The 288358-nt window shown below is 40.8% G+C and overlaps 4 protein-coding genes across 7 annotated transcripts; 1 reads left to right on the top strand and 3 right to left on the bottom strand.

Moving 5' to 3' along the window:
- Window positions 1-53354: 53354 nt before the first annotated feature.
- On the bottom strand, window positions 53355-82642 carry GOLPH3 (golgi phosphoprotein 3). Of its 2 annotated transcripts, XM_083354804.1 has the most exons (4): window positions 80826-82324; window positions 64214-64345; window positions 60184-60298; window positions 53355-55461 (listed from the first exon to the last, which is right to left on the bottom strand). In XM_083354804.1, the coding sequence occupies exons 1-4, from the start codon at window positions 81558-81560 to the stop codon at window positions 55037-55039; spliced, it is 1407 nt and encodes a 468-aa protein (XP_083210930.1). In that variant the 5' UTR covers window positions 81561-82324; the 3' UTR covers window positions 53355-55036. The 2 variants fall into 2 exon arrangements, with proteins under 2 accessions (XP_083210930.1, XP_083210931.1); XM_083354805.1 differs by lacking the exon at window positions 64214-64345 and having other exon boundaries at window positions 80826-82642.
- Window positions 82643-88638: 5996 nt separating this feature from the next.
- On the bottom strand, window positions 88639-127448 carry MTMR12 (myotubularin related protein 12; the record flags this gene model as incomplete). The annotated part of the gene is made up of 16 exons (XM_083354800.1): window positions 88639-91261; window positions 91556-91717; window positions 95204-95371; window positions 99136-99308; window positions 102975-103045; window positions 103298-103376; window positions 103954-104078; window positions 105383-105489; window positions 108617-108692; window positions 109977-110100; window positions 110593-110686; window positions 112389-112519; window positions 114354-114426; window positions 114959-115095; window positions 115683-115737; window positions 127185-127448. The coding sequence occupies 16 exons, from the start codon at window positions 127446-127448 to the stop codon at window positions 90689-90691; spliced, it is 2412 nt and encodes an 803-aa protein (XP_083210926.1). The 3' UTR covers window positions 88639-90688.
- A 4311-nt stretch (window positions 127449-131759) lies between these two features.
- Window positions 131760-189476, bottom strand: ZFR (zinc finger RNA binding protein). 2 transcript variants are annotated; one of them, XM_083354796.1, is made up of 20 exons: window positions 189273-189476; window positions 189022-189106; window positions 175804-176086; window positions 174095-174239; window positions 172368-172586; window positions 171418-171665; window positions 165047-165238; window positions 164644-164926; window positions 163301-163494; window positions 162163-162282; window positions 161277-161422; window positions 160900-161062; window positions 157211-157416; window positions 148437-148587; window positions 145236-145377; window positions 140921-141018; window positions 139991-140086; window positions 136924-137035; window positions 136664-136761; window positions 131760-134154 (listed from the first exon to the last, which is right to left on the bottom strand). In XM_083354796.1, exons 1-20 carry the CDS (start codon window positions 189307-189309, stop codon window positions 133975-133977), a joined length of 3198 nt encoding a protein of 1065 aa, XP_083210922.1. In that variant the 5' UTR covers window positions 189310-189476; the 3' UTR covers window positions 131760-133974. The 2 variants fall into 2 exon arrangements, 1 of the variants encoding a protein (XP_083210922.1); XR_014491466.1 differs by lacking the exons at window positions 131760-134154; window positions 136664-136761; window positions 140921-141018 and having other exon boundaries at window positions 136962-137035.
- Window positions 189477-194273: 4797 nt separating this feature from the next.
- Window positions 194274-204218, top strand: SUB1 (SUB1 regulator of transcription). 2 transcript variants are annotated; one of them, XR_014491668.1, is made up of 7 exons: window positions 196676-196694; window positions 197728-197794; window positions 198350-198370; window positions 199054-199173; window positions 201981-202089; window positions 202671-202783; window positions 203892-204218. XR_014491668.1 is itself a non-coding variant. In XM_083355914.1 (6 exons), exons 2-6 carry the CDS (start codon window positions 197729-197731, stop codon window positions 203969-203971), a joined length of 396 nt encoding a protein of 131 aa, XP_083212040.1. In that variant the 5' UTR covers window positions 194274-194389; window position 197728; the 3' UTR covers window positions 203972-204218. The 2 variants fall into 2 exon arrangements, 1 of the variants encoding a protein (XP_083212040.1); XM_083355914.1 differs by lacking the exons at window positions 196676-196694; window positions 202671-202783 and adding an exon at window positions 194274-194389.
- Window positions 204219-288358: the final 84140 nt, after the last annotated feature.

Below are 288358 nucleotides of genomic sequence, written 5' to 3'. Positions count from 1 at the left end.
CAGTCCTTAAGTGAATCGCTGCAGTTGTTTAGTTATTAACCCAGTTCTTAAGTGAATCTGGCTTCCCCCTTGACGTCGCTTGTCAGAAGGTCACAAAAGGTGATCACGTGATCCCAGGACACTGCAACTGTCATAAATATGAGTCAGTTGCCAAGCGTTTGAATTTTGATGAGGTGATCAAGGGGATGCTGCAAAGGCGGTAACTGTGACAAATGATCGTAAGTCACTTTTTTCAGTGCTGTTGTTAACTTCAGATTGTCTCTAAACCAAGGATCTTCAAACTTGGCCCTTTTATGACTTGTGGACTTCAACTCCCAGAATTCCTTAGCCAGCCTGGCTGAGGAATTCTGGGAGTTGAAGTCCACAAGTCATAAAAGGGCCAAGTTTGAAGAACCCTGCTCTAAATAAACTGTTGTAAGTAAAGGAATATCTGTACCACCATTGCATAATACAGGTAGTCCTTGATTTACAACCAAATTGGGACCAGAATTGTTGCTAAAGAAGGCAATTGTTAAGTTAAATTATAATGTGATTAAAATAGCCTACTCTACTCCTTAACCTGGAATTAAGGAGAAACTTCCTAACAGCCAGGACAATTAACCCGGAGAACAGCTTGCCTTCAGAAATTGTAGGTGCTTCATCACTGGAAGTTTTTAAGAAAAGACTGGACACACCAATGCAGGGATAGGCAACCTTGGCTCTTTTATGACTCGTGGACTTCAACTCCCAAAATTCCTGAGCCAGCTGGCTGGCTCAGGAATTCTGGGAGTTGAAGTCCACGAGTCGTAAAAGAGCCAAGGTTGCCTACCCTAGGGTCTCCTGCTTGAGCAGGGAGTTGGACTAGACCTCCTAGGTCCCTTCCAGCTCTAGTTTGATTGATTGATTGATTGATTAAAGTCAGTATTAAAGTGACATATGATAAATGATCACAGCCATTCCATTGTCAAGTGAGTATTATCACTAATACTAAACTTGATTTTATGTGGATTATATGGATGTGTTTAGCATTTACTGCTAACCAAGTGTTGGAGGTTTTCTCATAAAACATGCTCAAGGCAGCAATCACTGCCCCTTGCACCTCCAATTTGTCCCTAACCGGTCTTCTAGCCATCTTAGCTATGCTTGCCCAATTGTCATTTTCAACTAATCCTCTGTAAATAGATGCAGAATGAAGACCACAAATGTAGGCATGCAGACAATCAAAGTGGGCATTGCTCAATGTAATCTGGAAACAAACTAATTTTTTCTCCAACTGCATAATTACTTTTTTCTTCCATTCAGTCATGTCGGATTCTTGAAGACTGCCTGGATATGTAGTTAATAGGCAGTTTTCTTGGCAAGGTATTTCAGAAGTAGTTTGCCATTGCCTCTTTCTTAGGACTAAGGAGGAATTGCTGGCATAAAGTAACCTAAGTGGCTTTGGGGCCTAAGGAAGGACTAGAACTCACAGTCTCCTAGTTTCTAGTCTGATGCCTTAATCACTAAACCTAACTAGCTCTGCTACAAAATAGATATCTACTAACTGAAACAGCAAAGGAAGATCTACAGGAGTAATTGAGTCATAAATACTGCATATTCCCACACTCATATTTAGATGTCATTAAACAATCGCCATATTTCTATAAGAAAAAAGCATACTTTCGCATTACTAGTTAAGGCCTTTCTCCAAGATGACACAACAAATCATAACTAGCCATGATTTACCAATGTTTTCTTGTTGCGTTCCCATCATAGCAATCTTTACACTGGATTTTTTTTGTTTCAATAATATTCATTTTAACAATAACAAAATCAAGCACAAAAATCTCTCCAATTCCATGATCTGCTGATCATCTATGAAGTTTTATATAGAATAGCACCAGGATTCAACAAGTACCACCTTATTCAGGATTGAATCAGCTGATCTAATAAAAGTATCTCAGGAAAGCGTATCAAAAGATACATCAAAGATTTCAGAGAGTTCCCTTACTCATGGCATTTTGAACAGCAGCCAAAATTGTATGTATTTATTAAATTTATATGTCACCTATCATACCCCCAAAAGGAGTCTGGATAATCAAATGGCCCAATTCCACCAAGCTTTTTATCCTAGTTAACTGCTACAGGCACCCATCTTGGCAGCGGTTTGTGTATTGTTTCATATTATTATTTTAACTCTGCTGTAACTTCCACAGGATCTTCTGATTGGGCAGGGTACAAAAACTACAAATAAGCCCACCGTGCTTCTTTTGTGATCGGAAAGAATATGGGAGGCTCTGACATTTCTTTTTGTTTTTAGGAAATAACTGGTGAGGGGGTTTTTTTTTGAAGGGAGGGGCAGAAAAATGAAGCAAAAAATAAAATAAAATAAAGATATTCCCACAAGTTTTTTTATTTTTTTTTTTTATTTTTATTCCATTTATATCCCGCCCTTCTCCGAAGACTCAGGGCGGCTTACAAGATTAGCAGTAGCCTTCATTCTATGTATATGCCTGCTTATTAGGGCTTTCACACACACCCCAAGCGGCATTATTACAAAGTCAGCTTAATTGCCCCCAACAATCTGGGTCCTCATTTTACCTACCTCGGAAGGATGGAAGGCTGAGTCAACCTTGAGCCTGGTGGGATGCAAACCTGCACTAATTGCAGGCAGCTGGTGTTACTTAAGCAGGCATTAGCCCACTGCTCCACCAAGTTCATGTTGCATCCACTCCTACACAACATCTGCATTTCCTGACAGCTAAAGGCTACAAAAACCGAAAGCCATCAATTAGCCCAGGTTAAGAATATAAGTTGTTCTATGATTAATTTAAAAAGGGACGCGGTGGCTCAGTGGGTTAGGACGCTGAGCTTGTCGATCAGAAGGTCGGCAGTTTGGCGGGTCGAATCCCGAGTGCCGCGTAACAGAGTGAGCGCCTGTTACTCGTCCCAGCTTCTGCCCACCTAGCAGTTCGAAAGCACGTAAAAATGCAAGTAGAAAAATAGGGACCACTACGGTGGGAAGGTAACAGCGTTCTGTGCGCCTTTGGCGTCTAGTCATGCCGGCCACATGACCACGGAGATGTCCTCGGACAAGCGCTGGCTCTTCGGCTATGAAACGGAGATGAGCACCGGCCCCTAGAGTCGGAAACGACTAGCACGCATGTGCGGGGGAACCTTTACCTTTACCTATGATTAATTTATTCTAGATCAAAGTGATTCTACATCAAACCAGTTACAATTTGTGGGTTAAGGAACAGTACTTTAACCAGAAATTGAACCATGGTTTTGGTAAATAAAGCTTTCTAATTTTAACTAAATATGACTTAGTAGTGATTTAGACAACATTCAGCCCCAAACTAGACAAGTTATATGATATGGCCTGGAATGATATGCAAATCAGATTAATGAAGCTTGGTTAGATGGTGTGAATTCAGCTTCCAGATTTTGCAAATCATGGTTTATGGCTCAGCATGTTCCATACACCTTGGTAATGGAGAAGACTCCTAAGAATACCAAGGACAGTGAAGAAAATAAACAAAATGGATTGTGGAACAAATCAACCCAATGTTCTCAATAGAGACACAAGTGACCAGACTCAAATTATCTTACTTCAGACACATTATGTGAAGACTCAGTTCTCTGGAAAAGACTGCAATACTGGGGAAAGTGGAAAACAACAACTAGCAGCAAGGTGAACAGATTCAGTTGCAAATGTGAATGGGTGCAATGTTGGATGAACTGAAGGATCAATTTAAGAACAGATCACCATGGAGAAAGATCTACATGGTCACTGAAAGTCAACATCAGCTTACTGGCACATAGTCAACTGATCAATGTTGCATGAATCCCACCAATTACAGTTGGGTTTATATACCGCAATTAAATAAATTATGGCTGAAGTGCACAATATGAACCCAGCCAAATTATTCATTAATAGTGCAGGGAAAACAAAATTGTCCTGCCTAGCCAGTTGGTGTATCTCCTTTACAATAAAGTGCAGAATTTGACTAATGAAAAGGGACTAATATGACTAATAAACAGGGAATGGTGCCAACCTTCCTTGTCCATATCTTGAATACTTTATAAATAGAAGAAGGCTGATACATAAAAGTCCCAGCATTCTTCATGCAAAGCAAGTGCTCTACCATAGCTCTATTGTCTTTCCTCAATTACAGATTGTCCTTGATTTACAACCATTTCATTTAGTGACTGTTCAAAGTTACAATCACACTGAAAAAATGACTTATGACCACTTTTCACACTTACGACTGTTCTACCATGCCCATGGTCATGTGATCAAAATTTGGGTGCTTGGCATCCTGTCAAGGAAAGCCAATAGGGAAGACAGATTCACTTAATGACTACAAGATTCACTTAACAACTGCAGTGATTCGCATAACAACTGTGGCAAAAAAGATGATTAAAATGGGACTAAATTCATTTAACAACTGCCTTGGTCAGCAAAAGAAATGTTGGGCTCAATTGTGATTGTAAGTTGAGAACTACCTGAACTCATACTACTATTTTTCCTTAAACATTAGTACTTTCTATAAGTAATGTCTTATAAAAAATCTTTTAAATTCTTATAAAAGATTTAGCGCTCCCTTTCTTTTTATATCTAGTGCGATATATGTATCAACATAATTTCCTGTATAGAATTTCTTCAGATCGTTTGAGAAAACTGTCACAAACTTCAGAAGAAGACATAAGACAAAAATGGAAAAGCTTAAATATTAATAAAATGTTGAACAGGAAAATGTGACTCACTGGTCCTATTCCCCCCCTTCCTGTACTTCAATCACCTGATATTTATTTTAATAATTTATATAAATTCACTCCGTGCCAAGTCTTTCCCCTTCCTCCAGAAATCAAGAATCTACATCGCAAAGCAGAAGTCCCTGCTAAGCAGGCCGGGCAAACTTTTTTCATTATTAAACCTTTTAGAACTTTGGCTGGATAAGGATCTTTCAGAAATCAAAAGCATATAAGGAGGAAGGCATTAACCTACTTTAAAGGAAGGCCACTCCAGAGCTATCTATACCGGTTTTTCAGCGCTTATTTTTTAAAAAAAGGAGCCTCAGACAGGGCTGATCTTGCTTTAATTTTTATTGTGAATAAAAAATTGACATAAGATTGATTTCAAATACACTAAAGCAGAGGAAATTTACAGAAGGAAAAAAGGGACTGATGGCCAGGAAGGGGGGGGAAACACCTCAGAAAATTAATTTCAGCTTGAGGTCATCGCTGCCATTATAAAACCACAAGAAGTTCAGGTTGTAAAAAATAGGTGGTGCAATGCTATGCATATTTACTCAGATGTTCCACTAAATTCAAGTAAACTCGCTCCCAAGTCTATGAAATGTATTTCTATTCTCATGGATAGAAATACAGGTATTCCTTGACTTACGACAGGGGTCTTCAAACTTGGCCCTTTTATGACTCATGGACTTCAACTCCAAGAATTCCTCTACTAACGTGCCTGGCTGAGGAATTCTGGGAGTTGAAGTCCATGTGTCATAAAAGGGCCGAGTTTGAAGACCCCTGACTTATGACCACAACTGGGAACAAAATTTCTGTTGCTAAGCAAGGTGATGGTTAAGTGAGCCACAGTCGATGTTTTCACCTGCTTTGCCACAGTTGTTAAGCAAATCACCACAGCTGTTAAGCAAATCATGGTTGTTAAATGAATTTGGCTTCTTTCAGTGTCTTTTCTTGTTGGAAGCCAGCTGGGAAGGTTGCAGGTGGTAATCACATGACCCAGGATGCTGCAACTGTTTTAAATACATGTTGGTTACCAAGAGCCCAAATTTTGATCATGTGACCATGGGGATGCTGCAACAGTCATAAATATGAGAATCGATGATACATCACTTTGGTGACTTGCCAAACAAATGGATATAATTCAAGGACTGTCTATAATGTCAAAACACCATATTATTTTTTTTAAAATAAGAGTATGAGTAGTCCATGCATTCAAATTCACTGACAAGTTGAACAATCCTAAAAAGCCAAGTTCTGGTTACTTTGCTATTCATTAATTGATAACTGATTTTGAGTTTGGCCCGGCTCCATAAACATGACCATCAAAGCATTGTCTTTTGTACAGTGCAACAATTTTTGAACCAAACCTGGATGAAAACAATATAATTGATCTACTACACAGGCTTGACTTTTTGGATAGTACCCCTCTTTAGATGTTAGGAAGACACACTGAAATGGAATCTGAGAAAAACTATGTGTCAACTCATTAGTACAAAGTCAACCTGCATTAACATTTTTTGGCAAAATACCATACTTATATTTGGTAAGGGTGTCAATTTCATAGCAATGCAGATTCATATAGATTTCTATGGATCTCACAAGGTAGCTGAGGCCTTCTCAAAAGTGGCAAACAGCACTATCAGCAGCCTGAATGAAGCAGAGGGAGATGACTGGGGATGCCAGCAGTGATAGCAGTGTTCCCATATCTAAGGGGCTGCCACAAAGAAGGGGGGGGTCAACCTATTTTCCAAAGCACCTGAAGAAACAGGACAAGGAACAATGGATGGAAACTAATCAAGGAGAGAAACAACCTAGAACTAAGGAAAAACTTCCTGACAGTTAGAACAATAATCAGTGGAACAACTTGCCTCCAGAAGTTGTGGATGCTCCAACACTGGAGGTTTTTAAGAAGAGATTGGACACCCATTTGTCTGAAGTGATATAGGTTTCCTGCCTGAGCAAGGGGTTGGACTAGACGACCTCCAAGGTCCCTTACAACTCTGTTATTCTGTTAAGAGTAAAAGATGTAGCTCAATAAACATATCTGGGTACTATGTGGTTGTTTTAAAGAGTCAAATTAATCAATTTCTCGATTTCATACATTTATGCAAGTTTATACAGACTTTAATAAGCATGTTAAGATATCAAAAAGATTAAACTTTTGCTCCCATTTATATTTAATAGTGGAAAAATTTCATCCATAATCTTCGTATCCTGGGCAGATTCCAGTTAGAGAATAAGCAAATCACTGGGAACTATGTAAAAAACAACAACAGCAAGAGTAGTGCATGCTATATGTCATACTGTATCTTCAACGATGTTTATGCAAAATCTCACACTATAAGGGCAAGCTTACACACTTCCTTTGCTTGTACAAATAAGGAAGGGAGGAACAGGCACATGCTGGAAAATAAGAATCCATGAAGGCGTAGTAACAAAAGCATCTCAACCCTGAATTAAAAGAATCCGAAAACAATAAGGAGAAATGAAATGAGAAACGTACAGAACTTTCATCCTTAGACCTTCTTTCCTTAGGAAGGAAGGCAAATGAAACAAAAACTGTCAGGTTCAACCAGGAAGCCCAAGTAGCCTGTGGGCCATTCCTCAAGGATCCTCTCATCTTCCAAACAAAATTGCTTTCCCAACTGCCGCTCTACTTCTGCCCTAACAATCCCTGTGACGTGATTAGTCAGCAAGATTCCAGCTCCACACCGTTCTCTCCAGCATAATGTCAACATGACTTATTCACCAATTTGAAGTTATTAATTATTTTGGACAGGTTCCTAAAGTGCTGAAGTAGGGATTTTGCCTTGCTGTGGACTTGAGCATCCCACCAGGCTTCTTGTTGAGAAAGCTAAAAGTTAGCCCAGACATGTCAAACACAAGGCCCGGGGGCCAGATCCGGCCCACGAAGTGGTTTCATGTGGCCCACGAAGCCATCCTGGAAAGAGTGAGGGAACGGCCCCCACTGCCTTGGCCCTGGCCCAGAGACCCTCCTTCTGCTAGAGACCCTCACATCTATCCCACTCCTGCCCAGGCCCCCATAGGCACCCTTGATGCGAACGATGTAGAGCTGGCCATGCCCACCCAGTAGGCCATACACACTCTAGCCATGCCCACCCAGTAGACCACGCCCACCCTGGCCATACCCACCCGGCCCCCTGAGGGCAACCGCAATGCTGATGCGGCCCTCAGTGAAATTGAGTTTGACACCCCTGAGTTAGCCTATCAACATTTAACATAATTGTTCACAGGTAATATTATACTTTTGAAGTACACTGTAAAACCACCTTTCTCAGTTTGGTCCCGTTGTCCATGCAAACAAGAGAGCGGGAAGCCTGCTGGAGAGGCCGTAGGTCAAAAAAGTCAGGATAGCTGCCACAACCACAGGATTTAAGCTCCACCCCTTTATGGGCAGTGAAATCCCACACATCTGGAGGATTCTTTTGAATCCTGCAGGTCTGGATTGGTCTACTTTCCTCATTTCCTCCACCAAAAACCCCACAGGGTTTGCTAGAATTCGCATTCAAATGAATACAGGTGGCCTACAACTTGCAACAGTTCATTTAATGTCCATTTGAAGTTACAATGGCACTGAAAAAAGTGACCTATGACCATTTTTAACACTTATGAACATTGTAGCATTCCCATGGTCATAGGATTTACATTTGGATGCTTGACAACTAGTTCATATTTAAGACGGTGGCAGCCCCAGGGTCCTGTCATCCCCTTTTGCGACCTTCTGACAGAGCAAAGTCAAGGGGGAAGCCAGGTTCACTTAACAACAGTGTTACTAATTTAACAACTGTTGTGATTCACTTAACAAATGTGGCAGGAAAAGTCATAAAATGGGGCAAAACTCACTTAATGAATTTCTCACTTAGCAATGTAAATTTTGGGCTCAGTTGTGGTCATAAGTCAAGGACTTCCTGTATGCTTATAGGATCATAATGACAGGCATTTAGACTTTCTATTGTTAATGCGCTTACAGAAAGGCAAGAAATCTGTTAAATAAATATCAAGTTATAAAGTTAGGCTATAAGGCAAAAAAAATAGGAGAAGGTAGTACCTTTCAACCACTCATGAAGAAGCCAAATATAACAAAAGAAAAATCAATGGAGGTTCTGACCATGATCAAATACAAGCAGAACTCTCCTTTATGTGAAGTCTCCCAGAAAGAATAAGCCATGATACAATGGATTACTGTGAGATGCAACAGATTCACTGTGGAACCAAAGGGGCCCTGGAAAAATTCACCTTTGATTCAGAGTCATTTATTGTGACTAAGACACTTTGCCTTATTTATCCACATTCCCCACAGGAAGATCACCACCTGGAGCAACAGTCCTAGGAAAAAATTCATCCCACAAATTGGGCTAGAAATATTCAAACTGGATTGCTTTCAAGTTAACAGTTTCCAAAGCGTGTCGGCTTAGTATTTGCATATTGAGACCCAGGCATAAACTTATGAATATGTTTTTCTGCTTCAAACTACAGATGTGAGGATTACTGTTTTTTTTTAAAAATACTTTCCAGAATTTATTTTAATTTTTGATATATGCAAGTAATTTCATCAAAGCAAGCAATAGATTAAAGATTATTCCCAATGCAGAGAAGCTTTAAAAATAACTCAGCATTGTAAACAAGGACACATCCACACAAACACACATTCTCTGGCCTTCAGAGTCCCTCAAGTAGACTCTGATGTAGCACAGTAAACTTTTTAAATCATAGAATCCACAAAGTCAAAGAGTTGTCATCAGTTCATACAGAGAATAAAGCCAATTTGACAAGAGAAACATTTTTTCTCAATTTTGCTACTCTTTCTAGCCACAGAAATAGATTATGTTCCACTATGAAATAAAAGCCAAGTGTCTTAGGCAGATGTAAAGTGCTAACATTTTCTTTAGTTGTGGTAAACAAATGTCTCTGAATAATCCATAACAGAAATGAACTCAGAACCTTGCATTCTTCTCACATGGATGGGAATATTTTATTTTTAAGAAGCAACTTAAATTTTGAGAAATTGCAGGCATCTCTGGAAGCCTAGCTAATTCAGCTTTACTCAGTCGATTGGTCAAACCATATTAAATGATATCTTAAAAGTTGTCAAGTTTGAAAAACACTAGTGTAACAAAATGTGTGAATTCTGTAAATGTGACATACCCAGATTTACAAACTGTGGTTTAGAAAAGGCTCTGAACCAGATCATTGCCTTTCAGAGCCTTAATACAGTACTATGACCTTTTATTTCCATGGATTTAATTTAATGCATTTCAAGTTCAGGAGTCCTTATATTGGTTTTAGATTGTAAGGTGTTTATGGTGGTTTGCTGGCAACTCATTCTTTCCCCCTTTTTCTTAGGCTTATGGCACTGTATATCAAGCCCTATAAAGTGGATGTATTTAATAAAACACTGAACTATATTTCCCCCATGAAAAAGCTGCCAGATGTTTCATGCTGTCTGATTTTATTAGCCGGCTACAGAAAGAAGTATACACGTCATCCCTTAAAAAAAAAAGAGTTCATTTTCTGTCTGGTCACATTTCCCAAGCCTCCTCCACTTCAAGTAGAGTTGATAGTCCTGCTAGTAATTTTAAAATTAACTCCACCATTAAAGTCAGGAGAAATTTCAGATCTGGAAAGTTTAACATTATCTTGGTTTGGAGAGTGGAGTTACGTTTTAAATTGTCAGCAGCATGATCAACAGGAACAGGGGATCCATAAGAGCATCAGTGATCTATTATGAGAATATGAATGAAGAATTTGGGAAAGACCTACAAGTCCTACAAGGAACAGTTAAAAGATCTAGGTACATTTAGTCTGTTGAAGAGAAGTTGAGAAAGGACATGATAGCTGTTTTCAAATATCTGAAGGGCTAACATATTGTAGAAGGAGCAGATTTATTTTCATTTGGTCCAGAAAGGACAGGTATCACAATTGAAACCAGAACTTCCATCGCTAAGCAAGGCAGTTATGAAGTGAGCAATGCCCAATTTTACAATCTTTTTGTCAAAGAATCAGGGGTAGGCAACCTTGGCTCCTTTATGATTTGTGGACTTCAACTCCCTCAGGAATTCTGGGAGTTGATGTCCACGAGTCATAAAAGAGCCAAGGTTGCCTACCCCTGGACTAGATGACCTCCAAGGTCCCTCCCATCATCATCATTATCATCATCATCATCATCATCATCATATTATTATTATTATTATTATTATTATTATTATTATTATTATTATTATTATTATCACTGCAGTTGCTAAGTGAATGATGCAGTTGTTAAGCAAATTCAGTTTCCTCCATTGCTTCTCTTGTTGGAAGTTGGCTGGGAAAGTCACAAATGATGATCACATGACCCTGGGAACACTGCAGCCGTTGTAAATACATGCCCGTTGCTAAGCGCCCAAATTTTGATCACATGACTGTGGGGATGCTGCAATAGTCGTAAGTGCAAGGACCGGTTGTAATGTAATGTAACTCTGAACGGTCACTAAATGAATGTTTGTAAATCAAAGACTACATGTGAGACTAGCACTAATGGGGTGAAACTTCAAGGATATAGATAGAGATTAGACCTTAGGAAGAACCGCTTGACAACAAGAGCTGCCAATAAATGGAATAGCTTACCACATAGAGTGGCTTCTTCCCATTCACTGGAAGTTTTCAAACAATGGCTGGCTGAAGAATTCTGGGAGTTGAAGTCCACAAGTCTTAAAGTTGCCAAATTTGGAGACCTTTGGTATAGAGCCAATCTTGCAGCATGCAGGGGATTGAACACAATGACCCAATCTCAGGTCTCTTCTCAGTCTATGTTTCTTTGGGAGTTGAATTAAAGAATTGGGGAACCTATCATTCTAGTCCAGGGGTCGGCAACCTCGGCTCTTTTATGACTCGTGGACTTCAACTCCCAGAAGCTATGCTGGCTCAGGAATTCTGGGAGTTGAAGTCCACGAGTCATATAAGAGCCGAGGTTGCCGACCCCTGTTCTAGTCAGTTGGCTCTCCTTGGCTTGGGCTTATGGGAGTTAGAGTCTCTCAAGCAGCTTAGGACAGTGAATGCAGTATCATTAAACTCCTTTGGGCAGACTGCTATTTGGAATGCAACACAGATTCACAAAAATTTCCAATCCCAAAAATTTTAAAAAGGAGCTATGCAAGCTTTTGGCCTCAGTGGACCAAATGAGATAATACTGGCAACACTTAACTGAGCACGTTCACACAACCTGCTAGACTACACTCACATTCAGGTAGATTTCCAAACTAAAATGCAAAAATCTGGTACCAGTTTCAGTTCCAACCTCGGTGCCTGAAGCTAAGATTTCTCCAGCCTCCTTGTTTTTTCCAAAGAACACCTTGGAATGCCCACCTGTCTACAATCAAGGCAGCACAAAACAGCTCAGATGCTGCAAATTATTTTGCAATTATATCTGTTACCATAGTCAACCGCATTTTCTTGAAGAACTAATAGCTGTTGCACATAAACTAGCCATTCATTAATCAGACAAAAATACAAAATCACAGTTGGACTCTGGTTTATGCCAAAGGCCTCTGAGCCACGTTCAGTCAAGACAGGAGAAGTAACAACTGAAATGGCCAGAGAGTTATGAAAGTTCCTGTTATCCAGTCTGGTTGCTGTTATCGTAATTCCCAGTCATGACCTCTTAACCCTTCTTCAGAATTCATGATATCTCTTCACGTGGCATGTATTTGCCATTGTGTGGCAGAAATGTCCGATATAAATAACTGCATAACTCCAAATATAAACCTGTGTCAGGCTGCACATGTTGGAAAGAATCCCCCTTAAACACAGGGGAATGAGTCAAGTGTAAAAATGCTCAGTTAGAAAGAAGAAGAAAAAAACCCACCAGTTTTAACTTTCCCAGGTCTTATCCTAGAGCAGGGGTGTCCAAACTTTTTTCAAAGAGGGCCAGATTGGATGAAGTGAACATGCTGGAGGGCCGAACATTTTTCCGAACATTCTTTGAACAATTGCAATTAAATGCAAATGAATTATTTTATGCCAAGTTAATTGCAAATGACATACTTTTCATTTTATAACATTAAGATCAACTGGCAGCTGAGTTTTCACTATGTCGGCAACCCGCGGCTCCGGAGCCACATGCGGCTCCCAACCGCCCGGTGCGCGCGCACCTCTTCGAACGGGCAGTGGTGCGTGCGCACCTCTCCAAATGGAGAGTGGCACCACCCGTTCCGAGAGGTGCGCGCGCACCTTTCCGAAGGGCGGAGGTGCACGCGCACCTCTCCAAGCCGCCGCCGTCCGGAGACCTGCCGACGTTTGGGGAGGTTTGGGGAGGTGCGCGCCGGGGAAAAGGCCGCGAGACGAGGGGGGAGGAAGGATGGGGTGGGGGAGAAGGAGGCTTCCCGGGCTGGGGGGGAAAAGCAGAAGCGAGGGATCAGGACTCCTCCCGCTTGGCTGCTGCCACCGCCGCCGCTCCTACGGCCGCCGCCGCCTGCTCTCTTGGCTGGTTGCTTTCCGCTTCTCTCCCCCCGCCTGCCCTCCTTCCTGCCTTCCTCCCCTCCGCCTCGCCTTCCCCGCTCCCGCGTTTTCCCTCTCCCCGCCTCGGATTCGGGGTGATTCCCCGGGAGAGGGCGATGGGATTCCGGTGAGCTTTAAAGCCTTCTCGGTGGTCTCCGGCACGGCTCAGGAAGCGTTTCTGCGCCACCCGGTCGGAGCCTTTGCCTCCTTCCCTCCCCCAAGCAAGGCATCCTTTTTCAAGTTGCAAAACCAAGCGGGGTGAAGCGGGCTGTCGGGAAAGAGATTCAGGAGGGTCCCCCTGGAGAGGAGCGGGAGAAGGAGGAGGAGGGAAAGGAGGAGGAGGAGGTGATCAACACGCCCAACCCAGTCTGGGCTGGCCAGCCCCGTAACGTCCGAGCTCGCACCGCGGGCGGAGAGGCAGGAAGCTGAGAGGAAGAAGACCGCCAGGAAGCTGCCTCTGCAGCCGCCACTGCCGCCTCCTCCTCCACCGCCGCCGCCTCTGTCTCTGTCGCCGCCGCTGCTAGGAAGGCTGCCGGTGCTGCGGCCGCCTCCGCCGCCGCCACTGCCTCCTCCGCCACAGGGGCCTGACCCGGGGTGTTGCTGCTGGATCGCGCTCGTCCCCGCCGCGAGTCTTCTTCCTCTCGGCTTCCTGCCTCTCCGCCCGCGGTGCGAGTTTGGACGTTCGGGGCTGGCCGGCCCGGACTGGGTTGGGCGAGTCGATCACCTCCTCCTCCTCCTTTCCCTCCTCCTCCTCCTCCTTCTCCCGCTCCCGCTCCTCTCCAGGGGGACCCTCCTGAATGTCTTTCCCGACAGCCCGCTTCACCCAGCTTGGTTTTGCAACTTGAAAAAGGATGCCTTGCTTGGGGGAGGGAAGGAGGCAAAGGCTCCGGCCGGGCGGCGCAGAAACGCTTCCTGAGCCGTGCCGGAGACCGCCGAGAAGGCTTGAAAGCTCACCTGAATCCCATCACCCTCTCCCGGGGAATCACCCCGAATCTGAGGCGGGGAGAGGGAAAACGCGGGAGCGGGGAAGGCGAGGCGGAGGGGAGGAAGGCAGGAAGGAGGGCAGGCGGGGGGGAGAGAAGCGGAAAGCAACCAGCCAAGAGAGCAGGCGGCGGCCGTAGGAGTGGTGGCGGCGGCGGCAGCAGCCAAGCGGGAGGAGTCCTGATCCCTCGCTTCTGCTTTCCCCCCCCCAGCCCGGGAAGCCTCCTTCTCCCCCACCCCATCCCTCCCCCCCAGCCCGGACCCCCTTCTCTCCCGGCCCTTTCCCCAGCGCGCACCTCCCCAAACCTCCCCAAACGTCGGCAGGTTTGGGGAGGTGCGCACGCACCTCTCGGAATGGGTAGCAGAGAGTCAATACGGCAGGAGGAGGAGCAGCAGCAGCAGCAGCAAGCAGCCGCAGTTGTTAGCTTTACCTCCGGGAAAGGAGGAGACGGAGGACGGCGAGAGCGCGAACTTGATGCACTTGTAGTAGGGCAGTGAGTCCCGCCAGGCCCGCCCCGCGCCTGTGCCGCTCATCTTCCAAGTTTGGGCAGTGACGTCAGGATGCGGCCCTCTCACCGCCCTCCTGCGGCAGACAGTCTTCTGCTTGCCACCCTCAATCAGAAGGGAGGGCCGCATTTGCACAGAGCAGGGAGGGCTGTTAGAGGGCCGGATTAAACCGCCCCGCGGGCCGCAAATGGCCCGCGGGCCGGACTTTGGACATGCCTGTCCTAGAGCAAGTAGGAACAAGTTTGAAGATATTTTTTTGTTTCAATATTTATAAACAGAGAAAGAAAAAAAGGGCGCTTGAAGCCCTGCTCTAAATAAAGCAACATTTCAGAATATCAATATAGGTAAAGGTAAAGTTTCCCCCGCACATGCGTGCTAGTCGTTTCCGACTCTAGGGGCCGGTGCTCATCTCCGTTTCAAAGCCGAAGAGCCAGCGCTTGTCAGAGGATGTCTCCATGGTCATGTGGCCGGCGTGACTAGACGCCAAAGGCGCACGGAACGCTGTTACCTTCCCACCGTAGTGGTTCCTATTTTTCTACTTGCATTTTTACATGCTTTCGAACTGCTAGGTTGGCAGAAGCTGGGACGAGTAACAGGCGCTCACTCTGTTACACGGCACTCGGGATTCGACCCGCCAAACTGCCAACCTTCTGATTGACAAGCTCAGCATCCTAACCCACTGAGCCACCACGTCCCCTGAATATCAATATAGCAAGCAAGCAACAATTACAGCCCCAGCTTAACTGATCACATCCTTGTAGCTACTAGGTATTTCAAATGAAATGGAGAAAAAATGCTGCTATTCTTCCTCCTTTCCTATTTCTTAAAGTCTCAGATCTTCAGGTCACTTTCTTGTCGTATGTGTGTATGTTGAGAGCTTATGCACCAGAGACAAATTCCTTGTATGTCCAATCACACTTGGCAATAAAGAATTTCTATTCTGTTCTGTTTCGTTCCATTCTATTCTATTCTGAAATTGTGAGCAAGGAAAGCAAACCACGACCACTTGCAAATTAATATATCTTGACTATAAAGAAGCATGCATTAGTATAATCTGTGTTGTTTAAAAAGATGAATTGTAAATTAGATGTCTCTGGCTTAAGATGGCACTAATACCATAATCCTTGATGTTTTTACCTGAGCATAAATTCCACTGAACACATTAGTTACATTCATGCCAATGGGGTTAGTCACTGATTAAATGAATAAAGAGTTACTTAATGAATCCATTAGCTTTTATATGCACAATAAAGGAAACTACCGGTATACCCGAATATGATTTATGCAAAGCTGCAACCTAGTCCTGAATTCAGTCTGTATTTTATTGAATATTTAAACTGTTCAAATTCACCTCTAGCACTTATAGTGACAGCAGCTAGTCTGGATGGTTTTAAAAAGGACTATGCCGGATCATGCAGAATCAGGCTATTAATTCACACAAATAGGAATGGCTGGAATCATAAGCAGCAAGCCTTAAATACTGGTTGCTAAGAAGTGATATTTGAAGGGGATGGGTGGGTGTCTTGCCTTGCAATAGAGCAGAAGTGTCAAACTCGCAACGTCATGTGACGTGTCGCGACGTGCAGCGACTTTTTCCCCATTGCTGTCAATGGGGTGGGCACGGTTTTGGTGTGATGCATCCAGCCCGTGTGCAGGCAGTTTGACACCCCCGCAATAGAGCAATATTTCTTAATCTTGGCAGGTTTAAGATGTGTGGACTTCAACTCCCAGAATTCCCCTGTCGGCATGCTGGCTGCTGAATTCTGGGAGTTGAAGTCCGCATGTCCTAAAGTTCCCAAGGTTGAGAAACACTACAAAAGAGGCTTGGGAGCTTTCCATATTCATGAAGCCCTGTGTCATTTCCCCATGAACTTCCGCCCGTCTTTTCTACTTCAGCCCTTTTTATACCAAGACGAAGAGAGGATACATATCACTTCAGCAATGGCTGGATGATACTGTGAAGATGAAATATAGAATGACAGACATGGAAAATGACTTCATTCATAATGCTCATTCATAATGTACTCATAATGTACCTATTTTTAGTAGGTCAGATCGAAAAATTGTCTGTATGTTCTGCCCTTCCTATTCCTCTGAATTCACCCAGTCAGACAGAGGAGGTTCATCCTTCATGTCAAGCCATGATTTACTTTATTGTGATTTATTAAATCATAATTGGCAGAGTTTGCACAAGGGGTTAAACTGCAGACAAGCAACCCTGTGAACACAGCATGAACCAGTTATCTCTGCAGTATATACCACAGATACATACTGGATAGTTCTTGACTTATGATCAGTTACTAAGCAAACATTTAAAGTTATGGCAGACCCCCCTCCCCAAACATTCACTTCTGACCCAGTTTTGGTATTATTCACACACACATGCATGCACACACATGCAGTCAAATGACTGATTTTGGGCCCCTGGCAACCAATCTGCCTTTATGGCCATTTGCAACATTCCCCAGTTACATCACGACAACTTACAGCGGTTTTGCAAGAAGCTGGCAGCAAAACCTGATCCAGAGCAAACAGTGGGTTCACTTAATGACTACAGTGAAAAAGATTATAAAATCGGGTCCAGTCACATAGTGCCCTGCTTTATGACCATCACAACTTATTGTCATACTTGCCAGGCTCCATTATAGATGTAACTCAAGGGGTATCTGTATAGAGTTGGAAGGAGCATTTAGGAGCAGAGTGTCTATCTCTCCGTTTAGTACAGAAATCCAAATTAAATCTCTTGCAGAGGGTTGACAGCCTCTGCTTGCACACATTCCATGAAGCTCACCCTCTCTCTAGGTAACTGGTTCCATCATGAAACTAATTTACTGTGTACAAAATTTTTCTAAGCATTCATTCAGAATCTAACTTAAGCTTGTTATTCTCTGTCCTGCAAGTTTTGACCTTCTGATAAGTGGATTGTTATTTGTTAATCTTTAAAATGGGGCAAAACTAATGAGGCCTAAATGACTGTTTCTATGGACTTGGGGGCAATACTGTAAAAGCAAGGTCAAAAGTGCATCACACGTAAAAGATGAGACCAGAAAAACTAAATTATGGACACGATAAGAACATCTGTAACTGGTGATAACAATCTTTAATACTTTGCTATGCTAATCTGGCACTTTTAATGGGAGAGCAGTTCTTTCTATAAAAGAATCAGCTCAAGTTGATAACAATTTGTTTCAGCAAGTTTGCTGCTGGGTGTCTCTCTGGGACTCTTTGTTAAAGAATCAGGTCAGACACAGAGTGTGTGGAACTTTGAAGTATTTTCCAGACATCACATCAATAGATTGATGTCAGATTTATGTTCCTCTGTTATTATTTTGCATGAAGTCTTTAGTTGTAATTTTCTCCCTTGTGCTTCTCCATTCAAGGGAAAAGCATATCTGGACAGTGTTGTAACTCAACCTGTTCTATGACTGGAAGCTTCACTTATGACTTGTGGACTTCAACTCCCAGAATTCCTGAGCCAGCCTGGCTCGGGAATTCTGGGAGTTGGAAGTCCACGAGTCATAAAAGAGCCAAGGTTGCCTACCCCTGGTCTAGGTGAATTCATGGCATCTTCATATATAACTGGTGTTGAACTCTTGTGAATGACCCAGTCTCAGCAATTTTAACAGCAATTTGTGATCTTTTCAAGAAGTAATACAACTTCCTTCTCATTTTGGAGAATGAGAGTTTGAGTTTTTTGCTAGGCAATCCCTGACTCATGGATCATTATTTCAGAAATGTTTTCTTACCTAAACAGAGAAACAGAATGACCACTGGTGTGTGTGTGTGGGGGGGGGGAATAGTGACTTTCAATTTCCTGCCTCTTCCCCATTGACTTTCCTTATAGGAAGTTGGTAGGAAATGATGGAAGTGATGATCACATGACCGTGGCTCACTGCATACTAAAGTGGCCCCAACTTTGCCAAATTTCAAGTTATGGGCCTGAATTTGGATCCATTCTTTAAGTCAGCATATTTGAGGTATGTTGATTCAAAAATTGTTGCCCTGTGATGTGTCATTTTGCCCAACTGAAGGTTACAAACAATCAGACAAAAAAGTATTAGTAGTATACAGGCATGCTTTATTCCATTTAAAGATCCAGCTGCTCCAACTCAATAAATATTTTAAATTACCTTAAATTGTCCATGTATATTATCTTCTTGTGAATCTTACTATAACCCTCCAGGATGAATAGAATAGAATAGAATAGAATAGAATAGAATAGAATAGAATAGAATAGAATAGAATAGAATAGAATAGAATAGAATAGAATAGAATAGAATCTGGAAGAGACATTGGAGGTCTTCTAGTCCATCCCCCTACTCAAGTAGGAGAACCTATACCAACTCAGACAAGTGACTGTCTAGCCTCTTCTTAAAAATCTCCAGTGATGGAGCGTCCATGATTTCTGGAGGCAAGCTGTTCCACTGATTAATTGTCCTCACTGTCAGGAACTTTCACTTTAATTCTAGGTTGCTTCTCTCTTTGTTCAGTTTCCAACCATTGTTTCTTGTCCTGCCCTCTGGTGCTTTGGTGAATAACATGACCCCCTCTTCTTTGTGGCTGCCCCTCAAATACTGGAATATTGCTATCATGTCTTCCTTATTTCTTCTTTTCTTTAGACTAGCCAGACGCAAGTCCTGCAGCCATTTTTTGTATATTTTAGTCTCTAGGCCTTTGATCATCTTAGTTGCTCTTCTCTGAATTTTTTCCAAACTCTCAACATCTTTTTTGTGATATGGTGACCAGAATTGGCTGCAGTATTCAAGGTGTGGTCTTACTAGGGTTTTATAAAGTGGTACTAATACTTCGTGTGATCTTGATTCTATGCCTCTGTTTATACAACCCAGGATTGTATTAGCTTTTTTGGCTGCTGCTGCACAGTGCTGGCTCACAGTCAAGCGATCGTCACTCCAAGGTCTCTCTCTCTCTCTCACGGTTACTGTTTTTAAGCCAGATCTTGCCCAGTATGTACTTGTGCCTTTGAATTTTCCTGTGTAGCTTTTTCATTGTAGAAAGGACAAACATATAGTTGAGAGGTATGCTGTAGGATAATTTTCATTAAAACTCTTGTGTTGACTGAGAATAGCATCAGAAGAACCCTCCTGGATAAGGCCATAAACCTAAGTAGTGAAGAATTCTGGGTCACAGAGGCAATTTCCTTATCAATTACTAAATCAACAATAGCACACGGTTTTGCATTCATGTCCTTCATGTGACACACCTCCCAAATGTATATGGTTGGCCACAGCATAATAACACTTGAAGTCAGACCTTTGACCCTGACCTAGCAGGGCTCTTTTTATATCCTCATTAAATCCAACCAAATATATTACAAAAGGTTATGTGAAATGCCACTTGCAGACCTCATAACCCAACAATTCAATACACAATGGGGCACACAGGCCTGCAGTATAAATTCATGCAGTGGGAACCCCTTATGAAGAACATATACCTGTAGGTAAGTTGAAAAAGAATGCTTGCATTAAAAAATGTCTAAAGTTGGGCAGTTATTACCAGTAATCCCCGAGTTACGAGTGTTCACTTAACGCTTGTTCAAAGTTATGTGATGAGCGCCCCCTAGTCCTTATGAGCAAGTCCTGAAATTACGAATATTGCAGCACCACGACAGTCGTTCACCCTTACGAGCGACCGCAGTGGCACTGCAACATTCACCCTGGTTATTCCCTCCCTCCCCACGCCTGCTCCAGGTCTCCCTAGGCACCAGGCCTTTAATAAAAGGTAAAGGTAAAGGTTCCCCCGCACATGCGTGCTAGTTGTTTCCAACTCTAGGGGCCGGTGCTCATCTCCGTTTCAAAGCCGAAGTGCCAGTGTTTGTCCGAGGACATCTCCGTGGTCATGTGGCTCAGTCGGTTAGGATGCTGAGCTTGTCGATCAGAAGGTCGGCAGTTTGGCGGGTCGAATCCCGAGTGCTGCGTAACAGAGTGAGTGCCTGTTACTTGTCCAAGCTTCTGCCAACCTAGCAGTTCGAAAGCACGTAAAAATACAAGTAGAAAAATAGGGACCACTATGGCGGGAAGGTAACACCGTTCCGTACGCCTTTGGTGTCTAGTCTAGGCCTTTAATACTCACCCTATAAAGATCAAGATCCTTCGTTTTCTTTGCTGTTCCAAGCCTTCGGTTCATTCGCAGATAATGGAGGCCTAAGGTAGCGCAAGATCATGCGAGATCCGTGGGACGAGATCCCACGCTACTGATCTTGCATGATTTCATGGTACCTTTAGGCCTTTGTTCTCTGCAACAGAGACTGGAACAGAAGATGAGGGACGCTTCCATGGTCCTCCAGTGGCCCGATCCAGGTGCCGGACGCCTTCTCCAGGCTGCTGCCACCCAGATCTGAGTCTGGTGGACGCTTCCGCAGCCCTTGGGGTGCCGGATCCAGGTTTCGGAGGCCTTCTCCAGGCTGCTGCCGCCCAGAAATGGGCTGCTGGAGGGCCACGGAAGCATCCCCCGGCCTCAGATCCGGGTGGCAGCGGCCTAGAAAAGACGTCTAACACCAGGATTGGGCCTCCAGAGGGCCGCTGAAGCATTCCCTGGCCTCAGATCCGAGTGGCAGCAGGAACCATGGCGGAGAGGAGACAGGTCTTTTCAAGGTGAGTCCGGTGCAGCAGGAAGAGAGTGGGTCGGGAAGACCATCTCTAGGCCCTCCATGGCCTTCCCCACTCTGAGATACCTCATGTTCACTTAACAAGCCACGTGCATCTTAATGAGTAAGGGAGTGATCTTGTTCAAAGTATGAGATTCACTCCCACGAGTTTTCGAGTTACGAGTTTAATGGGCAGGCTCCATTACACTCGTAACTTGAAGACTACCTGTATTTAGCATATGATGAGAATATGTCAGAACGGAAGTAAACATACACACATAATCCACATAATTGTATACAAAATGTCTACAGGGCTACGGCAATGGCTTCATAGCTAAATCTCCAGTCCAGCTATCCAGGCAATCACCTCTGGCATTGCTTCATGAAGAACATCTAGGGCAGAGGTAGGCAACCTTGGCTCTTTTATGACCTGTGGACTTCAACTCCCAGAATTCTTGAGCCAGCACAGCTGGCTCAGGAATTCTGGGAGCTGAAGTCCATGACTCATAAAAGAGCCAAGGTTGCCTACCCCTGCTCTAGGGAATCAGAGAAGGCACATCATGGGCAATTTTGCACAATATGTTTAATAGTTTACATATCAGCAGCACAATCACAACAAAAGGAATCTTTCCATCCCCACTGATACAGGGCAGTAAGCATGTATTTTAAACTATAGTTTAAGGTTGCTATTCCATCTCTTATGCTGCTTCACCACATATTCCTCCATTAAAATATCAATGCCTTAATACAAATAATAAATCAGTCAATCAAGGGTACATCGAACAAACACTGTTTATGTTTGGTAATACCACTGACCAAGTCCCATGCTCTTCTGAGATGGGACACTTTTGTGCCTCAGCAACACAACTGCAGACCACTCACAAACAGTGCTGAAGCAGCCATATTCCGAGTGCTCAGAGTCACTGCGAAGAACACCCTCAACCCCTGCCATTCCCTTCTTTCTACCAGGACAGCCACAACCAAAGTTGTTGGAAGTCCAGCGGCATACAGATCTGATTCATAAATAGATTTGAAAAATAAAAGCAAAAATGCGTAGTGGAGCAACCTGGATCACTATCATCACCACTGGGAAATTTATAGTTTGCATTTTTATACAGAGCCAGTTGGTCTGGTAGTTAAGATATCTAGAAAGTGGGAGACTGAGTTTAGTCCTTCTTCTTAGCCATGAAAGCTGGTTCGGTGACCTTGGGCCAGTCATTCTTTCTCAGCCCGACTCGCCTTACAGGGTTGTTGTTGTAGAGAAAATGGGAGGAGGATGGCCTATTAAATGTGTTTGCTACTTGAGTTATTTGTCAAGGCAGGATACAAATATATATAATTTGTACGATTGGCTGACTGGCTTAAAGTGTTTGCACAATCTACAACACCATCACTACCTTATGTACTCATTAAACGGCCAGCTTAGGAGATAGGCCAGACAGCAAACATGAACAGATCAGCTAATTCTACTTTATTGTAAGGTTACATTAACAGAATTTTGCAAGATTGAAGTATCTCTCTCTTTCTCCTTCTTCTTCTTTACAGCCCCCAAACTAGGAGGGGTCTCTTCTGAGCTTCTTGCCCTTCCTACATTCCTACTGCACCTGTTTTTTTATCTGTTTCCTTGGTTGCATCTCCTTGCCCTGCTTCCCAAGGTCATTCTCACATACCATTTCATTAAGTGTGTAGTAATAACAGGGCCAGTTTCAATAAGCCAAGCCTCCTGCATCGGCAGCTTGCATCTACTGTGGTCTGTGTTGATTTAGCTGCAGCACAGAAATAAACACAAAGACCCCACCACATTTCACCACCCTTGCACAACTTCCTCAGAGGCCCGACAGCACAAGACAGCACCTCTGTTTCACCGATAATGGAATCACTGGCTCCTGCCCTCCTCTGTTTGCTAAACACGGACCGTGCACATTTCCATCTGTAGTGTCACAGCATGTCAGAAAGCCAATTTGCTCTAGTGGTTGAGGCATCAGGATAAAAACCAGGAGACTGTGAGTTCTAGTCCTGCCTTAGGCACGAAAACTGGTTGGGTGATTTGGGACCAATCCCGTTCTTTCAGCCGAGGAGGTTAAGCTGAATGACAAGCTGGTTTGTCAATTCCCGTGGCAACCAATGGATCAACACGGGGTTGATCCCCCCCCCAAAAAAATCAGCAGACCCTGAACTTGCAGGAAACATTAGAAAGAAAAAAATGTAGTTAGATGGTACCTGGTGAAGTCTGGTGAAGGAGTCCTAAAACTGGCCCATCTCCTAAATAGCTATGAAAGGAAAGAGGTAAACCCCCAATGGGGTTCAAAGAAGGCACATTTTGGATCACGGAGAGTGAGTCTCCGACAAGAAGAGTTGGACTAAAGATTTATTCAGTATTTTTAATGAGCAGATGACTGTCCCAGTCTGGAGTTCCAGTCCTGGCATGCCAGCGAGCTTAAAAGAAGTCCCCGAAAGGCAGTGTGAGTTCCAATAAAGGAGAATATTTGTGGCTCAGGGTCGCAAACGAGGGCTCCTTGATGCTCTCTGAGCTTGGTTGTTTTTCTTGCAAATGTTTCATTACCCAAACTACTTCTTCCTCTTCAAAGGAAAAAAAAACATAATCCAGTTGCTTTTTTTTTAAAAAAGGCACCTTGAGATGACCTTGACTTGGATGACTGAGAATCCCCATAGACCAGGGGTAGGCAACCTCGGCTCTTTTATGACTCATGGACTTCAACTCCCAGAATTCCTGAGCCAGACAAGCTGGCTCAGGAATTCTGGGAGTTGAAGTCCACGAGTCATAAAAGAGCCGAGGTTGCCTACCTCTGCCATAGACAACCAAGCTCACGGGAGTGTGAGTTGCACTGGCTAAACCCACAATCTGCTTAGAGAAGAGCAGGTTCACCCCCATTAAATCTCTGCCCACCATTCTTCCTTACCCAGCCGCACAGCAGAAGCGGAAGCCCCTTCCCTGCTCCAGGAGGCAACCCAGTTTTCCATGGCAGCCGGCAGCCGGGTGGGCATAGAACAGGGGTGTCAAACTCAATTTCATTGAGGGCCGCATCAGCTTTGCGGTTGCCCTCAGGGGGCCGGGTGGGTATGGCCAGGGTGGGCGTGGCCTACTGGGTGGGCGTGGCCAGAGTGCGTATGGCCTACTGGGTGGGCGTGGCCAGCTCTACATCGTTCGCATCAAGGGGGCCTATGGGGGCCTGGGCAGGAGTGGGACAGATCTGAGGGTCTCTGGCAGAAGGAGGGTCTCTGGGCCAGGGCCAAGGCAGTGGGGGCCGTTCCCTCACTGTTTCCAGGATGGCTTCGCGGGCCGTATGAAACCACTTTGCGGGCCGGATCTGGCCCCCGGGCCTTGTGTTTGACATGTCTGGCATAGAAGGAGGGCAAAGAGCCGCTGGCAGCTGCTGCTCTTCTGGAGGGGGGAGGGAGGGAGGGGGGAAAGCCTTTGCTTCGGATCCTGACAAGTTGTAGCAGCTGCTCTTCTCTCTCTGGGCCAGCCGCTTGGCACAACTCACACACCCTCGCCTGGGTGGGAGCCGAAGGGGGTGGGCAGCGAGCTGCCCCTCCTTTCCCAATCCCACCTGCCCCTTAGATGCCGGATTGTCATTCCCATCACTCGCAGCAGCCGCCGCCGGCCAAAGTGCCCCTTCAGAGTCAGCTCCGATGCCAGCCTGCCTTGCCCAGCTGGGAAGGCGCTTCTGGATCAGCACAGCTTCTCCCCAACCCTCCCGCAGCTGGATTGTACCTCATCTCCCATCATCCCCAGCCAGCCAGCCAGCCAGCATGGCTTCTGATATCGAAAGTCTTCACACTTGCGGGGGAACGGCGGGAGACCCTTGCAGCCCACTCGGTCAGAGAAAGGGGACGGTAGCCGCGACCTTCTTCAGCCAGAGACCCCTTTCCCGGGACGGGACGGGGCTTCTCCCTCTCTCGGGAACCGCTGCCCGGGGGCCCACAGGCGGTCGGGTCTTCGGCGCGCAACTCGAAATAGTTTTTAAAGACGAAAAGGAGATCGCAGCGTCCAGCCTGCCCAGCCCTCGGCGGATTTCACCCGCTGGCGAAATGACAGCCGGGCAGATTCCAAGCGAGGGCGCGGAGGGGGCGCGGAGGGGGCCCGGCAAGGTCCTCCCTCCCTCCCTCCCTCCCTCCCCCAGAGGGCTCCAGTAATCCCACTCCGAGCCGGGCGGCAGGAGGCAAATGACTCGGGGCGAGCCAGCCCAGCGCTCCGGCGCCCCGACCCGACGCAGCCCAGCCCGGGGGTCCCAAGGCGCGCCAGACATCGGCTTACCGGCGTCCTTGCCTCCCGTCCCGACTCCCTCGCCGAGCCCCGGCGGCCTTTCTCACCTGCTCCTGCCGGCTGGAGTGTGTGTGGGGGGGGGAAGGCGGCGGCACCCGGAGATTCGCGCCTTCCGAGCCGGGATAAGCCGCCCGCGAAACCCCCGTCAGTTTCGCCGCCCGGCGCGACCCCCCCCCCCCCCTGGAGGGAAGCTCCGTGGCAACCGCCCAGCCCTCCTCTTCCTCCTCCTCCTCCCGAGCGAAAGGTGGGCGAGGGGAAAGGGCAGCCCCGTTTGGGAGCGACGAGTTCCTCTCCCCCCGCCCCCGCCCCCTCGCACTTCGCTTCGCTTTCGCAGCAGCCGATCCGGCGCTTTCCCCGCTCGCCTTCCCCTCGCCGCTCATTCAAGGCGAGAGCCGCCCGCCTGCCCCAATGAGGAGGGGCGGGGCCATGGCCGGGTTCTTGCCGAGGCGGGAGGGGGAGAAGACTCCTCATTGGTGAGGCGGGGAAACCCTTCTTGAGTGACACTCCGGAGAGAGGCTTCTCCCAGCGCCCGGCAGCTCCGGACGCCGGTGCGGTTACGTCTACCGAGGACGGGTAACCGGCTGCGGAGGGCGCTTTAATCCTCGCTTGTTTTACAAGCGAGGATCGCCACAAATGTAAAAGATAGAAACACGCTGATGATCTCCCCCACCCCCGCCCCGCAAACCCTTCTTTTTGTTGTTGTTGTTAGTTGCGAAGTCGTGTCCGACCCATCGCGACCCTATGGACAACGTTCCTCCAGGCCTTCCTGTCCTCCACCATCTTCTGGAGTCCATTTAAGCTCACACCTACTGCTTCAGTGACTCCATCCAGCCACCACATTCTCTGTCGTCCCTTTCTTCTTTGCCCTCAATTTTTCCCAGCATTAGGCTCTTCTCCAGTGAGTCCTTCCTTCTCATTAGGTGGCCAAACTATTGGAGTTTTAGCTTCAGGATCTGGCCTTCTAAAGAGCAGTCGGGGTTGATCTCCTCTAGGACTGACCGGGTTGATCGCCTTGCAGTCCAAGGGACTCGCAGGAGTCTTCTCCAGCACCATAGTTCAAAGGCTTCAATTCTTTGGCGCTCAGCCTTTCTTATGGTCCAGCTTTCACTGCCATACATTGCAACTGGGAAGACCATAGCCTTGACTATACGCACTTTTGTTGACAGGGTGAGGTCTCTGCTTTTTAGTGTGCTGTCTAGATTTGCCATGGCTTTCCTCCCAAGGGATCTGGAAATAATCGCTGTGCTTAGGAAGGTGGGAGGCGTGGGGGTGGGGGTGGCTTCTTAGCATGCAAGGGAGGCGTCGGGAAGTCTCTGTCCTCATTTCGAAGACGACACAGTCATCTGATCGCGGCCGAGCCGTCGGACGCCGCGCTGCCATTGCAGGTGGTTGCAAGCTAAGTGGGCGGCCCGGATCCTGGTTTGTGGTCATTGCAACTGAGGTCGGGATGTAGCGGCTGGAGAGGGACCCGCAGCTAAGCAGGTCATCAGCATGCCCGGCGGAAGAACCGCCCATTCTCTGTGGTGTCCCAACAAAGGGCCTTCCTCTCATCCCCATCCGGTGGGCAAAGCGGCCTTAAGACCTTCTTTGGCTACTGCCCTGGCAGAGGGGACTCCCCAGAGGAAGGGGGAAATCAGTGGTTGCATTGTAAAAATGCTTGGCCAGCACTTCATTGATGCAAGGGGTTTGTGGGGGGGGTCTGCCATCCTAACATCCCTGCGCTGCTTATCCACACGGTCCTGGTTTGACCACCGGGCAAAATAAGCACCTGCTTAGGGCAACGAGGGAAGGGGGGCACCATAGAGGTTTTATCCCTAATGATCGCGCTGCTATCGCTTTCACTGCTATGCTCAACTTTAATATTTTATCTCCCTCCTTCGATTTTCATCTGTATTGGGGGGGAGGGAAGCATTTATTTTAGCATGCTCACGCATGCTTTTAAACTCAAGTTGAAAAGTTTGGCTTGAAAGTGTTGTCAGGTAGCATCTGTGGGAAGTCATCTCCCCAGAGAAGGAAATATTAAAAGGGCAGGAAAATACATTTCCAAAAAAGAAGTTAAAAGGCAGAAAAGCATGCCCAGGTTTTCTTAATAGCCCCAATCCCCAATAGCCCCAAGCAATATACAAATTTAATAAATAAATAAATAAGTCTCCCTCCCCCAAGCAGAAACCAACTCTATAGAAATGCAGATGTAAACCATTCAGGAAGGTTGAAGTTAGAAGACTTCTGAAATCTACATACCCCAGCCCCAGGGAGGTGGGCTTGGACAGACAACCAGCAAGAATCCTAGAGTGGTACACCTAGGCTCAGGACAGAATACATGACAAAGGAAATACAAAGCTTGAAACAGGAAATAACTCCAGACAATAGAGTCCAAGGGATATAAAAACCCACTACCCACATGTGCTCACCCCTTCTTTTTCTGTTGGATCCATCTTTCTGTCTGCTTTTCCTCTGCAATAAACTACAACCTTCTTCCCAAAGCAGTTGCCATGTTTATTCCCCGCTTGGAGGAACCATGATGGAGACTTTTCTTCCTACACATCTTTGTTCCTGTCTCGTGGCGTAAGAGATTTGCTTCCGTTGGGAGGCACCTTTGTTGGGCTCTGTTTGGGGCATCAGTTGGCCTTAATCAGGTCCTGACTACATGGAAACATTGTTCACAAACCCCAAACTTACCAACTGTATTAAGCAGTGCAGAGCCGCTTGACAGTGAGATGTGCAATGTATAAATTTAATAAGTAACTAAATAAAAATGAATTAGGTTAGGCCAGTGTTTCTCAACTTCAGCAGCTTTAAGACAGGTGGACTTCAACTTCAGCCTGCCAGCTGGGAATTCTGGGAGCTGAAGTCCACACATCTTAAACTTGCCAAGGTTAAAAATTTTGGGGTTAGACTTGCCCACGTTTCAGGTAACCAGGGGTGTGCGCTAGGAAGATAACTGTATAAAGGCAAAGCAGAGGTGGCCATGGTGAGGTGGCCAGAATGAGTTGGCTGTAGTGAGTTGTCCCATTCCGAAGTGGTCTGGAGGCTCCAGTTTACCTTTGGATAACTTGTCCCTTGAAAATGGTTTGCAATTATTTGATGGCCACAGTTAAGCAAATCACGGCTGAGCCTTCTCTCTGCAGCATTACATTCAGGACACTTTTCTGTGGGAGGGTTTGAGGGACATCTTCTGTGACATAGTTAGCCGAAATCAAGTAGAAAACCCTGTCCTAGATTGGGCCCCTCTAAATGACAGGAAGTGTTATACATATTCCATTATATACATTTTTTTTTTAAAAAAAACTCCCTGCACATTAAAAAACCCCAGCATGTCTAAAAGCTGTTGGGCCAGCTTTTTCTGCCTGGCGCATCATTTCACTGGAGGCGAGGTGGACGACATTAGAAAGGTCTACATTCTCCACAGCAGCATGAAGTCAATGCAAAGGAGTGTCTTTCCTTGGGTATATGAACTTCAACTTGAGTCTACCTTTTTTGCGTTGTTTGCTTCCAGGTTGGGAACTGTGATCTTGCTCAGCCCTGTCCTTCACAGCTCAGGCCTTCTTTCTCTCCATCAAGAGAAGGACTATAAACTGCTACTATTTTCTAAAGACGGAATGGGACAACTCTCCACACCCAACACGCTGTGGCCAGCTTGCCACAGGACAATTCGCCACGGCCAATTCACATTATTTGTTTAAAATAATGTAAAAATTATTTTAATTTTTGTCATTCACATTCCAGTTTATCCCTCCTTTCGCATCCTTTATTTAATGATTCGGTTTCACCATTTCTTTGATATTATGTAGCTTTTGTCCCATGGCAAGTTGTCCCATGGTGAGTTGGCCCTGGCGAATTGTCCCGTGGTCTGTGGCAAGCTAGCTGATATCCACCCAGAGACTGCAGCTCCCATCCAGAAGATGTTCAGAAAGCAGCTCAAAATATGGCTGTTCTCTCAGGCCCCAGGGTAGAGAGATGATGCACCCTCTATAGCAGGGGTCATTAACCTTGGCAACTTTAAGACTTGTGGACTTCAACTCCCAGAATTCCTCAGCCAGCTTTTTTGCTGGCTGAGGAATTCTGGCAGTTGGTGTCCACAAGTCTTAAAGTTGCCAAGGTTGAGGACCCCTGCTCTATAGGATGTTTGTTGTTGTTGTTGTTGTTGTTATATGGAGTTTGCCTATTGGCTGTTTATGTTCTGTTTCAAATTTATTTTTACTTTTTATTATTTAAATTAATGTAGGCCACCCATAGTCATCTTGAGTCAAGTAGTCTCTAAAATTGTTTAAATAAAAAGTAGGTTAACATGTTATACAAATTACAAGACAAGTGTTACATTCCACATCAATAGCATGGACTGTCCTTCTTATATTTATTTAGCCACACCAATTAGCTTGTGTCAACTTAGTCACAAATTACACTTAAAATAATTCGACAGAGGAGGGGGAAATCTTTTGCTGTTTAGTAGCTGCTTTCCAAGAAAGGACAAAGAAAGCTGAAGTGCTGGGTGTCTCAGTTACCCCCAAGTGCACCAATGGCTTGGACTTAATGCGGATGGGGGGGGGAACCAATTAAGTTTCTCATTTTTATTTTTTATAAAAAATTTAATGTGCACAATTAACAAAACCTTTAAACTTTAAAAAAATAGAAGAGACAAATATAAATATATATAAATATAAATTAGGAGAAAAATCTGTTATCAAATGTCATTAGGTTTACTAATAAATACACTATTATTACTGTAAAATAACACAAAATCTCCACCACAGTAATACCTATTGTTGGATCCTTTGATTGGCAGAAAATATTGCCGTTTCCAAAACAGATAAATCATATATTTTTGACAATCATTCCTTAATACCTGGAACAATATCATATTTCCAATTTCTCATTATGATTCTTTTAGCCACTCTCCTATGCTCAATTCAACCATAATTCCTGATCAACGGTCAGAGATGAAGGTCTGGACTTACACTATTAATGCCTTCTGATAGGATACAATGATGGAAGGACTTGATTTGCTTGTTATGTTTATTTTCTTTGGAAAATGAAAGGGTAGAAACAACCCTAACCTGCAGAGCAGTAGAACTTGTGTGAGTGGGAAAGCAGGTTTTTTTTTTACAGGATCCTGTCACTTTTAATCAATTTATCTTTCTGGAGAAGTGCAGTGGCAGGAGACGGTTTTTCATTTTTAGATCTTCCTCCAGGTCAGAGCAAAGTCTCCTAAGAGTCCTCAGATCAACTTGATGGCTCAATGACCAAATACAACATTCCCCCCCCCCACACACACACTTTGGAGGATGCACAGAAGCCAGGATCCTGACCTTTCCAGAAAACTTGACAAGCTGACTGGGATTACATCTTTATCGTTTATTTAGGATATTTGTTTATTATTGTATATTTGGAGTACTATGCCAGGAAAAGGCACGTAACACAATGCAAAATGTTCAGCTGCAAGAACAGTTCCAGGAAAAGAGCAAGGAAGATCAAGAATTAGCCAGCACCAGGTGAAGATGAACTGCATGGTTTTTGGTTGAAACATGTGGCTGGTCTATTCATTGCCAAATATACTGCTCAAAAAAATAAAGGGAACACTTAAACAACACAATGTACTGTATTTAATAGTAGGATGTCTTATCTTGTGTTCCCTTTATTTTTTTGAGCAGTATAGTTTAACCATACATTTGCAAGGAGGTGAAACTGAAGATTGGTTAACATCTGGGAAAACTTGCATGATAATTAGAGAGCCAACAAAAGGGTAGTACCGGGCAGCTACAAGCCAATAACCTGCTTACCAACAGTTTTTAAATTGCTAATTAGTGGGGTAGCTGATGCAGCATCTGGTTGAAAGTGTATGGAGATTCTCAGTCATCCAGGTATGGTTGTCTCAAAGGTGCTTTTTTCCCCAGGAGGCAACTGGACTTTCTTGTCTTTCTTTTGAAGACGTTTCGCTTCTCATCCAAGAAGCTTCTTCAGCTCTTTTGAAGAAGCTTCTTTCCACTCCAGAGCTGAAGAAGCTTCTTGGATGAGAAGTGAAACGTCTTCAAAAGAAAGACAAGAAAGTCCAGGGGAAAAAATGCACCTTTGGCACATCTGGTTGAAAAATGAGTTCTTTCCATCTGAGCAGAAAAGAAATTGCCCAAACATTAGAGGGACAAAAGATTAGTTTTTAATTGACAAGTCAATTCTGGAAAACGGTAAGAGAAGGAAGACCAACGTGAAGGTAGTTTGGATTGATTATAAGAAGGCCTTTGACCTCCTGCCCCACGACTGGATAATCAAGTGCTTAGAAATAATAGGAGTCACGCTAGAAACATTAGGATCTTTAGGCACCAGGTGAGCCTTCTGTGAGGCTTTGAAGACCCAGATGTTCCCCTAAGCCCGCGGTGGCGAACCTATGGCACATGTGCCACAGGTGGCACACAGAGCCCTTTCTGTGGGCACGTGCACCATCGCCCCAGTTCTAGGCCTTCAGCTGGGTGTTATAAAACCTTTTCGCTTTAGGCCTCCACCGCTGTGTGCCATAAAAAAGGTCAATAAATCAACCAATTTCAATTTCTCGCAGGAAAAAAAAAGATCTCGCAAAGTTGGAATTGATTGAACTTTTTAGTCTCACCCAGTCTTCCATTACCACCGCAACCACACCCACCCAATTGGCCACACCCACCCAATTGGCCACACCCACCCGGCACCCAACAATACGTGAGTTTTAGGTTACAGTTTGGGCACTTGGTCTCTAAAAGGTTTGCCATCATTGCTCTAAGCACTGGGATAATATTGTATAATTGCACATTAGAAGGCTGAGTTGATGCCTGGTTTTATTGTTTTAATCTGTTTGGTTTTATAGTTTTAATCTGTTTTAATCTGTTGATTTAACTGTTGATTGGGAGCTGCCCAGAGCTGGTTAGAAGATGAGCCTCTATATAAATGTTTAAAATAAGTAAATAAAATAAGTTGCTGGTCAACAGTGATAGAATGGGAAAAGTTAATACTAAGAGAGGAATATTTTAAAGGGGTTCACTGTCAGTACTTCTATTTGTCATTGCAGTGATTCCTCTGTCAGCAATACTTAACAAGCCAGGCTATGGCTATAAAACATCAAGAACATTTGCCAAGTTAACCCAGTTCCTTTACATGGACAATCTCAAGCTATATGGAAAAAAACATCATCTGAAATAGAATAGCTGCTCAGCATTGTTGATATGTATGCAGCCAAGATATTGCAGTGGAGTTTTTACCAAACAAATAACCACCCTCACCATCAACAGGGGGAAAATGGTGAAAAGTGAAGGAATCGAGATGCCCAGTGGAAAGAACATCAAGAGTCTGGATGAAGATGATCACTATAAATAACTGAGCATCCTTCAGGTGCACAAGCAGAAGGTTAATAGTGAATATGCCATAAGAGTGAAGATCTTAAAAGCCAAATTCAGCAGCATCAGGAAATTAATACTGAGCAATTCTAGTCATTAGATATATAGCTGGAGTAGTAGACTGGACTCAAGCCTTCTCTGTGGGCGCACCGACCCTCTGGAATGAACTGCCTCCGGAGCTGCGGACAGCCCCTGACCTTCGGTCCTTCCGCCGTGACCTGAAGACCTGGTTATTTCAACAAGCGGGTCTGGACTGATTATGGTTTAAATTAGGCTTTTATTGGGTGAAATTGTCATGTATTTATCATATTTATTGTTTAATTATTTTTTAATTTTTGTACTTTATGTTTCTTAATTTTTTATTGTTGTGAGCCACCCTGAGTCCTTAGGGAGAAGGGCGGCATATAAATTTAATCAATCAATCAATCAATCAAGCTCTGGCTAGGAAAACCAGAAAAATAACGACAATGAATCACGGCCTTCATCCACACAGTAACATTGACAGACTGTGACATTGACAGATTTGGAGTGTTGCAATTATACCAAACAGTTGAAGAAGACAAAAGGATATTGGAGGAATATCTGAAGGACAGCGAAGAAGATGCACTGAATCTAGTACACCATGAAGGCTTACTGAATATCAGAGAGACCAAACTGGCCTATAAAAAAGACCAAATGAAGAACAGAAAAGAAACTTGGCAATGGAAGATATTACATGGCCAGTACATAAAAACATTAGCAGGCAAAGCAGATAGCAACAAGATCTGGCAATGGCTAAGAGCAGGAAAGTTGAAGAAAGACTCAGAGGGGCCAATTCTGGCTGCACAAGATTAAGCCTCAAGAATAAATATATACAAAACCAAAACTGAAAAGATAGCAAAAGACAGCAAATATGTCTCTGCAAAGAAGATAAAGAAACATTTGGCCACCTAATCTTGCAAGAAGATCACACAGACTGATTACAAACAACAGAATGACAAGGCAGCAACAATGATGCACAAATACCACTTGCTCCCGAGCAAGAACTGGTGAGACCACAAAATAGAAAAAGTAATAGAAAGTGAAGAGGCTAAACTTTAGAATCCAAACAGACAAGCACCTGCCACACAACACACCATTGTGGATAAGAAAGACAAAAAAGTCTGGAGAACAGACATTGCAATACCTGAAAACAGCAGAAGAGAAGAGAAAGAACTGAAGAAAAGTACAAAATATAAAGACCTGCAAATAAAAATAGAACGACTGTAGCAAAAGAAAGCAAAGCTACTACCAATAGCAATAGGCACTCTAGATGAAATTCCAAAACATCTGGAGCACCACTTGAATGCCATCAGCATTGAAAAAATCACCATCTGTCAATTGCAGAAAGCAGCTTTATTTGGAACAGCTTATACCCTGTGATGATACCTTTAACATTATTAACATCTGCCTATCCCAGGTCCTTTGGAAGGACTTGATAGGTGTACGAAATGCCAAATCCAGTCTAAACATCTGACTGACAGTGCAACCAACCATAAAACTGACTTCTGCAACTATGGGCAGTTTAGCATGTTCTCCACAGATCTGGGTCTTTCCAAATGTGCCTGAAACGGGATAATTTAAGTCAGGTTATTTGTGCTTTGAAGGAGTACTTTGATTTGTTCAATGATCCATTTGTTTGTTTTCTTGGCTGCCCATGATATTCTTGGAGGAATGGGACAACTCGCCAGAGCCAACTCACCATGGCCAACTTAGGCTTTGACTAAAAAGATATATGGTTCTTCGTTGGCTTCAAAAGAGCTGATCAATTATTAATTTGCTTCCAATTTAGAATTGCATACTAAATCTATCCCCTATGGCTTCATTTCAGGCAGTAAACCTTGGATTAATTTATATTTAACTTTTTGGAATGAAAACATAACACCATAATTGAGATCATGCTATGAAACAAAAATGTAGGAAATTAGGAATTCCTTCATCCAGCACACAGGTACTATTGTTTTTCATTTCTTAGGTGTACAAGAACTTTTGGCCCCCATATTAATTACTGAATGAAAGTTCCCAATCCAGTCTGTACAGGTAGTCCTCAACTTATGACCGCAATTGAGCCCAAAATTTCTGTTGCTACAATTAGCTGTTTTAATTGGCATGAGAGTGCCCTTTGCCTTCTGGCCCTGGACACCTGTGAAGCAGGATGGTCTGGCTCCTTAAAAGCAGCCTCTCCCATCCATTTGCCAGGTCTCCAGGCTGATCCCAGGATCTGAGATCTGGATCAACATGAACAAAAGCTAACCAGTGGTGGCAGGGAACTGAACAGTGAAAAAAGTTGGTTTATTTTATTATTATTATTATTTTGCCTCTTCATGGCACACTTCCTGACCCCTTCAGCTCTCGTTTGATCTGCTCTTGACCTAGGTTTTAGTGTACTTTCAGAAAAGCATTGAAACTTCTGCTTTAAAATAATGTGAAAACAATGAGTCAGAAACATGAGTCAGCAGTTGCAAGGTGAATTAGACATTGGCTGTTCCGTTGGATCAAGCAACCATGTCACCATTGAAAGATGCTAGGACATTTTTCAGCATACGTTCAACCCTCTTCTAAAAGAGCCATAGATCCTTGTTCCGAAGCAGATCTTTCAGAAGAAATGTAAACTCATCTCTAAAGTAGCCTATAAAAGACCAGAGAGGAGCAGGAAAACCATGTGAAATAAGAGTTCTCCTGTTTCAACATATAAGCCTCCTCACACCTGTCAGCTATTTTCAAGGGTGGCCGACAGATACTGGCAACTCAGTTTCATGCTTACTATCCCTCCTAGCGGTGCAATAAGTTGCCAGGGCTGGGAGGGGTAGCAGAAGCAGGGAGAGATGGATATCTACCTGCCAGGAGCCCAGTCCTATGACTTTGATGTGAACACTCAGCCAGTATCTCCAGTTCTCAAGCTGAGAGAAGAATGACCCAAAGTCTAAAATGCAGGGTGGGGGGAAATTAATTCCAAAGCTTGAATTGAAGTCTACAATACAGGTAGAGATGGGAATATGTGGCTTGATTATTTTTTTCTTTAGTAGGATCTGCTGGGTAGTATTATCTGTTCACAGCAATGTGAAGTAATTACTGCTAGTTCTTTAGCTGGTGTTGCCTTTCTTATATATACGGTAATTCAAGAATGTGAACATACCTAATACTTCTGCCTCCTATTTTCCCCACAGTAACAACTTTGTGAGATGGGTTGGGCTGAAAGAGAGTGACTGGCCCAAAGTCACCCAGCCGGCTTTCATGCCTCTGACTTCTTCGTTTTCTGCAGTAAAGCAACTTATCTGGCTTTGTCACATCCATGAAACTTCTGCTGTAGGCAAGTTTCTAAATATGGAGTTCAGTATTTGGGGTGTCAAAAGCTATTGCCATACCTGGGTAAGAAGTGGGGCAATTTCTACCACCCCTTAGCCGTGTGGCAGCATAGTCAAGCAAGAGAATTGTTGGGCTCTTGGCATCTACCTAAAACCAAAAGCAATTCCTTTCCCAAGGTAATTCTTTCATATTCTGTTTGGCAGAATTGTTTAAGACCGATGCAGCTGTAAGAATTCCAGCAACTACACTGAATTTCCTGTCTACATGAACATATACCCAACATATCTTATAGGTCATCCTCAGCTTAAAACCATTCATTTAGCAACCATTGGAAGTAACAATGGCCCTGAAAAAACATGACTTACGACCCGGTCCTTGCGCCTTGCACCCAGCATCCCCAACAGTTGCACGATTAAAATTTGAGGACTTGCAGATATTTATGACAGTCACAGCATCCTGCAGTCCTGTGATTGCCATTTGTGACCTTCCCCAAGCAAAGTCAATGGGGAAAGCTGGATTCACTTAATGACATGATTCACTTAACAACTGCAGTGATTTGCTTAACAACTCTGGCAAAAAAGAAAAGTTGTAAAATCGGGTGCAACTCTACTTAGCAACCACCTTGCTTATCAACCTTTGGTCCTAATTGTGGTTGTCAGTCAAGGACTATCTGTACGGCAAAATCTTTCTTGTTTAATTTCTTTAATGTCTCTCTATAAACCAGCAAACAGACTTTGCAAAACTATCATTGCATCCTTCATCAGCCTGAGAACTGACCATCACAAAAGCCCTTTTTGTTTTACCAAGCAGTCTCTGCTACTCCACTCATCAACTGTCTTGGTACCAGCTTTAACATGTGGCTAAACCCATCAGCTCTTTGTTAAAATTTACTTCCTTTCCCAAGGTTGGCCTATGGGGAAACAGGCAAAGTGAATACTCTAGTTCTAATAGAAGAGAATATCTGTTGCTCAGGGTTGAACTATGCAAGTCCTTGGTGCTCTCTGAGTGTGGTTGTTCGTTTGCAGATGTTTCATTACCCATCTGAGTAAGCAAACAACAAGCTCAGAGAGCAGCAAGGACTCACAAGGGAATAATTGTCTGTTTTACATCATCCTTAAAAGTAGAAAGCCTCTCATTGATCTGCAGATAGCATTAAAATCTATTTTAATTATTCCTCCATTGGGAAAAGAAGAATCAGTCCGGTGGTTTTTATTAAGCAAAAGACACGAAAACATACTGATCCAATCCATAGAAATCAATGGTACACTCTTCTAAATGAAATCCTTTAATTGAAAGTTAAAATACTGTATAAAGTAAAAGATTGTCCTCATTTAATTTTGGGGCTAAGTGTCATGTATCTCAGTTACAGATTCCCAAATTATAGGTCTTTGGTTATTTAATCAGCTGCCAAAAAGCAGTTGCAATATTCTCAGACATGTTTGCTTTTTTCACTTGTAAAATACATAAAAAATGAGCATTGTTGTCAGTGTAACCAATCTAAGTTTCTTCTCTAGGATATGAGAAAACAAATTTTGAGAGTAATCTCCACGGAGAACCCTCAACAAGGAGAACTCTATCTGACATTCAAAGCAACAGTAAAAGGTAAAGGTTCCTCCACACATGCGTGCTAGTCGTTTCTGACTCTAGGGGGCGGTGCTCATCTCCGTTTCAAAGCCGAAGAGCCAGCGCTTGTCCGAGGACGTCTCCGTGGTCATGTGGCCGGCATGACTAGACACCAAAGGTGCACGGAACACTGTTACCTTCCCACTGGAGTGGTTCCTATTTTTCTACTTGAATTTTTACGTGCTTTCGAACTGCTAGGTTGGCAGAAGCTGGGACGAGTAACAGGCGCTCACTCTGTTACGCAGCACTCGGGATTCGATCCGCCAAACTGCTGACCTTCTGATCGACAAGCTCAGCGTCCTAACCCACTGAGCCACCGCGTCCCTTCAAAGCAACAGGAACATATGCAAATGAAAGTGTTACACGTTGTTTGATACCAGTTTAATTTAGCTTATATTGACTGCGGCTTGCTGCTGCAACCACATTTAAGACTGCATACCTTCTTTATAAGAAATACATGCAAAGCACATACTGAGCTTTTAAGTACATTCCTTCTCCAGTTAATGGACAAGATCTCTAATATATAGGCAGGCAGAGATCGTCAGCATGCTGTATGAATAATGCATTCAATTTATGGGCTTCAACCAGGGACTTTAGTAAGCATCCAGGTGCTTACTCACAGATATCAAAGTTTTTGAGAAATCAACATTCTTAGCTGTTTACAGTCAATAAACAGTACCATCCCAGTGCTATACTTAGAGTCACAGAAGGACTAAAGAGCATTAGCACGATCGACTAATGTCAGCGACGATGTTATCCTCGTTCACCTACACTAAATCTCATTCTTTGTGGAATAATTAGTTGGGTCCTTGCATCGCATGAAGCCATAAAGTAAGAAGCAGTCATGCTTTTGATTGATTGCTGTACTTTAATGTTGGGGGACAGGAGAACGATCGGGCAGGGGTGTAGGACTCAGTATTGTTTTGTAGAAGACATTTTACTTCAAAGTGTATTACATTTATTGGGATGCTGTCTATTTCAGAATAGAACACCTTTGAGGCAGGAAGTACCATAAATGATTTATGTTGATTTTGACCAATTGTTAGAATAGTAACTTCATGAGCCATGAAAAGGGGGCTTCAAGGACCCCTCACATTCATCCATCCTAGTTAATTACAACCAAATTATTAGGCTTGCTTATTGCATTAAGTCAATATATGGCTTGGTTTTGATTTAGCAGGATGGATAGATTCTATTATGTTTTTATTAAACACTTTGGAGTGATGTATTAATCAAAGGCAAATATTCTGAATGTTACAATTAGTTATACCTTTGGGATGGTGTATCTTATAACAAGGCCTCTGGGTATTCTTTTTCTCTTGGTTTCATAGATGTTGTCATACATCCGTCTCCTCTAATCATCCAACGCCATCCAAATTTGTTGGGTCTCAGTCCCCCAAACTTTTTTATAATATAAATATTATTAACCAATCCCAACACTTCAACCCCAAGGTTACGGAAGACTGCTTTGCCCAAAGAAATCTGTATGAATTCAGAACTCTCCCTCACTTTTTAAAACAGAAGCATAAATTGTAAATACATATTGGCAAACAATGCTTGGTGTAGAGTGGAGTTTGAAAATGTGAAGATTAAAAAAAAAGGAAAGAAGTTACTTCTGCTTGAGAGAAGGCAAGGTCTAGTATAGAAAGCATTAAAAATTAAACGGCTGACAAATCACATCAATCATTGAAGTCTTGTAGGTGCAAAAAACCAAACCCACCACATTTGACCTCCAAAATATAAACTATTACCTACTTTGAAATCCTAAATTTCTCTATTCCCAATAAAATCTGTTAAGATTTTTGGGCCTATCCTATTACAGTATGACAGCCTGTATAAAATTCCATTACACCCGAATAAAAAGAAATTCCCGTTGGCAAACCTGATGTCACACTGCATTAAAATCAATTAGCCTCTATTTGAATTATCTTTATAATTCTTCATTAGCAGAACTCCCTTTGTATCCTCCAGGTAGATTTTTATCAACATCTTTCTTCGTTAACAGTGCTCCCTTTGTGCGAGTATCTGGTAATCCAGGTATTTTTTGCAATGAACCAGAACTATTTATATGAGGTAATACAGTATTGCAATAACTTTAAAAGATTTGAGAAAAGAAAAAAAATACTTTATTAAAAAGTACAAAGCTTGGTAACAATAGTTTCTAAAGTACAAATTATAGGACTCGCCATTTTGACAACATTCGGGTTGTAATTAACAAGGTGAGGGCAGATTCCTAGGATGTATGATTCCTAAGAAACACTCTTCTGATTAACCTCCATCCCTAATTTTGATGTATAATTATTTGAAGAGAAATAAGCAAGATTTTAAACATCACAGTTCAACCACACTGTGGAACTCCCTACCTTAGGGCAACAGGCTAAATCACACCAAGACATAAAGTCTGCAAACTGGGCATCGTACATTTGGTGCTACAGAATTTAACTTTTTGTGCAAAACATTTTTTTCAATCACACTGCCACAACCATGCACCCAATTCTAAAAATGACCACTTCAGAAACCTAAAGCCAGCCTGCCTGAAAATATTGAAATAAATGGAGCAAACAGCAGTCACACTCATATAGGCATCCTTAAATGCCGGCTTCATTATGGGATACACTTTCTATAGTTTGAAGCCCCTTTGAAAAGAAAATAAGGGTACGGCTGTACTAATCTGCCAGAGGAGGACCTTTCGGAGAAGTAGGATCACAACTGAAAAGGCTGTGCTTGGGGGGTAGGCAACCTTGGCTCTTTTATGACTCATGGACTTCAACTTCAAAGCCCTACATGGCATGGGTCCGGATTACCTACGGGAGCACCTACTGCCAGCGTCAACTTCCCTCTGTCCTGTACGCTCCCACAGAGAGGGCCTCCTCAGGGTACCACCGGTCAGAGAATGTCGACTGGTGACCCCCAGGGGGAGAGCATTCTCGGTGGGTGCACCAATCCTTTGGAACCGCTTACCGGCTGAACTACGGATGGCCCCCGACCTTCGCTCCTTCTGGCGTGATCTAAAAACTTATCTATTCGAACAAGCCGGCCTGGTCTGATGGGTTTGGGGTTTTAACATTGTTTTTAACTAACTTACTACATTGGGCACAATCATTTAACTTTAAATCTTGTATCCTGTATTCTTATTTTTATTGCCCTGTACACCGCCCTGAGTCCTTCGGGAGAAGGGCGGTATATAAATCAAATAAATAAATAAATAAATAAATAAATAAATAAACAAACAAACAAACAAACAAACAAACAAACTCCCAGAATTGGCTCAGGAATTCTGGGACTTGAAGTCCATGAGTCATAAAAGAGCCAAGGTTGCCTACCCCTGATCCTAGGGCTTCCAAATAGGATGGAATTTAGAAGAAGGCTTCTCTTGCTGATCAGACTAGCCAGAAGGGAATAAGAAATGACCAATCCTTACAAACACTCAAGCTTTAAATAATGATTGTACCAATTCCATTTAGATTATAGGCTAAGATGAAGGACGAGGGAGCCTAACTAGCACTGCATGTCCAAGAGGAACACTGATAACTGAGCTCAAGCTGAATGTGAGCCAGATGAAGAATATAGCTTCTAAAAGATGAAGATGTAAAAAAGATGTTGAGACTCTAGAAAGGGTACAGAGAAGAGCAACAAAGATGATTGGGGGACTGGAGGCTAAAACATATAGGGAACGGTTGCTGGAATTGGGTATGTCTAGTTTAACGAAGAGGAGGGTGAGGGGTGACATGATAGCAGTGTTCCAATATCTCAGGGGCTGCCACGAAGAAGAGGGAGTCAAGCTATTCTCCAAAGCACCTGAAAGCAGGACAAGAAGCAACGGATGGAAACTAGTCAAGGAGAGAAGCAACCTAGAACTAAGGAGAAACTTCCTGACAGTTAGAACAACTAACCAGTGGAACAACCTGCCTCCAGAAGTGGTGAATGCTCCAACACTGGAAGTTTTTAAGAAGAGACTGGACAGCCATTTGCCTGAAACAGTATAGGGTTTCCTGCCTGAGCAGGGGGTTGGACTAGATGACCTCCAAAGTCCCTTCCATCATCATCATCATTATCAATCATCATCATCATCATCATCATCATTATTATTATGACATTCTTAGCTGTATTAGCAGAAGCATTGCGTCAAAACAAAAACAGAGAATCTAAAATTTCATTATACTCTCCCTGTTGACAGGCTATAGCTGATGGAAGTACGGTTGTTGGTTCTAAATGTTAAAGATGGCTAAAAGCAAGACCCTCATTCCAGGAAGTGGCCAGGATAGTGGTGGGATGGAGGCATAAGTCTAAATTATGTAACAAACACTGGAAAGAGCTGGATATGTTTCATCTGGAAGATAAAAGATAAAGGGAGATAACAAATAATGACCTTAAAATAGCTGAAAGGCTCTTACTCAGAAAATTAAAACAGGATATTTCTTAGTGGCCCAAGAAGAATCCATTTGGAGAAACTTCCTAAGGATCCAAGTTGCTGAACCATGAAACAAACAGATTAGTTTTTTGCTGGAATTAAGTCAAATATGTTTCCTTGGGTGTGGACTGTACTGTCTTGGAATTCTGGAGTTTCAATAAGAAAAAGCCCAGAAAAATAATTTTGCATCCAGTGTTAAAAACCATCCATTTAATAGGACGCTGGAAGCATCCAAGACTCCAACTACATTTTTTCATCTGTTTTATAGTTCAGGAAGATGATTCCGGATAAAATTTATGATTCAGGTAGTCCTTGACTTACAACCGTTTATAGATCCTTGAAGTTACAACAGCACTGAAAAAATACGACTTATGACAGGTTATCTCACTTATGTCGCAGGCTGACATGATCAAAAGTCGGGCACTTGGCAACTGGCATGTACTTATGACAGTTGCAGCATCCTGAGGTTATGTGATTGCCATTTCTGACCTTCCCAGCCAGCTTCTAACAAGCAAAGTCAATTGGGGAAGCTAGATTTCCTTAACAATTCACTCAGAGTGGTTCACTTACCAACTGCAGTTAATGGCTTAACAAGCGTGGCAAAAAAGGTCCCAAAATTGGGCATTCAATTAACCACCACCTTGCTTAGCAACAGACATTCTGACCCCAATTATGGTTGTAACTCGAGGACTACCTGTTACCAGGAGGTTTATTTTCACACTAGTTTCATAGAGAAAACCTCCAGGGCTTCCTCACTGTTTGTTCTGCTATTTCACTTAACCAGGGGCAAATTATGTCCCACTTACAGTATCCTATAAACATCAAAGAGCAGTAAATCCTAAGTATTTCATTTTACCCTTGTTTATTTGGAAAAGAACCTTCTCAAAGTCTCTTCCTACCAAGTGGTTGCCGATGTTTTAGTTTTGCAAAACCCTTGGTTTCATTTCAGCCATTTTGGCATTTTCTTTTTTCTTCTGAGAAACACGGATTTCCATAAAATGTAACATTTTCTTATTCGATTTTAAATTTAACCGAGAACATATAGCCAGCGTCATCTGCAGAGGAGTCCAAACGGGCAATATGGGAATCACAGTGTCGCAACGGAAACTCTGCTCCTTTATATGCAAATATAACGCTGAGCCACATAGAAAAAAGGATGAAAACGTTTTGACTGCCAGGTTGGCTGTTTTCACTTCCCTCTGCAGATGCTGGTGAAGCCGGCCACCCATTCAATAAAATCAGCAATCAGGAAACACTGGAGATTGTTCGAATGGGCCAGATGTGAGCCTGTCACTAAATCTGGGGAAAATATTCAAACTCCTTGTTTAAAAAATTGTGTTTGTTAAAGTTTGGCCTTTCTCAGTCATGGAAGGTGGAGTGATAAGAAAGGGTCAACTTGAAAGGTAAGCACATTGATTTGTGCTTTAAATTGTAAGCCGCCCTGAGTCTTCGGAGAAGGGCGGGATATAAATGGGATTTTTTTTTAAAAAAAAAACATTATTTGGGTTAGAAAAGACATATTTTCTTCCATTCCCATGGAAGAAACCCCTTTCTTTCAGTTTTTATTTCTGCCTTCCAGAAGCTGCAGACTCTTCTTGGTTCCATTTTGGCCAAGAACCCAACAAGATAGAAAAGATGAAGAATTAGAACAAGCAGACTGTCAGAATCCATTTATATCACATTTCATAATTGTATAGGTAGAACAACGTGCTATTACTGGGGATTCTGCCATCTCTCCGAGGGGGGGGGGAGAGGATGGTTACTAAAGCGATTTTCAAACAACAGGGGATGTTTTAACGGGGGAAGGGAGGGGGACAGACAGATATGGTTTGTGTCTTCATTTACAACTGAAAAAAGGGAAGCAATAACCATAAAACCAAGGAGAGTTCCCTTTCCCATGGAAGAACCTGACACCTAGCAACTGACGACAGCCTGACCAAATGGATGAGGGGAGGGGCTGGAATGGGAATGGTTTATATAGGATTGAAATGTAACTTTTCTCAGATTCCGTCTTGTATTCCCACAATCAATTCCTTCCTAGTAAACATTTTCCTTTTGGACTAAACTTGCATCCAAGAGTTCTTATTTCCTAAGATGTGGATTGAGGTGGGTCCTGACAGTAGACGGAATCTGCTTTAAGAGTCAACCTGGAAGGGAAAACCTTACCGGGGGACTTTGCAACAAATACAAATGTCTGGCGACGAAGCAAGAGAGGAGGGAAGCCCCATGGAGGGGGAGTCTTCCCCCCAAATGGAATCCCAGAGACAATGGGAAACTGAAGCAGCATATTCCCCCGGGGAAGAAGCGGTGGAGCAGTACGACCGAAAACCCCGGTGGTCGATGGGCGTTGGAAGGAAAAGTGAGTGGGAAAAGGCTTCGGGAGAAAAGACCCTGAGGCGTAGTAACCACCAACCGGAATGGAGGCAAGAGATGGAGAGTTCCCTGCACGCCAGCGAGGAGGAGCGAATCCTGGAAAAGGCCATTGATCTGATGAAAGCAACCCTGAGTTCACTGAGGGAGGAGAGAGCTGAAAATCGCAACCGAGGCAGCGCCTGGGGACGCAACTGGAAAGGTAACGGAGGGGATCCAACACCTGAAACCCCGGGGCCATCCAATGGAACAGGAATTGCTGCCTCAGCAGTACCCACCCACCCCCCCAGAACCACAGATGGGGACCAGGATGAGGAGCGATACCGGCCACGGCGCAGACAACGCTCCAGCCAAAGACTCCCGCCCCTGGAAGTCAAATTCAAGGGGGAGCCATCACGACTGGGATTTTTCCTAACCCAAGTCCTCAGCTACATGGAAGAGTATGGACGGGACATCCCCAGTGACAAAACACGCATCCGAATTGTGCAATCTGCCCTGGACGGGATGGCTGCAGACTGGGTGGTGAACTTGCATGACTCCAACGCCCCAGAACTCAACGACTTCAACCGATTCATGTCATCTTTGAGGCGACGGTTCGAGGATCCTTTGGCTGACCGTAAGGCCCGGGAGAGAATCAAAACGGTGAGGCAGGGCAGGCGAGCAGTGGCTGATTATACCCAAGAATTCCGAGCCATTGCCAGCAAGCTGAACTGGCCAGAAGACATCCTCCTTAGCCATTTCAAAGACGGTCTGAACTACGACCTGTATGATGCTTGCCTGCCTCGAGGAGACCCACCCCACCTCGACGACTGGTACATCCTGGCGGAGGAAGTGGAAATAGACCTACTGAAGAGACACCGCAGAGGAAAACCATGGGGCCGCCTGCCACCCGAGCAAACACGCGAGGGGGAAAAACCACCAGCCACAGCCAAAAAATCAACAAGTTGTTTCAACTGCGGGAGAGAGGGCCACCGTGCTGCAGAATGTCGTTCAAAAGCCCCCCCCCGAAAACCAGAGGCATCATCCTCCAAGAAGCCGGGGAAGCCCCAAGGCAACACAAAAGAATCTTCCATGAAGGGGACAGAGGCTGTAGAGTCCACAATTCCTGCCAGGAACTGGGACTGGACTCCGGCCTGCACCGCAGGGACGGTGGACAACTCGGAAGACAGCTCAGAGGGAGAACCATTGGTAAGTGGACCCCTTCCACCCATGCTTAAGACAGTGACTATATTAGCTTCCCCTATGCCTGAAGCAGCCAAAATAAAAGCTCTGATAGACTCTGGGTGCATCCGCTGCCTTATCAGCCCAACGCTGGTGGAGAGATTGAGCATCCCAGTGAGGAGGCTAAAACATCCAATCTCTTTTAGTCAATTAGATGGGACAATAGCAGGGGGAGGACCAGCCACCCTAGCCACTTTACCAATCCACCTATCACTGGGGCCCCATGAGGAGGACATAACGTTTATAGTGGCCCCAGGCATGGAATGCCCAATGATCCTAGGACTGGAATGGCTGAAGAAATGGAACCCCGGAATAAACTGGAGGACAGCAGAACTCAACTTCCCAAAGGGGGGGCAGAAGAACGTAGACTCCAAAAGCACCCCCCCAACCCAGAGGGAGGAGACAGCAGCAGTGGGGAAAGAGAAGGGATTACCAGAGATACCAGAGGAATACAGGGACCTGGCTGAGGTTTTCAGTGAGGAAAGAGCAGATGAGCTTCCCCCCCACCGCCCCACAGACTGCACCATAGAATTCAAACCTGGGGCAAAACTCCCAAAACCCAGGATGTATGCCATGAGCCCAAGGGAAATGGCAGAAATGGAGAGATTCATAAAGAAAAACTTAGAAAGAGGATTTATTGAGCCTGCCAAACCCAAAGTGGCCGCCCCGGTTCTGTTCAGGGAGAAGAAGGATGGATCCTTTCGTTTGGTTGTGGATTATAGAAATTTGAACACAATTAGTGAATGTAATCTGTACCCCCTTCCCCTAATGAAGGATATGTTATCCCACCTATCGAAAGGAAAGATTTTTACCAAACTAGACCTGAGGGAAGCATACTACCGAATTAGGATTAAGGAAGGAGACGAATGGAAGACTGCATTCAACTGCCCAATGGGGTGCTATCAATTCAAAGTATTGCCATTCGGACTGCAAGGGGCCCCCGCAGTCTTTATGCAATTAATTAATGACGTGCTGAGAGAGCACCTATATAAGGGGGTCCTGGTTTACCTCGATGACATCCTTATCTTCACAGAAACTAAAGAGGAACATATCAAACTAGTCAGAGCAGTCCTGAAGAAGTTGCGAGCTGCCCACTTATATGCTAAATTATCGAAGTGTGAATTCCATCAGGAAAAAATCGACTACCTGGGATATCGCATATCTCCAGAGGGCATCGAAATGGACCCTGAGAAGGTCAGAGCAGTACTAGAGTGGGCACCCCCCCGCACACGGAAGCAATTGCAAAGTTTCCTGGGGTTTGCAAACTTCTACCGCCAATTCATCCCCGCATTTGGCCAAATAGCCATGCCCCTCACAAATTTGTTGAAAACGAAGGGGGGGTCACCCGTGAAACCCAGCCAGCCTCTGAAATGGTCAATGGAATGTCAAGCAGCATTTGAGAGGCTAAAGAGACTTTTTTCTGCTGAACCTGTCCTAAAACACCCAGATCCCGACAAACCTTTTGTAATACAGGCAGATGCGAGTGATGTAGCGGTAGGAGCCGTACTATTACAAGAAAATGATGGGGGGACATTGCAACCATGCGCATACACATCCAGAAAACTCACAGAAACAGAACAACGCTGGCCAATATGGGAAAAAGAGGCATTCTCGCTGAGGTGGGCATTACTAACATGGCGCCAATTTTTAGAAGGAAATAAAATACCTTTCCAGGTCTGGACAGACCACAAAAATTTGGAAGCACTAAAAACGCCCAGGAAGCTCACTCCTAAGCAAGCCCGCTGGTCCCAACATTTTCACCGATTCAATTTCACTCTCAAACACTTACCGGGGGGAAAGAACTTCCTTGCAGATGCATTATCCCGCATGCCCCAATATAACAGCACAAGAGTTACTGACTTTAAACCACTTGTACCGGAACAACAACTGGCAGCACCAGTCACCACCAGGGCACAAGAAATAATGAAGCCGAAGGTAGATAGCCAAACTGGAATAGAATTCAGGAAATCTTTGGAAAGTGATGAATGGTTCCAGAAAAATAAACATGTGTGCACAATTAAAGATGGACTACCGTGGGTGGGGGAGAAGCTATATATACCTGCCACACAGAGAATCAATTTCATGCAACTGTGCCATGATACAAAATCAGCAGGACACTTTGGTTTTGTAAAAACCTTACACTTAACTAAAAGGCAATTTTGGTGGCCATCTATGAAAAAGGACATAGAAAGCTATGTGGGTAGCTGTCAAATTTGCGCGATGGCCAAAAGACTGCAAGGGAAACCGCCAGGTCTGTTACAACCGGTGGCAAACCCCTCAGCCCCATGGAAAGAAATAGCCATGGATTTTATCGTAGAACTGCCTGAAAGTAATGGAAACACCGTAGTCTGGACTGTCACAGATCTGTTCTCTAAGCAAGTACACTTCATACCTTGCCAAAAAATCCCGACTGCAAAAGCATTAGCAAAACTTTTTGTACAGCATATTTACAGATTGCACGGGGTACCACAACGCATCATATCTGACAGAGGGGTGCAATTTACATCGGCATTTTGGAAAGAATTTTTATCCCTCTTAGGAACCACCCAAGGACTGTCATCTAGTCACCATCCTCAGACAGACGGAGCTTCTGAAAGACTTAATAATATACTTGAACAATATCTGAGATGCTATATTAATTTTCAGCAGTCCGACTGGACGGACCTACTGCCTTTTGCAGAAGTAGCATATAATAATGCAGTCCACTCAAGCACAGGTTACACTCCTTTTCAAGTAGCTACAGGCCAGAGTTTCAACCCAATACCAGAACTAACCCCAAAAGAACCGGTTATCCCTGACCTGAAGGAATGGATTGCTCAATTACAAAATACATGGCCAATCGTTAGGAAAGCGTTGGAAGATGCCAGAAAAGCATACAAGACACAGGCAGACAAAAAAAGAACCGATCCCACACCATTTAGGGTAGGAGAGATGGTATATTTATCCACAAAATACCTGAAATCACTCCAACCCTGTAAAAAACTAGGACCAAAATATATTGGACCCTTTCCAATTAAAAGAATCATAAACCCAGTAACAGTTGAATTAGAACTACCCAAAAATCTTAGACGAATACACCCAACCTTCCACTGCAGTCTATTAAAGAGAGAACAACAATCTCCACTACGAGAAAAAATCCCACCACCACCACCCCCCATCATGGTGGAAGGAGAACAACATTTTGAAGTGAAAGAAATCTTAGATTCCAGAAAACACCATGGAACGATACAATATTTAGTGGCATGGAAACACCTCCCCTCCTCAGAAAACGAATGGGTTAACAAACTCCATGTTAAAGCACCTAAGTTGCTTAAGAGGTTTCATACAGAATATCCAAACAAACCAGGCTAACAGTTATATGTTTTCTTTCCCCACAGATGGACTCATCTTTTTTCTGAAAGGAGAGCCGAATGTCAGAATCCATTTATATCACATTTCATAATTGTATAGGTAGAACAACGTGCTATTACTGGGGATTCTGCCATCTCTCCGAGGGGGGGGGGAGAGGATGGTTACTAAAGCGATTTTCAAACAACAGGGGATGTTTTAACGGGGGAAGGGAGGGGGACAGACAGATATGGTTTGTGTCTTCATTTACAACTGAAAAAAGGGAAGCAATAACCATAAAACCAAGGAGAGTTCCCTTTCCCATGGAAGAACCTGACACCTAGCAACTGACGACAGCCTGACCAAATGGATGAGGGGAGGGGCTGGAATGGGAATGGTTTATATAGGATTGAAATGTAACTTTTCTCAGATTCCGTCTTGTATTCCCACAATCAATTCCTTCCTAGTAAACATTTTCCTTTTGGACTAAACTTGCATCCAAGAGTTCTTATTTCCTAAGATGTGGATTGAGGTGGGTCCTGACACAGACACTGCATTATCAGTACTCCTCAACTTACATTTAGAGATTACAAGGGCACTGAAAAAAGTGGCTTATGACCGTTTTTTGCTGTTGCAGCATTCCTGTAGTCACATAAACAAAATTCAGATCCTTGGCAACGGGTTCATATTTATGACGGTTGCGGTGTCCTGCAGTCATGTGATCAGCTTTTTGCAACCTTCTGACAAGCAAAGTCAATGGGGAATCCAGATTCACTTAACTTCCCTTCGTCCAGTGCGCTCCCAGAGAGAGGGCCTCCTTAGGGTGCCGTCGGTCAAAGAGTGTCGACTGGCGGCCCCCAGGGGGAGGGTGTTCTCTGTGGGTGCGCCAGACCTTTGGAACCGTTTACCGGTGGAGCTCCGGACGGCTCCCGACCTTCGCTCCTTCCGACGTGACCTAAAAACATATTTATTTGAACAAGCCGGCCTGGTCTGATGGGTTTAGGGGTACATTATTTTAACATTTTGTATTAATCTATTGAATTGGGCTGTTGTATTTAATATTTCTTTTAATTTTTATATATTGTATTTTATTGTATTGCCCTGTACACCGCCCTGAGTCCTTCGGGAGAAAGGCGGTATAAAAGTTAAATTAAATAAATAAATAAAATAAACAAACCACGCTATAACTTAATAAATGCAATGATTCACTTAACAATTGTGGCAAGAAAAGTCGTAGAATGGGACAAAGCTCACTTAACAAATGTTGCGCCTGTCAACATAAATTTTGGGCTCAATTGTGGTCGTAACCTCAGGACTACCTGTAGTTTTACTCAAACAAGCATCTCAAACACCTTGCAGGCCTGCAAATGTTGGGTTGCCCCTATCACAGGATCTCCAAGGATCCAGGTAAGAGTGGAAGTCTTCTGGTGTGCAATCTTTCTCAATTTCTACAAACAAGCCTTTTGCTTTCTCAATTTCTACAAACAAGCCTTTTGTTAATACATTGGAGCTGCTCTCCCCTTCAATAGCTGCTTTTAACTGGGTCTCTGGACTGATCCATTTCCCCCCATCTTCTTCATGTAAGTTAGTCTTGAGAGAGCCCATGATCTATTTCTGCCCCAGGCTTACTCCGTTTCTTTTCTTTCAATACTTGTCCCTTCCTTGCTGCCTCAGTGCTCCCTGAATAGGGGAAACACAACAATTATTCAGGTTTATGGAGAATAGCTCTCTGTTAGAAGGAGTCTCTTCTAATTAAAGGATTGGTTTGTCCAAATTCAGCATAATGTCAATAGTCTTTTTCACTATGATCAACTGCATATATATTAGCTTTTTGCATCCTGATCTATAAAGCTAGAAGAAACCTGGTCAAGGAAGGCTAGTTTAAAGTTTAAGTATTTTAATTCACGTTCATAAATTACAAAACATGTTAAATGTAAATATGCATCTTTCTTTGCTGATGGGTAAGTATCCAGACTTTATTAGTTCAGATTTGTAATACAATGTACATCAGCAGAAAAACAAATGGTTTGTGTGTAAGGAATTCCAAATTCCTCTATGGTTTATCTGAATTATTACCAAAGACAATTTAAGAAGTAGGGTCAGGAAAATGCTTCACTTGAGCAATTGGAAAGTAACATGCTTTGAAAATCCATCAAACTTCAGTTTTACACAATATTTGTTTTTTTCCTTATTACAAAAGCCATCACAAAGAAACTAACAAAAAGCAACACACTTTACTTATGGAAAATAGGACATTACTGCATCTATATTCAGTTTCGTTCTGGGAAATATGATGTATAATATATTCAATGACCTACATTGTGGTGGGTATTCAAGTCTTAATCTATTCACTGATTGAATAGTCTTAGAGACTGGGAAATCCTAAATATTCATCATTAAATATATAGGGTTTAGGGCTTAGCATAAGGGTCCAGTTCTTTATCTCAGCAATTGTCATGAAATCTCCAAGATTAGCTCATTATTAGTGAGACTCACAAGGTCATTCACACAACCCACTCACCTGCAAAATACATGTCTGAGCATGTCTGCATTTCAACTTGCAGCCAGCTCTCAGAAGTCTAGCAACTAGCCACCAATTAACAACATCTCAGCTTATTGCAAACTGACTAAGATTCAGTCAGCTGGCTTATTTCCAATGTTTAAAAATATTTTAATATTATTAAAGTAACACTAACTAGGGACTTTAGTTAAAAAATTGTGAAATGGCTTCAAGTATTCAACAAGGGGACTATATAAATCCTTATAATTAATCCTGTAAATATGAATATAAGTAGAAATCTTGAGAAATCTTTGCACTTACTCTGGACAGACATAACCTTTGCTTTAGCTCTACAATTAGAGCTGCACAAAACCAGCCTTTAGAGCTGTTTTAGATAATAAAAAGATTTTCTATAGGAAGGCAAAGGGTGGTGTATTTCTTGAAAGCTTATTGAAAGCTTTTTATATTCCCACCAGTTTTCAGCTTGTACAGTTTGAGACAGTGGACAAGTTTAGATACTTAGAATTACACATTAACTGTCCTTCACTCACCCAAAATGCTTTTCTAGGCCTCAGGAAAGCAAAAGTATTCTATGAATTTCAACTAACCATTCTTGAATCCTTTCTATTGCTGCAAATGATGGTTTCTTATTCTAGGTGGCTTTATTAAAAACTTTGTTTAATCCAGTCCAACACAAATTTAACCTATGACATTCACTGGAGTTGATGATGGGAATTGTAATCCCCCAGTTTTTTTTACACAATCTGTCCACAGTTGTGAGAACATTTACCATTGCTTTCCATGAGGGCTACTGTCTCCACTGGGCTTAGTTAAGTTACTCTTCTCCTTCTTGGAGCAACTTTCCCAAAAAGTGATGCTGAAGAAGTTCTGAGCCATTTTTGTAACTTCGTTTTCACCAGCTAGATTGGCTGCATAACATTTTGCAAAGCTGAGTAATTATCAAATACACATCCAGTTTACACGAATATGCATATACAAAGAAGTTGAACTCAAAATTGTGATATATGTAATTATGTCTCAAAACTGTAGAGCACGGGTGTCAAACTCGCAGTGTCACATGACATGACATACTGCAACTTTTTCCGCATTGCCGGAGCTGGGGTGGACGCGGCCTTCCCATGATGCAACCGGCCGCCCAGCTGGCAGTTTGACACACCTGTTGTAGAACAAATGAAAACATTTTACAGCACTCGATTCTAATTCCTCTTTTTTTAGATGCTAGGAATTCAATCTTATAGCAGCATAGTCCATAACTGTCAGCTTCTTGTGCTATAATTATTTGTGGAAGAAAGAGACACCATCTTCTGGTTCAATAAAAGAAATCACTACAGGAAAACTTAGATTACTTATTGCTAAGAAACAGAAAATTTCGGATCATAAAATGTTTCTATTTATCATGAAGCTGGATAGTTAGAAGAAATTGATCTAATCGGAGACAAGTTTCATCCTTGGAAGGTGAAAAGATGATGCATCCATTCTTTGTTTGCAAGAAATCCCCAGGCCCTAAAGGATTTCTGCAGTTCCCAACTCTACATAGCACAGATTACTATATAACCAGAATTAAGAACACAAAATACAAAATTATATGCTTGCTCTGTTTCAGGCACTTTCAAGATCATAGGTTTATTTACCATAGGTAAAAAGCTAGTATACAGATTGGGAATTCCCTTTACTTTCAACTACAGTTATATGCATCATTTAGTATTCCCTTTTTCAGTGTTAAAGAAAAATCTCTAGATACCAGCCCCACTATTAATGTGTTCTGTTATTTCAACCAAAAAGGGGGGGGAAAGCCAGTTTTTAATTTGTTCAACGCATAATATTTACATTGTGAAGCAAGGACAAGCAACAGTAAAGAGGTAATAAACTTTAAAAAGCCAGTTTATATATTTTACAATAATGTGCTAATCAGCATAATTGTATATAAAAATTAAAACATAGTAGTGTCCTACTACAGAATTCTTAATTGGTTTAACTGTAGTATTCACCTGCTAACAATTTACATGCAATACTTGCTAAGATTGACAGCTGATTTTTTTTTGAGGTGTTAAGTAGATTAATGACATGAGACATAGTACTGTATTAGGTTGTGAATTAATTAAAACTGAAAACTGCACAAAGAATTTTACTGGTCACAAGCCTCTTCTGAAAATAAGATTTAATTTTTTTTTATAATAACGTAGTTTCATAGTACTACAAATACTATCAAGGCAATGCATAGGCAGATTGTACCTGGATGGCACAAAGCCCAGGCAAGTCAGAAAAGAATCACACATGTTCATTCACTCACTTATAGGAGGCCCAGCTTCCAAAAACAGGGCAGGGGAGAGGGGAAGGCAGCAGTTGAAAAAGCAAGTAATGGAATGCCAGGTGTACCATCCATTGACATTTGGAATTTTACTAAAATCATTTAATGTGCTCGTGTGTTAATATACAATTCTTGCTACATACAGGCCACACTGGAATGCATCCCATCATAAAAGCTCTTTGTGAAACAATTGGGCCCTTCTGTACTAATCTGAGATTTCAGAATGTTTTGCAGAGGGGAAAAAAAAAACAAGCATAAAATTAAATATATTTTTGCACGGGCAGCAATATGCAAAAATTACTGAGCCCATTTGGGATATTCAAGGTTTTAGAATTATTTGAACACATCCGGACTTCAATAAAGAAAGAAAACGTATTTCACCAAGTATTGCTTTTATGCTTTCATTCAGGTGGGTTGGTTCCATATAGGTTTCCCACATAAGTGTTACTGGTTTAACACGGCCTGTAAAACCACTTTCTCCCCAATTTCAATGTAGCTAAACTTTGGGGTGTCAAAATCCTTCTATGATTTTACTCCATAATGCTCTGTTGTCGAGTTTCATTACAGAGCTAAATCCACTGCAAATTAGGTTCTTGCTTCTCTCCTGGGAAGTTTGTTTGTTTGGGTTTTTTTGTACAACAGCATTCCAGGGGAAGAAAAGGAAGTACACAATAGAAATCCAAGTAACTTAAACTGGATATAAAACAGAACGAGAACATGACAGCTCACCAGTTTAAGAACAGGAAGTAGCTTTCTTGCACCAGCAGAATCCTGTAGTAGACATATATGGGTGGCAGTGGGGGTAGGGGGGGTGTATGGAGAGCCAAAACACATTACCTACCATTCTTATGAACAGAAGCCGATTTTCATCACAAAAGGGGAGGTACAGATGACAGAAAATATGAATCATCAAGAGAAGATTAAATGATTTACATGAAATGAGGAGGAAAAAAAAGTGTTTGAGCAGTCTGATTGTGTTTATTTGGTGAAGGCCGCGACGACAGCCCACAGAACTTCGTTTGTGTTGGCCTTCATACATTCGACTTCAGGGTCTAAATCCAGGAGCTGCCGCACCCTCTTTGTAGCAAGGTCATACTGCTCATCCAGGAGGGGGGCAAAAGCGTTCTCCAGGACGTCTGACGCGTGGGCTAAGTAAATGAGAGCCAGCAAGCGCTTGTCCATGCGGTGGGGGTCATTCACCCATCGGTCAAGCACAGCTTCTTGAACTTTCTTGATGAGGCGCTGCTTAATGTTGTTATTGGTGAGGGGGTGCGTGGTCATGTCAAAGAGGAGAAAGTTCTGTTTCTCCGTAGTCAAAACCCCCTTTTCAACTAGGTTTTTGGCTAAACGTTCCCGGACGTTTCTTAACTGGTAATGCAATTTTAATGGATTCCATGTCTCACCTGGGGAAAAAAAAACATACAAAAAGGTTCCTAAACATTTAGCAGATACTTTGGTAACAACATCACCCACAAAATAGAACAATGTTGTGGTTTTTTTATAAGAGGACTTAATGATCCACTTCATAATGATGTATTCAGCACCTGTGGATCACACAAACACCCTCTAGAACACAGGTGTCAAACTCGGTGCATCACATGGCGTGTCGCGATGTATCGTGACTTTCTTTGCTGGAACTGGGATGGGCATGGCCTCCGTATGATGCAACCGGCCCGGGGGGGCCCCCGGCACTTTGACACCCCTGCTCTAGAAGCAGAGTCTCCCTCCCTGAACCTCTTTCCAACTGAACCTCGAAAATATTCTGGTGGATGAGACCACATGCATTTTGGGGTGTGTGTGGTAAAAATATGAAACTTTCTACAAGAAGATAAACTAAATAACTAAACAAGCTTTGTAATAAATGTTGAACACTTAAACCTTATGCTAAAGGAAGTACAGGTAGTCCTTGACTTATGACCACAACTGTGCCCAACATTTTTGTTGCTAAGCAAAACATTTGTTAAGTGAATTTTGTTCCATTTTACAACTTTCTTGTCGCAGTTGTTAAGTGAATCACTGCAAGTTTGTAACACGGTTGTTAATGCTTCCCCACTGACTTTGCTTGTCAGAAGGTTGCAAAAGGGGATCACATGACCCCAGAGAGTGCAACTGTCACAAACATGAGTTAGTTGCCAACCGGCTCAATTTTGATCATGTAACCATGGAGATGCTGCAACAATAGTAAGGATGAAAAAAGGTCGTAAGTCACTTTTTTCAGTGCCACTGTAACTTTTGAATGGCCACTAAATGAACCGTTGTAAGTCAAGGACTTACTGTAAAGGAAATTGACATTTAAAATGCAGTAAAAGAAAGAGAGAAAGCGGTGCCCTTCTGTCTTCAGTATTTTGCAGATAGCTATATTTACTAGATTCTTTTGAAAAGGTTGGTTCCTGAATAACTTGACAGTTAGTTAAACTACACATACTGTAGGCAAAGTCCACTGCCTATCTTATTAATAAAATAAGAATCCTCAAAATATGCTGAAAATACATAGATTTCACTCTTAAAGTCTTATCAAACAAGTATGAAAAGAAAAAAAAACTTGTTTTGTGTGACCATATGGAGACCATTTAGATTTTTTTTCTTGGTATATGGGTGACACCTTGTGACCAAACCCTCAAACTACAAGGAATTCTGAAGATGTTGACAATTATTTTACCATATGTTCATGTATCAGAGCTCTTTGCAGATTCATGAACATTTTGTAACTTGCCTTATGAATGAGTTCACAATGCAATCAAATCAAGCTGAAACTCTGTTGTATCTTAAAATTAGGCTAAAATGAAATTTTAATGCACATTTCTTTTCAAAACTATAAATGAGATATAAAGGTAAAGATTCCCCCGCACATGCGTGCTAGTCGTTTCCGACTCTAGGGGCCGGTGCTCATCTCCGTTTCAAAGCCAAAGAGCCAGCGCTTGTCCGAGGACGTCTCCGTGGTCATGTGGCTGGCATGACTAGATGCCAAAGGCGCACAGAGTGCTGTTACCTTCCCACCATAGTGGTCCTTAATTTTCTACTTGCATTTTTACGTGTTTTCGAACTGCTAGGTTGGCAGAAGCTGGGACGAGTAACAGGCGCTCACTCTGTTATGCGGCACTCAGGATTCGACCCGCCAAACTGCCGACCTTCTGATCGACAAGCTCAGCGTCCTAACCCACTGAGCCACCGCGTCCCTTAAAAAATGAGATATAGTACTTGAAATTAGAAGCAGGGCCTCACATGACTGAACATACTGAATACCAATAATTTAAAACAAATTATTGTCCCAAACTAAAAGATCCAAGAAGGAGGCTAAGCTAGAACTCATTCAAAGGTGATTCACGGAGATGTAAATCTATCACCTCGGAGGAAGCAGTACTTCATTCTATCCAAATAATGTACTTTACATGTTACGACTGGGAGTTTATTACATGCAAAGAAATACAAACACAGTTAAGGACCCCTTGTTCAGTGCCATTCAAAGCTACAACGGCACCGTATGAAAAGACTTATGATGGTTCCTTGAAGTTGTGGCTGTTGCAGTGTCCTATGGTCATATGATCATCATCTGTGACCATCACTGTCAGCTTCTGACAAGCAGTCAATGGGGAAGCTAGCAGGAAGTTGCAAGTTGTGGTCACATGATGTCGCACTTAATGACTGCACACATTTCACTTAATATTGCAACCAGAAATGCCACAATTGCTGATGTAAGTTGTCACAGTCATGTAATGTCACACTTCATGTCTGCGTCACTTAGCAACAGAGTTGCCAGTTCCAGTTATGTTAAGTGAAAACTATCTGTAATTTACAGTTCTATTTTTGGTATACTTGTGGAAATATTATATAACCTGTGAAACGTTGGAAATGCATAAGTACATTCTTAAATAATGTACTTATTGGGGGGGGGGAAGAAATATGACCATGTATAAAATAAGTTTCCCCCCAATCTGTCTCCCTCCATTTATGCTGCAAACCATGCTGACTTGGGAATTCTGGGAATTGTAATTTCAACACAAACAGAGCCAGCAGAGAGTAATATATGTTAAAAATCATCACAAAACTGTATATGATGCCAACAGTCAGAGTGGGGACCTTATAATTTAAGTCAGAGGTCTTCAAACCCGGCCCTTTTATGACTCATGGACTTCATCTCCCAGAATTTCTCAGCCAGGCATGCTGGCTGAAGAATTCTGGGAGTTGAAGTCCATGAGTCATAAAAGGGCCGAGTTTGAAGACCCCTGATTTAAGGCAACTTACTGCTTCTTTTCCAAATTTGTTTTCTTGGCCAACAACCTCCACACAAATAACAGTGATGTGTATCTTTTCTGCTTTCGCTTACTGAACCAGAACTACACATATGTACATATCAATAGTATTTTAATATGCTTTCCCTTAAGCATTTAACATACCTGAGGAATATTAATAAAGTAATAAATATTAGCCAACTTGCAACTTGGGGGACTGAAAAGACTGGCACCTGACTCGACTGGTACTTCAGTCAGAAGCAGTCTTCTCAGGCTTATCTGGCTTTCTGAATCCCTCCTATACTAGCAAGAATAGCTCTGCACTTGTCTCATGTTCAACACTGGTTTTCCTTTCCTGTCAGTGCCTAGCAAGGATAAAAGGAAGGAAATAATGCAGACACATGTCCTTAAGATTGAAGCCTACTATTTACAAGGGATTAACTCCCCTGACTTCACTGGAACTATGAATAAACACTATGCTGCTTGTGAAAGATACTTAAAGCGGAGAAAGTTAATAAGCAGACTGAAAGAAAAACAAAATTGGAAGCCATGTTGTATTGAACTATGAAGCAGAAGTAGATTAAAATGTTCCGTTACAGTGTATGACTAAACTACACATTTGGAACTCATTTAGGAATATTTTTTTTTTATTTTTCAGAAATAACAGAGGTAGTCCTTGAGTTACGAGTGTAATGGAGCCTGCCCATTCCACTCGTAACTTGAAAACTCGTGGGAGTGAATCTTGTACCTCGATCAAGATCACTCCCTTTCTTGTTAAGATGCACGCGGCTCATTAAGTGAACATGAGGGTGGGGAAGGCCATGGAGGGCCTAGTGATGGAATGGGCCCCCCAAGGCCTTCCCGACCCACTAAGATACCTCATGCTTTCCCCTCCCTTCCTGCCGTGCTGGACTCATCTTGAAAAGATCCGTCTCCTCTCTGCCGCGGTTCCCGCTGCTACTCGGATCTGAGGCCGGGGGATGATTCCACAGCCCTCTGGCAGCCCGATCCGGGTGCCGGAAACCTTCTCCGGGCCGCTGCTACATTTAAATTCTGTTATTGTATCTTCTCTGAACCAGGTTAGACAAAGGTACAACATTTTTATTTTATTTTTAACTGAAGACAAAGACAGAAGCAGGGAGCCCTGATTTCCACAATGAGATTATGAGAATTATTAAAGAGTAGGAACTATTTTCACTCCATGGAAATATTGTAGTAATTATGGGATCTTTCTTCAAATTAACTATTAATGGTTTGCCTTCACCTGCTTTGGGGAAAATCAGGATAATAATGAATATTGTCAATGAACTGTATGAACCATTGTTATCAAATTCCATGATGAAATTTTCCAATCTGAACTGGAGTCTTATAATTCCTTTCTGAATTCTATCTCTGTTCACATAAACTAAAAAATAACAGACTGAAACATAATCATCCCGACAGCTAGTTTCTAGGCATGAAAAAATGGTAATATCTCCAAGTACCCAATCAAAATTGTGAAAAACAAGAAAGGAAAGATAATAAGAGCATCTCCAGATTCAAATAATTCGAAAGCAAAAAGTGATCAACCGAGTCAGGTGAGCAAAGCTAATCCAAACTGATACAATATTAGGAACACAGCAGTACATGCATAACAGCCCTGTCCCACCAAAGCAATACATACTTTTTACTGGATTATCGTGTTGTAGGAAATTTTAAATGATTACCCCCCACAAATCTTAGAAGATTAACACTAATGCTTTAACACTGAAAATTGGTTAGCACTGTATGGCCAGATAACAGATATCACATGGGCAGGAATATACCAAGATCACAATGTGAAAACTTGTGCCTTAAACAGTAGCATGTAATTAATGGCAGCCCAAATAAATTTGAAAGCATTCAGAAATTTCTTACCACTAAGTAGTTCTATCCAGTTCTGCACTGTTTCTGGAGGCTGTGTTTCTTTAACGTGCTTCAAAGCTTCATCAAGTAGAACATCTCCTGTAGGAGCATCTGATTTGCAGATCACCTGATTGGAAGTACAACGGATAAAATGGTCACTGCAAACTTTAATTTCTTAACATCAGGTACAGAAAACACGGCTAAATATAACCATATAACTTCTTACAATTAAAGGATTAAAGACAGCAGACTGTGTCAAGAGTCTTTTCACTTTTCACAATCAAAACTCAGTATCTTCTGTGAGCTATGAAAGAATTTAAATGAAGACTTTAAACGAAGAGTAATTATTCCAGATTACTAGTGTGTGCGTACGTGGTATTAACAATCACAGAGAAACAGAAATCCATGTCAGTGCAGAGACGTTGAAAAGAATAGCTAAGGATAATTAAACTCAGTATGATTCTTCCAAATATATCCCTATACTGGTCAAATAAAAAAGGAGTCAGGAAGCAAAGCAATTAAAGCCACTGCTATCAAGTCATCATCACAGATTAAAAAAAGAAGGGACATTAGCAATAAATGCAAAAAAGCAACTGTATGGATCTTAAAGGGAATGTATAAGTAATTGGAAAGAGAATGAAAAGGAAGTATGGATAATGGCTCTCCCTTAATCTTTTAAATGCCAAACCCATTCTCCTTCTGACAGAGACCAGACGTCAACTCTTTGAAGTAGTCCAGAAAAGAAGCCACAACCATGAGTACTAACACTACCTTTGTTAGAAAATTACAGTAACAGAATCTTGCAAGTCTGAAAGCCCTTCTCCCCTCCTTTACCTTTACCTTCCAAAAAATTGGGAGGAGACTCTTCTAAGATGCTTCCCCCCCTTCCTCTTCTGCAGATTGAGATACCTTTTGCATGATGGTCAGTTTTTCCTCCTGTCTTCTAAGGTCATTCTCATAATTCTTATGGTCATACTATTACACCAGATATGGAGAATGTACAGTTCCAACAGGGTGAGTAGGATCCAAGAGATCCCAAGAGAGCTCATAAACATTCTTGCTGGGGCCAATCTTTCTTCCTAAATAAAGAAAATATCTTGCACCTGATTAGTTGCTGATTTCACAATCTATAAAGGTAAAGGTAAAGGTTCCCCCACACACGCGTGCTAGTCGTTTCCAACTCTAGGGGCCGGTGCTCATCTCCGTTTCAAAGCCGAAGAGCCAGCGCTTGTCCGAGGACGTCTCCGTGGTCACGTGGCCGGCATGACTAGACGCCAAAGGCGCACGGAGCGCTGTTACCTTCCCACCGTAGTGGTCCCTATTTTTCTACTTGCATTTTTACGTGCTTTCGAACTGTTAGGTTGGCAGAAGCTGGGACGAGTAACAGGCGCTCATTCTGTTATGCGGCACTCGTAACACACTTAAAAGTCCTTGTAAAAGTCCAGGTAAACTTCTAAATACCAGAAAATGATGGTAGGGAGAGTATTTCCCAGGATGGCAAATACTGGGGAAGGATCTTCTCTCTCAGCACAAGAAAGTGTATCCTCACTACAAACAGGGGGGGGGGCGGCAGCTGGGGGTTAGGAACCAAGGATACAAGCAGAGAAATTAAAAAAGTAAACTGCAGCTTCAGCTGGGGCTATTGAAGGATTATTAAATTGGAGGTATGAATGGAATGAGTGAATATATGAGAAAGTACACACCAAACAAAACATTTTGCTTCAAACACAAAACAAGGCAGTAATACCTGAAGATATTTGAAACTGCATTCCAGCTAAATAAAATTCAATTTGTTCCAGAGCCACCAAGGTAGGTGAGATCACAATCCATGTTGCTATTTAGCAGGCACTAAACTTGCACCAAATTGTGAGGGGATTATTTTAGAATACATTAAACATACATCAGGATTAGAGCAGACACTGAAGTTTGATTAGAAAAAAAACCTTCCTCCTGCTATATTTTTAGAGTAGTGTTTTTTTAAGAAGTTGTAAGCTTCAACACAAAAGTTTAATTTCAATACTCAAGATGAAACACTTGAAATGATCAGACTTTGTTCTGAGGTTGGAACAAAACAGAATTGTATTATGCATCTGAGAGACCTGCTTCAAGGTTGATGTATTTCACACTCCTGTAGTGACCACAGCTCTATGAAAATGCATCACATTTAGTTCAATTAAAAATATTGCTGACTATTGAGGTCTCTGAACAATTTATAATTAAAACCATTGTCCACTGCATAGTCACTTTTCCTCCTGGGCTTACCAGAACAAATTCAAGCCATACTAAATGAACCTAAATATGGATAGAATGAAAATGGAAATATAGATGTGAGATTCAATATAAAGCCAGAAAGAAACATTACAACCAAGTAGAAGTCTACATGAAATAGTAATAAAAACAGATAAATGATTACAGATGTAAAGGATAACCAAGCAAGAGGCAAACCCATTGAGGATCCCAAAACAACAGGTTGTTTCGGGGAAAGGGGAATGACTGTTTAAGATAGAATTTTGAGCTATCAAACCAAGATGTGGTCAACACTACAGGCACTTCAAACAACACTAGGTGTTAAAAAGAAAATAGGAATGGAGACTGTAAAATTTGAACATTTTAAACACTATAATAATTCTTATCAGCTCAGCATCAAACTTGGGTGCCTATTTTAAAGGCAACGTACAGATAATGGAAAGCCCCTGTAATATAGCTGTTCATTGTTTGATTATGTGTGAACCTCTTTATACTTTGTTATATGTAAACTTGATCCCTAAGGCAATGGTTAATTGAAATCATGCTTAAAACAAATTGTCTTGAAGGGTAAGCAACCGGCAGTTCAAAAAATTTCCTCTGAATTTTGGTACCAGACATAAATATTCATTTGTTTTATTTAAAACATTTATATAGCTGCCCATCTTACAACCAACTTTGGCTATTGGAAAAATTAAGAGTAAATTATGAATCATTTCATAGGTACAATTAATACACCTAGAATAGTTCTTTAAAAGTTCCTCAATGTGAAAAAGTAAAAAAATAAAGAAAATTTTAAGATTGCATTCTTGTCCAAACTTTTTCAACCAAGGAATTATTTTTTGAAAAAGGGGGTCCTGGTTTCTACCCCACGTCTACCAATTGCCCATTCCAAGTTTAATATAATATTAAGAGCTACCAGATCAGTAAGTACTTAGCAACTTTTAGGAAATGGTTAAACTTAAATAAAAGATCATATATCAACCACTGGGTTGAAGCCCATAAATACGTAATGACTGTAAAGACCTAATCTTTTAGAGACCAAAGTATTGCTAAAGTACAACTGTCAACAGGCCCAGCTAGCACAACCAATAATTAGGTATCTACAGAGTTATAATTTAAAAGTATTTGAAGGCCACAGGTTTCTACTCTGCTATCCCTGAACCAAGTTATTTGCTTGTATTGACTAAACATCAAATCTTCCTCGGATGCATCAAAATAAAAAAAGAAAAGGTCATCTAAGTTATTACTGTACAGCTGTTGGATTTCAAGGAACATTCCTGCATTTTTGGCAAATCTAAGAATTCTGTGTGTTCTGCAAAGGAGAAAGGAAATCCATTTTAAATTAACAGCTGTACATTAACAGCTGTACATGAGTAATATGCCTTTCCTGTGCAAAGCTTAATTCTGAACAGTGCAGTAGTGTGGATTTTTTTTCAAACTTGCTTTTTGCATAGGCGAGTCAAAAGTTATATTGACAGAACAGTTTGCCCATGCAACCAGATTTGTGGTAGAGAATGAAGCGGGTGTTAATTCACAAAATCTCTCCAGGAAGAAGGGGAGAGAACTGCCAACACAATCAAACTAAAAGCAACACTGTGTGATTCATTCCCTAACTAGGCCTTAACAAATTTCATATGCTAAGTACTTTCATAAGATTGCCCAAATTTTTAAGCTATGCAAATTAAAGTATTGAACTTGCTGATTAGCCATTAGCCATTTATAAATATTACTTTACGTAAAAATGTAAGGGAAAAAGATTTTAGAAAAATATAGAGGTTTACTTTACTGCACTTACCTTTCTAGTTAGCAAACTTTTACGTCTCATTCCAAATGCTTCAAGTTGAAGACGCCCCCTCAGTGCCAATTCAATTAACATGCAACCACGAAGCCCAGATGAAATGCAATCATTCCAAAATGATGTATAACCCTGAAAAGGGGGGGGGGCAAATGTATAACTGAATTTTTTGTAAATGCATTACAAGGATAAGTACACAAATACACAAGTATAAAATTCAGATAAAAAATTCTGTTGTCTTCTGATTCAACAAAATAGTTGCAACAAAAATAAAGTAAAATACCAATGAAGAAGTATTCTCTTCCATTTTTTGGGATTGGGAGACTTGAGAATTTTACAGTAATGTTCTTAAATTGGGTCTGTGATACAAACAAAATCCACTCTTAGTACAATTACATTGAGATTTGCATGCATGTATGTGTATCCATAAATTAACTAAACAGATGTATTAAACAGTAAAAAAGCTAAATTTACGAGCATCTTCTCTTACTACCTTTATTTACAAACTCACACAGTAATATGCAATTAAACAATATCTGAGTTAGATATAATTAGTACCATAATTTGTATTGATTCTAGAAAGAGGTAAAAAATTGAGATCACATTATTAGATCAGGAGACCTCAGGATTTAAACTTTCTTTATGCTTGTCCACACTGAACGAATTTCTAATTTAAGGTATATTACACTTTTCTATATGCAAAGTACTTTTGCTAGGCTATTAATGAACAGTTTTTCTTTAGCTTACTATGTAGTTTTGCCCTGCCTTCCTGGAAGCCAGCATACCTAACAATCTCTCCCATTTTTCTCAACATCCCTATGAAATAGGTTGGGCTAAGAAAGTGAACAAAATCAGCCAGTGAGTTTACATCAAGTATGTACTGTATAGTATTTTCCTTCTGAAAAACTACCAGTAAGGCATCAAATGCTAGCTTTCACTCTCTTGCACATCAACAATTTCCAGATAATTTTATTCCAACTTGTAGTGAATATACAAAATCCTAGGCTCTTCCACAAATGGAGGAAGCCCTTTCTTCTACCTAATGGCAAACCCAGACAAAAGGAATTTAAAAAATAAAATTAGGACACCAATCCTTACTCACCAAATAAAATTATCTTTAGATTTAATTAAGAACATTTAAAGCTATTTTGGTTCTGAGGCATTAAAAAGAAATGGAATGGAAAACATTAAATACAGTGCCATCTTTCTTTGAGTACTATAGAATAACTCTGGAAAACTATGAACTTTATTACTTGCTCATATATTTTCAAAAGAATGCTTCAATAATAAACATATGTATGCATCTTTTATTAACTGAATTATACTGCATATTACATTTAGAAATCACCCATCTCCCTTACAAAATGACTATGGACAGTGTACAAGAGATAAAAACATAAGCATTATATATACATTTTGTATTAGTAGACAATTAAAACAAGAATAGAATAATGAAAATTAAACATTAAAAAGGTGGGGGTGGGCCCTCAAGCCACTAACCAGCCTCACGACTGCCTGCTTCTCTGTAGACAGCAAGTAGACACGAGCAAGGTCTTCAGACACTTCCAAGGCCAAGAAAGTGGGGGCCTGCCTTACCTCTGGGGGTGTGCTGTCCTGCTCCCCCCACGTACATCCACATATGGCAAGAGTTCTACAGGTGTTTATTCCAACCCCCCCAAACAGGTCCTCAGAAAGGACTCCTGTTACACAATAGGGCAAGAGTCCCTGGAACACAAGAGTCCAGGAAAGCAGTCCAAGAGTCAAACAATCCAGAAGGCACAGAAATGGGCACATTGCTCCAGCAAAACTCAAGTCCTCAGGGCAGGGTTAAGTAGGCAACGCCAGTATAGCCCTTCATAAGAGGCAAGGTTGCCTCCTCATGAGTAGTCTAGCTGACTGGCATTGTGCCTATATCCTCTGCTCTACCTGTCCTTGGATCAGGAGGTGGTGTGGACTCCTTCTCATTGCTGATGGGTGGCAGCTGCTCCTTGTCCTCCCCTGGAGCCTCCTGGCCAACTTGCTGCAGCTGTGGCTCGCCTCGCTCAGCCTCTCACTCCTCCGATGGACCCAACTGAGACTGTTCCATCAGGCTAACATTCTCTGAACCCCAATACTCAGCTCCAAACTTTCCTCTGCAGACTCAAACTCACTTTCCTCCTCTGAACGCGCATCTGAAGAGGGCTGGGGGTGGAGCCATGGGGGGGGGGAATAATGTTCCAAAGGGTGGGGGCATGGGCAGACAAGGCTCCTTCCTAGACCCTGCCAGGCAATTTTTTTTAACCGGGGAAAGGAAAGGACTGCAACCTATCTTTCCTGCTCACCAAGTGGGACAGGCCAATGTAATGGGGCAAAGATGGTTCCGCAGGAAATCTGGCCCCATGCCACATAGGGCTTTAAAAGTCATAGTCAACACTTTGAATTGGAGCTAGAAACAAATGTAGCTCATGCAGCAGAGGTGTTACATGCATCGTCCTTGGGGTGCCCAAGATTGCTTGCGTGGCTGCATTCTGTACCAGCTGAAGTTTCTGGATATGTTTCGAAGGTAGCCCCGTGAAGAGCACATCAGAATAGTCCAGACAGAAGATGACCAGGGAATGAGTCATGGAGCAAACAGTCTCCCTTTCCAGGTATAAGGGCATAGGTGGCAAGGAACATGAAGTTGAGCAAAGGCCCAATTACAATTTGAATGAAATTATAAATCACCTAATTTGCTTATAAATCACAACAAAATTGTAACACAATACAAAAGGATATAAACAACTGAACATCTGAAAAATATAAAGCTAGAAGTCAGCAACTGAGCAATTCTATAGGTGACGTGGTGTTAAAATGTTTCATGCTACATTCTAAAATCTAATATTTGAAGTAGGGAAAACTGAGTGGGAGATATATAATTCTGAAAATAAGTAAGAGGCCCAGGAATTCCACTTAATTTGTCTCTCCCTACGCTTGGTGATTTACAGTGCTGTCCTGTACATGTAAAATGGAAATAAGTCCAATCACGTAGTTTTCTCTTAGATAATTAGACAAAGAACTAACCCAGCAAGGGATAAACTGGTTCATAAAACAAATGTATTATTTTATTCATATTATTCAAACAGAAATGAAAGAAACCTAAATCTTTAACATTTATTAAGCATGTTTACACTGCAGAACAGTAGCCATCTGGATTGATGACCAGATTTTTTTTCTCAGAAAAAACAAAGCCATCAGAAGAAAAAAAAAAGGGGGGGGGAAGGACCTGACTCAATAGTACCACAAGTATTTTTATAAGTTCCAAGACTAATTTTAAGCAAACCTAGAATTCTACAACACACAAGAAATACATGACAAATAAATTGCCTAATCAAGTTTTTTCACAATGCTCCTGGAAAGCAAACATATTACAGGCAGTCCTCGGGTTACAGCCACTTGTTCAGCAATCGTTCAAAGTTACAACAACACTAAACAAGTGGTATTTATTACCAACCCTCAAAATTCCATCTGTTGTATTATCCCATGGCCGTGTGCTCAGGATTTCGGTGCCTGGCAACTGGTCCCTGTGCTGCCACCACGTGGCTGTTTTGGGAAATTATAATATGCGAATTGGGTCTGCCCGTACCTTCCCCCTTTGTGATGTATTTCCTGTCCTGCTCATGATGCTGTACTAGGATCCACCCCTTGTGGGTTGGACTTCCTCCTTCTCCTTGTTCCCTTGTGTTCCATCCTCCATTGTAACATCTGAACACAAGCCATGCGGACAGTAATCCTGTTACTGTCTTTTGACCTTAAAGTACCGTCCAGATTTCACCTAACCACACCTTCTCTGCTGTAATATTCTTCTACATGCAAAATAAAGGTATTTCAGATGAACCAGGTACTTTACGAGTTCACTATCTGGAAAGGGCCGTTAAATGTGACTAAATTTGCTTAAACAGACCAGCGCAAGTGTCTTAACAAGGAATTAAATCACGATCACAACGAGCTTGATCCAGAATAGTCCCCATTTTTCACAGGTTTCAGTATCCCTTGATCACCTGGTCCCCATTTGCAACTTTCCCAGCCAGTTTCTCCACAAATGACATCAATAGGGAAGCTAGCAGGGAAGGTTGCAAGTTGCTTTCACCACTTTTTCTCATGAGGAGACTCGCTACAATAAATCAGACTTCAGGGACCTTGTACTCTGTAACAACTCCTGCCGATCCGCATTTGTAAATGCTTGTCTGAACTCCTTAGTGTGTGCCTGCCTTCAGTGCCCCCTCGCCAGCCCATACTGCCTAGCACAGTGATGGCGAACCTTTTAGAGACCGAGTGCCCAAACCGCAACCTAAAACCCACTTATTTATTGCAAAATGCCAGGGCCACATCAGCACTGGGGTGCCCTCAGGGGGGCAGGGAGGAGCTTCTGAGTGCCACCTCTGGCATGCAAAAACTGGGGGTGCAAAAATGGGCCACAGTGCTGCAAGGCACAAAAACAGCTGCTACCGTGCCGCGGGGTGCAGATACAAGGCTGGGCGGGGCTCCTGCTCTGGGCGGCGGCGGTGGCCTGATGGACCTGCTGCTGGCGGCGGTGGCGTACGTGCCAACAGAGAGGGCTCCGAGTGCCACCTCTAGCACGCGTGCCATAGGTTCACCACCACTGGCCTAGCACCCACCCTACCCAGTACACCTGTTCCTCCTAGCACCTGCCCACAGCATCCCTTGAGCTCCATAGTGCGTGCCTACTTGCAAGACCCCACAGCACCCACATTTACCCCCTCACTCCTTGCCTGGGACTCCTACCTCTTCCCATTTAGTAACCTGCACAATTTGAGGGTTACAATGGCGGTCAAAAGTGCAAGGATTGCTCTTGATAAGTACACAGACTTTACAACTATCAAACTTTATGATTTTTCATGGCTTCGCTTAGCTTCTAGTCCCAAATGCTTTAGTAACTGGAGGGTTATGTGTACTTATTAATATGTTGCAAACTTTCATCTGGTCAAATAAGCAGGGGACTGTGGTCCGAGATGAAGAACTTGTTTTTGACAGGGAGAAGTGCGAATCAGGTATTACACATCAGTCACGCAAGAAGAGAAAGGTATCCAAAAAAGAGAAGCCACCTTCTGGTTGGTGATTCAATTATAAGGGATGTAAATTTAGGAAAGGATACAGAGGTTTCAAAACAGGTTAGGTGTCTTCCAGGTGCTACTGCCAGTAGGGACAAGAAGCGTATTTTTAAAATAGTCAAGGATGCCAGCAAGGACTGTGGTGTAGATGCCATTATACATCTTGGCACTAATGATCTGTCCCAAAAAGATGTACTCTCTCTGCAGAATGATTTCCAGAGCTTGGGGCAGGAACTCAGCAGAATAGGCTGTAGGCTCACTTTTTCAGAGATTTTATCAGTGTATAAGGAGCAAAATGGAAAAGACCAGCGTATAGCAGAATTCAATATGTGGCTAAAGGAGTGGTGTAAAGGAGAAGGCTTTGGTTATATTAGTCACAATGTCTGTAGCTGGTCCAATGAAAATATGTACAAAAGAGATGGTTTGCATCCATCCAAGAAAGGAACTGAGTTACTGGGCAATAAATTCACAGATTTTCTGGAGGAATATTTAAACTAAAGAACGGGGACAGTGAGTTAATTGATACAGAACATTCCTGTCCCTGGCAATCTAAAAATTATATGGTTACCAGTGCATGTAACATAGATGTATGTGTGGAAAAGAATATCAACCTTGCTGTCAAGCAAAATCAAGCTTTTAATAGCAAGTGCCACACAAAGTGCACTAACCAAACAGGTGGTAAGAAAATAGAGGAACTTAGGCTCCACACAAGTTATGCAGCAAGTAAACACAGGGTCAGTCATAAAGGACTCAAATGTCTAGACACCAATGCACAGTAAGCAAGGCGAAGTAGAAATTCAGGTAAATGAGGGCAGATATGATATTGTTGCCATTACGGAAACATGGTGGGATGAATGAAACCCACAAATGGAACACACGGCTAGAGGGATTTAAATTATTTAAAAGAAACAGACCAAACAAAAGAGGAGGTGGAGTTGCTCTCTATATAAGAAATAACTATATCTCTACAGAAATAGAGTACAACAATGATGAAAACTGTCTTGAATGCATTCGGGTCAATATAAAAGGGGGGGGGAAGTGACATTGCCATAGATGTATACTATAGGCCGCCCAACCAAACAGAGGAAATAGATGAACTTTTTGCTAGTCAGCTAACTAAGGTATGTAGGAAGCACATCACAATAGTAATGGGGGACTTTAATTACCCTGACATCAACTGGGAGACAAACTCTGCACCAAGTGGAAGATCAAACAGATTCCTGACAAACCTAGCAGACAACTTTGTCTCCCAAAAAGGAGAGAAGGGAACTAAGGGATTAGCCATATTGGATCTAATCCTCACTAACAGAGATGAAATGACAGAAGGTGTTGAAGCCACAGGAACCTTGGGGGGGAAGTGATCATGCAATATTGGAATTCAACATTCTTGAAGCACAAGCAATAGAACACAGTCAAACCTAGAGTCTTGGACTTTAAAAGAGCTAATTTCAATAAACTTAGAGAGAGATTGGGAAGGATTCCATGGATGAGAATCCTAAAGGGGAAAACAACTCAAGAACCTTGGGAAATTTTGAAGTGAGATAATAAAAGCCCAGTCTAGCACAATACCAACAAAGGGAAAAAAATAACAGCTCTCAAAAGAAAACAGCATGGCTGCATAAAGTACTCTCTGATAAATTGAAAGATAAAAAGGACAAGTATAAAAAGTGGAAAGAGGGGCACATAACTAAGGCAGAATATCAGCAAATAGCCTGTGCCTGCAAAGATGAAGTGAGGAAAGCTAAGGCTCCAAATGAACTAAGGCTTGCGACCAAAGTCAAAAATAACAAAAAAGCTTCTTTCAACATGTAAAAAACAAATAAAAAGTTAAGGAAATGATTGGTCCGTTAGTGGGGGAAAGTGGCAAGAAGGTGACAAGCAACAGGGAGAAAGCAGAACTATTTAACTCATTTTTTGCATCTGTCTTTACACAAAGGGAAAAAACAGTCCAACCTACCAAAACCAGTGCCATAAAAAACAGAATAGAAACACAAGTTAAGATAGGCAAGAAAATGGCAAGTGAGCATCTGTCTAGCCTAGACGAGTTCAAATCACCAGGACCAGATGATTACACCCCAAGGTTCTCAAGGAACTGGCAGATGTGATTTCAGAACCACTGAACTATATTTTTCAAAGCTCCTGGAGCACTGGGGAACTACCAGAGGACTGGAAAAGAGCTGATATAATTCCCATCTTCAAAAAAGGGAAAAAAGTAGATCCAGGAAACTACAGACCTATCAGCCTGACCTCAATACCTGGGAAGATTCTGGAAAAGATAATCAAACAACCAATCAGCGAACACCTAGAGGCAAACAAAGTCATTACTAAAAACCAACATGGTTTTGTCAAAAACAGATCATGCTAGACAAATCTTATTGCACTCTTTGACAAGTGACAAAATTAGTGGACCAGAGGGATGCTGTAGATATAATTTACTTGGACTTCAGTAAGGCATTTGATAAAGTAGATCAAAACCTACTACTTGATAAGATAGAAAAATGTGGGTTAGACAGCATCACCACCAGATGGATTCATAGCTGGCTGACCAGCCGTACTCAGCGTGTGGTCCTCAATGGAACTGCATCTACATGGAAGGAAGTGTGTAGTGGGGTGCCCCAGGGCTCTGTTCTGGGCCCAGTGCTCTTCAACATCTTCATCAACGATTTTGACGAGGGGATAGATGGGGAACTCATCAAAATTGCAGATGACATCAAGCTGGTAGGAATAGCCAATACTCCAGAAGATAGGCTTAAAATACAGGAGGATCTTGACAGACTTGAACATTGGGCGCTATCTAACAAAATAAAATTCAATGGTGAAAAAAGTAAGGTTCTACATTTAGGCAAGAAAAACAAAATGCACAGGTATAGTATAGGTGGTACCTTGCTCAATAGTAGTAACTGTGAGAGGGATCTTGGAGTCCTAGTGGACAATCACTTAAATATGAGTGAGCAGTGTGCTGCAGCTGCCAAAAAAAGCCAACACGGTGCTAGGCTGCATTAACAGAGGTATAGAATCAAGATCACGTGAAGTGTTAATACCACTTTACAATGCCTTGGTAAGGCCACACTTGGAATACTGCATCCAGTTTTGGTCACCACGATGTAAAAAAGATGTTGAGACTCTAGAAAGAGTACAGAGAAGAGCAACAAAAATGGTTAGTGGACTGGAGCCTAAAACATATAAGGAACGGTTGCTGGAATTGGGTATGTCTAGTTTAATGAAGAGAAGGGCGAGGGGTGATATGATAGCAGTGCTCCAATATCTCAGGGGCTGCCACAAAGAAGAGGGAGTCAAGCTATTCTCCAAGGCACCTGAAGGCAGGACAAGAAGCAATGGATGGAAACTAGTCAAGGAGAGAAGCAACCTAGAACTAAGGAGAAACTTCCTGACAGTTAGAATAATTAACCAGTGGAACAATCTGCCTCCAGAAGTGCTGAATGCTCTAACACTGGAAGTTTTTAAGAAGAGAGTAGACAGCCATTTGTCTGAAATGGTATAGGGTTTCCTGCCTGAGCAGGGGGTTGGACTAGAAGATGACCTCCAAAGTCCCTTCCAACTTTATTATTATCATTATAAAGTACTACTTCCTTCTATGAATTGACAGACTTTAGAAGCTTCATTTTGATATAACATGTAGATATGAATATTACATCCTGAATTTGGGAACAAGTATTTCAACTTTTCACATATGACATGACAGTAACAGCCAACCATATGAAACTATTATAAATATAACAGTGGCCGTTTCTATTCTGAACTCAAAAAAGGACTTTAATGCACAAAAGAACAGAATTTGTATTAGAAACAAATTGCATGTTACTACTGTAACATTAATGAACTGAACTGTGTATCTGAAGATACCTAAGATATCTAAAGACAAGTTTTAATCTGATTCTAAAAAGAAACTAAGAAAGGTGCTTTTATTTTAAATAGATATAATCATAAGCTATTGGGGAGGGGTGGAGAAACTCCTTTATATAAATCATTCTTTATTTCTAAAATAAAGTTTATTTACTCTTTCATTTTTCTCCACAAATGTTATAATATAAAGCTACAACATGAGCTACTTATACATGTAAAAAAGAAACAAGACAAAATAGTAAAATGCAACAGATGTTATTGCACAATTTTATAGCTATATCCCACCTGAATGATTTTGTCTGGATTTGAGAACTAAGGATGTTGTTAATACCTTTATGGGAGACCACCAGAGAATAGCAAAGCTGCACAGTTAACTAGCTTGTCAAAAGACATAACATACTAGAAGGCAACCATAATTAATTTTTGTATTGTTTCCATGAAAACTACATGGATGGGGGAGCTTGAAGATTTCCCTTTCTACTGAAAACCTGTCTTATAACTTTGCAAAAGAAACTTTTAAATCTTCTCTGATATAAATATACACCGAGCATATAAACTTATATACGATACTGTGTTATGCCCCAAAAATGTTGTACTGGTATATCTTGCATGAAAAATATGAAATTTCAGCAACGTTACAGAAGAATTATAGTACCATAAATTAATATAGTAATAATCAGTGTAAAAGTTTCAAAGTACTCTAATTCAGATGACATCAGCTATGAAATTACTGCAGAACCTGGCTGATCTGCAAGGTCAGGCTTGATTAGGAATTGGATGGAAAACACCAGAGAATTCCAGGCTTTAGACTAACCTGGGAAACTGAAGAAATGGAAAACCATGAATGAAATGTTAAAAGGAAAATGTTATGGATGCATCCATGGAGTGTAGTTACCAGAAGTCATGGACTAAAGAACATCTTTAGACTGTTGTCCTTGAAAATGATTTGCAAGCTATTTACTCAAAATGCAGTAACCCAGCTTTTAACACAAAGGGACAAATTTAATAGACTTGCACCTATTCTTCAGTCACTGTATAGCTGCTAATTGGCATCATACTTTAATTTAAATTGCTAGCGATCACCTATAAAGGATGGCTTGGCACCCTTTTACTTATTCGACAAACTCTCTTATCCAACTTTTAATCTAGTTTGGGCATGCCTCCAACAGTTCATCAAAGGCTTTTAAAGAGTTCAACTATGTATTGTTATGGGTTCATCTAGTCTACATACTTGTTGATTCCCTCAAAAAAGTTTAAAATTAATGAAACAAGGCTTACGTATGCAGAAACAATGTTGATTCTCTTTTAGAAAGACTTTGTCCCTTTGTGTGTTTTGACTATTTTCTCTTTAATAATATATACCTTCTACCATGCTATCTAAAAATACGTTAAGCTAACTAATTTCCCATTACCTTTCTTGATGTTTAAACCAATTTTACATGTTAATTTTTTAAAGAATCCTTGGATAGGCATTTTATAGACATGGAGATTGAATTATTTTTCATTTTATAAAACTTAATTTTCTTTTTCATCCATTTGTCTCAGTTGACTTGACTCCCCTGCTTGGAAACCCAACTGTCCTACACCATCACTGAGCCTTTACCCAATACATTGGCACAGAGAGCTTACATCGTTACAGCTATTCACTGATTTTTGTTTCATATTTTGATTTTCCTCCAAGCAAAGCTTTATACTACTTTTCCACTGTTCATACCTTGGGAATTTATCAGGTTCTATAAACGAGAAAGGTAGCAGAATTTCTGAAACTCTAGGGTTGCACATCTCAACCTTCCTCTCCCAGAAGCCCTCTGGGTTCTGAACCCCACTTATGTGATAAGAAATGGATATACTGAGCCATTGCATCTTCACACTGAATAATGTATGTGATAGTCAGGAAACATATATAATACTGGGTTAGAATAAATAATTAGAACTAAAATTACATCAGCAAGTACAAAAATCACTCTGCTGCTTAGTGTTAACAAACTAAGATAATATCAATATGAAGTGCCAATACAATGCAAACAGGCAGAGAAGGCTGAATTGGTAACAGGCTTTTATCTTCCTAAGCTACAGATTCACAAGGGATCTTCTATTTGGGAGATTCTTCTATGTAGGAGAAAGGCTATCTAGACAAAATATTTAGTGCAAAGAAATAATATTAACAGATGTCTGTATCGATAGCTTTCAAGAGTGATGAGGGAGAAAATTGTTGAGAATATTTCATACTTCAATAACAAATAATATTCTATGAAATATAATAAAAGCATGGTTCACAATTTGTTGTGATCGACAACCGCAATATACATCTATCTTTTCTAACTGCTTTCCAGACATGCTCAAAAACGTCAAGTACGACTTCAGCTGCATCACACTGTAGGATTTTAAACAAATGTCCTGGTTTTTCATCAATTCTTGTTTTGATGCTAGTAATATTTTCTAATTACAATTAATGTCTGATTCAAGTCAGTGTATAAAGCTTTACACCTATTAATTCCCCTATATATTAATACCATCCATTCTTTATATTGTCTCCAGTAGATTTTTTGCTTTAATTTCTGAAATCTTTTTTAAAGTTCTTGTTCTTCCCCTTTGATTGCTGTTTCTAATTACTGTACATTGCATATTTAAATGTAACATCTTCTGTTGTGTTGCTTTCTTACACACATTTTCTTCTGTCTCTGTTATAGCAGTTTTCATCACCTCATCAGACAGCAATTTCCACTCTTTTTCTCCCCTTTGGGATATGGTTGTTTGCTTCATTTTTAATTATGCTTTAAATTGCAGTCTAGAGTTTTTCAAGCATGTGTCATATCTAATCCATTAAATCTATTCTTTACCTTCAATTGATAATCATGTAGAAATTTGCTGAAGTTGTATTTTCTTAGTCTTCTTTAGCTATAATTTTGTAACAGGGATTTCATAATCTGAGCAATAGTCACTTTAGTCTTTTTGCTGACTTAAATAGAGCTCTCTCTCTCTTTGCTTGCAGAGTAAATAGTCAATCTGATTTCAGTATTGTCCATCTGGTGAAATATATGTGTAGTCACAGTAGAGTTTGCTGGAAAAAAGGCATTTGCTATAACACTGTTTTGGTTTTTTTTTTTGTAAATTCTATTGGTTTTATACTGAGGCTAAATGTTCTTGTTAGTCCTGATGCTAGTCTACTTCAGCTGTAGTATTTCCATCTTATATAACATCTTTTTTGAGTGTTGTGCTAGCAAAATGTTTCAAGTCATCTCAGAGCTATTCAGTTTATCTGTGACTGAAGTATTAATGTAATGCTAATTGGCTTGTCTTAGATGCAAATTAAGATTATTCTAATATTTTCTGAGTTATATTCAAGCACTGACTTTAAAATATTTTGTTATTTCACACACTTATTAACGGACTATGATTCTGAATGTGTATAATAGCTGACTTGTCAGAGCCTGAAACTGAAAATTCTTCAGTTGCAGCACGATCTTCAGGTTTGAAAAAAAATAAGTCTATAAACTAAATGATACTTATTTTTCATTACAGTAGTCTTTGACTTATGATCGGCTGTTCAGCAAATGTTCAGAGTTACAATGGATTCCTCAGGGTTACCTAAGATTTGGATTCTAAGTTCCAACGGTCCCTCTCCCAGGTCATATGACTGTATTTCGGGTGCTCAGTAACTGACTCATATTTATGACTGTTTGCAGTGGCCTGCCGTCACATGACTGGCATTTACTTCCAATTTCCAGCAAAAAACACACATTGCAGGCAATGGATCTGCAGACATGTCACTGGGTTAATTGCAGCATTTGCTTAACAACTCCTGCAAAGTCATAATAGCTGAAACAGTCACATGCTGACTTCTCAACAACTGGAACAACATATGACTATAATTTTGGGATCAATTACAGTCATGAATCAAGGACTACCTGTATTACTATTAGTCATTTCAGGATTACTCTAAATCAGGGGTGTCAAACTGGCGGCCCGTGGGCCAGATGCATCACGCACAGGCCATGCCTATACTGGCTCCACAAAGGCAAAAAAACATCACGATAATGTCATGTGACACGACCGAGTTTGCCACCGGTGCTCTAAATTATGGAAGTTAGAATTTCCATAGTGACTTGAAAAATAATGGAATCTATATCCTAAGAGAGCTTAATGAGACTAGCTGTATTTAAAAATATACCTATTGGAAATTTTCATTTACAAATGCTTTTAAAATTCTGAACTCCAGAATATTTAAGTGCTTTTTAAAAGCTATTTACTGTGAGAAAAGTGACAGAGCTTTTACTTTTTAATGTTTAAATATGTAATTCAATATTAAATGCCTGCAAAGCAATTCATTTTGAGACAAAAGTGTACTAACAATTACATACGTATATGATGAGGAACATTAAACACTACCCTGCCTATGCAAAAGTTGACAAAAGATCAAAAATTATTCACTATTCCACAAGAAGTATTTCTAAAATCTTGCATAATGGCTACATCAATACTATATAGCAACTCTTTCTTCAGAAGTTTTAATCAAATAGCACACTCTGATTTCATATTCAGAATCATTGCTAAACTCATCATAGGTAGGGAAGGCTAATGCCAGGAATCTTTACATATATCACACCTGGATGAAAACCCTGCAACCAAGGCTACCTTTGTGAATCTTTGTTATTAATGGTACTGCAGCTAGTCCTGCAAATCAGCAGATCAGAAATAAAATTAAATACTCATATGAGAACTGTAAAAAGAGTACAGCTTTGTCACACATTAATTCATTACAAGTTCTGATAAGTATCAATAGTTTATAGTTACCCTATCTTTTGAGAATATCTGTAAGCAGAAACCATCAAGTATTGAGTCAGTCACCTTTTAAGCAAGACAGTTAACAGCTCTTTGAAGTTAATGCTTTTTGTATTTACTTCAATGTGTACCTTATCTAACAAACATGACTGTCTTTTTCCAGCAGGATTATCATTTGGTAGTTACAGAACATTAACCCACTGTTAAAGATGTAATTCGGAAGAGATAATTAAGTTTTCCAACTTAGGTTTGGAAATCTTTACCATCTTCAAGTCAAGGTGACATGGCAAGACTTACTGTTTGCCTTTATTTAAGTGGAATTGAATTTCCTAACAACAAATGATATCACAGCATAAGACTGCAGCTACACCCTACCTCATCACAAGAAGTTGATTCTTATCCATGAAACTTGTACCATTAAAAATGTATTATAAAGATACCACAAGACTATTATTATTAAATTTGGCTTAATGCAACAGGTTACATATTTGCTTTTCCAAAGATAATTTTAATATTTTGTAAACATATTTAATAAACCTTTCTTTTCTAGGAAAAATGTGTTTATATGAAGTATACGGCATTTTTTACATATCTAAATAGCTGTGTATTTAATAGTTTAATGGATTAGTTTATGTAATTTCCAACTGTTCTTCTTTTTCTTAGGCACACTAATTACATTACTAAAAAAAAGTGCCAACTTCTATCCCACAATCTAAGAGGGACCTATATAAGTAAAAAAGAGGAAATAGGAAAGGAATATAGAAATGATGAATTAATGGTCTCAGTGTTATAACTTGCACTAGCATGTCAGAGCAAAAATTGGTATGTTAATTTTATATAAGGCAACTAAAATAAGAAACCATGTAAAATAATCGTATCTCTCTCTCTTCCCCTTTCCCTCTCTCTCACACACAAACAAACACTCCGCTGAGGAAATTTGAGGCTAAATTACTTTCTAATTAGAGGCCCTGTTGAATTTTCCTGTTACAGTATATTCCAAAGCTTAGAGCTGGGATCCCCTTCCCCAATGTAGTACTAACTACACGTTTATTCCCACAGTAAACTCTCTTTAGATACATTTCTAAATTGCTGGCTTTCTCCATTCCAGCCAATTAGTTGCTTAAAAAAAGCTTGAACAAGGATTTGCATTTTCCTGCTAGCTCATCTTCAAATGATATCAACTCCTCTGTTCTTTTCATACTATTTCCTTAATTTCAATATATTTTTCGATAAACTCACAGGTTTAAAGAAATGAGTAATTATGTGTGTGTGTTTGTGTATACACACACACACATATACATTCATTATAATTGTTGCTGGAATTGGGTATGTCTAGTTTAATGAAGAGAAGGATGAGGGGGGATATGATAGCAGTGTTCTAATATCTCAGGGGCTGCCACAAAGAAGAGGAAGTCAAGCTATTCTCCAAAGCATCCAAAGGCAGGACAAGAAGCAATGGATGGAAACTAATCAAACTAATCCAACACTGGAAGTTTTTAAGAATAGTGTGGACAACCATTTCTGTGTAATGGTATAGGGCAGACATGTCAAACTAGCGAGAGGTATCGGGACTGTTTTGCCATTGCCGTCAATGGGGTGGGTGCGGCTTCCAGATGACCTTTCCGGCCCACGGGCTGGCAGTTTGACACCCCTGGTATATAGGGTTTCCTACTTGAGCAGAGAGTTGGACTAGATGACGTCAAAGACCCCTTCCAATTTTATTATTATTATTATTATTATTATTATTATTATTATTATTATTATTAATAATAATAATAATAATAATATAATAATAATAATAATAATAATAATAATTTCTTTAAACCTGTGAGCCATCTTTTGAATGATTTCACTCTAACAAGCAATAAAGGGGAAGGTCTTTACAAGAAGAACGGCACTCAAGTTGGTTGAGCCCCTACAACTCAGTGGCTAAAATGTGGCACTTTGTGGCACAGCATAAACTCCCACCAATCTCCGGCCCAAAGAAGTCTAAAAGAGGAAACTACTTGGTCAATTCAACGAACTGTGTTGTGCAAACTGAAACAACCCGACTTCTAAATCCTAAGCCTTTAACCCCGAAAAATCAAGAGGAAAGGTAGCACGTTTTTTTGTTTTTGTTTTTTATTAAAAGAGAGATGCTTTTGGAGTTGACTTCCTTAAGAGGCCCAAAGTGGCTGTGTAGAGCAGCGTTTCCCAACCTTAGGAACTTGAAGATGCGTGGACTTCAACTCCCAGAATTCCCCAGCCAGCATAGCTGGCTGGGGAATTCTGGGAGTTGAAGTCCACGCATCTTCAAGTTCCTAAGGTTGGGAAACGCTGGTGTAGAGCATCTGAGGAAAGCAGCTGCAACAACCCCCCCCCCCCAAAAAAAGTCACAATACTGGAAAGGTGCTACCTGATTCCAGATGACTCGCTAAGGTAGACTAAGCCAGTAATCTTTCTATAATGTTTCTCTTTACGCCGGTACCTCGTCCTCCTGCAATATCAATCTCTTGCCTCTTCAATGGCTCTCTCGAGACTCCCCTTTCCCCCAAATAGCCTCCCACCATTTAAGGCTCCAGGAGACTCTTCCCAACTTCGCTGGCTGGGGAAGCTAAGCTTTAGTCCAGGGGGTCTTCAAACTTGGCCCTTTTATGACTTGTGGACTTCAACTCCCAGAATTCCTCAGCCAGCAAAGCTGGCTGAGGAATTCTGGGAGTTGAAGTCCACAAGTCATAAAAGGGCCAAGTTTGAAGACCCCTGCTTTAGTCCAACGGGTCGGGCCGGCGCTAGGCTGGGAATGTCCACCCTCCGGCCTCCTAACCACCCGCACACACCCGCGGCCCCTTGTTCTCTCACAATCCGCCGCCCCCGAAAGGGCCAGACTCGCCGTCCCTCACCTCCCGGTCCTTGAGGCCCAGCAGCAACACCTCCTCCATAAGCGTGAGCCGCGTTTCCTTCGAGTCGCCCTTCTCCTGGTCCCCCTGCTCGTCTCGCCGGTCTTCCTCCTCCGGCCCGCCGCCGCCGCCTCCTCCCCCGCCGCTGCCGCCGCCGGCCCCCCGGTCTTTGTCGGCCGCGCTGCGCGAAGCCTCCGTGCGGCGCTGCACCAGGCCCGAGTTGCGCTGGGTCAGCGAAGTCATGGCGCGACGGCGGCGGCGGCGGCGGCAAGAGAACGGAGCCTTCGACCCCGAGGGGCCCCGCTCGCTGAGCGGCAAGCGGCAGGAGCCCCGGGCGGCCGCGGCCTTCCTTCTCCCACGGGTCCCGCAGGCAGGACTGAGGCCCGCCGTCGCCGGCAGGCCAGAGACGGGATGGGCGGGCCGGTTCCGCCTGTTGCGGCACTCAAAGCGGCGGCGGCGGCGGGGGCGACTTCGGCGGCGTCTCCTCCAATATGGCGGCGCGGACTCCCTCGGCTGACGCCAGCAGCGACGGCGGCGGCGGAGGCGGAGGATGTGGCATAAGAGGCGGAGGGAAAAGGGAAGAGAGGCAGGCCGGCTCCTCAGAGTCCGCCGGCCGGCCCGAGAGAGGCGGTCCGTGAGGGAGGGCCTGCCAGGCCAACGTGGCGGGGTCGCTCCGCCCTTGCTCCGCGGGAGCGGTGCCCGCCGAGGGCTGTGGAAGCGGAGAGTGCCTGCCGGCATCTTGTTGATCCAGTCCCCCCGTTTTCTTCAGGAAGAGACAGCATCCTGCGAAGCTCAGGAAAGCACCCCGGCCCGAGTGAGCAGAAGAAGCCGAGCAAGGGAAAGTGAGTCTGGGTGGGCAAAATACAAAATACTGGCCGGGGATAATTCTTGGGGGTTCCTTTTTAATACTGTAGTCTGGTTCAGGTATCAGCAAAGGATACCTTAACTTAACATTAAGAAAACCAAGATCATGGCATCTGGCCCTCTCAATTCCTGGCAAATAGATGGGGAAGAAATGGAGGTAGTGACAGATTTTATTTTCCTGGGCTCCAAGATCACCGCAGATGGGGACTCTAGCCAAGAAATTAAAAGACGCTTGCTCCTTGGGAGGAAAGCCATGGCAAATCTAGACAGCACACTAAAAAGCAGAGACCTCACCCTGCCAACAAAAGTGCATATAGTCAAGGCTATGGTCTTCCCAGTTGCAATGTATGGCAGTGAAAGCTGGACCATAAGAAAGGCTGAGCGCCAAAGAATTGAAGCCTTTGAACTATGGGGCTGGAGAAGACTCCTGCGAGTTCCTTGGACTGCAAGGCGATCAACCCGGTCAGTCCTAGAGGAGATCAACCCTGACTGCTCTTTAGAAGGCCAGATCCTGAAGCTAAAACTCAAATACTTTGGCCACCTAATGAGAAGGAAGGACTCACTGGAGAAGAGCCTAATGCTGGGAAAGATTGAGGGCAATAGAAGAAGGGGACGACAGAGAAGGAGGTGGCTGGATGGAGTCACTGAAGCAGTAGGCGTGAGCTTAAATGGACTCCAGAAGATGGTAGAGGACAGGAAGGCCTGGAGGAATGTTGTCCATAGGGTCGCGATGGGTCGGACACGACTTCGCAGCTAACAACAACAACAACAAAGGATACCTCCTGACTTACTGCATTTTCACCGACCCGAAACCAACCTTAGAGGAAGAAAAAAAAAATCCGGAGGCAATTCCTGGTTTGGTTTCTTTGGGTTCTGCCGTGGTGCAGATTTTGGTTTCATGGAGTATCTACCGGTACATGAAACAACATTACAAAAGATGATTTGGCTGTGCAATTCGGTGCAGTGGTTAAGGCACCAGGCTGGAAATCAGGAAACTGAATTCTAGTCCGGCCTTAGCCATCAAAGTTTGGCTGTGTGATCTTGGGCCAGGGACTTGCTCTCAGGGCAACCCACCTCATAGGGGTGTTGTTGTGGGGGGGGAAGGAGGAGGGAGGGTTATTAGTATATTTGCTGCCTTGATTACCTATCAAGTAATTAGAGTGAGGAAAGGAAAGGAAATTCTCTCAGACTGGAGCCAAGGGACAAACAAATAGAACAACCATCAATTGTTCGACTTCTTCAATTCCATACTTATCTTCTAGAGAAGAACTTTGCAAGTAGCAATTGGTGTCAATTGATTTTTCCGTTTTCCCTGGTTTTTCCTGAACGCTCTCAGAAAATTAAATTGACTGTAATTTCTTATCTTTGTAAGCCTTTTTCAAATAAAGACTTTGTGCTCCATTTTGAACATTTTTATATATGTAAAATAGAATGGTGTGATGGCTTAGCTGCAGTTAAAAACACTGAGCTTGTCAGCTGGAAAGCTAGCAGTCCAGTTAAGACGCCAACTCTGCACAATGGGATGAGCTCCCGTTCCTGCCCCAGTTCTTGCCCACCTAGCAGTTAATGAAAATGTGAGTAGAAAACATACATAATCATGCTGGCCACATAATCATGGACGCATTTTGGACAACGCTGGCTCCCTTGGCTAAGAAATCGAGATGACACCCCCCCCCCCAGAGAAGGACACGACTGGACAGGAGAAACCATTACCTTTTCCTACATATGTAAAATAATGTCATCTAGCCATTAATAAGTGATTCAGTGTATAAACAAAATTATAACCTTCCTGCATATGTGCATACATGTATATAGATACTCATGGAAGTCAAGTTGATTTGTACACAAGCTCCATCACTGTGGGTTCCAGTGATAGAAATAGGTGGCAGGTTACCTCACAGAGCAGACTGACTTAAGTAAAGATTATGCAGAAGGATACTGCCCAAAAGATTGAAAGAAAAATTTCAGAGCGCTTGTTACAAAATAACACGCAGGCTTCTGAGTTTTACCATAATGTCTTCTGGAAAGAGGATAAACAAAGCAATTCCAGTTAATTATAGTCTAAAGATAGAGCTTGAGTTTATTGCAGACATGCAAATTGGGTTCATCTTGTGCTGCATTAAGGGACGCGATGGCTCAGTGAGTTAGGACGCTGAGCTTGTCGATCAGAAGGTCGGCAGTTTGGCGGGTCAAATCCTGAGTGCCGCGTAACAGAGTGAGCGCCTGTTACTTGTCCCAGCTTCTGCCAACATAGCAGTTTGAAAGCACATAAAAATGCAAGTAGAAAAATAGGGGCCACTACAGTGGGAAGGTAACAGCATTCCGTGCGCCTTTGGCATCTAGTCATGCCGGCCACATGACCACGGAGACGTCCTCGGACAAACGCTGGCTCTTCGGCTTTGAAATGGAGATGAGCACCAGCCCCTAGAGTTGGAAACAACTAGCACGCATGTGCGGGAGTACCTTTACCTGTGCTGCATTTAGTTTCATGTTAGATTTTGTCTATGCTTTGTCCCAGCAACTTTGAGAAATATGGCACTTAGCACACTTTTGAAAAGATGTTCTTAACTATCCTAATCCAAAATTATGATTGACATAGAGGTTTTTTAGTAGTTGGAAAACAGGAAAAAATAAATTTAGGTGCTACAAAAGGTGCTTAAAAATAAAGATCAACATGTACTTATTGATAAACTCAACTGAAAGATCTGAGAATTATCTCTGGCTATGCAGAAGATTTACATTTGGGTATATTTTTACTTAGGTATTTATTATTTATTTAGGTTATTAACTAGATTGATTTATTAGGTTTATCCTGCATTTCATGCAGATGTTCATGCACTTGGGAAATAAAAATTAAGAATAATATACCACTGGTATTGACAAAATCACCATTAATCAATTGCAAAAAGCAACTTACCGGTATATCCTGTGACAATACTTTTAACACCATCAAACAACATCTGCCTATTCCAGGTCATTGAGAAGGATTCTATAGATGGATAAAAATGCCAAATCCAGTCTAAACATCTGGTTAAGTGATGAGCCATAATATTATGATTGCATGTGGAATAAGGCTACTGCAGTTGCATCAAACAAGTGATCACTGATGGTTTCTCTCAGAAACAATGACCCTTCAAACCTTTCAATATGTTTATATAGTGTGTAGCTTCAGAGCTGTTATTCTATGGATTGCATTTGCTAATAATGTTTCTACAAGTTTGTTGCAGCAAAAGTGCAAGAGTCTTCTGGTATTTAATACATTGTGATTTATAATCTAGCTTCAAGATGTCAGAAGTAAAGCATATTCCAAAATAACCCAAGAAATGGTAGGGTTACTTAATGAGATTTATTGCTGTGGAGCAAACATTCTTACAATTTATTAGCTTGCTGAAGGATTTTATCATCAAGATACATTCCTATTGCCTTATTTGACACCACAGTATATAAAAGCTAAAATGCTTAGTGTCAGCAGTTTCAGGAAAAAATAAATATATTGTCGGGTATATTTCTTTCCTCTGTCAGAGGGAAGAAGATATGTTTTAATATTTAGTTAAATGAATAATTCTAAATCAGGAATACGTGCTTGTGCAAGATTTAATCTCTGATTCAGCTAGAAATTATCACTTTCAATTAGCAATTATATTTACCAGTGCAATTTCTGGTAATGAAACATTTCTGAAAGTAGACTGTTTCCTTAGCAGACATTGGTCTAAAGTAAAACGTAGCTTCTGTCTCAACAAGGGATATTTCTAATACATCAGGAAAATATATTCACAATATAACCAATATCCTCCTTCACTGATTTTCTCTGGGAGAAATATCTAAATTAATTGTGATTAAAGCTAGAAAATTTACAAAGAGCCCTGAGACTTTGACTCTCAAAAATAAAACATTTTATTTTTCTCCCCTTATCCTTGTTTCTCACCATAATTGTCAATTTGCTAAGAGAGCAAATGTTTTACATTTTCTCTTGTCCTATATACTTTCTTTCAGATTTCTTGTAAAAGTATCATTTCTTTTGTAAGCATGACAAAATTCTTACACATATGAGGAATACAAGGAATTGTATTCCGTTCCTTTCCTAAACAGTGTTCCACACTGCCATGGTTATTATCTTCGCTGTCTACACTTATACAACCATCTGATCAGGAGAGAGATGAATATAAATGTACAATACATTTCATTTGTAATTTCTGGTCTTTGTGAACTGTTTCTAGGAGACTGCATTGCTAGAAGGCAAATGCTTTCCTCACCAGGAAATTTAAGTCTGCTGCAGCTGGGTGAGGGAGTCCCTCCAGCAACAGATGGTTTTTTGATGCCAGCCATCTTCTCACAAACCAAAATGCTTGCTCTTCATCTGATATACCTTCTACCACCAGTATCTTAGCAGCATGTGCACATGCATGCAGGAGTTCATTGCTTGTCTGCCTACAAAACTAGCTATTTCAGCTTACCAGATGCAACACATTGTTCCTCTTGATCTGCTGCTACCTAAAAAAATGTCTGATTCACGAGAAAAGTCAGTAGGGTAGGACAGGGGATAAGGATTCTGGAAATAATGTGAATCAATCCTTGGTATGAAGAAAAATGACTTATTTTTCAGCAGTTGTACCACTTGGAGCTGACAGGTAGAATGTAATATGGTAATAGGAGCCTTTCCAGTCAATAATTCCGAATGGCCCCTAATTGTTCCCCTCTTCCTTAGTGCCCCTAAGAAAGGTAACAATTTGGAGGAAAGAGACCCGTACCTTTTCTGTCTTGTCTATCCACTTTCTTGCAAAGCATCACCAAGACCATCCCTTGGAAAGGGAAGATCCAGAGATTTAAGTTCAGGTTACATACTCTAGCTGATATATGCACTTCTGTCTGGTGTTGAGGAGTGCTGCATTGCAGCATTTATTAGTGAATAGGCAAAAGCAAAATTGGTAAGTAAATGCCAATGAAGCATTGGGCAGAAATGTCTGCACTACCTGTACTACCTTTAGCCCCATCCTAGTCTAAAGCAATAAATACGAACTGTTTGATTGAATTGAAAGTGGACAATGAGGTGCCACCTCATTATTTACAATGCTGTCACAGTCCAAAAATAATACGGACAAAATATCTTTAGAAGAATTCTGGGTAACTACACACTTCCACCTTAGTCTCTATGTCTTCCAGATATATCATTTGTAACTCCAACAACAAGAATTCAGATTCCAACATATAAATCAATCTGGACAGATTCAAGGATTATCATTTAAACAGCTTTTCATTGCCCAATACATTCACTTTGAAAACTATTTTGAGTGGAACCAATTTCTAGTATTAATTCTTCTCAATATAATTATCAGCAGTTCCTGAATAAATAGAATGCACATACATTTTAGGTATGAACAAATAGAATGCGCATACATTTTAGGCATTTCCTTATCTACATATTGCATACTCACACTCTAAACAGTTCAACATTGAACAAAAGTTATCTTTTAAAGTGAACCAGTGAACTAAAGATAAGTATAGACGGATGTAACTGAAGTAACTAGCTTGTTCCTGTTTAGGTGGCACCTAATAAGGTTAAGCAGGATTGGAGTGAACTCTGCTTTGATGGGAAACGAGACTGGGAGGTTAAAAAACAAAATCCCCAAAGACTATATAAAATGATTTCCCTTTTGTTGTATGGATGTGTGTTTGTCATCCCCAAGAATGGAATTTGACTCAAGGAAGCCTGTGTCTGTTCTCTCCCTTATTGCATCAGCACTGTAACACATTTAAAGATCATACCTCCCACCCTCACATCCAGCAAAGCATGTTTATATTTATCACATACATTTGTCTGAGCCACCTTTCAACCAAACTTTTAATTACCTCATTCTCAGTGCGATTTCTGATAAACCTGCAGTGAGATAGCCAAAATATGATGACTATAAGCTAAGGAGGAGATATGTCTGAAAATTCCAGCAAATTCTAAGCAAACAGATCCTGTACACAAGCAAAGTTAAGATCTTTTCCCTCCTGTTCCTTTGAGTTAGTGGTCATTCCTAGCGACTACCTGGACAACTTCCTGCTGTTTTCTTGGCAAGATTTTATAAGTGGCTTACCATTGCCCACATTCTAGGACTGAGGGAGGGACTGCCTCAAGACCACCCAGCTGACTTCTTCCTAAGGTAGGAGTAACTGTATTTACTCCTTTCTTTCAAGAACAACTCTGCAGAAGTTGTAACACAGTGTCCCGCACATTTCAAGAGATTGCGTTTTAATGTAATATGGTAACAAAAACTGAAAATACACTAGTTGTTTGAAAGTGGGGACTTTTCTGATTGGTACAAAAAAACCCATATTTGTCCTCCAGGGAGTTTTTTTTACTGTACTGGGTCATCCTCATGTGTAAAGGCTGTTTAGTTTTTCCAACATAGAGCTTTGAGCACTCTTCACAGCGCTGGACTACATACACCACATTACTTTTAAGTTTTGGTGTCTAATCTTTAGGATGGACAAGCCTCTATCTTAATGTGCTGGTGGGTTTCAAGAACACAGGTATGTGATGTTTCCCAAATATTTGGAAAATGTGGACAATAATGTTCACATTTTGGACAGGGAAGATAGATGGTTTGAGAGAAGAGTGAAGGAATCCATCTATGCCAAAGTGCAAAATCTTTTCCTCAACAGAGGTGGATGCCTCAGACACAATAGCAATAGTACTTAGACTTGTATATCCCTCCAAAATGCTTCACAGCACTCTGAGAGGTTTACAAATGTCAGCATATTTCCCCCCCCCAAAAAAATCTGGGGCCTCATTTACCTCATAGCAAAAGGTAAAGTAGATTTAGAATTCTCTGTAGAAAGCACCTATATGTATGCTCCCTATAGGCCCATTATTCATATTGCATTCATACAAAAATAACTTGAAACTGACACCATGTGTGAGAACAAAGAAGACAATTATGATTCAAACACTATTTTTAAATTATTAGTAAAAGTACATTTTATTAACACATACAGGTATCCAAACAGATTACAATGAATTAACAGGAAAGTTTTTCCTTAAGTACTGTTAAAGCTAAGCTTGCATTCAGTGTAAAAACAGAGGTAATAAGACAATACCTGAAAAAAATACATTTAAATAATTTTCATTCATACAGTGCTGTGTTCTGATCAAGACCAGAATGGAGCAATTCCATAAACTATTATAAAAATTCTTCCATATATTTTTCTATAAACATTTGACAGCTTAAATATAAATACATTTCCACGATTAATATATTACAATCGTACTGTCAAAAATATTTAAGCTTAATGTTAGTGTTTTTAAAAAAGTATTCAAATTACAATTCAGCCTATAAATTTGAGTATAGGAGCCGCAGCAAATGTCGCAGACATTACAAGGAAAAAGTATGAACTCTTAACTTTTGGAAGGCTCACATACAAGTAAGTTTTATTGTATTTCAAAATTCTGAAAACTCAAGGAGTTCATAATAACAAGATGCATAAGGCAACATGGACTTTAGCACTTTGGCTTTTATCGTCACCAATGTATATACATATTCCAATAAAACATCCGTTATCTTTGCTTCCAACAAAACTAAAAGAACAAGCACACTCTTTGTTACTGTGAACATAATCCAAAGCAAGAAATGCACTTAGGAAGAACTAATTCAGAAATCAGACATTATGTTTTTTTCTCATTCTACAGTTTACTGGATTAGACAACTGTTATCCGAGACTCTTAACCAGAATAGTCAAGAGGTGGAAGTGTTGGTGAAAGTTGTACTGTCTCTTTTAATGTCCAAAATATACTCCTGTTCTATCCTGTGCAGTACCTCTAACTTTGGATTATGTTAGTTTTTCATGACACTTAGTTGTGTCCATTTGACAAGTCCATCGGTTTAGAATAAGCATACTAGGTTTAACAGGCATTTCTGTATGGCTTTTGTAACTGCAATATTATTGTAGCATCATTCTGTAATCTTGAGATTCCAATGTGCAGACTCTTTACATTCATTATTACCATTAATGCCATGCTTTAAGAAAGCACAAATACTGGATGACAAGTCCAGTTTCATTTCTTTAAATGCCTTCCTAACAGAAGGACTAGAGATTCAGTGCAAGCTACTAATATTGATGAGGAAGATCAACATAAGAACCCTACAAAATTTTTGATAAACACAATTCTAGCTTATTGACACTTTATAAATTCCATTGCTTCTTGTACTGGGCAATAAATTACCTGAAGTCACCACTGATCAGAAAATACACAACAAACAGAGACCATCCAGTGAGATGAACTCAAGTCCATTTGTTTTGTGAAAATAACACAGAGTTAGAACTCTGAAGAGGATGGATGATCAGAACAAGCAGAATTTGTGACAGTCTTTACTTTTTATTTCTCAAGCTCAAATTTAAAACAACTGACAAATTCAAACTGCTTTTAAAAAATAAGATTCTCCTTAGAAAGATCGGTTTTATCAAGGATAAAATAGATGACCCTCCCAGACTAGACTGTTTTCCATTGCTGAACATTTGACACCACTGCTTATTAAAACTGAAGTAGGCAGGTTCCAATAGATCTTTCTTGATATTTTCAACACCTTATTTTTCCCCATGACTGCTCAACAATCACGTTTTGGGGGTAGGAAGATAAAACTCTCATTAATTGAGGGGGGCAATAAATAGAACAGATTCTTGCTGGAGAAAAAAATCGTTTTTGTTTAATCTTGTGGCTGCAGTATTATCTTCCATGCTGTCTCAGCAGGTTCTTACATAGTGATAATAAAAAAAGCAATCTTCCTTCCTGTGGCAGAAGAACCTAATCAAGAATAAGGTAACGCACCCCCTCCCCAATGTCTATGGAAAATACATCCATGTTCTCAAGCAAAGTGGAAATCGTTCTGTATTAAAACTTTACTAATTATCTTTAGCCAGAATACAACCCAAAGGAAATTATGTGCCTCCCTGAAACCAATTTTATTCCGGTAACTGAACAGGAATATGGTTCAAATCTATAATTGAAAGGAAGCATTACATTAATCACCACCTAGATCAACATACTCATCATCTCTCCTGGCCAAATCTTCTTCACCTTCCAAGTCTTTCCAAATGCTGGTAGGCAAAACTGGTTTAAGAGAATGTCTCTGAAGCAAGGCAAAGGGAAATAATGATGACAAACGAGCAGGATTTCTCATAAAGGGAGAAGCTTCTGTATCATTCCGAGTCTCAGCCTGACGATGTCTTTCATCCATTTTCTTCTGCAAACCCTGCACATCCTCCATTACATCTAAGACTTTTGTGGCAGTGGCAACTGCGCCTCCACCAGGGAGCTGAGCTTCAGGAATCCATCGTAAATATCTCTGTGCCCACACTTTGATTTCTGGTCCTTCCAGATATGGCAGGAGGAGTCCATGAAGGTCAACAGGCTTACTGTGCCAACTGTCATAGAATTCTCTGGAACTATTCTGAAGTTCATCGGAAGAAGTTATCAACCTGCTGATTCTTTTGCCCAAGAGGTTCTTAATTAATTGGTCTGTTTCCTCCTTAAAAAATCCCCTTCTTGGAGGAGGTTTTGCTTGTGTCAGGGGCAAAGAGAGTTGCCGCTGATGCTGTAAAAGAAATTTAGAAGACAAAATCAGAATTACCTGAACTCAATTCCAGCTTAGTTTCTGGGCAAAGTGGACAAAAGTAATAACTATGAACAGAAACAAAATGCATAAAAGGCCAAATTATTCTTTTTACTTCCTACAAGTAGTCCTCATGAAGATTTATTTATTTTCTCAAAATTCACTATAGTAATTCACATACTCCAACCTAATTGAACAATGGTTACCATATTAAATTAGCAACCCACTTTGTATTAGTCCTCCAGTTATTAAAGTGGAAATATGCAAACATCTTACCTTGAATCGTGAAGCTTTTTTCTGACTTTTGTCTAGTTTTGGCTTTTCTGCATAAAGAGGGTTGTTAAGCAAAGCTTGACCTTCATGTTCAAACTGCGTAGACCAATCCCATACCGAAAGAAAACTAAGTTTGCTGCCTTCTGTATCAAGACTTCCTCCATACTGTTTTTTTTAAAAAAAAAAACAAGTTTGGAATTAATTTAGAAATGCATTTTCTCCAATCTGCAGCGCTTCAATCTGCGATACTTCAATTTTTAATAGAATGGAATGTCTTAATTCAAAGTTGTCAGACCCTTTGACCATCAGAGTTAACCTTAACCATTAAACAGAGTTAACCTTAGCCATCAAACAGCCAGTTTGGCATAGTGCTGGATTACGTAACAGGAAATGGTGAGTTCTAGTCCTGCCTTAGGCATGAAAATGATCTGGGTGATGCTGTCTCCGTTTCCATGACCCTGGGATGCTGCAACTGGATCATAATGGATGAAGAGAGCATATCTCTCTCCTTCTGTCCTGGCCACTTTTTACAGAGGCACAATTGAGAGCATTTTAACAAACTGCATCACTGTCTGGTTTGATGGCAGCAGTGCCTCAGATAGAAAGTCCACACAGAGGATTGGTAAGGACAGCTGAGAAGATCATAGGAAGCTCACTCCCTGGTATTCAGGATGCTGCCTATAAGCGCTATGTGCTTAGAGCTCAAAGCATTGTTAGAGACCCCACACACACACTTTACGGTCTTTTTCTGTTGCTCCCCTCTGGGAGGAGATTTCGAATTATTTCTAGCAGGACTACCTGATTCTGTAATAGCTTTGTTCCCTATGCCATCCGTCTGGTAAACTCTCAAGATTCGTTTTTCTTGCCATGCACATGTATACATAATCTGAACTAGACTGTTTTTTCTCTGTGCCATATAATATATGTGGGTATATGCATAATTCTGTATTTATTTTTGTCATATTTATGTAGTGTATATTGGAGTGGTGACCCTTTGACAACTGTATGCAACAAAATTTCATTTCAATGTATGCCGATGAGTGTACATTCAAAGTGACAATGAAGTTTTCTATTCTATTCTATTCTATTCTATTCTATTCTATTCTATTCTATTCTATTCTATTCTATTCTATTCTATTCTATTGTGAGAGCTGACTGCCAAGCACCCAGGTATTGTTCATGTCACCACAGTGGACACTGCAATGGCCAGAACTTTGAGGACCTTCATTCAGCACCATGCTAACTTCAAATAGTCCCTGAACAAATGGTTACTGAATGGTTATAGCTCAAGAATTACCTGGCATTTGTAGATTTTAAAATTTATCCATTTTCACATCTTCAGTAAACAATCTATCAACTTCAATCTTCACCATAAGCATTCCTTATTATACATTTATTCATAAGTCCATGAAATAATTAATGGAACACAGAACAGCCAATTGTTAACTCTCATCATGTTATACTACCATCAGATACTGTTCTTAATGCTTTCAGCAACCAACCTTCCAATTCTAAATTCCTATAAAACACTTCATATTTCAAGCTTATTCATTTTACCATATGTCTCCAAATTAACAGACTCATAATGAAATTTCTCACATTTATACACTCTGCGGTGACCTGCTGCAAAATAAAAATCTGGTCTGTTTTACCCTCTGCCCTAAATTTTGCTAAGGTCACCTTTTGTTCCCATTGTATCAGAATTCCTTCAATGCCTTCCTAAGAAACTTAGCCCCTGAAGTTGTTCACTCTCACCATCTTTCTATTTACATAGTGAAACAATAAAACAGCATTCTTCCAATTCCATAAATGCAGTCTTCACATACACGTTAACAAAACTGCAAGTGTACTCCATAAATCATACTTTAAACATTTCTCCAGTTACATTATTTACATTTGCAGCAACATTATTTTTTAAAAACATTCTTGCAATCTTTATGACTCCTTTTATCTTATTTCTTGGACAGTAATAGTTATATAGTCACTATTATATTGGGCATAACGGTGCCTTCATTCAAACTTTGGACCCTTCAAGAAAGTATAGCGTATTGTTTATGGGTTTCTTCTTGAGCCCTAGATATGGCCCTAATGCGGCCCTGTGATTAGAGGCTGGGCTTCCCAGAACTGAGGCTCCATTCAGCTCCTGGTAGATATCTGAGTTAGTTTGCATTGCCAGCATGTAATGTCCATATTAGGTAACATCATCAGTTCAGGAAATGGGGGAAATGAGGGTGAGGGAGGTATGTGAGTGGTTGTTAATTTGTATGTGAACAAAGTCTTTGCGAAGGCTAGAGCATGGCAAACAATAATACTTGCTCTACTAAGAATTTAGCCATTTGGGGGATACTACCATTACCTTGAAGGGTCAATTATACATCACAGTGGTAGTTAAAGATCACTTACACATTATACTAGTATGGTATCATCTGAGTTTCTTTACTTCTAGGGTTAGAGAAGATGAAGAATGCTGTCAGATAACAGCCAGAGGATAATGACTTTCAGAATTAGCTGAGTCAAAATATAAGAATTCATTGCCTTAAGATACAGAGATTCTCCTTTGCAAAATATTTTTTCTGCATACTTAGAATGAGGGTGGGCAGTTTCCAAAGCCGATTATATTGTCTCATAAAATTTTTTAGAGGCAGATTTAATACCATTACAAAACTATAATATGCTACTATTAGGCTTAGCTAGAGGGGCCCAAATAAAATTGAATCCATTGACCATATTTTTTATTTTATTCTGATTCAATACAAAGGCTACTTCTACCTTTATTTAAGGACTTCCATGGGTATTCAGGTAATAATAATTCATTAAATGTACAAGCTGCCGGACTGTCAAGTGACTCAGGATGACAATTCGCAACAAAGAAACAAACTACAATAAAGCAAAAAGAAAAGATGGCAAGTGTGATGAAGTGAGGGGTCTCCCTCTCCTTCACCAAAGTCCTGAGCGAAGAGGTTCTTCTGAAAAACAGCAAAGTGGGGGGCCACCCAAATCTTGGGGGGGGGGAAGGATCTCACTGCAAAGGGCACGTACTGCTACAGAATGCTTCTGTATGCACAGGTGCTTCTGGGCTTCTGAAAGATGACATGGATTAATCAAAGGAACCCAGAGCATGTCAACCCTGCAGGATCAAATCAGCCAGACAAATGTTATGAGAAACAGGAAGTTCCTCAAGTAACTAGGCCTTAAAGCAGGTAGCTTTAAACAGGTAAGAGTTTCTGGTAGCAAAACTTTGGTCAATATTTGGAAGTGTGTGCCTGGTAAAATCACCACCAAGAGATAGAACTAATTAATGTTAATATAAACAGAGTATATTGTAAGGATATTTATCATTGCACATAATGGTGTTTTATTTAATTCTGGCCTAAGCCCATACTAAATTTGATTGTAGCATTCATTCTATTATACTTGTTAATATGTCATTCTTCCCATATAAATCTTGGGACATACTCTTTCTACCTTCCTTTCATTTCATTTTCATCTGAAATCACTGAAACATTTTTATTTTTAATTCCATCTATTTGACTATGGACTTCTCGTTTTTCTCTTTTTACCCACTTCCAAAATAATGTATTACCATGAAAATACTGTACTGTTTCTATCTGCTATATTGGGCAATGAAGATTTTCCTCTTAACTGTCTTACCGTAGTGGTGTCTCTCTGATGTTGAGAATTGAAGAAGAAGGTGCTAAATATGGGGATGTAAAGGCTGTCAGACAGAACAGTAAGATACGTTTCGGTAAATTCAAACGCTGGTTGATATTGCTGAACTAGTTGCCAAACACAGTCCAGGAAGAGCAAGAAAACTGGAGCCTAAAAAAAATAAGGAAACTATAACAATACAAGATACAGTAAACTGAGCACCACAGCTGAAGTGTTGCATTCAACAAAACTTGACTTAATAAGGCTTCTAGCACGTCAAAGTCTATCCCTCCATAAGAACTGCTATCATTATTATTATTATTATCATAAAAAGGGGGGAAATATCTTTCTATCAAATGAATTTCACCCCTCCCCTCTTCATTTCATAAAACGGCATTTAAAATCGTTTTAGTTGCATGCCAAGATATGGCAGTACTGATAATAAATCTGACATTTTTTTGATAAATATTTGCTTTTATGCCATTTCAAGTATCATCACAAAACGATCATAAAAGTTATAACTGCTCCATGGTTGCATTTATTAAGTTTTAGTAAGTTGCATTAACTACACTGCATTGATATGAATGCAAGTTGTGTAACTATCTTTATTTTTCTATTATCACTTCTGGCCTCTGCAATCATTAAGGAGCTGCAGTTCTAGTCAGAGGCATCAGTTAGGAGAAGGGTTTTAATGTTTTAGGGCCTGTAGGCATAGTTGAAAACTCAGAATGAAAATGTTACAAACAGCCAATTAGGCCATCCAATCTAATCCAATATTGTGATCGGTATAGGAATGGAAATTAAAATTCTCCAAAGAAGGCTCCCTCAGCTTCATTTTAGCACCTCTTCTCTGGATAACTGGTGGAATTTTGTTTAAAACAGTTCTCACTTTAGTAAGAATCTTCCTTTCTGTAATTCGTATGTATTATTCTATTTATGTGACATCACTTCAGGTGTCTGAAAAAAACTATCATATTCTTCTGGTAGAATGTAGTCTGGAGGGAGGGAGCAGTGCTTGGAATCCCCAGTAAGCAAGAAAAGGGCTACAACAGCCCCTCCCAAGCAGTTCACAGGGTATGTTTTCATTTTGCCACGAAATGAAAAAGATGTTGAGACTCTACAGTAGAAAGAGTGCAAAGAAGAAGCAACAAAGATGATTAAGGGACTGGAGGCTAAAACATATAAAGAACAGTCGCTGGAATTGGGTATGTCTTGTTTAACGAAAAGGACTAAGGGAGACATGACAGCAGTGTTCCAATATTTGAGGGGCTGTCATAAGGAAGAGGGAGTCAATTTGTTCTCCAAAGCACCTGAAGGCAGGTCAAGAAGCAATGGACGGAAACTAATCAAGAAGAGAACAACCTAAGGAGAAATTTCCTGACAGAACAATTAATCAGTGGAACAACTTGCCTCCAGACGTTTTGGGTGCTCCAACACTGAAGATTCACTTAACTGTGACAAAAAAATGTGGCAAAAGTCACTTAACAACCACCCTGCTTAGCAACGGAAATTTGGGGCTCACTTGTGGTTGTTAAGTGGAAGACTACCTCTACTCATGCTTTGTTCTATGGGCCTGACAATTTTTCACAACCCACTCAATAATCGCTCGAGAAGACTACAGCATTTAGAACTCCTTTGCTGTCTTCATTTTTTACTTTCCTGATCATCCGCACTATCTTTTCAAGTCTGTTCAATTAATTTGAATACTTTTAAAAGTGTGATACTGAAAACTGGACACACCAATCAAGGTGGAGTCTGACCACTGATAAATAACGTGGAACTATTATTCCCCATTATTTGGAAATATTTCCAACGATATAGCATAAAAACCACATTTTGCTTTTTTGCATTACATCAATCATATTCAACTTGGAATACTGGATCATATTCCAGTATTTCTTTTCAAAAGGACTATTACCAAGGAACTTGATTCTTTACTTCTATATATGATTTGCTTTCTAAGAGAAGGACTCTGTATTTGTCTCTGTTAAATTTAACTCCGTTTTTTCCAACATATTTTTTTAACCCTTAAATTTTAAATGGTGTTTCCAACTTAGGATATTAGCTGTCCCATCCAATTCTAAATCATTTGCCAATCTGATAAGATTTTCTTAGCTCTTCATCCAAATTATCATAAAAACATTTCAAAGTATAATGCCCTGAACTGAATCTTGTGGGATTCTATTCAATAGCTCTATTTATTTTAATGAGAAACTATATATGAGCATCTTTGCATGTGACTTAACTGTCATGCCAATCAGTTTATGCTAGATTAGCTTGTCAGTCAAAATGTTATGGATATTTTGCCAAAATCAAGATATATTTCATCCACAGCAAGCCCATGTGCTGATAAAAGAAATTCCTGAATCAAAACTGACAGAAGGCAATCTAGCCAAACTTGTTATTGATAAATTCAAGCTGACTTCTGATCATTAATTCCGGACGGAGAGAGCAGTGAACCATTTCAGGGAAGGGCTGGTTAGAAATCTGGTTTGTTTCTACTTCACGTACCCTAATCCTTAACTCATTAACCAGTCATCTGAATTTGTCCAGCCAGATTTTGCATACTGCATTAGTTTCAACCCCAGGAAAGCCATGGACTTGTCCCAGGTTCTCTTGGGCCCCACCACTCAACCAACCACACATTAAATCTGGCCTGAGACATGATGTGGTTCTGGGGGCCTGTTCCATCAGTGGTTTGTAATTTTTTAGACCACTCCCTTGTGACAACAGAGGTACAAGCTTCCATGGAGAAGTAGAGCTGATTAGAAGGCCTAGGAATCTGATGCAAAAGATGTCTAGATGTACCTGGAGATTTTTCTCAATATCTAAAGGCTAAATTTTCTGGGTACTTTGTTAAGAGTGTGGAAAACAGAGAAAGCCAAGCACTGCAGAAGTTTGCTCCTCAGTGGCTGCTCCCTGCCTATTAATCCTACTTAGTTCTATGAATTGCTGTAGGAAATAAAAGATGCCTGAAGCAATACTCGCAGAGAATGAGAAGTAGGTGTGATCAGACATAGGTACAAGCTTGAAACTATGGCAATAATTATGGTAAAGCAGAATTATTTCACACTGCATCTGCAAAATATTTAAATATCCTAGAACCTTTTAGGGAAGGAGGGGCAACAACCAATCAGAGTACATAGTGATTGCCTGACCAAATATTTGCAGATAATCACTCACGTTCTCTAAACTTGAAGATGGAAAAATCTGATGTGGTGTCAAAGGTGATGTAGTGAGATGTACCTGGGAGGTTTCTGAGCCTCTGGATCTTGAGGAAGTTCTCTATGATCTACCTCTAGCATTAGGATCCTACTGCATCTGGCTGATTAAAGCAACCAGAGAAATAAATGGGAGTCGGAGCCACAAAATAGTTAGTGCTTCTTGGAGGAAGATACTAGCAATTCAGAAAGAAGCACCAGTTTTTCCACCGTTGCAAAGCCAGCCTTGAATCCAATGGTAATTAGACAACTATCTCCCTAACTTCTGTTAATACAAATAACTCTTGAGTGGTGTGCCTGATATTTAATTTCATACTTATTCTATTAAAAACCAAAACTTTTGGCCTATTCATAGCTTTTGAGGTTGTTTTTTTTTAAAATTTCTGAAATGTTACAGAGTAAGATATGAATCGATTAATTTATATCAACTGCATGTAGGGTTTGCTTGTTTGGCAATACATTTCTTGGACTCTGGAGGCCGAAGGTTTAGTGTGATCAAGGCTTACAAAGCCTTGCCTGCCTTTCTTGTTCCTTCACTGAAATATTTTTGCTCCTGAACAAGAGCTCACTTGAGCCCCTGACATATTTTGGGGTAGTCTATGTACTGAGACAGAGGCTCCACCATTTCCAGTTTCATGATTCTCAGTTTCCCTCCCTAGACATACTTTTGCTCAGAACATCTTTGTAGAACTTTGACCCCTTCCTTAGTTATACCTCTTCTTTATCACTTTGCCTCAGATGGTTACACCGATCCAAGAAAGCATGTCCTCCCATGATCCATTCTCTCTGAATAAGGCTCTGAAATCCCAGCTTTGTTCTACAGTATGAATCCATCATAATTTGAACCAGACAGGCAGTCACACAACAGAGATCAGAAGCATTCTCCTCTAGAAATAAATAGACAAACAGATCTATTTCAGATAAGAGAAAAATGTTTGTGGGCACTTTAAATGAAGGACGTGTTTGCGTTATTACAGTCCCTTTCAGGCAAACATTAATGTCTACTGAGTGGGATGTTAGCACTCTTAATGCATTTACTGAACATCCTGAATCTGTACTGTTATATTAAAATCCAAGATCAAAATTAGTACAGCGCAGCAAAATGATTTAGATAATAAAGTATTACTTTCTCAGAAACACAGCATTTATCCATTTACCTAATACTGTATGTCATTCAACATTTCACTATTGATTATGGTCATACAAACCAAAGGAACATATTCCAAAAGCAGCATGCACTGAAGCAGTATTTCACAGTGGTAAGGCAAAGAGGATTATTAGGCATTATATCAGAATGAGACAGCATGAACACAGTGGAAGAACCTATACAACAGATTAGTTAAGCATTTGGTACAAAATATAATACAGGACCAAGTTTCAGGACTCTAGGAAAAGCAAGGGAATATATTGTCCAAAAGTGCACCTTTTAACTATCAAAGCCAGTAACTGGGTTCACCCATCACACTAAACATGGTTCATTTAATGATGACCCTATAGAGAAGTCTAGTCAAATGAATTCACAGAGTAATACTAAGCCAGGATTAAAGAAATCAAATTTTATGACTGCATTCTGAATGAGCTTAGCAGGTTTGTTGTACCAGTTCTTATCCTGCTGAGTGACAAGACGGGAGAGTAACAGACATGCTAAACACCAACCCATCTAAACTAGCCCTCTGCAGGCTAGCCAACAGTACTACTCACAGGTGGAGAAAAATGGGACAGCAGAAGACAGGGTCTTCACTGAAAGGAAAACAAGGAGATAAGACAGAGGACAGATGCAGGTGTTAAACCAGAATCCAAGAAACATGCTAGAAGGGCCGTGTTTTAAAATATAAGACAGCTCCTTGGTGTATCTTAGTCAGAAATTTATAGCCATGTACAAATGTATACAGACCTGAACACCTCAAGCGTGACTAAACCCATTTCTTTTCTAACTTTCTATTACATTTGCAGGGGGGAGGTGAATCAAACAAATAGGCTCAATCCTCTTTTAGGAATGGGATAAAGCATGATGTGATGTATTTATTTTCAATGTTTGAATATAAATTTTCCTAAAAACATTGGACAGTTGCAAAAAAAAAAAATTTATAGGAGGAGGGAGTATTTTTTGTCAAATCCTAACATTTCATTAGAATAAGGGCAACGAAAGTATCCTTTCAGGGCAACTTTTCAAAGTGGTTTTCAATATTCAAACACTACTGATGCTGTTCTTCAGGCAAGGGATTGACAGAAAGGTGTACATGATGTTGGCAAAAATGTAGACCTTGATATAGAGAACTGTGCATTTAATGTAACTGTAAATGAATTCTGAAACGGAAGGATAAAAGAAAGGAATTTTGTTAAGACTTCTGCATGCTAGTGCTCAACAAGTTCTGTAAAATGAATGCAAATTCTCTAACCTTCATTTATAAACTATAGCTTAATAGAATTCAGAATCAATAAGAGCAATAGTGGAACACGGTTAGAACTTGCTTGCAAGTAGTCATAATTCTACTGAGAAAAAACCTGAAAAAACCATAAGCTTGAAAGCTCTTAAAAGAAATAATTATAATTAGCTGCCTACTTTTTTCTTTGATGATCAAGACAGCAAACAGTGAGCAGATGGTATTGGACACTCTTTGATAAAACAGGTTAAATAGATCTGTTTATATATCTGTTCAGGCATATTTTTGGAATCGATTACACCCAATCAGCCTATGGCTTATAACTGGAATGAATATAACCAGCAAGAGATTTTTCTAAGACAGAAAGTTTGTGTTGGGTTAAGAAATAGTTTAGTAGACAGAATACTCCTATTTGGAATATCATTTCCAGAAAGTGATATCAGGTATTATTGCTCAACTCCTTTGCAGTTGTATATTGGTACTAAGTGTTACATGAAGCCCCCATAAAAGCTCTCCAGAGGTTTGATCTACACCAGACATGTCAAACTCGCGACGTCATTTGACGTCACGCGACATATTGTGAGCTTTTTCTCCATTGATGGCAATGGGGTGGCCGTGGTTTCCTGATGATGTGTCCGGCCCACAGGCCGGCAGTTTGACACCCTTGATCTACACAGACATTAGAATTTTAAGAAGCTGAATACTGAAAAGGCAATTTCCCTTTGTAGCAATAGGTAGTCCTTGGTTACGACCATTCATTCAGTGACTGTTCAAACGTGTGATGGCACCAAACATGTGGTTCATATGGCCAGTCCTCTGGTGCCCAGCTTACAAGTACGCCAGAGCTTCTCATAGTCATCATTTGTGGCCTTCTTTGCCAGCTTCTGGCAAGCAAAGGCAGTGAGGAGGCTGGCAGGGAGGGTGCAAATGGTGACCATGTGATGTCCCTGCTTTAATGACCCTCACCAATCTGCTTAATGATTGCAACCGGTAATGCCGGAACTGCCATCATTAAGTGGCATGTTCATATGATGCCGTGCTTTATGATCACATCATTTAGCTATGGTAATTCCGGTTCCAATTGCCATCATTAACTGAGGGCTACCTGCATTTTACCTTTAGTATTTTAACCAGTGCTTTGGGTTCAGTAACGAACTGGTGGCAAATGAAATGCAACACAAACAACACAGGTAGCCATTTGGGTTGACTGATCCAGATGGAGAAACAGCTTGAATTTTACTCTTACCTTTCTATAGTGCTTACTCATCATACAAAATAGTTTGTGTTTGGAGCTAATTTTAAAATAATACTATTGTGTATATGTCTGTCTATCTAGACCTGCAGTAAAAATAGTTATATAAAACAGTGAAACACAAAAGTATGAGTGGGTGTAGTTAATAATCTACAAGACAAGTACTGTAGTTACCTAATCAACTGTAAGGAAAAAAAGTTAGATTTAAGGATTTTGTTACAATTCATCTTACAAGTTTACTTCATGTATCACTACCAGTTCATCATTCATCCACTTGTAAAAATGATTTGCGTACTTCCAGTTAACACAACAAAATCCTGTTTCTTTTCTAAAAAATATGAAATTACATCCCATGTGTTATTTCTTAGAAATTGAAGGAATTAACATTTATTTATTTATATGGAGGTTTATCCTGTTCAAATTGCAACCAACAGAGTGGCAAACACCCCAGTTTTATAATTTAGAAATTTCAAACGTTGTAAATTGTTTTTAAGTACCTCTATAAGCAGTCCTAAAATAGTTCCATTTCGCTAATGTATATATTGGTTTACCTCTGAATAATTCGGGGAGGGGGGGATATTCCAGTCTATACTTGAAGCACAGTTACATTGTGTTTCATGTATAGCGCATGCGGAAATCAACACCATTTGAAAAATTGATGTTCTGAATATTTTTTAGGAATTAAGTGAACATTGATCAGCAGTATGTTTTGAACTATTTTGCTTCTTCAAATAAAATTTTCAGTTTGAGGTCAGAAAACTGTCATATGTATCCAATGTCAGAAAACTGTCAAGTTTAAATTGTTTTAAACATATTTACATGGCAAGCAGTTTATGAATGAAAGAGTTAAGAACTAGATTTTATTTTATTTCATCTACTTATAATTGATAGGGGGAAATATGCTTTCTTGAACTTACCTTGAAGAAGAACATTTGTGCTTTGTACTTCAAGCAATTCAATAATATCTATTGTTTTTCTCAGAAATCGCCTGGAAGAACATGGACAAATTAGAGCTTTAATATATCTCTTGAAAGTGGAAGTGGAAAGGCATAATTCTGTTTGGAATCAACTGGGATTATGATTCCAAGGATCTTGGATAAATGACTGTATCTCAAAATGAATTTGTTGAAGTTGTTATTAAAATCTGAGGATACATCATGTTGTCTTGTATTATCTTAAAGACCTGATGGTTTGCTTTCCTAGGTATATTTAGATAATACAACTTAGGAAGTTAACCTACCTTATGATTTCTAGCCAATTTGTACTTTCCAACAGTGAAAACCATTTTACATCAGTATCCCAGAATTCTGCACTGTTATCTGAAAAAAACCACCCAAGATAATAATTTTAGCTATTTACATATGAAATATAGAATGCATTTATGTCAATTAAGCTAATGACTGTGTTATATTCACATATATTTTTGCACCAGCAGAACCCATGTAGTCAGAGTATACAATTTATTGTTTTATTCTGTATTTAAATAATGCTTCAACAATACAATTCAAAAGAACGGTCAACTATAGAAAGGCATACAATAACTGAATGTTTATACCAATCAGTAGACTAAGAAAAACTTCTGAAAGAAAGGTGAAGTGGAACTCCCCCACCCCAAAACAAAACCAATAAAAAAACCTTGAAAGACTGATTAGGATTAATATTTATCAGTTCTTATTGCAAAATCACTTTACGGTTAACAAAAGCAGTAAAAAGCAAAGAAGACAACAAAATCTGCCTCTTTTGAAAAATGATCCATTAATTCCTGGCTTAAGATATGACATGCATCTGCAGTTTTAAAAACAAGCCTTTGAAGTATCAATAGTAAACACAGCAGTTCATGCCTTTTTTCCACATTAAGAGTTCTAAAACATTTATTTTCCTTATGTTTTTACACACCTATTAAAAACAGCTGTTTAAATCTAGTATATGCAACTTGGATTTCTTGCAAAGATGGAAGGCTGCTTGAAAGGTCTTCAATTTTCAAGGCTTCATATGGAGGCTTATCAATTGTTTTATACATTCTAAATAGAATAGATTAACAACATTCAGAACACAATAGAATGCATTAAACTGGAGACTTCTTTATCTGGCATCAAAAGGGCAGAACTAGCAATTCTGGGAACAAATGTGGCAAGATTGTCAAAGTTCTCTAATTTTATACAATCTTAGGGTAGGGAAATAATATTTCTTTCTCTGGGATTCTTTAGCAAGCATACAAATTTACTTTAAAAAATAAAGCATCTGTGGGCACCAATCTTCCTGACCTCCTTCTCTGTATTGTTATAGAGAAATATATATCTTATTGTGAAGAAACTTAAGCCTTCCTGGAGTATTAAGCATGTATTAATAGCAGAAAATTGTTAATAGAAAATATTTACTATATAACCTATTGTTACATTTCCAACATCTTTCTTGCAGCTCCTATTTATTGTACTGTGTTATTGCTTTTTGGAGTGTTTTATAAGTTTGATAAATGTATTAATAAAACTAAAGGCCTGGTGTCTTAATGCATGGATTTTTATACCTTTTCTCACCTGAGTCCCAAAGCAACTTCCAAGCCTCATTGTGATTTAGACTTGCTTAGCTAGATGAGTGAACAAAGTGTTCACTAATACCATGGTCTAAATCAGGGGTCCCCAACTCCCGGACCGTGGCCCACTACCAAGCCACGGCCTATTTGCAACCAGGCTGTGCAAGCAGAGAACCAATGTGCACACACATGCGCACAGTTTGACTTGTGAGCAGAGGGCCATGTGTGTGCACACATGCAGCTCAAATTGCACAAGTCAAGCTGTGTGCGCATGCTCAGGCAAGTTGAGCTGCATGCCCCCTGCTAGCGTGGACCAGTTCCACTTTTACCCCACCCCACTGGACTGCCAAGCAACAAAGTTTGGGGACCACTGGTCAAAATTATATTGATATTACACATAAGATATTGCTGAAAGCGTTGTATCTTTCCCTACTGCCCAAGAATTTGTGATTTAAAGTACTGGGAAATTAAAGACATAGCATAGGGTTGTTCAAAATTTATGGTTCCAAAAAGAGGAAATCCTAGGGAAATTTCTGTGACCAGATTGATCCAGTTATTCCACAAATAGGCTAGCAGTCTTTTGCAGCATTCAGAACACCATACAAGGCTTTTACTCAGATCTGCTTCCAGAAAAGTGCCAGACCCACACAGAATAGTGATCCAGAGAAGGAACAAATGTCTAGTATATTATCAATGGGAAAGAAAATGATAGCTTGTCATTAGGAATTAAGTATTCATAGAGTTAATGCAGTTGAAAATGCAAATGTGCTAAGTTGAAACAGAACTATTATTTACCCATCCAAGAATAGTTTGTGCAGCTGGGAAGCGTTGTCATCTTGTTCTTTGGCAAAAGTTGACATCTTGAGGAGAGCAGCACCATTATGGCAAGACCAACACCAAACCTGCAGTAGATATTTATATGTTGTGATTTAGTTATGTATGAGAAACATTCATTTTGTTATGGAGTAATAGAAGCGTCACACAGCACAAGTTAAGACTATTCCACTCACCACACATAAAATTCAGTGCCCTGAATGAAGGTGGATGAAATAGCTTGGAAAATCCTTCAAACAACAATTTGGATTATCTTAATAAGGTCCCATGCTCCTTCCCCATTAGATCTAGCCATGTACCCCAGGATTTCCTACCTGGATTAAGAATCAATGTATAACTGTGTACTAGCAGCTAAGTTTTCTGTCATCCTTTTTATTTTGAAAAAAGGGAAGTTTAAATGCAGTTGAATGAGAAATTGCTGAACTGGCATAAATCAAAATGTTTCATGCAACCTCAGAATGTTTCAACAAACAAGGGGTTTTTAACATATTACAACTGTTAATTGATAAGGTACTTGTAACCTGTCTCATATATACCCTGCCTTTGCATAATCAACCCATATTTTCCCTCCCTTTCTCTCTCATCTCACCCCAATTTATATCCAGTATTCAATGTATCAGATGAAAGCAAGCACAATTCACAAAAATATGCCTTTTGATAAACTATGTTGGTTGGAAAAGGTGTTTCCAGATCTTCCTGATTTTTTTCCATCATAGGCTAACATGACTCTCCTACAATATCACCCTTTATGAAATATTTATAGCATATATAGGTAGGCTTCGGGGTGAGGTATCATCAATATGCTGATGATACCCAGCTTTTCATCTCCACCCCGAACCAACCCAGTGATGCCCTCGATGTGATGTCCCGTTGTCTGGAAGCGGTACAGATTTGGATGGGAAAGAACAGGCTCCGGCTCAACCCGGCCAAGACTGAGTGGCTTTACGTACCGGCATCTCATTTAGTCCAAGAGGTTCCATCTTTGGTTATAGGAGGAGAGATGTTACCTCCCGTTGATAGAGCACGCAATCTAGGCGTCCTCCTGGATTCACGACTCAGTTTTGAAGACCATATTGGAGTCGTGGCTAGGGGGGCATTTGCCCAGGTTCGCCTGGTACACCAGTTGTGCCCCTTTCTGGACCGAGATGCCCTACGTACAGTCACCCACGCACTCGTTACCTCCCGTATAGACTACTGCAATGCTCTCTACATGGGGCTGCCCTTGAAGACCACCCGGAGGCTTCAACTGGTGCAGAGTGCAGCTGCACGGGTAGTGATGGGAGCACCCCGATACTCCCATATTACACCCCTCCTGCGTGAGCTGCATTGGTTACCGGTTGTCCTCCGGGTGAGATTTAAAGTGCTGGTACTTACCTTTAAAGCCCTACATGGCTTAGGCCCGGGATACTTGCAGGACCATCTGCTGCCGGGAACCACTTCCCATCGCCCAGTACGCTCACACAGAGAAGGCCTCCTCAGGGTACCGTCGGCTAGACAATGTCGGCTGGCGACCCCCAGGGGGAGGGCCTTCTCTGTGGGAGCGCCAGCCCTATGGAACCAGCTCCCCCCTGAGCTTCGGATGGCCCCGGATCTCCAGTCCTTTCGCCGCGGCCTCAAAACACTCCTTTTCCACCTGGCTGACCTGGACTGACAGGGATTTTAATGATGTTTTTAATTTTTAACTCTAATTTTTAATTTATTTTAATTTTAATTTATTCTACAGGGGCCATTAATGTAATTTTTATTTTAACTTCTGTATTATTGTATGTTATTGTTGTTAGCCGCCCTGAGTCCTTCGGGAGATAGGGCAGCATATAAGTCCCAATAATAAATAAATAAAATAAATATATGTTTTTCTCTAGCTAGAGCTATAACTATTGAAATAAAAAACACTTTCAGCTTCCCAACACATGCAACATCACTAGAGTTTCTAAGAGTGCCAACCCAGAAGAAATCCCATTTAGCTAACAACTGGAGCAAGGATTTTCTTAGCAATATCAATCTGTAAAATTTCACTCCCTTTAGAAATTCTAGTTATCTCCTCAATCCATTTTAAAAAGAAGTTAAAACATATGTTCAAGCATGATTTGAAGATGGCTGCCTGAGTTTTATGACATGGAGAAGACTTTTCACTCCTTATTTATTATTTGTAAATGAAATAATTATATATTCAATGTTTTGGGGGGTTATAAGCAGGTTTTTATTTATGGTATTTTTATGATACTGCTAGATACCATGGGATGGTTTCACTGGTTCATGGGACAGAGCATAGGAGAGATAAATATGATCAATGTAAATGAAAGGGGTAGTTAGGAAAGCTAATACCATGTAGGAGTTAAGTTGTTAGACTAGGGGCAGGAAAACCCAATTTCTACTCCTCCGTAGAGACGGAAGCCAGATGGGTGACCTGGATCAGTCCTTCTCTCTCAATCCACATCAGTCCTAGGTTCTGCAAAAAAAGGGGCCTAACAATATATTTTTTGGTCACATCACACATTTGTAGCTTTGTTGCATGAATCATAGTGAGTGTAAATCAAAATAAATCCTACAGGTAAGGAATACTCATGCTAGAAACAGCAAAATGGGCTAGAACTAGGATATATTCCCGTCTCCCTACGCAAAGTTGATTCTACCTGTATCAGAAGAATACTAAAACAGAGCTATAGTTTGCTAAATTGGAACTGGAAACTCAGTCTGAATCAGGTTACTGGTTCTGAACTGAAAAAGGATTTAAAGGCCTTAACAAAAAAAAGAAGAGAGTACAAAATTCATTTCCACTCATCCAAATCAAAGGACTGTTTGAACTGATCTATTAACTGTATCCATTAATCCTACTTCCCAGACTGTGATAAGAACTCTGTATATGTAGAAGCAAACAATAATCAAACTACATACATGAGACAAGCCGTTGATATTCTGTTTTGCTTATCTCTGATTGTGCTAAGGCTATATAATTAAATTGCACTCATTTATTTTATTTATTTTTATTTTATTTTAATTCCATTTATATCCCGCCCTTCTCCGAAGACTCAAATCATTTAGTAGTAATAAAGGAAGCCTGTGTGTGTGTGTGTGTGTGTGTGTGTGTGTGTGTGTGTGCAATGTATATATGTAATATATAATGTAATATAACACAATATACATGTATATACGTTTACAAAAAGCTTCTTCAAGCTTGTCAACAAATACACTCACTGGAATTCCTCTTCCTTGATACTGCAAAATGCTCTCTTCAGAAATAGCCATTGGAACAACAAAATAGGGAGGCAACCTGAGAAAAGTTAATTTAACAAATTAAAATCTGCAAGTTATTCAGACTTAACTCTTGGTTGGGGCTTCTCATTAGAGTTCAATTAGTTAGAAATTGTACAGAAGACCTGAAGACATTTTAAATAGTTGATTGTCTTGTGACAATGAAGACTGCAGCCCACATCTTATATTCTCTTGGGTTTAAATTTTCTATTAAACAGAAATCTAGCTTTATATTCCTTATCTTTCCTGTTAGGGAGCCTGTGGATATCATAAAGCAGGGTGCACAATGGATCATCTGTATTAATTATATTCAGAAGCAAACTTTGAATGTGGTGAAAAATGGGTGCAAAACTTATCGTGAACCTTGAACTAAAGAAAATGTATTTTACTTCTGTACAAAAGTTTAAAATCTATCATCTACTCATCACAGTTAGTTTCATGAACCTGTATCACTTGCTATATCTACCTGCTCATATTTTAATTTATAACAGGTACTCCTAGAATTATGCCAGGTCTTCTTCCGGAGGCTGCTTGCAATGCTTCTGAGGCTTTCTGAAACCCTGCAAGAAGGTTGTGCCAGCCATTCACTATTCTTACAGTGCTCTGGAAAGTTTCCAAGGCTTTCTGAAGCATCATGAGAGCCGCCCACACAATTTAGGTAACAGTAGATGCAGCTTTCTGGTGGGGATTTAGAAGGCCTTAGAGCAGGGGTGTCAAACTCAATTTCATTGAGGGCCGCATCAGCACTGCAGTTGCCCTCAAGGGGCCAGGTGGGTATGGCAAGGGTGGGCGTGGCCTACTGGGTGGGCGTGGCTAGAGTGCATATGGCCTACTAGGTGGGCATGGCCAGCTCTACATCGTTCGCATCAAGGGTGCCTATGGGGGCCTGGGCATGAGTGGGATAGATCTGAGGGTCTCTGGCAGAAGGAGAGTCTCTGGGCCAGGGCCAAGGCAGTGGGGACCGGTCCCTCACTGTTTCCAGGATGGCTTCACGGGCCACATGAAACCACTTTGCAGGCCAGATCCGGCCCCCGGGCCTTGTGTTTGACATGTCTGCCTTAGAAGCCTTCTGAAGCATTGTGAGAAGGGCAAGCAGCCTTGGGAAGAAGATATGGTGCAGCCAGCTGCTGCCTTGCATAGAGCCAAGCTGGGCACACTTCGTCAGCAGCGGAAGGAAGATGCTGAGGGTTGGCGAGGTGAATGCAGAGGGGCAGGGAGGACAAGGGACACAAAAGGGAAACCAGTTTGAGTTGCGGATTGTTCAGTCAACAACGTTAATTTTTAAAAAGTGATGAGTTCTTACTTTTTAGAGACTTTATAACCTTCATTGGCATTCACTGCTTTGTATTTTAGATTTCCTTTGGTACGCTCCAATTCTTGACGCCAGTCTTTAATAGAATCAAACCATACTACTTGATTCTCTTTCTCTGTTGAAATATAAATATTTTTTTTAAGACTGGACAATTTTGAACTTTTCAAATGGATTTTGCATCTTAACCCAAAACCTGACAAGAGTTTGTGAAAGATGCTTTTTAGTAAGATACACACTGGATATTTTTTTTAATTGTAATGTAGGTTTTGTTCTTAAAAGGACCAATTACCATCCTGAGATATTTCAAAGCCAATGTTTCAGACTGTGACCATAATTAATAGGGGATGCATATATTTTCATTTTTAACAGAAGTAGCAATGTCACTTTTTAATCAAATTCCTGCCTACGAAATATTGATGAGTCTTTTACAGGTATCTAGAACGTACATAAACAGCTATTATACAATCTATTTCTCATCAGTATTAGACAGGACAAATGACCAAGCTAACCAAGGGGGGAACACAACAAGCCTATTTTAAAGAAAGTATGTCAACACAATAGTTACTTAGAATCAAAATAACAAGGCAGAGATATTGTGCATGCTTACCTGAATCATTTGGGGCAGCTGATGCATAAGAGAACAGAAACAAGCGTTTAAATAGCTTAGGGGTCTGTGTTTGATGAACTATGCCACTGACAATCTAAGAAAGGAACAAGAAATCAACATATTTGTAATGCATTCATGTTAGTTAGAAGAAACTAATACCTTCCAACTTTGCTAGACTGCTGAATAATTTTCTAAAGTGACCATATATACAGGCTAATATCAACTCTGTTGAAATGCTTTTTATGGACTTCCCCTATTAGCATTTAAATATCTAACTAGAAGATGCTGTCTAGCTAGCATACTGTAGTACAAAGGATACAAATCTCATAAGCTGCCTGCATAGCTACTTGTCAGTACATGGAATTGTGTTGGAGCTAGCAATTACGTTAGGACAAACAGCAGATGGAAACATATACAGAAGGTTCTAAAAGTCTGAATGAGGAGGCTGAAGATTAGGACCCCAAGTTGATTTCCTCTGTAATGCTATCTCTAGTTATAAGTACAGATTTTTATGAAAAGAAGGTTTGGAGAAGATTGAGAATGCCCACAGCTCTATGATTGGCCATAAATTTCCTGCATTTTGTTCATACCCTCTTTCTTCATTCTTAGCAACGTAACAACCAAAGCAGGTATAACTAGATCAACATAACCTGCAAAACTGCCATAAGTTTCCAACACTCAGGTTAGAATTCAAAGCAAATCAAACACAGAGACACAAGATTTATTAATAGTCTCAGGAGCTAAAAACCTAACATATTTATACACAGTTAGGATTCCTCATTATGTAAAGTAAGGATTAGTCACGAAATCAGTGCCACATAGTACCCTATTTTTCTTCACTGTATGTTAAATCAAATGAGAAACATTCACATGGTACAATTAATTTAAAAACAGAATCCAGCAATTAGGATATAGTCTATTCCTTACACCTGTGGTGGCGAACCTGTGGCACAGGTGCCACTGGTGGCACGCAGAGCCCTCTCTGTGGGCACGCGTGCTGTCGCCCCAGTCCTAGGCCTCCAGCTGGTTTTATAAAACCTTTTCACTTTAGGCCTCTGCTGCCATGTGCGGGGGAAAAAAAGGTTCAATCAGTCAATCAATTTCAACTTCTCGCAGGAAAAAAAAAGATCTCACAAAGTTGGAATTGATTGAACTTTTTAGTCCTACCCAGTCTGCCGTTACCACCGCAGCTATACCCACCCAATGTGCCATGCCCATCCAACTGGCCACATCCAGCCAATGGGCCACGCCTACCCGATAATACATAAGTGGGTTTTGGGTTGCACTTTGGGCACTCGGTCTCTAAAAGGTTCGCCATCACTGCCTTAGAATAAAATCAGTGGTGGGATTCAGTTGGTTTGCACCACTTCGGCAGAACTGGTAATTTTTTGATGCCCAGGCCCAGAATGGACTTCCAGAAGCGGTATCCACAGAAAACTGGTTGTTCACATATCTGAATCCCACCACTGACTAAAATGTATTTTAGGCAAAAGTGGATTCACAAATGAAGGCAAAAAGTGGATTCAAATCTGTGCTAAATTATAATGGGTTTTGTTTGCCATTCATTTAGCATGTAGATTGTAAATCAATGGTTTATAGTTACGATTAACTGAAAACATGACTAAGCCACAACTAGATAAAGATGCTTCAACAAGGCAGGACTTTCTTCTCTGTTTAATTTTCAGATATTCTTAAAAAATGTAACTCGATTGTAACATTTCAGTGCTCTTCATGAAAGTTTAGTTATAGTCCAAAGGTTTGTTTTTAAAAAAGGAAATTGGTAAAGCCATAATTACCCTCTTAACTTCTTCTTCCTTGGTATATCTTAAACAGAAGTGAAACACTCTAAGATCTTTACAGTAGAATATTATTGTTTCTGGATATTTTCTCAGTTGACCACTTAGAGGTTTTTTTTTCTCATCATAAACTGTAAGGAAAGTATAGGTCAGTTTTAACATTTATTCAGGTATGCAACTTACCACTATTTATCCAGCAAATCAGTAAACTTAGATCTTGCCCGCAAAAATATTCCTAAGTTTATAGCCATTACAATGAGAAACTGGGATTTTTTAAAAAACAACAACAACAGGATTTCCCCCCCAATTTGCTTAAGAGGCTAGAGCAGCGTTCCCCAACCTTTCCCGGTTGGCAGTCCACTATAAGCGCAAGTGGGGCTGTGAGTGCCAGCACCTGCCGTTCACGTGAGTCAAGTTGTGCGTGTGCATGACAGCCCGCCACTCACATGGCCCGGTTGCAAATAGGCCACAACCTGGTAGTGGGCTGTGGCCCACAGGTTGGGGACACCTGGGCTAGAGAACCATTTAAAAATTTAAGATGCTGGAAAATACAGTTTCATAATGAGTAAAATACACCTGAAAAGAACACATTGCTTAAGAGAATCAGTGTGCAGATCTGTGGCCTGGGCTGTTGCTAATGTGGTTGTCTCTGCAACCCTACTTTGGTAAAATTATCCCAACCACTAACTGCAATGTACTTTCTTTATCTCCTGCAATTCATGTTGAAAATACAAACAATATGCAAACTTTCTCTCAAATATTTGTATTCCTAAAGATTTAAATACTTGAATACATGCTTCACAATAATTTACTGCTGAATTGACTTTTAACTAGAACAGAAAGTCTTTTGCTTTTGTTGACTCATGCATGCATTGATAACCTCAAGGTTGGGTTAGTACAGTATGGTCTTTGCAAAGCAGGCAATGACAGTAATCTGAAAACCAACTGGCCAAAAATGTATCAGGACAAATAATGTTGTTCCTTTCCAAATACAGGTAGACCTTGACTTACGACAACAATGGAGCCCCAAATTTCCGTTGCTGAGCAAGATAGTTAAGTGACTTTTGCCCGGTTTTATGATTTTTTTGCTACAGTTAAGCAAATCATTGCAGTTGTTAAATGAATTGTGTGCTTGTTCAATGAATCCCCATTAATTTTGCTTGTTGGAAGCCAGCTGGGAAAGTTACAAATGGTGATCACATGAATTGGGAACAATGCAACTGTCATAAATATATTCCAATTACCTGAATTTTGATCCCTTGATCATGGGTATGCTGCAATGATCATAAGTATGAAAAATGGTCATCAGTCACTTTTTTCACTGGCATTATAACTTCAGTCACAATATGCTTGTAGGTTTTAAGTACCTGTACATCATAGTACATCACAGGTTGCTCTCCAAGGCAATTCAAGGATCTCACAATGCTGTTAAAACTCTGGGTGGTTCAGAACCAAATTATCTCAGGGAATCTCATCTCCCATACAGTCCACAATGGAAGGAAGCAGGATGTCTATGGAGATGCTCACCCAGCCAGGTCATAGTTATCCCAAAGGTGCTTTTTCACTTCATTTTTTCTTTGAAGATGTTTAGCAGCTTTTTGGATGAGAAGCGAAACGTCTTCAAAGAAAAAACAAAAAAGCCCAGTTGCCTCGTGAAAAAGTACCTTTGGGGAAGGAAGCAGGTTTTGTAAGAATGGAGAAGTATAGTGAATGCAGTACTGTACAACAGATCTAATTAGACTTTGCTTTTATATCCGAATGTGATTTTGCTTATTTCTTACTCTTCTTCTTCACTTTGCATGTCTTATTTATCAGAAATATGTGTAGTTTTGTAATCAAAAACAAAATTAAAACATTAACATTACATTTAAAAAATACCTAAACCCATGTTTGACAAAACTGAACTTGTATTTCTGATAATCAAGTGCAGTAATTAAGATAAAGCAATTATTAATGCTAACCTACCTCCATAAAGTTGATCTATACATTGAAGTGTTATGTCATTTTCTTCCAAGATTTTATTTTTAAACTGTGGTTCCTAGAAGAAGAAAATGCCTTAACTTACATTTAACAGAACGCAATATATAATTTGATAAGTTTTCTCTTTTACTATCAATACAAGAGAACATACATACAAAAAGTTAATTAGTTCTTTTTATTTCTGGAGTACCGTACTAAACCTCTAAGAACTAATGAAACAGAGTATCACCAACATTACCAAATACAGCTGAATCTTAACCACAGATTTTTTTTTCCCCTTTAAAGATTCTAATCCTCCCCAGAACTGTGCCAAAACCAACCCTGGTATTTTCCACAATATCCTAATTTGCAGGGATTTACTATTTTCACTTTCTGCCAAAAAAGTTCTTAAAAGTCTTTAAATAGATTATACATTCAAAACTATAAAATGTCAACTTGTACTAAATTCATTTTAGGAGAGCATAGCTTAGCTTTCCAATATTCTATTACAAAACCTCATGCCCAAATCATTATTGAGATAAAAAGTATACAACCATCATGTAACGAAGAGAATTTGCCCACAAAGATGAAGAATAACTTTGATCACTTACATCCTCTAAAGTGGATTCTTCTCCAAGGAATGAAATCTTGAAGTTTGTGCAAATAAGTTTTCCGAAAGTGCCACGATTTGATCCATCGTCTTGTACAAATTTCAAAACCATGTTTGCTTCACAAAGCACCAGCTCACCTAACAGAAGTTAAATTTACTTCTTACATTGCAATGAACTACTTAAGATTCTCAAATCCCAAGTTGCTCAAATGCTATCACTATAAATATAATATGAGCTATATAATTAAAGGGGTTTTGCTACTGTTATTGCTCTAAACTGGAGAAATAGCAGTGCACTTTAAACTGCACTAACAGCTCAATATTAAACACAGGGCACAGTCACCCTTAATCTGAAAATAATCAAAAATAATATTTTAAGGAAATTATATACAGTTCATCTAAATTAGGATTGCATTATAAAAAGGAACCATTCTTCTGCCCTGGTATCCATTTAGCCAGTAGTCTCCGCTATTTTCATAGATATAAGGCAAACAGATTCGTTTTTCAAAGTAACACCATGTATTTTTTAAATCAAGGAGTTTTTAAGTTACACAAATTGAAAAGTATCCTAATAATAATACAATACTAATAGAATTATTTCTATTTAGTTACTCATTCATTGACATACAGTATATTCCTTAGAACACAGTACATCTACTTAACTGCATCATGTAATGCACAACTACAGCATCCAATATTGTGCAATATTATTTACTTAGCATTACCTGGTAACAAGTGAGGTTCCACTTCTTTTTCTATGGGTTGCCTCACATACACTTCCTAGAAGAAAGGACATTGCATTACTTCAGATATTAAGCAAAATGTTACATATTCAATAGACTGAAAACATGCTTTGAAGGCAAATTACTTCTGCTGTATTACATTGGCATGTAGAAAACACTTACCAGAGTTATTCAGTAACTTGAGACTAATCTTTTTGTGGAGAATTATAAGCACAGAGCAACAGCACAGATTACCATTACAAGAAAGCTATAATAATCTATTGCCGATATTCACCGCCCCGAGTCCCTTCGGAGAGAGGCGGTATATAAATCTAAATAAAATAAAAATAAAAATAAATAAAATAAATCTACTATTCCTTGCTCCCCTTTTTAGTATTAAATACTAAAAGAAGGAAAACAAAGCTCACAATCCAAACAAAAACTCAATAAAATTGCTAATAATCTTTAACTAGTGTTAAGAAAGCTTTGAGACGAATTATCATGCTCTAAATTACTCAACAAACACAGCACCTAGTATATAATACAATCTGTTCCTCAAACCTAATTAGTTACTAGCAAAACCTGGTTTGGATGGTGAAAAGGAACAGTGTAAATTAAGGATTTCTAACGTCTGAAAATGTGTCTTACATGCTGAAAGCCCCAAGTTTGATTGTTTTCTATTTTATCTGATGGTTTAATACTACCGGTAGGAAAGACCTCCGATTGCAGACTTGAGAGAAATCCTGACAATCAAAATATTAAAATTTCTATGTCATCAGACTGACAAATTATTGATTTGACTCCCTACAAATTAAGTGGGAAAAGCCAACAAAAATACATCTTTTAGAATTTTAGTTGATTCCAACCAGTTCCCCTTTGCTTCAGGTGGCCAGGAGGGAGGCAGGCTCACACAGCCACCAGCAACCATTCCAAGCTACTGTTCCCCACTTCTTCCATAGAAATACAATAGGGGACCTTATCTGCAAATCCCAGCCAGACTGGACACAAAGCCCTGGGCTAAATCACCTGGAGCAGAGGTCCCTAATCTTTTGGGCACCAGGGACCTGTTCCATGGAGAAAAGTTTTTCCACGGACTGGTGAGCGTGTGGTTTTGTGTGCTGCCTGCATCCCATGGATGGCACTGCTTGTTTGTGAGGACTGGTTGCTGGCATACCGAGGCCCCGACCTGGATGATGTGGTTTACTAGGCACTTTATGGGCTTTTCGCTTCCACCAACCTCTTTTCTAAAGACCCCTATTGGTTGCTTTGCAGAGCCCTAATATTAATTTTAATTTTATTAAATTTATATACTGCCCTTTCCCAAATAATATTCACAGCATCAAACCTTCCACTCCCCAAGTAAAACGATCTGAATCATTCCAATAGTTTAGCTTGCTAGTTCTTGTATTTGCTTTTCAGATCTCATTTGAAAAAGTTGATATTTTCCTTTTTCTGCAATTTCATTTTCTATTCTCAACTTACCTAGCAATTTATTGATGCTGTTGACATCGGTCCTGCACAATGCCATAGCAATCAGCAGATGTTGTCCAGAAGGCCACCACTCATCCCTCCCTAACTCCAGCTTTTGTTCTCTTTCTTTTGTTCTCTTGCAGGAATGATTTCAATAACAAAGCAGCACTGCTCCTGCCTAGATGATGGCTTTTCTTGCAGCAAGGTAGACAACTGAGGACATGTCAGCACTCATAGTGCCCCTCTGGCAGCTAATATAATGTTGATGCTAAGAATTTAACCAGACATGTCAAACACAAGGCCCGGGGGCCGGATTCGGCCCGCAAAGTGGTTTCATGTGGCCCGTGAAGCCACCCTGGAAACAGTGAGGGAACGGCCCCCACTGCCTTGGCCCTGGCCCAGAGACCCTCCTTCTGCCAGAGACCCTCAGATCTGTCCCACTCCTGCCCAGACCCCCATAGGCACCCTTGATGCGAACGATGTAGAGCTGGCCACGCCCATCCAGTAGGCCTTACGCACTCTACCCACGCCCACCCAGTAGGCCACACCCACCCAGGCCATACCCCCCGCCCCCCCCCCCGAGGGCAACTGCAATGCTGATGCGGCCCTCAATGAAATTGAGTTTGACACCCCTGATTTAGACAATTTGAATATTACATTATAATATTTTATATATGAAAATCAGATTGTTCAACTTATTCTATATCTGTCTCTAGGAGGGCATGAATCATGAAACTAAAAAACAAGTATAACCAGTATGGAACTGGCCTGAAGGGCAAGTTCAAGTATCTTTCTTTTATTAAGAAACAGTTACGGTACTATATAGATAAGCACAATAATAGCAGAAATATTTTTGTAACTTTTTGGCTTCTTTTTTTTTCTTTGATTTCCCCCCCCCCTTCCTAATCCCTCTATTTTTGTTACTTTGCATTTTATCTCTTTTTGAAATTTAATACTGTAAAGTGATTTTTTAAAAAAAAAAGACAGAAAAGTAGAAGACTAGCAGAGCATAACTGTCAGAAGACATGATGAAAACCCCTTAATTTCATAACACATAGACAGATTTAACCATAGTATCAACTAGAAATCTGTGAGAATCTAGAAAAGCTTGGGACTGACAGGTCACCATTAACAGGCACATAAATATTTGCATACCATTCAAAAGGAACAATAAAAAAGCTAAAAAGGAAGCAAAAATAACAGAATACTTCCTGGCCAGTAATTATACCCAAACAAGTAAAGATTAACACTTCGATTAACATCAGACAAACAGTGAACAGCCCAATCAAGCAACTTACCAAGGAGAAAATGTCACCCCCACCAACACTCACAAGGCAACTTAGTGTATATAAAAATAGAGAGCAAACCCCATTCTCTTCTAGAATTGAAGATGTTATCTAGCTGGTTAATGAAACCATGAAAATAACCAAGCTCAGAGAACACCAAGGGTTCCTCCATCTCATTAACATTGTCCATCTTCAAATATAACTTGTTCCATTTGTTATATCTAGGATTTAAGTTGTTCAGAATCAGTTTAACACTATTTCAACTGTCCACAACAGGATGCTCCCTGTATGTGCACAGTCTCAGTTATCACTAAGCTACTAACCATAAATCCTCCTAGCTACACCACTACCAACTCAAATCAGAACATTCTGAACACAGTTGCAATTTTCTCTTCAAGCATTAATCAAAAAGCTATAAAGGAAGAAACCCATTTTGAGTTCCATTAAATTCAGGATTCTCTACTTTGAATGGCTTCTTCCTTTACTCCAAATAATACAATGTCCTAATTCTTACAAGCTTATTGACAGATACTTATCTTCCATGTGTATCCCATTATATTCCAGCTTCCTTCCTACCAGTCAGCATCTTAAGCTAACTAGAAGCCCATGGCTAAAATCCAGACAAAGCAATTTTATCTGTACTAATTGTTCCCACAAAAAAATAATTTGCTAGTGATCCTGCAATTACTTTATTTCTAACCAAAGGATAGAAACCTGTATGAAAAAGTACACAAAAAAGTGTTCATATTACAATACACTCAACATAAAGTAGCCAACTTCATGTTGCCTGAATGCTGCAATATACGGTTAGCTTATGGTTCAGCGAGTCACACAAATCCAAAAAACTGACTTGAGTAAACTATGGTATATTTATTTATGGGAGTGTCATGTGAGCACCACCAATGTCATTATTTATATCCTGCATACAGTGACTAGATCAGGGGTCAGCAACCTGAAACAGTGAAAGAGCCACTCGGAACCGGTTCCCTCACAAAAGGAAAAACTGGGAGCCGCAAAAAATGTGTGCGCATGCACATACATGCGTGCATGAGCAGAACAGGGTTTGACTGAAGAGTGGAGCCAAGGCGAGATATCCACCTACCCTGCATATTTGAATTGATTGGTTAAACTTTTTTAGTCCCACATTTTTTTTTGGACTACACATAGCAGAGGACTGGGACCCACAGTAGACGGCTGAAAGAGCCGCATGCGGCTCTGGAGCCGCGGGTTGCAGACCTGTGGACTAGATCATCCAAGCAACATTCATTATACCAGCCTTTGTTCATATTCTGGCCATATGCTGACAATCTACCTCTGTGACAAATTACATTTCACCATTGGTTAGAAATATTGGGATGTATTCTTTGAATACATGATGTTTCCAACATCCTTCATTTTTAGTACAACCAAGAATGAAAATAAAGGATTAAACAGATATCATATAAAAATGGCAAACATCAAATGTAGAAAGGTATATTTCCACTAATATCTGATTAAATGGCTTTTCATTTTAACAAATGCACTTGAAAGCAATAAGGTGGTCTCAAAGCTAACTACCATTTTGGCTAAATGATAGTTCTGTTGCAATTTTCATGCGATCTGCTAATCTACATATTAAATGGATATGACACATCTAGACTTGGATGCTGGTTCAAGCCACAGTTGAACTACAATTTATTAACTAGTTTTTAACCCAAAGTTTAAAACAAGTTTACTTTTGTAATATGAGCTCCCTCTTTTGTCCAGACCAGTTCCACAATATGGATCATGAAGCTACTCAAAGGTATCCATGAGGGAATGAGGTGTAAAAAAGCAGGTGCAACCCTGCAAGTGATAGCCTTTTTTTAAACATATCACAAACATTGCATACATGCAAAAAAAGAGTTTGCTTTAATCATGCCCACCATCTTGATGTTTAGGACACCCCCTCCTCCCCAACAAGTGCCTATGAAAAGGAAGTACTCCCTTTACAATCTTTTCAGGTCCTCTATATTCTGAGAGACACCCTACAGCTCATATATAGGAAGTGAAACAGGGACACAATGGATCTAAACTTAAGAAAAGTTTATTTTCACTTATCTCTGGGGGATCCAAAATCTTAACTCCCAGCAAAACAACAAACAGGAAGCAATGACCTGGTCAGGCACTGCTTCCCTTGGGCTGCAGATCAGCACATTATGTCAACATGCCCAAAGCACTTTTTTTTTAACAATACCCAAATTTAATTGATATAGAACCAATCTGTTAAGCAATATGTAATACATTTGCTTTTCAAAACTTTGGTGTTAATGGATGTTTGATGCAACTATCTAAAAATGAAAATACTTTGGGACATATATTCCCTTTAGCTCATCAGATAAATTTAAGTTGCAGTGGAAAAAAAAGTCTCTCCAAGGGGAGTAAGCTATATCATACAGGTTTGCAGACTCTAATAGTATTAAGGACACCACTATGATGTTTTATCTAAAGTAAACTAGGACAACCAGATAACCAGAGGAAAATTTGTTGTTGTTGTTAGTTGCGAAGTCGTGTCCGACCCATCGCGACCCTATGGACAACGTTCCTCCAGGCCTTCCTCTCCTCCACCATCCTCCGGAGTCCATTCAAGCTCACACCCACTGCTTCAGTGACTCCATCCAGCCACCTCATTCTCTGTCGTCCCCTTCTTCTATTGCCCTCAATCTTTCCCAGCATTAGGCTCTTCTCCAGTGAGTCCTTCCTTCTCATTAGATGGCCAAAGTATTTGAGTTTTAGCTTCAGAATCTGCCCTTCTAAAGAGCAGTCAGGGTTGATATCCTCTAGGACTGACCGGTTTGATCGCCTTGCAGTCCAAGGAACTCGCAGGAGTCTTCTCCAGCACCATAGTTCAAAGGCTTCAATTCTTTGGCGCTCAGCCTTTCTTATGGTCCAGCTTTCACTGCCATACATTGCAACTGGGAAGACCATAGCCTTGACTATACGCACTTTTGTTGACAGGGTGATGTCTCTGCTTTTTAGTATGCTGTCTAGATTTGTCATGGCTTTCCTCCCCAGGAGCAAGCGTCTTTTAATTTCTTGGCTACAGTCCCCATCTGCAGTGATCTTGGAGCCCAGGAAAATAAAATCTGTCACTACCTCCATTTCTTCCCCATCTATTTGCCAGGAATTGAGAGGGCCAGATGCCATGATCTTGGTTTTCTTAATGTTTAGTTTCAACCCAACTTTTGCACTCTCCTTCTTCACTCGCAACAAGAGGCTCTTTAGTTCCTCTTCACTTTCTGCCATTAGAGTGGTGTCATCTGCATATCTTAGGTTGTTGATGTTTCTTCCAGCAATCTTAATTCCAACTTTTGATTCATCTAGCCCTGCCTTTCTCATGATGTGCTCTGCATATAAATTAAATAGGCAAGGCGACAGTATACAGCCTTGCCGGACTCCTTTCCCAATTTTGAACCAATCAGTGGTTCCGTGTCCAGTTCTCACTGTTGCTTCTTGGCCCGCATATAGGTTTCTCAAGAGACAAATAAGATGGTCTGGTATGCCCATCTCTTTAAGGACTTGCCAGAGTTTGTTATGATCCACACAATCAAAGGCTTTAGCATAGTCAATGAAGCAGAAGTAGATGTTTTTCTGGAACTCTCTAGCTTTCTCCATGATCCAGCGTATGTTAGCAATTTGATCTCTAGTTCCTCTGCCTCTTCGAAATCCTGCCTGTACTTCTGGTAGTTCTCGATCCACATACTGCTGGAGTCTAGCTTGTAGAATTTTAAGCATAACTTTACTAGCATGAGAAATGAGTGCAATGGTGCGATAGTTTGAACATTCTTTGGCACTGCCTTTCTTTGGAATTGGAATGTAAACTGATCTTTTCCAATCCTGTGGCCACTGTTGAGTTTTCCAAATTTGTTGGCAAATTGAGTGTAGCACTTTTACTGCATCGTCTTTTAAGATTTTGAATAGCTCAGCTGGAATACTGTCACCTCCACTAGCTTTGTTGTTGCTCAGCTTTTCTAAGGCCCACTTCACTTCACATTCTAGGATGTCTGGCTCGAGGTCAGTGACTACCTCATTGTGATTGTCAGGGATGTTAAGCTCATTCTTGTATAGTTCTTCTGTGTAATTCTGCCACCTCTTCTTAATCTCTTCTGCCTCTGTTAGGTCCCTGCCATTTCGGTCCTTTATCATGCCCATTTTTGCATGAAAAGTTCCTTTCATCTCTCTAATTTTCTTGAAAAGATCTCTGGTCCTCCCTATTCTATTGTTTTCTTCTATTTCTTTGCATTGTTCATTTAAGAAGGCATTCTTATCTCTTCTAGCTATGCTTTGGAATTCTGCATTTAATTGGGCATATCTTTCTTTTTCTCTCTTGCCTTTCGCTTCCCTCCTTTCCTCAGCTATTTGCAAAGCTTCCTCAGACAGCCATTTTGCTTTCTTGCATTTCTTTTTCTTTGGGATGGTTTTGGTTGCTACCTCTTGTACAATGTTGCGAACCTCTGTCCATAGTTCTTCAGGCACTCTGTCTATCAGATCTAATTCCTTAAATCTATTTGTCACCTCTACTGTATATTCAACAGGGATATGATTTAATTCATACCTGACTGGCCTAGCGCTTTTCCCTACTTTCTTTAATTTAAGCCTAAACTTTGCAACAAGAAGCTCATGGTCTGAGCCACAGTCAGCTCCTGGTCTTGTTTTTACTGACTGTATAGAGCTTCTCCATCTTTGGCTGCAGAGCATATAGTCAATCTGATTTCTGTGTTGACCGTCTGGTGATGTCCATGTGTAAAGCCGTCTCTTGGGTTGTTGGAAAAGAGTGTTTGCTATGACCATCGTATTCTCTTGACAAAATTCTATCAGCCTGTGCCCTGCTTCATTTTGTACTCCAAGGCCAAACTTGCCTGTTATTCCGGTTATCTTTTGGCTTCCTACTTTAGCATTCCAATCCCCCATGATGATAAGGACATCATTTTTGGGTGTTAGTTCTATAAGGTGCTGTAGGGCTTCATAGAACCGGTTAATTTCATCCTCTTCAGCACCGGTGGTTGGGGCATAGACTTGGACTACTGTGATATTGAATGGTTTGCCTTGGATTCGAACTGAGATCATTCTGTCATTTTGAGGATTGTATCCCAGTATTGCTTTTCCTACTTTTTTATTGACTATGAAGGCTACTCCATTTCTTCTGAGGGATTCTTGCCCACAGTAGTATACCTGATGGTCATCTGAATTAAATTCACCCATTCCTGTCCATTTTAGTTCGCTGATACCTAAGATGTCGATGTTTAGTCTTGTCATCTCTTGTTTGACCACGTCCAGCTTTCCTTGATTCATGGACCTTACATTCCAGGTTCCTATGGAGAAAAAATCTTTACAGCATCGGACTTTCCTTTCACCACCAGACATATCCACAGCTGAGCGTCCTTTCGGCTTTGGCCCAGTCGCTTCATTCTTTCTGGCGCTACTAGTACTAGCCCTCTGCTCTTCCCCAGTAGCATATTGGACGCCTTCCGACCTGAGGGGCTCATCTTCCAGCGTCATATCGTTTTGCCTTTTGGTACTGTCCATAGGGTTTTCATGGCAAAGATACTGGAGTGGGTTGCCATTTCCTTCTCCAGTGGATCACGTTTTGTCAGAATTCTCTGCTATGACCTTTCCATCTTGGGTGGCCCTGCACGGCATAGCTCATAGCTTCATTGAATTACGCAAGCCCCTTCGCCACGACAAGGCAGTAATCCATGAAGGGGAAAATACTTAAGGTAATATGGCTGTATTTGCTTGCTTAAAGCAAATCTCAATAAACTAACTGAAGTGTGCTTTGGAAAATGCAGGCACAGACCTTACTTAGCACAACGGTACTAAAGATACAGGCTATTAAATGTGGCACAATTACTCTATAGCACTGCAAAGTTTCATTTTTAGTCTAACTACAGTGAGTCTTACAGCACCTTAAATATTAACTAAGACATAAGCATATTCAATCTTACAGATGTACAATGGAAGCATTTTAAGATCCTTTTGGAAGGCCTTACGGAAATCTTTATGACTAGAAATAACTTCCCCCAACTCCATAACTTCAAGTATTATTTTATTAGTTCTGGATATCGCTTTTCACGGATTTTATTCCTGAAGAGCTGAAAATGAAGCAGTCTGAAACCTTACTCCTTTCTCGGTAAACTCTCTTCCTCTGCTGCATCCCGACGACAAACCCCTTTAGCTTTTAAAATTGAACTTAAAACATGGGCTCATCCCCCGATACACCGATTATAAAGTAGGGAATGGTTGCTGGAATTGGGTATGTGTAGTTTAATGAAGAGAAGGGTGAGGGGTGACATGATAGCAGTGTTCCAATATCTCAGGGGCTGCCACAAAGAAGAGAGAATCAAGCTATTCTCCAAAGCACCTGAAAGCAGGACAAGAAGCAACAGATGGAAACTAATCAAGGAGAGAAGCAACCTAGAACTAAGGAGAAACTTCCTGACAGTTAGAACAATTAACCAGTGGAACAACCTGCCTCCAGAAGCGGTGAATGCTCCAACACTGGAAGTTTTTAAGAGGAGAATGGACAGCCATTTGCCTGAAATGGTATAAGGTTTCCTGCCTGAGCAGGGGGTTGGACTAGATGACCTCCAAGGTCCCTTCCAACTTTATTATTATTATTATTATTATTATTATTATTATTATTATTATTATTATTATTATTATTAATTATTTTTTTTATTTCCATTTATATCCCGCCCTTCTCCGAAGACTCAGGGCGGCTTACAAGCTTAGCAGTAGCCTTCATTCTATGTATATGCTTGCTTTATTAGGGCTTTCACACACACCCCAAGTGGCATTATTACAAAGTCATTATTATTATTATTATTATTATTATTATTATTATTATTATTAATTATTTTATAAAAAACCACATGCTTTACCTGAGGAAGCAGGTGCTTCCAGAGGGCAATTGACGCTCATTCACAAAGATGCACCCGGGAAGGGGGGGGAAAGTACAAGGATCCTGTTTCACACATGCAACTCTTCCCACCTTTTACCCTCCCCACCCGCGTTTCTTTTGCCTTTCTTACCAGCAAAAGGGAAAGACGGAAAACGGCACCTTTCTCCTCTATTTTGGCAGCGCCAGGAGCCCCCCCCAACCCCAAGAAGCCTTTTGACACACAGACACAAGAGTGTTGGATAAGCCCTCTCCTCCCGAAGGCTGATAAACCGAGAGGACGCGGATGCCAAGAGTAAAAATGCTCATTAGGGGTCCTGCCCCCCATTTCCTGCTGCCCCCCCAAGGCTCCCTTGACTGAGGAAGAGGGATCCCAGCCATCATTTCCTAGACGAGGGATGGGAGGCGGGCGTGGCTGCAACGACGGCACCCTCAACCCACAAAGAAGCCCAAGTTTTTCCCCACAGGACGACAACCCCCCCGGAAGAGCCGTGGCCACCACAAGAGGAAATTATACCTGTTTTCTAAATGTCATATATTTTATCTACAGTGAAACACTAAACTTATAATAGCAGCAACCTGAAGTCTGCATAGCCGAGAAAACAAATCAATGCACCATCACTACATATTTCAGGTGAACTAGAAGTTGTTATATCAACCTAAGGCAGGGGTAGGCAACCTCGGCTCTTTTATGACTCATGGACTTCAACTCCCAGGATTCCTGAGCCAGCTACGCTGGCTCAGGAATTCTGGGAGTTGAAGTCCATGAGTCATAAAAGAGCCGAGGTTGCCTACTACCCCTGACCTAAGGCAATATGATCTAAATGAGAAAAGAAACCTCATTTAAAGAATTATCACCACTTACAATTTCACTGCCCACGATACTTATAACTAATGATACAATATTAGGAATGGGATTGACGCAATGAATAAATGTTTAAGCTCAATATGTAGCAGTCTCAGTATTATCTAATCTTAGGTTCCTTTTTACCGTAGAGAAAGGAGCTAATTTCTTTCACGACGGTTGCATTTTGCATTAAAAAAAAATGTTTTGACAACCGCTAACAGGAAGCCAGCCAACCATAAACACAGTTAACCATAAACGTTGCATACCAGGCAAACTATTTATTGTGGGGAAAAAAATTAAGGACACTAACGTTCTTCCTAGACGAGGGATGGGAGGCGGGCGTGGCTGCAACGACGGCACCCTCAACCCACAAAGAAGCCCAAGTTTTTCCCCACAGGACGACAAACCCCCCCCCGGAAGAGCCGTGGCCGCCACAAGAGGAAATTATACCTGTTTTCTAAATGTCATATATTTTATCTACAGTGAAACACTAAACTTATAATAGCAACCTGAAGTCTGCATAGCCGAGAAAACAAATCAATGCACCATCACTACATATTTCAGGTGAACTAGAAGTTGTTATATCAACCTAAGGCAGGGGTAGGCAACCTCGGCTCTTTTATGACTCATGGACTTCAACTCCCAGAATTCCTGAGCCAGCATAGCTGGCTCAGGAATCCTGGGAGTTGAAGTCCATGAGTCATAAAAGAGCCGAGGTTGCCTACTACCCCTGACCTAAGGCAATAGGATCTAAATGAGAAAAGAAACCTCATTTACAGAATTATCACCACTTACAATTTCACTGCCCACGACACTTATCCTAATGATACAATATTAGGAATGGGATTGATGCAATGAATAAACCCCCCCGGAAGAGCCGTGGCCGCCACAAGAGGAAACCCGGAAAGCCAGCCGCCTTCCAGGAGGCCGCCACCGCTGGCCTGGCGGGAACTCTTCGCAGCGCCCGCCGCCTCGCCTCGCCTCACCTCAGGGCTGATGTAGGAGACGAAGGAGGGCTTGGCCGGCTTAGCCCCCGCGCCCACCCCGGCGCCCAGCATGGCTTTCCCCCACGAAGTCCCCCCCGCGGCGGCGGCGCTGCTGCTGCTGCTGCTGCTCCAGCCGGTGCCGGCGGGCAGGGGCGTCGGCAACGTCGTCGGCGGTGTCGGCAGCTCCTCCCAGGAGGACTCCGCATCCTCCGCCTCCGCCGTCAACGCCGCCCTGTTCCGTCTGAAGGAGTTGATCCCTCCCATCGCCGCGACGGGCCTCCGCCTGCTCTCCCGCGCGCCTCGCGGCGGGCCCCTCCCCGATCCTCCCCATTTCTGGAGGAAGGGCCCCGGAGGCGGCGCCGCCATTGGGCCAGCGCGCGTTCAATCAAGGCGGCGGACCGCCCCAACGGGGGCGGGGAGGGGCTTGTGGGGGGGCCCTTCAGCTCTAGATCCTGGAGGGTTGGGAAGAGCGAGAAGAGAATCCAATCACAGCCTCAAGAACGAGCTTGGATTGATACTTGCTTTGCCCAATCCGTAAAGCAAAAGCCTCTGCGAGGCTTCCTCATTGGCTCCTTCTTCTTTTTTTTTTCCCCCGTCCTGCTGGAAGTTCGGACTTTGAATGGATTGCCCGTCGTGTGGTCACGCATTGCTTTTATATACTAATTATTATATATACTAAGGGACACGGTGGCTCAATGGGTTAGGACGCTGAGCGTATCGATCAGAAGGTCGGCAGTTTGGCGGGTCGAATCCCAAGTGCTGCGTAACAGAGTGAGCGCCTGTTACTCGTCCCAGCTTCTGCCAACCTAGCAGTTTGAAAGCAAGTCAAAATGCAAGTAGAAAAATAGGGACCACTATGGTGGGGAGGTAACAGCGTTCTGTGTGCCTTTGGCGTCTAGTCATGCCGGCCACATGACCACGGAGACGTCCTTGGACAAGCGCTGGCTCTTCGGCTTTGAAGCGGAGATGAGCACCGGCCCCTAGAGTCGGAAATGACTAGCACACATGTGTGGGGGAACCTTTACCTTTATATATACTACCTATCAATGTAAAAGTATACGCTCAGTCGAGATTCCTTTTTTTCACACAGTGCATTTTTTAAAAAAATATCTTTTGAATTCTGCATGAGTTCTAAGATTTACTATTTTTGTAACGAAATATTCTTAGGGGGTTCGATAGAATGAAGGATGCTGAGAAACTCACACAACACACAACTATTATAGAAGAGATAACAAACACAGCTGGGTGACTGGGCCATTGGGTCTCTCTCAGCCCATCATCTTACAAGGTTATTGGGAAAAATGCAGCCCTCAACTTACAACAGTTCATTTGGTGACTGTTCATAGTTACAACAGCACTGAAATATGACTTATGACCGTTTTTCACATTTATGATGATTACAGCATGTACACACACACATACACACAGGTAATTCTGAATTACAAGTGTTTACTTAACACTTGTTCCGCGATTAGTGCCCCCTAGTGTTTACAAGCATGTCCCGAAATTACGAATATTGCAGCACCACAGCAGTCATTCGCCAGGATATACGATAAAATAATAGCACCATGGATGCAATCCCAAAATATCTGGAATACCACTTGAACAATATGGTCATTGATCAAATCACCCTCAGTCAATTGCAAAAGGTAGCTTTATTTGAAATAGATTACCAACGGCTGATCTGAAGTAACCATGTTGCGTTTCTCTCCCCTTTAAGGTTTCACTAGCACATGGTGCCATTCAGTCTGATGCTTGGTTGCATCTGTTCTGGAGAGTGATATAGATGCAGTCATCCAGGCTGTGATAACCTACACATATTAGATTGTTGTCATATCCTTTATCTGAGGTGGCATTTTCAGAAATTATAGTTACACAAGTATTGTACCTAGGCCAATGTCAATGGCTCCTGCCTTATTTATATGGATAACACAAATGCCCGATTCATATACTGTACTAAGTCATAGTTTCCTTAAGCACAGTTTAATTAATTATCCATAATTGGTTAGGCTTGTGCATCATGCTAAATCATAAATTTAGGATATATGAGCCATAGCCAAATACAATATACTAAGCCAAAAACAAATCACGATTAACACTTTTTCCTAGCCTGCAAGTCAGAAAAAGCACCATTTTGTTCCTTTTATACAAGTGAAGCATTAGCAATTTATTTGTGTTTGTAAAATGGAAATGAAAATGGCTAAAAACTGGAGCATGCATTGGAATGAGCAGCACTTCAGGGAATTGGTGGGGACAAACCATGCTGCCCTGGAAACAGGGTTCAAAGCATACTTGCTTTGCTAAGTTAAACCAGTGATGATCATCCCATTTATTGCTGACACATGGAAACCATTCTTATCTTTGGGACTGAACTACAGTAAAATTATTTCACTAAAGACCAACTGATTATGTCCAGGGAGATTCACCAGAACCAGTACAGTAAATATTTATATTATTTTTTAATTTCATTTTGGGGTGCTTTTTTGGTGCTTGTGTCTCTGTCATGAGTTTCTTCAGAATCTGAATGTCTGTGGAGATTCTCAGTCATCCAGGTCATGGTTGTCCCAAAGGTGTTTTTCCAAAAGGGAAGCTTTCCTTTGTTTTTTTTCTCCCTTGAAAACATTTCACTTTTCATCCAAGAAGCTTCTTCAGAATCTGCATAAAGCTGAGTTTTCAGAAACACGATGGCACTTTGGCCTATGGTAGGGAGTGAATTCAACCACCGTTGTCTCTCTCTCTGTGCTTACCCCCTTAAAAATGCAATCTTGCAGCAAATTTTAGCTTTCTTGACCATGAAGGAAATACCCTAACAATTCTGACAGCCCAGATGGATTGATTCAGAACAGTTCTTACCAGCAGCTTTTTCATTATTGCATAATAAACTCTAGGCTTGAAATAACTGATTCCTTGGCAGTAGTGCTCTTGAGATCTTGTACAATTGATTTGCAAATAGCTCTGATGGTAATAGTAATTATAAACTTAGTCTGAATAAGGGGTCACTGGTTCTGACCCCTAAAATAGTTGAAGTCATTTATCAATGTATCTGCAGAAAGCTTTCTCTTTTTAAAAATTCAGGAGTTTGGGGACTTGGAAAATGGTTGCTTGAGGTTTCTACTCCAGTAACTTACTGTCTCAACTGTAGCTTAATAGAAATGCAGTATTTCCTGGAAGAAAGCAGTAGTGTTCTCAATGGCTTAAATATTAAATGACCCAGTAAGACCAATAAAACAGCTACTTCTAGATAGCCAGTTCACACCATTGTTAATCAAAGAAAAGGTTTTCACTGATATGATTGTTAGATCCAAGTGAAAATTTTACTGGAATTTAGGAACAATGTCCTTAATGTTGAATTATTGCTTGGTTAAACAAGCATGCTAACATTTTGTTTGCTCTGTAGTAGAAATAAACAATTCCAGAACTCTGTTTGAACATTGCATAATGCATTATTGATGAAATCTGGAGCTTCCCAGATATTTTGGATTCCAACTTGCATAATCACTGGCTATGCTGATTGGGACTTAAAAGATATTTAAAGTTTTAAAAGATTTAAGAGCTGATTCAAGTGTTGCCCTAGCCCTGCAGGAATTTGTTTGGTTTTGATCTAGCACCATATGTAAACCAATTTCTTCAGCAATTAAACAAACAGTAGATTTGTAAGACACCCATCTTGAATGTATTGTTTATTTCTTTTTAAAGCAGAGGGAAAAAAGTAATCAATACAGTTAAGTCCACATGTATTTAGTAAATACTTGCGCCACTATTTCTCAAATTCTAAAATGTTGATAATCCTGTATCTGATTTCTTTGAAGAAAACAAAGTCTTATCCAAGTTTTAAAAATTATCTATGTATAATCAAACAAGCTTAATCTTATTTGTATTTACTGAGAAGCCCTACTTCATTCAGTGGAACCTATTCCCAGTCAAAGCTGTACAGAACTTCAGTCTAATTTTTAGGCCTTCCCATTCAAAATTGCAAGGCTAGTATAGTATATACATCACTGGCCAGAGGCATGGGAGGTTTTATTCCACATATCCTTTCAACAAACAATCTATTATAACCCAGCCAAAAACTACTAAATGCATATAAACCCAGATGTTCTGGTTTAATTTTTTTTTTGGAGGCAAGCTATCTGAATTTTTATACAGGTAGTCCTTAACTTACAATCACAATTTCAATTACTAAGCAAGGTGATTTTTTTAAATGAGTAGTTGCACCTGATTGTTAAGCAAATCACTTGGGTGGGAGTTAAGTTCTCCCATTAGACTTCCCTTATCAGAAATCAGCTGGGAAGGTCATAAATGGTGTTCAAATGATCCCTGGATCTTGCTACTATTGTGGATACATGTTGGTTGCTAAGCAGATTTTGATCATGTGACAAGTTTCTAACCAACAGAAAAGAAGTCCAGTTGTCATGACTCAACTACCAGAATAAGCATAAAAAAAGCTTTTCTTCTTAAGGAGTGAGATTGGGGAAAAAAGAATGCAAGAGATAAAAGCTAACAAGGTTATTTGAACTAAATTTATACAAAAGCTTTACCAAGATAAAAAAATCAAACTGATGTGAACACCCCCCCCCCTTTTCCATCATCTTTAATTAACAAAATGAAACAAATAGTACAAAACAGGCACGATTCTAATTAGCTTTGGCACATTTTTTCCCTAGTCTCTAGAAAGCTGCTATTCATGTTTAACTCTGGGTATACACCAGCAAATTGGTTATTTTGCTTCTCTTGTTAAGAGATGCTGCACTAATGCTTGGCTCAGAAATTTCATTATCTGAAACTGCCTATCGTAACGACAAACATACTGTAAAGGGAGCCAGTACTTTCTTCATTGGGATGAATTTCATCTATGGAAAGTATTTGCACATGTATCTTGCTGATGAAAAGATTCCTCATTTTTGGACTCTTTTTTTTATACTAGGGACAATCTAAAGTTACTGTTTTTAAAGAGAATTTCCCTTTTAAGAAACAGAAATTGAAGTCCCAGCCCCCAAAAAACCCAGTTGCACATCACCAGACACATGCACATAATTTATTTTGACTTATGTGCTTTATATTGCATACATATTAAGATGCAAAATATAATTATAATCAATATATTTTACTATTCAAGGAAGTATGATGCCTCTTGTCTCCACATATGTTTCTGAAGAACCAGTTAACGCTTACTAGTATTTTAGATAATTTTTTTCAAATCGTTTCAGGAAAGTGTCTGGAAATTCAACTCTCACAACTTTATGTGAGGGAGAAATTCACAGCAGCTGATGATTTCATTTCTACTCTTATTAGAAGTGTATTTTGTCTTTCCTGCAAAAGCTCAAGGCAATGGACATGGCAAATTCAAACATTTTGAAAGGTCAAGAATTTTGCAATCTGATTGGAACAGAAAGCTTAAGGTAGTTTATTGAAATTAGACTGATTCAAAATGTCATATTTCCAAGGGCACCTTTAGGAACATTATGAACATTGCTAAATTGATATATGGTAAATTAGTGTAACTAATAATAGGGGTATCTGTCCTGAGTGTACAATCAATAGTACATCACTTAGTACATTTTTAGTCTTTATTTGTGTATTCAACTGTAGTGTTGTAACAAATCACACCTGTGAACCAAAGCATACATCAACAGGCAGATGTAGACTGAATTACACCACTGCTATAATATTTAGCTGTTTGAAGGAGAAATAAGCATACATTATGGCCACAAATAATTTTCTGCTATTTTTCCTTTATAGCATAGGCTTCAATTTATGAGATACTGTTATCTTCAATTTTAGGTTTAAATGAAAATTATTGTATAATTTGGTACAAAAACAGCAAAGGAACCATTTCACAGGCACTGATATGGCAAACAATTATTTTAATTCAGAGCTAATGATATAATTACCATACTTATAAAGCTCTCCAAAAATAGTTAGCCAAACTCCACCCAAACAGGAAAAACTGTCCTCTTGCTTACAGTTTCTGCAACATTTCAGAAAATTATTTTTTGGCCTTGCTATGTCAAAATCAACTGAACAAAGCCCTAGAGATGAAGCCTAAAACAATACTTTTAAAAAGCCATTCTATTAAAAAACAAAATCATGCAATTTTTGATCAATTGCTAAAATTGCTGTTCATACCATATACAGTTTGCATTTATACTGCTAATGTGTAACTAACAACAAACCTGATTAGAATAACACAAATCTGTCTTAATTACACCATTATATCACTAGATAAGACAAATGCCATGGAATTGGCAGAAACATTAAACTGAAAGCACTTAAATAGCAGGATAAGAGGTTGTTAACGCTTCACATTAAAGAGAAATACTCCTGCAGCCCCACTTTATAAAAAAGTGTTCTGCTCTAAAATATTAAGTGAAGGAGGAGGAGCTGTATTTACCATTTTTCAATACAAAGCAACTTACAAATGTGAAAAGTAAGTAAAAAATTTAAACATATTTGCAAATACACAAAGCAAACACGCTAACAATGTATTAAATACAGTACAACGTAAGTACACAGTGACCAGTTAAACATAAAGAACAGAAATAAAGAGATATATTTTAGAACCTAAAGAAAGGAGGCAGGCTAAAAACAAACCAAAAATTGAAATACAGTTTTCATTAGTAATCTTTTTCTATCATAATTAAGTCTGCACATTCTTTCAAATGGTGTGAATGCTGCACAAAAGTATTTGCAACTTTTGGGGGCAGTTGTACTTGAACAGATATTGTTTTTTACAACAAATGGCTTCCATTTTCACCTTGTTGTGTTAACAATGCACACACAAACTTCTTGATTAAAAGTTATCGTAGTCTTTCTTGTCTTTTTTCCCCTCAGCTTCAAATCCATCTACTCCATCACTGTCCCTTCTCCTTTTTCGATTGCTGTGAATATTGAAACGCTGGTTCATCTGGGGCAAAGGATCCATTCCTAGAACTTTGTGGATCTGACGGAATGCAAGGAGTCTCAGTGCAAACTAGTAGCAAGAAGGATAGAAAAAGGAAATCAGATGGACTGAATTTCAACTTCATAAGAACAGAGACCAATTAGTTTTAATTTCCAGCACCAAAAAAAAACTTATTTAACACATATTTTTTTCAGTACAAGAATTGTTACTTAACTGGAACTCCAGTCATCTGTGAATTACATAAGTTATATATCTGTACATATTTGGAAATTGCTAATTTACAGAATAATTTGGCGTGCAGACTTTTTGATTACCACGGAATTCCAAACTATGAGAAGCTCAATAAATTTTGTGATATCTATGTTTATACTCAGGCTGTTGTATGCAGAGATCTTCGATGTGAACTCCTCATCCTGACATGAATGTATCAATGATGAGAGCATTGATATATAAAAAAAGAGCTGCCTCAAAAATATTTGAGATAACAATGGTCCCTAATTGATGGCCTTCCCAGAGATATTAATGTGCCTATAAAAAACAATAAAGAAAAAAATGAGAGGAATCTAGTCCCCAAGACAAATTTTTCCAAGAAGGAACAAATGAGATGCTTAGAAATGATGGTTTGATATAGCAACAGTTTAATCTAGAACATAAAATGATAAATTTGCAAAATGCTCCAGAAAACATCATCTGTTATGGAATCACATATATCTTAAAAGTGAGCCATGTGATCCCAAAATGTATGATATGCTTTCAGGCTGATGTCTGTAAATCTGCTATGTTGGGTGTCTAAACAATGCCAACATCTGGCTAAAAAAATCTTGATATGAGATGGTAAAGTTCCTCTAGCTGAAAGTTTGATATTTTGGTCAAAATGTGAGTGGGATGAAAAATTGTTATAGAAAGTATCTAAATCCTTTGAAGGATGATTGGGATAATCGCAGTATAGAATCAGAGACACTATTGTCAAGTTCAGAGACACTGGCACGGACCCCAATACAGAATGAAATAGCAGGGAATACAATCATCTCAAGAAATGACACGGATCATTGTCCAAACAAGACTTATGATGGGAGAAAAGAAGGTATTACAGAGTAATAGATCTTAAGGCAAACTTATTTCAGATTTCTCATTCTGAGATTGATTTCTGTGTATGAGGAGAAGCTGGTGTCAACTGAGGTATATGGGCTGAAAAGGCCATCAAGACCAGAATTTGTGGTACCAGGATTAGAGAAGGACATGATGGAAAAGAATTAGAGACCTGGAATCAGGGAAGTGATAGGCCTTTATCCATCTTTTTCTTTTTATCTTGCATGGAATTAGGTTGGCAGACCACTCAGAAGGCTTCAAACCTTATTAAGTGATTTTTTTTCAGTGCCTATAATGGTGATGTAGGATCCAATGCTCTATGGGCAATGGGGATGTGAAAGAAACTAAAAGAACACAAATGCTTTGGAAATTGCAACCTTTAAAATCTGCTACAGGAAGTGGGAGTGTCTGGCTAAGGCAGGGGTCAGCAACCTGAAACAGTGAAAGAGCCACTCGGAACCGGTTCCCTCACAAAAGGAAAAACTGGGAGCCGCAAAAAATGTGTGTGCATGTGCAGAACAGGGTTTGACTGAAGAGTGGAGCCAAGGCGAGATATGCACCTACCCTGCATATTTGAATTGATTGGTTGAACTTTTTTAGTCCCCCCCTTTTTTTTTTTGACTGCACATGGCAGAGGACTGGGAGCCACAGGAGATGACTGAAAGAGCCGCGGGTTGCAGACCTATGGGCTAAGGCAACTATGATCTTCATCCAAGCCAAAAAAAGAGAGCATTTATTATGCTCCAATGCAAAATGGGTTCTGAGAATAATAAACTGAAAGCTGGATCATGATGAATAACTTGTCCTGTTATGATGTGTTTTGAGTCGAGAGGAGGAGGGAAATCAGCTCAAACAATACTATGGTAGTTGAAAAATACAATGGAAAATCATACTTAATTGTATGGCATGGGGAGGGGAGGGGAGAAACAGGATACTGTAAGCTCTAGAAAGTTTTGAATTGAGCTCTAGAGATACATTGCCCAATATACATGAATCATGGGACACCATAGTGGACCTATCACGTGTTTTAGTATTTGGTATCTATGTTATATGCATAATGAGGCAAGCAGGTACTCGCTACAATTTTCTACAGAACATTTCATTTTTGCTCATCTACTATTGTTTGCGTAGTGACTTCATTTTTAAGTCAAAAGCAATAATTTATAAATAAAATGTCAGTTCATGTATAGGACAACTAGGCAATATTAGGGCTGTAAACTAGACAGGAAGGTAAAAAAAGAACATAAAGAATGAAGTAGCAAACTCTTTCATGCTTTTGCCAAAAGAACTGTATGGCAGTGTCATGAAATAAATACGAGTTGAGCCTGACTCAAAGAAAATTTAAATTACCAAATTATATAAAAAAGATTTTCCATTTACTTGAAAACAAGTGTTAAATACTACTAGGTACCGCAAATGATTTTCAACTTAAATTATACTGTTGGCTTGTTTATCTTCATAATCTTCATAATTCACGACATTCAATTACCTGTGCGCTTGATGTAATGTCTTCTCTTTGCTGATCTGTCATTAAAGCCAGTGTATCAAAAGGATCTTTTTCACAAGGGTCGAGAAGACCGGGACCACCTACAAGAAACCGGATATACCAGAAATATTATTTCATCCTTACTAAAATCTAAAGAAAGAATATGGATAGTAAGGTAAGAAGGGCAGTATAAATTTAATAAATAAATAATCAGCAGAACTAATAATCAAGAAATTACTCATTTTGGGTATCAATCAACTTGCCTTTTAGTATAATTCCTGAAGATATACACTCAAATACTCTTCGCAATGCATCTCCAGGGCTTTGTGGTCCAGTAGCACTGCTAATTGCCTTTTCTACTAATAATTCCATTGCCTAAATAAATAAGCAAAAAATAAGCCACTGCCTACATTTTCATTTAAATCATATAGCAGAACTTATTACTGTGGAAGTTGCTTCTGGTTTTGTGCAACAGAGTTCACTAACAATAGGTTAAATTCTTACATTCCCTGAGAAAAGCAGTGATCGCATTCCATCCATGGCTAAACCTGACATCAACTATACCAAGAAGCTTGCTTTAGGAGAACGTAAGTAAAAAGAAAATTAAAACTCTCTGTAACAGATCAACAGAGTGAACAGAGTGGGGGTGGTGTGACCTGTTATTAGGTGAAAAAATGTGGCGGAATCTCCAGCTAGACTGGAGGGGCGTAAGCATAGACGTCCCCTAGAATCCCTGAAGTCTTAGCTGACTGTTCCCAATGGAATGCAGTCAGTCTGCTGAAATTATTGTAACACAGGTAGCTACACCATTTATGTTCTGCCTTAGATTTTTTATCAGTGGTTCTGGTTGTTTGCACCTGACAAAAAGACTCGGCTATTGCTTGAGAGGGTATCTGGATGATTCCATCATTCTAAACTAATGGAAACCTTCAGTACTAACTTTTACGAACCAATGCTCCAGTACATGTTATGAATGTGAGGAATACAAGGAAAATGCTTTGGCTGAATTTTAGGAATTGGGAATTATCTTTTAATTGTCTTTAATCCATCCACTAACAAATGTACTCAACAAAACAGAAGATGTCAACTTTAGTTCATGTATTTAAGTAAGTTCATATGGCTGGTTTGTGAAGAACACTGGTAAAAACCGCGGTCTTCCTTGTAGAATGTACTGTACAATGCATCTTATAAGAAGGTCTTGTGCATCATACGTGTTACATCACCAAAAAGGTAATGCTGAAGAAAGGAAACAAATCTAGACTGCAAGGCTTGCTGGGTCCTTTATGAATAAGTCTTATGGCACAAGCCAGATAGATATTCATGTTTTTTCAGAAGAGAGTTAACTACTGAGAGGAGTAGAGCCTGGGCCATAGAATTATAGCATCCCTCTGGAAAACCAATTTGTGTTCTCTAACTGAATGGAACTAATAGTCACAAAATCCTCTTGGATAAGGCAACTGCTACCAAAAAAAAAAAAAGGATCTTCTTGGGAAACAACCACGTGGAAGACATTTTACAAATTGAAATACAGGTAACCCTTGAGTTACAATCAATCGTCCAGTGACCATTCAAAGTTACAACAGTGTTGAACGAGGGAGACTTAAAGCTCTAATTATTGCAGCATTCCTGTGATCATGATCTGGGATACTGGTGCCTGGCTCACAATTATGATGTCGCAGTGGACCATTGTCACACGATTGCAGATTTCCAACATTTCCTGTTGACTTCCCACAAGCAAAGTCAATGGGAAAGCCGATAGGAAGTTGGAAGTTGCTCCCTCTGATTTTTCACCTGCCCATGCCTGCCCACAGCATCCCTGCACTCCTCCCCTGCCCCAGCATCTGCCGACAGCTCTCACAGTTTCAAAGTCTACCACAAAGAAAACTTTCACTTTCCTGTAACCAATTACATAGTCATATTTATGTCAGCATGGAGAAAGATTACATATTATTTTTGTTTTAATAATTCTACCTTTCCCTTACATTTCCCTGTAACCAATTACATGGTCATATTTATGTCAGTATGGAGAAAGATTACATATTATTTTTGTTTTCATAATTCTACCTTTCCCTTACATTTCCCAGTATTACCATCTAAAATACACAGCTTGTAATAAATAGATGTTAAAAATATTGAATGAATGAGCTTTTGCTTATTTAGAAATTCATTTTGCTGTGATGTAACAGATAGGTTTTGTATTTGTTTTTACTGAACTATGAATAATAAATAGTATCAGGTACTTAATCCAAGATATACAAGATACAGAAGAAAAAAAATAGAAGATAATAAAAAAGAACCTACACTGCAAATAGACAAACCACATATTACAAATTTACCATATATGTAATACTATACTATATTACAGGGTATTGCTACTGAGGTAAATTATAAAATCCATCCAAATTAAGTAGACAAATTCTTTATTTTTAAGCTTAAGGTTTAATCCTGTAAATAAATGCAGTAAACCTAACTCTAGGGAGCAGATTTTAATGATGCTATTTCCACAAAATCTTACATCAAAAGGATGTAGCTTTATCACATGACCACCACCACAAATCAGAAATATCCCTTTTTATGATCTTTCCAATATTTGGAAGAATATTTTGATACATATGCGCTAATCTAATGGAAGTCAAATGCCAGTGACTTATAATCTTGCAGTTCTTATACTGAAGCTGAAGTGAATCCACCCAACTGCCACAATATCTACCAAATCATCTCTTGTATGATTACTAAAATCAGTATCCCAAGCTTCCTTTAAGCCATATGATGGTTCTCCTATTTCTAATTGCAATTGTTTGAGATTGTTGCTTTTGGTTGTTCTAAATAGTGAAATATTAAATTCTTGAAATTACTGTTACTGAAGGTGTAATATTTCTATTGCTCAAAAGAGATTTGACTTGATACCACAAGACCCATGGTAATTTATCACTCATATGTTGCTTTATCTGATCTTTATTGAGAAGTTTCCTATTATTAGAAATCTTTTACTCTACATTTTATTCTCTAAAATATTTCATTTTAGTCATCCATGATCATCCTGATCTATGTATGTTATCAGGGGTGTTATCATAATAGATAATAAATCTTCACTTTAATACCCTTATGAGGAAAGCTGTGCCTCTGTTAGAGTTGAATGTCTGTTAAATAGCAATAGGATTTTATATGTGTATAAAGAGTCATGTATATAATGAACATAAAAAGTAAAGACTTCTGAAAGAAATCAATGAAGACTGAGAAACTGACTAATGCCCCTGAAAGGAAATATACCAATGCAAATATGATACATAACTTGTGACAATATGTTCATAGTTTTGAAATACTACTTACCCAACTTGGAAAGTCAGACCAAGTGGGCACTCGCTGACAGAGATCACGAAGAATACGTATGATAATGACACAGGACTGCAGACCGTTAGCTCTAGCCTTGAGAGCAATACAAAATCAAGTTAATCAATCCCAGCACCAATAGAAAAAGAGGCCTCTTAGAAAAGCTAAAATGCCACTGTTCAATGGAAGTTCAAACACAGAAAATAAATAAGTCACTTGGAGACATTCCAGGAGCTGCCATTTACAGAAGCATTTTAGGCCATGGTTAGTAGATTAACAAGTCAAGGTGCACAGGTTATACTGCAAGTCTAATATGCCTTGAATTCCTGCACACTTTGACCTAAGATTTATTTGTAACAGCAAATACAATTACCTTCCTATAATAGAAATACAAAAAGTAAAAAAGATAACAAGTAAAGAGAATGAAAGGCTGTGGGAATCTGTTTGGTTTCTTGCTTGTGCCTTTGCTGAAGTGCAAAGTCACACAACCAAATAGTTTCTCACCTTTCATTCCCTACACTTAATGAGCTTAAAAAAATAAAGTAAAAGTCTTACATCTAAAACACAAAGCTTTAAACACACATTCTGTTATTTAAAGCAAAGTTACTCTGCAGCCTTATGGAATACATTAACAGTTACCAAACATACAATTCCCCCAGAGCGAGCCAAATGTTCAACCTCGCTAGCTGGTCAGAAAAACAAGTTGACATCAAATTGGCAAGAACTGAACAAACAGTTCTTCTGTACAAATCTTCAAAGATGAATTTTTCCCATCTAGCCATTTAATTTTATATAGGTGTACATATATTCACTATGGGTAACCTGGATTTCTCCCCCCCCCCTTTTGATGTAGTTTAACATCCAACTGAACAACTTAACTACTCTCTCTCTCATAAGGCTACAAGAAGAAAGTAAAATGATGTTCCGAACCTGGAACCACTTAGCGTGGCGTAGAGCAGCCAGAGCGTCAAGGCATTTTTGCCTGTCCAAGACGTCCGGTGGGTCTTTCACCATACCCGAAGTTACATCTAAAATGGATTGAATTGGCAAAATGCAGTGAGGAATGGGTGTTTGACCAGGTGAGCAAGACAGTTCCTTAAAATAGCTTCCATGTCACACATGCCATTTATTTTGAAATCCCTGTCTCCAATGTATTTATCATCGGCAATATTCCTTAAACTGTGTATCGTTTAGTCCAAAATGAAAAATAAAGGAGCGTAACAAAATGTTAGCTCTCAATCTTATCTTTTTACACTCATCTACTTGTGAAGGACATCTATTGGGAAAATGATTTCCCCCTAAAATTAACATGTTGAAGGAAGAATGGTTGGACACAGTGCACCAGCACAGGAAACACAAGACAGAAGGAACACAAAAATCCACTTGAATGAAGTAAAAGTTACAACAAACTGTGAGCAAAATCGATCTGGAAATTCTCCAGTGCAGGCTTCACTGAACTGAATGGGCATTTGTACAGACTTCCCATTCATTTTAATGAAACTTGTGCAGGAAACCTTCCCAGTGAATTGTGCCCTGTGTTTGTTGAGACAACTTAAAATGACCACATGCTATCTTAAAACATAGTCCCAGTTAAAAGTGAAATTCTTAAGTACTCTGAAGGTACTAAAATACCTCATATTAATGTAAGGACAAAGTGTACTTATAGAACAATCAAGGTTATTTAATTTTATGGAGTTGAAAGAAATGTGAAGTACTGTACAAACATTTAAGCCAGGAGCATCTGTACATTTTCATGTCTTACTCTGATTTGATCTTATAGTATGAAAGTGTATGCCATATATATCCATCCCAATTTCATCTAGAAAGATATCAAGAGAAAACTAGAAAGATTTAAGAAAAAGTGGGAAAAACCAGAAACCATGAAGACCAAAAGTTCTATAGAAAGAAAAACACTATATCTATTCAAAATCTTAACATGATTTTGCCAATTGTGTCTAAACATGTGGCAGATATAATTTTATATCAATTTTAAGTAACTGTGATTTTGAAACTACGACAGAGACAGCTTTTATTTTTCCAAAGTGAGCTTGCTGTTACAATAAACATTTAATGTGCCACAAGACACAACTGAACATTAAAATGTAACCTAATGCAAGCAAACATACTAGTAACAGCAAATCAAACACTCAAAAAACACACCAAGAAAGAATGTAAAGTCAAGGAATTAACAGATCAGGCTTGACAGTCATCATCAATGAAGATATGAAGAGAAACAGATCAAGAGGAAATGTCAAGCTTGAAATTATGTCATATATGATCTAGGTACAGAATATTTCAATTTTATAGAGAACGATGTGTTTGTGGATATCCTCATGAATATTTTCCCATGGGGCTTATATGGGGCTTATATTCTGTCATTTACTGGCTATCCCTATGAGTGAAGATTGATATCCTTAATCAGAGCTTTAAAAGCAAGTGAAGGAAAGGATTAAGATGATAGATGCTGTGAAAGGCAAAAGAAATTTAAAGATAAAACAATCAACTGAGGCCAAAGTCATTATTATTTGGTAAGGTATTTTTAAGGTTTATAGCAATGAATATTGTCAATATAGGCATATTCTATTTAATACAGCTTGTATTTATGACTTCGTTACTTTATTGCGAAGTCTTAAATAATTATTCTTAAATGAATAATGAATTTAAAAATGAACACTAGCATTTCAAAACACTTTATGTAAATAAGTACAAATAAAGTTTATTAACTATATATGATTAATGAGCAAGAGAAGATATATGATTCAGCTCTATTAAAATTAGTTAACAGCTTGTCATTGACCTCAGTGTAAGATAAATAATATCCATCCATAAATCAACTCTCAAACTTGGGAGTTATCAGAAGATGCCAAAGCAGCTACAGAAATTGGGAAGACATCTAGGCTGGATATCCATGAAAGCAGTTTTCCTATATGTGGATTTTTGCATCTGTTTTAAGATTCCAAATGGATTAACCCCTTAAACTCTAGTCCTTAATTAATTAAACATTAGCCATCATTTTGAAGGCGATTGCTTTTCTATATTCTGCATATAAGGGGTTAATCTTCAGTAAGACATGCTGTGTCCACACTATTTCATTATTAAGATGTTAACAGGTTGGTCATGCTCTTTCAATTCCAGATATGAATTAAGTATTACCCAGATAACTATTTCAACACTAGTGTGAACACTGCGTAATTCCAGAGAGAAAGACAAGGACAAGAAGGAAAAGAAAAAAAACCAACACAAAAGTAACAGTAAATGCTAGGACTATGCAACCAAACACCCCTCATTGTTCAAATATGGCAGGTGTGACACTAAGCTTTAAAAACCTTGGTCAAAAATCCTTCCGATGTCTTGGTAGCAATCCCTGACAGGATTCAATTGTCTTTGCTAGAAGGCTTTGGATGGGGACTAACAAAGCTACAGATAAAAAACAAACATAAAAACAGAAATATTTTGCTGAAGAAACGCATTCCACAGCAGTTTCGAGCATTTTTAGTATTATATCCAGAACAAATTCAGTTAAAATTTACTGTTGAATGCACAAAACTGCAAAGCAAAATTCCTATATAGTTAACAGTTTTGTGTTACCTTCTCTTTCTTTCATCTCCCCCTTCAGTTTGTAACTGAATAGGATCACACAGAATTAAAGATGTCATTTAGCAAACAAGAATACATTAAAGTAAATATTGGACTCTTCCAACAAAGCCTTCCTTGTCACCTGAATTCAACTCCCAAAGCCAGCTAAATTCCATCAACCTTTTTAAGACACCGAGCATTAGCTGGAGTAAAATTTTGCAACAAATAAGCAACAATCATTACAGAGTCTTGTTTATTGCAAATCTGCATGTAAGTATCATCATTTAGACATTTCAAACTTTTTTTGCATATTTGTTTAAAGCTGCTCAGTGTCTTGAGGAAATTATTCAAAATAAAAGCTTTGCTTTCTTCAAGGTAATACTTTAGCAAGTGAATTAAACTTAGAATAGCAACTGTAATTCAAATCTGGATCAGATAAAAATAGAGCTTTGTTTTCTTTTACGACAGAGCAATGTGTGCAGAATTCAAATGCTCTAGTGAAAAAACAAAAAAATGGTGTTATTTTCATAAACAATATTTTGGATGGTAATCTTTATATGCCACGTATGATTACATTTGCATATAACTATGAAAAATTCAAATCATGGCAATTAGGCAACGCTTTTTTCTCACTGCATATAAAGCATTCAATTAAAATGTTCAGCGAATGTTCAGCCATTTTTTTTTCAAAGAAGCCTTCACATAAAAGTTTTCTTAAATTATACTTTTTAAAAGCCTAATGCTATGAATTCATTCTATGGCTGCATGTATGCAACCTATCTCTGGCCCCTATCAAGAATTTTAACACCACCAACAATGCAACTGTTTTTTTATGTTTTATATATTCCTAGAAAATATAACTGTGAAAATAATTATTTTGCAGATGTAAGAAAAAGAAAATAAAGTTCACTTTATCTGACCCAATATAGAGCCAACACATTGCAGACATTAAATTATCATGCTTGCTGGCTTTAAACATCTGTAGCTTTCATAGGAAGTGACCCTAAAGCAACGTTGCTGGCACAGTAGGACTGCAGAGATTATAAATCCATACTGCTTTTCAAAGCTCCAGTATCTACTTTAACTGATCTCAGGTACCTCTTTATACTATAAACACACTGCATGTGTACTGTTCAGTTAAAATACTCTGATCAACATCGGGAGCTCCATAAATGACACTCTAGGATCAAAAGTCAACCTCAAAAAACTGGAAAAAAATACACACCTTGCTCCAAGCAAAGTCATAATTGTTTTTAAATTAAAAATAAACTAAGCAATTAGACATCAATACAGCAACCCATATATTAGATAGCAAGACTGATCTACAATCAGAGACACAATATAATTTCCTAATGCAATTTCTTTTTACAGAAGAACATTTCTTCACGATGGGCTTGTAATGCTTGCAATAAAATATTTATTTTTCTGAAGATTTTTCCAGTGAAATTAAAAATAAATAAATAACCTTTTCCAGAAATCTGAGGTTGTTAGTTACATTAAATAACATAAGAATGAAAGTATTTTTAAAAAAATACACTCTTGCAAAAGTTGCTCATAACTGAATTGAATGTGTATCACATGCCAGCATGTTGCCTTCCAGGACTTAATGCAATCTTAGAACAGCATGAATTCTTAATTAAAATAGAACATCTTTTAACAGATTTCGAACCTCCGTCCCTCATGTTCTCTTCCCGAATCACTGGGGATGTCAAAGTTATTGTCACTTGCATTTTTGGTTCCACGCATGAATTCAAAATGATTGCTGCTTCTTGTACAGCACATTTTATTTCATATTTCTCAGGGCTGATTACCTATAGGAAGGAAAAACATTAAAACTTTTTCATCAATTAGAGAAGTACTGTTTTACAGCTATATATTGTATTCTTTTATTTTTGTTTTCCTCCCTTGATTTTGAATGGGGTAGTCTTATAAATAATAATCTAGCATGATAAAAACAAACACAATGAACAGCTGGAAAATTCAGTGCTTAGGGAAGTAAGCTGTATTGTATTGTATTATATATAACATACATACATTCTCACATTGGGTAGTTGGAAAGGTTTGTTGGTTTTTATACTGTAGATACAATAGTTAGTAGTTAATTTTGTAAGCCACCCAGAGTCACCATGTGTGAGTTGGGCAGCCATATAAATGTGTTTAATAAATAATAACCCCACCCCACCCCCCCATACACAGAGACTGTTCTTTGGCTTCAAGTGCACTAGAATTCACTGACTTGAATAAGTTTTGTATAGGATCCAAGTTCCTGCGATGTACAAAACAGTACCCTAACCCAGGACCCTTCAGTTGGTATATTCAGGAGTTGAAATCAGAAAATACTTGGAGAGCATCCAGCTGGAAGAGGATAGTCTGTTGTATTTGACTGCAATGTTCCCTCTATTTTCATCCATTTATACATATACTATAGTCAAGCCCATACAACTGGGCAAGATCAAGGAAGAAAGAATTATACAGATTTCAGTAAGCTACTGTATTTTTATGCTAGTCTGGGGATAATATTATAATCTTGAAAACTCCAACGAGTATTTCCCACTTTATCACAGGAGAATCTCTTTAAATGATCTAAAATGTTTCTCAGCTTCCTTTCCACCTTGGGCTAAACTGCTATTTACAACATAAGCTGTTAATTGTCTTGCCTGTTATTTCGTGATTGTTTGCATTGATTCTCTTCTCCATTCCTTTTCCAGGCACCCAACAATCTCTGACATATTTTATTTATTTATTCGATTTATATAGCCACCCACCTCACATAAGTGACTAGGTAGATAACAAAATAGATAAAAACAAACAGAACACATAATATAAAATAAAAACACATGGCAGCTGAGCTTCACAAAATAACCATCAAGAAAGTCAAGAGATGAATTCCATCACGCTTCCGAGGTTCCAGGCCAGAGCACAAAACCCAAGTTTTTTGGACCTTGCAAAAGGCCAACTAATCTAATCTCATGTAGAATGATATTTCTACATGGGCAGCAGAAAAAGTCCTCCTAGGTCCTGCCAGCCAGCATTCCTTAGCTGACAGCAATTATCTAACTACCAAGCCTTTAGAAATAAACATTGCCAAACTGTTCTGCTCAGAATAACTGAGAGATTCAATAATATATTTGCGTCTTATAAAATATATATATAAGTAGTCTTCACTTAATGACAGTAATTAGGACTACAATTTTCATATGCAGTAGGTGAAGCACGATATCACGTGACTGCATTGCTTAGTAACTGCAATCCTGGCAGTCCCCATTACCATCATTAAGTGAAAATTGATGGTCCTTAAGCAAGTACCTCCTTGCAACTTCCTGTCAGCTTCCAATAACCAAGTCCCAAGTACGCCAACAGGAAACAAGTGGTGCATGTGAGAATTTTCAGGACCAGACACACAACTGCTGCTGCATGCGCATGTGGTTGCAGCAGCATATGCAAGTGATTTCAGGCCCCAGAGATGGCTGCTGCTGGGTGGGGGAGATTTGCCCGAGCAACTTGCAATCTTCCCTGCCAGCTTCCCTATTGACTTTCCTTGTGGGAAGCTGAAATGAAAATCTGCAAATAATGACAACGCGGCAGTGGGATGCTGCAATCTTTGTAAATGTGGCTGATTACCAAGCACCCAAATCGCAATAGCAATATCCTTAAGACATATATTCTGCTTCAAAGTGCTTTACAGCTCTAAGCAGTTTACAGAGTCAGCCTACTGGGTCCTCATTTTACCGACTTTGGAAGGATGACAGGCAGAGACAACTTTGAGCTGATGAGAATTGAACTGCTGGCAGTTGGCAGAGTTAGCTGCAATACTGCATTCTAAACACTGTGCCACCACGGCAATCATGTGATCATAGGTGTGGTATGACGGCCATAGCTTTGGGGACCACTCATTAAATACCACTTGTCAACATCATCACAATCATGTTTTAACAAATGTTCAGTTAGCAAGGACTACCTCTACCTTGACTAGAAACCCTGACACTGTAATACATGCCTTCAATTGTTAAAAATTTCCTGCTTTTCATAATGTTTGCTTATTATCATACTTTCCCAATTTGTTCTAACATCTGTTTAATGTAATAAAGTCAATCCATTCCAAATGTAATTATCTACCAGAATAAAAATGAGCTCCATATGATTCCCTATAGAGAGAACTCTTGCTTCCTATCTTCAAAGAAAAAAATATTAATTAATTGGAATATAAATAATCCATATGGTATTTTGCTTTTTTATCTTGGCCTCCTCCAATTTTACAGCAGAAACACAAACTCGTATTTTAAATTCATTTAAAAGTTTATCATGCATCTGCTTCAAATATATATACTGAAACATTCAATATATTATATAATTGTTGATAAAACATGAAGTAACTAATTCCCTTTAATACTCAACTTGGGTACTTATAATCTTATAAACAAATAGCACTACTTCAAAATAAAATACTTATGGATGTTAAATTATAAATAACAAAGAAAAAAATCTTTTTCCACAATCTATGGAATGTTGAATGTACCACTGGAGATGGGAAGATGGAAAAAAAGGAGAGGAAAAATTAGTGGCTATTGATCTTCTTAAGACTCTATATATTTATAGTATAGTGGAAAGATGATCATTTCAAGACTAAAGATCTTTCCCAAAGTATATGTTGAAAAACAATTTCCAGTTGACACATTCTAGAACTTTGGGTTATTCATACCTTCTAATCCAAATACTACAGATTTTGCTGGACATAGCCTCTGTTTTGCTTCTATTTGAAAATTAGCTCACAATTAATTTACCTGCTTTAAAATAAATGAAAGGGATTTCATTTACTATCAGAATTTTTAATCTTTATAAAACTGCAAACTAAAGTTAACACCATACATACGGCAAGTTGTTTGGGTAGACTTTCAGCAATGCGACTCAATAAAGTTTTAGTTGGTTTCTCAGCACAGAGTAAGACAAGGTTGACATTTCGGTCCCCCCGAAGAAGCAAACCTTTAGCCAATACTCCTACTCGTAGGACTCCTTTCAAAGCTCTGTAAAAAAATTAAACTTCCATTAGAAGCAAAGTGTGACTGATTTTCATTGTCATTCTAGTCTAAGAAAGTATTCATACAGCAATAAAAGTCCAGTATGTATCATATTCTTGATCAGAGTAAGCAACGTTTTTTGCATCATATTATGTGATATGTTAAGATCCTTATTCTAAAACTGGATGACAGAAAATAGTGAGCAAAATTAAGATATGTGGGTAGGGATAAAACAGAAAGACACCAATTACTGAATGCATTAAAAATAACTTTAAAGTAAAACTTCTGTCTTCAGGAATAGTGTGTCTGATACATCTAAGAAATCTAAATATAAGGCACTATAGACAAAATAACACTCACATTTTTGCTCCCATGTGTATTTTTTCTTAAAACAGAAGATATCGTTCAGAATCATATGTAACAGAGCAAATACAATATATTTTGTCAAGAAATAGGACGTTTGAAAAGATAAATACAATTTAGTGTTTCAAAATAATTCTAAAATGTAATCTATTGTGTTAATCCATCTTATAGAGCTGTTAAACATCAGGCTTGCAAGGCAATCTGAAATTACTAGTGATTTTCAGCAGTCACAAAACATACCGAACTGCATAGCGAGGCTTCCAGGATCTCCATGGATTGTCTTCGGGCTGGGGAGGAGACGACGTAAGCGAAAGAGAAAGCAGCGAAAACAAAAACGTGGCTGCAGGGCTGGGATTCTGACTCGACTTCGAAGGCAGCCTTTTAGACCAACATTGCCGAGCCTTTTTCTGAGCAATGCCAGATCCCTCGTCCATAAAATTGACGAATTACAGCTGCAGTTAGCAGAAAGCAGGCCTCTCCAGGAATGCTGTGTGATCGTTGTCACGGAGATCTGGCTACATTCAGAGATACCGAATGAAGCTGTGGAGTTGATAGGCCGAGTTTTTCACTGCTCTGACAGAGATAAACGCTTCGGGAAGGGTAAAGGAGGAGGACTGTGTGTGTACATACACTGTGAATGGTGTGTTAACAGCAGATTGGTACACACGTATTGCTCCCCAGATGTGGAACTGATGACTGTTATATGTAGGCCTTTCTATCTGCCTAGAGAAATTACTGTGGTAATTATTATAGCTGTTTATGTTCCACCTGATGCCAATGTCAACATGGCACTTTCTAAACTGTATGACGTCATCACCAGCAAACTCACCCAGAGGGCGCTCTTGTCGTGGCTGGGGACTTCAATCAAGCTTGTCTGAAGACAGTTCTCCCTAAGTTTGTACAGTATGTGCAAGTTTCCACCAGAGGGAAGAACACTTTGGACCACGTGTATTCCAATCTGAAACAGGCATACAGAGCTTTCCCTCTTCCCCACCTGGGTACATCTGACCATCTTTCACTCCTGTTGTGCCCAAAGTATGTTCCTCTCAGGAAAAGGACTCAAGCAGTCACAAAAAGGGTCAGAACCTGGCCAGTGGGTGCTCTCAGTCAGTTGCAGGACTGCTTTGAAACCACTGACTGGAGTATATTTGAAGAACAAGATCTAAATTCATATACAGATGCCGTACTCTCTTATATTAGAACATGAACTGATAGTGTAACAACGGATAAGTGCATTAGAGTTTACGGGAACTGTAAACCCTGGATGACTGCAGAGATACGAACACTCCTGAGAGCCCGGGATTCTGCCTTTAAGGCGGGGGGCAGGGACAGATACAGAGAGGCCAGGGCAAATCTCAGAAGAGGCATTAGGATGGCAAAACAACAATACAAACAAAAGGTGGAGAACCATTTAGCGAACAACGATCCGAGGCAGGTATGGCAGGGACTGCAGCACTTAACCAACTATAAGGGCAGCACGAGGAGCATGGCAAACACCGATGCCTCGTTGGCTGAGGAGCTGAATATCTTCTTCGCCCACTATGAGGTTAAAAGACCAGACCCCGTAGCCTTTGCTGGCCGGCCTTCTGACTCTCAGCCACTCACCCTGTGTGAAGACCAAGTGAGAGCTGTATTGAAGGCTGTGAATCCCAGCAAAGCCGCAGGCCCAGATGGGGTGCTGGGGATAGTGGTCAGGAATTGTGCCGATCAATTAGCAGGGGTCCTGACAAGGATTTTTAACATTTCCTTGCAAACAGCATGTGTACCATCCTGCTTGAAAGCAGCTACCATTGTCCCAGTCCCCAAGAAAACTGCAGTTGAGTGCCTGAATGACTACAGACCTATTGCATTAACGTCTGTAGTCATGAAATGCTTCGAAAGATTGGTTCTCCAACATCTTAGGACATGCCTCCCACTGGATTTTGATAAACATCAATTTGCCTACAGGGGAAATAGGTCGACAGACGATGCCATAGCTACTGCTTTACACTCTGTAGCAAGTCATCTCGAGAAGCCTGGAAGTTACGTCAGGATGCTTTTTGTTGACTACAGCTCGGCTTTCAACACCATTTTGCCGAGCATTCTCATCGAGAAGCTGACTGACTTGAAATTCTCCCCCGCCATCTGCGATTGGATTCAAGACTTTCTTAGGGATCGGTTACAAACAGTGAGGGTCGGCTCTGCTTTGTCCACCCCCTGAAGCTTTGCACCGGCACGCCACAGGGCTGTGTGCTTAGCCCCTACCTGTACTCTTTATACACTTATGATTGTGTATCATCTGACCCATCCACTGCGATAATCAAGTTCGCAGATGATACAACTGTGGTGGGTCTTATTAAAGGTGGGGATGAGACAGCATATAGGGCGGAGGTACAAAAACTATCCATATGGTGTAGTAACAACAACTTGCACCTAAACATCGGCAAGACGAAAGAGATGGTGTTAGACTTCCGGAGAAAAAAGGAGGAACCTGCCCCACTTCACATCGGAGAGAACTGTGTAGAGAGAGTTTCCTCCTTTAAATTTCTGGGAGTCTACCTCTGTGAAGATATGACCTGGAAAGTTAACACAACTCAGGTGGCTAGAAAGGCCCAACAGAGGCTTCACTTTCTTAGGGTCTTGCGGAAGAACAGGGTAGAACAACAGCTAATGACCCTCTTTTACCGGTCTACTATAGAGAGCGTCCTCTTGCATGGTATTGTGTTTTGGTATGCCGGTCTGACAGCCGCGGATAGGAAAGTATTACAGAGGGTAGTGAGCACAGCACAAGACATTGTGGGCTGTTCCCTGACACCACTGGATGACATCGCCAGGGCTCGTTGCCTTGGAAGAGTGAGGAAGATTCTCAGGGATGACTCACACCCTGGACGGTATCTCTTTACTCTCCTACCATCCGGTAGGAGATATAGGAATATAGCCAGCCGTACCAACAGGCTGAAAAATAGCTTTTATCCGTGGGCTGTTAGGCTTTTAAATGGGACATAATTTTATGCAGAATTGACTTGGGAGGCCGGTGTGTGGTGTAGTTGGTTCACATATTGTGGTGGGATGGAGGGTTTGTTGTCACTGTGTGTTGGGGGGAGAGAGCACGGGGGGGAGGCTCAGCTAATCTCAATGTACACATGTACTTTGACAATAAAGGTTTATTATTATTATTATTATTAAATTGCTATCATCATAAAGATGTCAATTATTGCTTGCTTTCAATCAATCAATGCTTAAAAATATTATTCAGTATTTTTGTTTCCAGATAGCATGCTGATGAAATTTAGCCCCATGTGAGCCACAACTCCCTTTTAAAATTATTTGAATTGTTGGATTTTATTACATTGTATGGCAGTAAATTCCATAGTTTAACTCTATGTTGTATGAAACAACACCTACCGTATATACTTGAGTATAAGCCGAATTTTTCAGCCCACTTTTTGGGCTGAAAAATCCACTTCGGCTTATACTCCAGTGAACAAAAAAAAGAACTTCCCGAGGACTTGTGCGCGGCCGAGCTACTTTGCCTGACGCTGCTGGGGTCGTGTCTCGGCCGGGGCCTTGCAGGATCTGGCCCAGGCGCCTCTGCTCACCCTCAGCAGCGCCTGGCCCGGAATCACATGCGAAACAAGCCTGGCAGAGGAGCCGGAGCGGCGAGCAGAGGCGCCCGGCCCAGATCCTGCAAGGCCCGGCCGAGACGCGTCCCCAGCAGCGGAGCTGCTCCGGCTCCTCTGCCGGGCTTGTTTTGCATGTGAGCTACTTTGCCTGACGCTGCTGGGGTCGTGTCTCGGCCGGGGTCTTGCAGGATCCGGCCCGGGCGCCTCTGCTCGCCCTCAGCAGCACCTGGCCCGGAATCACATGTGAAACAAGCCCGGCAGAGGAGCCGGAGCGGCGAGCAAAGACGCCCGCCCGGATCCTGCAAGGCCCCGGCCGAGACGCCCCCCCAGCAACGGAGCCGCTCTGGCTCCTCTGCCGGGCTTGTTTTGCATGTGAGCTACTTTGCCTGACGCTGAGAAGACCCGCTTGGGCACTCGGGTTGGTGTCAGTCTCCGCAGGCCCTTCTTGTTTCCAGGAACGTCAAGCGCGCTTGGCTCCCCACCCCCACGGCAGGGCAGGGCAGGGCAGGGCAGAGACTTGCTCGCCCTTCTGACGGCCCTGAAGAGAAACGAAGGGCTTGCAAACTCCCCGCGAGAAGCTGGGCGAAGTGCGCGGCTGGGCGAGTGTGTGCCTGCGCGCGTATTTACGAAAGAAACGCTCCGAGAGTTTTTCTTTCTCCGCCCCCTTGGTTGGAACTCTAGCTCGGGCTCGCTCGCGCGCAATTCTCTCTCTCTCTCTCTCCGCCGTGGCGATGGTGGGGCGCCAAGGTAACCTGAGAACGCGGCAGGGAAGAGCCATATTTAACTACCCTGTTCCCTGCTTTCCGTGTGGCAGACCCGTATGTGCCAGCTCTCGGGTCTCTGGGGACTGGCGGCTGATTAGGCTGGGCCTTTGGCCGTCCACAGCTGAGGCGGCGGCGGCGGAATCTGATGCCGAGGCAGCGGGAAAGAGTTTCTCAAAAGCCCCGAGGGCTCCCGAGGAAGGCATTGGGGAGGAGGAGCTTTGCACCTTGGAGACACGATGGAGCCGCTGTGACGGTTACTCCAGAGAGAGTTGCACGAAGCCAAGGCGTCTCTCTTCCTCCTCCTCACCGTTTCCTTTGCTTTTCTTCGTGCTTTTTATTCCTCTGCGGAACTCTGCTGCTGGATTTTTCAGCGACTGCTGTAGCCGCGCTTCTCTTCTCGGCTCCGAAAATAGGGATTTCTACTCTCTCTCTCTCTCTCTCTCCCCTCCCCACCCCGCATTCTCCTGCCTCTTCGATTGCAACAATAAAAGGGCAAAGGGTGCGCTGGTTTCTTCCTCCTTCCTCCCCCCCTCCCCTCCCCTCCCCGATTGTCAGGTGTGGCTTCGACTTTAGTTTTTGCCTATGGTGCTAGGAAGTTGCCAGTGGTGGGATCGTTTTCGGAGTTGCGTGCTTGGCCCAGAGGTGCAAACAAAATGTTTGGAAAAAGGGGGGTGAGGTGGGGTGGGGTGGGGTGGAGGAAGCAGTTTGCGAAGCAGCCGAAATGGGGGTATATAGAGGATGGGAGGTTCCCACCGAGAGAGCCAGCAGAGTTGTTGTCGAAGCGCGTCACACGCCTTTCCAACCACCAGAGAAGGGAGGAATAAGAAAGAAACACACACACACACCAGGAAATCGAGAGCGCAGCCTTAAGTTAAAGGTGGCGGACGGGCCCGAGAAAAAAGGCTGCAAAACTCGTCTTTTAAAGCGTGCGGTGTTGTTGTGTTTTTTTTTTCCTCCCCCCGAAAGTGAACGGCAGCTTTCCGTACTAGTGTATTTGTACTGCCGCGAGTGACAACTGACAAAGCTTGCCGGTGTGATCTTGATTTTGGAACTGATGAAGTCTGTTAACTAATTGATTGGCACTCCGGTTGCTCATCGCCGTGAAACTAGACCTTGTTTTGGGGGTTTTTTTGTACTTTGGGCTGATCAAAAGGAATAAATGGAATAAATAAAAACACTGGCATGTCAAGACACCAGCACAAAGACCAAGGTACAAGCAGCTCTCCTTCAGTCATTATTGAAACATTTGATCAGCCCAAAGTACAAAAAAAAAACCAAAAACAAGGTCTAGTTTCACGGCCCAAGCGGGTCTTCTCAGCATCAGGCAAAGTAGCTCACATGCAAAACAAGCCCGGCAGAGGAACCAGAGCGGCTCCGTTGCTGGGGGTGCGTCTCGGCCGGGGCCTTGCAGGATCCAGGCGGGCGTCTTTGCTCGCCGCTCCGGCTCCTCTGCCGGGCTTGTTTTGCATGTGATTCCGGGCCAGGTGCTGCTGAGGGCGAGCAGAGGCGCCCGGGCCGGATCCTGCAAGACCCCGGCCGAGACACGACCCCAGCAGCGTCAGGCAAAGTAGCTCACATGCAAAACAAGCCCGGCAGAGGAGCCGGAGCAGCTCCGCTGCTGGGGGCGCGTCTCGGCCGGGCCTTGCAGGATCTGGGCCGGGCGCCTCTGCTCGCCGCTCCGGCTCCTCTGCCAGGCTTGTTTCGTGTGCGAGCTACTTTGCCAGCCGCTGCTGAGGGAAGATCTCTGAAGAGGAGCATAAGGTGAGCTGCTGCATTTCCCAGCCTCGGCTTATACTCAAGTCACTAACGTTTTCCATTTTGGGGGGTAAAATTAGGGGGGTCTTGGCTTATATTCGAGTCGGCTTATACTCAAGTATATACGGGTATTTTTTCTGATGCAAAAAGTTTAACTTTGGAACTAAGAAGAATCAATTTGGAACTAAGAAGAATCAATCAATAAAGAGGTGAATGACAAGGTAGATATTTTTGGCACTGTTCTTCTACATTAGCCTGATGATAAAACATCAAAATTTAAAGTATGCCAAATTGTTTTTAGATTGCAAATATCTACTGTGCTGCTAAGATAACTTTTTATCTGATCAAAAAGGACAGGGGGTTTCTGGTGGTTTATCCAAGAAAAAAAATATTCTACAGCAACTGGAACCAGAATTTTTGTTGCTAAGTGATGCGGTTCTAAAGCATGATGTCACATGACCACATTGCTTAGCAAGAGCAACCCCACAGTCCCCATTGCTGTTGTAGCCCCAGAACCAAGCAGTAAGGGTCAAATAACAGACTGTCAGCCCTTCCACAGAAACCAGTCAGGAAGCATGACTAGATGAGCTAATCTCACTAATCCCACCAGAAATTATCCAAAATTAAAGACAAGACATGGAAGGCAGAAAGAAACAATGCAATCTACAAAATCAACTGTAACTATTGCAACCAATTCTATGCGGGACAAACATCACATCAATAAAAAAAAACCAGGATCCATGAACACCGGCTGACAGCCAAATGCAACAATTCCAAATCCTTAATCTCTACCCACACTGACACCAAACAGCACCAGTTTGATTGGAGCAACACAAAAATAATCAGTCATACTACCACCTGCCACACTTGAGTTCATCGAAGCCTGGCACTCCACAAGCACCCCCATCAACAGACACATTGACCTACAACCAGCCGATGAACTCCTTAGAATCCAAATCAACCAGACAGCACCAACCCTCAACCAACTCACGCAACCCCCCAACCAGTGGTTCACCTACCAATTAACCTCACCTGATATAACCTCCCCATCACAAGACCCCCACTGATGATTCACACCTGACCTATCACCTCACTTGATACACCCATGCTTGACCCATCACAAGACCCAAGACTCTCACTTGACACACCCACACCTGACCTATCACAAGACCCACTGACCACACAAAGCCCTTATAAACAGAAGAACACTGACACTTGACATCCCCAAACTCCAGTGATGTTACCTAGCCTGGTAATGAAATGTTCGGAAACCCAACCCACAAGTTCAGAAAATGAACCTTCACCCTCCCCCGCCCCCCTAATCCCACTGTTTTGTAGGTTACATTAACAGAATAAGTCTGAAGGTAACAATTCCCCATTGCCACTTTAAACTGCTTGATCAATTAGGGCAGATCCTTCCTAAATTTCTTTCCCTGATCAATAAGCCACTGTGGTTCCTCCATCCAGTCCGATTGTTTCGGAGACAGAATCTGCTCTCCTTGTCCCCCAGGCAGGAGTCCGAGGCAAATAGGCTGGCAGGTGATTGGGTTGCATGGGTGCTTTGGGTGGGAGGAGTGCTGTGGGCAGGTGCTTGGGAGAATGGTGTCTGCGTGGGTACCACAGGGTGGTCAGGGGTACTACAGATAGGCACTCTAGAAGGTGGACAGGTGAAAAAAACAGCAAGATGGGGTGCAATTTTCAACTTCCTATTGCTTCCACATTGAGGGAAGCTGTTAAGGAACCCTGGAAATCATGTGGCTTTTTGCAAGGTTGTAATTAAAAGCTGGACACTCTGTATCTGGATTGTGATCATGTGATTGCAGTGATGCTGCGACAGCTGCAACTTCATTATTACCCCATTGTTCAGTGCTGCCATAATTTTGAATGGTCACTGAATGAATAGCCCTAATGACCTGTACTCTGATCACAGAAGCCAAGATGTTTAGGCACAGGCGTTGGAATTAATAGCAAACAAGAATCCTGATAACAGGCTCAGAATAAGCAGACAGGAATTCAAAACAATGTTGTGATCTCAAGTACAAATGTGGTTCTATTTTGCATTATCTGGCATGCCCAACATTGCTGATAATAGCTTTCAAAAGAAAAAGAAATGGGATATAACTAAATGATTAAAAAAAAACAGACCTGTCTTTATTGCCTTCTTTTTTATCATCTCCTTCCTTTGTCTTGTTTTTCTCATTATCAGTCATGTTATCTGATACAAGTTTCAATGCACGTTCAGTGATAGAAACTATCTTTTGGACTGCCTGGAGTTCCTCCTCAGTTGGATAGATAGCTGCATGTTTGGTCATCACATAACGGTCATCAGAGGAGTCAGGTCGACGCAATGGCTACAAAGAGAAATTAATTCTTAAATTCAGTTAGCCTCCCAAATAGTTGTGCTTTACTACTTTCAAATATTTGCTATTCATTTCGAATATTGACTTGCTCTTCAGAAGAACAGATCAAGAAGGCTTGTATGGTCTTAAAATATTTGACATTAAGTCTTCCACATAAACCATAATGTGGCTGGTGTTAACTGAAAGAAAAATCAAATTTGGTTCTACTATGTCAAACTATAACCTAAATTTCAAATTAAATGCATTTAATTTAATTCAAATTAAAAGCATTTAATTATGTCAGTCTAAATTTTATTTGTGACATGTTTGAACTTCTAATTAAAATCTTCTATGAGCACAACTTTACTTCATTAGGTGACAACACCAACCAATCTTGGCTCACCCTGGAAAAGCTAGACAGGATTAGCCTTGGATAACTGGATAGGAGATCAAAAGGAAATCCAAGGTCTGGAGAACACAAAGACACTGAAAAACATGTCCAACAAAGGAAAAGCAAGCCAGTTCCATATTGTGAAAACGAAATGGACATATATATATATATAACCAATCTTGACGATAGAAACCTTTAAAAAATCTGTAGAACAGATGACCTTTTGATGGAAGAAAAGCCTATTACTAAACATTCAGTGTGTTTTCTAAGTTGAATTTATACATATCAGAGGTTGGTAACAATGAATTCAAAGGAGCTTAGATGTAAACATGACACAATAGCAGTCATGTTACAAAAACATTTTCAAAGTGACAAACTTCATTTTTATAAAACAGTTTCTTACAAATGAATTGTAATCTGTTAATTTACCACAAGAATATTGTTCAATATTTTTGCTTGTAGAAAATGCGATAGTAAATTAGCCATAAAATTTTAAAGGCAATTAAGCATCTTGAAGTTGTGGAATAAATCATTAGTCACCATCCTATAAAATAACCAGGATTTAACACAATTTTAATACATCTTACAATACATTAGTTTTGTGGGGATTAGATTTCAGAGTAAGAGACCCAGTTTGGTACAGTGATTAAGGCATCGGGTTAGAAACTGAGTTCTAGTGCTGCCTCAGGTACAAAGCCAGCTGGATGACCTTGGGCCAGTCACTGTCGCTCAGCCCTAAGAAGGAAGTAGTGGCAAAGCATGTTTAAAATCTTGCCAAGAAAACTGCAAAGACCAGTCCCTGCAGAAATCAGGAGTCAGCACCGATTCATGTGTATGCACACACCCACATGCCATATCACTGACATAAAGGATGAATTCAGAGTTAGATAACGTTTGATAGCCAAGTTGCACTATGCATTCTGAGTCTCCCATGTCTTCAATGTCTGTGGTACTATGAAGGAAACAGACAAACTGATAGTTTTCACTAATGAACCATTATAACCAAATTAATTTCTAGCAAATACAGTGGGACAAAAAAGTATTTAGTCAGCCACCAATTGTGCAAGTTCTCCCACTTAAAAAGATGAGAGAGGCCTGTAATTTTCATCATAGGTATACCTCAACTATGAGAGACAAAATGGGGGGAAAGAATCCAGGAAATCACATTGTAGGATTTCCAACGAATTTATTTGCAAGTTATGGTGGAAAATAAATATTTGGTCAATAACAAAAGTTCATCTGAATACTTTGTTATATACCCTTTGTTAGCAATGACAGAGGTCAAACGTTTTCTGTAAGTCTTCACAAGGTTTGCACACACTGTTGCTGGTATTTTGGCCCATTCCTCCATGCAGATCTCCTCTAGAGCAGTGATGTTTTGGGGCTGTCGCTGGGCAACACGGACTTTCAACTCCCTCCAAAGGTTTTCTATGGGGTTGAGATCTGGAGACTGGCTAGGCCACTCCAGGACCTTGAAATGCTTCTTACGAAGCCACTCCTTCGTTGCCCGGGCGGTGTGTTTGGGATCATTGTCATGCTGAAAGACCCAGCCACGTTTCATCTTCAATGCCCTTGCTGATAGAAGGTGGTTTTCACTCAAAATCTCACGATACATGGCCCCATTCATTCTTTCCTCTACACGGATCACTCGTCCTGGTCCCTTTGCAGAAAAACAGCCCCAAAGCATGATGTTTCCACCCCCATGCTTCACAGTAGGTATGGTGTTCTTTGGATGCAACTCAGCGTTCTTTCTCCTCCAAACACGAAGAGTTGAGTTTTTACCAAAACCATATGACATTCTCCCAATCCTGTTCTGGATCATCCAAATACTCTCTAGCAAACTTCAGACGGGCCCGGACATGTACTGGCTTAAGCAGGGGGACATGTCTGGCACTGCAGGATTTGAGTCCCTAGCGGTGTAGTGTGTTACTGATGGTAGCCCTTGTTACTTTGGTCCCAGCTCTCTGCAGGTCATTCACTAGGTCCCCCATGTGGTTCTGGGATTTTTGCTCACCGTTCTTGTGATCATTTTGACCCCACGGGGTGAGATCTTGTGTGGAGCCCCAGAACGAGGGAGATTATCAGTGGTCTTGTATGTCTTCCATTTTCTAATAATTGCTCCCACAGTTGATTTCTTCACACCAAGCTGCTTGCCTATTGCAAATTCAGTCTTCCCAGCATGGTGAAGGTCTACAATTTTGTTTCTGGTGTCCTTCGACAGCTCTTTGGTCTTGGCCATAGTGGAGTTTGGAGTGTGACTGTTTGAGATTGTGGACTGGTGTCTTTTATACTGATAACAAGTTCAACCAGGTGCCATTCATACAGGTAACGAATGGAGGACAGAGAAGCCTCTTAAAGAAGAAGTTACAGGTCTGTGAGAGCCAGAAATCTTGCTTGTTTGGAGGTGACCAAATACTTACCGAGGAATGTACGAATTAATTCATTAGAAATCCTACAATGTGATTTCCTGGATTCTTTCCCCCCATTTTGTCTCTCATAGTTGAGGTATACCTATGATGAAAATTACAGGCCTGTCTCATCTTTTTAAGTGGGAGAACTTGCACAATTAGTGGCTGACTAAATACTTTTTTGTCCCCACTGTATAATGTCTGCTACAGATATTGCATTAGCAATTATTCTGACCACAATGAGGCACATTATTGATTTCATTAGAACTGTGTAGCCAGAAGTTATTCTAAGTTATTCAAACTTTTTGAGAATTGAATTCATGGATCTTTGCACTTGGATGACTATTCAATGTATCAGCTAAATGAGCTATCCAAGTTCTGGACCTCAGCAATAGCAAAATGTAACATCTGTCTCTTTGGACAGTCTGAGAAAAGGTGGATTGTATAGCATTCTGATAGCTGCATATACAAGCAATTTAAGTGGTTGCAACAAGCTATTAAACTTCTCATGAGCCAGAACAAAATACAGTTAATGTATTACAAAAGCTACATAGCAATGTTTCTTTGCTAAACTAAGCCTTCATGTAATATTTGCTGAAAGGATCTTCCAATAAGAAATAATTCTAAAACAAATGAGGGCAGTTATACAAAGAGTTTGTATCAAACACGTTAGGTTTTAAGTAAATAAATACTCACAGCTGGTCCCTGTGGCTGTGGTGGCATTCCTGGTCTGACACCAAGTAACCCAAGAGGGCCTGGAGGACCATGAGGATATCCTCCATCAGGTATTCTACGACGATCGTCCCAGTGATGCTGTTCATCTTCCATCCTCCTCCAGTACATGTCTTCCTCATAGCGTCTGAAATATACAAACCAAATCGCAATGTATCAACTATATTTGCATGTTTGTGTATTCTACCTAACTGTGAAGGATTCCTTTCTTTTGAAAAGAGGAGATTCTTATCAGTTCATCATGGTCCATGAACATCCACAGGGACGTCTTCACCAAAAAAAAGTGACATGACAAAATCTTCAACTGAGTATGAATTGTGATAATCTAGCTGGCATGTTACCTCATTTCCATTCTCCATCGTTCTTCTTCTTCACGCCTTCTCCAATATTCTTCTTTCTGCATTTGCTTTCTCATCTTTTCTTCTTGTATCTTCCTTGCCCGGATGCTAGGCTTCACTTCTACTTGTAAGTCTGGGTTTACTTTTTTCTGTTTTAAATGTAAAGATTTTGAATACATTTATTTAAGATTATTTTGTTTTTGTACACAGAGCGATAGATACCGTTCAATATGGTGTACGATCCTACCTAGTTTTGTGGCTTTAGAATAAAAAAAATAAGCTTGCTCTAAAAACTCCTTATTCTATATATAGTGCAATATGCCATTATTTTGAATGTATTCCATTAGAATAATCCTACTCAAAATATTTTAATGGGACTATTTTGTTTTAAGCATATATGAAAGATTTTGTTATTATTTTGTTCTAAGTATACTCTAGAATGAGGAACTTATATATTAGAAATATAAATCTTTCTAAGAAATTAGCAGTAAAGAATTTTACTTTCATAGTATATTGACATTCTGAAGCATGATACAAAAATGCTTAGAATTATTTTCAAATGAATTACATTTCATAATTAAATAACTTCTTGTTAGAGGCTGCCCACCCTCCCCTCCTTCAGAACTATCAATATCTCACTGTAACAATCTTCATTTGTTAAAAAGTAAAAATTGAATATGCATCACTTTATGATGAGAACAAGTATTCTAAACAAAGAATGCTGTTTCAAATTGCTGATTCTAAATTCTATTTGTATGAAGTCTTACAATATGCAGCAAAAATCTTTTCAATAAACATGCATATGTACCGAAAACAATACATTATTTAAGACATCTACAATTCCTATATTTATTTGTAAGCTCCATAACAGACAAGAACAGCCTTTCACCTTATATTGTAACCGATGCCGCCTTCCTTTTAAATGCATCTCCTTAGCATTAGGATCATTAAAGCTACATTCACAAAGCTTGCAATGGAAACGAATCACTTTTCCCTCATCATTACGAACCTTTGCAAGAAAGAAAATGTAGTTATTGGTTACAGCTACTTCTTATCATGTGATAACAAAACTGAATCAAACATTTTCAAGATAACAATTCAGTTCAAGGACTCCCTACTAGCCCAGAAGGGAGACATCTGTCAACACAAAACTATCTTCCTCTGCAAAAACAAAGGCATTTCTACTTTTTTATCAGTCTGTTTAATAATATACATCAATCTCCAATCTACTGAATGATATAGGCCCAGTAGATTTGATTCCTCTAAGATATGTTATAGATTTTGTTGCTTTTAAAGGTGGAATTCAATGTAAATTATCTGGAGTCATCCTTTCAAGTTAAATAGAAATAACACAATTCAGTTGTTGATGTTTTTTGTTCCTGTCAACAGAGGCACCATGACTTAGGTTAACCCATTTCTGCCAATACATCTTTGAAATGATGGCAGTTATTTAGGAAACCTAAATGGTAAGCTAGTCTTTTCCCACTCTTAATGACAGTTAATATTTACTTACACTAGACAGACACAAATGCAGCAGTAATATTTCTGACAAATTAATGTAAAATGCATTACTACAAATTTGAACAATGACACAAAAATATTACTGTATCGGCACTGTACAATTTAAGAACAAGTATCTATTACTAGACTCTAATATTGTGCCATTTTTCAATTTTAAGTCAAAAATCTTACCATATTTCAGTATATATATACCAATACATGTTGCCTTGCATCTGAATTCTGATTATTCAGTTTTGAAGAATGCTCCATATCTTAAGCAATCTTAAATTACTAAGATAAGGATGCAATTATTCTGCTCTTCTCAAATGCCAAACAGCATTGCAACTAATTTTTATGAAACTAGATCCAAATAATTAGGTGAAATTTAGTTAACCATCAATAAATACTATGATTCTGTAATTTCAATTCTGCAAATTTTAATGCATTTATGTTAGCGAATACATCTCTGTTTAGTTTATGCTACGTGATATGTCTGGATTAAATCAATATAGTTTTCACAATATTACCTCTTCCACATAGTCATGACCAACAGGTTGGACCTCGCTTTGCAAAGCAGCAAGAGCTGTAGAAGTTACAGCTTCAGCAGAGGTATCTGCTTTAGCTTCCTGCATTTGTACTGCGGTAACAGGGGTAGTCTTGATATTTTCTACAGCTTTCATTTCATCCATTTTACTTCCTGTTGTCTGTAATTTATTGCCACCTAATATAAAATAGTATAAAAGGAAAATGACCATCACCTACAATAATCCTTCTCATAGTGCTTTTATGGTTGGGTTGCCCTGCAACATCAAAATTTATATTTTGATTGTTCATTCTTAACTAGATTTTGTTTTTATATATTTATTGTAAATCATTTGGACACTAATAAATCAATACAATACAATACAATAGAAGAAAGGGTTGCCAAACATCATTTATATCTTTGTCAACTCCTGAAAATCTGCTGTCCAAATGATACGCATTGAAGGCCATTACTCTGGAATCTCTTTTCCTGGTTGAGGATTACAACACACTTCTCATAAATTCTATGGATTGAACAGCCTTCTGGAACTTGGTGTCCTCCAAATGTATAGCTTTATAAAATTCTCAGCAATAGCCACATTGGCTGTGGAATTTTGGGGAAAACTGTAAATAGGAGATGTAGATGAATAATTAAACCACAAACAGTTCTACGGGGTTCTATCAGGACCCTGGAGAGTTCACTGTAGAGGCTGGATCAACTCTCAAGAAGAGTTATGAAGAGAACCAAGTGATCTGTAAGCTCCATTGCTAATTACAAATTCTAAACTTAACAAGCCTGTAAAATTTAGAAAGTAAAACTGAGACTCACTCCTACATAGTTAAGACGCTTTAGAAGTTTTAGAAAGGTCAACTTCTAAGGCTAAATGATTAAATATGGCATTTAATTAACATTTCCCTCTACACTTAAATTAGCAATTTTGAAAATTATTTATAAAGATTTCTGGAAAAGGCACGGAACGGAAAATATCTGTTCAATTAAAGAACCTCATTCAAAAATCTAATCACTAGCAGACAAAAACATAAAAGATCTGTCTTCCTGTTCAATCATGTCTGATTCTCGGAGACTACCTGGATAAGTCCCTGCAGCTTTCTTGGTATCGTTTTTCAGAAGCAGCTTGCCATTGTGACTAACCCAAGGTTACCTTAGGCTCTGTGCCTAAGTTGGGACTAGAACTCATGATCTCCCAGTTTGTAGCCTGGTGCCTTGACCCCACTACATCAAACTGGCCCTCATATAAAATATACTGAAATTTTATAGTTATATAAATAAATGAATTTATAGTCTTAATATTTTAATAAATTGAACAATAAAGATCTCTATACTTGCCAACAAAGTTAATTTTGGGTGTAGATATCTTTTTTACAGCAATGTTAGTTGGGACTATTGTAGCTTTGTTGTTTGATGTTGTACTAAGTAGCACATTGGCAGAAGGAGTAAGAATTTTTACTGCCAAAGATGTAACAGAAGAATTCACAGTACTGCTGCTACTTGAGATATTTGAAGACACGGCTGCTGGCTTAGAAGATGACGTTGCTGATGTAGCCTGGGTGACAACATTTGGTTCAGTTGAAGGAATGGGTTTGCCAAGTTTAGTATGCAGCTTAACCACCTAGAACCATTAATAAAAGAAGTTTTAACAGAAATGATACCCATCCATATAGATTTATAATTGCTAAATATTCAAAATAACTTTAAAAGTCTATAAAAAGAATGAAGGGGAAAGGTTTACTTTTTGGTGTTTAGCTCCACGAATATGAGCAGCATAAGCATCAGCTCCAGTGCAGGACACATCACACAGCTCACAACGCAACTGGTTCTGAGTCCCACGAGAAGAAGCACTGTTACTGGTAGTGTTCTGAGATACTTTCAATGCTGCTTCTTTTTTTTTATGCTTCTGTCCCTCCAAATGTTCTTTATAAGTCTAAAACAGAAAACAAAAGAGATTAATACATGTTATATTCCACGTTTTATGCAAACAAGATGAGGCAATTCTTAGGTTTGCTTTTGAGAGGGTACAGAATTTATAGTATTATGTCATGATTTTAATGTCTAAACTTGCTGAAATGTTCTAAAAAGTATTGTTATTGTTCATGTTTGGCTTAGCAGTATAGGTAATTTAAAAGCAGGAATTTACATCTTATAGCAGGTAATCACCCAATCACTTAAAGCTGGCAAAATCAGCAATTGTTATTTTGAGAATGTACCTATCCTAACCTTCAGAATGACAAAATTTGACTCTGAATAGCTTATATTTGAATGTAGTAAAACAGGTTACTCAATGTTTTTATATTGTTATATAAAGGTAAAGGTTCCCCCGCAGATGCGTGCTAGTCGTTTCCGACTCTAGGGGCCGGTGCTCATCTCCGTTTCAAAGCCGAAGAGCCAGCGCTTGTCCGAGAACGTCTCCGTGGTCATGTGGCTGGCATGACTAGACGCCAAAGGCGCACGGAACGCTGTTACCTTCCCACTGAAGTGGTCCCTATTTTTCTACTTGCATTTTTACGTGCTTTCGAACTGCTAGGTTGGCAGAAGCTGGGACGAGTAACAGGCGTTCACTCTGTTACGCGGCACTCTGGATTCGACCCGCCAAACTGCCAACCTTCTGATCGACAAGCTCAGCGTCCTAACCCACTGAGCCACCACGTCCCTTTTGCTATATTGTTATATACATGACACAAAAGTCAGTTTGACGTAGCAAAGGAAGTAGGCTAGAAACCAGGAAACTGTAAGTTCTAGTTCCACCTTAAGCATACAGCCAGCTAGGTGACCTTGGGCCAGTAGGGCAAACCAGTTCTGAAAAACCTTGCCGAGAAAAAACTGCAGAGGTTTGTCCAAGAATCAGACATGACTAATATGGAAATTACACACACACACACACACACACACACACACACACACACACATATGGAGGGAGGGAGGGATATGCATCTTATGTGAAAGACTCCTGTGCCTACTTTGCATGAATACTTGATGGGCTTGGATGCTTGTCTACTATAGAAAAAGAACCATCATGCAAATTCCAGTCTTGCAATTCCTTATTGCATCTGACGGTGAGATATACCAGAATAATGGCACTAGAAAGCATCCATTCAATTAGCATCACTGAATATCGACGGACTACAGGCCTATCGAAAGAAAATCTCTTGTCCAAAATTACACCCTTCCCAAATGATATGAAATTGTTTTGCTATCTGTTGATTAGGAACACAAGATGTTGTAAAGTCTGCAGGCAGGTTCAGATGCCTCTCTTTCTGTTCTAGGGAGGGAAAGCTTATCAGTAGATTGATCAACCAGGCATTAATATGCACTAGAGGAGAAATGGGTGAATTTGTGAATACTTAGTTTACAATACACTGAAGGGAAGAGCCATGCTTTGGTAACAGGCTCACAGAAATTTTCTGAGTGGCATATATATGGATATGGGTGGAAGTAGTTTCTGGCAGATTTACAGATACCAGGCAATTCTCTCTTTGATGGCATTCCACAATGATTTTATAATTTCATGAATATAAAATTTCCATGAAAACTTGGTCTGTGTCATAACAATTTGTTGTTCTCCTGGGCAATTACAAAGATAATTGGTAGAAATCAGAATATTTGTTTTTAGGTTCAGTTGTTCTAATTAACCTACTACATTGGGCACAATCATTTAACTTTAAATCTTGTATCCTGTATTCTTATTTTTACTGCCCTGTACACCGCCCTGAGTCCTTCGGGAGAAGGGCGGTATATAAATCAAATAAATAAATAAATCAAATAAATAAATAAATAAATAAAATAAATAAAATAAGTAAGTAAGTAAGTAAGTAAGTAAATAAATAATAATTTGGAGCACATGCTGTATGCGGACGTTTCCTTTGTATTCTTGATCTCTAGGGACAAAAAGGACAAAGCACGGAAAGCATGATGTGAGATCTATAGTACCATGATGCTCAGGTTTCCTATGTATTACTGATAAAACCTTTCTCTTGGTTTCGGTTTCCATTAGATATGCTCCCATGCCTCTTTAAGCAGGTTCTTCCCTTTAAACAAGCCTGCCGTCACAAGTGGAGTGCATATGTCAGGTTTTTTTTAGTTAAAGTTATGTCTTAGTTGCAATATCCAAGGACGCTGTTCTAGCAAGAAATTAGAGACAATTTACACTGACATCTGCTATAAAGAACACAACTTCAGCTACATTATTTACCTTATTTTGCTTCCTTCTGTTTTGAAACATAAACTAGAGAAGCTGGTTTGGTTACAATATAGTGGTTACAAACTAAGAAAACAGCAAAGATAACTAAGCTTCAAGAGGGGAATAAGACCTATATGGACAACAGAAACATTCAAAGACTTTTTTGGAATTAATATACCAATTTATATAAAGAACAAGAAAACTCTTTAGATACAATGGAGGAGTATATAACAACTAAAAATGTTCCTCCACTGTCGGAAAACTACAAGCTAATTTTGAATAGTCCAATGACAACTTTTGAAATAATAGAAGCAATTAAAAGAGCTGAAACAGGCAAAACTCCGGGACCAGATGGCCTACCAAGTAGATTCTATAAAATTTTCGAAGATCAACTACTTCTTCCGATGAAGGACTTAATGAAGTCCATCTTACAGGGGAACCCTATACCAGACTCTTGGAAAGATGCCTACATTTCTTTAATACCCAAAGATAAACTGGATTTAACTTCTGTGAAGAGCTACAGGCCAATTTCTCTCCTTAATGACTCTAAACTCTTTACATCTATTTTTAGCTGAAAGACTTAAAAAAGTTTTACAGGATTATATACATGAAGACCAGAGTGGTTTCTTATCTAAAAGACAACTAAAAGATAATGTAAGTATTTTTGAATATAATTGAATATTTACAACAATGTAGCGACAAACAGGTTGCATTAATCTTTCTGGATGCAGAAAAAGCTTTTGACAACTTGAACTGGGCCTTTATGTTTAAAGTAGTGGGGAAAAATGGATTTTGGATTGGGCTTTATACAGGGTCTGAAGTACATCTATACACTCCAGAAAGTTTGAATCATAGTGAATGGAGATTTTACAAAACCTGGTGAACTCAAGAAGGAAACAAGACAGGGATGTCCTTTATCCCCTTTATTATTTATTCTAGTGCTGGAAGTGTTAAATAGAGATATTAGAGAGGATAATAGAGCACAAATTAAAGTGCGTAATTACAAATTATGTGCATTTGTCAACGATTTGCTATTGTTTGTGCAAGTCCTGTTACAAAACATTGAACATATTATGAGGAAGATTAAAATATTTGGAGAACTGGTGGGTTTATTAATAAATAAATCAAAGATGACAATACTGAACATAAAGATAGAAAATCAGAAGAAACTGGAATTTAAGACTGGTTTTAAAGTTGTGAAAAAGGTACAGTACTTCGGGTTGACACTCACTGAGGAAAAACTTTTAAGCTTTACAAAAATAATTATGGTAAAATATGGAAGGAGATAAAATTGGATTTGGCAAAAATTAGATTTGTCATTAATGGGAAGAATCTCAGTAATTAAAATCAATGTACTACCAGTGTTATTCAGACTATACCGATATTGATTAGAGATTCCACTTTTAAATAGTGGCAGAAATAAATATATAAATATACATACATATACATATATATGTTTTTGTAGATTTTCACAGGTATAGGTATGTAGGTCTTTTCCCGTGTAGGATTGAGGGTGTCTTGGCGACGTTTTGACGAGGTCGCACAAGCACGAAACCGAAGACACCAGCCTGAAGATGACGAGTGGGACCTCGTCGAAACGTTGCCAAGACACCCTCAATCCTACACGGGAAAAGACCCGAATACGCCAAGACCTACATACATACATACATATACACACATACATATGTATACACACACACACACATATATACATATAAATATATAAATTTATTTTGCAAAATAAAAAAGCAAGAATTAAATATAAGCTGCTACAAGATTTTAAAGATAGAGGATATCTGGGTTTGCCAGATCTTAGATTATATTATGATACTTGTTGTTTGGTATGGTTAAAAGACTGAATAACTTAAAAAAGTTAAAGGCCAATCGAAAAACAATTTGAGGTGCTATTCCTTCACATGGTGACGGCTGCGAGGATTGTACTTGCCAAAAACTGGAAAGAAAAAGAGATGCCGACTGTTGAAGAATGGACTTTGAAACTGACTGAACTAGCAGAGATGGAGAAATTAACCGCTTTGATTAGAGATAATGGACTAGACACCTTTATAAGAGACTGGAAACTGTAGACTTCTTATGAGCTAAATATAATAACACATGTTTAACAGAGGGATTTGAAGATTAGTATAATGTTTAGCTCAACTGCTTTTTTTCCTTTTATTTATATATTTGTAAAAGGGGAGGAGAGTTTACTGTTCTTTTCTTTTCTTTCAGCACCCATGGTGGATCCTACATGTTAAATTTAATTGACCGGGTTTTTTTGTACACTATTTTTTTTTCTTTGTTGTTGTTGTTAGAGTTGAATGTATGCTTTTGTTTTGTTTCATTTGTTTTCTATTTTATTCTCTGTGATAAAACAATAAAAACAATAAAAAAGTCTATGAACCCATCAAAACTATAAACCTGCAGTACTTTGCTATGCAATGAGATCAGAGCTTAATCTTAAGTTTTAGTAACAAATTCTGCTGAAACAAAGCATTCCAGAACAGTGTGTATTGTGTTCTGTATTTCAATGAGTCCCATGGTGTAGATCAGCGTTCCACAACCTTTCTCGGTTGACAGCATGGCGCAGTGGTGGGGGAGAGCATGGTTTTGCATGAGGGGCAGGTGCGTATGCAGTTTCATTCATGTGAGCGGTGGGTGCATGTGTCCACCTCTCGCCTGGATTACTGCAATGCTCTCTACATGGGGCTGCCCTTGAAGTGCGCCCGGAGGCTTCAACTGGTGCAAAATGCGGCCGCGCGGGTACTTATGGGAGTATCTCGATACTCCCATGTTACACCACTCCTGCGCGAGCTGCATTGGCTTCCGGTTGCCCTCTGGGTGCGATTCACCTTTAAAGCCCTACATGGCTTAGGCCCGGGGTACTTGCGAGACCACCTGCTGTCAATGTCAACCTCCCATCGCCCGGTCCGCTCCCACAGAGTCGGCCTCCTCAGGGTGCCATCGGCCAGGCAATGCTGGCTGGCGACCCCCAGGGGGAGAGTCTTCTCTGTGGGCGCACCAACCCTCTGGAACGAACTGCCCCGGAGCTGCGGATGGCCCCTGACCTTCGGTCCTTCCGCCGTGACCTAAAGAACTGGTTATTCCAACAAGCGGGCCTGGACTGATCATAGTTTTTAAATTTGGTTTTTTATTGGTTTAAACTGTTCTTATTTCTCATTTTAATTTTTTTATTTATATCTCTTAACTTTTTATTGTGAGCCGCCCTGAGTCCTCAGGGAGAAGGGCAGCATATAAATTTAATAAACCATAAACCACTCGCATGAGTGGGACTGCAAGCACCAGCGCCCAGTGTGAGCGTGAGTGGGACTGTGAGCGACAGCGCCTGCCGTTGGCTTATGTATTCTCCCATTGCTGGTGCAGCCCGGTTCCAAATGGGGACCCCTGGTGTAGATGGGGCAAGCCTAATGAAGGTATCAGATTGAATACAATTACTATTTTTACTAAAGAGAAACATTGTAATTTATTGTAACTGAAAGAGCCCTGAAGACTGTAACTTCTTAAACCTCCTTGAATACTTCTAATACAGGTAATTCCCCAGATATGAGCATTTATTTAGCGATATTTCACAAAAATGAGGTTACTCAGAAAGGGTACTTACATTAAAAATTCAAAATTGCGATCAAAAACAGGCCTCTGTAGCCATGTGACTTGGATTCAGTCTGGGCTGCTGTGGCGGCCATTTTAACTCTGTGACTTGCCTGGGCCAGTTTGGGCCTACGAGAAGCTGGAAGTGTGTGTATGTATGTGTGTGCGCGCGAGTTTGATTTTAAAATGTTGTAATACTGAGTCTGATTCATTTGATGATTACGAGCCTAATGGGGAGGCTCTATTAGGCTCGTACCTTGGGGACTATCTGTATAGACATTGCTTCATTTAAAGTTCAGTGAAAAAAATATTACGGATACCTGTGGTCCAGCACAGCTGATTTTACAAACATCACAATAGTGGATCTGCGGTGGTTTAGGAGGCTGTTTTGGTTTCAGTTGCTTATTCTGGAATGGTGCCTTTTTAGTAAAGGTGGTCCCTGTCCAGGCAGCTGTTGCAGCGGCTGCGGCTGCAGCGGCCGCTACTTGTTTTTGCTGCTGTTGTTGCTGTTGATAGTAAGATGATGCAGCTGAATACACTGCAGCTTCATAACCCGAATAAGATGTACCTTTAAACAACAGAAAATTCAGGTCACACTTATGAGGGACACAACCCACAATTCATCTTTTAAGGAGAGTTTCAGTATTAACATAGCATTTGTCAAGAAAGGTTTCATCTTTAAAAGAGAGTTTCAACTTTAATATAGTACACAAAAAGTTCGTAATTTATCAAATTTGTAAGCCATCTGACTCTCAATGACCTTGGGTCACTCATAACAACTAAGACAAGGGAAATAACTAATAAAAAAGTAAAAGATGGTATGACTGACAGACTAGTTAGGAAAGACACAAAGTGTCTTTATTCTCCTTTGTCAAAAACCTGGATGAAGAGCCACTTCTTCAAGGCTCTTCAGACAATACAGGTTGGGGACCATCCAGGTTTCTAAGAGAACCTTATTTCAGAGAAAAATCATTGCTATGGTGAAGTTTAATTTCATAGTTAAACAAAATTAAACTTCATTTCAATCTATATAGGCAAGCTACTTTTATCTCAGAGCAGAGTGGAATGAACTTGCAATTTTTAAAATCAATTCATTATACCAAATCAATAACATCTACAACATAAAAGCATCCATAGCATCAGTTGCTGAACATCTTCCAAATATATAGACTTTATTTCTTGGAATTTTGCAGACATTTCTGAGAAAATTTTGACTTCTCCATTATATACACCTGACAAATCATTTCTGTCCTGTTTAAGTATTACTCACCGGAATATGTAACTGCTGTTGTACTATATGTGGCACTTTGGGTATATGAGGGAACCACAGTCGCTGCAGCAGCAACAGGTTGCACAGTGGAAGATACCGGATATATAGAGAACGTAGTAGTAGCTGGACTAGGAGTAGCTGGTTTTATGGCTGTTACCTGTCGGGTTTGCTGGGCTTGAGTGTACTGAGTAGCTCCTTGGCTGTAACCAGCCTTTGGAGCTAGATAAAGAGCAGGAAATAATTACACATTAAAATCAAGAATTCTCTCCAAGCTGTAATTTTATAAAGCAATTTCTTTTTTCTTTATCTTATTAGTAATATAAAAAGAAAAGTACAAATCCTAACCCAGACGTGTCAAACTCGCGATGTCACATGATGTCGCGCAACGTATCAGGACAGTTTTGCCATTCCCGGAAATGGGGTGGGCGCGGTTTCCGGATGATGTGTCCGGCCCGTGGGCTGGCAGTTTGACACTCCTGTCCTAACCTATCTTTAGGTTCCATAAATATATATTTTATAGCATTTTAATTTAATTTAATAGCATATCTTCAAAGTAGTACGGACACAATTGCAGAAAAAGCTGATGTTCTGTGGTTTAAGTTTGTATGGCTGAAGATTTTATTGTACTTATCAATCAGATTCCAAATGTCCAGAACAATATAAAGTTTTTAACTAGTACTTTTTAATATATCTTACTTAACAGTCAACCTATTTGCAGTAACATTTTGTTTAGCAAAGCATATAATTTGATTGATTATACTGACTTAAGGTTAGATGATATACTAGTTACATTAATAAACTTGAAACCTAATGAAAATTATCAGCACAGGACTACATCAATGAACTGATCTGCTAAAAAGACTGAATGAAATATTTTAGTCACAGCTAGGTGTCAATTAAGAGACTGCTAACTATTCATCCCCAAAACATGAACATATGAATACATATACACTCTTCTGAGTATGCACTCTGCTTAAGAAAGCTACAAACTTTCTTTGGCCACTAGTGGTGTTAAATAAGCCCATTTCTAAAGAAGGATGATAGCATATTGATTAGCATCCTTCTAATTTGTATTTCTCCTTTGATATGTATTTTTAGTGATTGTTTTTATTTTGTTTGTACATGGCTCAGTCATCATGAGCTATATGGCTATACAAGTTAAAGAAATAAATGAAGTAATAACTGAACCACTAAAGCTACTATTATTAGAGCCATGGTGAAGCAGTGGTTAGATTGCAGTATTGCAGGCTAATTCTGCCACTGCCAACAATTTGATTCTCATCGATTCAAGACTGACTCAGCCTTCCATCCTGAGATTGGTAAAATGAGGACCTAGAATGTTGGGGGCAATATGCTGACTGTGTACACCACTCAGGGAAAGCTGGAAAGCACTGTGAAGTCTAACTGCTGCTGCTATTAAATCACATTTGTTAAAGCTACCCAATTCCCCAAAACTAAGTGCTTACACAATATCAAATATATAATTAAAATATAGTTAAAAATATAACAAAAGCAAGCATAACTACCCAGAAAAGCCAACAATATACTATTAAAAATGAGAAAGGCTTCACAAGTGCCTTAACCCCAGACCTGTGCCCAAGCAGGTTAAGGAAGGAATTAGACTCAGTCCCAAATCCCTGCAATAAACTATTACTTGGTTTTGAGAAAGTTTAGACTTTTTAAAATCATAAGATAAAGACAAAAGGATTTGAAAGTATGAAACTCACCTGTTTGATAGTATGATTCAGCCACAGAAGGCTGTGGTTGGGCAGCAGCTGCCACTGCAGCTGCAGTTGCAGTTGGCTGCTGATAGTATTGCTTGCTGTCATAAGCTACAGCTGGAGCAGTAGATCTAACATAGGAATAGGAGTCCTGAAGAAATACATGGGGGTGGAGGGGGAATGAAGACACTGTTTGTGGATTTCAGTTGTAAGGTAAATTAACTGCCATAATGGAATTTACATGAGAGAATCTTTGTGGGCTCATGTGCTTCCTAAAAAAATTCTTCTAGGTTTGTGAAACTCTCCTAAATATGATACAGACAGGAAGTTTTTCCTTTTGAAATTAACTTTTTAAGTTACATTAATTATCCTAGGATTTAAGGCATGGATTACTACTGAACCATTTTCATTATTTTAATAACTTCAATGTTGATTATGCAGTAAAGGATCAGAATTTTTGAGAAAGCACATATTTCATGACAATATCAGACAATATTAGACTGAGTTCAAGATCTGGTAAAGATATACTTCCCTGTAACACTTCAACATTAATTCCCAGTAAGACTTAATACACAATCCTTCAATATTTTAAGCTACAAATTGAAATAATTCATTAAAGTTTTGAAGGACATGATCAAACATATTCTGAGAATTATATGTATTCTGTAAAAAGTCATTTCCCAAAATTATAATTTTTCTTAATACATGAAGTTGCAATGGCTAGAACTTTAATAATACTGAATAGAAATGGTAATACTACACCAAACCTACACAAAATCTTTAGAAATCTCAGCAGTAGCCAAAATGAGAATAAGCTGCCTACAAAATTTGTATACACAATTCAGCTTTGCTTTGCTATAGTTTATGATGCTCAAAAAAGATGTCCTGAGGTTTATGCTTTCCAGTTACTTATTTACAAATGTACTATATGCAAATTCCCAGGCATACCTATATTTCATATTTAGTCACTAAAATAAAAAAGATCTGAGGCTGAGAACTAACTTAAATTATATAGGATTCAGCATACAATCAATGTATAATCTGTTCCCTGTATTAATTTTGAGAAGTTCTTTAACATTAGACATTCAAAAAAAAAAAACAAAAAAAACAACCCAGAGGTTTTCATTCTTATTGCATACTTATTCAATTACCCATTTTTAATAAGGAAAAACTGTTCTGATTTATATATTACACTAAGCCATGATATACTTTGTTTGGCTTTGTACATTTTATGAATTTATCCACTGAAATTATAAAATACAGTACTATAGTTAATATGTAGTATAAATACAATTCTTGGTTACACAGTGTTGGACTTCAGGGTTTAGTGACTGGTCTAGAGAACAGATTTCCTGACATTTCAACGGGAGACACCTGTCCTCACCAATCTGCACCAATTAGAAATCAGCTTGGCTAAAGATCAATCAGAAGTTAGGGCACCTGGTTATAAAGATAGGAGTCCAATTAGTTTCTGCTTCAGTAGCCTATGGTCTGCGTAATAGGTCATCTTGCTCGTAAAGATTGCAGCCATAGATGCTGGTAAAACATCAGGAAATCTGTTGTCTAGTCCACTAAAGCTGAAGCCAAAAACTGCCCAAACATATACCACCATGAAAACCAACACAAGTAAATTCTTGGTTATTCAATAAATCATGGTTAAACAAAAAAACTGAACTGCACCATTAGTGAATGATACTTTATCCATATATATTTACCTGGTAATTCTGTGTGGTGACTGGTGGAGGTGGTGGAGGAGCTTCCTGCTGTCTCTGTGTGTAACCATAATCAGTTGCTGTATGTGCTGTAGGGTATCCTCCATAGGCTGCAGCTGTTGCAGCAGCTGCAACAGCCACTGGAGCAGGCCTGGCTACTGCAACTGTTGCTGCTGCTGGGGCATAGGCTGCAGTAACTGTATGCGCAGCTACAGGAGCCTGATGAACAGTGTAGCTTGCAACTGTAGTTGGATGGGAATAAGCTACACCTGAAGCCGGCTGTTGGCTGTAACAGGAAGAGGCCAAGAAGTATCACTATATAATAATGAAGTTTAATACCCAGCAAATATGCTCTTAAATTGTTCCAAGTCTAAATAAATCTGAGAAAAGTTAAACTAAATTAAAAATTTAGTATTATAGATCTACTGTACCTAATAAACTACATATTAAGTGATATTATGAGCATCCATTAATGAAAGTGTATCTACCAAAGGAACTGACTCCTAGTTATCCTTTAAAATTAGCTTCAGAGAATTGAATTTGAGGGGCAGAAGTTCTAAAGGTTCAATTTACCAGGTGGAACCCACATAAATTACATTTTTAACCTGCTTAATAAGGCCTAATTTTATAGCCTCTAAAAAGCAATCACATATAATAAATTCATATTATACACCCGTACATTAACATCAAATTCATATTTTGTTTCTTTTGTTAGGTTGACGAATTGCAGCTTTCCCAAAGGACTGAATGAGATACAGCAGACAAACCTCACAGAATCATACAGCTGAAAGGGACACATATCTCAGATAAGCATGAAATTCATGCAGTGTTGCAATTAATTCATTTTAATTGTGTAAGCCATCATCATTTGAGAATCATATAGCTTTCTACGTCTAATAATAAATGTACAATAAGTAATCCTGCACATAGAAACCTGCTCTTAATTTTTGTATAGAACTTGTTGATTTTGGACTTGTTTAATAATATAACTAAGAATTAACTATTCAGTTTCAAGAACAAAATATTTATCCCCTCAACAAACTTGGCAACTCTGAATAGCAGATTTGCAAGAACTATACAATATAAATTCATTTAACCTTTTAATCTCAATTTGTCACATTAGAAAAAATAAAATGTGTACAAAGATCTTGACCACACATCAAAATATAGTCATTATGCTGAATCACTTAATGTTGATTCACAGAACATCTTTATATTCCTCTTATAGTACTTAACGATAAGATGTACAATACCCAAAGAAATTCATTAAAAGAATATTTGCTGTGTTTCATTTAGTAAAAATAAGTTTTGTTATAGCACAGAATGAGTAGCCTTAGTACTGTTTTTTTTCTCTCTAAGGCAATTATGGTTCTGCTACCATTTTTGTTTTAGCAAATCTGTTCCCCTTGCTTCTGCAACATCATGCAGAGCCAGTGATCGAATTTGCAAGATCATCATTCACTCTGAAAATCTTAAAACTCTTAAAGTCTTTACCAGTGTTACTACTATACTATTATTTACAATTCACTATTTCTCTACCTTCCTGATTTTCCACATGGGATATATTGGCCACCAGCTATTTATGTGTAAGAAAACTTTTATTTAGTTATTCATTTTATTAAATTTATTATGGCTACCCATTCCAAACAACTCTGCTTCTGTACCCTTGTATTAAAGTATCAGAACTGTTGGGCAGCCTATAAACTGTATAAAAAAGTAAAGGCAAATGTTATATCGGCTCAGTTTGTTAAGAAAGTTGACATTCTTGTCTATACTTACAACATATCTAAACTGACAGAAGCACCGATAAAATGGAAAAGGGATTATTTTATTCTCCTGATAATTCTAAGTAACTGTGCTTTCTAGATAAAAGCTGCATTCTAATTAAACTTTACTTTCTACAGACCTGTTTCCTAGATTATTAGAGGTAGTCCTTGTTTAGCTACAACTAGGACCAGAAATTTGATCATAAAGCAAAGTGGTTGCTAATTGAAACCATGCCTGTGCATATGATCTTACTTCAGCTTTCCTCTGCTTTAGAGACCCATGAAGGTCAGAAATAAAGATTGGTCACAAAGCTATTTTGCTTGCTATATAGACTTATGAAGGTTGTAAATGACCTTTGTTTGGTTGCAAAATTATCTTTTCATTACCATCATAGCTGTGAATTGTTGCTATATGAGGAAGCAGCTAAATGAAGACCACCTATATTCTGATGAAATTCAGTGAAGAATCACTTATGTAACAGAGAAATTATGGGAACTGCACAGACTTACTGTTTTTATACAAAACCTGTCCTGAAGTATAAACATTTGGTTTGTTTCAGTTTTTAAAATAACTTTCCAAAGAACAAGGGGACAAAATTATTTAACTAATAAAATTATAGAATATTTATATATTCTTTTATGTTAAGATATGCAAAGCAACTGCAGCATTTGATCAACTGATTCACAAAGTTCCTGATAGTTCAGTATCCTATGGTGGCTACAAATATGCCTCTAGGTTCAATTCAAGTTACTGATACTGTCTCTCTGAAAATAAGACCATATCCCCCCCTTCAAAAGAGGCGCCAGGTCTTATTTTCAGATTAGGCCTTACCTCACCTCTGGCACCAACAGCCCCACTCAGCCAGCCCACTTCTTCTGGGGCCAAATATCTGCAGCTGCATTTGGGCCTGCATTTTGCAGTCAGGCCTTTCCGGAAGGCCTAAGCAGCTGAGTACCGAGCCTTGGTGCTCAGCTGCTGAGGTCTCGCAGAACCAAGCTATGGATTCAAGGACTTCCAGAAAGTCCTGTGACTGAGAAATGCATGCCTGGCTGCAGAAGAGGCCTCAGAAGAAGTGGGCCGGCAAAGAAAGGCCTGGCTACAAGGTGAGTGAATGTGGGGCGGGGGGGGGAGCTCCACACAATAACCTCAGCTTGATTTTTAGGTGTGTGCCTTGCCCCAAAACTAGGGCTTATTTTTAGGATATGGCTTATATTAGGCCCATCCCCCAAAATCAAGCTAGGGCTTATTGTTGGTATAAGCAGGCATATACATAGAATGAAGGCTATTGCTAAGCACATTGGTTTGTGCTTAAATTGTAAGCCGCCCTGAGTCTTCGGAGAACGGCAGGATATAAATGGGATTAAAATAAATAAAATAAAAATAAATACATAGGCCTTACTTTCGAGAAAACACGGTAGTTACTTTAAGGCAGCAACCCCCAATCTTTTGCATCCTAGGGACCGGTTCCGTGGAAAGAGGTTTTTCCGTGGACTGGAGGGGGCATGGTTTCGTGTGCTGCTTACATCCCACAGAAGGGGCTTCACTTGTTTGTGTGGACCAGTTTCTGACATGCTGTGGACCAGTGCCGGTCCACAGATTGGAGACTGGGGACTCCTGCTTTAAGGCACGGAATGTGGTCAGGTTATCTGCAGACTGCTGTATAGAACACGACTTAAATTGCTACTAGCAAAATATGTTACCATCTCATTGAATATAATTGCTTGAAATAAAATGTTTATTCCTAAAAAGACAATCATATGTTTGTTCATTTACTTTGTGATTCGCTTTCCAACAAGCAAAGTCAAGGATGAATGGGGAATCCAGCAGGAAGCTGCAGCTTGGAGTCATGCAAGGTCCTTGCTTAACAACAGTAACTGTCATGTGGTTTTTAAAATTATGATGTGTCACTTAACAATGGAGTTTCTGTCAGTTTCCCAAGTAGATCAGATAGGAAACATGACAAGATGTGCTGATACTACTTTACCATAAGGCTACAATAACAGAATCTTGCTGCTGTTTCTTTTTACCTACTGATTAGTTAAGGTAGATTCTTTCTAAATTTCTTCCGCTACCAATTATTCAACTGCAGGCTCTCCTCCCTTTGATCTGATCAGTTCTTTAGTCAACATCTGTGCCCACCCCACATTCTCACACTCAGTAACATTTTCTGGTCCCAATTAGCAAGAACTATCTGTATTTAAACATAGTCTTGTAAATTAATTTTTTAAAAATTGCCAAACTATTTAGATCACCATGATCCAGGAGAAAACTGATATTGTTTGCAAGAAACATTCTACTCAGAAAGTACATAATAAATATAGAAATGAAGTGTGCTTTTTTCATCCTAAGCTATCTGTAGAAATACAATTCATAACAATGAACCCAGCAAAGCAACAATTTATTTACTTAAACACAATCCAGGAAGAATACAGCAATAATTAAACTAACATTCTGCACTGAGTCCTAATACACTTTGCATTTTGAGTTCTTGCATGAAAAATAAGGTACTATATATAACACAGTAACAAGAACAGTAATGAATTTAAAGGAACAATAAATCTATCTACCAAACAGGTAAAAAGAATTTTTAAACAACCTATTTCTTAAGTCTTAGAAAATATGCTTAATTATATTTCCCATCCACCCAGGGTCAGCAGAGCTAGAATGAGAGCCTGGTGTTTCAATGGCAAATGCACTGTATCACCATCCTGCAAGAATGTAAAAGCAAACAAACAAGCCAATTGTGGGATCAGAGGACCTTGAAACTTTCCCTTTTCCTTTAGCATAAGGCAAAACTTGGCAACATAGGAATGAATTGTTACAATATGCAAAATGTTCTGTGTGGAAGTAAGTAGGCTCTTAAATATATTTTTTCTTCCCTGCTAAGCACTCAAACTCTTTCCCTCTAGCAGCCATTTTATATTACCCCAAGAAGGCTGCCTACCTCATACTACTGAATGTATTCTTACTCTGGTATAATTGTATGAAGAACTGTCACCTAAGTAATTTTTTCCCGAAGGTTTCTAAGTAATTCTGAGAAACTCAAATTAGAACCTATCTGAGAAACAAAAAACCTCCATCAAAATCAATAACTGTTTTCTACTGAGTACAAAATTCAGAATATATACAAGTAGTCCTTGACTTATAACAAATGGAACCAGAATCTCAGTTTTTAACAATGGAGTTGTTAAGCGAGACACCTTCACTCAATGAACACAGTCCCAGCTCTTCGAGTTTCAGCTGCTAAGTGGATGAAACAAAAGAGCTGCCTGCCAAAGGAGGACACGTAGCTCCTCCCCATGGGCAGAAAAAAAAATGCCTACAGCAGGCTGCAGAAATGAAGCTCAAATCTTCAGGAGCTAAGCTTCATTTCTGCATCCCTTTGAAGGAGCTCCCCTTACCTCCTTGTGCAGAGAAGAACCTCTTTGAGGGGATGCAAAAACAAGGCTCTGATCTATGGGACATGATCTCTCTTTCTGCAACCCTTCTAAGGAGGGCTTGTCCACTGGGTTGAAGAAATAAAGCAGGAATCAATCACAAAGATCCACACTCCAGCCCCAATATACAAGTTCCCATGTGGAGTCCCACTCACCATGAATGGAGGCGAGGGAGAATTCTTCAGTAGGCAGCAGCTCCTTGCAACCTTTCTTGCCCGCTTCCCTACTGACTTTCTGAGGAAGCTGGCAAGAGTTGCACTTGGCAACTGATTCCAAGTGCAAACAAGTTGCCAAGCACCCAGATCAGGATCATGTGACCACAATGGGGAGAGGGATCAATGCAATGTTTTATGTTACATGTTTTCTGCTATTAAGTTGTAAATTTGAATGATCATTAAATGACTGGTTGTAAGTGAAGGCCTACCTATAATGAGGAATTGAGTTGACTGAGGTGTCAGCATAATATAATTACATGACTAGGAGAATCTAATAACAATAGCAATTTCCTAATAATTATAGAACTGGAAAAGGAATTTTGGGTTTGTATGCTTATAAATGAAACATGCATTGGGAAGGTTTGCCAATCTGGAAATCCAATTTTTAATATAATGATTGGGAAAAACATCACTGGGATTTTTATACATAGAATAATCATGTACTTTGAAATGTAAGTCTCCAATTCCTACAGAATTCTAAAGAACTTTCTTCCTTTTCTGTGATAGAAACCAGATCAAAGAATACTAAAAGTTTTCCATATTATTTTTCAGAAATACAAAGGCAGCATTCCAATTCTAATGCCAGAATTCAAAGACATATGCAGAATGTTCCTTAAACACAGAAAAACTTTGTCCCCTCTTCCAAAGCCTTTCAGACGTCTATGCAAAGCAAAATTTTAAACCAATAAGGAAAACCAATAAAAATCCAGGATCTATTTTTTGTCAATTTGAATTCAATAATATGCCATAATTATGACTAATGAATACCAGCCAAGAAAGATATATTGTTCAATAGTTACAATTTGCTCCTCTTCCCATTAGGAGCGGGTATACCTCCAAAGATAAATTTCAAGTTTGTCTCTCTGCAGCAAGCCAAGAATCATAATCTAAGAAAAAATCCCAATTTGTTAAGTGAGTACCGTATATACTTGAGTATAAGCCGACTCGAGTATAAGCCGAGACCCCCAATTTCACCCCCAAAAACTGAAAAAAGTTATTGACTCGAGTATAAGCCGATCCGCCGTTCTGCAAGCCTCTGCCGCCAGCAGAGGCTCGATCCGCCATTTTGCAAGCCTGAATACACAGGAATACCCTGTGTGGCCGCGGCTCTCGGGGAAGCCCTGGCTGTCCGCTTCCTCGCTCCACGCTGCCATTCGGGGCCCGCGCGTTCCCCGGGCAAATCGCGGCGCCCAGCAGGCAAGGAAACACGCCCGCTCCACTCGCCCCCCCTTCCCTCAGGAGATGCGAAGCAAGTGACCGCCCGGAGCTTACCGAGGACTTGCGCGCGGCCGAGGCTTCGGTGCTTCCAGGATCGCGCGCACCTCTCCCAAGCCGCCGCCGTCCAGAGACCTGCCGAAGTTTGGGGAGGTTTGGGGAGGTGCGCGCGCACCTCCCCAAACCTCCCCAAACGTCGGCAGGTCTCCGGACCTCCGCGCCCTGCCTGCCTGCTTCTTTCCGCAGCGGAAAGAAGCAGGCAGGCAGGGTGCGGAGGAACGGAGACCTGCCGACGTTTGGGGAGGCGCCCAAACCTCCCCAAACGTCGGCAGGAGGAACGGAGACCTGCCGACGTTTGGGGAGGTTTGGGGAGGCGCCCAAACCTCCCCAAACGTCGGCAGGAGGAATGGAGACCTGCCGACGTTTGGGGAGGTTTGGGGAGGCGCCCAAACCTCCCCAAACCTCGGCAGGTCTGCGCGGAGGAACGGAGACCTGCCGACGTTTGGGGAGGCGCCCAAACCTCCCCAAACGTCGGCAGGAGGAACGGAGACCTGCCGACGTTTGGGGAGGTTTGGGGAGGCGCCCAAACCTCCCCAAACGTCGGCAGGTCTGCGCGGAGGAACGGAGACCTGCCGACATTTGGGGGTTTGGGGAGGCGCCCAAACCTCCCCAAACGTCGGCAGGTCTGCGCGGAGGAACGGAGACCTGCCGATGTTTGGGGAGGTTTGGGGAGGCGCCCAAACCTTCCCAAACGTCGGCAGGAGGAACGGAGACCTGCCGACGTTTGGGGAGGTGCCCAAACCTCCCCAAACGTCGGCAGGTCTCCGTTCCTCCGCGCCCTGCCTGCCTGCTTCTTTCCACTGCGGAAAGAAGCAGGCAGGCAAGGCGCGGAGGAACGGAGGCCTGCCGACGTTTGGGGAGGTTTGGGGAGGTGCGCGCGCACCTCCCCAAACCTCCCCAAACTTCGGCAGGTCTCCGGATGGCGGTGGCTTGGGAGAGGTGCGCGCGATCCCGGAAGCACCAAAGCCTCGGCCGCGCACAAGTCCTCGGTAAGTTTTTTTGTTGACTTTAGTATAAGCCGAAGTGGAATTTTTCAGCCCAAAAAGTGGGCTGAAAAATTCGGCTTATACTCAAGTATATACGGTATATAAACGAAGAGTTATAAAACTAATAGAAACATAACATTACGTTTTTGCTTATTTTAACCAAATGATTTCTTAGTTATTTTAATAGATGTTGATAATTAGAGCAAACAACCAGAAGAAATTACTATAGTGATTATTAACATACTTATTACTAATCAGCAAAGGATTATCTTATTACATAATCAGCAATCCTCTGTGTGAACAAAAGCTATTTTTCAGACTGCCAGATTATTTTTAGCTAAAAACATGCCCTTTTAATGCAGTTTGGAGTAAAACATGCAGCTCTTGAAATGAATAAAAGTATATAAATAAAACATTTATTGTAAATATGCCCAGGGTTAACTGTTAAATACTATTTATCACTTTTGCTTCTAAAGTGACCTAAAATTCATAAAAACAAAAAAGTAGTTTTGTCAACATTGAGTTAAAAAAACCTTACAAGGCAATTTTCTTTAATTTACCCCAAATTCATTTTTTTAAAAAAATGTTCAAATGTACATGAAGAAAACTTTATAAACTAAGGTAAAATTACTAATGCTATCATTGTATTTATCAACTGCAAGTTAAAATTATGACACTTTCATCTGACTAAAATTACATCTCCATAATTTTTCCTAACAAAATGCCCTATTTCTTAAACACAGGAGAGAAACTGGCTACCACACTGCATGTTCAAGATTATTCAGATATTTTTCTTTCACTGTGAATAGCAGATTTTAAAATATAATTTACTATAAGTAATGTCTTTAGAAGTTATTTAGTTTCAGGTTTTACTTTAGAAATTGTCCATACAATTCAGGGAATCTCAATGGAGAGAAAGAAAAAATTGCCCTCTTTAAAAAATATTATGAAATTTTATAATTATGCATATTAATATGCTAACACATTTTGGTTAATTATTTGCTCTTTAAACGCCACTGAATTAATTTGTTTTATTTTGTATTTTCTGCCTATCTCTGTTTATATGAGATTTAAACCAGAAATTTAAGGTATGAAACTTAATCTTTATAAAGATATATGGTAGCAAAATAAGAGCTGACAACTTTCATAAAAATCAAATGAGAAAAGCTAAATAATCTAATATTGATGAATTAAATCAAATATTATGAATTAAACTAAATGTAAGTTAAAAAATATGCTAAGTGAAAGAGGCCAGTTCTGAGATTTATTTCAAATGAATGCTGTTTCATTGGGTCATGTGCCAAGTCAAAATAATAAATAAAATGCATAAATTAAACCATTTGAAAAAGAAATGGCTATGTTTGAAATTTTGTGGGCATATGTATAGAGACAGGGTAGTAGTGTAGAGCTTAAGAAATTGAACTAGAAAGACTTGGATTCAAGTCCTGATTCAACAACGATCAGGACACGAGCGGTCTTGTCAATGTTACCTGGGAGGAGTTAGATCCTGTAACTCCGGAGGAAGTGGACAGGATTATGGGGAGGCTGAGCTCCACCACGTTTATTGGACCCGTGCCCTTCCTGGCTGGTTTATGCAGCCCGGGAGGGGACACGAGGCTGGTTCCAGGCGGTTATATCTGCCTCTTTGAGTGAGGGTAGTTTTTCCGCCGCCTTGAAAGAGGCGGTGGTAAGACCTCTCCTCAAGAAGCCTACCTTGGACCCGGCTGTGCTAAATAACTTTCGTCCGGTCTCCAACCTTCGCTTTCTTGCGAAGGTTGTTGAGAGTGTGGTGGCGCATCAGCTCCCTCTGGTCCTGGATGAAGCGGATTATCTAGACCCGTACCAATCGGGCTTCAGGCCCGGGTACAGCACGGAGACGGCATTGGTCGCGCTGGTGAATGATCTCTGGAGGGCTCGGGACAGGGGATATTCCTCTGTCCTAGTCCTATTAGACCTCTCAGTGGCTTTCGATACCATCGACCATGGTATCCTGCTGCGGCGCCTCAGGGGATTGGGAGTGGGAGGCACGGTTCTTCAGTGGTTCTCCTCCTATCTCCTGGGACGCTCGCAGTCGGTGTTGGCAGGGGGGCAGAGGTCGACCGCGAGGCCTCTCGTTTGTGGAGTTCCTCAGGGGTCGGTCCTCTCGCCTCTCCTGTTCAACATCTACATGAAACTGCTGGGTGAGATCATTCGTGGTTTTGGAGTTGGGTATCATCAGTATGCTGATGATACCCAGCTTTTCATTTCGACCCCAAGCCACCCCAGTGATGCCGTCGACGTGATGTCCCGATGCCTGGAGGCGGTCCGGGTCTGGATGGGGAGGAACAGGCTTCGACTCAACCCTGACAAGACTGAGTGGCTGTGCGTACCGGCATCTCGGGATATTCAGGATATCCCACCCCTCACTATGGGGGGGTGAGTTATTATCCCCTGTAGATAGGGCTCGCAACTTGGGAGTCCTCCTAGATTCACAGCTTTCCCTAGAAGACCATATAGTAGCTGTGACTAGGGGGGCCTTCGCCCAGGTTCGCCTGGTGCGCCAGTTGCGGCCCTATCTAGACCGGGATGCCTTACGTACGGTCACTCATGCGCTCGTGACCTCTCGTCTTGACTACTGCAACGCTCTCTACATGGGGCTACCCTTGAAGACCACTCGGAGGCTCCAACTGGTACAGAATGCAGCCGCGAGAGTTGTGTTGGGAGCTTCCCGACACTCCCATGTCACACCTTTGCTCCGCGAGCTGCATTGGCTTCCAGTTGTCTTCCGGGTGAAGTTCAAGGTGCTGGTATTGACCTACAAAGCCCTACATGGCATGGGTCCGGAATACCTTGGGGAGCACCTACGGCTGACGTCAACTTCCCTCCGCCCAGTACGCTCCCACAGAGAGGGCCTCCTCAGGGTGCCACCGGTCAAAGAATGCCGACTGGTGGCCCCCAGGGGGAGGGCGTTCACTGTGGGTGCACCGGATCTTTGGAACCATCTTCCGGTCGAGCTCTGGATGGCGCCCGATCTCCGTTCCTTCCGGCGCGATCTTAAAACCCATCTCTTTGAACAAGCTGGCCTGGCCTGATGGGACGGGGTTGGATTTTATAAATGGATTTTAACTTTTAATCTGTATTAATTTATTACGGGCACTGTTTAATTACTTTTTAATAATTTTTAATTTTTGTATCTTGTTTTTATGTATTGCCCTGTTTACCGCCCTGAGTCCTTCGGGAGAAGGGCGGTATACAAATTAAATTAATAATAATAATAATAATAATAATAATAATAATAATAATAATAATAACTGAGCTGACTACTGACTTTAAGCCAGTTGATAGATTTCATTCCATGCTACCTTTGATTTTTTTTGAAATGTATACAGTTCAAATTAAAAATTTCTGAAACTTGAAATAGGCTGGTTTGATATTAGCACTGTATTCTGTCCATATCTCATGTGTTTTGAACATTAAACATTTTCAAATTGAAAATACCATTTGCATTGTAAAACACTGCATACATTATAAATATAACAGGAAAATAAATAATCCTAAAATCACCACAGGTTCCAGAGGAAAAGAATATAAGCACAGTATGATTGTTTTGCTTCACCCAGAGTCACTTTTGGTGAGATGGGCAGCTATTTAAATTTGATTAATAAATAAAACAAAGTATTTGTTACAGTCATTTTACAATGCCAATAACATCACCTTGTCTAGTGTTCATAAAGATGGAGCAGTTCATTGCTAAGAAGTTCTTCCCCTTTTGTGATTAGACTTCAAGTATGCAGATATTTACAAATATACAATTAGAAAATATTTTCTTTAACAGAATACTTGCAGAAGTGTACAAGTGATAAACATATTTATATAAACAATTCTACCATCCATACATATTTTATGTACATGGGAACAAAGTATGATATACCACTCCTACTCTATTTCAAATAAAAAGGAGAAAGATCACAATTTTTATTTGGGAGGGGCTAAATTCACTTAATTTGCGGAAAATTAATTCAGCATAGTCATGGATGGACTACCTTTCAAAAGTACAGAACTTTGGTTTTGATTATTCAAGAAGTTGCTGGAATGGGCTGAGAAACTGTGATTTATATGGTATATTTTAATTTTTAAGAAAAAGATACATAGCTCAGGATTGAATTATGGAGTCTTTAGTGCTCTCATAGCTTGGTTGTTTTCATGTAGATGTTTCATTAACCAGCTAGGTAACATCTTCAGTGCTACAAGGAAGTGGGGTTTGCTCCATTTATATAAAGTACAGGTAGTTCTCAACTTACAACAGTTCATTTAATGACTGTTCAAAGTTACAACGGCATAGAAAAATGACTTATGACTGTTTTTCACACTTACAACCATTGCAGCATTCCCATGGTCTCATATTTATGAAGGTTGCAGTGTCCTGGGGTCATGTGATCAGCTTTTGTGACCTTCTGACAAGCGAAGTCAACACAGAAGACAGGTTCACTTAACAACCGTGTTACTAACTTAACAGCTGCAATGATTCACTTATCAACTGGGGCAAGAAAGGTCACAAAATGGGGCAAAATTCACTTAACAAATATCTCGCTTAGCAACAGAAATTTTTGGCTCAATTTGATTTGTGCTTAAGACTGTAAGCCGCCCTGAGTCTTCAGAGAAGGGCGGGATATAAATGGGATTAAAAAAAAAATAAAAAAAAATTGTGGTCCTAAGTCAAGGACTACCTGTAGCTTGGCCTGTCAGTGTTGGAAGGGGTGTTACTTTCTCCTTGGCAGTTCCTCAGTTGGGCTGTTGTTTACCGCTTATTTACTCCACCTTTCAATTTTTTGCATTCACGATGGAAACTTGTTCCTATTTTTAAGATCGTTCACCACCCCGAATTCACTTCTTAGCAGTTCAGGGTCACATAATCCGAATAAATAAATCGGGGAAACCCATTTAAAGGTATACCGACAGGCACAGAGGACCCCACGTTCCTTCCATAAGAGAAACACACTTTGGGAGAATTTGGGCAAGCTCCCTTCGGTTTGGAAGCCCGTTGCCATTAGAGCAGCGTTTCCCAACCTTAGGAACTTGAAGATGCGTGGACTTCAACTCCCAGAATTCCCCAGCCAGCTGGCTGGGGAATTCTGGGAATTGAAGTCCACGCATCTTCAAGTTCATAAGGTTGGGAAACGCTGCATTAGAGGCTCAAGGGCTCCAGGAACGTGGATGCGAGATTGGGCGACAGAGTATCCCCACAACATCCCTCAGGTGTGCTGCATTCCTGCTCGTTGCCTCCGGTGGGGGGACGGCTGAATAGATTCCACAAATCCTGAGGTGTTTTTTGGGGGGGGGGGGCGGGGCGGGGAAAGGCTCCGAAACATGCCCGCGAGGACTCCCGGCCGCGCGCGCGCCGGCCGCAGCCTGTCGCTCTCGGGCGCCTGCGCCTTCCGCGCGGCCTCCCCCCCCCCGCGTGTCCGCACCAACCGCCCCACACGAGGCTGGGGCGGGGTCAGCTTTCCCGAAGCAGCTTTCTCTCGCAGGCCCCTCCCGTAAACAGACCCGAGGCGCCTTTACCTATATTGAGCGGCGGCCCCGGTGTGGGTGAATCCGAAGTAGTTGCCGGTGGCCATTTTGGCATCTTCCCCCAGCCGGCTGGGCACTGCAGCGACGACATGGCGAGCGGGACGGGAGGGGGGGGGGAAAGAAAAGAGCTTCGTCAGATCCAATTCCTGAGGCAACGCGCCCCCCCCCCCTCTTCTCCTCTTCCCCACCCCGGCTCCGGCTGCCGCCTTTTTTCCCCCGGCTTGCCAGGGGCCGTTACTTACCATAGGTGAAAGAGACTACCGGGCATATGGGAATCATGGGGCCGGGCTGACCGAAATGGCGGCGGTGGAAAACTATCTCGGTCTGTCGGTCACAGTCCTTATCCGTCGCACGCGATCGCTAACCCGCCTCGCCAGCACCCCTTCGCACCATCCACCGATACGATTCCAACGGCGATGTGAAGGAGCCAGGCCTCGCCGATGCGCATGCGCCGCTTGGGGGCAGGCGAGAAAAGAGCGGCGGGAAATGTAGTTCGTCTGCCGGCTTACTTAACGCTAGGTTGTAGTGGATGCGTGAAGCCATCTGGGAAATGTAGTTTCCTTATTTTTTTTTTTAAATTCCATTTATATCCCGCCCTTCTCCGAAGACTCAGGGCGGCTTACAAGCTTAGCAGTAGCCTTCATTCTATGTATATGCCTGCTTATTAGGGCTTTCACACACACCCCAAGCGGCATTATTACAAAGTCAGCTTAATTGCCCCCAACAATCTGGGTCCTCATTTTACCTACCTCGGAAGGATGGAAGGCTGAGTCAACCTTGAGCCTGGTGGGACGCGAACCTGCACTAATTGCAGGCAGCTGGTGTTACTTAAGGAGGCATTAGCCCACTGCTCCACCAAGGCTCTTAATTCTTGCATCCAAACGGATTATCTGAAAGAAAAAAATGTCTTGCGGGTGCATGATATACTAACGCTGGGTTCACACATTGTATTAATCATAAATTGTTTAAACATGGTTGATTAAAAATGGCTGGGTTGGTTAACATTAAATGTCGCTTATACAAATGACGAGACTCTTGCAACATTCTAAGCTTCAACCTAGCCACATTAAATATGTTTGGAGGACAATAAAGTACAATAGGTTTATATAAAGTATTCCTTGCACTGATAATTAGTTTTAGAGATTGCAGAGGTGTCAGAGAGTTGGGCCTTTATTATTAATTTGTATTGGATTGTGAAAATTATTGCTCTTAAATCTTTGATGATCATCTTTCCAGCAGCAGGAGGGCCACACTTAAATTCAGAGTTGCAAGGGGCTAATTCAGTGGTGGGATTCAGCCAGTTTGCACCACTTCAGCAGAACCGGTAGCTAATTTTTTGTTGCCCAGAATAGGCAGAGTCCAGAATAGACTTCCGGAAGTGGCATCCACTCCGAACCGGTTGATCAAATATTTGAATCCCACCACTGGGCTAATTGGATAGGTGTAAGGACCCATCTCAGCTAACCACCCAAGAAAGCAAAATCTTGAAACAGGCATTGTCTCAAAAGGAAACTTTTATTAGGGGTTAGTGACAGTAGGGAAGTCAAGGTGAGATCTGGGGAAAATCCCGCTAAAACGGTATAGTTAAACCATATTCTTCCCACCAGTCATAATGTCCCTTTGAAATCCAGCCAATCCACATGTGGCACGATGTGCAGGTAACTGGCACAGTTGGCGCAGATCTCGTCTTCAGTTTCGTTTCTCTGCAACCGACATTTCTTTCTCAAGTGGATAGAGGTAGAAGAGGAAAGGTAGAAAGTGAAAGTTATCTCAAGCACAAGCAATGTCCCCCTCCCCTCCAAAACAAAAACATATATGCAAGGAGAACAAAAATTCCTGAGGGGAGGTTGGCACGCTGTGTGTATGTGCAGTTCAACTTGTGCAAATGGCGGCCTGCCATGTACGCGCATACTGGCCTGCCGCTCACATAAGCTGCGCGCACATGCTTGTGTGCACTGGCCCACTGCTCACAAGGCCTGGTTGCGAATAAGCCACGCCCTGGTAATGGGCCGCGGCCCACAGGATGGGAACCCCTGCTTTATGGGATTCACTAAAATGTGACTCATGGTTTTCCTGTTCTCATAAAAAGTTTCTCTATGGTTTAAAGAAAAAGTATGTGAACCCTTTGGGATTACGGGGAGTTTTGCATGAATTGGCCATAAAATGCGCTCTAAACGTCATGTAAGTCACAACAATAGAAAAACACAGTCTGCTGAAAATAATACTACACAAACATTAGCTGTTTTTTGGGGCTCCATTGTTTCAAATCATTACATTTGCATAGACATGCACTTGCTTGTAAATGGATGAGCCCAGTGTTACATGAGACTTTGGAGGATGCTGCAAAAATAATAAATTTCATCAAAAGCCTGCCATTGAATGGATGTTTATTCCGGCAATTATATAAGGATTTGGATTTTGAGTACAGCACTCTTCTCTTTCATACAGAAGTACACTGGTTGTCAAGAGGTGAAACATTATCAAGATTATTCGAGCTATGAGATGAAACACACCTGTTCCTGACAAATATTTCATCACCCCTAGCAGAAACGTTTGAAAATGTCTTCTGGGTATCCTGCCTTGCCTATTTGGCTGACATATTTAAAAAGCTAAATGAACTTAATAGGTTGCTGCAGGGCCATGGTCATAATGTGTTTGTCATGGAAGACAAAGTTTGTGCCTTCCACAAAAAAATCTCCCTGTGGGTAGGACAAGTAAAAAAATGTAAATATTGCATCATTTCCTAATGTGTCAGACTTTATTGAACTAAATTCTGTTGTTGACACTGAGGGCATTGAAACTGCCATCAAAAATCATTTGGAACAATTGCACACAGTGTTTGCATTGCATTTTTCATTTGTGTCAAGAGGATGTGATATTACAATTTGCTGGGTTGCATCCCCCTTCATCATGGACAATGTTGTGAACTCTGACTTTTCCTCTCTAGAGCAAGAGGCACTTCTGGAATTGACATCAAACTGCAATTTGAAGGAACTTTTTAATGAAAAAATACTGACCAATTTCTGGAGCCAAGCTGCAAAACTATACCCGGAAGTGGGGGTAAAGGCTATCACAGCCTTACTGCCATTTGGTTCCACATATTTGTGCTAGAAGGCATTTTCTTCCTCAACTTGTGTAAAAACTAAGGAAAGGAATTGCCTTCAGCTGGAATCTGACTTAATTCTGTCAGTAAGCACTCTCCAGCCCTGACTGCAAAGATTAATAGCAGAGAAGCAGGCACAAGTTTCCCGTTAAAAGTGTGGTAAATGGGTACACTTTTTTCCTGTTTTTTTTTGTCATTAAGTTTTTGACACCTTGCTAAGCCACTGGTGGTCCTAAAGGTGGTAGAGTCTGTAAAAAGATTGAAAAGCCCTGGTCTATTCCATCTTTTTCTAGCTTACCAAGCAGTAGGTTGTGGTCTACTTTGTCAAATGCCTTACTGAACTCTAAGTATACTATGTCCACAGCATCTCGCTGGTCTACTAATTTAGTTACTTTATCAAAGAATGAAATAAGATTGGTTTGGCATGATCTGTCCTTAACGAACCTGTACTGGCTACAAGTTACAACTTTGTTTGCTTCTAGTTGTTCACAGATCTGTTTTTTGAGTATCTTCCCAGATATGGATGTTAGACTGATTGGTCTGTGGTTTCTTTTGTTGAAGATGGAAACCACATCAGCCCTTTTCCAATCCTCGGGTACTTCCCTGATGCTCTAGTCTAGGATTTTTGAAAGATATGGTGCAATGGTTCTGAGATAACATCTGCCAGTTCCTTCAGAACTCTGGGATGTAATCTGTCAGGCCCAGGTGATTTATATTTTTGATCATGTCTGCAATGACATAGTCCTGCAGCAGATGGATATTGCATCATTAAGAAAAAAATGTGGGAAAATCACCTACAATGCTATGGCCGCATTCTGGGAGCAGCAGTCCACTGTCACTTGCACTGACTACCACTTTAACATTGATGACAAATGCCTGTGCAGAAGAGCAAAGCAAAGGTTGCAGGAACACAATGCAGACTTGAAAGTCACCCAGTTGGACCAAGTTGCAGCATTTGAAGTGGCATTTTTTGAACTGAAAAGTGGACCCTACAACTGCAGGAAAACTCTAGGATGAAGGTTGTGCTTAACAGCCTTCAAGACACCACTAGAATTATATAGCCTGAAAGGCTCTGGAATTAATCACAGAAAATTGTAAGGTAATAGTATAATTACATAACGGGCTAGAAAATGGCCAGTTCGCATATTGCACCAAGTCCCCGACTGCTCTTTAAACCCAATATTTTAGTGAATAAACAACGTTTGAAACTTGCTAGCGCAGCTACTTTGAAGTCCCTCTTTTCCCGAAATGCAGCTACAAAGGTATGGCAATTTGCTCGCTTGTTAACTAAGAGCGTAAAAAACTCACGGAGGCGGCTCTGTTTTTACAGTATGCAAAAATCGAGCGACTCACGACAGATCTTAGTATGGACGAGTGTATCCACACAGAAAGGGACGCGGTGGCTCAGTGGGTTAGGACGCTGAGCTTGTCGATCAGAAGGTTGGCAGTTTGGCGGGTCGAATCCCAAGTGCCGCGTAACAGAGTGAGCGCCTGTTACTCATCCCAGCTTCTGCCAACCTAGCAGTTCGAAAGCACGTAAAAATCCAAGTAGAAAAATAGGGACCACTACGGTGGGAAGGTAACAGCATGCCATGCGCCTCTGGCATCTAGTCATGCCGGCCACATGACCACGGAGACGTCCTCGGACAAGCGCTGGCTCTTCGGCTTTGAAACGGAGATGAGCACCGGCCCCTAGAGTCGGAAACGACTAGCACGCATGTGCGGGGGAACCTTTACCTTTATCCATACAGACGGCATGAACGACCATCTTCCCTAATCAAGATGCCATCCTGATAGCCGAAGGTAATGGCTAGAAGGTACGATGGCTAATCTTCAGAACCTTCGCGAGGTTGCCTTATGACAAGGGGTCGGCAACCTCGGCTCTTTTATGACTCGTGGACTTCAACTCCCAGAATTCCTGAGCCAGCTATGCTGGCTCAGGAATTCTGGGAGTTGAAGTCCACGAGTCATAAAAGAGCCGAGGTTGCCGACCCCTGCCTTATGAGGAAAGGCCGTTTTAAAGGAAGGGGCGAAGCGCAAACAGCTGAGAAAGGTAAAAGAAACCCGATCAACCCTCCCGCCTACAGCGAGTCTCTCGCGCGACTGAACAGGCATCCTTCTCCCCACCACGTGGTGGTCAGGAGTAGGTAGGTGGTCCTTGTTGCAAACCTCACTTCCGTTTCTTTAGTAGCGCTTGGGACTACTGAGAGGTCGGGAGCCGTTCGAAACACCGGAGTGGAAGGAGTCGAGGGGAATGTGAGTGCGCACTTCCCTTTAAAACTCCCTACTCCCCCTCCCCTCCACCCCCGGCTTTCTGTCAGGGAGGCGGGAGTGGAGCGTGGGCTGCTTCGCGCTGCGGAACGTTGAGGCCGCCATGTTGCCTTCAAGGAATTCCCCAGAATAGGTCGGGGTGGGTGGGTGGGGGAAACTGAATTGTCCCGTACAGAGAAGGCGTGGAGGGGAACGAGCGGATCCCCACGAGTCGGGGAAGGGGCCCGGCCGGACCTGCCTTAGCCCGTTTCCGGCCCGAATTCTGCCATGTTGGTCAAGGGGGGTTGGGCAGCGAAGGCAGCGAAGGGAGGGAGAAAATGGCGGCTGGGATCCGCCCCCTCCCGGCCGGTCTGAGGGGGGCTCCCCATCGCCGCTTCAGGCGGGGTGCTGGCGGGCTTTTCCGCCCCGCCGCCTCGGCTCCAGTGCTTCCTCCGCTCTCCCTCGCCTGCTCGCTCGTGCTTGCCTCCTCCTCCTCCTCCTCCTCCTCCTCCTCCTACCTGCCGGCCTCCAGGTGGGCAAGGGCCGTGTCCAGTTGTCACAGAAGCCCAGTGTGTTGCGGGGGAACACGCGCTGCCTTTGGCTGCTTCCCGCGCTCACTTTTTTTGCCCTCGTTCGCTCCTGGACCCTTTTCTCAAAAGTGTGATCCGAGGAAGCTTTTGGGCGTCCCCTCAGCCCGCTCAGGGGTCTGCGAAATCAAAATGATTTGTCAGCCTACCCTGGGAATATAATGCAGTATCAAAAACCCATCAAAACAATTGGGAGAAGTGATAGCAAATGTGTCAGTTTTGATTTTTGATCATGGTAAATAATCAGTCTAACCCAGCGTTTCCCAACCTTAGGAACTTGAAGATGCGTGGACTTCAACTCCCAGAATTCCCCAGCCAGCTATGCTGGCTGGGGAATTCTGGGAGTTGAAGTCCACGCATCTTCAAGTTCCTAAGGTTGGGAAACGCTGGTCTAACCTGTACAAACAAAACTACTGGGTCCTCCATAATTTTTTGAAATGGGGTCCTGAGAGGAAAAAAAAAAGTTAAAAGAATGATCTGCTAGAGTAGACTGAACTATTGTGCTTTGTGGCCTCGGTCTAATCTTGTTATTTACTTCTTCGGGGGCTGTTCTCATTTGGCTCAGGCCTTGTGTGACAGTTGGCAGATAAATGTGGCGTACATTTTTATGAACTCAGTTCACTGTATATTAGCAGTACGTATCTGCTAATGTTTGGGGAAAAGGAGGAAGAGTAAATAAAGAGGAAAGGAAATTCATGAGATGAGAATGTTCCAATCTTGATTTTATGGTTTTGCTATAATGTCCAAGAGTACTTGGCACTTTGGTTTGCATTCCTGTTTTAATGACAGGTTATATTTTGCAGAGATGTACAATAAAATCATTTTTACTTTATAATTAAAAGAAAGCATGAGAACAAGAACTCTTTTGCAATTATTAGATTTTTGTCTATTCGTTACTATTTTTCTTTTACTCTGCATTATTACACACGTCTTTAACTTTCTTCATTAATCTGTTCCTGTATCCTAAATTTATAAAGATATTTTTCTCGTATCCTGTCTATAGCTTTGTCATACTGGAATTTTGATGTCTTCTCAGTCTTTTTCTACTGTTGCATTTTTCTTTTATTATAAAAAACAAATGAGATTATCAGGCAGTGTTAAGGTTCAAAATTCAAAGTCCATATTAAGGCAAAATCTTTAAAGACTACTGAAGTTAAATATTGTGCTCTTTACAATTTCTAAGAATTCTTCAGGCGAGAACACTAAAAAAGGGGAAGTAAAGTTGTTATACATGATAGGGTGCAGTATAAACAGAATTATATTAAAATATAATACAATCAGTCCTGTATAAAGAATGGAATTTTTTCTTACGTAAATGAAATAGTATTTTTCTATAGGGTTCTGTTAGTGGAGATTATATCCCAAGCAAAGTGGAGAGTATAAAACTTGTGTATGGTTCCTTCCTAGCACTCAGATGTGCTTTTTTAGCCTTGTGCTTGAAACCCACATCCGCCTTGTGCTTGAAGCCCACATCCTGTACTCTGTCAGTTTCGATAGCCTGAGTATATATGTTCATAACATTTTGACCTCTTTTTCGTTTCTTCACTTTTTTGCATTCTTTACTATAATGGTGGGATATCTGTGTGTCTCAAGATGCTGTGGGGTGTCTTCATCCTCTGTGACAATCAGCCATGTAATGATGCAGTGATGCAAAAGGTTTTGAAGACATACAGACACACTGTCTTTATAATACAGAATGAAAAACATGGAGGAAAGAAGGAATTGTAGGTATTACTTAAGAAATGGAAAACCTGTGCTTCCCAGCTAAATCCTTTTTTTGAACTGCACCCTTGTTCATACAACCTCAATGCTAAAATAAGCTGGATATCCTAATGCTTAAATATTGTTTTGGTATTTACTAGAAATTACAGGTAGCCTTCAACATACAGCTATAATGGAGCCTTCTCATTACTTTCATAATTTTTGATGATTGTAAAAGGAAGTCACAATGTGACCTGACATGTTTTTATGATTTTTTTTGCAGTAGTTGTTAAGCAAATGCCACAGTTGTTAAGTGAACCCATTGTTTGCTATGAGCTGTTTTTGGGAAAAACCCAGCATTAATGCCAATTTTCAGCAAAAACAACATAAATCGTGGTCACATGACCACAGGATGCTGCAAATGGTGGTAAAATGAGGACCCAGATTGTTGGGGGCAATTAAGCTGACTTTGTAATAATGCCGCTTGGGGTGTGTGTGAAAGCCCTAATAAGCAGGCATATACATAGAATGAAGGCTACTGCTAAGCTTGTAAGCCGCCCTGAGTCTTCGGAGAAGGGTGGGATATTATATATATAAATGGAATTTTTAAAAAAATGCAGGCTGGTTGCCAAGTGCCAGAAATATGATCATGTAATTGCATCACCATTGGAACTTCAGAACTGGTTTGTGAATACCTTTTGGGTGGTCTGTCAACTTCGCTAAGCAACTAGTTGTAAGTCGAGGATTACCTGTATAACTCACCTTTCATTTTAGTACTTAAAATTTGCTATTTTTTTCCTAGAAAAATAGCCCTATGAGGCAGGTGGGATAAAGAAAGTCAGCCAGTGACTTCTGTGGTTGGACTGGTGTCTGGGGAATCACAGCTCCCAGTTTAATATGTTAATTACTACATCATACTACCTTCATTGATTTAATGGAACTTCAAAGTATGAATACTTGAAATCGCAGTGGTGGAAGGAATGACTTGATAATGCTTGCATAAGCCTCAGTTTGTTGGAAGTGTGCTATTTTTTCATTGCATTTTTTCCCTCTTAGAATGCCTAAATCAAAGGAACTTGTGTCTTCAAGCTCATCAGGCAGTGATTCAGATGCTGATACAGCGGTGATTATTTTATCTAAAACAGTTTGAATTATCTTTCTAACTATAAATATAACCTGAAGAACCAAGACTTTGGATTAGTGTTTAAAAGCTACAAATGAAGTGAACCATATAAATATATTTTTACCAGGGAAATACTTTAATTAAACTATACTTTTTATTAAAATAGAAATTAAAATTATTTGCTGTTATGTAGTAAATAATTGTGAATACATGTGTTATTTTTAATGATTTAAGTTAAAAATGTCATTCTTGGAATCACAGCAAATATCTTGATTAGAGATGCTTTGTTTTTTACTTTACCTTAGTCAAAATTCTTGAGTCTATTGATCCAGTTTAAAATAAAATTCTAAAATACTCTTGTTGAATAGATAGGGAGAACTGTAGCCTAATTCAAATAGTTGTTGCAGTTCAGTAGTTTTTTAAGCAAGCTTCGAACAAGAGAGGGATGGATTTCTGCCTTTGCTAAGTATTACGCCTTTTTATAAGTATTCTGATTGCTAATCTAAATACATTGTATAATCAGATACTAATATTCTGTGTTCTTTTAAATTTCAGCATGCAAATCATCTGCTGTCAGTAAGTAATTAGATTTATATTCTGATTAATAGTCTACTGTAGAAAGAGGTTAATTGACTTTTCCATTCATAACTGTTCTGCAAATAAAAACTTTCCACTTCCAGATTTATGCTCAGACATGTCTTATCTAGATATAATAAATGTGATTATAATTGTAACATAGTGCCTTTTGCTTTTCAAATTCTTATTTAAATATTTTCCCACAGATAAACTATAGTCTTTACTCTGGAAGATCACTTCTGGGAGATATTAGCCTGATACTTACAACTCAAGATTATAATTTGGGACTCCTTTTGTGAAAAGAAACGAGACCAACTGGAGGATTTGGCTCATGTTTCTTCTCTTGTAGCTGAAGAGCAATAAACCAAAATTCAGTTCAGTTGTAACATATCTATACCTTAACTACAAATTGTGAAATATGATTTAAAATTAATTCCAACCAGTTTATCTTGCTGTTCTATTTAACAGATTAGATTTATTTTAAGCCTCAATTCTAGGTCATGCTATAAAAATGGAAATAATGTGTAGCTTTGCTGTAATATTCAGTATAAGCAGAGAGGCTTAATATTCAGGTTTGGAATCCTCTCTCTGTTCTCCTATAATTGTGGGGAAAAGATATAGCTGTGTGAGCTGAAACTAATACTTGTCCAGTAAGTTCTTCTTTTTTATTATTAAATGCCAAGGAAAAAAGGAAAAAACAGGCAGCCCCAGAAAAACCTGTAAAGAAACAGAAGACTGGTGAAAGTTCCAGAGGTGCAGCCTCATCTGTGCAAAGTAGCAACAGAGATGAGAATATGTTTCAGGTAACTGCTGACATGTTGATTGGAATCTGGGTTACCACATTCTCATGATCTGTACTTTGTAATTCCTCTGCTTGGAGGAACACATCTATTCCTTGCTTTCTGGATTTGGTAATGTGGGACTGCTAAGATCCTCATAAGTTCAATTAATGTTCCATTTACGTATATATCCAGTAAATAACTTTACAAAGTGCAGAAACTGGTTAGAAATAGTAAGCTGAAAGAAATAAGTGTGAGATAGGAAAATACAGTTAAATTTAGTTTATGGCAACATGATTTACTATATCTCTCCATGTTTCTTTATCCTTATTTTTGCCACATCTTTATATCCTGCATTTTGGTTCAGTTTAGCGTATTTTGGACAGTGTCACAAGTACAACTAAAACCCATTTTCATCCCCAGCATGCTGTAAGTACAAGTGCTTTACAGCATTACATGATAACAGTTACAACTAGAAAATGGGACAGATTTCTCTGGTGTAAAAATGTTTATTTCTAAAAGAAGCTGGTTAAATTATCTCCAATTAAAAACTGGGCTCTGCTATGTGATTGCTCAAAGGGAAAACATACTCAACAATGATCTAGCATGTAGGATTAACATTTCAATGGGTTATGCAATGGGTTATTTAGTTTTGGCTAAGTAGTTGCTTGTGGAACAAGAATTAAAGATCGGGTAGTATTCCTGAATATTTATTTGAGATCAAATTTAGAAAATCTAGAAAATAAGGTTTATGATTAGCATATTATCTATCCTTTGATTATTGGTTCAGTTGCAGCTTTTGAACTCATGGAGAGAGTTATGCCCATGTTAATGCTCATCTTTTATTATATAATGCCCTTATTGATTATTGTAAGATTTTTTTGAATATATAATGCCCCTTTTGTACTTTTCACTAATGTTATAGAAACCTGAAGTATTAGAATATTTATATAAAAGTAGTCGTACGTTTTCAGCATACTTATGGTATATTGGTATAGATTATTTTTGAGTGAAATGAATATTCATTCTCGGAGTTGTCATTTTAAATCCAAGGTAGACTTTGTTTCAGGTTTATAAGTCCTTTTTTATTTTTAAATGCCAAGGAAAAAAGGAAAAATCAGACAGTGCCAGAAAAACCTGTAAAGAAACAGAAGACTGAAAGTTCCAGAGGTGCAGCCTCCTCTGTGCAAAGCAGTTGAACATAGGAAAGTGCCTTATGCTGACTAATTTGAGCTTATATCCAAGCTATGATTTCAGTTCGAAAGTATTTTGTTTTCCGTGACATCAGTACAGTATTTTATTTGCTCTCAACTTAAGAGTAGATCTCAACTTACAACCACAATTGAACTCAATTTTTTTGTTGCTAAGCAAGGCAGGGGTTAAGTGAATGTTGCTCCTCCATTTTATTATCTTTTTGTCACAGTTATGCAAATTGCTGCAGTTGTTAAGTGAATCATGCGGTTGTTAAGTGAATCTGGCTTCCCCAATTGATTGTGCATGTCAGAAGCTAGCTAGGAAGGTTACAAATGGTGATCACATGATCCAGGACAATGTAACTCTCATAAACACATGCCAGTTACCAAGTGTCCAAAAATTGATCAAGTGATTATGGGGACATAAGTGTGAAAAACAGTCATGTCAATTTTTCATTGCCATTGTAGTTTTGAGTGGTCACTAAATGGAATGGTTGTAAGTCAGCGTCTACACGCTTAATGTGTTCAGTTGAGGTTAAGTTCAATTTAGATTCTAGCTGTAAAAAAGAAAAGGGCTGAAACAATATAAAACCTGGTCAGGTTATTAAAATAATTCTCTATAAGGGTTTTCCTCATCGTCTTTTTTATAGTAGTATACTAGTTAATAAAAACAATATTTGTAGTAGTATGTTAATGTTATAGTTTCCTCCATGATTGGTTTCAGGAGATTTGTCCTGCAGCTGTTGCTTTCTGGTCATTCATTTCTAAAGTTTCATATCGTGGTGGTGCCCTAAAATAAGTAAGCCATTACTTAGTGGTTAAAAGATGTGAAACTGAATGCCAATAGTTGTGTACCTTATTGTGTACCTTATTAACGTTTCTAGAAATTATTTACATGTCCTCTTGTTTTTACTTTTCTTCCTGCTGACATTGTGATAGATTGACCAATTAATTTATTCTTTAAATTCTCCCTGCTCCAGTTCCAAATCCCCTTGTTACTGTATTAGTTTTGGAACACTAGCATTTGCTAAATACGTAGTGATGCATTCTCTCTCCCCATCTAAGTAAAACAAACATTTTTGAATACATAATGCATATGCTTTGCTACATTTCTTAGTGATAAGCCACCCAAAGAAAGTTGTTCTGAAAAATGCAATAATGAAATTTGATTTTGAAACACAATTTTCTTAACGTTTTTGTTCAAAATGCTAATTATCTTTCTGCAGTGCCTGTATATGCTCCTCTGAGGTGCTTCATTGACAAGATATACTTCTTCCAACCTCCAGAATGGGCTAGGCAGTATTTTTGAAGCCAGATCCATATTGGATATGATCATTTCTTCTTTCAAGAGTCAGGGAGTTGTGACTGTTATCCAGTGACATCCCAGAAGTGGGTGGAGTTGAAATTTTCAGCCACTTTGGCGGGCATAACAGTTTACAGGATGAATTTTTGTTCTTAGGTAAAAAATGAGAAAGATACCGCCAAAAAAATGGGAGCCACAGGAATGACTTGTCGGGTCACATTTGCTTTAGAATATAAATTACAACTTCCTGAATGTTCATAATATTAGCAGTGGTTAAAGAAAGTACTTCTGGGTGCTTATTGAAGTAATGATTGAACTTTCTAATTTCCTGACAGATTGGTAAAATGAGATATGTCAATGTTCGGGATTTTAAAGGTAAAGTCCTAATTGATATTAGAGAATATTGGATGGATCAAGAAGGTGAAATGAAACCTGGCAGAAAAGGTAATTATCTACTTGCATATGCTGTTTCAACATTTAGATGTTACTTTATTTATTTGCAATATTAAGCCTATGTGCCCCAGATCTAAATACAAGGCATTCCGGTTAATTTATAAGATAAATTATAGAAAAAGTTGTACAGAGTTCCAATAGGTATGTCTTGACAGTACAATACTGAGTGCAGTGCAGGACAGTTGTATAATAGGAAGAGGTTTGGTTGGGATAACATTTTTCTTAAGTGCTGGGTTTGTTTTTTTTAAACTTGCAAGTGAGTGTTTACACATAAAGTTAGCTTTCAGGGATGTGTTTTGTTGACTGAAGTAACTGCTGATTTTTATACCTCATAGTGTTGTTTTTATTAGGTTAGCCATATGAAAGGCATCTATTAAAAAGTCATATTTTGGCAGATGAATGTGCCTTGTGTGAAGGATTCATATCAGTTATCTTATTTAATGAAGTAGCCAAATGAATACATTTAGGTGCTTCTGTTCCCTTAATGGTGTGTCTGTCCTGAAGATTATTTCAGAAATGTTGGACATAGATTTATTGGAAGGTTGTCATTTCTCTGATATTGGCAATTTTAGGGCCTTTTCCTGGCTTAATACACTTGTTCCAGAAATCAAACAGAAGATGAATATATTTTTCAACTATGTCCGTCTGTCTGCCTTTAACATTACACGAGACTTGAGTTGTCAGTGTGAGTTGAATTTCATTTTAATTCATTTGGCAACCATCAAAGTAATTATAAAATTTAACTCCATATTTGCAAAAAAGCCTATAAACTCGCATCACAGTTCTCAAGCTATAGGCCTGGACAAGGCACTTTTATGCTACTAGATATGCTATCCAAATGCAAAATGTATGAAATTAGATGCCAGTTGTTATACAGTGCTATTAATAGATTTACTTATTATCTGGCTTGTCATAATTCCCATTTTTGTTCTGCATTCTGTGTGCAGCTTTAATTGGAAGCATCAAAAGTTTTGTTATAAAAAAGGTCAGAGTTTTGTGGGTAGTTACAGCAGTATGAATTGATGCCTGCCTGATTTGACAGGAGGTATAAGTTGGCTTATTAACCTAGCTCTGGATGATAACTGGCATAATTTCTGCATGTAGTAAGACTTCTGGTCTCCTTATGTTGTTAAATCTATTACAGTTTAATTATATTATTGCTCTTACCTTCTGTGAAAGCCGTGTCCAGACATTTTAAGCAGGGCTGGAAAATAATGTGAATGATTTCTCAAAGCCTTGAAACATTGTGTTCTGCAGAGTGTAATGTTATAAGACCTGCTTGCTTTTGTAAATTAACTTGACTGTTTTCCAGATAACTTGCTTTTGACAACTCATGTGAACACTCGGTTTGCTGAAAATCAAAAATATGAATTAATACTTTTGAGTTTATCCATTGTTTAAAGAAAGCCATGCCACAGCATCCTGGGTTTCGCTTTCAGAAAATGCAGTGTTAAGGATGAAGGAGTATTTCTCAAGTTGTTTGTTACTGTTTCAGTGCCTTCTGTCCAGTTAATGTAAACATCCATTTTCTTCTGGTAATTAATTCACTGTCTTCTATTGCCAGCTACTGAGGGTTTCAATTTATGCAAGGCACCTAAATATCTGATTCAGCTAACACCAACTTGTCTTTCATATTATGCATGTTTAAATTTGAAATATTCTTGACATAGAGCTATGGGTTGCAGGATCTGATAGAACCAGTGGTAAATTCTGCAGTTGCAGAGTTAACTTAAGGTTTCTAGCATGACTATAAAATGATGCTATTTTCCAAAGATTTATTTGGTTTATTTCAGGTATCTCTCTAAATCCAGAACAGTGGAGCCAGCTGAAGGAACAGATTTCTGATATTGATGAAGCAGTAAGAAAACTGTAAAGAAGAGCCATACAGAAACTCTACTGTTCTAGGTTTAAGTAGTCTTTTTACATTAGCATTCGTTTTTCTAAACTATTTGTTTTCCAAGCTATTGTATATTTGGATTGCAAACAATTTGTAAGATGGAATGCTTTTTTTATTGTGCATTAAAAGTGTATTCTGAGTGAAGTTACAAATGTGTATACTTTTATTAAATTGATGTTATGTTCTCATATCATGATGTAAAATAAAACACATTTAATTAATACACTTGAGTAAGAGTATAGTTGTTGGCGCCCTTCTTGACAAAAAAAAACCCGACATGAGAGAAGATCATGCTTTTGTGTCAGGCACGAAAGATGTGAAGTTCCAATTAAACTGATTTATTGCTCATGCCTATGCACGGGAATCTACTTAAATGGTTAGCACTATTTTGTTCTAGTGTAACAAAAAGTAACAAATTGTATTTGTTACTTTGTTATGATTTAACTACTGCTAATTTGGTTAATTTATTCTTTGGAATAATAGGGCGAACCCAGAAAATGGGTTAATTCAGTAACCAGGTTTTTTATTTATTTTTATTTTAATTCCATTTATATCCCGCCCTTCTCCGAAGACTCAGGGCGGCTTACAAGCTTAGCAGTAGCCTTCATTCTATGTATATGCCTGCTTATTAGGGCTTTCACACACACCCCAAGCGGCATTATTACAAAGTCAGCTTATTGCCCCCAACAATCTGGGTCCTCATTTTACCTACCTCGGAAGGATGGAAGGCTGAGTCAACCTTGAGCCTGGTGGGACTCGAGCCTGCACTAATTGCAGGCAGCTGGTGTTAATACATTAGATCAGGCATGTCAAACTTGCAACATCACATGATGTCACGCGATGTATTGTGACTTTTTCCCCATTGCCAGCAATGGGGTGGGCACAATTTCAGAGTGATGCATCCGGCCCACGGGCTGGCAGTTTGACATGCTTGCATTAGATGAACTGAGTAACCAAATTATAAAACGTGGTTTACCAACTGTAATATTTGTCAATACATAAGCAAATCCCAGCAATCTACGTCTCAGCTGTTTTCTGGCCTCTTACTGGCCAAAAGGAGGCAACAAATTATGTTGCATGCCTTCAGAATCAGAAAAGAAAATGGCTCTTTGGACTAAAATTAAGCTCTACATGTTAATCTTAATTTACTTTCTTTGCCTAGTTAGTATAAGCTTCATGAAGACCAAAGAGTGATACTTTGCACATAGACTATGGTGTTTAGTTGCCAGTGGGATTCCAAGTGTATAGGTAGTCCTCAACTTAAAACAGTTTATTTAGTGACCCTTCAAAGTTACAAGGGCACTGAAAAAGAGCCTTGGTGGAGCAGTGGGCTAATGCCTCCTTCAGTAACACCAGCTGTCTGCAATTAGTGCAGGTTCGAGTCCCACCAGGCTCAAGGTTGACTCAGCCTTCCATCCTTCCCAGGTAGGTAAAATGAGGACCCAGATTGTTGGGGGCAATTAAGCTGACTTTGTAATAATGCCGCTTGGGGGTGTGTGTGTGAAAGCCCTAATAAGCAGGCATATACATAGAATGAAGGCTACTGCTAAGCTTGTAAGCCGCCCTGAGTCTTCGGAGAAGGGCGGGATATAAATGGAATTAAAATAATTTTTTTTAAAAAGTGACTTATGACCGTTTCCCAGTTATAACCTTTGCAGCATTCCCATAGTCATGTGATCAAAATTCAGATACTTGGTGATTGACTCATATTTATGACCGTTGCTGTGTCTCAAGGTCCTGTGATCACCTTTTGTGACCTGACAAGCAAAGTCAAAGGAGAAGCCAGATTAACTCAACAACCAAGTTACTAACTTATCAACTGCAGTGATTCACTTAACAACTTTGGCAAGAAATGCCATAAAATGGGACAAAACTCACTTAACAAATGTTCACTTAACAACATAAATTTTGGGCTCAATTGTGGTCGTAAGTCAAGGACTACCTGTATTCTAATGGACACTAGAAATGAACTTGAGAAACGAGAGGAAGAACCAAAAAGAAAGCAACATTAGATAAAAATGAGTTGGGGTAGAAATGTAATTTGATAAAGGGTGTCAGACATAACCCTCCTTAATTGTCATAAAGATAAAGGGCATTCAGGTTTGCAAAATTCTGTCACTGTAAAATGTTACACTGTAACATTTTATTAGCATTCATAACGTTTGTGTACTGGTTTGGAAGGCATCTATTGCATTTTGTAAACAGGTGAATCTGAATTATAGACAAGCTGTAGACTTAGAAAAACTGCTGTTCTATCATATTTCTTGTGATCAAGAAGTAGCAGTATATGGAACAGTATATGTGTGTGTGTGTGTGTGTGTGTGTGTGTGTGTGTGTGTGTATATATATATATATATATATATATATATATATATATATATATATATATATCTTGAATTTTTACAACAGATCAATAAATGTAGGTTGAACACCTCCACTTTTAGCTAAGCACACCATTATTTTAAAAATAAAGCAATAGATTGTTGCACCCATCATCTATTACCACCCACAAACCCTGCCACCTTTAAGCCTAATGCAACAGCTGCTTAATTATTTTCCACAACTTTGTCTAATGCATGACTGACAATGGTAGCTGTGAAAAACACACTCCAGGTATTATGCTACAGAGTGCTTTTTTTCAAACCTATGCTAATGATCGTAACGGAGACTGGCACTTTTGAAAGAGATAAATAATAAAACTTGCTTAGTTTTTTGAAGATTGCAAGGTAATGTGATGGACAGCGAAGCAAACAACTGTTTTCAAAGCTTGTTCAGACAGCTAGTACTCTGCAATTCTCACACTATGCAAGCACATTGTAGTGATGAGTGCTCTGTTGGAAGACCTGAAAGACAAGTTAGGGACAGATTTTTATGGAGACAATCTATATATAGTTATTGGTAAGAATTGATAAGAAATTGATGGTCTTCGGAGATTAGAATGGTCCCAAGCCTGTTGGCCTTTCCTAAGGCTTTAAAAACTTGGCTGGATACATGGGCTTGGACTTGGAATGTGTTAAAGGCCTTGTTTTCTTGGCTTTAGTGTTAGCTGGTTGGGATGTTTTTATTGTTTTTTTGTTTTAATTATTTTCTAGCAGGAATCTCATACTCCTTGGGCTGTGGCCCGTTTGGGACCAGGTCGCACAAGCAGCAGGCGAGCAGATTCGCGCAGGAAACTCCATTTGCATGAGTGGCGGGTATACACACCTGCCGCTTGTGTAAATGGAGCTGTGCGAGTGCACACGTCTGTTGCTTGCACAGAACATCCCCTATCCTCCCCCCCCTTGCCACTCCAGTTGGAGACCCCTGTTTTATAGTGTTAGAATTATAAGTCCAGAGTCACTTAGCTGAGATTGGCAGCTATAGGAAATGAATAAATAAATAATAATCAATGCAAGAAGTCGTAGGGATGACACCATTTCCAGGTAAAGTTGCAACGAATTCCATTAGACCAAGGGTCCTCAACCCTCGGGCTGCAGCCCACTACCAGGCCACATGAGAGGTGGGTCGACGCACATGCGCACTGCTCAATTCACACGAGCACCGGGCTGACACACGTGCACAAGTTGAGCTGTGCGTGCACGCTGGCCCAGTGCTTGCGCGGCCCAGTTCGCCTCACACACCCCTCCCCCAGCTGCGCTGCCAAGACACAAAGGCTGTGGGCTGCTGACAGATAGGATTATAAGAGAACCTTGGAAATTTGAATTGCAGCTGCCTCTGTCTTGCCCTGATATTTCTTTCCAGAAGGTTTTACATAGAGGTGTTTTGGCACACCACTGCTCAAGAACTACAACTACAATTTTTTACAGCCAAACTCCAACCTAGTCGGTCCAGGGTTGTGATGTGAAGGGACTTTCCAGCACACTGCAGCCCTGGGGCTGCTTTTGTCTTTTTTATTGTTATTTTAGCAATTGATGCCTGGCTCAGCAGCAGACCAGGCACTCATGAGCAGTGGGAGCAAGAAGGAGGCTGGGTTGACAGAGAACAGGTGGCAGGGTATCAAAATGATATAGATGGGGGAGGGGAGATAGGTGGGTGAGGGGAGTTGCAGCATCTCTGTGGTTTTTAGTGCAGGCAGGCAGCCAAGCACCCAAATTTTGATCATGTGACTATAGGGGTGCTGCAATGGTTGCAATTTTGGGCATGGTCATAAGTCCCATCTTTTTTTTTTTAGCACAGGTATAATTTTGAAAGGTTGCTGAATGAACGTTCAGAAGTTGAGTTGAGGACTATCTGTATTTGAGCTACATCAGCATTATGCTGTGAGTCCTGAGAGCTGTCATCCCATCACTTTGAGAACATTTTGGGAGCCCTGCTGTGTATTCTTGTACACTCTGCACTTCTTTTTGTAAGCTGCTTTCTTCTGTCAGTGTGCAAACTATTCCCTTCGTTGCAAGGATTATGTTTAGAGCAGGGGTAGGCAACCTCGGCTCTTTTATGACTCATGGACTTCAACTCCTATGCTGACAGGAATTCTGGGAGTTGAAATCCATGAGTCATAAAAGAGCTAAGGTTGCCTACCCCTGGTTTAGAGGTTACAGTACTTGCAATCTTATTTAAGAGTCTGTAAGTCACAAAAATAGCCACTAGGTGGCAACACAGCTCTTTACCTTGCTTTTATAATATGTATATCGTTTTTATTTAACCATCAATAAGAGTTATGCAAGACTTAACATTTTATTGGTTATTCGGTCTCTGTGCCTTCAGCATAGCCATAAAACACCTTCATCTTACGAGTCTAAAAGTGTTTCTTCCATAGAAAATTCATTTACAATAGGATAAAAATGGAATCTGGATATTCTGTTAGAAATTTTAGCTTTAAATGCCTGAATGACGTTTCGATAGGAGAATGGAGGGGGAAGAGAAGTTGGGAAATCTCTCAGGGCTGATTTTGTTCTTTTACATGGGCAGTGCTGGGCACAGGATTGGAAGACAGTCCTCAGACAAGGCCCCCTCAGTTTATCTACTGATTCTGCAGACGATAGGACATTGAAGTGGAGAATTCTTTCTACCTGACCCTTGCCCTCTGAGGCCCTTATGCCACGAGAATAGGGGCATTGTTCTCACCATTTGCTGGTATGGGATTAGCTGGCCTCTGGAAATTGCCCTGAACTCAGCCTGAAGCTTCTGTGTTTCTGACACTCAAAATGTAGTTTCATCCCATACGTAGAGCTATTTTAATCTAGGGTGCTTGGGCCATCTTGCTGAGAGATGCACGAGATTGAGGAGGCTTCCAAAGTTCGCAGCGCAAGCTAGAAAAACAAAGCGTTCATATACCTGTAGAAAGCAAACTACAGAAGTTACGTCTCAGTTTTGAAAGGAACAATCAGTTCTATTCCAAATTTTTGAGGGTCTTATTTTTCCAGTGCCCTGCACTTTTCCCCCTCACTAATTATTTTATGGCAATGTTTTGAGAGTAATTTGGAATGTTTTAAAACCCTTTATAAGTGGAAAGTGTTCTTGCAACCTTCATGAAATTAAGATGAGTCTTAAATTTCCCTGGGGATGATGCATTTGGCTAAAATTACAGTTTGCTAAAAGTCATAGAGAAAGTTGCATAGATGGGAAACTGAATTAATTGCAGTTCTGATTTAGGATGGTCCAATTTTCCATTTAATTGTATTAATTAAACTGTTTTTGCCATAATTCCGTCTTAGCAACCTGCTCTGACATAACTACTCCATACATGCACCTAGCTCTTTTTCCTACCATGGCTGATCTGTTCAGGTGCTTCTGGGAAGTAGTCTAAAATGTATTGATTTTAAGTTGTCAGGATGGCTTTACGTTAGTCCCAAGTTCATAGGATCATCATGATCAGTTACCATCAATAACATTTGTACCACTTTCAGTGAGGAAGGTGAGGCCAGCAATCATTAAGATATCAGACATGGATGAAACTTGCAATTTGTTTCGGAGTTTCAAGGTGCAACTCTCTACCTTTAACGATATCTTGAGCAGATACAAATAATTCCAGCTGCAAACTCAAGCTAACTGCAAATAATAAACTATTGTGACTAGCAGTGTTTCTCAACCTTGGCAACTTTAAGACGTGTGGACTTCAGTTCCCAGAATTCCCCTGCCAACATGGTTGGCTGGGAAATTCTGGGAAGTGAAGCCCACATGTCTTAAAGTTGCCAAGGTTGAGAAACGTTGGTGAATAGTGTAGTGAATGACTTTCACAGTTCCACTTGCTATTGCTGGCTATTAAATGCTAAGCCTCACCCTCCCTGGCTGAAACCTGCTTTTTTCATTTGTCTGCACCACTCAGTTGTTTTCTCTCATCTTTGGGGTTAGCAGCTACATTTCTCTTTTAACTTTCCTTTCTTAACGCTTCTACTTTCCCAATGCTATTTTTTAAAATAAATGTTCCTGTAGCCCAGGGGTCTTCAAACTTGGCCCTTTTATGACTTATAGACTTCAACTCCCAGAATTCCTCAGCCTGGCTTCTAGCCTGGTTTCTAGCCTGGCTGAGGAATTCTGGGAGTTGAAGTCCACAAGTCATAAAAGGGCCAAGTTTGAAGACCCCTGCCGTAGCCCTTTTCATTTAGTGTCCTGTTACCCGTACTCTCTATGAACTTAATGTTATTTTGTAGCGGTCCAGTTTCACAGCACACACAGTACATCAGGGACTCCTTGACTGATAAGTTACTGTAGGAAGTTGCCCTCCTAGACCAGAATGATCTTATTGGACTGGAGGGTTTCTAGGATCTTGAAAAAAGGAAGGTTTCCCCCCCCCCAATCACCTGTTATTGAATGCTTTTCAGCTAGAATTGCCATGGATTAAAAGTAGGACACCTTTTTTTGCAAAGACTGCCTCTATTATGATAGAATCTTTGCTGTCATCTGCACTGGCATAACTTGGAATGGCTGTGATGGATCCACAGACATCCTACTGTGCCTTAGTTTATTCACCCTTGGTTTCTAGGATTAATCAAAGTTAGGTTCACAGAGCACACCAAATAAAAAAAACCGTGGGGTACAACCTTCAGTAGACTTACACAATACGCCGAGCCAAGCCAAACCACTTAATGGTTCAATGCAATGCATGAACCAGGCTTGGAATACGATGTTTGGAAATGTAACTGAATAGACTCCAAGGAGGGCTGGAGACATCCTAGACTCTGGAACCTGTTTTCTTTGCAAACGGAGGAGGTTAATCCTAAGCAGCTGTTAAACTAGGAGCACCACAGATGTCCCACTGGAAGAGCTCACCCCAGCTATGTTCGCTTGATTGGGAAATACATTGTGTTCATTAACAACTTCCAGACTGTGGAAAACCAATGGCATCAGGACTGATTTTTCTATCATGGAAGGAAGGAGTCTTCCAGACCTTGACCTCCAGTTGTTGCCTACACTACGTGCTCCATTTAAAAAGAAAAATCCCCAACCTCATAAACACTTGGGACAGTTTTGATATTTTGAAAATATCCCGCTGTTTGGCCACTGGATTCGTTTCCAAAGGGAGGGGTTTTGAGATAATCATTGTGAGGGCCAAAATTCTTGTTTGTTCTTCTTTTGGCAGCAGCAGGTGCTGTGCAGAATGCTTTAAAAATTACTGCAATTATTGACCATGGCTTATATCAGATAAAACCCATATTGTTTCCAAAAATCAGGACTATTTGCCAGATACTTTTTTTTAGGAAGTTAAACTGAAGGACATGAATCTCAATTGCATCACCATTTAATTATACATAATTTCCATGAAATTGTTTTGGGAGGGCTTTCGGAAAGCCAAGAAAACTTTGAAGTCTATTTAGTCATTAGTAGATGGCTTCCCATTTAGATTGCTTTGCTGTGAATCATCAGTAAGCTACAATATTGTTGAGAGCCCATCAATCCTACTTTATTATAGGACCTCAGCAAGCTCTCCACCTGGTTGTGCTGTCTGTATGTGGATTGAGTCCTGTTTTCACTAATGTCAAAGAGAATTTCAGCTATGCCAAGAGTGGTGTTGACTTTGCTTTTCTCAGTGAGAAGGTAAATTCTCACGTCAGAAATCTTCCACCCAAAATTAATCTATGCAAACAAATCTTCAAAGGCAGTAGAGATTCTTCTGGCTATAATTTCACCAAAGAAATATCTGTTTGAACTTTTCATTCACACTTGGTAAGTTGTTTGCCTTGCCTTGCCTGCCACCTTAGCTTGGAACATATTAGCTTCAATGATACTGCTAAATCCTGGACTTTAGACCATCTATTAATGGTCCTATAACCTGCCCTATCATCATCATCATCATCATCATCATCATCATCATCTTAGTCATTGTCTATTCCAGGGGTGTCAAACTCAATTTCATGGAGGGCCGCATCAGCATTGCGGTTGCCCTCAGGGGGCCGGGTGGGTATGGCCAGGGTGGGCGTGGCCTACTGGGTGGGCGTGGCTAGAGTGCGTATGGCCTACTGGGTGGGCGTGGCCAGCTCTACATCGTTGGCATCAAGGGTGCCTATGGGGGCCTGGGCAGGAGTGGGACAGATCTGAGGGTCTCTGGCAGAAGGAGGGTCTCTGGGCCAGGGCCAAGGCAGTGGGGGCCGTTCCCTCACTGTTTCCAGGATGGCTTCGCGGGCCACATGAAACCACTTCGCGGGCCGGATCCAGCCCCTGGGCCTTGTGTTTGACATGTCTGGTCTATTCAATGCAGGATGAAGGCCTCTTCTGTATGTTTCCAACCTATACGATCCTGAGCTTTCTTTTGCCAATTGGGCCCGCAATACTTGCTGATGTCATCGATCCATCTTGTTTGAGGTCTCTTTTGTGGATGTTTTTTATCAAGTGGGATCCATTCCATGACTGCCTTGGTCCACCTGCCACCAGTTCGTCTTGCTCTGTGACCATCCCATTTCCATTTCCATTCTTTTACTCTCTTGAAGATATTGTATACTTTTGTTTGTTCTCTAATAATCCATGTGCAGGTCTTTCTATCTTGTCCTGTACCCTACTTCAAATGGCCACATCTGTGATTTCAGTGAAAGATGCAATGAACACTCTCCTTCCATGATTTACAACTCTGCTACACATTTGACTCCTCAGAGCTAAAATAAGCAAGAAAAAACTAACAATTGTTAACGAAAATAATAGCCTGACTAAACACCTTCCTGGTGATGGCTCCTGAACTCAAACAAAAGTAAGGTTCTACACTTAGGCAAGAAAAACCAAATGTACAGGTATAGTATAGGGGGTACCTTGCTCAATAGTAGTAACTGTGAGAGGGATCTCGGAGTCCTAGTGGACAATCACTTAAATATGAGCCAGCAGTGTGCTGCAGCTTTCAAAAAAGCCAACACAGTTCTAGGCTGCATTAACAGAGGGATAGAATCAAGATCATGTGAAGTGTTAATACCACTTTACAATGCCTTGGTAAGGCCACACCTGGAATACTGCATCCAGTTTTGGTCACCACGATGTAAAAAAGATATTGAGACTCTAAAAAGATTACAGAGAAGAGCAACAAAGATGATTAGTGGACTGGAGGCTAAAACATATAAGAAACGGTTGCTGGAATTGGGTATGTGTAGTTTAATGAAGAGAAGGACTAGGGGTGACATGATAGCAGTGTTCCAATATCTCAGGGGCTGCACAAAGAAGAGGGAGTCAAGCTATTCTCCAAAGCGCCTGAACACAAGACAAGAAGCAACAGATGGAAACTAATCAAGGAGAGAAGCAACCTAGAACTAAGGAGAAACTTCCAGATAGTTAGAACAATTAACCAGTGGAACAACCTGCCTCCAGAAGCAGTGAATGTTCCAGCACTGGAAGTTTTTAAGAAGAGACTGGACAGCCATTTGTCTGAAATGGTATAGGGTTTCCTACCTGAGCAGGGGGTTGGACTAGATGACCTCCAAGGTCCCTTCCAACTTTACTATTATGATTATGAAATGTGCGCACTGACTTGAGGTAAGCGTCCCTTTTTCTTTAGAAAAGCACAGGGTATTTTTTACTTAAAAGTAATACAACAAGTCATCTGTAACCTTGTTTGCGTCCTTTTCCTGAGGACAAAGTGTTTTTAAATACTGGGCTATGTGATGTCCTTTCTGAAAGGATAACAAGGCTACGTGGCACAGTGCTATGGACACTGGGCCTTCATCCCCTTCCACTTTCTGGAGGCCTATCCAACCTGAACTGCTCTACTGCCTCATGTATTATGGTGGAAACCCAGATGCTTGTGCCAAAGCTTGGTTGACGAGGGATCAGAATAAATTGATTGATTGCCTTCTGGTGGCGAGAATGTAAATGTAAAAAGTGAAGGAAAGAGGAAAGCCATCTGTTTTTCGAGTGATGTTTTCTATGAGTTACAATTTCAAGCAGACAGACTCGTCTTTTTTCACTCTGTATTTGTATCTTTAATCTTACCTTTGTTGTGGTTGTTCCTAATGGAGAGTTGATTCCCTAGGTCCCTTAAGAGGGTTGTATAACTTGGGGAATTCTCCAGGTGCATCTAGGCTTAGTGGAGTAGGGCGTGGCTGTCTGAAGCTCTAATCTCATGAAAGAGAGGAGACTCTGCCAAATATACCATTATTACAGATTTCAGAACATCTCATTTTCCCCTTGTCCTTTTAAAATATATATATATATGTATATTAAAATTTTAAAAAAGAAAACAAAATTGCCAGTGAATGAACAACATGTAATGTGTTTATGACTGTAGCACAAAAGAGTCCAAACAGATGGAAAGCTGATTCCTGGCTGTCGCAGGTGATGTGGCTGAGAAGAAACTTGTTGAAATAGTTAGAGACAAAATTGCTATGAATTGTTCCAATTTCACTTGTTCTGGCTCCTGAGCCCGTCTGTCTCTGCCTGTGGAATCTTCTGCTCCGACTTTGTAGATGTTGGCTCAATTTTGTCTTACTTAATTTCTCAGCAGCAGCAGCACTTCATGGCAAAATGTCCTTTCATAGCAACCCTGGCTCCTATTTTTATACTGCATATCTGGACAGCCATTTTCGGAACCCCCAAATATTGTAGGGTGCCGTGTTATTCTACAGCATTTGGGTGAGAAAAAAGTGGCAACAGCTGCCATATAAACATGATTCTCACTATTTTATCTAGGTCATTTGAGATGTGAAAAGAAATGGGGTCTAAATTGCCAAAAATAATGTTTTGTTGCCGCAAGGCTATAGAAGTTAAGGTGCCAGCAAAATGAAATTAAAGATAAAATGGAAAGAAGCTGCCTGTCTGGTGAAGGTAAGGGATGAATTTATGTGGTTCTTTTGTCCCCCAGATGTCATTTAAATTAGAAGTGTCTGAATGGAACCATAAGATTCAGAGTGGCGTTTATATTAATCATAAATAGAATTCTGTTTTCAAGGACATGTTAATGGTGGCTTGTACCATGTAGGGGAGAGCAATAAAAAGCATCCTTAAGTTGGGAGGGAGCATTAGGAAAAAATCTCAATAGCTTATTTAGTGTATATTTTTCTTCCAGGAGCTCAAGATATACAGAACGCTCTGTATTCTCTTTTTCCCAACAATCATTTCATAATTTTGTTGGATTGAGCGCATGTGGCTGGACCAAAATCACACAATGGCTGAAGACAGTCTTAAACCTGAGTCTCACTGGTCCTAATCTAATATCTTAAGTTTTGTTTCAGGAACCATGCTTTCTGGTAAAGAGTAGAGTGGAGTAGGGTAGGGTAGGGTACTGTGTGGTGTGGTGTGGTGAGGTGTGGTGGGGTAGAGATAGAAATAAGAATGGGATGGGATGGGATAATATAGGACAGGATAGGATAGGATAGAACAGGACAGGACAGGACAGGACAGAATAATTGGCCAAGTGTAATTGAACACACAAGCAATTTGCCTCCAGTGCATAAACTCTCAGCGTACATACAAACAAAGTAGTAGAGTCATAATCATAAGATACCAATAGGAGAAGGTAGCAGAAAAGATGAGAAGGAGAATAGTAATACAGTCCTACTACATCAGTAAATGTCTGCACACATAAGACAGTACTGTAGTAATTAGGTGTTCAGCAGAGTGATGGCACGAGGGAAAATACTGTCTTTGTGTCTTTGATACTCTCCATAACAGCTATTTTCAGCCATTTTACAAGATTGACCACAACATGCTCTCAGCATTTCAAAGAGCTGTTCCAAAAAGGGTCTGTAGCAGCAGTCTTGAATATTCAGAAATGGAGAAAGCCCAAGAGATAAACTGAGATAAGTGTGTATGTTGATTAATATCACCATGAGCTACCTGTTTCTCTGACAGGTACCCGTACCACCGTAGCTAGAGTTGTGCGATTCCATAACTGAACGCTTGTACATCAGAAATGCCGCCGTAAGGAAAGGTTTTCTATCTTGAAGTTGCAGGGATTCTTTCAGGCAAACCAAGTGCAATTCAATATATCGTTGAGCCCTCTTAAGCCCTTGGACCACACATTCCATCGTGTTCAGTATTATTTACTGGCAGGTAAACCTAGACATCAGCCTTCCCCAGCCTGGTGCTTTCCAGAAAATAGGTTCTGTAGATTCCAGAATTCTCAGCCAGGTTTGGAAAAACTAATGCATAACTCTGGAGCCCCGCTGCAAGCAAGATCCTCCTGCCGAGACATTTCCAGTTGGCAGGAAAGTGATGAAATCCTTGAGCCAGCAGAAAGACTGATGAGAAGAATCTATTCTGGTACAGTTTCCTTTTTTGGTTTGGGATGCTGAGCTATAATGCTTTTACGGTAGCTGTTCAAATCCTGATTGATAATTCTACATACCGCCAATAAAGGAGAATATTTGTAGCTCAGGGTTAAAATGAGGGGACTCCTCAAGAACTCCTCAATTGTACATACTGCATTTTCCCAGAAAGAGCATAACTTAATTTAAGACAATTCTCCAAAAAGACAGAAAAAGAAGGCCCAGGAGTATTTGCCTAGTTAACTAGGAGTTTCTGACTCCAACTGGTTCTTTTCTTTTCTTTCTTTCTTTCTTTCTTTCTTTCTTTCTTTCTTTCTTTCTTTCTTTCTTTCTTTCTTTCTTTCTTTCTTTCCTTCTTTCTTTCCTTCTTTCTTTCTTTCTTTCTTTCTTTCTTTCTTTCTTTCTTTCTTTCTTTCTTTCTTTCTTTCTTTCATCTATCTCTCTATCTCTCTCTCTCTCTATCTATCTATCTATCTATCTATCTATCTATCTATCTATCATCTATCTATCTATCCAGGGCTTTTTTTCTCATAGAACGCTCAGAACGGAGTTCCGGCACCTTTTTTGGATGGAACCTTGTAGGGTAGGCAAGGCGGGTTGTATGACATGTGTGAGTTCCGGCACCTTTTTCTTTTACAAAAAAAGCACTGTATCTATCTATCTATCTATCTATCTATCTATCTATCTATCTATCTATCTATCTATCTATCTATCTATCTATCTATTATCTATCTACTATCTATCTATCTATCTATCTATCTATCTATCTATCTATCTATCTATCTATCTATCAAAAATGTCTATAGGAATATATTGATTCATTTAGCCAGAGCGTTTGCTTGATGGCCAATGCAAAACTTGCCAACTGCGATGAGAATGACCACCATGAAAAAAGTAACAGAATTGGGTTTGGTCATTTAGGTACCTCAATTTATGACCATCACGACTTAAGGTGGAAATTCCTGAGTCTGTTATGGTTCTAAGTTGAGGACTCCCTGTGAACAAGAGGGAACCACTTGTCTCAAAGTGCAAAGTTCAGGTTAGATTATCCCAGATCAGAATATATTTATTTATTATTTTATTTTATTATTTAAATTTATATACCGCCTATTTTCTATTTTAAATTTAGAAACAGCATGTCTTTCTTCCTGAGCCCTCTGTATATTAGGACAGTGACCCTTGAGGAATATGGCTACCACAATATTTTTAAAATTGAATTTAATTCTTCAAATTTTCATTTAAAACAACATACTATTTCACAGGGCACAATTTTGTTTTATACTCTTTTGTGCACCCCCTTTCAGATATGCTGTTTTCTAATTATTTTTTCTAATATTCCAACACACACACATACACACACATATATGTATATGTATATGTATATATATGCTTCTACTTTATCATTCTTAATAATTCAGCCAGTGAATTCCATTGTGTTCCTTGGCTGAACTAACTTAATACATTTTTTGTCAGTAAACATTCCTCTAAGTTCAATTGTTTGGATCACTGAAAGTGATAGTTTATCATGCACACAATTAGTTCATTGTGATGTGGTTAATAATGCCGAACAAAACTTCTAGAATCTAATTTGAAAGATTGTACTATTTGGCATAATTATGCCTTCATTTTTCTTTCTATAAAAGTTCTTTATGCCTGTATTCAAAACCCTTGCATATTATGCAGCATTTCCAACAAGTGCACCAAATCTTAAAGTTGCCAAGTTTGGAGACCCCTGTCTTACAGGGGTGTGACATTACTCTAACGTTGCTAGCCAATATTACTAATTTCATGCATGATTGTCATGTGCTCTGGATCTAAGGCTATTACCTGAACTGCCTTCCCTTTTCCTAAGACAAACCTTCTTTTACACAGATAGAGGTCTGGGAAGTTTGGAGATTCCCTGCCATAAGGCAATGGCTGGATGGAAGAAAGGGAGCAAACACGAAGCTCTGATGACTCCAGAAAGCTGTTTTACTTGTTTTTAATTCCTAACTAATCCGTGCACATATTGAATTCAGCCTTGTCAACTCAACTTTGTCTTAAAGGCACATAATACGAATACTTTTCTCTTGCACACCAACCTCTGGGAAAACATTTGGATGAAGTTATTAATCCCTCTGGTGCCCAAGATGTCTAGGAGACATCTTCAAAACAGCATGTAAATAGCCCTTGGAATGCCTAGAACGAGATGATTTTGGTCCAAATAAAAATGGAAGCCGTCATGCACCTAAGTAAACAGGCAGCTATGCCAATGAACATACTCATTTTAGGGGGCGGGGGCGGGGGGGGAAGAGGGAGGATGAGGTTTGCTCTATCAAGGCTTGGGGGATGCATTCTTTTTTGGCTCATGAACCAAAGGCTTTACTTTGCTGGATTCACACATCAAACCTGGCCCCTTCTCTGCATACCCATCAAAACAACTGAATGGTGGTGATGACACTGATCAAATTGTTTCAGCCCATAGGGAGAACAAGGGAAACAGCAGAGGGGAAAAAGAACTGACAGCCTCTACTGATAATTTCCAGTTCATCCAGAAGGCATTATGCTTTTCCATCACTCCAAAAATCAGCAGACGCAGCTGCAACTACAAGAGTGAACAAGGTTTGTTGGGAACTTACCTTGGGGGAAAAAAAATTCTCCTCAGAGATTCAGGCTGAAATGTGGGTCAGATTGGTGCCAGTTGACAAGGGCTGCTTTCCATATCTTTACTGAATAAGCTACAGCTGGCTGTTTTCTCTGAAGATACTAGGCCTTAAATCATGGTTTACAGGCCACAGTGGCTGATTTCCTACAATGCATTCAGATGAAATCAAATCATTGTACCTTATGGCTTTAGCCTAATACATGAATCAGTCTTGTACCAGACTGTAATAAAATATGAGAGATGGAATGAAAGTGCATCCTAAATAGTGTGACTTTTTTTAAAACAATTTAATTCATACAACAGTCTAAGATCAGATCAAGTCAAAACACATTATGGCTTAGTGCAATGACAAAACCCATTCAATACATATACACTGTCACTGACAGTCCAGATTTTATCACCATTAGTATTTTTTTTATTTTAATTCCATTTATATACCGCCCTTCTCTGAAGACTCAGGGTGGCTTACAAGCTTAGCAGTAGCCTTCATTCTATGTATATGCCTGCTTATTAGGGCTTTCACACACACACACCCAAGCGGCATTATTACAAAGTCAGCTTAATTTCCCCCAACAATCTGGGTCCTCATTTTACCTACCTCGGAAGGATGGAAGGCTGAGTCAACTTTGAGCCTGGTGGGACTCGAACCTGCACTAATTGCAGGCAGCTGGTGTTACTGGTGTTACTAGTTATTGAGGGCCCGACTCATGTGGGGGATCATACTCTCGACCTGGTGTTCCTATCTGGACAATGGTTGGATGATCTGGGAGGGGGTTCCCCGTCCATTACCCCTCTGTCATGGTCAGATCACTACCTCCTGAGGCTGGTTTTCCGTTATGCCACCCCCCGCCGCTGGGCAGCGGAACCGACCAGGTGGTTCCGCCCCAGGTGCCTAATGGACCCGGATCGGTTCCAGAGGGCGCTTGGGCCTATACCTATCACGCTTACCCACAGCCCAGTCGATGCTCTGGTGGAGGCCTGGGAAACGGCTGCTGCCAGGGCACTTAACTGCGTTGTACCCATGTGACCTCTGACCCGGCGCAGATCCCGTTGGGCCCCATGGTTCTCTGTAGAGCTCCAGGAGATGAAGTGTCAGAGACGAGGTCTAGAGAGCGGTTGGAGGTCCAGCCGATCCGAATCCGACCGATTGCAGTTAAGAACCTTTATAAGGTCTTATCTTGCGGCGATAAGGACGGCGAAGTCTAACTACTTTGCCGCCCTTGTCGCATCCGCAGATAATCGCCCGGCCGTCCTGTTTAGGGTGACTCGCTCCCTCCTTAACCAGGAGGTGAGAGAGGATCCCTTGCGGGGACGAGCTGAGGAGTTTAGTCATCATCTGACGGACAAAATCGCTCAGATCCGGACCGGTCTGGACTCTGACTGGGCAGAGTCTGATGTGGAGGAATCGGGCGGTCTTGAGCACATTATCTGGACTGAGTTCGACCCTGTTTCCCCTGATGATGTGGACAGGATCATGGGGAGACTGAGCACCACCACCTGTTTGTTGGATCTGTGCCCCTGCTGGCTAGCTTATGCAGCTCGGGAGGGAACACGAGGCTGGTTCCATGCAGTAATAACTGCTTCTTTGAAGGAGGGTGTCTTCCCTGCCACCTTGAAGGAGGCGGTGGTGAGACCCCTCCTCAAGAAGCCTGCTTTGGACCCGGCTGTTTTAAATAACTATCGTCCAGTCTCCAACCTTCGCTTTTTGGTGAAGGTTGTTGAGAGTGTGGTGGCGCATCAGCTTCCTCTGTTCCTGGAGGAAACTGATTATCTGGACCCGTACCAATCGGGTTTCAGACCCGGACACAGCACGGAGATGGCATTGGTCGCGCTGGTGAATGATCTCTGGAGGGCAAGGGACAGGGGTTGCTCCTCTGTCCTGGTCCTATTAGACCTCTCAGCGGCTTTCGATACCATCGACCATGGTATACTGCTGCGGCGTCTCAGGGGGTTGGGAGAGGGAGGCACCGTTTTATGGTGGTTCTCCTCCTACCTCCAGGGCCGCTCGCAGTCGGTGTTGACGGGAGGGCAGAGATCCGCCCCGAGGCCTCTCATTTGTGGAGTCCCTCAGGGGTCGGTTCTCTCGCCTCTCCTGTTCAACATCTATATGAAGCCGCTGGGCGAGATCATTCGTGGTTTCGGGGTGGGGTATCATCAGTACGCTGATGATACCCAACTTTTTCTTTCCACCCCGAACCAACCCAGTGATGCCCTCGCCGTGATGTCCCGTTGCCTGGAGGCGGTTCAGGTCTGGATGGGGAGAAACAGGCTTCGTCTCAATCCCGCCAAGACTGAGTGGCTGTGCATATCGGCATCTCGGGCTAACCAGACTATTCCACCTCTAACGATGGGGGGTGAGGTGTTACCCCCCGTTGATAGGACTCGCAACTTGGGCGTCCTCCTGGATTCACGACTCAATTTTGAAGACCACATAGCCGTGACCAGGGGGGCTTTTGCACAGGTTCGCCTGGTGCGCCAGTTGTGTCCCTATCTGGACCGAGACGCCCTACGCACAGTTACTCATGCGCTCGTGACCTCCCGTTTGGACTACTGTAACGCTCTCTACATGGGGCTGCCCTTGAAGACCACTCAGAGGCTTCAACTGGTGCAGAATGCGGCCGCGCGAGTTGTAATGGGGGTCTCCCGATACTCCCATGTAACACCTCTACTCCGCGAGCTGCATTGGCTTCCGGTTGCCCTCCGGGTGAAATTCAAGGTGCTGGTTATCACCTATAAAGCCCTACATGGCCTGGGTCCGGGGTATTTGAGGGAACACCTGCTGCCAGCATCAAATGCCCTTCGCCCAGTGCGCTCCCACAGGGAGGGTCTGCTCAGGGTCCCACCGGTAAGAGATTGCCGGCGGGTGACACCCAGGGATAGGGCCTTCTCAGTGGGGGCGCCTGCCCTCTGGAACCAGCTGCCAGTGGAGCTGAGGACTGCCCCTGACCTCCGGTCATTCCGCCGGGGCCTGAAGACCTGGCTCTTTGAGCTCTCGGGCCCAGGCTGAGGAGTAATTTATTTTAATCGGGTTTTAATTGCACAGGGTTAGTTTAATCTTTTTTAAATTGCTTTTAACTTTTGTATTGCTGGTTTTTCAACTCCCTGTAAACCGCCCTGAGTCCTCAGGGAAAGGGCGGTATATAAATGTAATAAAATAAAAAATAAATAAATAAAATACTTAAGGAGGCATTAGCCCACTGCTCCACCAAGGCTCAGTATGATCAGTGATGAGTTTCCGGGAGTTATAATTCACAATATCTGGAGACCTTACTCTCTGCTGTGAGCTTCAAAATGCTATGTGTTGTAGTGTATTTATAGCAACCATCTTACTGATGGGCATATCTTAAAGTGAACTCTTTCCTTTTCCCTTCATATCTGAAAAATTTCCCAACTTCCTGTCATGGTTCTGACAGATGAAACTCTTTGAAGAACTCTGAGACATTCTTTACCTTAAAGAATCTTTATTTGAGTAGCAGAGCATCAGCATTAACATAATCGAAGCCAAAAACTAAGTTCCCCTGCCCTGAGCGCATAGTATCAAAGCACAATTCCCTCCTCCAGTTAACAGTTATAAATCACATTCCCCAATTAGTTTGAAGCGCAGGCTTCCCCTCCAGCTCTGCAGCCCACCAATTCTTTATCATCTCTTATTTCAATAACCTTGTTTCTCACACTAGGTTCAGTGTTATTATGTCTAGCTAGACTCTCATGCACATTCCCTCCCCCTCCCCAGCATCATCTAACTCTAAAAGCAAAAAGAAGAAAATGGCTGCATCTCCATCTGTTGTCAATGCAAAAACATCCGATGTTAGCAGTCTTGACGCTTCCATGTCAGGGAGCTGCACATTGCAGATGTGCTGAACCAACCCCAGGGCTCTTTGTTCATCTGAAAAATCAGTCTGCAAAATGGGAAGCACCTCTTATTATGAATGGAGATATCATTGGTTTCCAAATTTCATCATACCCATCCAAAGTGGGAATGCAGTAGCATCTTTAAATTCTAAGCTTTTTACCCCAATTTCGATAATATGGGTTCTGCTATCAAGAACTGTTCTGTTTACCCTCATTGTATATATAATCCCATTGCATACCATTTTGCTACTTTTATTATACTTGCTCCCATAGCTATTAGAACTGGATCACAAAAATCCAGATAACTACTAGAGGCCAGCAAAGATACAAAAATGTTTTTCTTGTCCTCTAGCAACCATCTAAATTTTTGCAGTCCAGACCCTTTAACCATGCTAGATTCTATTTCAATTTCTGAAATCAAAGATACCTACATGTACAGTTTAAAGCTATACATTTCTATGCAGAAGCAATGGAACTTCCAATGAGGTGGCTAGTAATATTGCCAATAAAAAAGTGCTATACGTAGTCCTCGTCTCATGACCAAAACCGACCAAAATTTATGTTGCTAAGCAAGGCAGTTGTTAAGTGAGTTTTGCCTCCTTTTATGACCTTTCTTGCCCCATTGTTAAGTGAATCACTGCAGTTCTTAAGTTAATAACACAGTTGTTAAATGAATCTGACTTCCCCATTGCTTATCAGAAGGTTGCAAAAGGTGATCACATGAGCCAATGACACTGCAACAGTTATAAATAGGAATCAGTTGTTGTAACTGTCATAAGTATGAAAAACTGTCATAAGCCACCTTTTTCAGTGCCTTTGTACCTTTGAATAGTCACTAAACGAAATGTTGTCAGTCAAGGACTCCCTGTATATACTGCTATTCTGCATTTCCTTCATGAGCAGATCAGATGGCAGGAGAAAGCCTGAAAGAATTTGCACAATGAATGGTGCAAATGGAAAATGGCAAAGAGAACTGCACTCTTGGGAAAATGTTATGCCAGATGCAGGCAAACTATACTCAGCCTTCCATCCTTCCGAGGTAGGTAAAATGAGGACCCAGATTGTTGGGGGCAATTAAGCTGACTTTGTAATAATGCCGCTTGGGGTGTGTGTGAAAGCCCTAACAAGCAGGCATATACATAGAATGAAGGCTACTGCTAAGCTTGTAAGCCGCCCTGAGTCTTCAGAGAAGGGCGGGATATAAATGGAATTTAAATAAATAAATAAATAAATAAATAAATAAATAAATAAATAAATGCCTTACCGGGTAGCATGTGAGAACTCACCGAAATCAAAGGCGCTCTTTTCTAAGTTAGTAGAAAATGTCATGTCTCTGATAAGGTTGGCCATAGTCTCTGCCTAGGTCAGGAGTGTTAATCTAGCTGTGACCACTGAGCTCAAAAAGCTAAGCAGGGCCAGAACTGGTTAGGATTTGAATAGGGGTCAGTTAGTCCTCAAGTGCTAGACTCAGCTAGTTAAAGACAGTGCAGAAGAAGACAACAAATCAGTTCTAGATTACTGTCAAGAAACAATACCATATGGACATGTCCATCTAGTTGCCGATAGTCAAGCTCAACTGCACCCAACAGTATTTATTAGGGAGCTATAATATCTGAGTCCAGTAAAAAGGCAGATCTCTGGCAGAGCAGGTTCACGGAGCTCACATCCCTTGGAGGCCATTTTTAAAATGAGCCATTATGTTAAAAGACTCTCCCTTTCCGGCATACGTGCAAGGAAGCACGATTTATGTCTGCAGCTGTAATTTGCCTAACAGTCTCTCCCACTCAACCCATAATCACTCCCTGCCTGTGTCTAGTTTGGTGTATGAAACACCTGCATATTAAACCCTTCCTTGTCCCCTATTTTGCAGATCTTTATTTCCTGAATTATAGTCCCCCCGTTGGCTGTTCTGGACTCAGCTGCTACCGCATCTAAATTTTGATATCCTCCTAAGCCTTTTAAGTCTGAATTCAGCTTTACTGAGCCTACATGAAAAACATGGGACGCTTCCTTTGTAAGCTGATCATTTCACTGCAGAAATCAAATATTGGTTTGCCACGATTCACATGCCCTTTATTTTAGTGATCAAGTTTTCAACATGAGCTCTGTAGCCTGTAAAACTGCCTTTTTCTCCATTGGGGGTGCATCTAGTTCAACTTCAAGTTGGCCCTGCTAGTTGACCTTGAAGGGAAAGTTCTAACAAACTTCAGCAGTTGATTTTGTGCCTATCCAACCTTCCATCATAGCGGAGGATCAGAGTGAGTACATTTCCCCTGGCTTTTCAAGCTGCCTTCATCCTGAGTATTATTGATAGGGCATTGCTGTTAGGCTTCCCTATGTGAATTCTGGTAACACTTTATCAACAGTGCACAAACGTATGGCATCTTCTAGCTGAATCACATTAGTAATCAGGAGAACATGTCTTTGGTTTTGAGAAAGTCCTGCTGCCAGAGTGAAGGTCAGAGATCAGCATTTTATTAATCGGCTTATGTTTCAAACAGCCAGCACTTCTTTCCAAATCTTTAACTAGGTTATTAATGATGTGCTTGAGAAAATTCCCAGGACAGCCAGTAGTAATAGTTCTTTTTCTTTTCTCTTATTTCAACTGAGAAATCAAAACAAGACTGCAAAATGCTCTTGTTGAAGGAAAAATCTTCATCAGGGTCCAGTCCAAGCCGGGAATAATCAAAATGGAGACTGTTTCAGAAAGAAGGTTGTAGTTTATTGAAGAGGAGAGCCAGACAGAAAGATGGCTCTGGGAAAATTGACCACATGTAGCAGGCAGTGGGGGGTTTTATAGCTTCTGGGGCTCTTGAGGTTGTTTCCTGTTCCTGTTTGAGGCTTTGTATTTCCTGTGTCATGTACTTTGACCTGAGTCTGAGTGTGCCCCTTTGGCATTGGTGGGTTAATCATATTATGTCCAGTCTTAGAGTTAGTGTGGGGTATGTAAATTTTAAGGGTCATTGTTTTCCTAATTTCTTCAGTTTCTAGCTGGAAGGCTCAAACCTTTTTGAAAGGATTATTGAATTTGCATTTCTAAAACCTGGCCTTTGCCTAGGGCCAATCTGTCAGAAGGGCCTGCTGTTGAAAGAAGTTTTGCTATCAATTCTTATTAAGAACATACGCAAAACACGCAAAACACGCTATGGGGAGTCAGTCAAAATATGAGATCTGGCAATAATGAGCTGCATTCTCTGTTCTTCTGATGGTTCTTCTTGTTATCCAATTTGCTATAGTAGAGATTAAAATCCCACATGAATCGTATCTTCCTTCTTGCACAGTCTCTTATCTGGATACACATTTCCTGCTCTGCTTGAGTTCTCAGGAGGTCCCTAACAATTCAGTGTGGAGAGGATATGCAGCGGCAGTGATTTATAGCAATTGTGGATGCCAAGTTGTAGATCATTTTAGCCTTGATTAGGCAGTAAGTGTACTAAGGAGTCCTTGGTGCTCTTTGAGCTTGCTTGTTTTCTTGCAGAAGTTTCATTATCCAACCTAGGTAACATCATCAGTGCTAGTAAGTGCAGTAAAAGACAGAAATGTGGGGGAAGGGGGGGGATAGACCTTCAAATAATTCTGGGACTCCAGCAAAATGAATGACAAGTCTTTACATATACATAAAGCAGCACAGGAAAAGGTTGATTTCAAGACCGTGTGTAAAAATCTAAAGTCAGTGGAATAAATAATAAAAACCCCAATGACAATGAATAAAATTCTTTGGGGGAATACAATCATAATCAAAGCATCCCATTATTAATTCCTACTTTCATCTTCTTGAGGACCCTTAATGGAAAAGGTAGTTGATATACACTATGGTGGTTCTCTTTCATATTCTCGGTTAGCCCACAAGGCATACATGTATCTGTTATGCTGCAAGAAGTAGAAAGTGGTTGGGGAAATTATGATTATGGTTTGGTATACAGATCGCATCAATCTATTGTTGTTTACCTCTAGTTATTAAACAGTTGACAATTGACAGAGTTCATATAAGATCCTAAGCAATAATTGATGATTTATAAGTCACAGGGGTTGGGTTTCCGTTACAGTGAAAGCTAGTTTTAGTGGACTAATTGAAGGGAGGGGTCTATATTATTGAAGAAAATCTTTTCAATTGGAGAGCAGGATAATTGCAAGGATTTACATATTACACTGAAGACAGGAATTGATGTAAATGACAATAATTGCATTGCTTGCATAATGATATTGTTTTGTAATGAAGTAAATTGCAGCAGAAAAACCTGGCCATTGCATGTGAAGTCTATTGTAACTGAGATGGGAAAAATAAAGTTTCCTCATATTCATGGCCAAAACAAACAACCTCATATGATATGAAAACTTAATCATTCTCTATCTGAGAAAAACCACCAAGCTTTATTGAAAACTGTCAGGCACAAGAATCAGGATCAACTGGAATTAAGTTCCAGTTAAACTGATTTATAATCATGCCTATACACAATAATCTAATTAACTAATCAACAGCACTACATTGGTGCTAGATAAGAGTTAACAGAATTTAGATTTGGATTGCTTGTGGAAATGTCATGCATCCAAGCTGATTCCTCTCTTGACTTCGCCCCTTGGCTCTGTCATTTCTCTGCAGAAAAACAATCCATTATTCCCCCATTAACTTTCCCATGTGCTGCTTTCATTGTGCAATCCTGTGACTATATTCCTGGGATGTTATTTTTGTACTATTGAATTCCATAATAGCAATTTATGGTATTAGGGATATATCACTTTAAAAATGACTGAATTATGCTGGTATGAATAGCCTCCTAATGAAGCATATCAAATTCAAGTTACCAATTCATAATCCAACAGCAGACTATTTTTTTAAAAAAATATCCAAAACGTTTTATTCATTAAATTTATATGTTGTCCATCTCACTGTCAAGCAACACTATAAACTAAATTAAAATTAAAATAAAATATTGGAGGGGGGAGAGAGAAGAATTAAAAAGCTGTCCAAAAGATGGCCACATTGCTGACATGTGCAGTCATTTTGGTACCTCTGTGTTTTTCAGCAGACGCCAGTAGTCTTATAAAGGTTTGGTGTGAAATATTTCAGTTCTCTTGAAGGACTTACCAATATTTATTTAGCACCATTCATATTCTTATTTCTCCCATCATGTACGTGGTACTCTTTATACAGCTTAATCACCTGAGGCTTATGTGCCATAGTGATTAAGGATGTCTTTGGCCAGTTTACAATAATGACGCTTTCTAGATAGTGACACTTCCATATAATATTTAAGAAACTGCTGATTATGTTGCCTCTTGACTGGAGGATTGTAATGGGTTCTATTTGGGGTTTCCCTTTGAAATTTTAGCCAGTGCAGAATGTGCTACCATCAAGCTATGTGACAGAAGAGTACATCAGTTGGTCTTATGAAACTCCTGCCCACTGAAACAGCATCCCCAAGAGATCTATTGTATATTGTTCCCACCTAAGGAAGTTCTGAAAGTCAATGAATCCTTGGCTATTCTCCCAGGCCTTCAAGTAGGTTTGAGGTTGACCCTTGTAGGTTGTCATATTGTAATTCAGTCTGTCTTCTGCACATTTATGAAGTAGAGCCTTGGTGGAGCAGTGGGCTAATGCCTCCTTAAGTAACACCAGCTGCCTGCAATTAGTGCAGGTTCGCATCCCACCAGGCTCAAGGTTGACTCAGCCTTCCATCCTTCCGAGGTAGGTAAAATGAGGACCCAGATTGTTGGGGGCAATTAAGCTGACTTTGTAATAATGCTGCTGGGGGGGGGGCGAAAGCCCTAATAAGCAGGCATATACATAGAATGAAGGCTATTGCTAAGCACATTGATTTGTGCTTTAAATTGTAAGCCGCCCTGAGTCTTCAGAGAAGGGCGGGATATAAATGGGATTAAAAAAAAGTATTCCTTTTTAAAATTGTTCTTAAGCCACCCAGGTCATTTGAATTTAAACAGCCTCCGAGCTGAATAAGTAAAATAAGTAAATGCAAAGCCTTTTTGCACATCAAGGATTGCTACAGTAATACTTTCAGTCCTGTGTGTTGTATAAACAGTTGAAAATAAGTCCCTTTTGGTAAGCCAAGGTCAATATTAAACTAAGAAGTGTCCAGTGCATTCCATGCTTTCAACTCACATCAGGTGACTTACTGTAGCCTTTCTGAGTTTCACATGTGGCCAGCTGGACTTCTGAAATAAATTCAAGTGAAGTAAGAGAAAATAGTCATCCCATTAGTGCTTTTTTTAAAAGGCAACTGGACTTTGTTTTTCCTTTAAGACGTTTCACTTCTCATCCAAGAAGCTTCTTCAGTTTTCACTAAATGGCGAAGGATGGAAGTCAGAACTGAAGAAGGTTCTTGAATGAGAAGTGAAACGTCTTCAAGGAAAAACAAAGTTCAGTTGCCTTTTGAAAAAGCACCTTGGGGACAATCATGACCTGGATGTCTGAGAATCTCCACAGACATTAAAAGACAATAGGTTTATCTGTAGAAGCTTGTGTTTTTACTCTGTTTTTATTAGTGGGGTAAGGTCTGATTTATATCTACTCATTCAGTGTGCTTCTATCATTCAGATAATCTGTTATTACTCATACAATTTGGAGAAATAAAAACTCCAAAGCCCCGAGAGCATGGGTGTCAAACTCGCCATGTCACATGACATGTCGCGACGTATCGCGACTCATTTTGCATTGCCAGCAATGGGGTGGGCGTGGCTTCGGTATGATGAAACCGGCCTGCAGGCCGGCAGTTTGACACCCTGCCCTAGAGCTTTAATAACAGCTAGTTTGGTATAATAGTTAAAGCCACCAGACCAACACTCTGTGAGTTCTAGTTCTGCTTTTGCTGCAAAACAGCTGGGTGACTTTGGGCCAGTCATTTCTTCTCAGCCTTAGGAAGAAGGCAAGCAAAACCACATCCAAAATAAAACAATGCTAAGAAAACTGAATTGGCTTGTTAAGGTGGTCAAGGATTTAAGACCAAGACCAGCCGTGGAAAATATCATTTTTTGCTGTCAAGCAACTTTCACTTACACTATTCTAACATACAAAGAAAAAGGGACACTTTCAAGGATTTTAAATTGTACTTCAGTTTTCATCAGAGGAAAATCTAAATCATTTCATTATGACTCTAGTTCATCTGTCTGCTTAACATAACATGTAAAGTTTTGCAATCATCACAACACCTTTGAACAGGGTAAAACCTAGAAGCCAGAAGTTGCAAGCATTTGGCGTCCTACTGGCATCTAATCTTTACTGCTACCCCATCACATCATGTGTAAATTTAACATATCCTTTTGAGGTTGATGTGCTTTGAGCAAGTGTCTCTGCGGATGCTAGTATAATATTTGAGGTGTGGCAAACCTCTGGTTCCTGCTGGTCTGGTGTCACTCCTGAGGTTTGGCTTGACTTGCTTCCTCTTGCAAGATGATTCCCAAAATTGTTGAGGCTCCATTTTGGGGCCATAAGTTCCCTTCCTGGCTTTGTGGGACTTACAAAATTCATACCAATTAATAAATGACTCAGTGTCTTTCAAATTATCAGTCATTTGTTGTTCATGAAAGGAGGAAGGAAAAGAGCAAAGAAATATTTCAGTTATGGAAGGCAGTTCTGCTGCTGCAGAACTAGCACAGCTGGAAAATTATGCAGATTATCTGCTTCAGAAGAAGCAGGAACGTAAGTTCAGTATCTGACAGCCTCAAAGAACCATAACAACTCCATGAACAGGCCAAAGCAGTTTCTTTATTGTTGATCACCACTGACCGCATTCCCTTAGGAATAGTCTGGCCTATGTCATGTCCTCCCACTGAGCAACTCCATGCTGGAATGCCCTCTCCTTTAGACAGTGGTTCCACTACAACACCTCTTTGAAACATGTGTAAAAAATGACACAGCTACTTTAAAGAGAGGCGGTGCAAATACATCTTCCGAATCGTTTTCAAAGCACATACAGGTCCATTATCTAATATCAGGATGTACTTGTATGTACAGGAAAGTATGAGCTGGTTTTTGGTGGCCAGGGGTCACAGGCTGAAAAAAAGGTAGGTGGCGGCATGAGTGAGACTATGTCATGTACAAGAATGGGACAGAAATGTTCCACTTTGAGAGATTCTTTGGTGGTTGTTTTTTTTTAAAAAAAACCACATTAAGCCAATTTAGAGGGTTTTTAAAACAATGTAAGCATGCTCTTCAGTGAAGCTTGTCTCCTGGTAACTAGAAACTAAATGTACTGTAGCTTCTTGGCACCAATACAGATGTAGATTATTATTTTTATTTAAACATTTTTTGCAACCATAGGCTTCAGCAAAATACATATAAAATTAGGGTTAGTTTACCTTTAGTTTTGCTGGCAGCGCCCTGAAGATGGGGCCACAATGAAAAAGCCAGAGCCATTTTTCAAAAACTGTGATGTGGAATGTGTTTTTGGGAACACAAGGCAATAAAAACTACATGAGGCTGATGGGCCGGTTTCCAAAGGCTAATCAACACATTGTGACAAGGTAGCCTGGGACATACCCTCCACTTCAAAAAGACAGACTGAAACCAAGACATACAAGGAATGATGATACGGCTAAGCTGCTTCTACCTCACCCCACCCCATCTCGTCCTCTTAATTAATCTCGAAGGAGCTTTGAACCTATACGAAGGCCTCCTGATGAGTCTAACCTTTCAAAGAATAATTGCTGGCTTAGGTTTTATGAATATTTAGAATAGAATAGAATAGAATAGAATAGAATAGAATAGAATAGAATAGAATAGAATAGAATAGAATAGAATAGAATAGAATAGAATAGAATAGAATAGAATGAGACCTTGGAGGTCTTCTAGTCCAGTCCCCTGCTCAAGCAGGAAAACCTATACCATTTCAGCTAAGTGACTGTCTAGCCTCTTCTTAAAAACCTCCAGTGATGGAGCGCCCACGATTTCTGAAGGCAAGCTGTTCCACTGGTTAATTGTCCTCACTGTTAGGAACTTTCTCCTTAATTCCAGATTGCTTCTCTCTTTGATTACGTAGTTTCTAACCATTGTTTCTCGTCCTGCCCTCTGGTGCTCTGATGAATAACATGACCCCCTCTTCCTTATGGCAGCCCCTCAGATACTGGAATACTGCAGTCATGTCCCCCCTATTTCTTCTTTTCTTTAGACTAGCCAAACCCAAGGCCTGCAGCCATTCTTCATATGTTTTAGTCTCCAGGCCTTGGATCATCTTAGTTGCTCTTCTCTGAACTTTTTCCAAAGTGTCAACATCTTTTTTGTAGTATGGTGACCAAAATTGGTTGCAGTATTCCAGGTGTGGTCTTACTATGGTTTTATAAAGCGGTATTAATACTTCGCGTGATATTGATTCTTTGCCTCTGTTTATACAACCCAGGATTGTATTAGCTTTTTTGGCTGCTGCTGTACACTGCTGGCTCATAGTCGAGTGATTGTCCACTAGGACTCCAAGGTCCCTCTCATGGTTACTGTTTTTGAGCCAGGTCTTGCCTAATCTGTACTTGTACCTTTGATTTCTCCTGCCTAAATGTAAAACTTAGAGTGGGACATTTATTCAAAGACAGTGGCAGCGAAAGCAGAAACATTCTTTGCTGTGATGTCATTTGTGAAAGCATTTTTTAAAAAAGATAATGTTTAATTCAGTGTTCAGCATGGCACCTGGTTTAACATCCACAGTACTAGTGAAGAAGAGATCCAGATAATTATTCTGGCTTACTCATTATTACTATTAGGAATATCTAATTAAAAAGAGATTCAGATCAGTGTTCCCAATATTGTATAGGAATTTTTGTATTTAATATTTGTTTACATTGTGAAGCTGATAATGACAAGAGGCACCTTGTCCCCTACGTTGAGATTGGCTTAATTGTCCCATATACAAAAAACCCCAATTGATTAGCTTCAAAAGATTGTGTGGAAGCTAAAATCAATAAATTGCTTTAAAGATTAATGAACCAAACCTAGTAAGCAACAAGCCCAGAAAATGACCAACTTCCTATGAAAGATTGGAGGGCTAATTTTCTAGTTCATTTTTAACCAATATAAAAAGATATAATATAAGATATAATTTTTCAGGACCTCTCAAACCAAAGCCTCTCTCATAACTGCTGCCTTTTATTAAGCTATGATCTGCTGTATTTTCAGCCGCACAACATTTCCTTGTAAAACTCTTGTGAGATTCACACAATATGTCTTAACTGGAGAGAGAGGATTCACTAACAATTGACTTTTTGGAGCTAGGCTGTCCTCCTTCTGACCTTAAATTTATCAGGTTCACACAATGTGCTGGGTTTAGCAATGACCCTGCTAAACAGGCTGGGTATATGTGTTCAGTTACCAAAGAGTAATATGAACTTAGGAGCTCAGTGTTCAAAACCCAGTTTTTGTGTTTTAAAATAACGGTTCCGCAAGTCAAGTTCGACCCCTAGGGTTTTCACAAACACAGGCAAGTAGTTTCCTTGGCAATAGTGTAGAAGTGGTTTGCTATTGCCCCTATGACATGGTGGTTTTACTCCATCAAAAATACCTTACACACCAGGCAATAACAAACAATGAGGGTTTTCTTTTGGATAATTATTATTTTATGTGTCATTGGGGCATTATTTGGCAATACAAAGCTATTCACAAATATACAAGACAAGCAGGCAAGGAAAAAGCTGATAAATAGCTCTAAAGCATAACTATTTCCTGTCTAGGTATCACGCCAACCAGGCACAGAGGTTGTAATGCAGAAGGCTAGCAGGATCAGATTCCAACGAGAGGGATCACACAGAGGTCCAGTTCACCCACTGTGCTAACCTTCCGCTATTTTAATTATGATTTGTTCAACAAATGGTCTATTTATAAATTGTAGTATAAACTGCAGTGGCAATACACTAAAATTAAGCAAACTGTCTATCAGGACCCACCCCAATCCACGTCTTAGGAAGGCAAAAACTCTTGGAGTGAGTTCTAGTCCAAAAGGAATCTTTACTAGGACATGCTTGGTTGTGGGAATACAAGACAGGACTTAGTATTGTTTTACAAATTGAAATTTTATAAAGGGTACCCGGTTCAACCCCCCTTCCCTCAACCCCATTTGGTCAGCCGCCATCCTTCTACTTCGTGTCATCCCGTTCGTGGGGAAAAAAAGGAACTTTGAATCTTTATGGTTATTGCCTTCTTCCTCTCCAGAATTAAAAGAAGACACAGGCCAGATACTTTTTTATCTAACCCTCCCTTTTGATCCCCCCAGTTCAAAAGGTTTCCTTGGTCTTTGAAATAACTTAAGGCAGGCTGAATCCACATATGCTCCTCCTTCCTCGGGAGATGGCAGAATCCATATGGGGGGGGGGATAATGTTTTAAACATACATTTATGAATGTGATATAAATGGATTCTGACACTCTCATTATATATTGTGTATGCACTGCCCAGGGCCCCTTGTTTCGTTACAAGGATGGTTATATAAATTCTTCAAATAAATATTTTATTGTACTATGTGTCTCCAGGAATAGTCTCAAGAGCAGCATCCAGTCAGTAGCTAGAGAGTTTCAGTAAATCAGTGTATTCCCCCTCTGTTCTGTTGAAGGGTAGGAGAAAGCTTTTATTGCCATTTACTGTTTTACTGTTTACTGATTTTTAATGTTTGTAAGCTGCCCAGTGTCGTCTCTAGATAAGATGGGTGGCACACAAATCTAATAACAAATAATTTAAAAAATCAATACCAGCATAGTTTGCTTATTATGTTGACTATTGTTATTGTAAAAGATTGTGTGGGGAAACTGGGAAAATAATGGAACATGGATGAAGGGGACTAAATCCATTTGTAGCTTGTCTCGTACAGGTGTCTTTGACATCTGACAGTAATGGACCCTGCCCATTATTGTCACAAGTTATGAGGGTTGTTAAGTGAGGCATTCACGCAATCGCACTGATTAACAAACCCAATCCCTAATCTTCCCATTGAAATTGTTAAACAGAGCACTGGATCCTTCAGGACTGGGGGACACTCTAGCCGAGCCTTGTACTGTGGCATCTCCCCAGCTCACACGTGGCCTGCCTCATGCCTCCCATGGCATCCCCCACCCCCAGAGGCACTCGTGCTTAGCTTCCTACCCCACAGGTTCCTGTGGGCCTTGGTCATGCGGTACAGCAGCCTGCTGTCCTTCACGAATGTGATCTGTGGAGCTGGATAGATGCTGGATAGAAGCCGGATAGAGGGTTTGCACTCATTCAAACAGATTTTGCCTTAATGCAGAGCCCCCCCCCCAACCTTGTGGGCACCAGTGACCAGTTCTGTACAGAGAAGTTTCTCTGAAGACTGGAGGGGGGGAAGGCGGTTTTACATGCTTCCTGGGGCTTGGCTTGTTTGCGCAGGTCCATGGACCAGGGGTTGGGTACCTCTTCCTTAATGAATGCAGGATAAACGAGGGTGGCAAATCCCTCTTGCAGTTTCCAAGGTTCCTTGTTCATCCCAAGACTAGCCTAAACAAGATTTTCCTAAAATCTGTGTAATTCCTGGGTTCTTGATCTTGTGGAACAGTGTAAGAATGCCTTCATGCTTCTGCCTGGGCCCAGCTTTCTCTCTCAGACTACAGTTGAAAGCATAGGGAGCGAGGACCGTTGTCAAGAGTTCTTGTGCATTTTCAGGTGCATTTTCAGAGTTGTGAGGAAGACAAAGACCCTTCCAAAATCTCAAAGAATGAGGGGATACATTCAGATAAAACTACCAGGGTTGCTTCAGCAAAGCTGCAGCAGGGTGTTTGGAAAGTGGCTCAAGATCCCAAAACAAACAAACTCAATTGGAATTCCAGCAACAAAGTTTTCTTCAAAAAGAAGCATTTGCAAAGGCTTGGTGAGCTGAACCACATGTAGGAGTTCAGCCATACTTTAAAGAGCTGTTTATATCCTACATTTGTATATCCTACCCCCGACACAGATTCCCCCCTCCCCTATTGCACTCAATGCCCCTTCCCCAATCATCCGATAACTACTCTGGATCGCCTCAAATCACTATCCCTCCTATGTTCCAGGAAGCCCCTTTGTGCATATCCTATCTATCACCAAAGCTTAACAAAGCTCAGCTCCTATATTTCTATATTTCCTCTGCTTGCGGTTTCTTATTTGTATATAGTTAACTTGTTTGAGTTTATGACTTTCAGGTGGCTTCTCCTACAGACCTTTAGATTCATTAGAAATTTCTGATTAATAATCTACTCCTTTCTATAGGAATGGTATCTATCAACGGATAGTAGGTACCAATCACATTGCAACCACATGAAATACAGGACCATAGTGAGAAGAATTTGAAGCTTTTATCACAACCCAACATTCATATCATGATGAAACAGCTACAGGATCTTCATGGCTGTCTGTTTACAACCAGGATCATGAGGGAATTGGTACTCAAAATACTGAATCAGACCATTTAATAGATCCCTCTCCACACTCCCCCTGCCTTCCTGCCAAAGCTATTAAAATAAGCATCTTTTAACAGTCATGGAATAGTTAGCAAATAGCTTTTGTAGAGGAAGAAATGAGATCCAAATTATTGATGGTTATGGAAGTCTGCCATGATATTTAGATTCCTGGGCTCTGCTTATTAAATAATAGGTAAGATTCTACATCGTGTTCACTTCCTATCTTCTTGCTGATGCTAGACGATGCAATTCCATAATAAAATTTTGTATCCAATCCTGGAAGAATCTCCTATTGGCCAAGTAGCATGCAAAAGGCTGCCAGTGCAAATGTGCCTTGGATCCAAGCCCTAATGATTTAAAAACTACCTGTGTCTGCAGTAATGATACCCTTGCGCTCTCTGGGTTTTAGATGCGGGTGGCACTAAGACAGATGCCCCTGTGGTTATCTGCTAATGAGCAGAGGAAATGCTAGAAATGTGGAATCTTGCTCCCATAAAACGTTCTGCCCAGTTTTATAAATCCAGGAAATTTGTCTACTTCAAGAAGGTTTTGGAGGAGGCCCAGGGCTTTGAATGCCAAAAGCAAACCCAGAGTTCAGCCTGATTAGAGCTTGTTTTCTGTCACTTCCTCTGCTTTGAGGTTTTTTTTCCTTTTTATGTAGCTTTGAAATTCATTTCTGACTTTGCCACAAGGAAGGAAGTAAAGCTGTTTATTGCTCCGCAGTAGCTAGTTCTAGTGAACAACAAAAAAAGCTGCCTGCTTTTTCCCCCCCTTTTTTTCTTTCTCTTTCAATTAAAGCCTGTCTTTCTGAGTGAGGGCCTGTTCTACTTTGAAGGAGAATATTTGTAACTCAGGGTTGAAATGAAGGGGTCTTTAATGCTTCCTGAGCTTGGTTGTTTTCTTGCAGACTTTTCATTACTCAACTAGATAACATCATCAGTAAAACAAAAACAAAAACCCTCCCAACTAACTAGGAAACATAACTAGTTTGCAACTTTAAAAATTAAGAAAAATACCACACTTTTGTCTTTGCTAGTGTACTTTTTTGTAAGGAAGGCTGTGTAATCTCTCCTTAGCTATTCATCCTAGAATTCTTATGAAGCCTACATTCCTTCTCCAACATTATCATCACCATCACCATCATCACAGACTGAGCTTTCCTTCGTTAGCCTATTGAAGGAGTCTGGCAAGGCTATATACTGTCGCCCTGCCTGTTTAACTTATATGCAGAGCACATCATGAGAAAGGCAGGGCTAGATGAATCAAAAGTTGGAATAAAGATTGCCGGAAGAAATATCAACAACCTAAGATATGCAGATGATACCACTCTAATGGCAGAAAGTGAAGAAGTAAAGAGCCTCTTGTTGCGGGTGAAAAAGGAGAGTGCAAAACTTAGGTTGAAACTTAACATCAAGAAAACCAAGATCATGGCATCCGGCCCTCTCAATTCCTGACAAATAGATGGGGAAGAAATGGAGGTAGTGACTGATTTTATTTTCCTGGGCTCCAAGATCACTGCAGATGGGGACTGTAGCCAAGAAATTAAAAGACGCTTGCTCCTCGGGAGGAAAGCCATGGCAAATCTAGACAGCACACTAAAAAGCAGAGACATCACCCTGTCAACAAAAGTGCATATAGTCAAGGCTATGGTCTTCCCAGTTGCAATGTATGGCAGTGAAAGTTGGACCATAAAAAAGGCTGAGTGCCAAAGAATTGAAGCCTTTGAACTATGGTGCTGGAGAAGACTCCTGCGAGTCCCTTGGACTGCAAGGCGATCAAACCGGTCAGTCCTAGAGGAGATCAACCCTGACTGCTCTTTAGAAGGCCAGATCCTGAAGCTAAAACTCAAATACTTTGGCCACCTAATGAGAAGGAAGGACTCACTGGAGAAGAGCCTAATGCTGGGAAAGATTGAGGGCAATAGAAGAAAGGGACGACAGAGAATGAGGTGGCTGGATGGAGTCACTGAAGCAGTGGGCGTGAGCTTAAATGGACTCCAGAAGATGGTAGAGGACAGGAAGGCCTGGAGGAACGTTGTTGATAGGGTTGCGATGGGTCGGACACAACTTTGCAGCTAACAACAACAACCTCAGTCTATCTTGTAGTGAATTTGGGAACTGGAGTCCAACATATTTGGAGAGCCTCAGGCTGGGGAAGGCAACTGGAGGCTCTATTTCTGTGTGTCATCAATACCTAAATGGTCATATATAAACTAGGTCAGGGGTAGGCAACCTTGGCTCTTTTATGACTCGTGGACTTCAACTCCCAGAATTCCTGAGCCAGCCATGCTGAGGGGACAGGGAGAGGTTTCCAAGCTGAGGCATGCTGGCTCAGGAATTCTGGGAGTTGAAGTCCACGAGTCATAAAAGAGTCAAGGTTGCCTACCCTTGAACTAGGTTCTAATCATTTAAATTTTGAGAGCTGATGTGAGAAACATTGAAATAGATGACAGGTAGTCCTCAAATTGCCACCATTTGTTCAGTGACAGTTATAACAGCACTGAAAAAAGTTACAACTGGTTCTCTCACTTATGACCATTGCAGCATCCCCACGGTCATGTGATCAAAATTCAGACATTGCAGTGTCCTGGGGTTGTGTGATTGCCCTTTGTAGCCTTTCCAGCCAGCTTCTGACAAGCAAAGTCAATGGGGCAAGCTGGATTCGCTTAAAGACCCCATGATTCACTGAACAACTGCAGTGATTTGGCTAACAACCAGGCTTGTAAAATATAGCACAACTCCCTTAACAAATGACTTGTTTAGCAATGGAAATTCTGGTCCTAATTCTGGTTATTTATTTATTTATTTATTTATTTATTTATTTATTTATTTAATAATATTTCTATACCGCCCTTCTCCCGAAGGACTCAGGGCGGTGAACAGGGCAAGAATAAAAATACAGAATTACAAATATTAAAAAAGATTAAATACATGCCCACTAAAAACAGTCAATACAATATTAAAACCCCAATCAAACAACAGTAAAAAACCCCCCACCAATCCCCCATCAGGCCAGGCCAGCTTGTTCGAATAAGAATGTTTTTAGATCGCGGCGAAAGGAGCGAAGATTGGGCGCCATCCGGAGCTCAACCGGTAACTGATTCCATAGCTCCGGGGCACCCACAGAGAAGGATGTCCCCCTGGGGGCCACCAATCGACATTCTCTGATCGGTGGCACCCTGAGGAGGCCCTCTCTGTGGGAACGCACAGGGCGAAGGGAGGTTGATGCCAGCAGTAGGTGTTCCCTAAGGTACTTATAAGTTGAGGACTACCTGGAAAGGGTCCCAAGGCAAAGCACATCAGGAAGCTGGCACCAGGTAGTCCTCAACTCACACCCACTCATTTAACGATTGTCTAAAGTTACAACAGCACTGAAAAAAGTGACATAACCAATACTCACACTTACAACCATTTCATCTTCCCCAGGGCCTTGTGGTCAAAATTGGCAGGTGTTTATTATTTGTTGCAGCATCCCAGGGGTCATGTGATCCTAGTTGACAAGCTTCCCAGTCAGCTTCTGACAAGTAAAGGCCATGGGGGAAAAATGGATTCGCTTATGTGATTCACTTAACTGCAGTGATTTCCTTAACGACTATGGCAATAAAGGTTGTAAAATTAGGTGTGACTCATTTAACAACCACTTTGTTTTAACAACAGAAATTCTGGTCCCAACTGCGATCATAAGTTGAGGTCAATACACTGCCTGTATTGTGATCTCATTTCTCCATCTCTCTTATTTATTGAATAAATAATATATTAATGTGAATTTGAATATTAACTATCTGGAAGTCATTTTACCAGAATCAGTAGCCATAATACACATGCATATTGTTTTATGTATCCATAAATCAGCTTTGGACACAGGAATATATTAAAATAGCTTAAAAAAGAGAGAATTCTCTGAATCAGTTGACAAATGGTTGCTTATTGGCTGCTTTGGAGTTAACATTATTTGTCCATGTGTCTGCCTATTCCTGTTCCTAGAAACAGATATTGCAAAACACCACGGATGCTATCTATAACATAATGAAGGGTGCCCTGAAGTTAAGTGAACTTAACCATAGCTATTCCAGCAAGAAGTTATGTTTTAATAAGACTCCTTATTTATTAGCAATTGCATTATTTTGCTTCTCACTTTTCAACACTTATTGTAATAAGATAATCGCAAATTCGTCTTTCGTTTTTTAAAAAAGTTGTAGAGTGTTTCCAAATTATCTTGAAAGGCAGCTCTAGTATTTTTCTTTTCAAGTCAAGAAAAAAAAAGATATATAAAATGGTATTTGCACCAGTTGGTCTCTTTTACTTAAAAGATAACACCAAACTATTTATTCTGGGGCTTCCATGCTGAGCTACCCATATAAATCCTAAGTAAAATGCTGATCACAAGTCTCCTCAGATTTCTCTGTTTTTGGACACATTTGCTAAATGGTCCTTGGGCATCCCACTGTTAAAGAAAGAGGAGTGGGAAATGTTAGGAATGTGTGGAATTTTTCAGACATTCCTATGCTCAGTCCAGCAGCATAGTCTAAAAGAATAATAATAGAATAACAGAAGTGACCTTGAAGGTCTTCTAGTCCAATTCTCTGCTCAAGCAGGAGACCCTATGCCATTCCAGACAGTCTCTTCTTAAAAACCTCCAGTGATGGAGCACCCATAACTTCTGAAGGAAAGCTGTTCCACTGGTTGATTGTTCTCACTGTTAGGAAATTTATCCTTAGTTCTAGGGTGCTTTTCTCCTTGATTAATTTTCATCCATTGCTTCTTGTATTGCCTTCTGGTGCTTTGGAAAATAGGTCAACCCCTTCTTCTTTATAAAGGTAAAGGTAAAGATTCCCCCGCACATGCGTGCTAGTCGTTTCCGACTCTAGGGGCCGGTGCTCATCTCCGTTTCAAAGTCGAAGAGCCAGCGCTTGTCCGAGGACGTCTCCGTGGTCATGTGGCCGGCATGACTAGACACCAAAGGCGCACGGAACGCTGTTACCTTCCCAACGTAGCGGTCCCTATTTTTCTACTTGCATTTTTTACACGCTTTCAAACTGCTAGGTTGGCAGAAGCTGGGACGAGTAACAGGCACTCACTCTGTTACGCGGCACTCAGGATTCGACCCGCCAAACTGCCGACCTTCTGATCGACAAGCTCAGCATCCTAACCCACTGAGCCACCACATCTTTATGGTATCCCTCAAATATTGGAACATTGCTATCATGTCTTCTGTAGTCCTTTTTTCACTAGACTAAACATGCCCAATTCCTGCAACCATTCTTCCTGTTTTAGCCTCCAGTCCCCTAATCTTCCTTTCCTTTCCTTTCCTTTCCTTTCCTTTCCTTTCCTTTCCTTTCCTTTCCTTTCCTTTCCTTTCCTTTCCTTTCCTTTCCTTTCCTTTCCTTTCCTTTCCTTTCCTTTCCTTTCCTTTCCTTCTTGTTTATAGGCTGTGCTATAATAAATATTTATCATATTTCTACCATATCTACTACATGGGCTGTTGATTTCCCAAGACATTACTTCTTGTGATGTTGGCTAAAGGACAGATAAACAAGGACAAAAATGATTTTTAAAAATCTGTATGGTGATGGCCCTCAATTACATAATTTTAAAGGGGATTGGAAAAATTCTTGGAGGGTTGATGGGCTTATGACTTTCCTGAAATCATTTGGTTCCCCATTATGAGACCCAGTATGTGCAAATTATTCTTGCCTTCACTTTGGCAAAGCTGATTGGGAATTCTTGGGATTATCTTGGGATTGGGTGAGTGGGTTGGAGTTAGGGTCAGTCTCCAGGTTTAGGGTCTTCTAAGCTTTCAGACTCATGCTGGAGCCCATCCTCAGGGAACTTTTATTATTATTATTCTGTCATTTTCCTGTTATAACTTGTCTCTACTGGAACAAACTCTATGTCGAGCCCCGTGGGCCCGACACTCAGCAAGGGGGGAGGAAGAGCCTCGCATTGGCTCCTTTCCCTTCCAGGGTCCTGGATGCCTCGGAGGGTCTTGATGGGCCGCTGACCGTGTTGCCGCCTCCCTGCCCAGCACTGCCAATGCCACTGAGCTCCCCACAAGCTCCACCAACTGTCAGCTGACTTTGGAGTCTTTGGTGGGTGTCGCCGCCGATGCTGCTGGCTGCCATGAGCCTCCTGCTTGTTCCACCGCTGGCCCAGGGGACGTCGGTGGGTGCTGCTGAGCCACTGGTAGTGCTGCCACCTCCCTGCACATTGTTGCAGCTGGCCGCCTCAGACTCTCTGCCGGCCCCACCGCTTTCCAGCTGGCAGCACGATGCTCGGGAGGGCCGCCATCGCCATAGTGAGCTTCCAGGGCTTGAATTGCCTCAGCAGAGGCTTGGGGGTGGTTTGGGCAGCACCGCCCCTCGTGGAGCCAAATACGGTGGGGTTGAACATCTGGGATTAAGGGTGGGGTTTGCATGGACTGCTTACCTGGTTTCCAGCACACTGTTGGATGTGGGGGGAAGAGACTGATGGACGCGCAGAGAGTGGTGAGTAGAATAGAGCAGCAAAGGGGGTTGCAAGGGGAAGGAGGAATTATGATGGGTTGTAGGCGGATGCTAGTTTGTGGTTTGGGGGCGGGGCCCTGTCTCTGACCAGCTATGTAAGCGTTGGGAGCAATTAACTCCCAGCGCTGACTTTGCTTTTGTGCTTTTGAGCTGAATAAAGCCTCTTTTGTTTGTCACACGTTCCTGTTTGGAGACTCCTGCTTGCATTCTTCGAAGGACGTGTTTTGACACTCTAGCTAACAAACTCCATTTTAGTTAAGAGGTTAAGGATGACCTGAATCCTGCCTATTTCTCTTCTAGTGGAAAGGTTTATGGAATATTACACACTGGATGCAGCAATTGGCAAAACTGACAAACTGTGACTTGTGATCCAGTTAGTAGATTTGACTATTGCCAGAACCATCAATAAGTATGAAGTTGCAACTGACTGTTCAAACATGTTGTGGGAAACATTCCACACAAACTGATTGCTAAAGTCTTTAAAACTACTGCCAACACTGCACACATCACTATATGCACACTACAATATGCACACATCAACACTGCACACTACAATATATGCTATCAGTGCCAAAGGTCCAGGCCAGAGCAAGCACAGGCTCCTGTGCACAAATGGAAGGCAACACACAACCCATGGTCTAGGGTTCACATAGATTATGCAGGTCCCTTCCAAGGGCAGCTTTTCCTAGTGGTTGTGGATAGCTACTCGAGGTGGTTAGAAGTAGTGCCTGTGAAGAACATGACCATAGCCAAAACTATTCAGGTGCTAAGGGGGCTCTTCGCCACACACGGGTTGCCTGATGTCTTAGTCTCTGATAACAGCCCGCAATTCACATCTGCTGATTTCCAGGATTTCACCAAGGCCAACTTCATTAGGCACATCACGTCCGCACCTTTCCACCCATCGACCAATGGATTGGCAGAATGAATGGTAAGATCGACCAAGGACGCCTTGAGACGCATCATAACAGGTGACTGGCACCAAAGATTGGCTCAGTTCTTACTGGCACAGCATACCACACCCTGTACAGCCACAGGCAAGAGTCCAGCAGAACTGCATTGGGGAAGGCGTCTCATCACAAAGCTGGACAGACTTCACCTGGACAGAGTGGCTGCAGAGCCAGAGCAACCCAGCTCTGCCAGGGAATTAGGTATCAGTGAACTAGTGTGGGCCAGAAGCTATGGGTCTGGAGACATGTGGATGCAAGGGGTGGTGGTTGACAGAATGGGGCTGCTGTCTTATATTGTTGAGGGGGAAGGGGGCCGTCAAGTCAGAAGTCACATTGATCAACTGAGGAAGAGGGCCCCCGAAAAGCACTGCCATCAAACCCTGCATCAAATCCTGCATCGACAATACAGGGTCAGCCGGCACTGCCATCAATTCCGGCATCAAACCCTGCATCAACTCCTACGCTTCAATTGCCAATGCCTACGTGTCAAGTGCCAACAGGACACCCAGTTGGTTCTCAGCAGCAACCTTTGGCAGATGTTCTGGGTTGGCTGGAGTTTGCCACAGACACTGAACGCGTGCTAGGGTTGTGTGAGCGGCCTGCATTCCAGCATTCCAATCCCCCATGATGATAAGAACATCATTTTTTTGTGTTAGTTCTATAAGATGCTGTAGGGCTTCATAGAACTGGTCAATTTCATCCTCTTCAGCACTGGTGGTTGGGGCATAGACTTGGACTACTGTGATATTGAATGGTTTGCCTTGGATTCGAACTGAGATCATTCTGTCATTTTGAGGATTGTATCCCAGTATTGCTTTTCCTACTCTTTTATTGACTATGAAGGCTACTCCATTTCTTCTGAGGGATTCTTGCCCGCAGTAGTATACCTGATGGTCATCTGAATTATATTCACCTATTCCTGTCCATTTTAGTTTGCTGATACCTAAGATGTCGATGTTCAGTCTTGTCATCTCTTGTTTGACCATGTCCAGCTTGCCTTGATTCATGGATCTTACATTCCAGGTTCCTATGGTGAAAAAATCTTTACAGCATCGGACTTTCCTTTCACCACCAGACACATCCACAGCTGAGTGTTCTTTCGGCTTTGGCCCAGTCCCTTCATTCTTTCTGGTGCTACTAGTACTAGCCCTCTGCTCTTCCCCAGTAGCATATTGGACGCCTTCCGACCTGAGGGGCTCATCTTCCAGCGTCATATCGTTTTGCCTTTTGGTACTGTCCATGGGGTTTTCATGGCAAAGATACTGGAGTGGGTTGCCATTTCCTTCTCCAGTGGATCACGTTTTGTCAGAACTCTCTGCTATGACCTTTCCGTCTTGGGTGGCCCTGCATGGCATAGCTCATAGCTTCATTGAATTACGCAAGCCCCTTCGCCACACAAGGCAGTAATCCATGAAGGGGAACCCAATAGTTAGAATATTACAATTGCTTGTGAAGCAGCTAGATGGCGCTATGGCTATAATACTTTCTTGCTAAATTTTAGGGGAGTTTTTTTGATGATTTTTTGCAAGCTATCCTTTTGGCTCAAAGCTTTACTTTTAATTGAAATGTACCCCATAAATCTGAGTTATTATACTTAAAAAAAACCCAAAGAAATTTTATTTCTTTTACTTGGCTCACCCCTGAATACTAACCAAAAAAGAAAAATGAAAGGTGGATTTTTTTAATGAAGTATTTTATATGATGTTTTCTATTTGACACTGCTTCATTAGACTGTGAAAAAAATATGAAAAGGATGAGCTTGGTCATATAACTTAGAATATTTTAGTGGTTCTCTTTATTGTTTTGGCAATAATATTTCAAACATGAATATGAAAGTTCTGGAACTGTTTGTCATTTTTAAGACAATATGGTGCTGCAATGGTTAGAATGCAATATTGCAGGCTAATTCTGCTGATTGCCAGCAATTCGATCCTGACCAGCTCAAGGTTGACTCAGCCTTCCATCCTTCCGAGGTCAGTAAAATGAGAACCCAGATTGTTGGGGTCAATAGGCTGACTCTGTAAACCACTTAGAGAGGGTTGTAAAGCACTGTGAAGTGGTATATAAGTCTAAGTGCTATTGCTATTGCTATATGATTATGCGGTGAGGTTTGAGTGATGGAAGTTTGCCTTGTTAGGCTCACAATAAATAAAAGTTGATTCTGAGGTAGGGCCATAAGATATTCAGCTAAAGAAGAATATGATCTCCTTTTTGCCCTGATGTTCTCTGTTTGGCAGGCATAGCCTTAAAATCAAATATTTTCTGGCTTTTTCAAGGTTTTTTTTTAAAGTTTGGACTGTTTTGACAACAGTAGTCATTCGAACTTTTGTGTACTGTGAACTTGTAAACTGTCTGCTTCTTTCTTTCCCTCATCCATCCCTCGACAGCCTAGATTTACGTTATTTAATTTACTTTCTGATTCCAGCAATTGGCTTCAATCTAGCCCCTTCAAATCTATAATCACTATAGACTGTAGATTGCAAGATTCCTTAAATGTTTCTACACTGTGTCAGGAAGTATAATCTTTGGCTACACAAAATTGCCCTCCTTTCTTTTAGTCTTTCTTTATAAATAGTGGGCTACACAGCAGTGCTTAAAATCCATTGGATGATGACCTGTGTCTCCGGCTAGCCATAATGTGTATTTAAATTGTTAATTAAATTTACATTCTAATAGATTTACCTAGTCATATATTAATTTCTATATACTCTTGTATTTATCTAATGTTTTTGCCCATCCTACCTACCTACCTACCTACCTACCCATCCATCCATCCATCCATCCATCCATCCGTCTATCTATCTATCTATCTATCTATCTATCTATCTATCTATCTATCTATCTATCTATCTATCTATCTATCATCTACACACACAAAAACACACAAATATTTAAAATGTTTTTTTAGGTTTTTTAACTTGTGTAATTTTTATTTTAATATTTTTTAGTTTTTTTAATAGATTATTGTTTCTATCCCATCTTACTTATGCTGTAGTAAAGGTTTGATCTGATATAATTAGAAGGAGAAATTGTGCAAAATAAACACAATCTTGCAGTCTAGGGAATTTTGGCAGGCAACAGTCATCAGTTTTTCTTGAAATGTAATTTGCTAGGGTTCCCCCCCTGCCCCACATACTTCCTCTTGAAAGGCATATAATTCTCCAAACAGACAGCAATCAACTCCAGTATGTAAGTGATCACGTTTTTAATTTTCTTTTTTATTTTTAGGGTCCTATCTCATTTTTCTTGGGGGAAATTTAAGGTGGCATTCAGATTTGGCAACAACCCTATAAGGTAGATTTGGCTGAAAGATAGAGGAAGAACATTAAGCTCAAAGCACCCATTAAGCTTCGTAGCCAGGTTTCCCAGCATTAAACTCAGCCACTCTTCCATTTCACCCATTTAAAATCTGAAGTTAATAAAAAAAAGGCATCTCCCTTTTGCTTTCAAGGGACGTCTGAACAGGAAAATGCATTAAATGTTCAAAAGTTCAGTAAGAAGAACCCACGCATGTTAGGTGCGCAAGAGGCATGCTCTGCATATGAGGGGATATTTTCCATTTTTAAAACTTCCCTCATTTTCCCTTCTTCTGAGTTTATAACCAATGGACCAGAACATTCCTTCTGGAACATCTCAGCAGCCAAAAACAATGGCTGAAATGAAAAGTTAGAAAGAGGGATGGTTAGTCACCTCTGCCTATCTCTCAAGAGAACTTGCGTGTAGCAGAGTGCTGGAGTTCATACAAGAAATTGGACTTTCCAGGGGGGGGGGGTCAAGCTTCATTTGCTTTCTTCTTATGTTTCCACCAAGGGGTTCTTATTATTTTCCAATGCTGTAACTATACCGCTTGAGAAGGAGGGAGAAGGAGAGGGGGGGAGGGAGGGAGGGAGGGAGGGAGAGAGAGAGAGACTAAAGCTAGGTAGATGTATAATGGTAGAACAAAGGAACTGCAGGAACCATATTAATGTTGTCATGATTGTCATGAAAGAGAGAGAGAGAGAGTATGAATGTAAAAAACTCAACATACATAGTCCTCAACTTATTGCCACAATTGGGACCAAGTTGGTTGTTAAGTGAGTCACACCTGATTTTACAACCTTTTTTGCCACAATTGTTAAACGAATCATTGCAGTTCTTACGTGAATTATTAAGCCACCTGTTTTTCCCCAAAAGCCAGCTGGGAATGTCACAACGGGTGATCGCACAACCGCTGGGAGCTGCAACTGTCACAAATAAATACCTGTTGCCAAGCACAAGAGTTTGTTCACCTTATCTTGGGGATGGTGCAGGGGTGGGATTCAGCCGGTTCGCACCAGTTCGGCAGAACCGGTAGCTATTTTTTTGTTGTCCAGGCCCAGAAACAGACTTCCAGAAGTGGCATCCACACAGAGAACTGGTTGGTTGTTCACATATTTGAATCCCACCACTGGGTTGCTACAATCGTTGTAAGTGCGAGGAATGGTTGTAAGTCACTTTTTTCAGTGCCATTGTAACTTTCAATGGTCATTGAATGAATGGTTATAAGATGAGGACTACCTGTATCTGCTCGCCTGTAGATTAATGCACAACTCATTTCACCTTAAGGTGCTTCTTTAGGTCAGGGGTAGGCAACCTTGGCTCTTATGACTCGTGGACTTCAACTCCCGGAATTCCTGAGCCAGCTGGCTCAGGAATTCTGGGAGTTGAAGTCCACGATTCATAAAAGAGCCAAGGTTGCCTACCCCTGGCTTAGGTGAACACTGACCTGTTCAGTGACTGTGGAAATTGGTCATGTGTTTTGGCTTTCACTTCCTCAGCTGAACATCATGGAGCCCAGTGGGAAGGCTGCTGTTTCACACACCACCAAATAATTCGGTGTCCTCATTATACCATCCAGCAGCTCCGTTTCCATGGTTTGCAGTCTCTTGATTTTATTGACTTAATTTGTCATTGGACCCCCTTCTTTTTTAAGAACGGAACCTTAAAAACATGACTCATCTGATAAATTAACTGGCATTATATTCTATACTACAGAAATGGGCTTAGGTTTGCCAAATTTTTAAAAACCACATCCATGTCTGACAGTATCTAGACCAGGGGTCGGCAACCTTGGCTCTTTTATGACTTGTGGACTTCAACTCCCACAATTCCTGTTTCAGGAATTCTGGGAGTTGAAGTCCACGAGTCATAAAAGAGCTAAGGTTGCCTACCCCTGATCTAGACCTACAAAGTTAACACATATTAATATTATCTTAGTGCTTAGCTTCAGGGTATATTGCAAAGAACATGGAAACATACAGGTACACGCCTGGAAACAACTTTGAAAGTGTCTTGCAATATAGGTAGTCCTCTGCTTACAACCATTCATTTAGTCACTGTTCAAAGTTAAAATGGGGCTGAAAAATGTGTGAAAAATGACTGTTTTTCACACTTTTGACCATGGCAGCATCCCTATAGCTTAGGATGCTTAGCAACTGACTCATATTTATGATGGTTGCAGTGTCCCGGGGTCAGGTGATCACCTTTTGCAACCTTCCAACAAGCAAAATCAATGGGGAAGCCAGATTCACTTAACAACCATGTTACTAACTAATCAATTGCTGTGATTCACTTAACAACTGTGGCAAGAAAGGTCACAAAATGGGACAAAACTCCCTTGATTGTATTACTTAGCAACAGAAATTTTGGGCTCAACTGTGGTCCTAAGCTGAGAACTACCCATACATCTTTCACAAATTGCCTTTGATCCTGAAAACCGGAATGCCGGGGGGCTATGACACATTGAGGACATAAATAAATAGCCCGTGTTATATTTTCCTCTCCTTTTATTCCAGAAAACATTTTATTTTGCAAAAAAGTGCTTTTTTGTGGGGCCTTTTTTCCAAGAATGGTGTTGTGTACAATACAACAACCTGAAATTTTAATTTGTAAATTAAAAAGTTTTTTTTATTTGACAAAAATAAGAAGCATTAGCATGCAACCACCTTTGTGTGCAAAACAGTTAAATGTTAGAGTTTTAATGCTGTCTTCTGTAAAGAACAAAGACTAATGTATCTGATTGCATAAATCTTAGCTATGTTCATTAATAATTGCTTTTGTTTCATAACCAACAGGATCTCTGTTCATTATAACCTTGTTATGAAGTCTGCTAAAGTGAAGTCTACTTAAAAGTAGTCATTGCTAATTTATTCCTTTGTCTCTTTCATCAAATGCAATTAGAACTGGAGAACAGAAGTAAATACTGTCATTGTGTTTTCAATACAAAAGACAGACTCTTCTATTTTTTAAAATATGGCTACAAATTTTGCACTGTTTTTGAGGTCCCCCCCCCAAGTTGTGGTTTCTTCCTTTTATCATAGGGATTAATGAGGCCATGTTTTTTTTTTTACTTACTGCTGACAGCGAAGTCTGTTTGACATCAGACGCAAAAAGCTCTTACAAACACTTCTCCTAACACCTGACAGTAAAACTAGAATACTAAATTAAGTAAATAATATTGTAGTTTCTTTTTTATTACTCTCCTAATTAGTTATCTGATGCAGTCATTTCAGTCTTCCTAATGGTAAAGGTGGGTTGCCTACTAGAAGGTTTATATTCTAAAACCCTGGCTGTGTTTACACACATAAATCCTAAATCTGGATTGACAATTATTGTTTATTTTTTTAAAAAGTAAACATCACATAATATATTAAGTGTGGGTTCCTACAACATGCCAAATTACAAACAACTGAGTATTTTAATTTTAATGTAGAACAGAAGGTTAGGAGAACATAACAACTGGGTCTCCAAGTCAGAGTTGAAAACTCAGGTAGGAGAACATATGGGTGAGAACATAACAGGAATAGTCATGCAATACATGTAGTCCTTGACTTGCAACCATTCATTTAGGGGCTGTCCGAAATTACAAGTGACTTACAACCATTCCTTAGACTTACAACCATTGAAGCATAGTCACACGATCAAAATTCGGGCATTTGCATGTATTTTACAGCAGCATCCTGGGGTCACGTGATCCCTATTTGTCACCTTCCTACCTGGCTTCCAACAAGGAACGTCAATGGGGGAGGCTGGATTTGCTCAACGACCAGATGATTTACTTAACAAGTGCAATGATTCGCTTGACAAGTACGGGGGCAAAAAGGTTTAAATTGGGCCTGACTCATTTAACAACTGTCTCGCTCAGCAACAGAAATTCTGGACCAGTATTTGTTTTCAGCAAAACTTAGTAAAACATGATCACCTGACCATAGAATGCTGCAAATGGTCATATGGGGAGGGCCAACCATCAGAACTTCAAATCCAGATAATAAGTAGCCTCAAGGTTGATCTGGTTATAAGTGATTGTTCCTAAGTCAAGGCCTACATGTGCAAAAAATCATTAATAATGATTAACCATTAATGCTATTATTATTATTGAGATTTAATATTTTCTGAAAACATTGATATAGACAGGCGGCTTAAGGTTTTTGTCTCTTGGGGAACTCATTTATCTATTGCTTTCTTTTGAGATATGTATAGTATGTGGATTCATTGGGAAACCAAGAGATATTTTAGCTGTACTCAGAGAAACATGGGGGAACTGCTTTTGACTCATCTGCTTTAATTCCCCTTTCTCCCTTTTTGTCATCTCTAGTTGGAAAAACAGTAAATAATAATGTATCCAGTGTAACTTCCATACCATTTGTAGGGGGGCAGGGGATGGAGATCTGGTTTGAATGTCTTTATTTAGGCTGAAGGCATAAAGAAAAGAATGCTCATTTGCTACATCTCCCTCAAAAAGAATGCTGAAAGTCACTGTCCTGCCCATTTCAATAAAACTGTGATACCATTGCAAGTTCCCATTATGATCCTTGCAGCACTTTTAGAATTGTACATGCACTTCACCTTCCTGTGAACTCTCAGAGAATAAAGATACAAATGCTATATTACCCCTAGGGGGAGAGCCAACCCTCTGGAATGAGCTGCCTTCAGAGCTGCGGATGGCCCCTGACCTTCGGTCCTTTCACCGTGACCTGAAGACATGGATGTTTCAACAATCGGGCCTGGACTGACTATGGTTTTAAATTTGGTTTTATGGGGTTAAATTACTATGTATTGAACATATCTACTGTTTAATTCTTTTTAAATTTTGTATTTTCATGTTCTTTTTTAGTTTTTATTGTTGTGAGCCGCCCTGAGTCCTTAGGGAGAAGGGCGGCATATAAATACTGTATAATCAATCAATCAATCAATCAATCAATCAATCAATCAATCAAATGTGGTCATAAGTTAAGGACTATCCGTATATCATGCACTGTATCTGATCTTCATTATTCAATATTTATTACAGTAACTTATTAGGCTATGCCAGACATGTCAAACTCGTGACGTCATGTGATATCGTGCAACATATCGGAGCTTTTTCGCCATTGCCGGCAATGGGGTGGGCGTGGTTTCCTAGTGACACGTCCGGCCTGTGGCCTGGCAGTTTGACTCCCTGGCTATGCAGTCTCTAAAACTCAAAAATATCTTGAGGACACATAAATCAGTCTATCCTCTCTCTCTCTCTCTCTCTCTCTCTCTCTCTCTCTCTCTCTCTCTCTCTCTCTCTCTCCTCTCTCCCTCTTTCCCTCTCTCCCCTACCCCATGCAACTAAAATATTTGCCATGGCTGAGTGGCCCTAAGTGGTACCAGATCTTAGTGACTGTGCTAGAGATACAGGATTTGTGTTGCTATTCACTCAGTGACTCAAATTCACACTGTACTCACAAATTCAGAAGTTTACTGTGACACATTCCCTACCTTTCTGTTTGTCTGGGAGTTATAAACTGAAGATATATTTTCTTGGAATGGAATGCTTCAGAATTTAAGAATGATGAGCACTGGATTTTCAGACCAAAGGCCAACATAGCTAGACTGTTGCATAAAATGATTAACCTTGTATAGCCATCTTTTGATCTGACTTTGGAACTTAGGCTTATTTTGTACTGTGATTATGTGAAGACTGATACATAGCAAGAAACCTGAAAATGACCATTATATAAATTAGATCTGGTGCTCATGAATAGCACAAAAAACAATTCAGGTTTATTACTTTTTTCAAAGAAGTAATGGGCCCAGTCTGACAACTCAGCTATATTTCAGGTAAAGGTAAAGGTAAAGGTTCCCCCGCACATGCGTGCTAGTCGTTTCCGACTCTAGGGGCCGGTGCTCATCTCCGTTTCAAAGCCGAAGAGCCAGCGCTTGTCTGAGGACATCTCCGTGGTCATGTGGCCGGCATGACTAGACGCCAAAGGCACACGGAACGCTGTTACCTTCCCACCATGGTGGTCCCTATTTTTCTACTTGCATTTTTACGTGCTTTCGAACTGCTAGGTTGGCAGAAGCTGGGACGAGTAACAGGCGCTCACTCTGCTACGCGGCACTCGGGATTCGACCCGCCAAACTGCCGACCTTCTGATCGACAAGCTCAGCGTCCTAACCCACTGAGCCACCGCGTCCCTTTAATATTTCAGGTAGTCCAGGCTTAATGATGGTAATTTGAACCAGAATTGAACCACTATGTTGGCCACCCTCCCCTGCCTGGCACTAGCCACACTGCCATGCTGATACACACCAGCCACCTGCACACTCTTCCCCACACAGCAGCAGCCACTTACTTACCTGGGACTTGCTTAACAACCTGTGATCCTCGCTTAACAACAGCAACAAAGAATTCCAGGATCGCCATCACTAGGTGACATTGCACTTGATGACCAAATGGCTTAGCAATAGAAATTCTGGTTCAAATTACCATCATTAAGCCTGGATATTTCAGGTAGTCCAGGCTTAATGATGGTAATTTGAACCAGAATTTCTATTGCTAAGCCATTTGGTCATCAAGTGCAATGTCACCTAGTGATGGCGATCCTGGAATTCTTTGTTGCTGTTGTTAAGCGAGGATCACAGGTTGTTAAGCAAGTCCCAGGTAAGTAAGTGGCTGCTGCTGTGTGGGGAAGAGTGTGCAGGTGGCTGGTGTGTATCAGCATGGCAGTGTGGCTAGTGCCAGGCAGGGGAGGGTGGCCAACATAGTGCAGCCTTTCTTAATATTGCCAACTAAATTAGATATGTTGCTTCTCCTACTTGCCACCCTTTCAAGAGAGGTAGGATTTTTTTTGTTCATTCTCCTAAATGAGGTTAGCCTTGGACAAAACTGTGACAGATCACAACACAGGTAGTCCTTGACTTAGGATGACAACTGAGCCCAAAATTTATGTTGCTAAGCAAGACAATTGTTAAATGAGTTTTGCCCCATTTTACAACAGTTGTAAAGTGAATCACTGCAATTGTTAAGTTAACAACCCAATTGTGAAATTAATCTGGCTTCCCCATTGACTTTGCTTGTCAGACATTGTAAAAGGTTATCACATGACTCTGGGACACTTATATACTTATATAGGACTTGTATACTGCTTCAGAGTGCTTTACACTAAGTAGTATAAAGAGTCAGCATATTGCCTCTAACCATCTGGGTTCTCATTTTACCAACCTCGGCAGGATGAAAGATTGAGTCAACCTTGACCCTGTGAGAATCGAACTGCTGGCAGTCGGCAGAATCAGTCTGCAATACTGCATTCTAACCACTGCACCACTACAGTTCTTACACCCCTCTTTGAAACAACAGACATCCATATTGGCATGAAATTAACTCTTCCAATTGCTGATTCCTATTCCGTTTGCATTATCTCTGCTCTCAGTCACTGCGAGCCCTCATGAGAATGAATGACACAGTTTAGCAGATTTTGAGACTTAATTGAGAAGATACTACTTTAACACCTATGGTGCTGGAGAAGACTCCTGCGACTGCAAGGCATTCAAACAGGTCAGTCCTAGAGGAGATCAACTCTGACTGCTCTTTAGAAGGCCAGATCCTGAAGGTGAAACTCAAATACTTTGGCCACCTAATGAGAAGGAAGGACTCACTGGAGAAGAGCCTAATGCTGGGAAAGATTGAAGGGAATGACAGAGAATGAGGTGGCTGGATGGAGTCTGTGAAGCAGTAGGCGTGAGCTTAAATGGACTCCAGAAGATGGTAGAGGACAGGATGGCCTGGAGGAACGTTGTCCATGGGGTCACGATGGGTCAGACACGACTTCGCAACTAACAACAAAATCACAGGCTGGGGATTAGTTGACGGTGATATAATGGGGACAAGCTGAAAAAGAGACTACCAGATCAGGTGTCTGCCAACCTCTTTTATCCAATACTGAAAACACTCTCTCACACTTTTCTGTACATTCAAAGAGAAAAATGTCACCTACACCTACATACCCACACCACTTACTGTCATTCCCATGCTTGTTATTATAAATGGGGCATGGCAGACAATTCCATCTTGATTACAGGAAGATTTAATTACTGGGAAAGGACACTGCAGTTTTATCTAAACCTCTGATAACTCAAACAGATTGTTTTAGTTCTTAAATGAAACTAATAGAATGGAAGCCTTCTTTCTGGAAATGCACATCTGTTGGAGACTTTGCAGGCTTCTGAGAAAGGCTTTGGAAATCAAAGGAAGCCTTCTGTAACTTACCGGCCTCCAGTTGTGTTGGACCACACAAGTCCCAGAATTCTCAGCTAGCAGGGTCCAAATAAGGAATTGTGGGTGTCCAAGACTTCCTACTGGGGAAAGCAAAAGAGAATATCAGGTTGAACAAGTGCACTGAAAGAAAATTGAACTTCCTTATTGTGATTTCCAGTACTTTTCTAAATTGTTTACTTCTTATTTTGTACCCACAGCAACAAGGAGGGGAAAAAAACCCTTCCCAGCTTTTTTCTTTTAAAATTGGCTTTGGAATCTGTTTGTTTATTCCAGCTTCTCACCAGGAAGCAATCATGATAAGCCCTGTGACTCTGTTCTGGACAGATTCTTTCCATATTGTGTTTATTGCCTTTAACTGATAATGTTGGGAACATGGTGATCTATTCTTGTTTTGATTTATTAGGCAAGTAGAGCCATAATACCTTTTCTTGCAATGTGAGTGCTTTTCCCCTTAGAAGAACAGTTTCCTGTTCTTTGGTCCCTTTCCTGGACCCTATTCAAGGTCAGCCATGCCCTAGTCACCTCTCATCTTGACTATTGCAATGAGCTCTACATGGGGCTGCCCTTGAAAAGCATGTGGAAGCTCCAGTTGGTTCAAAATGCAACAGCTTGTTCTGTGCAGACCTGTGCAGACTTGGTGTGCATGTGTGTCACCTCTCCTGTGGGATTTGCATTGGCTGCCGATTTGCTTCCAGATGTAATTCAAGGTGCTGGTTATCACCTGTAAAGCCCTTAATGGCTTGGGACCTGGTTACCTAAGGGATTGTCTCTTGCTGGTCACATCCACCCAACCCCCTACAGTGGGCAGACAAGGAATGTTGTGGCTCCTGTTCCCTAAGGAGATACATATGGCTAGACCCAGAAGAAGAGCCTTCTCTGTGATGGCTCCCTCCATTTGCAACATCGTCCCTGCAGGAAATAGACTGCCCCTCCTCCACTTTGGCAGTCTTTCATAAGACCCTGAAGACTTAGTTTTGTCAGTGGCCCTTGGGAACCCAGAGTGTGATGGAGTTCATCAGATAAGATAAGATAACCTTTATTGTCATTTTTTTTTACTGTGGGCACAACGGCACACATCAAAAATGAAATTTAGTTGCCCCCTCTCAAAGTGAAACACATACATGACTCACACCTAACCATGCTATATACAACATATGTATAGTCCCACACCCCTACATATATGTAACAAATAAATATTAAATACTGTCCATCTTGAATATATAACGGAAGGAGGAAGCTTGAGAGTTCACAAGGTTAATGCTGTATGGAATGAAACTATGGCTGAATCTGGATGTTCTGTTACAGATACCACGAAGCCTCCTCTCAAAAGGTAACAAGGAAAACAGGTTGTGAAGAGGATGTGTAGTATCCCAGATAATCTTACAGACCCTGCTCAAGCAACACTTTTGTGCTATGTCCTGGATGGGAGGGAGGGAACTGCCAATGATCTTTTCAGCCATCCATCAAATGGCTTATGTTAAATAGCGGGTTCTTTGGTGCAGGAATGAAGACGCGGAACAGAGTACAGGATAACTCATTGTTTATTTCATGCTGGAACTGTACTGGGGAAATGTCTGCAACTAGCCGCAATATATAGTCTAGCCCCTAGGCGGTAGCCAATAGGTTTGAATCAACCATTGCTGTCTGGAGATAGCCAATTGCAGCACAGGACACTTGTAGTCTGGGTTGCTGGAGAGCCGTTAGCTGCTCCAGCAACCCACATGGTGTTTCACAAGAGCCCAGTACATAACACCCCTCCCCTCTTAGGTCAGACTATAATAACAATTAGTCTCAACAACTCATTATCCAAGCACACTAAAGTAAAGTGATAATAATAATAAAAATAATAAAAAACACAATGTAGGATACAATGAAATTAAACAACGTCTCAATGAACATGCTTCACAATTTGCACTATTAGACAGTTACAACATAGCACTAGTTTCTGTAGTCTAGTGGCAACAGGATTTACAACAATATATAGCTCTTTATTTTACAGCGTAATCTGCAAGATATGAAGGAGGCTTGTGTGCCCTAGAGGAACGTCTTGGAGTTCCCATCACTTTGTGGTCTACCAGCTTACCCACTGGGCTGGGTAGATTTGTGTCGCTTTGTGCTCCTGAGTCAAGGGGATTTGATGCACTCTGGCTGGCCTCTTCAGGTTGGCCCACTCCAGAGTCAGATTGTTTGACAGAGTAGGCACAGCGGTTGCTGAAGTTCTGTTGGCTTGCTCCTTCAGGGGGTCCATGTTGCACTCCAGAGCTCCCAAGTTCTCCCTCTGGTTCCACTTCAGTTAAGAAGGAAAAGTCCTGGTAGTCTATGTGAGGGCTGGCTTGGCCGCGAGTTTGAGGACCTTGGGAGGGACTTATGACACAGTCCTCGCTTAGTGGCCATTCTGGAAACCTTTTCCTGAGCTGATCAATGTGTCATCTGACAACTTGCCCTCCCTCCAACCCCACTTCATAAGGTAGGGGTCTGGATGCCTTGGTGATTTGACCAGGAACCCACAGATTCCCATGACCATAGTTCCTGGCCCAAACCCAATCGCCCATGTGCAGCCCCCTCAGGGGTTTTGGTCAAGAGGCTTCTGCTGCCACTCTGTCTAGATGCAACCTGTCCAGTTTAGTAAGCAAACGCCTCCCCCAACGTAGTTCTGCAGGACTTTTGCCTGTAGCAGTGCAGGGCGTAGAATGCTGGCAGAGTAGAAAATCTGCCAATCTGTGATGCCAGTCACCTGTTACAATGCGCTTGAGTGCTTCCTTCATTGTCCTCACCATGCGTTCAGCTTGACCATCAGAAGATGGATGAAAAGGCGCAGACATTGCATGTCTGATGAGATTAGCTCTAAGAAAGGCCTGAAATTCAGCAGCAGTGAATTGGGCCCCATTGTCTGAAACTAAGACATCTGGCAACCCATGTGTGGCAAAGAGTTTTCTCAGCACCTGGATGGTCCTAGCAGTATTCATGTTAGGAACTGGAATTACTTCCAGCCATTCTGAGTGGCTATCCACTACTATAAGGAATAGCTGCCCCTGAAAGGGCCCAGCGTAGTCTATGTGAGCCCTAGACCAGGGAGTATGTGTTTCCTCCCACCTGTGAACTGGAGCCTGTGGCATTTCAGGCCTAGATTGCTGGCATGTATAACAACCATGGACTTGAGCCTCAATGGCCTTATCAAGGCCAGGCCACCAGAGGTAGCTTCTAGCTAAAGCTTTCATTCTGACAATGCCTGGATGGCCTTCATGTAATGATTGTGAAACCCTGTCTCTTAGGGAAGTGGGAATTAAGACTCTGTTTCCCCATAAACTGCATCCTTTATGTGCAGATAACTCATGCCTCCTGACAAAATAGCTTTGAAATTCTGAGCCTGGACTTTTTTTCCAAAAAGCCCGTGTATACCCATGACAACACTCTACTAAGTATTTTATCTGTGGCAGTTTCAGCAGCAATGTCCCCTGCATGGAGGGGAAACTCAGGTATGTCCTGTATGGACAATATTCTAGCAGCAGGAGCCAGATGTGGATCCATTAGTGGCAGTGGTAGTCTGCTGAGGCCATCAGTGGGGGGTTTGTTTGTCCATTGTAAAAAGTCCCAACAGAGGTTTGTGGTCAGTGTAGACTGTGAAATCCCTGCCATATAAATAGTCATGGAATTTTTTTTATTCCAGCAATGATGGCTAGGGCCTCTTTGTCAATCTGAGCATAGTTGCACTCAGCAGAAGACAATGTCCTTGAGTAAAATGCTATAGGAACCTGTTTCCAATTTTTTTCTATGTAACTTAAAACTGCCCCCACCCCATAGGGAGATGCATCACATGCAAGACATAGAGGTTTAGACTCTGTAGTGAGTTACAGTGGACTTTTCTGACAATAGTGCTTTTAATTCCTGGAAACTTTTTTCATGTAAGTTAGTCCATTTCCATGGAGCTTTCTTATCAAGAAGCCTGTGGAGGGGCTCTGCTATTGCAGCCTTATGAGGTAGAAATGTGTGATAGAAGTTTAGGAGACCCAAGAATGCTTGTAGCTCTCCTTTTGATTTGGGCCTAGGAGCCATTTTAATGGCCTTCACTTTAGAATCAGCGGGCTGAATGCTGTTAGCATCAATTCAGAACCCCAGGAATTCTGTTGAAGGAACCCCAATACTACACTTGTTCTTTTTTAATTTGAGGCCTGCTTTGCAAAGCCTCTGCAAAACAGCCCTGAGCCTACTGTCCAACACTTCTGGGGATTCCCCTGCAATAAGAACATCACCAAAATAAGGGCAGACACCCTGCCTTGAGTGTATGCTCCATGATTCCCTGAAAAATACCCAGTGCAACACTGACTCCAAACTGTAAGTGTTTAACTTTGAAAGCCCCCCCGTGAGTCACGATCGTTTGAGCCATGACTGTGGCCTCTTCAACCAGCAAATCAAGCTTAGCAAAAATAGTACCCCCTTGCAAGTAGGCTAAAATATGGTTGACCACTGGGACCGGGTAAGCGTGTTGCTTGAGGGCTTTATTTAGTGTGCATTTATAGTCAGCACAAATGTGAATTTTCCCATTGGCTTTAAGTGGGGTGACAATAGGAGTTTCCCACTCCCCACCATCAATAGGCTGTAACACGCCCTGTTCTACCAGCTTATCAATTTCGGAATCAATTTTATATTTTAAGGCAAAGGGGACCCTATGAGGCTTAACCCTGATTGGAACTATGTTGGGATCAAGCTTAAATGAGATAGGTGGGCCCGTGTATGTTCCAAGAGTTGAATCAAAAACATCCGCGTATTCCTCACACACTGATGCGAGGTCTGCAGTTTGTGTCTGGTTTATGCCAGTAATCTGAATACCTAAAGCATCAAACCAATCGAGTCCAATGAGACTCATTCTCTGGCCCCCTACTACTATTACATCCAGGTGCCCAAAAACCCTTTAAACTTTACCAACAAGGTGGCTTCTCCCTTAACTTTAATGTGAGCATTTTCAAAATCCTTTAGGATTATATCTGAGGGTCTTAGTTTGGCCCAATTGTTACTGCGCCTACACACGAAGTTAAAAGTGTCTTGAGAAATGATTGAGACTGCAGAGCCAGAGTCCAATTCCATCTTACATGGAACTCCTTGTAGCTCTACCATGAGCTTAAGTTTGGGTTTGAGGGGGCGTCGAGCCCCAGTGTGGCATATGCTTCTACGGCTTCTGAAAAATCCCACATTAACTGGACCCTGGGCCCCAGTAGCTCTCCTAGTCGGTTCTTCTGACTGGTGTTTGGGTGGCTGGTTTCTCTGGCGGGCTCTGCAAACCACCACGATGTGGCCTGTCCTTCCACAAGCTCTACACATGGCTGAACGAAATCTGCAGTTGGCGTGAAAATGGTTGCCGGACCCCTTACACCTCTGTAAGAGAACTGCCTTGTAATTGTTCTCTTGTGGCTGGCCGTTGCAGTATGGTGCGTTGGGTTGCTTTTGGAGTCGGTTGATTTCAGGTTCTTCTTCCTCGGAGAGTTTTTTGGTGCATTTGGCATCCTCAAGGTGGATCGTTTCTTCGAACTTTGTCGATTTGGTGGGCTGTACATTTTGAACGGCGCCCCCGGCAGCTTTGTTGGCCATCACCTCATCTTGTGCTTCAGAAAACGTTAAGTTTGGCCTTGCAAATAGTCTCTGCTAAAGCGTTCTGTCTCGTAGGCCGCAGACGAGCCAGTCTCGTAGTCGCTCTTCTAAATTTGAAAATTTGCATAGGTGTGCGGCCTGCCTTAGGCCTGCTATGAACTCCAATGCTGACTCCCTGGGAAGCTGCACTCTTTGGTCGAACTTGAACCGCCAAGCCATTTCAGACATCTTGGGCTGGAAATGCCCAGTTAGCTTCTTTTTGAGATCTGCGTAGGAGACCGCTTCGATTGGTGTCAGTGCGAAAAGGTTCTCTGCTAAATCAAAGGTAGCTGGGCTGCACATGCAGAGTAGCGTTGCGGACTTCAGTACTTCTTCCGTGATCTGATTGGCTCTGAGGTAGTTTTCTACTTGCGATAGATACGATGGCCATTCCTCCGGGTGTTTCACCTCGAATTCTCGCAGTTTGCCAACCTTTGGTATTCTTCCTTGCTGGTTCCTGCGTTCTTCCAGATCCTGCTTCAGGCTCAGGGAATGAGTCCATTGAGCATGAGGTCGCTATCGTAGTTGCTAGCTGATCTTGGGGGGGGGGAAATGCCTCTTCCCTCCGGCATGTGCTGCCTTTCCCTCGAAGACTTCAGCTCTTTATTCGGTGAAGCAGGATCCCATCCTTGTCGCCACTGTTTAATAGCGGGTTTTTTGGTGCAGGAATGAAGACGTGGAACAGAGTACAGGATAACTCATTGTTTATTTCGTGCTGGAACTATACTGGGGAAATGTCTGCAACTAGCTGCAATATATAGTCTAGCCCTTAGGCAGCAGCCAATAGGTTTGAATCAACCATTGCCGCCTGGAGGTAGCCAATTGCAGCACAGGAGACTTGTAGTCTGAGTTGCTGGAGAGCCGTTAGCTGCTACATAACACCTTATTTAACTGTGTTTTGCCACCAGAGTGGGTGGATGGGTGGGGTTTATTGTTTTTTTTTCTATACTGTGTTTTTATTGTTTGTAAGCCGCCTAGAGTCACTGTGAATGAGTAAGCAGCTATATAAATTTTATAAATAAATAAATAAAAATGAAAAGAACAAGATGACTCCCAATGTAAACCATTTCACCACTGGGAACTACCCCATGATGCTAATGTTAGAGGATGAGGTGTTGGGTGAGATACTGAACTGGCATTACTGATTGTTCAAATTCAAGTAATGAGCCTCTTTGGAAGGCTGCTTCAATTTTTGCAGAGATTTCAGGCAACTCCACTTAGAATTTTTGACTGTCAAGAAAAAGTGAAGACAGGGTCAGTGATGCTGTGCAGAGTTCATGCAAACTATCAAACACACTTGAATTCCTGTGCCTACATGAAGGATTTTGAAGTCAACTCCTACGTGGTAAAAGGAATATCAGGCCATGTAGGATGTAACACAAACTTAGAAAATAGAAGGAATGGCAGATGAGAGCAAAAGTGGCAATATTTGCTTTGATTGACGATCTTTTTACATTTTACATAAGATTATTTCTGTAAATACTGACTTTTGTGGCAGGCTATGATGTTCATCCTTGCAACATCCTCAACTCCTAAATCCCTGATCCCCTCTCTAATGATAGCTGATTGATTATATGTTATCTTATTGGTGTCAGCTTTGGGCAACCACATAGCTAGAACTTCTTAGGATGATCTGTACTCCTGCCTGACCCTTGTCTTCCAATAATGCATCCATCTTGCTGCTTGTTGTCCTCATCTTCTCTTTCCTTCCATTTTTTCTGTTATAATAACCTTCTCAATACATTCTGGTGAGAAAGAAGCTCCCACGGGATGGGCTCCAGCATGAGTATGAAAGCTTGGAAGATCATACCTCTGGTCCCAGTGACTGACCCAGATTGGATCCTGCAACATTATCCTGGGACATGTCTATTTGCCTTCATTCGTGACCTTCTCAAAAGAACAGGTCTTCACATATAGTATGTCTGAAATGCATTAATTTCAGCCTGATCATTTGTGTCTTGATTAGGGTTTAATGATCTAGGGATTTGTCTGGATTATCAATCATCCAGGTCATGGTTGTCCCAAAAGTGCTTCTCAAAAGGCAACTAGACTTTCTTGGGCTTTTTTCCTTGAAAACATTTCGCTTCAGTTCTGAGTCAGAACTGAAGAAGATTCTTGGAAGGGAAGTGAAATGTTTTCAAGGAAAAGAACAAGAAAGTCTATTTGCCTTTTGAAAAGCCTCTTTGGGAAATTCCTGTGTATGTTTCCTTGCCTATCCATATAGGTAAAGGTAAAGTTTCCCACACACATGTGTGCTAGTCGTTTCCAACTCTAGGGGCCGGTGCTCATCTCCGTTTCAAAGCCGAAGAGCCAGCGCTTGTCCGAGGACCTCTCCGTGGTCATGTGGCCGGCATGACTAGATGCCAAAGGTGCATGGAACGTTGTTACCTTCCCACCGTAGTGGTCCCTATTTTTCTACTTGCATTTTGATGTGCTTTCAAACTGCTAGGTTGGCAGAAGCTGGGACGAGTAACAGGCGCTCACTCTGCTACGCAGCACTCGGGATTCAACCCGCCAAACTGCCAACCTTCTGATCGACAAGCTCAGCATCTTAACCCACTGAGCCACCGTGTCCCCCGCCTATCCATATACTGGACCATTATTTGATATATATATTTAATATAAATGATGCTGTGTTTCAATGGTTAGATGGCTTAGATATTGGTATTTGAATTTAGATATTTTTAACATTATATATTACTAGTCCATATGGCATACAGTCAGGGCTTTTTCTCTCATAGAACGCTCAGAACGGAGTTCCGGCACCTTTTTTGGATGGAACCTTGTAGGGTAGGTAAGATGGGTTGTATGACATGTGTGAGTTCTGGCACCTTTTTCTTTTACAAAAAAAGCACTGCATACAGTAAATAAATAAATAAATAAATGTATATCCATGATATTTTCAGGAGTCTCCTCCAACACCAAAGTTCAAAAGCTTCAATATTCTTTCTCTTCTGCTTCAAAGTTCAGCTATTGTTTCCACATAGAGTGTCAGTTGATAGCTGATAAAATGGAGGAATTGTATTCTTCCTCTCCCTCTCTTGGTTGCTGTTTATCATCAAGGACTGACAGATGTTATTTGTTAGTAGATTTCAGCAAAGTTGTTTTCCACCCTTGTGATTATCAGCTCTGGGTACCTATGGGAATCTATCAGGCACTGAACTAATTAGCTATTTTAAAATGTGTAACTATTCCTTAAATCTACCAGTTTTAATCTTCAACTGACTTCTCCAGAGTTGACACAATAAATTATTTTGAATTCTGTTTGTCACAAATATAGTTTTTTATATTTGCATGTGTGTAGGTTTTCGTGTCATTTTTGTATTCATTGGCACTTTGGGCTGCTGCTGCTATTATTATATCATTATTGTTATCCTAAGGGTGGTGACATTATTTGGTGGGTGGCTTTTTTTCTTTCGAAAGTGGGTATCGGCATTTCATTGTAATACATGCCATTGTGTGTACAGGAAAATGACAATAAAGCTTACTTATCTTATAAAGCTAATAGCATAGCATAGCATAGCATAGCATAGCATAGCATAGCATAGCATAGCATAGCATAGAATAGAATAGAATAGAATAGAATAGAATAGAATAGAATAGAATAGAATAGAATAGAATTGGAAGGCACCTTGGAGATCTTCTAGTCCAGCCCCCTGCTCAAGCAGGAGAACCTATACTATCTCAGACAGGAGACTGTCTAGCCTCTTTTTAAAAATCTTCAGTGCCAGACCACCCATGATTTCTGGAGGCAGGCTGTTCCACTGGTTAATTGTCCTCACTGTCAGGAAGTTTCTCCTTAATTCCAGGTTGCTTCTCTCTTTGATCAGCTTCCAACCATTGTTTCTCGTCTTCTCCTCTGGTGCTCTGGTGAACAGCCTGACCCCCTCTCCTTTGTGGCAGCCCCTCAGATACTGGAATACTGCTATCATGTCTCACCTATTTCTTCTATTTTTTAGACTAGCCAGACCCAAGTCCTGCAGCTGTTCTTCGTATGTTTTAGTCTCCAGGCCTTGGATCATCTTAGTTGCTCTTCTCTGAATTTTTTTTTCCAAACTCTCAACATCTTTTTTGTGATATGGTGACCATATCTTATTATCTTACCTTATCTTAGTTTTACAATACTGCCAATGGGTCTCCTTCTATGGGCTTAAGAAAAAGAAATCCCTGTGGCATTATTTTTTATTTTTGGTTGCGAATGTCAAGTCACTCTTTTAAAAGCATTTCTTCTGAATCAGTCTGACTTGTCACTTACATTTTAATTGGCCAGCATTGCAATATTTAATTTAAATGAATTGGGGAAAAAACCGCTGCTCATCATCTAAATTAAATTTCTTAACTTTTCTCATGACTGACAGTAAAATATCTCCACAAGCTGGGTGGGAAATAGCTTAATGGCAATTCTGGAACAACCTCAGGAAGACGGGCTCATTTTTCAGTGTTCAGTGGCGGCTGGTGGTAAAGGCCCAAGATTTTTTTTTCTTTTAAAGTTCTCTGTCAAGACCCACCCAGAGGAACGGGGATGGTTGTTGCCACTGTGGTAAATTTTAGGAAGAGTTCTCTTGCACAGATGTAGCTTGCTGTGGCTTTAGATGTGTGCTTTGTGGAGAAGAGTTTTTTTTTTTACTGCTGCTTTGAATCACCGTGAGGAAACAGCTGCAAAACACCTGATCTAACAGGCGGCATTTCAAAGAAAGCATATTGCACCACCTGGCTGTGTGGCATAAGGGATGATTGTACAAAACCCTTCCGTTTCTCAAGCCAGTGATTTTGTTGCACAAAATGTTTTTACTACTCTATAGCCAAGAGAGGCTGTTATGTGCAGTTTCTAAGCAAGAGTTTATTGATTGGGTAGAAAAAAAACTCAACTCTTGTAAGAAGAATAAAGCAAAAGAATTGTTATCTGCTAAAACAGGGATCTGCAACCTTGACAACTTTAAGACTTGTGGACTTCATAAAGTTGTCAAGGTTGCAGACCCCCGTGCGAAAATACTTGCTGGAATTGATATTGGTGGAGTTGATGATGCTGGCTCCCATTTGCTCTTAAAAGCGAAAACATTTGGGGATGTGGGTGTAAATACCATGATGTCATTATAAATAGTTCTTGACATACGACTGTAATGGAGCCTGCCCATTACATTCATACGTCTGATGGTTGTAACTAGTTGTAAATGTTGATTGTATGGTGTTTTTTGCATCCACCATTAAGTTAATCATTAAGTCATTATGTTAATCTGCGGTTGTTAAGCAAATGTCACACTTGCTAAGCAAACCAGTTGTTTGCCATGGGTGCAATTTTGTCAAAGATCAGAAATGCTGGTATTTTGGAAAACTGTTGTAAAACATGAACACATGAGCTCAGGATGCTGTAAATGTGGCTGTGCTGCTATCCAAAGTTCAGTCATATGACAGCAGAGGGGGTCTGACTATCACATCTATGAATCCAAGTTACAGGTTTCTTTTTCAACCAGTCATAAGGTGAAGACTATTTGTACACCTACTAACATCAGGATCGTGCCAAGCCATGGCATTCCTTGTGACACTCTATGGAAGTGAAAGTTGGATTTTGAAGAAGCTGGATAAGAAGAGAATGGACACTTGTACTTTGATGTTGTAGAAGACTCCAGAGAATACTATGGACACACAAGAAGACAAAGAAATGGATCATCAAATAAATTAACTGACCATTTTCATTTGAGGCACAAACGACCAAACTCAAATGATCCTACTTTGGACACATTATAAATAGACCCAGCTCTCTGAGAAGGCTTCAGTGCTGGGAAAAGTGGAAGGAAAAAAGAAGATGACTAGCAGCAATGTGGAAGGATTCAGTTACCCTGGCAATGGATACACCATTGGAAGACCTGAAAGATCAGGTTAGAGAGAAATCATCATGGAGAATATCTATGTTAGGACTCAACAATGAATTGATGGCACACAATCAGTCAACCTATCCAATGTGTGAAGCTCTGGTAATTCAGCAAAACTAGGAGAGTTTCAGGACAGGGAACATCAACTTCTATAACTGGCAATTGTAAAATGGTTAGGATGGGATTCAAAGGCTCTGTTTTAAAAGTAGCAGGCAGTTAAAGGAAAAAAAAGGAGAGCCTTGGTGGAGCAGCGGGCTAATGCCTCCTTAACTAACACCAGCTGCCTGCAATTAGTGCAGGTTCGCATCCCACCAGGCTCAAAGTCGACTCAGCCTTCCATCCTTCCGAGGTAGGTAAAATGAGGATCCAGATTGTTGGGGGCAATTAAGCTGACTTTGTAATAATGCCGCTTGGGGTGTGTGTGAAAGCCCTAATAAGCAGGCATATACATAGAATGAAGGCTATTGATAAGCACATTGGTTTGTGCTTAAATTGTAAGCCGCCCTGAGTCTTCGGAGAAGGGCGGGATATAAATGGGATTAAAATAAAATAAATAAATAAATAAAAAATCAAGAGCAGTTTTTCTGATTATGTTTTCTTTTCAACTATTAACAATGAAGTTATCCTGATTTATTGTGTAAGAGGATGATAAAACAGATTATTATCACAATAACTGTAGGAGTCACAGAGTCCTAGTTTTAAAATAAAAATAAAGAACAATAAAAAACATTTAAAAAGCTTTCCATTTTGCAAAGGAACTAAGCTCAGTTTAGTGTTTGGTATCTAGGCTTGACATTACAAATTAGTAGTAAGTTTAGGTTTGTAAATTGGAATTAAGAAAGCTGTATATAAGAACTTCATCACTTAACCAGAACCCCAAAATCAAAATCATTATCATGGAGAGAGGCTTTTCACAAATCACCCTCCAGGAAGAATTATATCAATAAAAAAGAGCAAGAATTTGCTTAATGCTTGCCTAAGTTGTGGTTACATCTGGGGCTCGGGAGCGGGTCGTGGGATTACCGATTCCCACGACATTGGGGTATGGCAGCAGGCGTATGGACAGAGGGCCATATCGTTACCGGGAGAGCCGTCTCCGCTGTTTGCAAGCAGTGAGGCGCTCCGACCCTCTGGTTCTTCCCCGAGGTGCCGGGAGCGAGGATGTGCAGCCTCCTGAGCTCCGGCTGGTGTACCTGAATGCCAGGTCCATGGTTAATAAGGCTCCCCTTGTGCGGGATCTGGTGGAGGGTGAGCATGCGGACCTGGCTTGTATCACCGAGACCTGGTTGGGTCCAGAGGGTGGGGTCCCTTTGGTTGACCTTTGCCCACCAGGTTTCCGAGCGCTACACCGGCCTCGGGCTCAAGGTACGGGCGGGGGAGTGGCGGTTGTTATTAGGGAGACCTTATGTCCGCGGGAGACCACCGTTCCTCAGATAGTCGGGTGTGAGTCTCTCTTTTTGAGGTTTGGTTCGGGGGCGCAGTTGGGCTTGCTGCTGGTGTACGTTTCGCCTAGTCACACAGTGGCAGCCCTGCCCGTGCTACTCGATGTCCTCTCCGGTTTGGTGATTGAGTTCCCCAAACTTCTAGTTTTGGGTGACTTCAATCTACTATCCCTGGGAGGGTCATCTGAGTTAGCCCGGGAGTTCATGGCTTCCATGACGGCCATGGACCTGACGCAGGTAATTTCTGAACCAACTCAAGAGGGAGGCCACACCCTTGACTTGGTTTTTTTATCTGGACGGTGGTTGGATGATCTTGGTGGGGGCTCTCCATTTATTATGCCCCTGTCATGGACCGATCATCACCTCCTGCGGCTGGTCTTCCGTCTTGCCACCCCCCACCGTGGGGATTCGGAACCAACTAGATGGTACCGCCCCAGATGCTTAATGGACCCTCTCGGGTTCCAGGCAGCGCTGGGATCCCCACCTGCCTCCGTCGCTCACGGCTCGGCGGATGCCTTAGTGGAAGCCTGGGAAAGGGCAGCCACTGAGGCACTGGACCGAGTTGTACCCCTGCGGCCCCTGACCCGGTGCAGATCCCATCGAGCTCCATGGTTCTCCGCGGAGCTCCGGGAGATGAAGCGTCGGAAACGGGGCCTAGAGAGCTGCTGGAGGTCCAGCCGATCCGAATCCGACTGGTTGCGGTTAAGAACCTATATTAGGTCTTATCTCGCAGCGATGAGGGCAGCGAGGTGCAATTACTTCTCTGCCCTCATCGCGTCTGCAGATAATCACCCGGCCGCCCTGTTTAGGGTGACTCGCTCCCTCCTTAATCAGGAGGTGAGGGAGGATCCCTTGCAGGGTCGTGCCGAGGAGTTTGGTCAACATCTGTCAGATAAAATCGCTCGGATTTGGACCGGTTTGGACTCCAGCTGGCAGAGTCTGACGATCAGGACACGGGCGGTCTTGTCAATGTTATCTGGGAGGAGTTTGATTCTGTGACCCCTGATGAAGTGGACAGGATTATGGGGAGGTTGAGCTCCACCACATGTTTATTGGATCCGTGCTCTTCCTGGCTGGTTTATGCAGCCAGGGAGAGGACACGAGGCTGGTTCCAGGCGGTGATATCTGCTTCTTTGAGTGAGGGTAATTTCCCCACCGTCTTGAAGGAGGCGGTGGTGAGACCTCTCCTCAAGAAGCCTGCCTTGGACCCAGCTGTCTTGAACAACTTTCGTCCAGTCTCCAACCTTCGCTTTCTTGCGAAGGTTGTTGAGAGTGTGGTGGCGCATCAGCTCCCTCTGGTCCTGGATGAAGCGGATTATCTGGACCCGTACCAATCGGGTTTCAGGCCCGGGTACAGCACGGAGACGGCATTGGTCGCTCTGGTGAATGATCTCTGGTGGGCCCGGGATAGGGGATATTCCTCTGTCCTAGTCCTATTAGACCTCTCGGCGGCTTTCGATACCATCGATCATGGTATCCTGCTGCGGCGTCTCAGGGGATTGGGAGTGGGAGGCACAGTTCTTCGGTGGTTCTCCTCCTATCTCCTGGGACATTCACAGTCGGTGTTGGCAGGGGGGCAGAGATCGGCCCCTAGGTCTCTCGTTTGTGGAGTTCCTCAGGGTTCGGTTCTCTCGCCTCTCCTGTTCAACATCTACATGAAACCGCTGGGTGAGATCATTTGTGGTTTTGGAGTTGGGTATCATCAATATGCTGATGATACCCAACTTTTCATTTCGACCCCAAACCACCCCAGTGATGCCCTCGCTGTGATGTCCCGTTGCCTGGAGGCGGTTCGGGTCTGGATGGGGAGGAACAGACTTCAACTCAACCCTGACAAGACTGAGTGGCTGTACATTCCGGCATCCCGGGACATTCAAAATGTTCCATCACTTTCTATGGGGGGTGAGTCTTTACCCCCCGTAGATAGGGCTTGCAACTTGGGAGTCCTCCTAGATGCACGGCTTACCTTAGAAGATCATGTAGTAGCCGTGACTAGGGGGGCTTTCGCACAGGTTCGCCTGGTGCGGCAGTTGCGGCCCTATCTAGACCGGGATGCCCTGTGTACGGTCACTCATGCGCTCGTGACCTCTCGTCTTGACTATTGCAATGCTCTCTACATGGGCCTTCCCTTGAAGACCACTCGGAGGCTCCAACTGGTACAGAATGCGGCCGCGAGAGTTGTGTTGGGAGTTTCCCGGTACTCCCATGTTACACCTTTGCTCCGCGAGCTGCATTGGTTACCAGTTGTCTTCCGGGTGAGGTTCAAGGTCTTAGTGATGGTTTTTAAGTCCTTACATGGCATGGGTCCTTGGTGGAGCAGTGGGCTAATGCCTCCTTAAGTAACACCAGCTGCCTGCAATTAGTGCAGGTTCGCATCCCACCAGGCTCAAGGTTGACTCAGCCTTCCATCCTTCCCAGGTAGGTAAAATGAGGACCCAGATTGTTGGGGGCAATTAAGCTGACTTTGTAATAATGCCGCTTGGGGTGTGTGTGAAAGCCCTAACAAGCAGGCATATACATAGAATGAAGGCTACTGCTAAGCTTGTAAGCCGCCCTGAGTCTTCGGAGAAGGGCGGGATATAAATGGGATTAAATAAAAATAAAAATAAATAAAATACCTCGGGGACCACCTGCTGCCGGCGTCGACTCCCCTCCGCCCCGTGCGTTCCCACAGAGAGGGCATCCTCAGGGTGCCTCCAGTCAGAGAATGTCGGCTGGTGGCCCCCAGGGGGAGGGCCTTCTCTGTGGGCGCTCCGGCTTTGTGGAATCAGCTGCCGGTTGAGCTCCGGATGGCACCAGATCTCCGCTCCTTCCGGCGCGGGTTAAAGACCCATTTATTTGAACAAGCTGGCCTGGCCTGATGGGGAATTACTTAGGGTTTTAATATTTATATATATTTTTTATTGTTTTTATTGTGGGCAATAATTTAATTATTTTTTAACTTTTGTATTTTTGTGGTTTTAAGATATGCCCTGTTCACCGCCCTGAGTCCTTCGGGAGAAGGGCGGTATAAAAATTTAATTAAATAAATAAATAAATAAATAAATAAATAAATAAACAGATGTATATAAAAATACAGAAGACTTCACTGGAGATCAAAAGTCTATGGCAAGGTAATTTTTTTTAATCTGCACCATCTTTGTCTGGTTAAGTATGAAAGATTGATGGGCAACATCAAGGCTCCTTACTTTGAAAACAAACTTTCTTTCTTTGTCTGTAATTTTACTTCTTTTTGTTATTTGACCATAATAAAGTTTGTTGTTGAGACATAGATTGGTTTGCATTTCAAAGAGAGGAATTCCCTTTGTAAGTAGCCACCCAATATTCATGTTCTCCATCATCCATAAATGATATGTTATTCTTAGGCTGGTTGTGACAAATGAGCATACAGTATTCTCTTAGCAGATGTGTGAAAGTAACCAGAATGTTTACATGGCCACAAGAAAACTTTTACCACTAAAAATATTTGATCATGCTGTTTGGGCTAAAATGACCACCCAGATGTTACTGCAGATCCATGTAACATCAGAGACAGCTATAGCACTGTTTCATAAAACTGGCCAATTTTGAATTTTGCTAAGCCACAAGTGCATTCCATTTCAAACAAGCAAAACCCAGCCTATTTTGAATTGACTTGACTGGTCTGACATTCAGCAATACAAAGATAAGCAGGCCTTTTGTTTTGCGTCTTTAGAGTTACCTTCACAATAATTTCCAACACAAAATGTCCTATTAATTTTTAAAATTTATTTCTTTTTAAAATAAATTTTGATTTATTAAATTTATATGCCATCTATCTCCCGGATAAGGCAACTTTGGGCAGCTTTATTATTTATTTATATTTTATTATTTACTATTAATGTATTTATATTCCTGTCTTGCTCTCCTCTACCGGACCAGTATGGATTGTAAAAATTCTGCAAAATATTAGAAGCAATAATTAAAAAAAACCCACCAACAAACCTAAATGTATCATGAATAGCAGTTCAAAATTTCCAAAAGCTTGAATTTTAGCAAAAGTGTAATAGTAAAAGTTCTTGACAGCTGAGTTCAAATAGAATGGCAGTTCAAGTTTTGAACCGGAAAAAAAACAAAGAAGTTGCAGGTTCCTGTTAGCCCTGAGCCATGCAAGTTCATTAGATGACTTCTCTCAGCCCAACCTCCTTTGGAGAATTTTTGTAGGAAATTGAGGGATAGAGTTCTATACACCTCATCTTAACTTTCTGAAGGAAAAACTGTCAGATGAAAGAAAGAAAGAAAGAGAGAGAGAGAGAGAGAGAGAGAGAGAGAGAGAGAGAGAGAAATATCTAAATTCATTCATTCATCTGATGTACCTTATCTTGATTTTCAGAATGAATGAATGAATGAATTTTGGCTACAAACAGTTTAGGAGAGCTTATGCTACTGCTTGAGAACACTAGCCTTGAAGGCAACACTAACTTTGAAAGCAACTACTGTCTCATTTTTTGGCTGTTGAGCTATGAAGTAGTGTACTTTTGAGGTATGATGCCTAAGAACACCACTTTTTTTTGGAGTAGTCAGGGCTTTTTTTCTCATAGAACGCTCAGAACGGAGTTCCGGCACCTTTTTTGGATGGAACCTTGTAGGGTAGGCAAGGCGGGTTGTATGACGTGTGTGAGTTCCGGCACCTTTTTCTTTTACAAAAAAAGCACTGGGAGTAGTACCATAAAATTATATATCAATGGAAAGATAATTTAATCAAGAGTGTAACGCAACAAAGTTTGTTCGATTATCTGTACTGTATTCTATGAAAAGCTATAGCCAAATAACCGGAAAAAGGAAGCACAACTTGCTTAGGTTGATATCAGGTAGCTTTCCTTCATCTGACTGTAGCCAATGAGCATGAGTGTTTAGAGAGCCAATCCGGTGTCATCTTGTTTTGACAATGAGCCAATCAGATCACAGTAGGATTCAGTTATTGTTGTCGTGTATTGAAGATGAGAGGAGGACATTTGTCAATATGTTATGTGATCGCTATCAAGTTGGTTGGGTTTTTTTGTGTTCTTTCATTTAGTGAGCTTGTAAAACGTAATAAAATTAAAGTAATGGTGCAAAGAGTTGACTGGTTGCCCAGAAAGCAACGTAAAATAGTATTATTAAGTGAAAAAGGCTACAGTTATAAAGAAATCAGAAGAAAAAGTGGTGGAAACTTAACCAAAGGTGGCATTTCTCCTGTGCACTTTTCCCAAAAGGTTTCCACAATTTTGGCCACTACTGTAGATATAATGTGTACCTTATAGGTAGTCATCGACTTATGACTGGTTGTTTAGTGACTGTTGGAAGTTATGACTGACCTGAAAAATAGGACCTCCACAGTGATGTAACTGAACTTTGGTGAGCATGGCAATCCGGCCACACTTACTGCCATTTGTAATATTCTGCAGTCATATGACCATCTTTTATGATCGTTTTGCTTTCCCTTAACGACCACAGCATTCACTTAACTACCGCTGCAAAAAAGATTGTAGACTCAGGATAATCATATGAGGATGATGGCTTGCATAAGTAAAATATGACACCAGATATGATTTAATGCCATTAAAATGTACTGTAGCATTACTGAAGAATAATTCATTTAATCTGAATAAATACTTTTTCAATGTAGCCAGTTCACTTTTTCAGTTTCTACCAATCAAGTACAGTGGAATCATATTGCATACGTCTACATCAACCAATGCAGGGGCCCTACAATTTCCCGAAAGATGTTTTCCCTTCCCTGACATTTTAGAATAATATAGCTATATCAAGCTAGGGGAAAAAGTAATCCAAATACATTACAGGCTTGATTTCAGGAAATGCCAAGAGTAATGTCTTCTTTCATTTTAATTAGAGGGAATATTTTAATAAAAAGCTGCATAAAAAATTATTTCAGAATTTTAATGAAGAAAAGACAGTTTACAATTTAGAAAGGCATAGATTCAGTCTTAGCTCACTTGCCCTGTGGCTCATATATTTATTCAGTCCCAAACAAGGGTTAAAATGTTTGCCTTTTTATTTAACCTCCCCGAACAAACATTAATAATGTTCTATTCATTTCTCTATTGATATCATTTTAGGTCTTCTTAATTGAGTTAGAAAGATTTTTGCCACAAGATTCTATTTACAAAATAACAGAATATGAGGCTGTAGACTGTAATTATGTTGAAAAAGTCCATGGCAAAATTTTCTTGTGAAAATCCCACGGAAGTAAATGGAAACTGCTCTGAGAAAAAACAAAAAAAGCCAAAAACAAACAAAAAAAACCCCCCTGGAGGTTTTAAAGAAGAAATTGGACAACCATTTGTCTGAAATGGCATCTAGGACAACTTGGCTTGCCAGTTCGGTGTGGTCAGCTCACCACCGTTGAGCTGTCTCTGCCAACTCCCCACCGCCAAATCATCGTAGGACAACTCAGCGCAGCCAATTTCTTTTGCCGTGGGCAGCCGGAAGGGAGAAATTGGATCGGTGTGCTGGCGAGTGAGCGAGTGGGCGGAGCCAGAGTGGCAGTGACAGGCAGGGGCTTCCTATTTTCACATCCCTTTCCACTGCCCCCACAGGCCATTCTGCAGTGGTGGTGGTGTTCGAGCTATTTGCGGGTGGCAGTACTGGATGAGGCTGGCAGCAGGGAAGTGATGGCGGCTGGGTGCATCCCATTTTCACACTGCTGCCGCAATTGCTGCAGGCTGCTTGACAGTGGTGGCAGTGTTTGGAGTTCAGGGAGGGTACCAGTGGGCCAGGTGGCCAGTGGGGAGGCGGTGGCAGGCAGCTGTGTCCCATTTTCACACATCCCACCACCACCACTGCTCTGCTAAGCTCCGCACATAATACTCCTGCCCCTTATTTTTCCCACAGCAAAAATCCTGTGAGTGAATGGGCTGAGAAAGAGGGACTAGTTAGAAGTCATGCAGCTGGCTTTCAGAAGTAAGGGAGAACTAGAACTCAGAGTATCCTTGTTTCTAATGGGTACCAGTTTCTTTTAGTTATGTCTTTCAGTTCAGTCGCTTTTTCTCAATTTTTAGGAGTGAGGGAGAATTTGGAATATTTGTCCAAGAAAAATAGGTCACCAACCCTTCCTCTTTGCAGAAGTCCCCTATGGAATTGGGAGAGGGAATTTTTTTTAAAAAAAATCTAGGCTATCACGGTCTCTTAGTTGATTATATGAATGCCATAATTCATTCTCATTGCCTGAAAGACATAGCCATTAGCACCTCAAGTATTAATGGCTAGCTACCCATAAAGTGCCTGTGCCAGAGGTCACTCTGACTTTTTTTCAATGACCATTGCACTAATATTTAGATAACTAAGCTCCAAAGCTATGACTGCCAAATTTATACCTCCCTTAATATTCAAGGTGAATATTAACATAGTGATTCACTCCACCAGATTGTAAATAGAAAGTGGAAGTGAACTTGTGTTCAGAGTAAAAAGCCCTTATATTTGTGACAATACATTTTGTGGGATGATATGTTTATTGACTTTCTGTGAGAAGAAATGAACCGGTCAACTCCATGAGTTAGAATTATCAACCTAAAAATTCAATTATTAATTAACAAAAAGTAGATGTAAGAGATTCAGATTCTGTTTATTTGGTCAATGCTGTTGGCTTTGTAGTTTTGCTGCATGGCTATTAGTTCACCATGATTTGTATGAGACGAAAGTGCAAGAACATTGTCACCACCAAAGTGAGATTAATTTCTTCTCCTAATGAGAGGAGCAGGAGAAGCTGCTTTATCACTTTCATTAATGCACGTGGTTTCCTGTTATAAACATTATTTCTGGAGAGAAGAGAACTTGTTGATTACATTTCTGCATTTGTGTGCTAGGTTACTTGTTCAAACAACTGGCCCTAAGTACATTTCAGTTGTTAACTTAGTAACACGGTTGTTAAGTGAATCTGGTTTCCCCATGACTCCGGGACACTGCAACCGTCATAAATATGAGTCAGTTGCCAAGTGTCTGAATTTTGATGCTGCAATTAGTCATAAGTGTGAAAAAGTGTAACAAGTCACTTTTTTCAGTGCCATTATAATTTCAAATGATCACTAAATGAGCTGTTATAAATCGAGGATTATCTGTATAAACTTACCAGGGAGACGGCATTCTGCTCACGTCTTTCCATATGCCCAAAGCACAGCTGTAATTTTCAGTCTATAAGCCATATTGTCCCATTCTTTAACTTTGATGTTCGCTCATGCTGGTGCTTGCCCTAGCTTCAGCCAATCTCCCAAACTATAAAGCATTCCTTCAAACTCTCCTATATGTCAGCATAAATCTAACTACTGGGTATGTTGTATAAAGAGGTGGTTGGATTCGGATAAACAAACAATAACACACAGCACAGTGAGATGGAACCTGCCCATGAGTCTTATATGGATATTATGCTGGTAATATCATCACATCGCATTGGGGCTGGGGGTGGGGAGGAATGGAATGTCCTTTGCAACCAAGACTGGAAATACAAGCCAAAAGGATTTAAATATCAAGACAGTCTCCCAATGAAAAAATTAATTTCAGGTTATTGGGCTTCAAACTACAAAAGGCCCATTGATTACTGATCTCCCTCCATGGACACAGACAAGTTGTACAGTTGTTTCTCTAGTAAGGAGAACAGCTTTCTTGGACTTCTAGCTCTAATTTTTTGCTTATTCAAAAGCAGCACACACACACACACACACACACACACACACACACACACACACACGTAGATGAATAATGCATAACACACAAAGAAGGAACATTTCCATCTTGTGGACTTGTTCTTCCAGAGAGAATACAATCCTGCTCAAACCTGAGAATCTCCATAGACAACCCTGCTCAAATAAGTGCAACCATCACCTCTGGGGGAAGTTTCTTATTTACCAATAGGTTCCCTGTCTTGTCTCAATATCATTTCAGCTTGTTTTCTCTCATCCAGTCTGTTATTGACTTCAGATAATATTCAGCCAAACCTTGCTTTCATGGAGTAAGGAGCAGGAGACTTGGGTACCACCAGCATAATTATGGCACCTCACTCCAAAGCTCTGGATAGTCTCTCCAAGTAGTTTCCATGAATGTGAGTGAGCAGGGAATACAAGAGGGACACCTGGGACAAAATAGGTCAATGGTCCCACCAAATCCAGTGGTACTGCCCTAGCACTCAGATTGATCTGGAAGAGGACCAAAAAGGCAAGTGTAAGCATTGCTTGAAGCCTCATCCCTTTCTATGTGTGTCAATGATGAATCCACATACAGACAGAGCTCAAATCTGCTGTTGAACCACCATTTTTGCTTCCTTGGTTTTTCTATTGTGGATATATATACCGTATCTGTAGGAGATGTAGCAGGCTGAGCCAGAAGGTGGATTTAAACATGTCATCAGTTTGGAGTCATTGCATTGCTCCCTGTGAATTCTGTTGACCCTTACCTAGCACTAATTTAGCTTTGATTAATAGTTGACCAGACTCTTGTGTATAGGTAGCAATAATCAACTCTTCTGTGATTTGAATTCAGTGAATGCTCCTGATTATTCAGATCTGGCAATATCTGCTAGGACTGCCTTCTGGACCCAATGCGTTAGTCAGGATTATTCAGTGTCTTCAAACCCCAGAGATGCCAGATAGTCTAAAGAAAGATCTTTGTTGATAGTCCCAAAGGTGTTTTTTTTCACTAGGCAACTGGACTTCCTTGTTTTTCTTGAAGACATTTTACTTCTCATTCAGCTCTTGGATGAGCTGAAGAAGCTTCTTCCAAGAGCTTCTCAACTTCTCATCCAAAAGCTGAAGTAGCTTCTTGGATGAGAAGCAAAATGTCTTCAAGAAAAACAAGAAAGTCCAGTTGCCTCGTGAAAAAAGCACCTTTGGGACAATCATGACCTGGATGACAGAGAATTTCCATACATATTTAGCTATGCACTTGGGAATGATCTTTGTTGATAGTATCAAAACTTTCAGAGGGTTAGAATAATGAACAGGACATTACAGATTTTTTTTAGAAGGCAAAATGTGCCATGTAGCTGCATCCCAGGGCTATTTGGAAGACTGTCCTCTTCTTGTGAAATAGGCAATGAAAGTTGAGATTATAAAGATAATAATGGTTGGTGGGCAGGTAGAAAATATGCACTGTAATGAGAATATTGAATCCAGGAACACTGTCAAACCGAGACCCCATTTTCAATCAAACCTCCAGAAAGGGCTGGATGGTCCCTAAATCCTGGATCGGTACTCAATAATATCTCTATCTTGTCTGATTAAGATAAAATATTTTGTCCCACATCTATTCCTTCATTGATTTCCAGTACCGTAATTGTATAGAATATTCGTAGTCTTCCAGAGTCCAATGGGAAACACTGCATGCTAGGGGTCATATTGGCCAAACTTTCCAAAATTCTACTTTGTCCTAAATCAATGTCCCTCAGTCACCCAATCAATTCCATCAGAATATCTTATTGGGAATAAACTATCTGGATCGTACCCCCTTAGAAAGTGAGGAAGGGGAATAAAATAGCTGCCATGGCTAGCTCAGGAATTCTGGGAATTGAAGTCCACAGTTCATAAAGGGGCCATAGCTGCCCATCCCTGCATTAGGGTCTCTCTATCTGGAAGCATGGCAGTGTTACCACAAGGGTACATTCAGTCCTTTAAAAATGTTAGCTATCTTTTGAACTCTACAAGTCAAATTCTCTTATTTTTCAGGTTGGATTATTGTCCTGTTAAAATAAAAGCAAACAGTTCAGTCCTAGTTGTGTTTTATCTTCTGTATATGCTTCTCAAAAACTGTGGAGGTTTTTATTACTGCAGACCATTTGCAAACATAATATTTGAAATGTGGGCTGCAGTTTAATTTCAGAACAGAAAGTGATTGGTATAATAAAGCTTAATGTTTATAGGAAAGAATGTTTTTCCTTTTTGGCTTTTCTGTCTCCACCTTTATGTTTAGTGGATGTTCAAAGAGAACTCGAGCTAGTTCAGTTTTTTTGCATCGTGGGACAGGAGTTTTAATGTGTTTCTTTAGAATTATAACAAATGTTAGGCTGAACCCTGCTTTTAAGAAAGGACACTGTGGATTATGGTCACAGGAATTGGCAACACAGGAGCTAATTTGTTGTAGTGGCTAAGCCACTTGGCTAGCAACTGGGAGACTGTGAGTTCTAGTCCTGTCTTGGGTATGAAACCAATTAGTGACTTTGGACTATACTTCTCTCTTAGCCCCAGGAAGGAGACACCGGCAAGCCATTTCCACAAAAAACTGTTTGTGTCCAGGCCAGGTGTCAACCTTGGTAACTTTAAGATGTCTGGACTTCAATTCCCAGACACACTGGCTGAGGAATTACAATGGTGGTTGTAAGTCGAGGACTATCTGTACACGATGGAAGGCTCTCTCTCTCTCTCTCTCTCTCTCTCTCTCTCTCTCTCTCTCTCTCTCTCTCTCTCTCTCTCTCTCTCTCTCTCTCTCTCTCTCTCTCTCCAAGGCTAGTCTGGTGTGAGATGGTTTTTGTTGTTCTTCTCCTGTTCTAATGGTGGTAGCAAGAGAGATTAAAAATTATCATTTTCTTCCTTTCTGGTTGACAGTATCAAGCATACCAATGCCACATCCCTCTCTGGCCCCTGTAAGTACAAGCTTATCTGTTTTGTCTTTCCTTTTTCTTTTAATGCGATGCTGCATCCAGAAATGTTATTCTCTTGCAAGCTGAAAACAGTCTTCACGCAGCTTTGTTGTCACTGGCGGAAATGAGTGTGGGCTGCAGGACTTTTGAATCGACATGCCAAGATTTCGTTTGTCTCGTTAGCAGCTGCTCAGCAGAGCTGAAGCCCTGACCCACGTCACTGCTATCGTCACTCCAAATTGGAAAGGAAGATAAACATATCTTTGGAGGAAAAGGGTCTCCTGCACAAATAATCCTTTTACTAAAATATAGCGGTGATCATGGGTGGAACTCCTAAAGCAAAAGGCCGATTAACTAGGATATACACTTTAGTGAATATTCATATTATAGTAATGAATTCATTAGTAAACCAGGGACTATTGATAAATATAAGTTTTTTCCCCTTCAGTCTTACTTTGCATTTATGTTTTAATTAAAAAAAGCTTTAAGATTAAATATTGGTTTGTTAATTGTGTTAATTGCTAAAACAAACAAATAAATGATTTACATGAAAAAAAGCATCATTGTACTACATTTTTCCTGTGGCAGTTAAATTATACAATTGTTGCCAATTGTGTGAAGGGTTTATTTAGACATTGACCTAGATGATAATTTTGTATAGTTTTTGCAAAGTTTGCAAGACATAAGAGATATGGTTCAAAAAATTTGCATGACAGATGGTATAAGAAAGGCCAAACCAGTTGTTCTTAGTGGCACTCTTTCTAAAATAAATAAATAAATAAAATGAAAGTGAAAGTGAAAAAAGATGAATATGGATAGATAAACAGACAGCAAAGATGCCTGAAAGTATTATCCGTTTGAAAGTATTTTCCTTTATAGAACACACATCATCTGGATTTATTAAAAGGGATGAATGTAAAAGAAAATATGCAATGGACAGAATGAAACCATTTGTAGCTGTTTGTTTTTTCTCTTATGATCTTAGGATGTTTTTGTTTTGAATGGTTTCTTCTTGGAATCTTTGCAAAATTTAAACAGAGGAACTTTAAAATTAAATGGAAACAAAGGAACTCCACCTGAGAATTTTGGCCTCTGAGCAATTGACTAACTTGATTTTACTTGTTAGAAAACACTGGATTCCTGACTACATTTGCACAATGTAAGAAGTGCTCTTTAGATGATATTAGATGGCTCTAAATCTTATTTATTATAAAAGATGTGGGTAGTAGGAAACTGAACTTATCAGGGAACATCTTCCGAGGCACATGAGCAAAAAGGCCATGAGATTGGCCCATTGCTGTTCCAAATTCTGACCTTGTCTGCTCCTCGTATTTGGGGAAATTCTTTCATTTTAAACAGCCTGTGGCCCAGCAACTACAGTCATGATCAGATACCTGGCCACGCAGTATTTTTATAGGCCATGGGGTTTGTTTTCGATTTTCAAATCATTCTGATGTCCCCTAGATTACAACTTACAACAGTTTGTTTAGTGACTGTTCAAAGTTACAACTTCACTGAAAAGAGTGCCGTATGACCGTTTTTCACACTTAGAACTATTGCAGCAGCCCCATGGTCACATGATCAAAATTCAGACACTTGGCAACTGACTCATATTTATGACGGTTGCCATGTCCTGGGGTCATGTGATCCCTTTCTGTGACCTTCTGTCAGGCAAAGTCAACACGGAAGACAGGTTCACTTAACAACCAGGTTACTAACTTAACAACTGCAGTGATCCACTTAGCAACTGTGGCAAGAGAGGTCGTAAAATGGGGCAAAAGTCACTTACCAACTGTCTCACTTAGCAGCAGAAATTTTAGGCTCAATTACGGTCGTAAATCAAGGACTACCTGTAACCCTGTAGACTTATCCACAGTCTTATAGTCTTGTAGTCCTTGACTTACAACCCCAATTAGAACCAGAATTTCTGTCACTAAGCAAAGCAGTTATTAAGTAAGTCTCATCCGGTTTTATGACCTTTTTAGTCAGTTTTTTTAAAAAAATGAATTACTGTAATTGTTAAGGGAACCGTGCAGTCATTAAGTGATTCTGGCTTCTCTCATTGACTTGGCTTGTTGGAAGCCAGATGGGAAGGCGGGACATGGTGATCATGTGACCTTGGAACTCTGCAACTATTGTAAATACATGCCGGTTGTCAAGCACCCAAACTTTCACCATGTGACTGTGGGAATCTAGTGACAGTTGAAGGGTGGAGATGATCATAAGGCACTTTTTTCCCCCAGTGCTTTTGTAACTTTGAATGATTGCTAGATGAATGGTTGTAAATAATAATAATAATAATAATAATAATAATAATAATAATAATAATAATAATAATAATAAAAAGTTGGAAGGTACCTTGGAAGTCATCTAGCCCAACCCCCTGCTCAGGCAGGAAGCCCTATACCATTTCAGACAAATGGCTGTCTAGTCTCTTCTTAAAAACTTCCAGTGTTGGAGCATTCACCGCTTCTGGAGGCAGGTTGTTCTACTGGTTAATTGTTCTAACTGTCAGGAAGTTTCTCCTTAGTTCCAGGTTGCTTCTGTCCTTGGTTGTTTCCATCTGTTGCTGCTTGTCCTGCCTTCAGGCGCTTTGGAGAATACTTTGTGGCAGCCCCTGAGATGTTGGAGCACTGCTATCATGTCCCCCCTCGTCCTTCTCTTCATTAACCAAGGACTGCTTGTAATATCTCTTGCTAGGTAACAGCTGGGGAAAGGAAAAAAATTAATGGGTGATAGACCAGGTCTGGTTTTCTTCTCTCAAGAATTAAAATGAAATAACTTAACTACAATAATAATGGATAGTGTTTTATATATATATAAACTGCACACACACACACACACACACACACACACACACACACACACACACACACACACATATATATATATATATATATATATATATATATATATATATATATATATATATATATATATATATATGGGACGCGGTGGCTCAGTGGGTTAGGACGCTGAGCTTGTCGATCAGAAGATCGGCAGTTTGGCGGGTCGAATCCCGAGTGCCGCGTAACAGAGTGAGTGCCTGTTACTCGTCCCAGCTTCTGCCAACCTAGCAGTTCGAAAGCACGTAAAAATGCAAGTAGAAAAATAGGGACCACTACGGTGGGGAGGTAACAGCGTCCCGTGCACCTTTGGCGTCTAGTCATGCCAGCCACATGACCACGGAGACGTCCTCAGACAAGCGCTGGCTCTTCGGCTTTGAAACGGAGATGAGCACCGGCCCCTAGAGTTGGAAACGTCTAGCACGCAAGTGCAGGGGAACCTTTACCTTTACCATATATATATATATAAGATCCTCCAAAAACACAACATCAAAACAGCATTCTACACAGACAGAAAAATATCCACCATCCTAAGAAACCCCAAGGACATAATTGGGTTAGAAAACCAAGGAGTATACGAAATCCCATGCACCACCTGCCCCACCACATACATCGGACAGACCAACAGAAGAATAAGTGCATGCATTGAAGAGCACAAAAACTCACTCAGAAAGGGAGAACAAACTTCATCCCTGGTCCAACACTTTGAAGCCACGGGACATGAAATTGATTTTAGAAAAACCAAAACTATCGCCAAAATTGAACATTTTAACAACAGAATAATCAGAGAAGCCATTGAGATAGAAAAACGCCCCCACAGCATGAACAAACGAGATGATACTTCTCGCCTACCAGCCATTTGGAAACCAACCACCAAGAATGATACCAGACCCAAACTCATGATAACATCACATGACATCACCACCACACAACCATTCAAAAAGCAAATCCGAACCCACAATGATAACGACGCACAACCACAAAACAGAAACCTAACTACAGCTGCAACATCAGCCACTTTAAACCCCTCCAAACCACACAATAAGCAAACTGACACCCACTATAAAAACATGGCATCACCACAAACACGAAGCCGAACAAAAGCAGCACAGCTCACCAGCTCAGGTCTAAGGCTGGCAGCTGAGACCAGCCCATCCACTCAAAACACACCCCCACCCAATCAGAACACACCCACCATTCAAAACACACTCCCACCCAATCAGAACACACCTAATCCGCCACCCAATCAGAGCACACCTCCACCCACAGAACACACCCCCTCTGGCAGTTTAAAAAAGAGGAACAAACAGCCGCTACCACATGCTTCTCCCAGAAGAAGGAAGCTGAAGCCACCAGCCTGAGGATGACGGATGGGATTCCGTCGAAACGTTGCTCCTACACCTTCAACCCTACGCGGGGAAAAACCCGAATGACCAAAGATCCACATACAAACACCTGCGAAAACCTCAGAAAACACACACACACACACACACACACACACACACACACACACACGTATATATGTATGCATATATGTATGTATATGTATGTATGTATATGTATGTATGTATATGTATGTATGTATATGTATATGTGTATATATATCAAAAAGGAAATGTGTTTAGAATACTTTTGTTGTTTTAAATATTGATGGAATCCTTTTTTTATTTCCAAAGTGAAATTCCCGCTCTTCTTACCAAGGACCACGACAATGTATTTTATGGCCCCTCCACCCCCCCCTTTTAAACCTGAACCATAATTAGGCCTACGTAATAAAAAAGAAAAGTCTTGCGGAATTTCCCACTTTAATATAAGCAAAGTAACTTTAAGCATTGGCTGGAATGATCAGTTTTATGAGCCAGTATGCTTCAAAAACAACAACTAATGCTTAGGTTTTTAATTTTTAGAAATCAGCAGATTCCAGTGGATTAATGGGGGAGCTTGTTTTCCCCATTTATTCATTGGCATAGCTGTCCATGCACGTAGAAGGTTAATTTTCTTTGCAAATAAAAAGAACTAGACTACTGGAGGCAGAACAAACAGTCCGATCGCCCAGTCTTGTAACATAAAGCATGGTTTTTCTGTTGTCTTGTAGGTGTGTACAGTTCTGCTCTATCAGTTTACATATGAACATACATCTACTCAGTGCTTTTTTTGTAAAAGAAAAAGGTGCCGGAACTCACACATGTCACACAACCCGACTTGCCTACCCTACAAGGTTCCATCCAAAAAAGGTGCCGGAACTCCGTTCTGAGTGTTCTATGAGAAAAAAAGCCCTGCATCTACTGTATGCAGATGTCAGTCTCCTTCCTTTTCTTTCATATGGTTTCCTACTCACCTAAATAAATGATAGCGAGACTCTAGAAAGAGGGCAGAGAAGAGCAACAAAGATGATTAGGGGGCCGAAAGCTAAAACATATGAAGAATGATTACAAGAATTGGGTACGTCTAGTTTAAGAAAAGAAGGACTGGGGTGACATGAAAGCAGCCTTCCAATATCTGAGGTGCTGTCACAAATAAGAGGGGGGGGGTCAACCTATTCTCTAAACACCTGAAGGCAGGACAAGAAGCAATGGATGGAAACTAATCAAGAGAGAGAAGCAACCTAGAACTAAGGATACATTTCCTGACAATTAGAACAATTCATCAGTGGAACGACTTGCCTTCAGAAGTTGTGGGTGCTCCAACACTGGAGGTTTTTAAGAAGAAACCAGACAACCATTTGTCTGAAATGCTTTAGGGTTTCCTGCTTGAGCAGGGGATTGGTCTAGAGCAGGGGTCGGCAACCTTAAACTTTCAAAGAGCCACTTGGACCCGTTTCCCAGAGGGAAAAAAACACATTGGGAGCCGCAAAACTCACGCACGCACACAAGGGGGGGAGCTTGATTGAAGAGTTTAATTAAAAAGAAATAGAGGCTGCTGTGCATGAGTTCTCTCTCTCTCTCTCTCTCACCCTCCCTCCCTCCCTCCCTCCCTCTCTCTCTCTCACACCCCCCTCTCTCCGATCTTCTGCTCACCTGGCAAGCTGGCTTCACACGGTTCTCGGACAAGCTGACACACATTCTTATTGGGCTGGCTTCTCCTGCCCTGCTTTCTGCTGCTTCCTGTGGAGAACTTGTCAGCTTCTCAGAGAACAGCATGAATTTTACACACACACAACACACACACACACACACACACAGAGAGAGAGAGAGAGAGAGAGAGAGAGTGAGAGAGAGAGAGAGAAGCGCAAGTGCCTCTCTCTCTCTCTCTCTCTCTCTGCAAATGGCGGAGCACAACTGGGAGCCACAGGGAAAGGCTGAAAGAGCCGCATGCGGCTCCAGAGCCGCAGGTTGCTGACCCGTAGTCTAGACTAGCAACTCTGTTATGCTCTTAAATAAAAGCATACATTGATTTTCTTGTTATAGGAGACAGTAGAATACACTTGAGTCTGATCTGGACTTTGGTCAGATTTTTTGGGAAAGCTCTGCTAACATCAGTAGGTTTGCTTAGAAAATTTTCCTGTTTACTAATCTCTGTTGTGCTTTCCATCATTTTCCACACACAAAAAATCAATTAAGGATAAAGAGTCAAAAGTTAGTAGCCTGATGTCTTGTTATTGGTAGAGCTTGATGCAACACAGAAAGATCCTAGGATTCTTGTTAATTTCTTCAGTCCTTTATTTAGAAGACATTTCTAAATAGTAAAATGTGAAGGACCTCTGAGACAATCCACAAAATGTTTCTCACTCGTAACATACGTAGAAAGGAAAGAAAGTAGAGCATTGGTAAATATATTATTGGTATGAAAATGTAGATTCTTTTCTCTGTTTTGGCCACAGTATAAATCAGCACAGTAGGTCTTGGCCTCAAGATGGAGTTGGTTTTGAAAGCTGAACATGTAGTGGGTTTGAGACACATAAAATCTGCTTGTGTGGTAAATTGTATCTTTGAATGTAGAACGCTTGAGTCCTCTCTTGTCAAGTATTCAGTGTTATGGCCATTGGCATGAAGACATGGGATTTCAGCACAATTCAACCTACTCATTACTAAAATTGCTACAGTGCATTCATTCCATGCCTGCTGTCTCAACCTGTTTGGGATTATATCTCCCCAAATCTTCTCCAAGATTTGGGAAAGCTGTTCTAGATGACCTTATGCATGCCATTATTATCATAGGTTCCTCTTTCCGTCACTAATACAGAGATGATATAAACTTATTTATTATTTATTTATAAAATTTATTGGCCACCCATCTTAACTCTGGGTGGCTTACAGTCATAAAAATGTATTTATACCTGTACATTAAAACATAAATACAGTAAAACCAAACATTAAAATCTAATGACACGTAGGGAAGGTGGGGGCAGGGTGGAGGGAGGGAGGATCTGTTGTTACTTGATCAACCACCTCCACTGCACTGTTCCCCTCTTGAGACCCTTACAAAAAGATAGGAAGAGTGAGGCCAACCTCACATTGGGAGCAAGATGTTCCAGAGGGCAGGAGCAACATCAGAGAAGGTCCTCCTTCTCGACCCAGCCAGCCAGCTAGAATAATTGGGCTGATGGGACACGCAGTATGTATCCTCTTCCGGCATGCGTAGGATGAGCCAGTCCCAGTGGGATGAGATGGTCCTTCAAGCAGGGACCATGACTGCAGAGGTGATTGAGTTACTAAATGTAATGCAGTATTATAGTTTGTTGCACAATCAGCCAGATGTTTAGACTGGGTTTGACATTTTTATCCACCTAGCCAGTCCTTACCAAGGCAGACAGGCAGATATTGTTGTTTATTTATTTTTATTTTTTATTTTAATTCCATTTATATCCCGCCCTTCTCCGAAGACTCAGGGCGGCTTACAAGCTTAGCAGTAGCCTTCATTCTATGTATATGCCTGCTTATTAGGGCTTTCATACACCCCCCAAGCGGCATTATTACAAAGTCAGCTTAATTTCCCCCAACGATCTGGGTCCTCATTTTACCTACCTCGGAAGGATGGAAGGCTGAGTCAACCTTGAGCCTGGTGGGATGCGAACCTGCACTAATTGTAGGCAGCTGGTGTTACTTAAGGAGGCATTAGCCCACTGCTCCACCAAGGCCCAACTGTTGATGGTGTCAACAGTTTCATTGCAGGATGCAAACTCTTCCAAATAAAGCTGTGTTTTGCAATTGACTGATAGTGATTTTGTCAATGACAGGAATATTGAAGTGGTGCATTGTTATTATTTATTGTATTTATATATTGCCCAACTCCCAATGACATAGGGAGGCCACATATAAAAATATTAAAAACAAGTGGGAAAAATACAAAAATGAATATGGGAAAGTCATTAGTCAATCAGTTTTCTAAATGCTTCTAATAGTTGCCAAGACATCTGTAGAGGGATGAAAAATCTCAAGATGATAGCTATGATCAGCTTCAAGCACCTGTTATTTTTTGGACACCCTCCCCCACAAGGAGGGTGAATATATGAAAAAAAGTTTCTAGGTCTCCTTGTATGATGGGATACAATTAATTTCAAGAATGGAAATACATATACATATGC

This window comes from Vipera ursinii, assembly GCF_947247035.1.
Source record: "Vipera ursinii genome assembly, chromosome: 2".
NCBI classification, from domain to species: Eukaryota; Metazoa; Chordata; class Lepidosauria; order Squamata; family Viperidae; genus Vipera; species Vipera ursinii.
Note: the sequence above shows the minus strand (reverse complement) of the source record. Positions and strands in the feature narration are given on the sequence as shown.

Excerpts from the sequence above, each read along its gene's own strand:
- GOLPH3 (XM_083354804.1), bottom strand. The coding sequence starts at position 81,560 with ATGCCGGCAGGCACTCTCCGCTTCCACAGCCCTCGGCGGGCACCGCTC. Across the intron at positions 64,346-80,825 it reads TGGGCCTCAAGGACCGGGAG|GGTTATACATCATTTTGGAA; the intron begins GTGAGGGACGGC and ends CCCCCTTTTCAG. Across the intron at positions 60,299-64,213 it reads AAAGTTTGCTAACTAGAAAG|GTGATCTGCAAATCAGATGC; the intron begins GTAAGTGCAGTA and ends ACTTCCAATCAG.
- ZFR (XM_083354796.1), bottom strand. The coding sequence starts at position 189,309 with ATGATTCCCATATGCCCGGTAGTCTCTTTCACCTATG. Across the intron at positions 157,417-160,899 it reads CACAGCCACAGGGACCAGCT|CCATTGCGTCGACCTGACTC; the intron begins GTGAGTATTTAT and ends TTCTCTTTGTAG. Across the intron at positions 141,019-145,235 it reads AGAGAACATGAGGGACGGAG|ATGTAACTTCGGGTATGGTG; the intron begins GTTCGAAATCTG and ends AATCCATTTTAG.
- SUB1 (XM_083355914.1), top strand. The coding sequence starts at position 197,729 with ATGCCTAAATCAAAGGAACTTGTGTCTTCAAGCTCATCAGGCAGTGAT. Across the intron at positions 198,371-199,053 it reads ATGCAAATCATCTGCTGTCA|GAAAAAAGGAAAAAACAGGC; the intron begins GTAAGTAATTAG and ends TTAAATGCCAAG. Across the intron at positions 202,090-203,891 it reads AATGAAACCTGGCAGAAAAG|GTATCTCTCTAAATCCAGAA; the intron begins GTAATTATCTAC and ends GGTTTATTTCAG.